This window comes from Cinclus cinclus, chromosome 13, assembly GCF_963662255.1.
Source record: "Cinclus cinclus chromosome 13, bCinCin1.1, whole genome shotgun sequence".
NCBI classification, from domain to species: Eukaryota; Metazoa; Chordata; class Aves; order Passeriformes; family Cinclidae; genus Cinclus; species Cinclus cinclus.
The window spans coordinates 18,892,219-19,162,780 of record NC_085058.1 but is presented as its reverse complement, the minus strand read 5'-3'; the positions used below and the strand labels follow the sequence as shown (position 1 = coordinate 19,162,780).

The window sequence follows — 270,562 nt, the reverse complement described above, 5'->3', positions numbered from 1 at the left end:
TAAGAAAGCGTGGGGCGTTTGGTGTGTTGGAGATGGGGGGAGGCAGGCGATGTCCTGGGGGTCTGCAGACAAGGAGAGACCCTCTGCTTCCCCAAATGTCCCTCTGTGCCTACAGCTACACCAGAACTGTCTTCAGGGCAGGGAGATGGTGGTTTGCATTTCATTGAAACCCATCACCGAGGGGTTCACTAGCCAAGTGCTTGCTGATGCAGTTGGAACACTACGGCTTGGCCTGCCCAGCTGTGAAATGGGGAGGTGGACCCTAAGCTCTTGAGCAAATACAGAATGCGTGGGGGTTTATGGATAGATCTGCTGCTCTCAGAGATTTGGATTTTTGCTTTGTTTGCCTTTTATTTAAACTGAAGTTAAACAAAAAAAAGGACACTCTCTCTCTGGAAGGAAAAGTGAACATAAGGTCTGTCTGGATAAAGGGAAGAGCTTCTTTTGTACAATAGCTTAGCGGGTAGGGCATCCTCCCCGAGGAAAGGGGAAAGCTGGGCTTGATCCTTGTTTCTGCCGGAGGGGAGATGCAAACCTCAGGCCACACAAGACCCCAGAGAGCACCATAAACAACAGGCTGCAAGCATATCTAGTGCGGAGAGTTTTTCTTGCTCTTTCCTGTTATTTTAAATAATTAATGATTTGATGGAGCAGGGGAGTGGAGAAGGCAGGTGTCCCGTCTCCCGGGAGAGCAGTCTGTGCACCCGGCAAGACGGAGTCTTGCTCTTTCTCGATGAATATTTAAGTGTCTTCAGACAAACTGGAACGGCGCCAGCAGGAATGACTGAGGAGGGCTGAGCCCTTCCCACTGGGTATCCTAGTGCCTGGGGGCTGGGGAAGCAGTCCTGAATAGGGCAGAGAATAATCCCTACTTGCACGGACTATGGAGGTACTGTGCATCCCAGCCTTAGGTGGGACCTCTGGCTCTTGCTAGCCTTTTGTTATGCTGTAAGAGATCCTTGGATAGAGAGCTGTCTGGGTTTAAACTGCCACTGTTAATGTCATTGTCTTCCAGAGCCTGAATCAGCCGGGACTCATCACCCACGGCTCTCCTGCGGGTTAATGCTGATCTCGGAGGAGGAATAGCGCAGATGCACTAAGAGTTCGCATCTGTTTTGTGAGCTTGGATGTTTCAGCGGGCAGAAAAAAAGGCAATGCAGGCAGTTCCTTCTGTCCTTCCCAAAGTGGGGTGTGTTCGGGGGTGGAAGGGACCGAGACTTTCTGCAGATACTTAGTACAGAATGCTGCCACGATTTATTAACGACACTGAACATTCGCCTAGCGATCCATTTATTAGCTAACAGACCTAAAAGAGCTCTTGGATTTTTCCATTAATGTTGTAGCATAAAGAATGACAGGGGGAGGTGGTAATTTGAGCTCTTTTTGCAATATATTCCAGACATTGACCCCATCTTCAGAATGGTGTTAAAATCTTCGACTTTATTTCACTTGAAGAATAATTTTAGCAGAGCCAGCTTTGTGCTCTTTCTCACTTAGAAGTGAAGCTCTCTGTCAGAGAATTCTGTGCTCTTATTTTGCATGCACAATTTTTATGTACTGCTTTAGGATAATCGTTATTTTTGATCACATTCAAAAATCATGAGCCAGGCTGCTTAAATCCATGTAATTTTAAAATGTGCCTCTGTTAGCTCCCTGGTTTAGTTGTATACACTGTGATTTTTCAAGCCAGTCAGATTTGCAGTTAGCCATGTAATACAGCCCACAAACCAGTATGTGTTTATGCAGAAACAGTTGCTTACCTAGAGGTTTAGCAAATTGGACTTTAATTTATAATCCACCTTTGGAAGTAAAACTGGAAGGTGACTCCTCCTGCCTGCAGCTGGCTGTAATTTGGGAAGCCAAGCTTCTGCTTCTCTGGAGCTGCCCACAGCAGGGGAGCCTGGCTTGAGGAACAGCCTCCATCCTTGGAGGATTGTCTTTTTTGGCATATGCTGCCACGGACAGGAAATTGAATATTGCATGGCAGAGGGGATGACCATGTTCCTCTTTCAGTGCTGGTGGACTGTTTTTACGTGACAGGGTGTCAGACAACCCAGTGTGCTAAGGCAGTAACCACGGGCTCTGCCTGGCAGCACTGAACCAGATCTTTGGGCACTGTAGTACACAGCTGCCATTGATGGTGTGAGGAATTGTATGTTTATGCTTTTTTATGTCCCTGCTGTGGGTATTCAAAATTCAGCCATGCCAGTTCTGTGTTCTTTCAGATATGTCCCATTAGAATGGAATACACGTTACAGCTCTGCCTACATGGCTTCATGTGTGGCTCCAGATTATTTATTTTTTGTCTGGGTTTGGCGTTTAGTTGTTCTGTAGACTAGGTTATTTTTGGTACTTTCTTTGATAACTCTGTTTCTGTGACATGCTGTGGAGCCAGAACTCCTCTGGGAACATCCCAGAAATGCACACAAACATCAGCCCTGTAGCTTCTAACACTCAACATATGGAGCTTTCAGAAGGCCTAGACACCTAACGGGACTCCACAAACCCACTCTGGAAGCCTGAGAAGGGTTCAGGCAGTTTCCTTAAAGGCTGCATTCATTTCCTTGCAAGGCTTCCACAGAGGAATAGCTTGTTAGAGTGACCTGTGGAGCTTGGAAGCTCTGCCAATAATAATTCAGGCCCAATTCTGAAGTCAAATATTTAGCTAAACAGAGACTGTCTGATGACTGGATTAAACACAGACTGCATATGAGTGAGCTTGACATTTCAGGTTTTTGTCAGTGTCCATTTCACAAGCCTATAATTCCATTTTTCCTGTCTTCCGAGAGTCAGCTCATGTTGTGTAGTGTTTCAGACAGCACAGAATGAGGTATTTCTGCAGAGCTGTTGCTCCGAGCTTGGGGAGCAGCCTGAATCACACAGTGATGTATTTTGCTTTAGGCTTAGAAATAATCCAGTATTATGGGATTGGGAGGAAATCACGTTAGAGAAACTGAAGGATTTGTTTTATTTCTTGGTAAGAAAAAATCTCAAGGAACCAGGAAGAGGTGTCAGAGAGGGTTGGTGAGTGAGCCTTGCCAGTGTGCTTCAAGGTGCTGACACAGATAGCTCAGCCCATATTAACAGCAACTGGAAGTTTGAGCTGGTGATTTGGCACTTCCCTCTCCTGTCACTCTCACTTCCCAAAGCCCATAGGCCTTTAAATCCCTTGTAAAGATAAACGATCTTAAGCTTCTGTGTAGCTTTGGAAGTGAATCTTACATGTAATTAGAACTGTGGTAGGGGTTGTTCCTGACTGTCAGGCCACTCCTCTTCATCCCTGACCTCCACATGGAGCTTACTGACATGAGTCCACTATATCTTCCAACTTGATATATTCTCCTTCTTGCTTGTGTAGAATTGGGCTGACATCTATCCTGCAGGAATATGTGAGAGGCAAAAAAATACCTCCACAGTACCTCTGTACCTGAATGATACCTTAGAAATAACAGTAGGAGAAAAAAATTGTTATTTCTGTGATGCTTGGCTGAAGGAGGTCTATATGAGCCCATTGTGTTCAGACTTTCTTAGTGCCTGAGTACCAGGTTTGACTAGTAGCTGAGAGATTACTCGTTTGACAGTCTGTGTCTCATGGTGGTGATCAGGCCACAGTGGTCATTCTGTCTGTGCTTTGAACTGTTTGCCTTATTGTGGAATCATGGAACCTGGTCTTTCAAAGCCAGGAATGTAACAGTAGTATGGTCTTAAAACATATACTGCATGGCCAAAAGCAAATGTAGCAAGAAAGGATCTAAAGGCAGAATATTATTTCTTGAATTTAAGATGAGAAATGGTGTGATGGAACTGGAGTCACTGCCCTCCGTTGTTTGAATGTGATGGTTAACTGAGTGAGTGTTTGGTTATGGGAGGTGGGAACGGCTGCCTAGTATAAACCAAGCAATAATCGGGACACTGAATCCTAATCCCCTCACTGACATGCCTGCAGGCAATGTTTTTATTCTCACTTCGATGCATGTGTAAAACGAGGGAGGATCCTCTGCTTCCTGGGCCTCTGAGGATTGTCTGGTTCCTAAAGGCAATCTCTCCCTGTTCTTTCCAAGACAAAGTGCAGCTGAAATGTAGGTTCTTTTAACCATAAACCCAAAGTGCTGAAACTTACTTCCAGAGACACAGTCCTGAGCTGCTCTTATGCCAAGCTGAAGGATTCGGTGCAAAACTTGAAGTGAAACAGAAAATTGTGTTTGAGGATTTAATAAAAGCTAAGTGGAAGCAAAGGGCTGCTCAGTGATGCCATCGCTCCCTTCTAATCTGACCCCATGGAAAACCATGGAGTCCAACAGGAGCAGGCAAGCACAGTGCAGCTTTGGAAGTGTTTCATTTCTGTCTCTCAGCTATTTTCTTCCAGAGCCCAAAACATCTGTCTCTGCCTCCAGCCACATACATGTGCATCAAGAGTGTTTTGTTCCAAGCCTAATGAGTAATTTTATGGTCTTGGAATTGGAGGCAGGGGGAGGGGGCTGGGACAGCAGCTGGAGTCGTGTGTTCTACAAGGAGCTCTGCTGATGTCAGATTATAGCCTGATGATTTTTACTTTACTGCAGCCCACCAGGCTTCCCTTTAAAGTCCTCTGCTAGAGTTGCTGGTGATCAGTGCAGGAACAGCTCTGACATGGGCTTCTGCATTCCCAGGGCTTCTTCATTGCTGGGCTTAACAAGCAACATGGAAAATAATGACATCACTGGAGAGGAGGTGGGGGAGCTCAGCTGGGCATCAGCTCCACTCTGTGTGTGGAGAGAGCACACGTGAATGCAGAAAGCACACTTTGCCTATGCTGCCTCTGCCTTCAGTGCTCAGGAGGGATGAGGGAACAAACAGCCCTGGGCAGATGTGTGATCACATCACTCAGGTGTCGAGCAGATGGTGCTGAGATGTGGTGATACACGTGGTGTGAGAACAGGTATAGAATGAACTGATTCAAACTGTCACTGGTCTCAGCAGTGTTTTTAAAGCACAACCCCAGCTTTCTATTTGAGAAAGACAGGGTTATCTATAGAGAGGGATAATCTGTACACAGCACAGGAAACAGAAGGCAGATGTTGTCGTATGTTTATCATCTATTTCCACCATGGGGGTCTTCCTCTGGGACAAGCTTGCAGATCCTAGGCCTCAGAGCAGGACTTGCACATGGAGGGACCATGCTGTGTTTATCCAGGGCAGATTATACAGAGCTCTTCCTCCACCTGCCCAAGCTCTCTTGGTCTGAAAAGCAAGTTTATATTCACTCACTGTGACTCAGCCATAGAGTCTGACTCATTTTCTTGCTGTTACTCATAGAAAGGAAAAGCCAAATGGCAATCAGTCTGTGCCTGTAGCCACCTGTAATTCCCCAGCTTTCTGCTGTTATTCTCTGGATGAGTTTCTGTTTATCAACACTAACACACTTATCCTGATGAAGCTTTTAATACTTCTTTCTACAGAGAAAGACTGATGAGAAAAAAAGAATTTTCTGTCCTTAAAATGAAGAGGAAGTGTGCTGAATCTCCATGGCAGTTTGTGGAGTTCCTGAAATGGACTATTTCAAGTGGACACTTCACAAAGGTAGCAACAGAGTGGGACCAGATGGAGCAACCACCAGGCAGAACTGGGAGCAGCTGCAGAATTGCTGCAGCTCCTGAGCTGACCTCTGTGGTCTGGAGGAGGTTGCTGGTGGTCTATCTCTTAAAGGTGCTCAGTGCTAGGAGTTCCTGCTTCCAGCAGCAGTGACGTGTTGGTCACCAGACATGTGTCTCACCCACTCTCTGGGCTGGACTCCCCACCACAATGGAAGGACTTGAACTGCAAAGAAAGGGATGGTGTTTCACTCTGTGTAAGCCTCTGTTGCACTGCCAGCTCAGGAGTCCCTGCTCATTTCAGACCTGGCTGTTGCTCACTTGCACATATTTTGTCCTCTAGTCAGGGTGCAGGGAAACCCCAGGTCCTGATTCCTTCTTTTGCAGCGTGATAGGTGGCTTATTCTGTGCTAGAGACTGCAGAAGCATGAGTCAGAGTTGAAAACCTCACCCAAAAGAAGTGTTAGCTGTGAGGTGGGAATTGGTGCCTGCCACTACAGCTGGGCCAAACCCAGCCTTTCCCATTCCAGCTTCATTCCATGTAGAAACTACACAGGAGAGCACAGTGCAAAGCTCCAGGTGGGTGGGCTGTCCAGAGGACAAGGAGGTATCCAAGGTATGGAACAGGGCTGTGTTAATGCTAAGGCACTTTCCTTTTGGTTATGGGAAGCTGAGGTTCAAGTCAACAGGCTGAGTCTTCCAGAGAGGAACTTGGCTTTAAACCTGGCTCTTCCTTCTCAGCTGCTGGGTGGGAGGCCACCATGAGGTTCTGCTCTTTCATTATTATCTTGGATTCCACTTTTAGAGTTTTGGTCAGAATTGTTCTATAAACTCTCAAATGAAAATCTGTGATTTTGGTTATTTTCCGAGGGAAAAATATTTAATTGGAAATATTCCTTGGCATAATTTCAGCTGCCACACTGCCTGCCCCTCTGTGAAAGTACTGCTCATTGTGAGTGCAAATGCTTCTTGTGAGGGTGGTTATTTTTGATTGCAGTCCCTCACTTGGGTTTCTTTTTGCCTCAAGCAGAGGACGGGAGTTGGCCTCTTGTTACATGGCACTGAAGTGACCTTCTAGGGCTGCCTGTGTGCTCTGCTGCCCTTCACGGCAAAGCATGGCTGAGAGAGGCTGGAGCAGTTGCGTAGGTGTAGGGAGGAGGCACTGCCCTGCTGCTCCTGGCTGTCTGCTCTTAATACCTGCCACCGCCCCCAGCTCTGGCAGCGGTGTTTGAAAAAAACTCTGCGGGCAGTGGAAGTGAGCTGGTTTCTTCATGACAATGTAGTTATCCTTTTAAGGGAAAACTCCCTCTGGGAGCCAACCCTCAATTACCTCCTGCTCCAGTGCCTTCTTGCTGGAGATGGCTTGTAACACAACTGAGTTACAGCCACAGGAACTCAGCTGAGTGCCAACCGCTTGGAAAAAAAAATAATTAAACTCTGTTAGCCTCTGTTGTTTGCTGAATCTGGAAATTGGGGTCAGAACCCAATGGCTGGCTCTCCTCATCAGTGCATTTGTGCAGAACCAATCTGTGGACGCTACATCATCAAACCCAGATGCTTTCTATTCCCATGGTACTTCTGGCATGTGCAGACCCCTGTGTGCTTGTTCTTCCCTAAAGCAGTTTATTGCAAGATTTGGGAGCTCTAGGTGGGACAGGACTTGTGATAATTAACCAATGCAAATATCTGCTAATGACAGGGGACTGGGGTAGGCAGTGGCTATATTTCAATTTGCTGTTATTCACTGTGGTGAATGGGAAGGGTTCTCCAAGGGTCCTGATTTGGAGGCTGAAAAATTCCTTCTATTCCACTGACATGTCTCACAGTCCATGGGAAGGATGTCTAACCAGGATGGGGCTGCTGTGGATGTTTCCCTCTGTCTCAATGAGCAGAACAGGAGCTGTAGAAAGCTCCTTTCTATTCTATAGGAGTAGTGGCCTTGACTGCAAGCCCCCCAAATTTGCATCTCTTGCATTTAGTACTGAAAATACTTTAAGTCCAAACAAGTAGCTTACTAGAAGAACGTGACATTCTTGAATGCAAACTTGTCACAGGAATGAGACCAGATTCCTTACAGACATTCTAGGGATTCCTTTTGATGTCTGCAAATTTACTGGGATTGTGTGGGCATTTTCTCTTATTTAAAAAGCCAGCCCTGTACCTGTGCAGCTGTTGTCGTCTTGGGACAAAATAAATGGACCACAGCTCATGGCTTGACTGGATAATCTGAGAATGAAGCAATGCCCCTTTGGGGAGCAGAGGAGCCAGGCTGGAACCTTGTGCCTCATTTTGAATGAAATGGACAGGAATGCTATTTTGCCTAGATTGAACCAAAAAAGCTTTCGCATCTTCTCAGATTCCACAAGGGCTTAATTTTTCTTCCCTTTATCTAGAGCAAGGAAGGCATTATTAAATTTTAAAACTTTTGTGAGCAGAAAAGCAATCACATGAGCTCCATCAAAATATGTAATTTCATATTTTAAAAAATGCTTGGGTTAGTTACTCAAGAAATTTTAAACCAAAGTGTTGAAATCATGTTTTCGAGCTGCAGAGCAAAATTGTCACCTTTTGAAATGTCAACTTCTTAAAATTATTTTTTGTACAGTTTTTTAAACCAGCACACCTTTCCATATCTGCAGTCGTCTGATAACAGCCTTGCATTGCTGTTTTGACCTGAAAATGTTTTCAGACAATTTCTGACCAGCAGCTCCTATGAGGCCCTGATTCCATTCTTGAAGGTGGGTGGTTTTGAAGAGAACTGTGGCTAAGCTGAGAGCAGTCCTGCCCTTTGAATACATGACTGTTGTTTTCATTGCTGACTTCCACAAGTCCACTAGCTCTTGGCCATGGAAAACAAGTGGAATATATTTGCCTTGCTCAGGAAATTCAACCCATACTGTTGAAAATTCAGTGTTGTTCCAGAGAAAGAGCCCATCGAAAGCTCTGTGGTTGGAGAGAAAGGTTATCTACAGGCTGGGGTATCTTCTGTGATCTCCCATATGACATCTGGCCATGTGTTTTCCTTTGAGCTTCCCCTCACCACTGTCTCTTGCATGGCTGTAAAATACATGAAGAACTGGGCAGTGCTTTGCTGTCATGGTGATGTGGTCTAAACAAACCCAGAAGACTTTGCCAGCATTTCAAAACTCACTTCTTGCTGCAAATGAAGTAGCTAAGGAACTTGCTTGCAGTTTTATTTGCAGATCCTTGCCCAGTTAGTCATGCTGGCTTGCATATCTGTTGGACTTTTGGAGATCTTCTCATGTTTTATCCATTTTAGTGATTAATATCCCTGTGTGCTGTGGTGTGCTAGATAACTTGTATCTAAAACAGATTAAAGTTGTCCTCTAAGAAACATTTCTTTCTGTGCAGGGCAGGTTTCTCTGGGAAGGAAAAAATACCTTTCCTCCAAAGCTGGAGTTCTTCACAAGCATCTGAAACTTCACAAGCATCTGAAACTATTTAGAGACCAAGAGGGAATTAAATGTTTCAATAAAGGGTAAAAGAAAGTCAAGTTATCAGCATTCAAATATCCTAATTTCTGGATATGCCCTGCTGTGTAGTTCTGTAGGGAAGGAGAGTTTCAATCTGTTTGCATTGCATAAATGTCATATCCTTACCCGTGAATGACAGCTAGTACTTGGCATTGCATTCCCTTGTCTTGCCCTCTTCCTGCCTCTGACCTCTTCTCTTGATAGTCTCTGTTCCACATGGCTTTGCTTTTCCCCCAGAACATCTCCAAAATATTTCAAGGTTTTATTTCTTGCTTTAAATTAACAATATCTTAGATATAATAGATACAATAGATATATAGAATGTTTTCATAGTATGTCTCCTCCACTTATGGGCTGGGAATACAAGTCCTTTAACTGCCATATTGTCCAAAACAAGCAGGATTTGGAGGTCTGTCCCAATCCCTGCTAAGGGTTAGAAAAGTCATTAAAGGGCAAGTTCTCAGAATTTTTTTTTTTTTTTTCTGTTTTTAGAAGCACTTCATGTAGTCATCTGATATTCTGGTTATTCAGTGTTTATTGCAAAATGTCACTAGTTCACCAACTAAAAATAGAAGTATCTGCTGCAGAATAGGTTTGGAGCCCACCTCTCCAACACTCTGTGCCTTTGTTTTCATTCTGCAGGGTGAGAGGTTCTGTCATCTCTCCTGGGTGCACCACAAGGCAAAATTAATTCATGGCTATGAAACACCTTTAGGTCTTTGTACTGGAAGACACTGTAAAAGAACCACCAAGAGAGGCTGTTCCAGCTTTGAACACTTTGATGGCTTTAATTAATTTTTATTTTGAGCTAGTTATTTTAAAATTCATTTCAAGAATGCCCGTGTTCTGAAGCACAAACGTCCTTCATGGGCATGGGGTGGAAATAGGAAATGTAAAAATGGGGATTGTAGGTGCAAGGGATGTAGAAACTGGATTGTGAATCTGATGGTGGAGGGAGTAAGGATTGTCTTGGCAGCAGCACAACTAAAACTTTTGGAAAGTTTCTGTCCACACAGTTTGAGCTTTCTAGAGCTCAGTTGTTCTGGCAGAGAAGGGGCATGAGATGGAAAAGTAGGGAAAGATGAGAACTGAAATGTGGAGCAGAAGAATAGAATCCCTTTTGGGAGAGCAGGCCAGGCTGCAGAGGTGTGAGCAGGGTCTGCAGGGGCACACTTATCATCTCATAACCCCTCAATGAGAGGAAAGCCAGGATTAAAGACCTGAATAGCCTGTGAGGTTTGTCATTCCCTGAGTCTGTTAATGTTTTTTTAACACCACCTACCAGTGGTTATCACAGGAATATGGTGGCTTGTAGTTGTGAGGTAAGGCACTAGAACACAGTGACTAAGTTCCCTGGAATAAATTAAGCACTGGCTTTTTGAAGTGGATGAATTTTCACAGCATAACAAAACAGTGATCTCCATTCTCTAAACACTGTGGGTACCTTTCGAGTCTATGAATTTTCTGACTCTTAAACTGGAAAAGGGAAATGTTGGAGAGCTTCACTCTTGATGACTCATGTTTAAGATACAACATACCATTTTTAATAGCAAGAATAATTAGTCATCAGTGTAGGCTAGCTCAAGCTGTAGTAAATCTTTTGGCCCCCTGGGACAGGAAGAGATCTTTCTTCTCCTTTTCAGTTCCAAATTATTGAGCTCTGTAGGATCACAGTAAGGAATCTAGGACCTGCATTGTCTATTTCAGAGTCTATTGCACATCTTTGCAATTCTATCTTTGAACCAGCAAACCCTAACTATCCATTGAATTAAGAGCAAGTCAGGCAAATTATTCTTATACCAATACTACACATATTTTCTTTTTATTTTTTTAAGTATTTTTTATTGTTTCACATAGTGCTAGACATTTCCCTTCTGTATCAACGCCAATTTCAGGCTAAAAGGTGATGTGTTGTGTGTTTTCTTAATGAGAGAGGAGAGTGCATTTACTCTACAGTGTATCTGTAGAAATCACCCTGTGTTTTGGAGGTTCCTTTGAGGAACAGCCCCTTTCCAACAAGGGGTTGGAGGGTTTGCTAACCACATTTTTTTAACCAAATGGATGTTCTTATTGTGCAACAGGATGGAACATACACTTGCACTCATTTTCCTGCTTCCTCGTTATTTTTGAATCTGCTTCTCACCTACTTTTGACCAATTTCTGACCTGTTACTGCAGAAGGGAAGCAGTCACTGTGATACCACCCCCTCCTCTTGCTGCAGCTTCCTGGTATCTGGGCAGAGGACCAAGGCTCTGGTGTTGCTCACCACCAAGGGAAGGACTGCTGAGTGGGCTCCACATTCTGTAGACACCAGTGAGTCCACGTGAAGGCGTTAAGAGCAGCCCAGCCAGTTTTTCTGGAGACTGCACTTGGCAAAGTGATGCTTCCCACTGCTTTCCAGAAGGAAATCCTGGCCTCAGCCATGCTTTCTGGCCAGGGCAGCCAAGCTGGCAGGCAGGGATGAGTCAGGAACTGCCCTGTGTGCAGCAGCAGCTCCAGCTCTATGCCAGCTGCAGCCCCCAGTGTTGCTCCTTCCTCCTGTCTTGTTGTTAGCACAGCACCAAGCTGACCTCAGCCTGACCACAGCCTGTGCAGCATTCCCTTCTCCAGAGCAAATCCTTAATGTGCTGCTTCTGGTGGTGCTTCCTTGCTCCACTTTAGGACAAAATTACACTGAAACAGATTTTTAAAAGGTGTTTTTATTGCCAAATCTCAAAGCTCTTTACAAGCAGGAGACAAAGTGCTGCCTTTCCAGGGGCTGCAGCAGCTGCTTTTCAGATTGTCATCCATGCTTGCTCACTTGCAAACTCACTTCCTTCCTGTCACAGACATATAAACTGGTGGCACAGCCCAAAACACAGACTCACACTCCAGCACTCCAGGTCCAGAGGGTTTTGAGCCACAAAACCCCCCAGCCTTAGTGCAACCAAGAATTAGATGCAAGTTTAAATGCATGTTTAAAGGAAGATTAAAAAAAAAAAGTGCATGGTGGCAGGATGTACACTGAATATGGGAGTTGCCATAGAAGGCTGGATGTTTTAGGATGGAACTGCTAAAACTGTTAGAAAAAAAATAGTTAAAATCAAGAGTCTCTAACATAGCATTTGCAGCAGTAAAGTTACTGGGTGATACAGAGATTCCACTTAATTTATACCTATTTACAAGACATAATACAAATCTAGTAAGATCTGTTAGTACAGCATATACAGTAATTAGCTGTAGGTTGTAAAATTATTTAATTTGCCCATTTCCTAACAGATAGAGGGTATTTATCTGTTAGGATTCCTACTGATGGCTATTCAGTAAAATGTCAGAAATTTATTCATTAGAATATTGAGTATAATATAAAAATATACAGTAAATATAAGCACACCCTGTAGGTCTGGCTGTAACAGAGAGGGATGTCTGGCTCTTTTCACCAGCACTTTGCCAGACGAGTATCCACAGAACACACCACCACAAGAAAACACTGGGGAGATTAAAAGGATTTGTGTATAAATTAGGGGACTGAGCCACCCCATAAGATGTCATTCTCCTGGATTTCAGTGCCAGGCTTTGATTTGCCTGTCCTGAAGTTTAGGATTGGCTTCAGCTTTGGGATATGAACCTGTACCCAGAGTTTGCTCTGGTTTGTGTATACTCCTGTTAGTGTGAACTGGGTTTTCCCCCATCTATCTATTGGTATAGAACTGCATCTTTCAAAAGCCTGCCTGCTCTCTGGAGCTGATGTCCCTCGACTTCCAGTGCACACCAGGTTCTGACAGCTCACAATCATACCACACAGTGTTCGGTAAACAAAAGTGCACATGCAGAAAAATACGTTTAGATAGCAGATAGGCACTGAATATTGTCTGTGTTCTTAGCCCTTGTCCTAAGTGTGTCTGGAAAGGTAAATATGACCCATAGTTCACATTGAACCCACAGTAGCAAATGGCACAGAGTTTGCTTCAGGTTGTGTGGCTCAGGATGGCCTTAGGACACCCTCAAAGCAAAGCTTTTCGGCACCTGAGCCCTGAGAGTTTGACCATTTTGACAGAATAATAGGTGAACTCTCATACAACATCTATGGCTGTCTTGAGAGGGGGACTCACTATGAAAACCAAGGCTAGTTTAATCAAAAGAGGCAGAAGCACCAGTTGTGGTCACTATCTGTTTTGCTGGCTTCAGGTGGTAGAAACCAGAGTATTTGGAAGCCCAAAGCCAAAGTTTCTGTGATCAGACCTGAAGTACCTGTGCCTAGCCTAAGAGGAGGCTCAGATGAAACTTTACTGCTGCTGTGGGTGATGTTTGCAGCCCCCTGCAGACTTGTGGGACCTGGGAAATTAGGAGAAAAAGAAATGGATGAGCTAAGAACAAATGTAAATGAGGGAAAATAGTTTAGGTAGCATGTTACTCCTGAAAACCAGACTGGGGAGATTGCCATTTTCTATGTTTCCAGAGCCTGGTTCAAGCAAAGGAGAAGCCCTCTGGGCTGTGACAATTCTCCTCAAAGCAATTATAGAGAATAGGGGAGAGGACCCAGCTCAGGGTATGGGGCTATACAGTAGCAGTGCAAAGACAGGATTTTGCCACCGCTGTAATCACTGAAGACCACAGGAACTGTGGTGGACAGGATAGGCTGTGGGAATTGTGCTGGAGCTTTCTGCAATGCCTTCCTCAGACTCTTCCATAGCAACGTATTCTTATTTTCATGTATTTCAACCATTGGGACCAGCCCCAAAGTTTTGTGTGCAAAATGCCTTTTGCTCCATGTGTGTCAATGTGTTAGAGAGATCTGGGCCAAACCATGGCTCTCAGGCTGGCCAGGACACAGCAGGTGGAGATGTGTTCAGTGGGAAGGGGGATCTCATCCAGACCCACTGTCTGGTGAGCAAGCTCCTGTCAGTTACATCCCAAGACAACACTAAGGGAACACACATCCCCAAAACTTCTTTGTGACAGCTCTCCTAAGGAAGTTTCTGGGAATCTCCTGAACACAAGTTCTCCAAATGCCTGGCTATTTGTTCCTAAGAATGCTGAGGGGATTCAGAGTTATCAGATAGGTATGGTCCTCCATAATTAAATATGCTGTCCTGGTAGAAGACACTCTCACAGGCCAAGTGTAATCTCAATTTCCTTACTAATGAAAGAGGAACAATCAATACTTGCCTGGCAATGATGCTTTGAGACTTGTGTTCACTCACACAGTGCTTAGGACACCTAAAACACTGCAGAGACAGCCTCAAAGTGCTCCATACAGCTGCTCCACATCAGGGACACTACTTGGAGTCAGGAATTGGCCAGTTTGGTTTGCCTCTGTGTGAGGTCACCTTTTAACTGTGGATGTGGTTTTATGAGTATCTTTGGAGAAGATTAAACCATTTATCTTTACATTCCTAGATGTCACTGGTCCAGGTGGTCTGGGAAACCATGCCAGCAAGCAAACAAACACTGACTACATTTATCCTTAAATGATTTAACTGGGAAAACCTGATAGGTGCCAGTGTAATTTGGTATTTGCTTGTCTGTAAATACAGAGAAACAGGGGCTTTTGCTAGAATAGCCATTCTGCTCCTTTCAAAAAATCTGGTTTGGTCTGATTACCAGTAATTTTTAAGGCCTGATCCATTGAAAGGACTTTGGACAGAATCCTTAAAGACAATTCACTTTTTGAAACTGTTCACTGTCCTGTAACCTTCTGCTGTGCTAAGAGGATTAGAAACAGACTGGTATGTACAACATGAAGAAAGAAAGATGCTCTAACTGAAAGCTCAATTCTGTCCCACAAACATGGTGCATGCACAGCAAAACACCATCTTGAAACACTGGCCTAGCAATGGTACAAATCATAAATGCAGATGTTTAGCTTTAATTTTGGGAAAGAAGTCTCTGCAGAGTGTGTCAGGGAGCACTTCTCCTATAAAGAGTCACTAGATCCTTTTGCTTTTCTTTCTGTTTCTGTGCTCCTTCTTTTTTCAGTTCTCCAAGACCTTTAATTTCTTGCAAAACTTGTGAAGCTTGCCGAAGCTGTTCTACTGCCTCATTGAGCAACGTCTCTGCCACCACTGGGGGTCCATTCCCCTCCTGAGCCTGTTCCAACCCTTCACGTAAAACCTTCTGAAGAAGCTTTTCTGCCTTTTCCCTTTCATTAGCAACTTTCTCCTCCATTTTAGCTAAGCATTGATGGGGATCCTTGGGGAAACCTTGGTCTGGAAGTGCTCTCTGTTTATTTCTGGAATCAGAGAGCAAGTCTCCCAGAGAAGAACAGCGAAGCTTGAGACCTGAAGTGTTTTCTGTAGAATCTTTCTTCTCAATAGCTGCTTTTACACTCTCATGGTCTGTTTCTGTAGCTAAGGAAGTCTCTGTCTCTTCTGCTGAAGTTTGCTGTTCCTTCTCGGCTGCGGTCCTCCCATTTCCTTCTTCTGTTTCAGCTGTCAGGGATGTGAACTCTGCTACCTCTCTGGCTGTGATCCCATTCACTGGGGGCTTGGAGCTGCCAGACTCCTGCTCCTCCCAGCCCCCAGCTTCCAGGTCACCATGGCTGGAGTTCACTGTGGTAAGCATTTTCTCTGGCAAAACCTTAGGAGGAACAGGAGGCTTTGAAACATTTGCAACAGCAATCTCATCCACGTTGTCTTTGCCATCATCTCCTGATGATTCCAAGTCTTCTGTCTTTTTAGGTTCAATGGTTGGTTGGTCCCAAGCTACTTTCAGCTTGTCTGGCACACTCTTAGGAAGTGGAATTGGAGCTTTTGATACAACCCTGTTGCTGATCTCAAAGAGGTTCTCCTTGTTCTCCTCAGTTGGTGCTTGGGATTCTTCCATGTTCTCCTCTGAATTTACAGAGTCCTCTTCCACGGCATTTACACTGTCCTTTGGTGTGATGCCTTCCTTAAGCTTCTTATCTGGAGGCAGTAGAGGAGACAGAGGGTTTTTATGTTCCTGGTCAGGAACATTGTTCTCTGCCTCCTGGTTTTCTTTCATGCCAGTGGGTTTTGTAGGTGGCATAGGGGGTTTTGGAGTTTCTTTTTGAGGTGGTTCATTGTCACTTTCACCGATAGTGGAATCAAAGGTTGGTGGTCCATTGTCTACTATATCCAGATCTAGTCGCAGGATGCCGTCTGATGTACACTTGGCAGCCTGAAAAATAAGAGAGTATCTAACTTCAATATCTAACTTCAATTTGAAGTGCAAAACCCTCACAACCAGCATGGCAAGCAAGGGGTTGCTGCTTCAAGCTGAGAGAGTTGGGGCTGTTCAGCCAGGAGAAGGCTTCAGGGAGACCTTAAAGTCCCTTCCAGTGCCTAAAGGGGGCTTCCAAGACAGCTGGAGAGGGATTTTTCACAAAGCCATGAAGTGATAGGACAAGAAGGTATGGCCTTACACTGAAAGAGGAAAAGTTTAGTTTAGATATTCAGAAGAAATTCTTCACTATGAGGGTGGTTAGGCCCTGGCACAGAGAGGCTGTGGATTCCCCATCCCTGGAGTGTTCAAGGCCAGGCTGAAAGGGACTCTGAGTAACCTGATCTAGTGAAAAGTTCTTTGCCCTTGCAGATGATTTTTAAGGTCCCTTCCAACCCAAAGCAACCCTTTATTCTAAGAAAAGTGCAGAACTTATTTTACTACTTCCTTTGAAAAGAACACCTTAAAGCCTGTTCCACAATAACCTAATTTCGTGGTTTTCCTGTGGGCACTAGTGTTAAGCTCTGCCTTTCTATTCTTTGTCCTGAGGTAGTGGGATCCCTTTACCCCCTTCATTTACAATGTGCTTCCCCAAAGGCTCACTTTTCTGTTGTTGAGTGTGGCATAAACCAAGTTGATCTTTAGATCACTTGGCCAGGGATTGCAATCCTGTTGCCTTCTGCTTGCTTCTTCCAACCTGACATCATTCTGGCCTGACCTGGGCCAAGCCTCATCTGGTTAAACATCCTTCAGACCACAGGCTGTGTGCAAATCTCACTAGTAGGAAGGTTTTCCTAAAAAGGATGACTTAGCAAAGACACTGCAGCATGTAAACTCAGTGCCCCACAGGGAGAACCACAGTGACAGTTCCTGTGTGAGGGAACCCAAAAGCACACAAAGGCAGAGCTGCAGCCAGGGCCAGGCTCCTGCAGTGCAGAGAGTTTGATTAAAGCCTCTTTTTGCCTTTCTAGCCCATCAGAGAAATGGAAGCAAGCTGCATCCTGGCAGCTTGGCCCTCACCCATCCTTACCTGGGCTGCTTTTAACACTGAAAATCCATGTTCATGCCATTTCCTTCATGAATCTGCAGCCAGCAACCATGATACACATCTTTCTGCAGGCTCTACCCCCTCATTCCTGCTGCTAAATTTGTAAGCCAGTTTCCCCTGATTTTGGCTGAGGGTGAGAAGTCTTAGAGGTATTAACCTCTGAGGTATCTCGTGAAAATAGTGATCTGAGCTGGGAAGAGAGATGTTTTTAGTGCCTAGGGAAGGGCTCCTCACCTTACTGAACCCATATTGGGCAACAGAATCCACACTTCATTGTTGCTGTGACTTTTGTCATGTTTTCTTCTGCGGTTTTCTGGAGGATGGGAATCTATGATTCATTCTCATGCATTTCTCTGGGAAAGACACTCTCCCTCCATTTCTATGCAAAGTAAAAAGTCTCAAGGTATCTCATTTTCTGCACAAGGGTCATCTGAGTGTTGTGCAGGCACATAAATCAGAGTCTTGGAAGTCTGAAGAAAGAAGGTTTGATTTAAAAACCTTCCTTGCTTGCGATTAATGCTCTGCTAAAATATCAATCTGTCTGTAGAAACTTTTTCATAAATCACAGGAATCAAACATTAGCAAGAACCTCTCCCCTGGAAATGAAATAGTGGGTTTTTTTCCTTTCTTTTTTTTTTTTTTTTTAAGTGACAGACTCAGAAAATCAGTTAAAAGTAGACAGGTTAGTCTATAAAACTGCCTGGGAGAATAATGTATTCTGTTTCAGACCTAGGGAAGGGCATGTAAGCTTGAAAGCTCATCTGCTTTCTCTGGTTAGCCTAATAAAAATATAGCTTTTCCTCGTGGACCATGCAGTTCTTCTACCTTTAGACCACTGTGGCTACAAAATTATCACATCTTTGAAAACAGATATGGGAGCTTCAGTCTCTTCTGACAGAAATGAAACTCTAATGGCTCTGACCAGATGGTGAAGCAGCTTATGAGTTATGAAAAGCTAAATACATGGTAACATGCTGCACCAGAGAGAGATCTATGGGAACCTGGAGCTTCATTAGAGAGGTGCTGGCACAGTCTTTCCTGCAGGAAGTTGCTTCCCTTGTCAACTTTCTCTGGGCTGTCCGTCCCTGGGGTTTCCCCTGGGGTTTGGAACCTGACTGGAAGGAGCAGCTCTTGTGATCCCAGCTGGTGGGGTGGCTCATGCCAACAGGGTGTACTTACCTCCTTTAGGTGACTCCTCGTGGGTGGCCGACGTCCATGGGACACCTTCACCCTGTCCCGAGTCACGTGGTCCAAGGAAAGGCTCTCATCTACTTTCACCTTTAACAGGGGGAGGAGGAGGGAAACAAAAAAGGAAGAGGGTCATTAATTTCTCAAGATATGTCTATAAAGTTGTCACTGTCACACATGAAATGGTGAATCATTTGGAGAATATTTCACCACTAGTCTTTAGCTCAGAGCTCAGTTACAGCCTGCCTGCAAAGCCCTGCATGTATGTGATGGATATTTAAGGTCTCAGAGGTTTGCAATGGCTGAACTTCTCTCCACCTAAGAGGCAGGGAAAAAACGACACAAGGAGCTTTGTCCTCACTGCACCCTGTGCTTGGACCAGCTCCTGCATGTGGCAGAACACAGCACCGAAACTGCTGTTTCCATCTTAAGGTGAAAGCTCATTAATAACCGTGACCTGACTGTGAACTGTATCAGCAGGACTTTGTTACAGCCCTTCCCTTCCACAGCTCTAATGACTGCAGGATGCTGAGGTGAAGGTGTGAGCAGTGACCTGGATTAATTGCAGCTCCAGCTGAATTAACAAATTTATTTCCTGGAATCGGATGAGAAATACACTGCCTCACACTCCTAAAGAGGGAGGTCCCAGTGCCCTGACAGGTATTTCTCTGTGCTGGCCCTATGACCATCCACCCACACTGATGTTCAAGGGCTGGAGTCTGCTCTTCATGGAGGGGTAGCACCAGTGACACTGTGTACCAGGGACACTGAAACATCTGTGTGTCCTTGGTACCACAAGTTTGTACAAAAGGAAAGCTGGTGAGGTTGAAATAGGGATTTAAAGAGAAAAATGGTTGGTATGGAAGAGTGGTTTTTTTCATCTCCTTCAGGGGAGAACAGATAATCCAAGCCAGCTGAGGGCTTGACCCATTAGCCTGTGCCTGGCCTGTGTGGAAACACTTTAAATCTGAGGTTTGATCCTTACTGGAATGAATGAGAATTAGAGGCTGGCTCCCTCTGTAAGGAGGATAACCCTACATCACAGGATAGGGAGGTGATCTGAGATCCCACCTTGCTGTGCTGCTGAAGGGTGTGCAGAATTCACCGCCCCCTGTACTCATATGCTTTTGCCCTCTGCTGAATGAAAGCAAGGCCAACCTCTCACAGTTTACACCTCTAACATATCTATACCAGTTAGCCCTTTTCTCAAAACTTACTCATTGCTTTGGTTTCCTTTGCTAAACAGTTTTGCTGATTGCTTTGTCCCTCCTTGCCCTGGTCATTTTTTCTTGTTTCATTCCCATGGTGATGGTTTTGTTCACTTCCTTTCAGTTACTGAAAGAACTGCAGAAGAGATGCTGCTCCTTTGGTTTAGCTTGGAGCTGATTTACAAACTAAGAGGGAGCAGGGCAAGGTTAAACAGGCTCTAGGTTGTGCAACTTTCATCCTGCCCTCTGTGCAGCAGGATGGGAGGAGAATTTGAAAGTGCAGGTGTGCTGGGGCCAGTTGAGAGGCAGGCAGGTTTGGCCTGGAATAACTTTCCACCAGACTTCTCTCCAGACTGCAGGCAGAATAGCTGGTGGACTGAGTCACTTCAAACTTTTATAGTTCTGAAGACTGGGCTATGTCCTAACCAAGTTCTTCCACTTCCAGGCTGCTTTGTGCTGAGAATCATGGCAGTGTGGGCAAGATGAGTCCCTCCAGGCTGCATCCCAGCTCTACACAGCTCAGCATTGCAGCTGGTTCTCTACACCAGCCGCTTTCATTGGGAGAGGGGGACTCCCAGAAATCCTCTGATCGCAAGCTCTGAAGGGAAGGAACCTGCCCTACCTAGCACACCACCTTTCTCTTTCCTTGGACAATGGCTGACATGCAGGAAGGATGGGGAGGACAGGGGTTCAGGCAAGTTCTGCTTTTAGCTTAATGAGTGATGGATGACAATACACAGAAACATAGGAGTTTGAAAACTGTTTCACTTACCTCATCAAATACTTTGTTTTTGCCTCTATTGATCCCTTCATTAAGAGCTTTTATCCACGATTCCTTTTCTTCCAAAGTTGGAGCTTGAAATTTGATATCATGAACCTGCAAGAGCAGAGAGAGAATTTTTGCCTGAGCATTCCTTGTCAGGACCAGAGGTACCTCTGAATCACTTCAGTATCTATATAACATCCGGTCCTAGCCTGTGTTTAAACTACAGATTCCTTTGTGCTTTGGCATAGCTCCCATGAACAGGATTTTGTTATGCTGGACAGCTTTTTGTTGTAGTTTTACTAAAGTAGTAAAAAAGTAAGTTTCTTCCTTCTGCAAAACACTTGAAATAGCTCTTGGAGCATCAGTGAATAGAGCAAATGGTCACAATGCATAGAGTCAGATTGAAAGTCCAAGTCACACTGGCTGGTTTAGATGGAGTAAAATACTTTATCTCTCACTTCCCCCAGAATACAAGGAACGGGAAGACTGCATGCAGTGGGCTCTGCCTGCTTCCCTGTTGCTGTGGCTCTGCAGAACAGAACTGATACAGGAATGTGGGATACTGACATTGCTGCTCTAACCCTGACTCAGCTGGGCATAGACATGATGAGGCATAAGAGCAATGTAAGTGCAAAAATTCACCATATCCTTTTCTATTTGCAAATGAAATCCAGCAGTGAACACTGCAGACGGGTACTCTCTGGGGTCTGAAGAGCTGCCCCAAAAAGAAGGAAGAGCTGGCCATATAAGAGGGAACTGGTAAGAAGTATGGGTCACAAATAAGGAGGGAGGATGGGTAATTGTATGGCCTGTCCTCCAGCCAGCCAGCTCTTCCCTTCTTCCAGGACAGCCCCATGGCTTTGCTCAGTGTTTCAAATCTCTTCTTTCCCACAGCAGGGACAATAAGCAGGGTGTTACTTTCTTCACTGCTGTTTTCTCTGAGCACCTCACCAGTACTATGTAGCTTTGCCCCAGAGTACACTTCAGGTGAGAGAAATATCATCTTCACTTTACAGGTGACTCCATGGCAGACCAGATGGGATCCAATCAGCTCCATGTGGTGCCCTAATCCACACTGCACAGGCACACAGGAATAATCCTGTGCTAAAGGACATCAGCAACATTGCAAAATGAAGCACTTATAAGTTAAACACTCCCAGTGTTTCTGGGCTGTAGGGATGTCAGCCTGCTGTGTGCCATCCCTAGCACCATCCCTAGCAACAGGGTGGCACTTCTTACTGAGTTATTCCATCATGTGTTTTATTCTCCTGGGTCAATATGTCTTATTGATTTCACTCTGCTCCAGCCCTGCCCTAAAAACAGAATTACTGATTCCCCTGACAGTCTTTTTTATTTCCTGCTTATCACTACAGTATCTGGGGGGGCTTCACAAATTCTTTTTCAGAGCAACTGAAATTATCCACCTCTTACAGGTGGAGAAGTGGGCTACAGAGAAGCTTGTTCAAAAGACAGCCTCATGGGGGGTTTGCCTGCAGTAGTTTTTTTTTGGGGTAGTTAACATCCATTGCCTTCAAGAGCAGTTGTAACCTCAGCATTTTTGTAAATGAGGCCCCACATTCCAAAATCACAGCAGTGTCTATATAAAACAGGGACTACATTAAATGAGAGGGACAAAGCTAATGGTCACTGACAATCGAGTGCTCTTAGCAGCTCCCTGTTCATGCATGGCACAACAAAGCAGTAACTGTTCTGGATCTCAGCAACTTCTGAAGGGACCATCAGAAATTCTGCAGAACTAAAGCCTGATCTCCTACACCCACTCTTGCTGTTAGAAACCAAGTGTTCTTCTCTTCTGTATTTTTCTCATCTCAGTGCCATGGATTTACATCACAACTGCCAAGTGCCAGACACTCACAACCAGCATGGCAAGCAGGGAGTTAAGGAGTAATTTGGGGAAAGATTCTTTATTCGATCAGTTTGCATGTAAGGTGACGGGACCACATGCCTTCCTGAGAGCTCAGAGGGGAGCTAAGGGCCTGACCCACAGCCCTTTGGAAAAAGAGCCCTTTGTCTGGGATGCAGAAGGGCCACTCTAACCAGGGAATGTAAGGGAAGGCAAGGCTCCAAAATAGAGCAACAGCCAGATTTTGTTTTAGTCCGAGCTGGCCTGGTTTTGTTTGTGCTTAAAAACTTTTTTTGTTTGGAAACTATTTTGCCCCAAAGCTTTGTGATTATAAAAGCTTATGAGAAAGCTCTACTTGTGAGCAGCTGAGCTGCTGCACTGCCTGGCAAAGACCTGGCAGCCTGCACCAGGGTTTAGAAATCTCCGTACATGATGTTCAGGAGAAGGATTCCTGCCTCACTTCAAGCTTCCTCTTCCAATGCCACTTTCTGCGCCTCATTCCAAATAAAGCCTCCCAGACTGTGACTAAGCAGCGGTGTGAGCAACTCTGTGGCAGAGCAGAACTAACCTCAGGGGGGTGGTTCCTCCTTAATGAGAAGCTGAGATGTCCCTCTGGCATGCAACCCTTTGCCATCAAATGCAGATCCAGTGGATGGGTGAGAGAAAGGGACTCATGGTGACAGCAGAAGGGACCTGGGTGAGGGAGGAAGAGCAGCACAGAGGGACCCACGGGGCAGTGTGGGCAGTGCCAGCCTCATGTTGCAGCCCTGCTCCCTCTTTGCACAGTTCCCTGGGGCTGTGACACAGGGGGGCAGGCTCTTCCCAGTGCCCAGGTACCTTAGAAACCTTTTCTCTATTTTTTATAACACACCCGCAGACATCAAGGCAGAGTCAGGCTGCTGGGGCTCCGAGGCTTGTGCTTAGGCTGCTGGCCAGTCACAGCCTCTTTGTTACCTTGCAGTGCCTGGTCTGTCTCTATCCATCTGTGGCTCCTGTCCTCGGCCAAGGCACTGAGGAGAGGAATCACCCGTCACCCAAAGCTCTATGTAAAGCATGAAGCTGCAGAGGAGAGGCAGGAAGAAGCTGGTCTCAGTTCTGCCTCTCACTGGGACTCCTGCACAGTAGTTTGAGACTCCCAGGCTCTCAACAAACAATGAACAAATTAATTTCTCTTGTCTGTATCTTTACTCATTTGAATATTTACAGATACTGGCAGATGCCTCTAAAGATGGATATTTCCTACAAAACATTAGCAAGGGTCTGCTCTCCAGCAGGAATTTAAGGCAGAGTCAGTGACACCAATATGAGATGGCAGCAGGCAGGGTAACACATTTGCACTCCTTCTTTCTAAGCCAGATGAGACTGAGTCATACAATAAACAACAGGCTGGTGTGCCAGGAAAAGCTGTCATGGCCAAACCTAGTGACCATTGTGAGCCATGAATGCAGGCTACACAATTTATTGACAGTTACTCAGAGCACAGCACAGGCGGTCAGCTCCTGCTGAATCACTGCCGAGATGTCAGGCAACAAGAGCTCCCACACGGATCACTATCCGTGACGGCAGCGGGCCCTGGCTTCCCCACTGCTCCTTGTCCTCCCTGAGACATCAGTTTTCTCCAGCACTGACAGTCTGATGGCAATGCTCAGCCTGCCTTCCAGGAAAGAGAAGTGTTCCTGGGGTCAGTCTGTTGTACCTGTGCTAAGTGATTTAACAGACAAGCTCTGGAGAGCTGTGTAGCTGCAGTTTAAGACTGTTACCAATACTTCTTTGCTGAGCAATTCTGCAGATCTGCTGCAGAGGTAGGTGGCACAACCTGTGCTTCAGCGGTCCTTATCTGTTTCAGTGCAAAGCATGGTTCGGTTGGGCTAAACTGGAACTGTGAATTGCCTGAGAACTGCTGGGGGGGATGTGTTCCCTTCTGCTGACTTTTGGTACAGGGTGGTCACCTCCAGCAGAAGCTGGAGCAGAGCTGGCTCAGTAACATCTTGAACTATCAAGAGTGCAGCAGAAGTGCTGCACTTAAACTATCTGCATCTGCTGTATCTTAAACTATCATGAGTGCATCTGCCAGATGGGAGGTAATTTCTTGCCTTCTTCTACATGATTTTGTCAGGTTATATCATGAAGGGAAAAGGAGGGGACTCCCTACCTATGACGGGAGGTTGGATCTAGGTGATCTTCAAGGTCCCTTTCAACCCAAACCATTACATGTTTCTATGAGATTACTGTCAGAGGATTCTGGTGGTTTTCTGTAGCTGAACCAAGAGCTACATCATCCCTCGGAATAATGCAGCATCTCTGCCAGACTAGCAGACCCCAGAAGCAGACTCCCCCAAGCCTCACTGCATTCTACTGCAGCTTCCAGGCTGGGCCCCTGGTGAAGGCAGTTCCAGGTACCTCAAAAATTGATGGAGGGAAAAATAAGCAATGGAAGTTTCCATCCCTGACTACAGGTGGGACGATTCCATGGGGAGCTGCAGGACTTGCTGCTGGACTCTTTCCTTACTACCACCCTCTTCCCAATATTAATACTTCCCTGCAGCTGAAGCTTTTCAGATCCACTGAACACCAGACTTGTGCTAATCTCTGTTATTTTCAGAGTTTACACCAAGCACCATTTACACTGCTTTTTTGCATTGTGAGTAGTACATTTTAAAGCCTCCAGGCCAAGCTGCTGCCCTTTCTTAGAAGCCCAGCTCTCTGCATCCAGAAGTTTTCATTTAATTGCTGTGGACAGAATGAAGCATTTGAGATTTCTAAGCAGAGCAAGGCTTTTGCACATTGCCAGCTTCCTTCATTGAAGAACTGAAGCTCAGGGGGCAGTGCTTTCTTTCTACCAGTGCAGGCGTGTGACATGCTCATATTGTCACAGCTGAACAAAAATGTCATCCTTGTGAACAGGCCAAGCAGAATCTGGGTTATATTCATCAACGAACAGTGTTTAGCAGGACATCTTATTTATTCAGGTGCAACTTCAGCTGCAGAGTAGTTTTAACTGACTGATTCATCTCTGCTCAAAAATATCCCATCCAAGATTTAAACTGGGAATCCCCTACAACTAACTGGGTTCCCTGTGTTCAAAATGCGTGCACTGAAACAGAAATGGCCTTTCCTAGCTTGTTCCTAAGTCACTCAAACTCATTCCTCAGCATGATGCTCAGGAGAGGGTGAAAAAAACACAAACCCTAGCAAGATGTGGCAGGGCTTGGCAAGCTGGCTCACAGGGTGATTTTAAACTGTGGATGGCAGCAAGCCTCCCAAATGGAAAATGTTTAACTGATATATATCGCCACAGCTGCAATTTCAAAACAGAAGAAGGACAGTTGTGTACGTTGGCCTCCTAATTGAAGCCTGTGCTAACATCTGCCAAAGTATGTTGTGTGTCAACACCCTCACCAGATCCCCAGCCAAAAGAAGGGTGGGAGGGGAGCCACAAACAAGGAACTTTTCATTTATAAAAGCCCTTCCTTTCACCAAAAGAGCCTTATAAAAAGTAGCCTCTATCTAGGTCTCCATTGAATCAGTGTCATGAAAAACAGGGTAGCTGTAAACTTGCCAGCATGCCAAAAGGATGAAGTTACCCTTTTGGGCACAGTTTGGGCATATTTTTCTCACAGCAAGAAATGAAAGGTTTAGGAACAGGTCTCACGCCCTGTACTGGTTCATGGAGCAGTGCAGAGACATATGCAGTTATTACACAATTCTCTCTCAGTAATGTACTTGCAGATAATACCTGTTCCTACTGTGCTGCCCATCTCTGAGCACACAGGTATTATTGGGTATTATTTGCCTCCCTGGGAATAGGTGTACACTTAAAATCACAGAATCCTGGAATCATCTGGGTTGGAAGTGACCTCAAAAAACATCTAGTTTCAGCCTACCTCCCATGTGCAGGGACACCTTCCACTGTCCCAGGCTGCTCCAAGCCCTGTCCAACCTGGCCTTGGACACTTCCAAGGATCCAGGGGCAGCCACAGCTTCTCTGGGCAACCTGTGCCAGGGCCTCACCATCCTTGCAGGGAAGAATTCCTTCCTAAACTGTCCTGGGCTGCAGCACTCTTGCTGGAGCTCACTAGCCCAGGGTTTTGGGGCAGGAAAGTCCTTGTTTTGTTGTTTTGAATGAAGTTTAGCACAATGGTGCTCTGAACTCAGCTGGGGTCTTATATGAATTAACACTAAGTGACTGGAGTGAAAGAATAAGCAACAGTGACAACAAGGACTAAACAATCTCCATTTATTTAAACAAAATGGAGATGGGGGAATGCAGCAAGTTGGTATTTTTGCCTGTTCATCTTCTTATGGAAATGAATGTGTTTTGTCCCTCACAACTTTTCAGATTTGCATGGGGAGATTTAGTAAGAACTCTGACAACAAAAAAATCATATTGAAATTAGAAGGTAAAGTGTGATACCCCAAAGCAACAATGAAGAAATCTAGCCCATAAAGATGCTGAAATGGATAACATGCAAGTAGGAGCTAAGGAGAACATCCAAAGATGTGTAGTGATGATGAATATAGTTAGAAATTAAAGCAGGATGTCCTTGTATACACCCAGTGCTCAGATGGATGTATACTCTCTTTGCAATGCCAGCCTGGATTTTAGCTTCTGGATCTAACCAGATGCTGTGCAGGAAGCTACAGATGTATGGTTTCATGAATTCTGCAAAATAAATCTTTTCTCCTAGGAACTGTTTGGCTGCAAGCAACTTTGCACTGGAGCTTCTCAGATCAATGGCTCTAACTCCAGGAACTGTCTCAGTACATGGATTGGAATTATTGATTTCACTGGAACTTGGGCAAAGCTGCAGCATCTACAGGTGATCAGAGGATATGGAGGAACCATAGGGAATGATAATTCTCCAATTCTTAAGGAGTAGTGGAAGAAAGAAAATGCTAAGGCAGGAAAAAAAAAATCAAGATGAAAAAGTTGAGCTACAGGAAGACCCTTTCCCCATGACAAGAAAGAAATCTACATGACAGTGGCTTTCCTTCTTACACACTGTAGACCCTTCAGAGCTACAGGTGATTTTTCCCAGCTGCCAAGGAGCTCAGTCTCATAGTTTTTCATCTGCTCTGGGCACAGCTGGCTGGAAGTTAACTTTAGTAACTTTGGAGTTAGCAGACTGGAGGGTGATGAGAAAGGCAATCCTACCTTCTTACCCGGGGAGCGGATTAAAATGAAACGATTTTTCCTTTTTAGCAGTGCACGCAGCTCCTGGCACTTGTCATAACTCTCCAGTTCCACCGTTTCTATGCACTTCTGTTCATCCTGCAGAGAGAGAATGAAACGTTATTATGAATAGGAGGCACTGAAATCAATCATAGACCATCAAATTCTGCATTTCTTCCCTTTGCAATTGTCTAAAAGCTCTTCTGCCTTAAAAATAACCTGTATGCAGCCAGAAAGCCCCATAAATCAGGCTGGCATCTCATCAAGAAAGCACCCTGGTCTTTAAGCTACAGGCCTAGTGGTCCACAGTGGCTGAGCAAATAACAGGTTGGGGACAGTAACACCAGCTTCTGCTATTGCAGTTGGCCCCATCCAGGGATCTGCAGCCAGAAGCGACACTACCTCCATCCCACAATGAAAGGAGGAGATGTGATTCTGCTTTTTCACAGGGAAGATGACACAAGCATCATGATGGTCCAAGCAGCCCCCTCAGGAAGCCTGAGTCAGAGCAGGAATAAGAGGGGAGCCCTGCTGCCACACTGAGCTGAGGCAGACTGGTCCTCACATCACAAAGGTTAGCAGGAGTCATGTGTGATGGACACAGTCCTCTTGCAGCCACGCTCTGAGCTGTCAAAATGCTTAGGATTGGAAATACAGGCCAGTACAGCCAGCAAAACTGTCTGGGCCAGCATCTCAGTGGGAAATATTTATCTCTGGAGTATCTCCACTGATGACTGCGGGCCGCGATCTTGGCTCATTTCTCCCAGTAACATAACTAAAATTCCACACGTGGTGCGTGGCTCAGTTCAGCTGCAGAGCACCATCCCTAATAGGAATCGCAGTGTAACGCTGGGGAGATAATATTCTTCATGTCTCAGTAGCCCAGCAGAGACCAAAGCTCCTTTTTGCTAAGCACAAATGAGCAGTGAGAATCTCAGAGCAGTTCTTGCCAGTGAAGTGCTACAGTCAGCATGGCTCATGAACCCCTCCAGTACCATCCTGAATTAAAATCACTGGCCATAACCACCCCCAGTTCAGGCTCTGCTCCCAAGGCAGCTCCTTGTGCCCGTATGAGTTTGTATTTAGCAATTCCTGCAGTAGAGAAGGGGGTGTGGGATGAGGAAACATGTCATAGCCAGGAAGCTGCTGCGTGGCTGGAGGCAGGGAATGGAGAGTTCAGAGGGAAGTGGGCTGCGGGGAATTTCCTCCCTTTACCATTTGACATTTAAGTCGCTGTGCAGAACTCAGTCTGCGTTTCAGTTTTTTAACCCTCCTATCTGGGGATGGGGGCCTAGCAGAGCTGATGCCAGTACACAGAACAAATCCTGAGCCACCAATGGACGTCTGGATCTAATTTAGGTTTATTATTTTAATGACATTACTGTTTATTTCATTTAACACTGAGTAGGTGAATGTGAACTGGGAAAACGCATACTAGGAGAAGATTAATCCTGTCCAAACCTAAAACCCAGCCGATAAAATCCTGCTGACGCTACCGGGCCCTTTGAAGGCTCCTGCTGCAATCCTGGTATCGCAATGTCACTGCAAAAGGACAGGGATGGAAATAATAACCCCTCCGCAGCCAACAAATGACAGAGAAGGGTGAGGTCAGGAATACATGCCTCGGGGATGGGTGATCTCATCCTGGCCTTCGGAGGACGACCGCCCACGTTACAGCCCTGCTGCACGGGCCAGTGCAGCTCCCAGCTCCTTCTCTGGGCTCAGGATGCAGAGAGCTCAGTAGCACTCTAAGCACAGACCAGCCTCAAGCCTCCTGCCCACCCTCCCTGCTCCCAGGAGCAGCTCTGTCCCCAGCAGAGCCCCTGTCACCCTCCTCATCCATGCCATCTGTCCTGCCTCTTGGACAGGAACTCTTCCTCTGATCCCGAGCAAGCCGTGCTCCACTTCCTAAGAGCTGTGGAACACCAAGCTGGGGAACAAGGGGACTTGGCAGGGTGGAGAGATGTGGTTTTGCTGTGAGATTGCCTCTTGCCTTCCAGCCGCCTGCCTTCTCCCTGGGAAGGCTTTGGGGACTGTGACCTGGCCAGAGAACAAGGGCAGAGAGGATGGGGACATGCAGAACACTGTCTCCCAGAGACACCTTGGCTGTTCAAGTTATGGCTCCTTCATCTCAGGGACCTGAACTTCACAAGTGAGTTTTCTTCAGGGAAAGCAGGGAAGAAAGCAGCCAGAGAAATATAAAAACTCCAAATATGAGGGAAAGGAAAAGCATCTGAGTTCAGGGAGCACCAGAATAGGGCTTTTGTCTATGTTTTACCCTTGGCAAGCAGCCATCCCCTCTCTATGAGCCTACCTGGGTCACAAAGAGATCCTTTATGTCTGTCCTGCACCACTAAGATAAAGAACGAAAGACCTGACCCTGATGCAGGTCCCCAGGTCCCTTCAGCCTCCTGGGACCTGGAGGACACTGAGCACCGGGCAAAGACAAGGTCACTTCCAGAGTCTTGCCATGACACATGTTCTGGACAAGCTCAATCCTGGTACAGTACCCTTACATTCATGATTTAATGCAGAAAAACTATTCCATTAACTCTTCATGGGTGTTAATGTGACAAACATATCTGTGTCTGTTGGCTTGGCCCATAAGAAGAAAGTTACTGAACACCTAGACATATTAATGCATGTGCTTAAGCAAAGAATCACACTTGGCAGACAACTTCCTTAATGAAAAGTTTATTAAAAGGTCAGGGGAAAAGATTCCCTGAGATTTTTATTTATATGAAGATGTAATTCCCAGCAAGAAACTTCTCACTGACACTCACTCAGGGGCTGAGACCCTCCATTCAGCGTAAAATGTCTAGACCTGAAATAATAATTTATTTCTCTATTTGAGGCTCTCAAAGTGTTTTAACAAATCAGTTTTGGGTGTACCTTGCTATCACTTTACTAGGGGCAAAATGCAGATGTTAAGTGTCCAACTGTTGAACCCCAAGTGGATCCTCTGATCCCTAGAATCTAGCAGGATTTTTCCCTATCAAATAATATACTTGAAAAGAAACCCTAAAACAACATGAAAACAACTCTAAGCACTAGCTGCACTGTCTAGGGGCTAAAAAAATCCAAACTCAAGACTGATGCTTTCTAATCCATGAAGTGATTATATTGATCTGTCTAGTCACTCTATATAGGATTGCCTGGTCTTCAGATGCTCTCTGTAGGTTTTTTTATTCTCGCAAGAATATGCAGAGACAAGAAACCCCGGTAGAAAAGAACCTGCTTGGTTCTGTGCAGACCTACACAGCAGTTATCTTTTGAGATCCAAGCGTCCTGTATTTGCATCAGTGCCTCCTTTCCTGACATTTGGGTATGGAAAATACAAACATCGTGCTTAACTGCCCCTTCATTTAGGTGAGGGTACAGATGCAGGGTGCTGTAGATGGAGGCACAGCAGAGAACATGAAATCCATCTCCCTTCATTCCCCATCAGCTGAAAGAAACCTGTAGCCATGCGGGGTGACTTTCACCCCATCTGCTCCAGGTAACACAATAGGCATTTGCCACTTGCCTTCAGGAGGTGGCTCTGCTTTAAACCAAACCCAGCCAGATGCAACTTGGGGAACATGTTCCCAGGGTGGTCAGGAGCACGTTCCTGGAGATGGCTACTGATGATATACAGTATTGTGTGCTGCTCAGACTGTACTTTCAGTAGCACTGTACAATGTTCTTGTCTGTATCTCGTGTTGGCTGTCCCCTCTGCTCTTGTTTTACACCTAAACCTCAGCTACAAGTGCAGCCAGGCTCATGCAGCTGCATCAACAAGGTGGCCTGCATAGGAAACAACTGATAAAGGCAACATTAGCACCCTTCATTTGTGAGGGCTGAACACGGGAGGGACTGAGAAAAGCACACTGAGTCCAAGGCACTACTCAGTTCCTGGAAATCTGAAGAGCTCAGACCACTGAAATGCCCAGCCTCCAAACCTGCCTTCCCAAATGGAAACTGACCCCCCATTTAACCCATCTAAGTCTAATTTAGGATACATATAGGATACATATGCCTTTTATTCCTGTTGCCTGAGGTTTTATCTCCTTTCTTTTTCAGTAAGCACTGAACAATCCCATTTGTAAATGTTTTGGCCTGAGGATGGTCTGGAATGCTGTGTCCTTCTCCAGGGTCACATAGAGCAGATATGTGGAGAAGGTCCAGTGGGAAAAATGGCACCTTGAACTCCATAAATGCAAACCACCATAGCACACTGCACCACAGACTCTGCTTAGACATCAGCCCTTCCCATCTCAAAAACTTAGTTCCCCATTCGTAAGACAGAGACAGCCACACTGCCCTGACTCACATTAAAGGAAGATAAATGTAGTAATAAACATGAACTGCCTCAATTCTGTTGCAACAAGACCCCTCCTGAGTGCAGAAAATTGCCATTTCCTTTGGTTTCCCTGTAGTAAGTCTGCACAATCACATGCTATCCTATTGTGCTACCAGATAATTTTGCAGCAATTTCCTCTCCTAAGACATTTGACTTCACTGTAAGCCAGTTTAATAGCCTATAGATATTAACATGATCCCTTATTTACAATAATGGGACCTTGCAGCTACTGTAGCTTACAGATGCAATTTATTACAGGATGTTACCACAATCCGCAGGCTACCAGAAAACATTATGCTGGTTGTTACAAATGCCATTTTCCTTGTTGAGATAATAAAATAAACCTTTAAATGATTGGGATTTTTCCTTCTTCTGAACGTCTGTGAAAATTAATCTTACTTTAAAAGCCTTCTTTTCCCTTGTGGTAATGAGAGCCTCCATGTATCTTGTCTTTAAAGGCATGCCCTTTGAAAGAAAAACTACTTCATGTTTACAGATTTTGAATCTTTGAGTTTCTGAAACTTCAGCTGGAGTCAACAGGTGTCCAGGGCACTGGGAAATGATCTACAGAGAGTCAACAGTTTGCAGGACCAGGCTGCATCCCTCTGGGTAAGAGAACCCCCCTTGCTTTTCCTGCCTTCTGAACTGCTCATCACCTGACATTGACTTCTGTCATTATTCTTGCACTCTTCATGACATTTCACAGCTAAGTACAAATGACAACAGAAAGCTTTGGGATTTGGGAAGAGCAGGAGTGCTCAGCACAAGTGAAGAGGTAGTACCCTTTAAACTAAATTGTTAATAACAAATCATCTTTTTTAGGCAAGAGTATGATTTTTAAAAAAGAGAACTGAACTCACTGTCAGTCCTGTTGTTCCTGAAACCACCGCAGCAATGCAGCTGCTGAAACATTTCCCCATTCTTCTTCCCTTGACACACTGCACATGAAGCTTTACATGATTTTGCTTTTATATCATCCTGATGCCCACACATGACCCAGATCCTCTTGGACCAGACACCTCACAAGCATGTGGTCCTTGTGCAGACCACAGTCCCCCACCTTGCTGCACACACGAGCCACTGTGATTTCTAACTTCTGGGGCAAACTCTGCTCTTGCAGAAGCTGCTTGCAGCCCAGGAAAGAGGTTTTGACTCAGGACAAAGCCACCTCTCCATCCTGGCAGGACCAGCCCTGCACTTTTCATTCTTCTCCCCTGAAAATGCGGGACAGATTTGGCTTGGCTCTTATTCCTCATTTGTCTGGAAACAGCTCTAAGTGCGGCCATGAACTTAAGGCATGCAGTTTATCTAGGGAAGTCCAGGACAAGGCTCCCAGGGGTCCTTCGCTCAGAACTGGCTCAAGTAAAGGGAAAAGATGAGCCAAATCCAGACTGTCCGTGCTTAAGGAGGACAGCAAGCACTCACAATCTCATTCTGCATCCTTCAGTGGCTAAAAAGAAACCCTGAAGAGTCTGGCTGGCAACAATTTGAGCTGCTTGAGGGGTGCCAAACAGCTGCAGGGTTGCCTGCCATCCCCTCAAGTGGCAGGTGGGAAGTCAGCCTGCTACAATCACTTTTATCCTTCAAAAGCCAAAACCTCATTGCACATATCCTGCTTCCGCCCAAAGCTTTACTCCGTTCACCTTCTCACAGGATGTCCTGCCCCCCATTTTTTTATTTTGGCAACAGCTCTGTCAAAATATTCAATGGCTAAAATATTTATAATATATATTTAAAATGCATCTGCTGTCTCTTTTACAGACCTTACCCTTCCTGGAGGTATCTGGAGATTCCTTTCCTTTCAAAAGGAATGGTCTGGAGGGAAGAGTAAAAAAGCACAAGGACATGCATGTGTCCCCAGGAGCCTGCTCCTGCCCCTCATTCGAGGCCATGAGCTGTGACCATACCTCATCCTCGTAGACCACGAGCTGTGTTTTCCGTAGCTGGATGTAACGATCCTTCCACAGTCCCAGGAGCCCCCCGCTGCTTTTTTTAATCCAGCCATACTTCTCTGCAGTTGGAGCAAACTTTGGTTTCTCTGAGACCCCTTCCTTTGTATCCTGCATGGACAGAAGGCATAAGGAGTTTCCATCATCAGAAAAACAGCCCAGAGAAGATTTTGGCACCCACCAAGTGTGGTCCCTCCCCACCACATCACAACGAGAGACAGGCACCTTCCAGAGGAAAACTCAACCAGCTCCCACAGGACTGGGTAGTGGGCACAGACCCCAGCCATCCCTGGAGACACTGTTGGGATGGCAAAAAGTCTACATTGCTCCTCTGCTCCCTCCCCCAGAAGCTCTGCTTCCCTCTTTGGGGAGGTGCTCCTTGCTCACTTGTGCACCAAGTGCACCTTGAAAAAGAGCAGCCTCCTCTCCTCTTTGCTCCTCCAGCTTTCTGTTGAACCCCAGCACGACAGATTCTGCTGGTATCAGTAGCAACACTCATATTTTTGTCCAAGGCCACTTCTGCAAACTTCTGTTCTAGGCATCTATGCTTGATCATCATCCCCAAACCAACACTTGTGGGCAAATCCATGCCATGAGGGACAGGACTTCACCACATCCACACTAAAATGTTCCCAGCAGGTTAAAGATAAAAGCTTTCCTCCTCTCCAGTGTACCGGAAGAGCCTTTGCAAAGGCAGGATCCCTGTACATCTCCCTGGGAGCAGCCTGCTGCTCCCCACACCCCATGGACCCCTCAATAAGCCTATTTCCCTGGAGCAAGACAAGGGGAATCCCTCACTGAGCCAAATCTCCTTACACAATCACCTCACCAACCTTGTGATTTGTTAGGAGAGGCCAATCCCAAATCCTCCCACCTCCTCCCAGGGACCCCACTGTCCCCCAGACCTGGTTTTCTCCATGTCCCCATATGTAATAGCAGCAATCAGAGAGCAGACACACAAAAAGAGGATGTGTCACAAGACAGGCCCCAACATTCCAAAATGGCCCTCACTGCACAAACTGGACCAGCTGGAGCTCAGACATCTTGTTTCATAACATGAGAAAATCCCAAGCGCATGGAACAGAGTCAGAGCTGGACACTCCCACAGCCAGAACAGAGCAAGTGTGTATGGACGAGCTTCAAAAATTTGGAGGAGAGCCTTGTTAACGAATCTGTTTTCATGCACCGAACTCCCACTGAACACACCCTTGGACAGCAGCTTTCATCAGGGTAAGCTCTTATTCCAAAGCAGGAGCTTGCACCCACAAAAAAAAAAAAAGAAAAACAGCTTAAACATCCAGTGTACCCACATTACCCACATTTAATCTGACCTCCACTAAGATCTGGAAGGGTCTGGGCTTTGCCAGTAGGCTCAGGTGCAGACTGGGGAAAAGAAACTCAAATAAACGTGTGTTTCACCTAAAAGAAAATTGTGCTGAAACCTGTAACAACCTTGGTGCCTTTTGCAGAAGTTATTTCAGTTGTACTGAGCTGCATCTGAAATGGCCACAATACAGGATGACTGAGCATCAAAAAGTTTTCCGGGAAATGGAGGGACTACATAGGGTGGGTTTTTTTTAAACTTGACTTTTTAGGTTGCCAGGAAGTTGTATTCAGTTAAGATCTGTGACTTCAGCTAACATCAATTCCTGCACAAATACAGACCTGCTGGTTTCCTGATTGAGAACCCTTTTGATGTCATTTTTAGATCATTGGGCATGGACTTTAACATCCTTCATAGCACATGTATATGGATGTAGCTGTATGAAGAGTTTATACAAGTGAGTCCAGACCAACAACCGCTAAAATGTTTTTAAGGCTTTTTTATTGGTTGGCAGGTGAATTTTTGCTGGGTTTTTTTTTCCCCCACCTGGCAGAAAGGCTGAAGTCATATGGTAAATATGTCTATCTATGCTCTGCCCTGCAGAGTGAAAACTACTCTGGTTTTAATATAAAAGTACTCCCTGTGAAGACACAGCACCTAACATCTACCTCTGAAAAACAACCTCCCCCAGCAGAGCTGGGGCTCATGTTGGCACCTCTGCATAAGGCACAGCAACAGCAGAGCTGGTTTGGGGTCTAGCTCTCCAGTCTTACAGGGACGGCACCTCCCCTTCTCGGCATTGAAGGATTGCCTTGGAGCTCCCCAGATCACTCAGGAGCCCTAGCTGGAATCCCTACCTGAAAGGAGCCATGCATGGGAGAACCCTCCATACCAGGCAGGAGTTCCTGCTGTGCCAGCATCTGGGAGCATCCACACAGAGGATCCATGACTCCAAGCCCCACCTGAGCAGTCCAGGAGAGGGAAGGTGAGGGAAGGTGCAATGAGATGGAGAGTGCTGGTCTCAGCAGGTGACAACAGCCACAAGCAGAGGGCTCTGCCCCTTGCACTGCACAGGAGTCACCTGAACCTGAGCTGCCTTCTCCAGTCCCAACTACAAGACAGATGTGAGGGGTGAGATCCAGCACTCATAGGGATGCTGAGTATCCCCCTCACATGTGCCCAGCACATCCCACACAGGGATGGAGGGGAGACAGCTGCTGTAATCCCTCACCTGCAGCTTAAAGACATAAAAAAACAGATTATTCAACTGGGAATTTTGTTCCTGCAAAAGCAAGAAGAGTCTCAGATATGGTTCCTGTCATTTCTGCGGATTATTTTTATGCCAGCCCTACTCCAAATTGGTAAGGGGAGGTTGGCCAAGGAAGGGCACTGGCAGCAGGGCATTGTGTCCATCCTGTGTTCCCTGCCTGCAATTCCACAATTAAAATGGGAGCATGACACAAAGACATGAGCTGTTGTTGTCAATATATGAGCATTCTACAAGAAATATTAAGATACCCTTCTTGGGGTGTTCTTGGGCTGGATTAATTCCTGTGGTAATTCCATGAGAAGAAGCCCCCTGACATCAGCCAAGTGAGCCAGTGTAAATGAAGGAAGAACCAAGTTATCCCAATGGGGGCTCATGCCAAAGACATTGCTCCCAAAACCAATCCACAGGAGCCACTTTTGCATTTTATATCATGGTGGCATTAGAAGTAAAACACAAGTTCCACTCCTTCAGCTTGGTTTAGCCTCACATTCTGCAGCTCAGCAGAGAACCCAAATCAGACAAGATGACTTTTTATTTAACAACTAGGCAGTTTTTTCTCCCCTCCCCTGCCCTGCATTTTATGGGCCCACAAACCCACATAGTCTTCATGTCTTCCAACAAAACAAACCCCCAGGAGTTGAATCACGGTGGTGCTTTTAAAGTTACACAGAGCACAAAAGTGCCTTAGCCAGTTATATCAACTTCATTTCAATCAAGCATCTCACTTACCACACACTCCATTCTACCAAGGTGCTGATGAACAACTCCCAGGAGACAACCTACATCCCCACATATCCACTCTTTTTCTCCTTTTCCATGTTATCTCCGAAAACCTAGCACTTCCACTTCTCCCCAGCCTGCTGGAGCAGAATAGTTTTGTTTCACTGGAAACAAACTGCTCAGATCCACGTGCAACTTGGGGAACTACCTCTGACACCCCTTCTACAAGCAATCCCTGGAGGATTCATGTATCACTCAAGAAGAGAAGCCCGTGGGATAGTCAGTCATTGCTGGGGTAGGTGCAAAGCCCCTTTGGCCGGCGGCCGCCAGCTGGAAGCAGTTTCTCTGCTGTGGATTAATTTCATGGATGCCAGCGGATAATAACAACTCTCAGTCACTACCAACTTGGGCTGCTTTGCCGTCTCCCTGCTGTTTTAAAAGAGCTTTCATTCTTGCCACAGAATGTTGGGAGCTGAAATAAGGGGGTGTGAGGGGGGATAGACAAGCCACAGCTACAGGGATCACATGTACCAGACAGACCCTGAAGTCCTCCGGCAGTCCATCCTACCGGGAGCTTTCTTTGTGCATGAGCAGCAAAACCTCATCCAAGGAGAGGAAGTAGGAATAATTGCGTGGCCAGACGAGGGGAGAAAGCGACCTGTTTAAGTTGCTAACAAATTTGTGGCATCTTAATCAATCCTCACAGGGATAGATTACTGGGGTTTTTGATCTCATGTACATGAAAACCGTGTGGAGAAGAAGCACCACTGTCCTTCTTCGAGTTTAGCCCGTCCCAAACAGAAGGGAGGAGCAGAACAGTAGTGGGGAAGGCTGGAGGTGCGTAGACATGTCCAAGCTGGTGATGTGACCCAGGCCCGGCTCCAGCAGGGCAGGACAACACCCCAGCGGGAGTCACTCGGGGTGGCCCGAGCGGAACCAGCCCGGCTCTGTCAGAGCCCGGCAGCCCCTTCAAGCCGGGTCCGACATCCCGAGGGCTGCGGGGATGCTCTGCCGAGACTCTGCCCGCGACGCTCCGGGGTCTGCTGGGGATGGGGAACCCCTCGCCCCGCGGTCTCCTTCGCTGTCCCGCAGGCGCAGCGGGGCCGGGATGTCCCAGCGCCGGCGAACACCCGAAAACACCGCGAAGTGCCCGGTGCGTTCTCCCTTGGCCCGGCAGGCGTTTCTCCCGCCCGGCCCGGGGGTCCCCCCTCCCTATCCCGGGGTCACCCCCGCTGCCCGCCCCGCTCCCGGCCGGACTCACTTGCTCCATGGCTCCTCGCCGCCCGCTCAGGGGCTCGGCCGCCGCCCCTCTGCCCCGCTGGGCTCCGGGCGGACGGACATGCCGGGCGGGCCGGGCGGTGCCGGCCGGGGCCCCGCCGCTCTCCCTCCGCAACAACTTCTCGGGGAGCCGGAGCCGCGGCAGCAGCGGCAGCAGCGGCAGCACCGGCAGCACCGCCGGGTTTCCGGCGGCTCCGGCGCTGCCAGCGAGGAGGCGGGGATGCCCCCGCCGCCGGCCCCGGCCCCGCCGCCGCCTGGCCCGGCCCCCCCGCCTGGCCCGGCCCCGGCTCCCCCCCCGCTGCCGACGTGGGGCTGGGAGCCCCCGGGACGGGCGGGGACCGAGCCCAGAAGAGGGGGATGAACGGGGTCCCTGCGGTCAGACGGCGGCTACGGGGTGGGACATGGACCCTGGGGTGGGCCACGATAACCCGGGATGAGAGGGATAGCCGGAGCCGGACATGGAGCTTGGGGTGGGAGAGGTCCCCCAGGCTCGGATAGGGTCATCAGGCATGGAGCAAAACCGCCGTGGTGGGACGATGTCTGTGAAATCGGAAGATCCCTGTCGGAGGATTCCTGAAATCAGAGGGCCCCCGGTATCTGTTGGGGTTCCCAGGGTTAGGCAGGGTTCAGGGTCAGATACAGCTCCTGGAGTCAGGCAAGGTCCCCAGGGATCAGGCTAGAACCCGTGGTAGAAAAACCCCTGAAATCACCAGGTCCTAAAGTTCAGGGGGCTCTCTGGTGTCTCACACAGTCCCCTGGGAACAGAGAGGGTCCCAAGAGATCAGGCCAGACCCCTGTAGGAAGACAGTGCCGAAATCAGAGTCCTCAGGGTGGGGCGGGGTCCCGAGGGTGAGGCGGGATCCGAGGTGGCGCAGTGTCCGTGGGGCTGGGGTCGGCTTAGGCCCCAGGAGCAGCAGGACAGGGTGTAGGGTGTAGAGAGGCGAGGGATGCTTCATGAAGCCGCTATGGAGCAGTGGCCAGGGCTCCGGTCCATGTAGCCACGTGGCTCCCTCGGCCACGGCAGTGGCTCTGGGCCACGGGGTGGTCTCTGGACAGTGGATTTTGGCAGAGAGGTAATGCCACTCATTCACCCAAGGAAAACAGATGGGGAATGGTCTTTGGTAGCAGAACTGGTTAACACTAGTCATGCTCAGAACTATTGTTCTCCACTGGTATTCAGCTTTGCAGACTTCTGCAGCTATTTCAGGCCTGCTGGAGGGCTCATGTACCCAACAGCCTGCCTGGTTTTTCTTCTAATTATTTCAGTCAGTCTAAAAAAAGACATTACCTCCCTCTGCAAACCTTGCCTCCATTGTTCTCAGCACAGAAAATAAGAAGGAAAGGAGAATAAAAGTCTGACTCCCTCTACCTCCAGGTTAAATGCTCTTCTGCATAGGTATGGCAGGTACTGAGAGGAAAAACAGGAGGCAGCTTCTGCTAACCAGAGGTGGAAGGGGTAGCAGAGTATTCATCATGGCAGGCTACCCCCATCCCGCAGGGCCAGGGGTTAATGGAGGAGCCAGGAATCACCCTGGGACACACCAGGACTTGAAATGAGAAATCCTGGTACTGTCGAGGCACGTTGACAGCAGAATGATTGCTGTGTCAGCAGAAAGACATCTCACATGAGAGGGAGCAGCTAATAGCTGTGCTGTGATGAATCTGGGTTTTGACAAGAGGCTGAGGCCAAACACACTCGGAAAAGCCGAGGGAGGACAGACAGGGTCTAACTGGTTGCAACTGGTGTGAGCAGGGAGAAAACATCAAGAGGGAAGATGCATTGTGCTGACCACCATGGTCAGGGCATTGCCCAAGCACTGCATTTGGCCTCTGTCTTCTCTCACCTGCAGGATTTTGGGGTAGGACCCTCCTGTTTGCTCCAGTTGCACAGGGCTGCAAGAGCAGCAGGGGCTGAGCCAGGACTGGAGCTCCTAAGAGAAGCTACACACAAATAATTATTAGTGATAATTAGCAAAAACACATTGATGACATCTCCTTCCTATCAGCTTAGCTCAGTTTGGCAAAGGCTCTGCTCTCGCTGAGACAATCCCCATGTTGTAACAAACACCTCCTGTGTCCTCCCCTGCTCCTCCTCCATGGCCAAGAGCCAAATTAGGCAAAGAAAATGCTGCTACAAGCATCGGTGATGGCACAAAGGAGCTTGGCCAGTAGCCAGTGGTTTAACAGCATCCTTCAGGTTCCTTCTTTACCTGGCACAACAGGTACTTCTGAAAGATACGACAAGAAAATTGTGACTGGCCATCACCATTCAGAGCTGTCACCAAGCCAGCATTAGCTCTCTGCTGTGTAACACCAGGTGGGAGCTGGTTTTAAAACATATTTTCTTTGTTTAATTCCTTGAACCATCAAAATGGGATTTTGGGTGGGAAGTGGGATCATCCCAGCTCACCCACAGCCTAATCAGTGGGAGTGTGAGAGCAAGACAGCGTGCCAAGTTTGGCTCCAGAATGGTGCCAGACATCACAAAATAAGCTATTGAAAAAAGATTATATTTTAGCCAGGCTTTTAAAAGAACCAAAAACCCCCAGATTACCGGAACTGATGTTCAGTATTCTCTGTTTTCCTGGCAGGGCTGGGGGAGGTGAGGGGAAGCCTCTGGCTGTACAGATAGGGTGGGGGCTGTGGTTCCAACTCTCCTGGAAAATTTTAATCGGTCAAAAAGTGAAGAATATTTTTAGCATGTCATCAACATGCATGTGAGGACGTGTGTGCTGTGAAAGCATGTGGTGCAGAGGCCACATCCCTGTGATTTATCAGCTGTCCTCACCCTGGCAGGCAGACCTGGAGAGACCCACTCTGACCCGCTCCAGCATTGCAGGGAAACCTGTCATTTGCAAAAGGATGTTCAGTTCATAGCGACAGGTAGGTTGGTCCAAAAAATGCTGCAGGGAGAGGTGTTGGGCACGAGTCTGCAGCTGGGACAGCCTGCCCTGTTGTCTTCTGCATTGATAAGTGATGGTGAAATGCTGCTGCAGCAAAGTGAAATGGAGTCACAAGTGACACCAGGGAGGGTGGGATGGTGAGTCATGAACTGAGGAAGTTTCTTTGAAAAGGGAACCATGTGTCCTCCTGCTCTGTGCCTTAATGGCCGCATTTGGGGTCTTGCAAAACTTGGGATGTGAGATGTAGAGGGAGTTCCACCAAGGTGGGTATGAAGAGCTCTGGCTGCAGAGACACAGCTTCCCCAAAGCTACTCAGGGATGAGACAGGACTGGGGTGGGTGGGGAGTCCCTCCTGCCCTCCCAAACGTGGACAAACCAGTCTCTCCAGCCACTGACACCACATTAGAGGGCTGTGGTCACCCTTGTGTCTACCTGCCATCCTTTCCCTGCTCCAGGCAGGGAGCTCTGTCTCCTGAATCCAACCCGAGGTACCTCATGACCAGGGTCAGCCACTCCACCTGCTCTCGCCTTGGTTTTCCTCCACTTCAAATGGCAATAACCCATCTCCGGGGCACTCTGAAGCCAAGTTCATTAGTGCCTGGCTTCATTAATTGCTTTGAGCAGGGCTGGACAGAGACTCATTATGGCAATTGCCCTCTTATCTGCTCAGCGTTGGGGAGGGACAAGTGAACATGCCTGTGAGACTGGAAGCCAGCGCTGGGCTCAGCAAGGCCACAGGGCTCCTGAGCTGGAGGACAAATCCTCAACTCCTTCATATGCATGGCAAATTAATGGGGATGTTCTTAATTTCATCTGTTCGGTTGGGACAAAAACAAAGAGGCCCAGAGAAAGTGCTGGATCTGAACAGATGTGCAAAGGTAGGGCTCAGTTCAGGCTCTTGATGCCACGTAGAGCCTGTGGCACCTTCTCAAACTGCAGCATGGCTGTGGGACTAAATTGGTTCTCAGATGGACTGCACTCCTCCAAACTACCTGTGCTAGACAAGAAGTGTGGGGGTGGCCAAATCCTCGGGTGATGCATGGGGAATTAGCAGCAAAGGCTGGAGGAGACAGGAGACTACACATCTGGAGCTGGCATGGAAGAAGATCTCTCTTCACCTATCCACCAGCTTCCTGGACTTAAATGTTGTGTTTTATGGACAAGCCATGTGAAAGAATGGGTGCTTCCAGCCACACTCCCTGATGCAGTGGGGCAGTCAGAGTTATCACACCTGGTCTGAGGTTTGGCCAGTACCTCCTGACCTGCCAAAATCCTGGCTTTACCTGTTTTCCTCTTGGCTGATACTAGTCCAGGCTTCTGCTCAAATCAAACCTGGGCTTTCCAGCTACTCATGATCCCTATTTTAGTTACATGTCTGGAAGAGAGGACCCAGCTATCTGCCAAAGCCATCAGCCTGCAAGCGCTCGCAGGAACTCGTGTGCTCTCCCTGCTGATCTTGCTGGTTTTGTAAGGAAAAGCAGTGCTGGCTGCAGACAACGTCTGGCGCTCACAGGAGGGACACAGCTCTAAAACTGTAGGTAAGGAGGTCACATGGTGGGGTAAAATGGGGGAGGTGAGTGGTTTAAATGATCTTAAAATCAGCAGTGAGTGGAAGGAATGTGGCCAAGGCCTGTGGCCACAACGGCAAGTGGGTAACTAGTGATGCTGCTTTGTGCTCTCTTCTTCCTTTCTGTTTTAACTCAGCATGAGCAGTAAGCCCTGATGAAAGACAGTGAATGCAGGCTGGAAAAGGTGCCTGATGATGCCAGAACATCACTCTTGGTGTCCAGGTGATGGCCAGGTTCGTGCACAAGCAGCAAAGATGGGAAGGAGTGAAGCACGTGGTGGGTGAGGGCTCAGGATGACTCCTGCTCCGTTGCTGCACAAGGTGAATGGGAGCACTGTGGGGCCGGAATAGGGCTGGGATAGGATGGTCCATGCTACTCTTAGTCCCCAGGTGTTTTGAAGCCAGAGCTGCACCACATTCTGCAAGCAAAAACCAATCCCTGTGTAAGTGGCTTGGAGCAGCTTCCCACGTCCCTCATCTCATCCTGTGCCTGGGGCACTTGCCTCTGGACTTTCCCAACAGCTCTGCACTGTTTCTGGCCTTCACTGACATCTCCACCAATGACAAAATATGCCAAAAATAACCTCTGCTCTCTGGCAGGAAGGTGGGATATAAACACACTGACTGTTTGTTAGTGTTAGTGCTTGCCAGGCTTTCAAACTGGGCTGAATTTGGGGGGGACCACTTCCTGCTCCACAGTCCTGACCTCCCACTGCCTCCCTACTCTGTCCAAGCACAGGAGCTCCCCAAAACACCTCTGCTCTGTGCATGACACTATGAGAAGGCAAAGCTGCAGCCCCAGAGGTACTGGAGGGATTTTTCTAGGTGAGTTTCAGGTAAGGCAGCATCTCTGGGTGCGTTGCAGCCATGCAGCATTGAGGTCCTCCCAGAGTTGCTGGGATATATATATATTTTTTTTAATATGACAATATCCTCAGAACCTGATTTTGTTTGCTTTGGCAAGAAACAAACCCTCAGAGAAGTGTAATCTGGTACCTGTAGCACTGGTGACCCCTGGTAATAGGATCCTGCTTCATGCACACTTGCTCTCAAGGCTATCCTTGGCCATCCTGATTCTGATCCCTACCTGCCACCCTGCCTGGTTCCTGAGTAAAGGGACCCATGGGTTTTGAGGACTGATGGCTTGTACAGCAAACAACCACGGAGTTTGGCTGAAATTATATTCTCTCTGATTTGGATGAACCTGTGAGGAGCACAGAGAGGCAGCAAAAGGGATTAAATCAATAGTTACATTTAAATCAATATTCTGAATTATGCTTCTGTCCCAGTGGTGCTGACTTCCTTTGCCCCTTGATTCAAGGATGCAGCCTCAGTGGCTTGTTCTGAGCTACCATTTCTGTGGTGGGCATGGATTTTGGCAGACATGATGCAGGATTGAGCTGGTTTGTTGTTTTTTTTGTTGAGAAGAGGGGAAGCAAAAGTTCAACAACTTGACCATAGCTGTGGTCTATGCACCTAACCCTCTGGTGAGCTGGTGAGACCAGCTTCCCCAGATTTGGTGTAAAAATGTGTATCAACAGTGGTTTCTCACCTCTGGTTTTCCCTATGGATGCTGATGGCCAAATTCCTGCTTCTGGTGCTTGTATCCCTCCAGGAGGAGGCTGGAAAAATTCTGTCTCTTGGATCAGGACTTCAGGGTGATGCTTTCCCTGAAGGTGTTTTATGCAGCGGCTGTGGAAACGAGCTGAGTCTTGGTGTGAGCAGGGAGGGGGTGAGATTTACAGCTGTGCCCTGGTTTTGGTGGTGACTCATGAGGTAGGACAGGATCAAGTGAATTCTGCAAAGATTTACAGCAAGTAAACCCTTTCACGTGCAGGGCTCGTTGCATTGGCTGCTGTGTCCCAGGTTCTGGAGGTACTGCTCATGGCCGAGCGGCCAGGGTGAAACACTCCCCTGTGGTAGAGTTTTCCTCCTGACATGGATTCATTCCTCTTCAGCCCTGCAGTGAGGTTGTACTGACACCACAGGGACTTTGCATCCCTCTCCCAGCACTGTGGCCACCTCCCAGCCTTTCCAGAGAGGCCAAGAGCTTGGTGACCAGCTCTCAGCTGTGCCGGTGTCCCACCGTAGCACATCCGTGGATGGAACAACATCCACACATTCTATGGGGTGCAGAAGAGCGTGTGACTGAGAACATGTGGGAAATACTTCCTTTCTAAAATTTCGAAATGTAATTAATGTCAGTAATAATCATTACGAGCCTGAGGTGGGCGAGGAGAAGGGCTCAGTCTGTGTGACAGCCACAGCCTTTGCAACAACGCCTGATTCGGCATCCTGATGTGGTACCGGGCCCTTGCTGCCTCCAGCATCCCTCCCCGCCCCTCTGTCTCCAGCATCCCAGCCATATCGCCTGCATCCCTGCCCCATCCCTCCCTTCCCTCAGCCTTTCCCTAGAGCCCCTCTTTGTTCATCTCGCCAGTCCCCCGCAGCCCGAGCCCCCGCTGCTGCCCGGGCAGCAGCAGCAGCCCAGCCCGAGCCCCGGCGCTGTCCTTCCTCCCGCCCTTCCTCCTCCCCGCGGCGTGGTGCCATCCCCACCTAGTGCCGGTCCGGCGCACCGGCCGCGGGCAGCCTTGGGGCTCGCCGGGCTCCCCGGGCTCCGGGGACCGTAGCATCTCCTCCACGCCCCCGGCTGCACCCTGACACCCGTGGCACGGCCCTGCGGGGGATTTTCGTGCCCCGGCCCCGAGGGATGCTCCGGGTAAAGGAACAGTGGGAGGAAATGAGCTGATGCAGCCTTTGCACTGCTCCAGAGAACGGGGACAGGTAGAGACCACAATGGATTGTCTGTTGGGGCTCTTGGCCTCCTCATGCCCCATCCTGTGGCCCGGGAAAACGGGATTCCCCCCTTTCCAGGAGGGGCAACTCAGCTGGGAATGAGGGAAAGTGCCGCATCTCATCTCCAGTCACCAAACTTGTCCCATCACCAGGGCTGGACCCCTTTGGATATCACTTTGGGGATGCTCCTGCCATCACAGGTTTGGAGCTCTTAGTGGCATTTCCCAAGGACACATCACCACAGACCCCACAAATCTCAGTGCCTGGGGACCATCACCTCCCTCTCCCCCTCCAGACTCTGTAAGCACCAGTTGCAAATGTGTAGGGCAGAGTAAGAAGCCAGGAAATGCCTCGAGCAAGCCCCCTGTACCAGGTCTGTTCTTGTCCCCCTCCAGCCCATCAGGGACTCCCTGAGCCACAATGTCTTTAGATTTTCCTTCCCCTCCTTCACCCTGTTGCACTTCAGATCCACATACAACTTCTTGCCAGCCCTGTCCCTGTGACCAAGGGTTGTTCTCTCTGCACAGATACTGTCCAAGCCAGCCAGAGCATCCAGAGGTATCTTCTCACCTGGAACAAGGGGGTGAGCAGTCATCCTCTGACTAACCACACCAGCTTCCCTGGGCTTGCAACATCCTTCATCCAGTACAATTTTGGTTGGATGCATCCTCTACATGTTGCTGCACCCAGTCCCTGGAAGGAAGAGGCTCTTTGCACTGACATTTTCTGAAGTGTTGCTCTTTTTTTTTGTGCTTTCCTATATTTTGTCTAGCTCCATCCTCCCTGGCCATTGCATAGGCACCTTACTCAGCTTCCTTGGGTGCTGTGGCCTTGCTGTCCCAGCCCCACGGGAGATAACAAGGTCCCATGGAGTTTGCCCATGGTTCAGGGGTATTCAGAGGGAGGATGCTCTGCAGGGGGGGTGCTCCTGCTTGCCCATGGCATCCTATGGAAATCTGAGAATATGCTCAGAAATTTTTGAAGACTGCAGGAAAGCGCAGGAAAGATGGACTGCAGGGTGGGAGAGGAGGTGGGAAGAAAGAAAGATTAAGGGGCAATGTGGCCTCCTCCATATTTCCTGATGAAACAAGGAAAAAGCCCAACACTGCCCCTATTTTTTCTTGGAAAACTCCTTGCAGCTCAGCCCTGAAAGCAGGATTCAGCAGCTTGGCGCAACTCAAACATTTCCTCTGCTGCTTTAAAGAAAATGTTAGAACAGAGCGGGCTTAAAACCTGCTGAAGAGGCCCATTTATCTGGAAACTGAAAGAAAATATTGGGATAATATTTGGAAAAGCTTGTGAATGGGCATGGCTCAGCATGTGCTGGGCAGCAGTAACCTGCAAGCTGCAGGGGAGAAGCCACCCTCTGCGTGTGGTTAATTTTCCCCTTTTCCCTCATTTCCTTCCCATTTCCTTCCCAGCTCTGAAAGATTTTGCCATGCCTAGGTGGGTCCTTGAGATGTGTTTTCCCCAGGAGAGTGGTAGTGCTGGAAGAAAAAGGGATTTTTCATGAGCAGGGTGGGCACAAACCCTGCCCAGTCTGAGTATCTGGGGTGGGGGGGCTGATGGGGAGAAGGAGTTTCTTTCCCCTGGTTAACAGCTGAGGCTGATCTGCAGGACATACTTAATCAGATATCACTAAAAACAGGGTTGATTCCTCACTAATTGGTCAGTAATAACCATTTAATTGGCAAAGCTGCAGTGAAACTCCAGCCCTCCCTTCCCAGAGCCATTAGCAACATCTATTTTAACATTTGGAGACTGGCTGGGATATAATAAATGGGTTTTTGTTGGTTTTTTTCACATTTAAAAACATTAATGTGTGTTCAGAATCCACTTGGACATCTCATTTGGCTTTGAAGCGTAATTATGCTTGATGAGGACTAATAAGCAGCTTTCAAATCAAGACCAGGTTAACATCTCTTCTGCTGTCTCCTGCAGGGAAACCGATATTCCACAACAGCAGATTTTTATGGGACAGATATGTCCAGAACTCCATAGAACCCTGCTTTGTCATTGACTCATTTTTTTTGTTTGTTTTTTTTTTAAAGGTATTTTTCCACCTAGGACAAATTTTTATTGTTGTGGAGTTTTGCTCTGTGTGGGATTTCCACCCACTGTGGATCTAGGGTGCTTTTGCAGGATGCAGAGGGTGATTTGCTGAAAACAGCCTTTTTTACCCCCCAGCCTCATTAGGAAAGAAAAGAAATATTGAAGGGGATTTTTTTTCAATGTGACTAAGGGAAAAATCTAAATTCTTAGCCCCCAAACTGGTCCCAAGTTTTGAAACCTTGAAGTTGGCTCGAAGCCTGGCTGCAGGCTGAAGCAGATGTTGCCAGTCTCTGCCACAGATGATACCTGATGGGTGATGGCTGATGGTTGAATTGGCGTCAAGGTCGGCCCTGCTCCAGCACCAGTGCCTGCCCTAAGGTGGAGCTGCTTCTCTTTCAGCATCGTGGCCGCTCAGAGAACACTGGCTCCTGTCCGATCAGCCTAATACCGTCTGCCTGCAGCTTCTGAGCAGGGCTCAGACAAAAGCAAACCCATCCGAACTGTGGGCTTATGTTTGTTTTTGTTTTTTCCACGCTTCCCCATTGAAATTAGGCTTTGGCAAGTTTTGCTATGCCACTGAAACCTTCAGAAATGCCATTGGTGGGTCCCAAGCATGCTCTGCCACTGGGATGAGGGGGGAGTCCTGGTCCTGGCTTGCCAGGGGATGCGGGGACTCAAACCCATGGGACATTCCTTTCTCCACCAAAAACTGTCCTTTCCCAATGGGGTCCCTCCTGTCCTTTGCCAGAAGAGCCCCTCCACTGTCCCTTGGGGCTGCTCTCACCCACCACTCCCACAGTTGTCTCTCTGGCAAACCCCAAAGCTGCTGCTCTGAACCCCCCAGATTCCCAGCTGAGTCAAAATACTCCCAAAATCTAAAGATGGCAAACGAGAAAACCCCTCCTGTCCCTTTCTGTCATGGCTCTGGGGGCTGGTAAGGGAGTTAATGGCCACCAGCCAAAAGCTGTGGAGGAAAGACCTTCAGTTGTGAGCACTTGGTGCTTGGGCAGCTCTCCTGCATTTTTTTCTAAGACATTTTGCAGCAGTTAAAAAGCTGCAGGTAAATGCCAAACCCCAAATCCTGGCAAAGGTGCCAGCTGCTCTGCAGTCAGGACAGACCCAACCACTGACTCTGGGCTGACCATGTTCCAGCCCTAAATAGCTGCTTTTCAGGGACAGGTGGGTCACAGCAAACTTTATTTTTCTGGAAACAGCAAGCACATTGTGCAGGGCAGGCTTTCCAAGGATGCTCCCCACACCCTTTTCAGGAAATACCATGCAGCTCTCCTTCGTGCCATGCCAGTTCTGGTTTTGGGTGGTTTTTTTTGGTTTTTTTTTTTGGTTTTGTTTTGTTGTTGTTTGTGTGTTTTGGTTTGTTTTTTTTTTTAATTGGCATAAATGATAGTCTCAGCAAGGACACACCGTGTTTTTCCTGGGCTGTTGGATTTTATTTTGAAATCGCTGCTGGTTTGATCTTTGCATCTCTCTACCCCCAGGCTCATCTCCCTCCTCTTGTGTTTCTGCTCCTGGTGCTTGCTCCAGTGCAGTGGGGTTTGCTGGAAGTTAAAATGCAGTGAGGAGGCTCATCCTGTGCCAGTCACAGTCGGGTCCTTGGTATATCACCCCGCCTGGGGGTGAAATCAAAAAGTTGTGTTTGATCTGACAAAGCCACTATAGAGAGCAGACAGCAGCTGTCCCTTCCTGGTGACCCCCAGCCCCTTCTAGGAGTCCAGCTTTTGATCCCAAGTGCAGCCCTGGAGCCATCATTCCAACAGCAGCAGCCATGCTTCCTTTGGGGGAGCCTGAAATAGCCTCCCCCTGCATGGTGACAGCACATCCCCCATGTGACACCGGTGTAACCGGCTCTTCCGAGACCTGCTCTTCCAGGGGTGGGGTTGGGTTGGCTGAGTTTATTACCAGCACCCTCTTGACTCTGATGCTTCTCCCCAGTGCAGTGCTCTCAGATGAAGTAAGATGGTGGGAACAACCAGGATTCCTATTTCACATGTGGGATGGGTGCCACCAGGACATATCCCTGTGGTCCCTACCCTGTCCCAGCACCCTCTTCAAGTGAAGCATCTCCCTATTCTACCACCCCTTGCTTGGGCATTTCCTTCCTTTCCCTGATTTCCAAAATAACAACCCCAAACCTATTTGAGAGGGTGAAAAGGCTTGGATTTGTTCCCTTTTAGTTCAAGACCAGTACACAGTCAATCATCTTTGCTTGATTTCCCCACCCTATGAATGTGTGTGCTGGGTCCAGCCATCCCCAGAGTACCCTTTGGCCACCAAGCTTCAATTGTTTATAAAGACAGGATCCATCTTTTGGATATTTTTTCAGGCCTGAGTCCATAATGGACCCTTTCTCTTTTATTTTTTATTACTAGCATTTTTACTAGGATGACATTTGGACTAGGCAGGGAAATATTCTTGCCTGCTACACCAGTACGTGACAATCAAGATTTAATCTTTTTGGAGAGGGAGAACACATCAGATGGGGAAAAAAAAAATCTGATATCTGTGAAATTGCAGAAAAGCAGAGCAGGAGGAGCCTGTGGGAAATCTCCAGCCCAGCCTGGGGCAACACAGAGACTGCGCAAGGCTCAACCATTGCCGGACAGATGTTCGTCTAATTACTGCTAAAACCTCTGGCACTGGGGATGCTCTTCTCCCTGTACCCCAAGTGTATCATTGCAGCCAGGCAGCCTCTCTAATCCCCAATTTAAATCCCTTTGGCTGCTGCCTTCAGTGCTTGGAAGAGGTGCTGGATGGCAGAAAACCATTGGCACATCCTCCTTGGTGATCCCTGTGGTTCTGAGCTCTTCCACCCTGGCAGGAGTGCTTTTCCCCCTGTAATTTCCCCCATTTCTCACTGGGAGCTGCCAGGGATCAGAGATTTATAAAATGGGTGTTTCAAGAATTTCCCTGTACCTGCAGTGTTGTGACCAGGGCTGACCAACACAGAGCTGCGGCTTGTCCACACCTCCTTGGGCCTTGCTCCACCTCCTCCCCTCCTTCCTCTCCATCACATTTGATGTCACCTCTTCAGACTGAAAGCTTAATCCAGATTTAGAATGGGAAGGAAAAAGGCAGGGACAGGATTTTTCCAGTGAGCACGAATCTCCTGGGAATTCACCCAGGGCTTTCCCAGCTGCAAAACTGGTGGCTGCTGCACGCTGACAGCAGTGGTGTCATTGCCAGAGCCCGAGTGCTGCTGTGACACATCAGCCTTGAGGATGAAGCTCCACGGAGGCTCCAAATCTTATTTTCCATTGTCAAGTTTCACTGGCAGCTCACTTGTGTGCAAGATTTTACCATTAATATCCACAAAACCATCTGGCCACTAGTGAGTCTGGGGTTATTTTAACACCTGAAAGGGCAAGCAGAGAAAAAAAAAGATTGAGATGAGTGAATATGAATGTGTCGTGGTTTAACATAGTTAAAATAGAAGAATACTGATTTATCCTGCAGATTTACACGTCCCTGGAGGGGAGCAGGGACTGCAGCCGAGAGCCCGGTGCTTTGCCATCGCTGCTGTGTGCTGGAGTGAGCCGGGGCAGCTGTCGGAGGACGCTGGAGGCATTGTGCTGCCGGACAGGTTTGAAGGCTGGTGTTAATGAACTGGTGTTAATGGGCTGGTGTTAATGGGCACCCTGATGGTGAGAAGTCAGCACTGGAGCCGAGCCGTGCAGGGGCTGGGGGTTATTCCGCGTGGTTATCACCGGAGAGTGGAGACAGGCTGCGGTAACTCCCCGGTGCAGACAAGATCCTGAACCGCATCGCTTTAATTACGGCAGCGCAAATTTCATTCATTTGGTTAAGCCTGGGAGCTACAGAAAGAGCTGTTTCCGGGTGTGCTGGTTTAATTATTGCATGCCCTGGACGCAATCACTGTGCACAGCTGCATGGTCGGGGTTTGTCGGGCTCTTCGGCAGACTGGGACAAGTTTGCAGCCATCAGCACGGCATGGCCCCACTCATGCCTCTGCACATCCCGGCACAAGGGCTCTGCTTGGGTCAGATAAATGGGTTTTAACCTGATTTGTGTTGTAATCTCTATGTCGACAGGCTCTCATCACGCACAGGATAAAACCCCGGCTCCTGTGGCCGGGGCCCTCTGGGGTTTCACTGGGCAGCTCCTGCCAGCAAGGCTGGCCGAGGACTCCAAGCCAAGTGGCTTCCCTGTCCTGGCATCCCAGGGACACCTCTGGACAGTGGGTGTTTGCAAAATAGTTTTTGTTTGCTTAACTCCTTGTACTGGAGCAGGCAGAGGCACAGCTCCCACTGTCCTGTCCCTCCTCCACAGGGAGGAACAGGGTGATAGCCCTGCTGCCCAGGGCAGGCAAGCTCAGTGCCAGCCCTGCCATCCCACCCCCGGAAAAAATAACACCTTCTGGGTGCGTTATTTGTACTTTCCTTTTCTGAATGTGCCTTAAAAGGAAGGGCTTGGTTTTCAAAAGAGCAGTTTTTAAATTACATTCTTCTCTGCTCATCCAGCTCTTTGCTGTAATCTTACTGCTGTATGGAGCAATGAGTGTGCGTGGGACATGGTGGGATTTTAACTGTAATTCATGGACAGATATAAAATGCCAGGGTTATTATGAATTTTATTCAGGAGAGTTTAAATGTTACTGGTTCAGCAGTGCCTCTTTCTGTGCGTCCTTTGCAGCAGCTTTTGTTTAACCTCTCAGCTCACAAAATTTATTGTATTGTCGGTGACTTGCTGTAATTCTCCAGGTTTTCAAATAATCCCAGGAAAAGAGTTAACTGGATCCTCTGCCTTAGTCTACATCCACTGCAAAGCATGTGGAGCCAAAGTCTGTCTTTCCTGACACCCCTGGCAAATCCCTTGGGTTCATCTGGGAAAACTGCCACTCTGAATTTCAAAATCATGTCAGTGGGAGATGGGTCAGGAGCAGTGCAGGGAGCACCGAAACCTGGGTCCCAACGTTGCAGTCAGCGTTTGGGCAAGGCTCTCACCCAGCTCACGTGGTGTTGCAGGCTGAGCTGGGCTCCACTGGCCCCACAGCAGGACGCAGAATTTTACTGGTACCAGTAACTATTCCCCAGGCAGATACATCAGGATTTGTGGTGAATGGCCTTGGAACGTGAGGTCAGTGGTGTAGCTGTAGCTAGGTTTTGATGGCCATGATGATCACTGATGACCATTGCAGTGGGATGCAGAGCACTCCCAGACATGGATTCAGCCTTATTCTCCTGGGATTTACCCATTTTTCATCACCTAACACAGACAAAAAGAGGTTTTGCACACACACCTCCACAAAGGCAATCCCTTTCCCATCTTCACTCCTGAAAAGCTTCAGAAAGCTTTTCCCTCTGCCATAACTAAAACCTCCCTGCTGCTGCCAGAGCTCCTTCGCCTTCTCTGCCCCCTGTGGAGATACTTTGCCCCTCCTTTGCATTTGCTGCCGACAACCCTCAGACCCTCCCCAGCAGAGCGAGGTGGATGTTTTGAAACCAAAGGGTTTTCTTTCATCTATTCCCACCTCTCCCCTGGCTCTGCCCCACTGCATCTCTCTGGATGTGCATCACACACGTAGCACACCCAGCACTCGTCAGCCCTGCTCATCCATCTCACACACCTTAATCAATGGGAAACTTGAGGAAAAGCCCATAAACCAGATGGGAAGTGAGGATTGGATTTGCAATGTGCTGGTGCTAATGGAAACCATCCTTCACTGCATAATAAGAAGGAATGGCCACACACAACCCATAATTTCTGCCCAGGGTGCTCACAGGGCAGCCTTGTGAGGACATGTGGGGTGATGAGCCCTGGAGGCTCCAGTGTCCCTGCAGTGAAAACCCACAGTGATTTCCATGAGCAACATCTGAGGGTGAGCACAGAGTCACCAGTCTCCCTAGTGCCTCCAAATTGTGGCAGCAAATTGTCACCTCCCTAATGCCAGCACAACACTGTTTGCACACAGAAAACCTACAAATTCCCATTTTGCTGATATTTGCAATTTCCCAGGATAAGCCTGCCTGTGACACAGGGACTCACCTCCATCTGCCCCCCCCCCCACGTATTTGCTGCCTGCAAACGGGTCAAAGCCAGCCCAGCACAGGAGCTGCCAAAGGATTTTGGCCCTGTCTGATGCAGAACAGGCTCCCTATAAATTTCCCTTGGATTAATCTCATGGCTGAGCTGGGAGTACTTCCCTATTTCCTCTGGCTGTCACTAGCTCACCTGCCCAGTGGCAGGTACAAGTGGGTGGCATCAGGCTGTGATTTTCCCCTCCAGCTCCAGTGGTTGTACTTATCACCCCCTGGACACCCCCTTGCCCTGCCACACCCAGGTGGGTTTTGCAAATGTTTGGGGTCGGAAAGATGTTTGTATTCAGATGGATGGGGTGTGGGGCTTGTGCCCCAAATACCAGTCAAATCTGGTCAGGGTCTGGAAAACAGATAACACCCAGTCTGAGACTCGCAGCCACTCTGAGACCATCCCGGCTGGAGGTTGTGGATGCAGCTGCTCAGGGCCCTGGGAGCCCCGGGCACATTTCTGAAGCTCAGATATGATTCAGGTGAAGCTCTGGTGTGATGTGAGTGAATGCAACGCCACCGAAACATCCTTTAATTTCGGGCAGTCATCAGCTCCGTGCCGGCCTCAGCCGGCATGGGCAGGGAGGGTTGTGGAGCAGAGCAGGGAGGAGCAGAGCATCCCTGGCCCGCTCCTGAGCCCGGCCTTTGTGTGCGCCACCACCTTCTCCAAACAAAGCCCGGTTTCTAATATCCCACGAGGTCTCTGCTGCTCCCTGAATGGCATCCGTGGGAGGCAGAGTCAGCACTCCAGCCCATCTGCCCCAGCCAGTGGCTTATGGTGCTTCCCCTCGGGTGTCCACGGCCAGGTTTAACCCCAGAGTCCTGTCCTGAAACCCTCCCCAGCAGTCAGTTCTTCCTGGCCTTTCCCAAGCCTGCGAGGAGCTGGCTGGGGTTCACCTGGGGGTACAGGAGGGGTGCTGGGGGTGGAGGGGAGATGCCCAAGGAATGTGGGGACAGTACTGGAGAGATGCAGGGGGAGGTGCAGTGGGATGTGCTTGTGGGTGTAGTACAGAGGGGTGAGGGTGAGGGAGATGCCTGGAGGGATGCAGGGGGAACAGGGTGGGCAAAATATGGGCAGTGCCAACGCATTCCAGGGAGACAGAGGAGGTGGGGGACTCAGATTGGCTGCCCAGGGGGATGCAGGGGCTACGTGGGGAGTGGAGCCAGGGAATGCATGGTGGGCTGGCTGAGGGAATGCAGGGGGAATATGGGGAGTCTCTCCGCGGGGTTCAGGGGGTACCTGGAGAGCCCATCTGGGAGGATGCATGGAGGGCTTCCCGGAGGAATGAAGATGCACAAAAGAAGATGCAGTGCCGGGGCATGCGGGGGGATGTGGGGACGATGCGGGGGCTCTCTCTGAAGGGTGCCATGGATTACCTGAGGAGCAGAGCAGGGAGGATGTATGGGGGCTGCCTACGGGGGAAGGAGGGGAGATGCCCCGGGGAGCACAAAGGACGATGAAGTGGGGCGCAGGGGGAAACCCGGAGGGCAGTGCCGGGGCATGCAGAGGGATGCGGGTGGATGAGGGGGGATGCAGGTGGTTGTTCACGGAGCAGCACCGGGGCGCGGAGGGGAGGATGCAGCGGGTGCAGGGGATTATGCAGTCACAGGCAGGGGGAGGCAGGGGGGTCCCGCGGAGCAGCACCGCGGCACGCGGGGGAAACGCAGGGATCTGTCCGGGGACCAGCGCCGGGACGCGTATGGGGGGATGCCGAGGGACACACGCGGGGAAGGAACGCAGCCACGCGCTGAGAGGTCCGGGGAGCCGCCCGGAGTCGGGCAGGAGGGCTGCAGAGGTGTACGGGGGTGGTTCCGGGGAGCAGCGCCGGGCACGCAGCGGGGCTGCCCGGCGGCAGGCGGGGGGACGCGGGGGGGGGCAATGCCGGGGGCCGCCCCGTCCGCTCGCTCTCTCGGGCCCTCCCCGCCCCCCCCCCGAGCATCCCCCCGCCCCCGCGGGCTGCGGGGCCGGTTAAAAGGCGCAGCGCCCCGCTCCGCCCAGCCCGGCCCGGCCCCGCACCATGCCCGCCGCCGGCCCCGGCGCGGGGAGCGCGGCCGCCCCGCCGCCCGCCCGCCTCTGCCTGCTGGCCCTGGCGCTGCCGCTGGCGCTGCCCGGGCGCGGGGCCGCCGCCGAGCCCGCCCGCACCGTCTACACCAACCACTGGGCCGTGCGGGTGCGGGGGGGCCCCGCCGAGGCCGCCCGCCTCGCCGCCGCCTACGGGTACATCAGCCTGGGGCAGGTAAGGGGCGGCGGGGGGCTCCGGGAGCGGGCAGGTGCCGGGGGCACCGGAGCGGGGGATGCGGGGCTGGGGGGTGGCACCGGGGACCGGGGGGCTGCCGGGGGTCTCACACCGGGGATCCCGCAGCCGGAGACGAGCCGAGGTTTTCGGGAAGCTACCGATGGTCCCAGGATCGGAAAGGCGGAGTGGTCTCGGGAAACTGCCGGGGATTCCGGCGCTGGGAGCTGCGGCAGATCCCTGGAGTGGGGAGCTCGGCGCTAGGGAGCTGCCCGGGATCTCGCACTGGGACTCACGGTACCGGGAAGCTGACGATGGTCCCGGGACCGGGAAGGCGGCGGGGATTCCGCGGAACTGCCGACACTCCCGGGACCGGGGCAGGATCCCAGGAGCGGGAGATGGACCCCGAGTTCTCCCCGCTGGCGGAGGTCTCGCCGAGCTGCCCGGTCTCCCTGGACCGAGGCGGTGCCGCGGGTCCCAGGAGCGGAAGATGAGCACCCCCGGAGCGGTCGGGGATGAGAATGTGCACGATGCGGGGATGCTGTCGGAGCGCTTTGGTCGGGGGGGCGGGCTCCCCCCGGGTGGATGCCCCTCCTCGGGGTGCCCTCGCCCCGCACCGCTGGGGGGGTTGCACAAGTTCCTCCCACCCCGGAAAGTTGGGTTTAACAAACTTTGGACTCTCTGGCTCGGGTTTATCGGAGATCTTGGGAACACAGAGAACTTTTGCTTTCAAGCCCCTGCAGAACGCTGGTGTCTTTAAAGCGATTTTCCGCACAACGGCTCGTTTCCCTCTCAGTTTCTTCATCCTCTGCAATCCCAGATGCAGGCTGGTGTCCTCGGAGTTTGTTCCAGAGTTTATTGCCATGGCGCTGCCCTGCGCTTTTTTTTTGACTGGGTGATACTTCAGGTTGTCCTCCTGTCCAAGGTGTCTCCCGGACTACAAATTATAACCTTGCTTTATATCGCAACCCTGCTTTTAACTATAATTAAAGTCACGGGCTGCTGCATAAACAATTTTTTTTTTTTGGGGGGGGAGGCTGAATTTGGTATATTGTCTCTCGCACCCGTGTCTGTGACCTCTCGTAGGGGATAGCCTCTCACATCCCACCCTCAGTCTTCTACCTGCGTGCTTAACTCCCGTCCCACCAAGGAGAAAATCACATGCATTGTTCAACTGCCTCTATCACAGGGCTAGGCGAAGGTGGTTGTGCAACCCAAAGGGCTTTTCAGTGTTTATCCCTCTTCAGCCAGAGAATATCTTGATTGAACTTCCCACTCTCCCAAGTTGCATCAGCCTAATGTCAGCTCCTGGTTTGGGGTTTTGCTGTGTCCCTTCCCTGCTGGAGCATCTGTCATCCCTCCCTCCTTCCCCAGCATCCCGGTTATGTGAGCTCATCCCTGTGATGCTGAAGGCATTTGGCCCATGGGCACAATGTGGCTCCACTGGAGCATCCATCCTTCCCCCCGGAGTCCTTTCCCCGGGGCAGCCCCATGCGGGCTGGAGAGCAAGGGAGATATTTCTGTGGTTGCATCAGGGTGTTCCTGGCTCCTGCCTTTCCCGTGGCTACTGGGGGCTCATACTGGGAGCTCGTGCACCCCCTGGGGCTTCCCCAGCTGCTCTCAACACCCTGCCTCCAGCTCTCCATCTCTCCAAGCTTTTCCCAATGGGTTTTGGGCTTTTTCCACTGGGTCCTGTCCAGGGTCAAGCCTTGAGGAACTGCTTTCCCTGCACGTGTGTCATGTCTGACATTTGCAGTGTTGTGCTCAAGGTTCATGGTGTGTTGAGCCTCGTGAGGACCTGGGTGTCCCCTTTCCTCCTCCTGCATCATCAGCTTGTGGAGCTGCTGGTGATGGCACTGTGTGCAGTGAAATGTGCCTTCCTCTGGGGCCTGATTCTGGACAAAACCTGCTGGGAAAACTCTGCCAAGGATGTTATCCTCTGGGAAGATGTTTGAGTGGAGACAGAAGTGGTGAGGGAGGAGGAGAAGTGATGGTCGCTGGAAGATGGTGCAAGGAGGCTCAGCCCTGTCTTGCTGCCTGGTGACCTCTTTTCCTCTGCAATGCAATCCTGGAGGCTCCTGACATGCCTGGGAAAGTCACTGCTGGGGTTGGCACACACAGCTCTGAGCTCTCCACACATTTTCCCGTGCCCAAACCAAGAACCAGGACACTCTAAACCCTTCTGGGTCATGGCAGAGTGACATTTCCCTTGGGGAATCACTTGCGTCAACTTCTATTTAAGTGAAGCAAACAGCTAAACAAAAGAAACGGCTTTTGCACCCTCGAATGCCTGCTCATTCCTCGCCTGCTCATTCCTTCCCGCTGGGCTTTGTGCCCCGGCTGTGCCGGGCGAGCCGGGACAGGTCCTGGCCGAGGGTGCTGCAGGGACCGTGCGGTGATGGAGCCCCGGGCAGCGCTGCTGGCTGGGGGGTGGTGATGAGTCCCTTCCTATCATGGTTGCAGGATTTATAGGAATTTTTCCATGTCTGGTGTCTGACACTTAGTTTTGGAAGGGCTGGCACATCCTCAGTGGTCTCACCTGCAGTGCAGGAGAGGGATGGGATTAATTTGGGGCTGTATTTGGAGCTTTCCTGGATTCCTGGAGTCTCACAGATCTTGGCTTGATCCTTACTGAGCTGAACACATACGTGGTCATCTGGGAATTGCATTCCTGAAGGCAGGAGCTCAGCGTCTGGACCCCTTGTCCCTGATGGGAATGGGTGGTGTCCCCGGGAGGGAAGTGCTCACTGCCTTCCCAGTTGGATCCACCCTTCTGGAAGGCACCGGTGCTGGTGTGCAGCTGTACTTTGCACAGATTAAATGGTTTGGATGAGATGGGGTTGCATTGCAAAGGCCCTACTGAGCTGACTCACCACAAGGAGGACAACAGATCTTTTTTAATTTAAAAGAAAAATGACATTTACAAGTTTTTCTCCTTTGAATATCTTAGGTGGAACAAGACATTTGGAGGTCTACCAGGTTGGTCCACTGGGACCAACTTCTGCTCAGACTTTCAAGGTTTTCCCAGCATGGGAAGGTTTTTCTTATGTTTCTGCCCAGAAATCCCAGGAGGATAAAGAAGTGGGGCACAGAGTTCTTTCCCTGCTGTTCTGGCTATGTATCCCCAGAGCCTGTGATGAGGTCATTACCTTCTCTGTGCTCTTGCTGCTTTGCATTGCATGGTAATTTTGCATTTATTTGTGAAAAGGAAGAAATTCTTTACTTAGGAAGGAATTGTTTACTGTGAGCATGATGAGGTACTGGTACAGGTTGCCCAGAGAAGCTGTGGATGCCCCATCCCTATTTCAGTCCAGGCTGGATGAAGCTTGGAGCAAGCTGGTCTAGTGGAAGGTAGCCCTGCCCATGGCAGGAGGCTGGAACTGGATGTCTTTAAGATTCCTTCCAACCCACACCATTGCATGATTTTATGGTAAGCCCTGTTCTCCAGTTTCCAGGCAGAGTGAGCAAGAGGCAGGGTGGTCTTGTGAAGGTTTCCCTAAAATATGGAGAGGTTGAAGCACCCTCCTTTTCTTTTTTAGGTGCAAATGGTTTTGAAGAATGGGCTTAAAAGGGAAGTGCGGATTGCAATGAGCAACCTCTTTATGTGGATGTTAAAGAAAATGCCCAGCTATACTGTAATGTGAAAGGGGAGTAGGGAGGGTTTAAATTAATTTAAGTGGAAATAAATTATAAAAATCACACTAACAGCAGTAAAGTTGGTGAACTGACATCCTGGCATAAAAAGCAGAGAAAGACTAATTAAGTATTTAATGCTAGTAAGAGACAGTGGCAGATCTCAAGGTATAAAGTGTGATAAAGATGTAAATAGTTTTCATCTGCTTTAGCATCTGATCCAGACAAACCTGTTTGTTCCGTGCTGTTCCATTGAAACCAGCCCTGGTCTGGCCTCAGGAATGTCACCCTGGCCCCTGGGTCACACATGGTCTTAAAGATGTTGCCTGGTGGGTTGCAGATGGCTGCTTGTTGGATGGCCCTTTCTGGTCCTGTGAGCAAGACACAGGGAATGTCACTGGCTTCCAACATCCAGCTTCTGACATGGAATGTGGAGTTTTTTGGCAGGGGGAGGAAAAAAGAAAACCAAACCCTGCCAAAAGTGCATTTATAGCAGAGTCCAAATTTGTACCCAAATTATGTGATCTGGGAGCCACATAGCAGTGAGCACAGCTTTTGGGTCATTCCTGTCCCTCTGGCTGTGAATCCCCATGGGATGTTTCACATGCGGTGTCTGGCTGAGATCCCTGGATTCACTGCATAGCCCCAGGACTTTATCCTTATCCATGCTTTTGGGATGAAAAAAGAGGAGTTGTGGTGTCTCCAGATGCCAGGATAAGAGGGTCAGAGACAGCGCAGCCACCCCGGGCTTGGCAGAGTGCTGTGGCTGGCACTGTGTTTTCCTGCAAATGCTGTCATCCCTAACTCCAGGCTGTGCACGCTTATATCCCAAGCTTCCCAGGAGCATTGCAGGGTGAGCAGGGATCGCATCACCTCTCCTTATGGGATGAAGCTGGAGCATCGGGCGGAGAAGGCAGGAGGATGAGGCACAGCTCCCCTGGTTGCGCTGCAGCTGCTGAGCTCATTTTTAGCTCATTATTTCTGCTTGGGAGCTGATGAAAGGCAGTTTTCAAAGATGCATTCAATGGGTGAAAATTCATAAAAATGTTTTCCGGGCTCTGTTGTGCCAGTGCAGAGTCCGACCACCAACGCTGTTTGTCACAGTGGTGGCACCGGGGCTCGTGCCAGCATCCTGCATCCTCCTGAGCCCCAAGAGCTCTGAGGGATTTGGGGTGCAGGGCATGGCTGCACTGATGCTGCCAGTGCAAAATGGGGGGGGCGGGGGAGGCATCCACAGGAAAACATACTTTAAAAAAACGAAAAAAACCCCAAAACTTTTATTTTTTTTTCTTTCAGATTGGAAGCTTGGAAAACTACTACCACTTTCACCACAGCAAAACATTTAAGCGCTCCACGCTGAGCAGCCGGGGACCACACAACTTCCTCCGCATGGACCCCAAGGTATGGGGCTGGACACCCTGGTGTCCCCCAGCCTCTGTGGGATGGTGGGATGGAGATCCCCACCTGTCCCTGGAGAAGGCTGTTGGCTTGATCTGGGTCAAGTGTGAGCTGGAGCATCTTAGGATGACATGTTGACATGTTACCCTTGAGCTGCAGCCCTGTGCACACACGAGTGACTCATTGGACACGGGTATGGAGAGCCGTGGTGAAAAATACGTAAAAGTGACTAAACACTAACATCTGCCTGAAAGCTGGGGGGAAGAAAAGAGGGAAAAGCTTTCCAGGACAGAAAGGCTGTTGCATGCTGGGGTGTTGATCCAGTTGCCACAACACTTGCTGCCTCAATGGTTGCTATGTGTGAAATCCTTGGCAATAGCTCTGCATTGCTTTTTTCCTAGAGCAAGCATCCAAAGGGATTTTCAGCACAGCTGAATTGACAAAAGCAATGGGGATGGGGGGAAGAAGGCAAGGAGGGTCCTGAGCAAGCTGGGTTTGGGGTGGTGGGGAAGGGTTGGGGCTCCCCTTTGGCTGTCTTCCCCCAGCTTCCCCTGAGCACTGTGAGATGTGACTTGTGCAGAGCAGAGGAAGGTTTAATGGTGGGAAGGTTTTTTGTTTTTTTTTTGAGAGGGGAACATAAAAGCAGAAAAAGCCATTTTGGTGAAGGTACCCATGCTGTAGCAAGCTGCTGGTGCCTGGCCGTCTTTGGGGTGCTCAGACACCCTTGGGATGCTCTTTCCCAAGATACCTCCAACCCACTCTGCACCACACGTCCCATCCACATCTCTCCAGACACATACAGCAGCCCTGCCCTCCCCAGGCTTTCCGGAGAGATTTGCTGTTAAATATTTGGACAAGGTCTGTAGCACATTTTTGAGGAGAAGGTGTACGCCTGGCTGCCTTGCCAGTGGGGGAAACCTCGAAAGGGGAGCCTGGTGCCCTGGAAGTGTGCTGGGCTTTAATTAAAGCTGTTTGCCCTCAGGGGGGTGCATAGGCATCCCAGCAAATTCTCTGCATTTGAAATATCCCCATTTAAATGAGTCTGGTTATAATGCAAACTAAATCAATTGGCTTTTAGTCACATTAACCTTTACCTTACCTTGCTCTGTCAGCTCCAAGCTGGAGCAATTAACTCCTTTTCTCTTAATCCTTCCTTATCTGTTCAAAACCTGTTGGCACGTTTTGTCTCTCCCCCTCTTTTTGTGTGCATTTACAAATCGTTTGAGTGATGCATTTGGATGGCATCAGTTTAGCATGCATGCCGGAAAACATGCCGGAGCTCCTCCAGGAGCTGGAATAGGGAAGATGGAAACAAATCTTGCAGAAATCCTAAGGAACCAGCCAATCCAGTTGTTTGCAGATGTTGGGTGGTTCATGCCTTCTGGGGGCTATTGTTTCCAGTGCTGTTATTTGTTTGCTGTGGGGGTCGGTGGCATGAACTGGGCAGAAGGACCACGGCCAAGCTCTCCACCCCCAGGAGAAGTCTGGGAAAGGAGAGACTCCAGGACACACAGAGAAGCAGCTGGGGTGCTGATCCTGGTGTGACCATGCTGCTGCTGAGCTGCCCTGCTGCCCCAAGAGACCCTGCATCTGGCTGCTCCTTCTGGGGCTGATATAAGCCAAGAGATGTGGCAGGTGATGGAAAGGGAGGAAGGATGCAGCAAATCCAGCAATTTCAGGGATGGGTCACAGTGGTGGGAGCTGGGGAGGGACAGTGGGATACAGAATGGGGTCACGCCATGCTGTGCCACCCCTCTTAGAGCTCCACTTGCAGCTCTTATTGCCATAAACTTTCCTTGCTCACTGGAATGCTTGTGTTTTTCCATGCAGTGCTTAAGCCTGAATCCTCACTGCTCTAGTCTCTTAATCCTCATCAGGGGATGCCATGGCCTTTGTCCCTGTGCCTTTGGCCTTGCAGCATGGCAAAATCAACCCCTCCTGAATTATTTGCTGTGCTTTATGGCAAACATCTGCTGGAACCATCTTGTTTATCCCGGATCTCCACTTTAACTCCTGCACACCCAGTGGGATAAGTCAAACTATCGCTTTTCTGGAGCTGCAAAGGGAATTGCACCCCCACATATACTTGTTATTGTGTTTGGTGAAGCCTCTGAGGCTGGCCAGATCTTGGCCTCGTCCACTGAAAATCTCAAAGTGAGGGGAAACATAAAAAGTTCCTGCTCTCTTTCCAGCAAGGGTGAAGGGTCTAGCTTGGGGCTGCATGTGCTGCCTCCTCATGGGGTCCTTGGGTGCCAGTCACAGTCACCTCTGTATTGCTAGTTGCTGCCACTACCTAAAGGAGCTCCAGGAGAGCTGGAGAGGGACTTTGCATGAAGGGCTGGAGTGTCAGGACAAGGGAGAACAGCTTCACACTGACAGATGGCAGGGTAAGAAGAGATAATAGGAAAAATTATTGGCTGCAAAGGTTGTGAGGCCCTGGCACAGATTACCCAAAAAAGCTGTGGCTGCCACATCCCTTGAAGTGTTCAAGATCAGGCTGGATGGGGTTTAGAGCAACCTGGTCTGGTGGAAGGTGTCCCTGCCCATGGCAGAAAATTTGGAATGAGATGAGCTTTAAGGTTCCCCCCTGCCAACCCAAACCAGTCTGGGATTCTACAGTAATTAGGGTTTGCAGGGGTAGAAGAGGGACCCTGGGTCTCAGGACTATAACATTTTGGGCTATTTCTAGTAGTAAAAAGCCTTTCTTCTCTTTTTTTGGTTTTACATTTCCAAGATACTTTTCCCCCCTGGTTGCAATGGAAGTTGATCTGAGTTTCATGAGTGGCAGGAGCTGTTGCAGGGATGCCCCAGACTCCTTCCTGCTTGCCCATTTTCCCATGCCAGCCACATTGATTTATTAACTCTTCCTTGAAATCAATGTCCTTAAACAGCTGATTTCTCTGTGTCCACGCATGATGTCTCCATCGACTCCTGGCTGGCAGTGCTGGGGTCGATCAGGATGAGTTTGAGATGAAGACATCCTCGTTTTGCCAGCTCCTGGCAAAACCCTCCAAAATCCCACACCTTACCATCATTCCTGCATCCTGCAAAGCAGCAGGGAAAGGTGGTAGCTGTGGCTTGGGCAGTGAGACTCGTGGAAATGCTGCCAGGGAGTGGTGCTTTAAGGAAAAAAGCCCATTATTTGGGCCATAACCTCTATTTAGTGTATTTTTATTTTTTTTTTAACTCACCATGAAGTTATATTTTTGCTTCCACTGTTTAAATCCATCACTGTAAGCAAAGCGGTGCACTCTCAGTAGCCAAGGCAGCGTGGAAAATAATTTTTCTATGAAATACATTTTTTTCCCCCTTTCAGCAGAGCTTTTTTTCTTTATAATATATGTGTTTAAAACACAAGCTCTAGGCTGGAAGCTGTCGGGTTTCTGACATCCACCTCCATCCGAGGCACAAAGCAATAAACTGTGCAAGAACTCAGTTCAGCTGACAGTTTTACATAAATGAGCTCAACGAAAGTTGCATTTTGTATTTTTATTCCTTTTGTTACAAAACCTTAGTCACAACAATAGAGACATTCCCATGAGCAGTTCTGAAGACCTGGAACCATCAGGAAAAAAAGTGTCCAGCAAGGAGGGATGTGCCACACAGCCCTCACAGTTCATTGGCTGGTGCCTCCTTTCTTCTCCAGCATGAACATCTGTAAACATTTGATCTATAAGTTACTTTTATGATCTTTTATTCACTAAACTTGTGTTTCACCTCCATGCTGAAGGCAGGAAAGCCATTTATCTGGGGGGTGGGCTGGAGGGTGGTTAATGCTTGGTAGGCATGGGATGTGACTGCTTCCAAAGCAGCACCTTAGGCAGCTCCTGCTGCAGCACTGTGGGCAAACACCAGCATTTCCCAATCTTGGCCTTTTGCAGATCATTTCCCGTTTGATCTCTCTTCGTGTCATGCCCTGATGGAAAGCAAACAAATGTCAGAGTGGTTGGCTCCAAGGCCACCTCACACGCAGCCACTGCCAAGCATACTTGTGTGGAGCTGGCCACATCCGATGGGATCTGCCACAGCCATGTGTGGCCATCACATATTTTTGGGACATGCAAGTTCTGCTTGGGTAAATCCCCCAGTTTTTATAATTTTATCAGGGGGAAGGAGCTCAAAGGCTGAGCAGCCCTGGAGCCAGGTGGAACAGCCCCAGGGCTGAGCTGCTGCCTCCCAGCCAACAGGAACGATCAGCCCAAAAACTAAGCCAAGCACCTGAGTCTTCTCCAAAACTTTGACTAAACACTGAAATATGTGTTCTGTCTCCAGTGGGACTCCAGCGCGTGCTTCTGTGCTTCGCTAAGCCGGGGGGGTTCAGGCACGCGCTCGGAGCCGTCGTCTTTGTGCTCCAGGGTTTTGCTGCACTGGCAGAGGAATCTGGTCTCTGGATAGCTGAACTCATCCGGTCTGTCTGTCCATCCATCCATCCTGCCTCCTTCCAAACGGAGCTGCTGGTCTCCACAGCAGCTCTGGCTGTGGAGATGGGGGTTTGCCAGAGCATGGGGTGATGCTGGGATGGGTTCAAGCTGAGACTGGCATTGTTTCTGCATCCCACATCCCATTTCAGTGAGCAGTGCCAGGCTCAGTGCCCATGGGTCATGCTGACCCAGGTCTCTGCTTGCAGGTGGACTGGCTGCAGCAGCAAGAGGTGAAGAGGAGGGTGAAGAGGCAGGTCCGAGGGGAGCCACATGCCCTGCCCTTCAACGACCCGGTGTGGCCCAACATGTGGTACCTGGTGGGTGTCTCCCTGTCACTGTTTTATGGGGGGTAATTTATTTCTAACCAATGCATCATCAGTCTTTGCTCAGCCAGTAATGAAATAATAGCATCAAATGTGCTTGGCAGCAGGATTTTAAAATTGTGAATTAATACCCCTGAGAGTCTGGTTTAAAGTGTTTCACCCTTGTTAGCAGCCCCTCATCATGGTCTGCCCAGCAAAGGCTTGGGAGCAGCATTGCTGTGTTTTACCCATCCCAGAGCTGCAGCCATCTATTTGTAATATAATTTTTCTCCTGCCTGCTTCATTGATCTGTATTTGACAGGGAAATTCATTGAAAATTAAGGGTGGAGAGGAAGCGAGCACTTCAAAACCCAAGAGCCCATAGTACTTGAAATGGAAGAGGAAAAGAATAATAGGGAGATAGCATTGCCTGGATTAACTGCTGCTGGATGGGTTTGATCTGTGGAGTAAAGTTATAACAAATCTGCAAGTTATATGGCAGGGGGTGGGTTGTAAATATATTTTCTGGTTGATTAAATGGGCTCCCAGCCTGGCTGTTTGCTTAGATGGGCTGGAATGGGGTTGCAGCCCTTTTGCAGCTGTGTTTGTCCCCGTAGCACTGCAGTGATAAAAACAGTCGGTGCAGGTCGGAGATGAACATCCTGGCAGCTTGGCAGAGGGGCTACACGGGCAAGAATGTGGTGGTCACCATCCTGGATGACGGCATAGAGAGGAACCACCCCGACCTCCTGCAAAACTATGTGAGCTGGGGGATGGATGGGATGGACTGGGGCTGATCCTCACCATGAAGTGATTTATGGACAACTTCAGTGTGTAAACACAGCTGAAGTCTGTGCATTGGCATATTTAGAGGAAAGGGTTGTTTTTTTTTTTTAAAAAAAAAAAACAAAAACAAAAAAAAAAAAAAACCCAAACCAAACCAAACAAACAAAAAAACCAAACCAAAACAAAAAAAACCCTTGAGATGTTTTTAAGAAGGAAATGAGGCTTTTAGATAAGGAGATTTGGGGAAAACTCCCTTTGCAGCTGCCTGGGAAGCAGCCTCCTCCCTCTGCTGACCAGAGAAGAGCCAAAAACCTGCATGAACTCGTTCAGCCCCAGTTCAAACCCCACATGGCCACAGTGGGAGGGAGGGGGATGCTGAACCCAGCAGGAGTTGGGGTTCAGAGGAGCAGTTCCTGAGGTAGCAGGATATTTCCCCTGGGAAACACGCAGGACTGCAGTCTAAAACTATTTATTTTGAGCAAACATCAGAAACTAAGGAGAAAATGTAATTTTCTGCCCTGCTTGCCTGCACTGGCCATCACTACAGCTACTGACCACCACAACCATCTAGTAAGTTGAATCTAATGGTGGATCTAATATTTTCCAGGACCCTCTTGCAAGCTACGATGTTAATGGGAATGACCATGACCCAACTCCACGCTACGATGCCAGCAATGAGAACAAGTATGTGATGAGAATTGTCATGGAGCCAGGGCTCTGGGGTTGTCTGTGAGGCTGAGTGTCCCCTCTGGGGTGTCTTCCAGGTCCCTTTCCCCATTCCCTGGGCTGTGGAAGAGGCTGTGTTAAGGACTTTGCGCAGTCTTTGTGTTTAATGCAAATTCAGCTGGTGCCAACCACACTAATTGCTAATTAATCCTCCAGCCACCCAATACAGCACCAAGGGGCTCCTTGCCCTGGTTGGGTATTGAACCACATGAGACAGGATGGGTGGCTGAGATGGCAAAGCCTGGATGCATTTTTTGGGCTTCAGCTAAAGTGGGAGGGTTACAGGTGGAAAGGAAACAGGAATGCAAAGAACAGCCTGCATAGAGGTGCAAGATGTGAAGAGGAAGTTGCATTTAGGTGCAAAATGCAAAGAGGAAGTTGCATCAAGGTGTGAAATGCAAACAACAGATTGGATTTAGGTGCAAAATGCAATCAGCAAATTGCTTTCAGCATTATTTTCCTCCACCCACTTGCTCTGGGTTTTGGGTAAGGACAGTTTCTTCCTCTGCTCCAGCCTTGGGGCCAGTTTTGAGTGCTGGGTGGGATGTGGCTGGAGGGATCTTTGCCATGGCCATCAGCTGATGGGGGGGTTTCTCCTTGCAGGCACGGCACTCGCTGCGCGGGGGAGGTGGCGGCGGCGGCGAACAACTCTTACTGCATCGTGGGCATCGCCTACAACGCCCGCATCGGAGGTGAGGATGGCACCTCCATGGCTCCCCTGCCCTTCACCGTCCCCTCCAGGGACCGTGGCCACCCTGGTCACACCAACAGGGCCCCGGGGGAGAGGTGGGCTGCTGCTCTCCCAGAAGAGAGTCTCCTCCTTGGTGCCTTGGCTGCAGGGGATCCCCAGGGTGTTGGGGGAGGATGGGTCATATGGCATGCAGGGGACTCTGGATCCATGTATTTAGGGTGGAAACTTTCTGCTTGGGCTTCGTCCTTGTCGTGAGGGTGCACGTGTATTGAGGATGTGGTGTTTTCACCCCAGAAGTCCATAACTGCTTTGGGGGGGTCTGTCCTCGGGGTGGCTGTGTTTGCAATGGTCAGTGGGGCTAGCTGAGGTTCAGAGCTGATGTCACTCATTTGTAGGGTCAAGGGATGCTGAGGAGCTGCTCAGAGCAGGGGGCCTGGGGAGAGCCCCAAAAAAACCTTCAGGGGGAAAAACACCAAGAAGGTGGGGGGCCAGAGATGCACATGAGGGAGGATCTTCTCCACAGCCCTTGAGATAATATGATGTGTGGGAAGGAAATTAATCTCTTATAGCCAAATTGGATCCTAGTGCTAATTAGAATTTCTGAGTTGATTTACATTAGCTGAGCTGGTTTGAGCTGAGACAGTTCGGGCCAACCCAGACAACCCTGGGGAGATGAGGGTCTTATCAGGGGTGGGAGTGTGGTGTCCCACCCACACAGCTGGTGGAACCATGTAGGGGATAAATGCCTGGAGCTGGCTTCTTTCAGCCTTCAGCCCCATCCCTGGCATGGCTGGAACAGGAGAGGGGCTTTTTCTGCAGCCCCTCCTACCACCCCAGTGCTGGGATAAGTGACTGTCAGCAGCATGGACCCGAGTGCCCACGGGTGGATTTGGGGTTTAGTTCCTACTTTTGGCTTATTCATCCCGGCTGTGCAGGTAACAGCTTTTGTCAGGGTTGTGTCTGCATGGGATCTTGCTCTTGCTCAAGTATCTCCTGTGGTTGTCTCTGCTGGAAAAATCCCCAGAGGGAAGAAATAAATAACCCCAGGGAGTGTGAAGACTGGGCTGGTAGGGCTGTAAGGGCTGTGGCACATCATTATCCTGTCCCATCTCCTGTGCCCCCTACATGTGTGATAGCTTCTTGCTTCCTAGAGGCTTCTTGCCTCTAAAAACCCATCCCCAAGCACACAGCAAGCAGCAGCAGAGCAAGGCAAAGCTCACGGTGGGATTTACTGGATCCTACAGGATCAGGCCATTCCCTTCATGCTTCTTTCCCTGCAGCAGCTGTGGAGACGAGCGAGCGTTCCTTGTTGACTTTATGACGACCTCTGGGTCTCATTTTAATTTGCTCCCTTTAACGAGTGCGTTGCCTCAGGGGTGTGCTGGGGAGGTGTTGAGTGAGACAAGGCACCTGGCAGAGGGCTGGGGGCCGGGGGCTTCCCACAACGTGAGCAGGCAAAGGGGAAAAATAGAGTCTGAGCCACATCAAGTTTGGGATCATGGAGGAAAATACGCTATAGCTGCAGTGAGTGATATTAGATGGATTACACAAATAAAGCAGCGATTAATGAGCACAACTTGTTGGGGAAGCCTATTTGTCACACTTGGAGAGCTCCCATCTAATTTTACTGGCTGCTCTTCAGTGCTCTTGCATTGCTTTTCATATGCCCTGGGCAAAACACATCACTGCTCAAGGAAAGGGCTCCTGCCATTCCTCCTCCTCTTCCCTCCCCTCAAACGCTCAGTTTGGAGGTCGGTATTGCTCCCTGTGTGACACAAAGCTCATTTATTTTGTAGCACCCACCCCTGCTCCCTCCTGCTCCCCATTATTTGACCTGGGAGTCCCTCATTGTGGGTGGCTGTCTCTGGGCAGGCTTTGGGTTGGCTTTGGGTTGACTTCAGGCTGATTTTGGGCTTGCTGATGAAAACAGCCACACACAGCAAGCACAAAACCCATCCCTCAGCTGGTTTTCCTTGCTGTGTGCAGCTCAGATACCGGGCTTGGCTTTTTGCCCCTTCTCCTTGTGTTTTCTTGTTGACAAAGAGGAATTTTTTTGGGAACAGCTCTGCTCCCTGATTTTACATTTCTGAGCTCGGTTTTGGCTGGTTGGGGACAACGTCAGAAGGAGATATTTGAGTTGACTGGTGTCCAGAGTGCAGCTGCAGCTGGAATGACATCTGCCTGCATTTGTTTGCTTTAAGACAAAATACATGTGGAAGGGAAATGCATTTTTATAAACCAGACTCTCCCTGGCTGACAAAATATAATGCTGACATTTCCAGCATTGCTTTTCCTGCAAGGGCTGTTTCTGGGCAGCCTGTTGGGGTGCTTTGCACCCTCTATTCACTGTGTGGAGAGGAAATCCAGCAGGGAAAGGGTGATGGAGAGCAGAGGGGGTTGTGTTTCCATACTGAAACAGTCAGAGGCTGGGGGTGTGCAGCAACCCCCCAGCCCATCCCACCATGGCTAGTTGGCTCTGCCTGGGAGCATCCTGGTTGGTACCTGCTGGCATTCCCAGCTGGAAGTGAGAATTATCCCAGTGGCATTGTTGTCCCACCATGCGCTGGGGTCCTGGCTCTGATTTTGGCAACACAAACCACAGCCTGTTTTTTTTTTCCTGGGGCTTCTCACACACCAGGGAACAGCTGGCATCAGTTGGTCAATGCTGGGGTTTGGGGACAGTCACGGTCATCCCCACTGGAGGGGCAAGGCTTCATCCCACCAGTGTGCCTGAAGCTGGGGGTCATGAGTGTTCAGGAAACACCAAAATCTTCCAGGTGGAGAAATATGCTCACTAAGAAATCAAAAGGGCAGGAAAAAGGATTTTAATGGGGGGGATTTTGTCTCTGGGGAGTGCAGTACCACCACCCATTCCCCACCAATGGAGGGGAAGTGAATTTTAATACCCCCTTCTCCATCACTTGCCATGAAGCCAGCAACACAAAAAGTTTTCCCATAGCTCCCCAGCATCCTGCTGCCAGGCTTGTTGGCATGCAGGGCCACGGGTTGAAACTATTCCAGGCGCGCCTGAACCGTGTGGTTTCCGCCGCCATTAACAAAGCCCTTTGATTGCAACCCTCACACTGTCATCCACGCCATGAAGCCCTAATGTCTGATGTTTTTGTGCTTTTAGGCATTCGTATGTTAGATGGAGATGTAACAGATGTTGTTGAAGCGAAGTCACTTGGCATCAGACCCGATTACATTGACATTTACAGCGCGAGCTGGGGGCCAGATGATGATGGGAAGACAGTTGATGGACCTGGTCTATTGGCCAAACAGGCTTTTGAGCAAGGCATTAAAAAGGTGTGGATCCCACAGCGCCCAGACGCGCTTGCCCTCCTCCTGTCCCATGGGAAGGGCCATGGCTGGCCCGGGGTCTGGTGTGGGGATGGGCAGCTCAGCACCCTGGGGGTGAAGCCAGCACTAGGGCTGGGGTGGGGGGGAGCAAATCATCTCTAATTTTTCCTAGTTTTCCCCGGCATCCCAAAGAGCTCCAGTGGATTTTGTGGCCAAGGGTGGTGATTGTGGGAGGTACCTGGTGATGGTGGGACCCCTCTGCAAAGCCCTGGCAGAGCAGGGAGGCACCAGATTGTGTTGCAAAGCTCTGCTGGGATGAGAAACCCTAAGTATTTCTTGGGGAGTAACTTTGTACCCCAAAATGTTCCCCCTGGATGTTGATGTGGATGGAAACAGCAGTCCCAGCATGTCCAACCATCTCCTCCATGCTCCTTGGGCTCCTGGTATCTTCTCCCAGGGGGCTCTGTCACTTTAAGCATTCCCTTGGTTTTCCTCCCAGAATAAGTGGCTGTGTCATGGCTGGGGAGGGACATGGGTGTTGCCACAGGATCTGACAATGGATTGTTGTCCTTGAGATCCTCCAGTAAGAAAATTCAGCCAACATCACATATGATTGACAGCTGTCAATCCCTGCTGGGGATGCCCTGACCTTCCTGTGCCCTTTCCCTTTTCGAGTACTTTTAAAAAGTGTCCAATATTGGCTAAAAGCATTGGGGATAAGTCAATGGGTGCTGTGGGTGGGTGCTGCAGTGGCTCAGGGCTCCATGGTGGCTGTTCCCTGGGTGCTCCAGAGAATCTGGGGGTGGGGTTCCATTGGCAGCAGCCCCAGGCTGGGCTGTGAAGCCCCCACTTCAACCTCTGCCACCACTCCTTCCTCTGCTGCCTCTTCCCTCAGTGTGCTGGGAGTTGGGTGGCCTCTTATCTAAAAATAGGGTGGAGTGTTTTTCCCACTGTTTACTTGATTTCCTGCTGGGGCGGTGAGCCTGCCGAGGAATCCATTGAAGTGCTGGGGAGTTCACGCCGTGTAAATACGGGGGAACAAGCTGCTTTATAGATCTTATTTTTCTATGTAGGAGCAAATGGGCAGCAGCAGGGTACTTGCCCAGCACAGCCTTGCTGTCTTAGGATGCTTATTTTTGCCTCCCCAGTCCCCCCACTGCCACCCAGTGTTTGCAGCACCCACTATCCCACATGCACAGCTTGTAATTGCCCACTCCATCTCCTTAAATAAGGAGGAAAGCTGCAAGCAGATAGTTAACCACCACCTTTAGCCCGAGCAAACAGCTGTAACCGAGTTATAAATCCTTAAAATTGAGTTTTTAATGGAAACATTAAAATAACCTTTATCTATTAGTGATAGGACTGCGCTGGGGTAATTTATCATCTTGTTTCTTGTTCCTCCAGCCACACTTTATTAGTTCCCAAGCTAACGAGGGGATATTTATCCTGGTCATTCATGGAGTGCTGTTGGGCAAACACCCAGGCCCCGCAGTGCTATGGAAGCAGGAGATGCTGTGCATCCCACAGCAAACCCATGAGCTGCTGGGCTGAGTTGGATTAGCCCCAGCTTGGCCAGGGAGGGATTCCCTGGTTTAAATGATGCCCAGATTCAAGCTTTATAGCAGCCAAGAGCCCCTCACTGCATTGCATTAGCTTAGAAGGATGGTAAATTAAGAAGCTGGATGTTTGGGGTCTGCTTACAGAAATCTTAATTGCTCCTTGTTTGAGAGCAAAGGGAAAGAATGGATTTTTCCAGTCCAGGGGAGCTGCAATATGTGGTGAGATCTTGTGGTGCCCGGAAATGCTATCAGGTGTTAGCTGTGCATTGTTGTAGTGTCATTCATGTGCCTGTTCATGTCCTCATGTGACTGTGCTGTCTTCAAACCCTCTTTCCCCCAGTGCAGCCCTGCCTGGGCATCATGGGGATGTGGGTTTGGAGCAGGTCTGAGCCTTTCTTGGGTCCTGTGGATGAGATGCTCAGGGTGAGGCATGAAAGTGAGCTCTGGGCTCCCAGTCTTCTGATCTCAATCAAAATCATTGCTACATCTCCAGATGCTTGGCCAATTGTGTCTGGTTTTATTCCTCTGATTAGTGATTTGGGAAAGCTTGGGTTGCATGTAGTGGGACCCATCCTTTGACTTTGGTGTGGGCGAGCTGGATGATCACTGTCTGCGCCGAGCATGTGGGCTGAGCTGCTGCCTCCTCGGAGATCCAGGAAACCCTGGAAAGTGGGATGGGAAATGCCAGCACCAGGCTTGGTGGGCTGGCAAGCTCTCAGTGACGTGGAGCAGGGCAGTAATTCTCTTGGCAATTGTACTTTTTCTTGCAGAGCCCCAGACAGCTCTATTAATCTTTGCTAGGGAAATACCCACCCAGTTTGGCTGGGAGGCAGCCCAGATAATGAAAACTTTCATAAAGTAAGGAAAGAGCCTGACTTAGACTCTGTATCCAGAGGCAGGGTCAGCTCAGAGAGCCTCTGCCTCAGGAGATGGGTGAGACAAGTAATAAACCATCCTGCTCCCCCCAGCACCTAAAGCCCACAATAAATCCTGGTGAATTCCCCCAGAGCAAAACCGCTTTATTGTTATTATTATTATTGTTACTATTATTTTTTGTGGAGGAAGCTGCCACAGAGCAGTGGGAGGGAGGTAAACACCAGATCTGCCCAGGCGAGCGCCGAAATCTCTCTGTAGCAGGAGCAGCCGTGGGGAGGATGGGGCTGCTCCGCTGCTTCCATCGCCTGCCAAGCCCGGCAGCGCTCCATCCTCCCCGGAGAGCCCTGCCTTATGGGGCTCAGAAGAGAACCAGCCACTTCATTTCCTGCCCCTAACCCTTTGGGATCACCAAAAATCCTCCTTTTTGGGATGTCGGCACCTTGCTTGTGAACCCCCACACGGCTGGGTTACTCCCGGGTGTCCTGGAAGTGGGTTGGATGGAGGGGTGGATGGGGCTCATTCCTGTGGTGTTGGCTTCTTTAGGGACCCCTTGTTGGCACCATGGATGCTGCTGCCAGGTGGGGTTTTCCCCTGGCTCTGGGGAGGTCTGGGAAGCAGGCACATCCCTCCCACCCCCCAGTTCCCAGTGGGGTCCCACAGCTGTACCCAGTGGGGATGACCCCATCAGATGTTCCAGCCAAGAGACAGGTGATGGAGAGGGGAGAAAAGGGTGGGATTTAAAAAATAAAAGACAAGCAAAAGAAATCTAAAGGGTAGGCTGGGAGAAGTTTTCTGGTGGTTTGGGTGGTTCATGAGGGGCTTTGTGGGCTTGGGTGATTTGGGGGTTGGGGGTTCCCTGCCAGTTCCTCCTGCAGGGCCTTCCCTAAAAGCACAATGCTGTGTGTCAGCACCTGGTCCAGGGACTTTAAATACCTAAGATATTTTTCCTTATGGAAAATGCCAAAATCCTGTTGCTGGAAGCTCTCTCATCCTTTTAGGGAATCACTGTCTGCAAACTGAGGTTGGCTGAGCTGAGGAGTCGGAGTGCTGGGCAGGGTGGGACCCATCTTCCACCCTAAACAAACCCCCAAAAATCAGACTTACCCCCTCCTCCCTGTGCCAAGATGACCTCTCCTCCTGGGCAAACACCTCCTCTAACCCTCCATCCCCTCTGCCCACAGGGTCGCAGGGGACTGGGATCCATTTTCGTTTGGGCGTCGGGGAACGGTGGCAGAGAGGGTGATTACTGTTCCTGTGATGGCTACACCAACAGCATCTACACCATCTCCATCAGCAGCACCACTGAGAATGGCTACAAGCCCTGGTACCTGGAGGAATGTGCCTCCACCCTCGCCACCACCTACAGCAGCGGGGCATTTTACGAGCGGAAAATTGTGAGTTTTACCCCAATATCGAGTGGGGCAGCATCCCCTAGGTGTTTTCTGTGTGGCTGGGCTGGGTGATGGCTCAGTTGGAAGAGCTAGGCTTTGTCCTTAGCTCTGAAGTGGGTTTTGCTCTGTTTTTTTGCTCAGGGATGTCATGTTTTCCCTGATAAATGGGTGAAAGGGCTGGAGGTTTGCAAAAACACCCGTGTAAATATTTACCTGTTCCCCAAAATACTTGCTCATTTGATCTTGTGTTGTTGTTGTTGTTGGTTTGTTGTTCTTTTTTTAAGAAGTGAATTTTGAGGATTTTTAGTCAGAGAGAGGAAAAAGAGGGAGGGTGGAGGCATTTAACAGGTGTGTGGCTGCCCCAAACTGGGAGCTGAAACTTTCTGGAGCCGAGGAACTGCCTGAAATTGTGTGCCCATGTGGATCAGTGTAATTTTCCCTGCCACCCAGGCTATATTTGCCCTGTCCCAACAGCTGCTGTGGCCTGGTCACACTATGGCTGATCGTTTCTGACATCCCTGTGCATCATCTCAACCTTTGGAAGTAAAACATCTTCCACTAACACAGCACCTTACCCAGCCCGGGGAGAGAGTTTGCCACCCAAGTGAGGTCTTCTGACCAAACATTGTGTGGGTTTGGTTTTTTTAACAAACAAATAATTTTTTTTTTTTTTAATTGATGAGTGATTTCTTTGACCTACAAAAAATGAGTTTCCATCCAGAAAACAGAATGCAAGTGCCATTTTCATGGCACCCCAGGAGTGTTTGCATGGCTCAGGCCAACCCCAGTCCAGTGTTACTGGAGCACTGTTGGGCAAAAACCCAAACCAGCTTCCAATCCAGAAATCACCAGATTAAATCAAAACATAGGAGCCTTTTAAAATGAGAAAGAGCACCTCCTGCCTCCCCAGCTGCTCTCCAAATTTTTGGTACCCAGACATCATGCTCTGTCTTAAAACAAAAAAGCAGGAAATGGCTTATTTTCCCCCCTATGCCAATGGCAATTCTCGTCCAAGATGAGGAGCTGGAGGCTTTAAGAAAAGTGTTTAATATGGCCCAGCTCAACATGTACCCCTGGACCTGTACCCACACCAGCTCACAACACTACATCCACCTTTTCCTCTAGCTGATCCATGGCCAAATGGATTTTTTCCCCCTTTCAGATAAATTTTTCACCTTTGAGCAAAGGAAAATGTAAGGACAGAGGTGTTTTGTCATGCACCCAGTGTATCTGCAGCCCTATTTTGGGGCTCTGTGCCCCCCAATAGCATTGGGGTCATGGCAGGGGTTGGGTACCAGCAGGCTCATCTCCTCTCTGGCAGCATCCCAAGTAAATCTGGGGTGCTGGATGGGGTAACGTCCATGCTGGGAGCATTTTGGGGGCTGCAGCTCCTCTCTCCACAGGTCACCACGGATCTCCGGCACCGCTGCACCGACGGCCACACCGGCACCTCCGTGTCTGCCCCGATGGTGGCGGGCATCATCGCCTTGGCTTTGGAGGCAAAGTAAGTGTAACCTCCTCAGGAGAAATACCTCACATTTAGCACCTGGTGAGCAAAACCTGAAAGAAACAAGCTGGTTTTGTTTCCTCTGGAGTGACCAAAACGACACAAAGTTATTTTAAATTGCTCCATTCTGGCAGTGTTGTTGTTTCAAATCTGATCTTCCTGCAGGTGTTTTATTGATCTAATTCTTCACTTGTTGCCATCTGTTGAAAAGTTTGGGGTTGGTCACATCAGTCAGGCTTTTCAGTAGGTGCATTGAAACCGCTGACAGCCAACTCCAACTGGAGTTTTATAAATACTTCCTGGGGAAAAAAAAACAGTCAGAAAACATCACAGACATTGGGAATTGTCAGCAGAAGTCATGGTTTTCAGCAAGTGTTGCATTTCTGGGGGAAAAAGACTACTTTTTCACAATGTCAAAAACTCACAGAACCTGATTGTCAGTGACACACCCTGGTTCAAATGAGCTGCTCTTTTCCTCTTGTCCCCATCCCGGTCCCATCCTGGTTCTATCATGGTCCCCCAGCCCAGGAACAGCCCCTGGGCATCCCTGTGCTGCTTCATGGAGTGTCTTCTCATGAGTTTATTATTATTTTTATGGAGTGGAAATAAAATTAAGGCTGGGAATAAGAATAAGCCTCAGGGCAGCGCTGCACTCTCATCCAGGGATGGTGATTGTGGCTCCATTCCTCCTCCTCTGGTTTAATCCCAACACCCAGGTCGGGTGAGAGCATTTCCTGAGAAGCCGTTTTCATTACAAATATATTAAAAGCTTTAGATGTAATTTTTGAATTGTTTAGCCGAGGCATAAACTGCAACATTAACTACCAGAGCTTGGTGCTCAGGCATTCCATTATGACAAGAGAGAATAAATTGAATTTCTTTCTCTAAATGTTGCTCAAGAGCAATATAAATCTCAGCTCAAGATGCTGAACAACTGACTGCAAGTAAAGCGGGGAAAATTCTCCAGCAATATTCCTGAGCTGGGGTTGTGAGGGGGCTCAGAAGCACAGAGCACTCAGTGTCCAGCACTCTGAACACACAAACCCAGCCTGGGGAGGTAGAGGCGATTTGGGTTTAATTTTTCTCTCAAATGAACAACCCAGGTTTTATTTCCAGCAATTTTTTTGCCGTTATTCCTATAAAGGGAAGGTTTGCTCAGCATTGTGTATCAGAGAGCTGCTGAGCCCACTCTCCTGCCTCGGGATGTGTTTTGCTCCCTATCTCCTACAAAAAATGGTGAAAACCTTCCTGATTTGCTTCATTTCTACCCTAGAGCCTGAGAGCTAAATGGCTTTATCCAGGAGTAAATCTTGCAATTCCCATGGGCATGTGGCATCCCTTCCTGGGGCACACCACTCTGCTGGGGCACCTCAAGTGGTGGCAGGGTGTCAGCACTTAAAACATCAATTCTTGCTTTTCTTTGAGCAGAAAAGAGGGGTTGGTGGTGTGGTTTTTGGTTTGCTTGTTTTTTCTTTTTTAACTTAGTGGGGTACCTGCTGCTGCTGGGAGGACTGGGAACAGCAGAGCCACCCCATGAGCCACATGTCATTGCAGCCCCCTGCTCACCTGGAGGGATGTCCAGCACCTGCTGGTGAAAACCTCACGGCCGGGGCACCTGCGAGCACCTGACTGGAAAACCAATGGAGCAGGGCATAAAGGTGAGAGGCTGTGGGGATGGGAGGGCAAGAATGGCCACCCAAGGGAAAATAAAGGTCTCCAAAATATTCACTTATGGGGACAATGCACGATGGGTGGCCACTATCAGGCTCATTGGGGGTTCCTACCTTCAGGGTGTTAAGTGGAGGGAGGAGAGGGCAGTAATTCATGAGGTGAGATGCTTGGAACTCTTGCTAGGTGGAGATTTGGAAAACTTGTTTGGTGGAGACTCTCTTGAGCTGTAGAGTTTCTTGCTACTTTTCTTGGGCTGCTCCCAGCAATGGGTTTTCCATGGTGCCAGTGTGGATTTGGGGTGTAACTTGGCTAGGGTGATGAGCTCCATGTGCTGAAACACCTCATACCTCAATGGAGTCAACTCACACCTTCCCTGATGGTTGGAGGATGCTCCACCAAACACTGAGGAAGGAGCTCCTGATCCCTGCTGGGAAGGCTGAGGCTTTCTGAGTCTTTTCTCTTTCCAGTTAGCCATCTATATGGCTTTGGGCTGGTGGATGCTGACGCTATTGTGGTGGAAGCCAAGAAGTGGAAGATGGTTCCTCCCCAGCACATCTGTGTGGGAAGCCTGGACAGGGTGCCCAAGTGAGTGTTGTGGGGTCTATGCCTATGGCTCGGTGAATGTCAGGTCCCATTAGGGCTCTCCAGGGCCAGCTTTGATAGTGAGTGATTTTTTTTCCCCTTTTGCAAAATTTTGCTTCCCAGATGAGAGATCAGCAGGGAATTTTTGAGGGCTTACAGTGAGAGACCAAACCCAGACCTTGCCTGCTGGGTCCTACATGAGCAGTCATGTGTTGGTCTCTCTGCCCTTACACCAAACACTTTGTCTTGATGGAAGACACAAAAAATGGTGATTTGTTGCAAAGATTACTAAATTTCCAATGTCTTGGTTCTCTGAATTTGGCTTCAGGTTCAATCCAGCTCAAGTTCATATATTATCCTTGGTATGTCAGTCCCTCTGAGATGAAGAGTGGGATCAGGGATCTGACCAAATGGACACTCCTCATTTACCAATGCCTGGCTGTAGAGCAAGAGAGCTGTTAATCAGAAAAGCCTTTTAAGGACTTGCATATGCAAAACAGGAATGAATGCAGAGCCAAGTGTGTTCATGAAGCTATTTATCTGATACAGACACTAATTACAGCCCAAAGTGGAGCGTTGCACTCGTAATTATAATAAAGCAGCACCCTTGCAGCCCATAAGGCATAGATCTTCGAAGCACTTCAAACTAATCTTGTTACCATCCAGCAATTCAGCAAATTCCCAGTACTAGGACACTGGGATCTGCAGTGGCAGATAAAATAATTTTTGGTGTGAAGCAGCAGGGAGACCAGGTTGAAATCTAAGAGGGTGTCCATTCCTGGGAGCCAGGGGTGCTCTGTCCCCATCCTGACGCCGTGCCCTGTCCCTGGCAGGTACATCCGAGCTGACCACGTGCTGCGTGCCAGCACCCTGAGCAGCGCCTGCGCCGAGCAGCGGGACCAGCACGTGCTGTACCTGGAGCACGTCGTGGTGAGGCTCAGCATCGCTCACCCGCGCCGGGGGGACCTCCAGATCAGCCTCATCTCTCCAGCTGGGACACGGTCACAGCTCCTCGCCAGGAGGTGAGAGCAGCCAGAGCCAGGGCGTGGCTGAGCAGCAGCCTCCTTTTGGGGGGCTGCTGTAAGTTTCTGCGGGTTTTGGGGGAAGGTGGGAAGCATGCACAGGTTTCAGCTGAAGGAGAGCTTTGTGCAAGGGTGTGTGCGCGCAGGGATCCCTAAAATCCTCAGTTACCTATTTACCTTTTCTCATAAAATACAACATTCAAAGTCACATTTCTTGGTGCATGGCATTATTGTTGCAGGGTGTTTGACCACTCCAACGAAGGCTTCAAGGGCTGGGAGTTCATGACTGTCCACTGCTGGGGGGAGCGGGCGGCGGGAGAGTGGACCCTGGAGATCCACGACACGCCATCCCAAGTGCGCAACCCCGCCGTGCAAGGTAAGGATCCCCCAGTGCCCACCAGTCCCTCTTGCTCCCAAAACCCTGTGTAGACTTCCTCTCTTGGCTGTAAATTTTCCTGTGAGTTTTATGGTCTCCAACAAAACTGTATTGCCCAGATTTTAAAAAATGGGAATGAAATGTCAGCTCTGAATGCAGGAGACTGCTGGTCTGGCTGAGCGGGAAGCTGGTTTTGTTGCAGCAGTAGCAGTAAACTGGCTGCACCCAAGAGCCAGGTTTCCAAAATTAAACTGTAATGAGTCAAAATGAGGAAACCCAAGAGCTGTAATTGTTGTTTGTTTGTTTTGCTTCACTGCTGGGACATCTGGCATGTGGGCTGGTTGTGCAACAGCACAAGGGGACGATGCCCCTCAGGCTGCAGACACATGGACATCTTCCCCGGGACTGCCATCATGCTGGTGGGGGGTGGCTGGGCTGTGCCCCCCCCTTCTCCCTGACCCCTTCCCAGCACAGAAGCTGTGTGGGCAGGATCTGGCCCCACCGGGAAGCAGCAGCCTCCTGGCTGGCTGGGGGCATCCTGCCTGGGGCTGGCGTGTGTTGTGGGGGTGTTAAATCCATGCAGTCATTGATAGGAAGCCAGGAGTATATTAAAAATTTCTCCCACGCTACTTTCTGGCGGGAGTTGCATTGCACAGAAAGTGTTTCTGTTTGCTGCCTTCACCCCAAATCTTTTGAACTTGGAGAGCAGCACCAAAGCACCCACAGAGCTGCTTTTGCCCTGGTATTTACAGTTTTTGGTGGGTGTTTCTAAGCCCCTCACGGGCATCAGGGCTTGGCAAAACAGTGAAAACGAGTGCATTAAGTCATCCCCTCCAAAAGTCTGCAATGGTTCTGAATCAGAGAGGGCACAGCAAGAGGAAAAAGAGGGAAGATGCTCCCAGCTCATAGCAGAAAGGGGTATTAAATGTTAATTTAGTCTCAATTAAATACTATGAGTGTCATGTCGCTGGTACTGCTGCACCCCTACATCAGCCCCATGCAGCCTGTGCTTTCCTCACGCAAGACATAGATTTAAAACAAATTCAATTCTTTTGGCAAAGGCACTTCCCCAGCTGATGCTGCCGGAGCTTGACCCTCCGCAGGCTCCACACCAGCACCGCAGCAGGTGTGTCCTCTCATGCCTTTGGGAGAGCCAAGGGATTTGGATATTGTAAATTTTAAGCCCTTCCTGGAAACACAGGGATTAGGAGTTAAAGCCAAGCACGCTGTGGGCATGAAGTGACTCGCATTGATGGGGAATTGGAAGAAAAACAGCCTTGGAAAGAAGCAGCAGCATTTTTGGACTCTCTCCCCAAAGCCATGTGGCTTGTGGAGGGTCTTGGTGTGGGTGTAAGGCCTTGGGGGGGTCTCACCAGGTGCACTACAGTGTTTTGGGGGATGCCAAGATCAGACCTCTTATTATGTCAGGCAAAGAGATGGCTGGAGCAACAGCAGCAAGAAATAATCCAGTGTGTGCCGGGTGGCTTTTGTCAGACAGAAATAATCCTCTATTGTGGAGCTTTTAAAATTACTGGTTATCTCCAGTGTTGGACTCTGAGACTGTGGTGATGCTGCGGGTCCTCAGATGAGTTATGGAATTAAAAATCCCTTGTAAGTGCCTTAAACAGCTGCATTTGTGTGGGCTGGAAGCTCAGGGACTCATGAACATTTTGGGTTGTTCACTGTTTTCTTCTGCATTGCTATGCCAGCAGTGACACCCTGATGGTCCAGCCCATCCTGCTTCCTGCTTCCATCCTCCTTCTTCCCCTGAAAATGGGGGAATCTCGCACAGAGATGCGCGATTCAGGGAGCGGGATGGGTGATGTTGTGTCTGCCCCACAGGGAAGCTGAAGGAGTGGAGCCTCATCTTCTACGGGACAGGCGAGCACCCCTACACTGCACTGAGTGTGCCCCAGTCCCGGGGGAGGTCACTGGAGGTGCCAACATCAGAGATGGAGCCATCGAGAGCTGCCTTCCTGCAGAGCCAGGTGGAGGTGGCAGAGGAAGAGGAGGAGTATGCGGGTAAGCACTGCCTGAGCTGCCACGTTGTTCCCCCCAGAGTACCCAGGAAAATGAAAACCCTGATAAAAACTGGGGGAGCCACGAGGCCTGATCCTGCCTGAGGCTGAGGCGGGCTGGGAGGAGCAGTGCCTGTGGTCAGCAGGATGGTGAAATTAGAAGGTAGAAAAATGCCCCGTCCCAGCCACAAATTGGTGGTGCAGCTGTCTGAGGGGTAAAAAAAGCTTTTCTGCCTACCTTCCCTCCTCTTGCACAGGCAGGGACGGGTGTCTTTGCTTCTCCCTGAGGAGCACGTCCCTCTTTAAAGCTGCTCTTGCACCAGTGTTCAGCCAGAGGATGGCTGGGTGGGATTCATTCTGGGAAAGGTGAACTTCAGGAAAGACAAGCATCCAAAGCCATGTAGCTCCATAGGACACATAGGATAAAATTTAAAATATAATAGATTTAGGATATAGAATAAGATGGGCGAAGGGTCCAGGCGTCCACTGTTCCAGGGAGGTTGTGCTCAGGGCATCCTGGCAGTGGTGCCTGGAGGGTGCTGAGCTTCTCTCACACTGACCTGGTCTCTCCCTCCTCAGGTCCATGCCACCCTGAATGTGGTGACCAGGGCTGTGATGGCCCCAACGCCGACCAGTGCTTGAACTGCATCCACTACAGCCTGGGCAGTGTGAAAACTGGCAGGTGAGGGGTGGTGGGGTGTCCCCATGGGCCTCCTGGGTGACAGCAGCACCTTTCCTCAGGTCTCACAGCTTAGTGTGGGTGATAGATGTTTGCATAGAGAAAGAAGTGTATGATAAATTAAATGGGTGGTGGAGGAGGAGGAGGTGTAAGGATCCCTGTCCTGAATTAGGGTACGGAGGGGTGGAGGACATGGAACTGGAGAGTCCTGGAGGATCTTGGCCACATAATCATGTTGGGGAAGAAGCTTTGGCTTCACTGACTGGGGTCACCCACGCCCAAGGGACAGCCAGCTGATCTGCCAAATCACTTCAGGAACTGGGGTTTCCACTCCTCAGACTCTTGGGATGGCACAGGGAACCTTTACTACAGCTGGGACAAGAGAGTCCCTGTCTCTTTATTAGAGCTGTGACTTTCAAGACACTGTAAATCACAAGAATAAGAAGTAAATGAGCTCAAATCACTGCCAAGGCTGGGGGACGCCCCGAACGCTGCAGGTGAGGGGACAGTGGTGGGTGCCTGAGGCAGAAGGTGACCAGTGCTGACACCAAAGCCCAACCACTGCTGTTTCCCTCCCCAGGATGTGTGTGAGCTCGTGCCCCGCTGGGTTTTTCGGTGACAACGGTGCCAGGAGGTGCCGGCGGTGCCACAAGGGCTGCGAGCGCTGCGTGGGGAGGGGACCGAGCCAGTGCACAGCCTGCAAGAGGAACCTCTACCACCATCCTGAGATGGGCACCTGCGTGGTGCTCTGTCCACCCGGCTTCTACACCGAGGAACGTAAGGATGTTTATCACTTGCAAGTTGCAGCATGAGGATGTGCAGGGGTTGCTTCTATTTAAGTGCTATGGGTGGAGAATACACCTTGATTCTTGAGTACTGGGTTTGAATTTCCCTCTTGACACACTTTGCACGGTGAAGGGAGGAGGGAAACCTCTGGGTGTTCAGAGGGTGGTGCAAAGCAGAGGTGCTCAACTCAAAGCTCTTAATTAGAAGGCTATAATTAATGACCCTGGCTGCTTGCAAAGCATATTTCTTTTTTAGCAAGTGGTGACAGATAAGGTCACCTGCAATAGCAGTGATGTGTTGGGGAGGGATGTGCCTTTCCACCCTGGGGAGCTGGTGCTTGGGTGCAGTGGGGCTTTGTGTCTCCGACTGCTGCTTGCAAATTACCGTCCGGATTTTATTCTCCCTGCTTTGCTTTGTTTTTTGAAAGGTCAGAAACGCTGTCTGAAATGTCATCAAAGCTGTAAAAAATGTGTTGGCGAAGCAGACAAATGTACTGCATGCAAAGAGGGATTCAGGTAAAACTGAGTTTATACCTGCAGCACTCATACCTGCGGTTTAAATTTGGAAAAACCGATGGGAAATCAGAGATTGAATTAAGTTCAAGACCAGAGATCCTGCTTCCATGGTGCTGCAGCTGTGGCGCAGTGTGCTGGAGGTCTGGGAATTTAAAGGTGGTGATTAGTGTCCCTTTCTTAGCTGAAAACCGTGATTTAAATTTAATTTCATTTTCCTCAGCTCCTTCCAGGGTGGTGGATTGGTGCTGCGTAGAGCTGGTACCACCCTGAACTTCTCCAGGCAGGCTAAGAATCCCCATGGCAAATGCAGAAAGCCTTTCCTCAGATTCATCTATGCTGAAAATTTTATTTGATGTACCTGTTGAGTGGGGCTAGTACAGGATAGTGATTTTCCAGCACTGCAGGTGCAGGCAGGGCAGCCCTGACCCTGTGAGGACCACTGGGTGCCACTGCCACTGGCCCTATGTCATCTGTGGGACACAGAGCCCAGTGTCAGCACTAGGGAGAAGCTGTTTTCCATCCCCAATTGCTCAGGGAAGTACAGCCCCAGAGCAGCCTGCAGTGTTCAGGCACTATAAGTGAGTCAGAGCCACGGTGAAGCAGCGGGGCTTGCTCAGACAAAGAAATTCCCACTGCCAAAAGATTATCTACTCCCTCGGAAAAGCACAAGTGGAGGCACTTGTCAGACATAATCCGCACAGCGCTTGTTTTTTATTGTCCAATATCCTTTAAAGCTGGGGCTTCAAATCATCCCTGCCATGGCGAAGCAGAGCTGGCCCAGCCACGGTGCTGAACCAATTTCCTTTTATTCTGGGGAGCCTCAGTGGTGCAAAAGGTCTTCAGGAGAGCCTGGCTGGCTGCCCATGGGGAAAAAAGTAATTTTATTTCCTCCTGGATACTTAATTAAGGAACCTGCAGCTGTCCCTTTGGTCCAGGCAGGATTTTAATTTCTCCTAAAATGCTAGCTGGCTTTCCAACACCTCCTGCTCTGCAGGCTGAGGATGCCGTAGGACACTGGGGGATGAGGAGATGGGAATGGGCTGAGTTGAGTCCCCATATCCCATAGCTTTGAGTGCAAGTGTTCTCTGCTTTCCTGGCAGCCTGGCAGGGGAGAGCTGTGTGCCAGAGTGCCAGCCTGCCATGTACCTCAGCCGGGAGCCCCGGCAGTGTGAGACCTGCCCCGCCAGCACAGGTATGTCCTTGGCCCCACAGCATCCCATGCAAAACCCCAAACCCCTCATGCATCAGATGCCAATCCCCACTGTACCCACCCTGAGCCGAGGCAGAGCGTGCTGGAGGGAAAGCAATCCCAAGTCTCCAGCACGTCCTGTGAGGTATATGTTCAGGCTGCAAAGGTTTTTAGGGGAGTTTTTACATTTTTATTAGAGCCATTTTTTATTTCTAGATCTCCCTGAAGCCAGGTGCTTTAGTTTAATAAGGTTGTGGGGGAGGCTGTAAAACCCTCTTGGAGTGATGGAAGGTGGCTTTGCAGCAGATAAAAATGTCAGGCAGCTGAGGTGTGTTATCCCATGTTATCCCAGTCACCCCACGATGCCAGGCTGGCCACTCCCGGCTTCCCCCAGCTGCCTCAAGTTGCTCAGCATTCCCTTTAAATCCTGCGTTTCTTGCTTCCTGCAAGTCCAATTATTTTCCATTGTTAATGTTTGCATCTGCTCTCGAAATCATCATAGATCTGATGATAATATGATCTCTAGACAATCCATGTTCAAGAGGCATGAACCTCTTTCTATCATACATGGGCAATTGCCTTAGTCTTAAATCCAAAATATTTATTGATCTTGTTGGCAAGCCTGGAAGGGAATGGGCTCTTAATCCCTGAAGAAAATTATTTCCCTTCTAATTTTTATTCCAGTCAGTGTGAATGTACTCCACCACAATTATTTTTCCAGCCTTTTCTCGTCTCCTTTTCCTGCATAACCATTTCTCAAGCTTGGTGCATGGAAGCTCTCTAATGATACCATCTCCGTCACTCAGCTTTGCTGTCCAGCCACAACACACAGGCATCAGAGTGGGGCCCTCTGCTTTCCCAGCTCCTCTCTGGAGCACTTTTCTCCTCCAGCTCCTCCTTGGCCCAGTTCAGCATCTTTTTTTTCCACCCTGGGGAAATCCAAACTGGTGCATGTTTGGGAGGGGCGGCTGATGGCCCAGAGGAGATTTTGATGTGCTGCTCCTCACTGAGCCCTGGTAGCCAGCTCTTGGCTCTGCAGAGGGACAGACACTGGGTTTTTTGGGATGGAAGCTGAGCTTTTGGGGTGGGAGCCAAGCAAATGCGCCAGACCCTGTGGCACAACAAGCATCTTGTTCATGAGCAAGACAAAGCCAAGCTGATGCCCCCATCATGTGTGGGGCTGTGGCCATGCTTGCACTGTCTCCAAAACCACCCAGGTACCATTTTGCCCTTTTCTGTGTCCCCACAGGACCAGGTGAGGAGGACTGTACCCCCTGCAACCCCGAGGGCCCTGGACCCCACTGGCGCTGTGTCCCTGCCTGCCGTGAGGGTTTCTACCCCGCTGACAGCCACGGGCTGCCCAACAAAGTCTGCAAGAGGTACAGAACCACCAGAGCAAAGCCAGAGCAAATGGGGAGCACTGCCAGCCATGACAGGATAGTGCTGGAAACAGCTCACAGCTTGATGGAAATTCAAATAGGGATTAGGGAGTCAGGGCAGCTGTGGGGCTGGACCCCACACGCCCCTGCCCTGTGGATTTCAGAGCAGTGAAGCCGCACACTCCCCCACCAGAGCCAACCAAAGTGTCTTAGGGCTATGGTAGAAGGGGCTCAGCCTCAGCCCCGGGCTCTCTGGAGGAGGTGTGGGAGGAACAGTAATGTTTAGGTAAATATTCCAGCTTCCAATTAAACCTGCTCCTTCGCCCCATGGCCATGTTGGAGGAATGTTCCCCACTCCTTGGCCCAGCACAGGGCTGTGTGCGGGAGCCAGGGAGATGCTGGGAGGCAACAATTTGCTCCCACTCTCTCCAGAGCTCTGTGCTTTAAGTGGGGAGTGGGAGTGGATTCAGCCTCATGAAAGCAAACACAAAAGGCAAGGATTAAAGATGACTTGGGAGCACACAATGCCACCCCTGCCTGCTGGAGTTTCACTCACCTGCACCGTTTCTTTGGCAAGGAGGAACAAAGGACCAGTGTCCCTTCCCAGGGATTTCAGGCACAGTCTCCACAAGCCACTGTCCCCAGGCAGAAAGCACAGTGCTGGGCTCTTAACTCTGAGCAAATGGATGGGAGCAGCACAGGTTCTCTTTGCAGCTCTTTCTCTAGCTGGGATGGCTGCAAGGTGAGGCACACGTCCCACTGAATCTCCCCAGAAGGCAAGTTTTTGGGATGTCACTAGCTGTCACTGGGCATTGAGCTGGCCTCATCAAACCTAGGGGTTCTATAATATTTCAAGCTTCAAATTTGCCATTTTCCACATCCTCTGGTTTGGTCTGGCTGTCACAGTGCCAGCAGATGTCTTTTGGCCGACAGCCCACTTGGAGTGGCCTGAGCAGGGTGTTGGTGCTGGCTCAGGCCACAGCAAGGTCTCTGTCCCCAGGTGTGATGACCACTGCTCAGCCTGCGAGGGCTCCAGTGGGAACTGCCTCAGGTGTAAGGAAGGTTACAGCCTCCTCAGTGGCTCCTGTGTGACAAATGAAACCTGTACCAATGGTAAGTGGCAGAACTGCTGGCACAGTAGTGCTCTCCTAGTAGCAAAAAGTAGAGGTTTGGGGGATTCCCTTCACCATTTAAAGCCTGAAGTGCTGGAGCTCCTGGGCTTGCTGGGGCATGGCTGCAGCAGGCTGGGCTCAGGCTGTGGGGGCAGGTGGCTCACCTGATATTGCTTCTGGATGTCTGCCTGTTGCTCAAACACATCCAAGCATTTGTATTTCGTTATAGTTTAGTCTTGGGGCTAACTCTCCCACTCACTGCGAAGCTCCTTTATTCCCCCATTCAAACCATGTGGAAGATGCGCTTAAAAAGCGACTCCTTTTCAATTCTGTCTCCCCCAGCACTGGCACAGTTACTGCGCCTGTTAAGTGCAATGTTTGTTTATTTAAAATGTTAATCTTCTCTCATTTTCTCTTGTTCCTCACCCCGGCCTCCCAGCTGACAAGACTTTCTGTGAGATGGTGAAATCAAACAAGCTCTGTGAAAAGAAGCTGTTTGTGCAGTTCTGCTGTCAGACGTGTCTTATGGCCGGGTAAAGTTCAGCGGCTGCATCCATCCAGGACTTCCACTGACTGCCAGCCCAGTTTTGCCAAATGTTTAGGACAAAAGTTTATTTTTTCAGCTTTGGGAGAGTTTACATGGTGCTGTCAAGCATTCCCTCCTAAGTTTGATAGCTTTAATATCACTGTCGGCGCGTTTCTATAGCAATATGTTAAGCAGAGATTGGAGCGTACCCTGAGTGATCAAGGCCTGGAAGCAGCAGACAAGTGGTGATATTAACACTCTCAAACACTCCTGGTGAGCAGGGACCAATGCATGATCCATGTACACACGCTTGGTTCTTCGCAGAAATCCTACTGATGAGGGAGCCCTCGCCACAAGGGAGGCAGGACTTCATACACCTGCGAGAAAAGAGCCAATTATGGCTCATTTTTGGCACTCTTTTGTGCCAGGTGCCAGCTGATCTAAACCTACATTGCCAGCGCCGTGCTCTGTACATAGGTAAAACGATGAACCAGGTGGCTCCAGAGCAGGGCCCCACAGCCCACTCTGGCACTCCTGTTCGGATTCCGTCGGTCACTGCTTCCCTCTGGCCGTGGCAATAACTGGAGGTTTGAGGACCAAAGCCAGAGCTGCCCCATGTGGCTCTTCAGGTGTGTCAGCCCAGCAGGGCGTTGCCCTGCAGGTAACTGCAGCCAGGCAAAACCCCTGTGCCTACAAGGAGTTGTAGGGTTTGGGGGGTGGGGGTGTTGTCCACATGGACCAGCCTTACCACAAAATGTATTTCCTTCCTGGAACTGCTTGTACATTGCTGATTAAGTCAGTTCTGGAACAAGCTAAATCCTTCCTCTAAACGAGATGTTGTCCCAGTTAATCTTTCTTGGCATTTTCCGTTACGATCCTCCCCCTGTTTTGCTGGGTATACCCCTCTCTCTCTCACAAAATCCTCCTGTTCATGGCAGTGATTTTTCTTGGGCATCTATTTCCCAAATGAGACATTCCAGGGATCCAGCCAGGAAACTTAATTCTACAAAACCCTTTCCTGAAACAAACCTTTTCATGCTCTTTCTTAATAGTAAGTCATGCGGTGTTTATATAATTGTGTTTAAAATATCCTTGGCTATGTCGTTTTACAGATTTTTAAAAAATAACTTATACAATCCTTTTTTTTTTTATTCTGTGGACTATTTTTATATGGGAGTGGGATATCTTTTTGTGTCTTATTCCTTCTTCTTTTCTCATCTCAGACCCTGCAAGGCCACTCTTTGCACCAGACATATGTAAGCACTCTTTCCTATGCTGCATGTTCTGATTTTCATTGTTAATAATTTTAATGAGTTGAACCTTTCTCCAGTGAAATTCCCAGTACGACTTGTCACCAGTTACACATGGAGCTGGGATAATCCCTGCTTGGTTTCAGCTGAAATGACTCCTGCCCTGCCTGGGCTTGCCCACAAGAGCTCACCTCAGCCAAGTGAGGAGGGGAAAGCCACACTGTCTCCAGCTCTCACCTGCCTGGACCAAATCCAAGGAAAGATGGAGCTTTGGTGAACTGATCTTTAAGTTAATAAACTATTGATCTCCCCTGACAAATGAATCTGTGCTTTTTCCAAATTCGTGCAGCCCTGACTGGAGGCACTGCACATCCTTGCTTTGCTGGACACAGCAGCTCTCCTGGCTGGAGCTCCTGCTCAGCTCAGAGCACCCGTGGGAGGAATGCTCAGCAACAGATGAGCTGCACCTGCAAAAACCTCACTATTGTCGTAAAGGTCTTTTCCCTCCAGACGAAACTGCCCGGTGCCAGGCTGGGCTGGTGCACCCAGGGCTATCTTACTGGAGTTTGGGGCTGTGCTGCAGCACGGGTGGGTGTGTTCTCCAGTGTGGGGAATCCTGGATGAGCTAGCAGAGAAGGGCTTGCTCCCCTTTCCCACCCATACAAGGAGCATCCTGAGCTGCCCAGTTCACCACTGCAGTCCCCAGCAGCTGGGAGCCACGGGGTCACTGTTCCCTGTTAGTTGTCTGGGAAGGAGAGGAGCTACTGGTGTGGTTGGGGAATGGAGGGAGCTCTGGAACCATTTGTTTGTCATGTTGGTTTTGCAACAACCATGGGCCAAGTGCCCAGGGTAGTGCCTGGATATCTGGAACTGAGCTTTTTAAGTGGAGAAAAAAAGAATAGAGCCTTCCCATGAGGGAAGATGCTTTGTCAGAGATGTGCACCTGTGGGCTCCTGCATTTTGTTGGTCTTCACATTCATCAGACGATAAATGTGAATTAATCACATGTGATTCCTTCTTTTGCTGCAGGATTTCCCTTTCAATCTCAGGCCAAACCAAAGGTCAGAACTGGGGTGACACACTTCTGGCTTCTGCCCCTTTGGTTGGAAAATACCAAACTTCATTTCTCCTGCTGTGTGAGTAAACAAACAGGAGCTGTGGATCAGGAGTACTGTGCCAGCCTTCCAGTTCCCTGGCTCACAGCAGCCTGCCTCTAAATACTGCTCCCTGGTATATTTAGATGTACTGAAATGCTACAAAGAAAGGAAAATGCCTACTCTTACATCTTTACATAACTTAAAATATGCATTGGGAAAAGCAATGCGATTTAAGATGACCAGTCCCCAGCAGTCTCCAGCTCTATCCTGCTTTCTGCTGCCTTCCAGCCTGCCAGGGAAAGAAAAACAAATTCTGCACACTGAATTCATGCAACAACATCAGCTTCCAGCATTTCCCTCAGAAATCATTCTTTTAAAGTAATAAAATTCAGATTATTTCTCCAAGCTGTTGCAATACTTGCTTGGAGCTATTAAAGTCTGACTGGTATGCTCAGAGGATCAAAGTGGCTGTGTTTTCAAGATAAATGCATATTTAGGCAATTTATTAAAGCTCGTTTCTCTGTTGTCTCTTGGCACCAAACCCAAATCTATAATAGCTGTTTTCTGGAAAATCTTAGCACAGCCTGACTCCTCGTTTGCAGTTTGGCCCTGGGGTTGCAGCCACGGCCATCTGCCATTGTGCAGTTGGCAGGTGGGGAACACAGATCTTAAAAATCATTGCTTTGAGTTTCCATTGCAAAGAAAGGATTGTTGAGAGCTTGTGTGCAGCGTCTGAGACCCAGAATCCATCTGCTTGCAATTACAATTCTATTGTGGTTGTAGAGCTGAGGCAAACAGATGTATTGTGCTAAGGGAGACAGGTCCATGTTTTATTTGGCCCTGTCAGAGGCAGGACCTGCTTTCCAGGAGGCTGGAAAGAGCCTCCTTATAAAAGCTGCCTGAAATGACTAAAGTCTCTGTTGTCTTGAATGCTGCATGATGCCTGAGCCACGTACAACAGCGCTGCTAATTCTTGGGTTTTTCCTTGTGACAGCTCCCTCTTGTTCTTGCTCCCTCCTATGTTATAAAACAAATGCAGCTGTTATAAAAACCTGACTCTGTGCTTTCCCATACAGCTTTGGTGGGGGAGTTTTCACAGCAGGGAGCACAGGAGCTGCCTGAGCCCAGCTGGTCCCTGGCAGGGCCAGCTCTGACGCTGCAGACCTGGGGACTGAGCCAGGCATCATGCCTGGGGCGATGCCCTGAGAATCTCCCAAAAAAAAAAAAAAAGCATCAGCCATCCCTGTGCAGTGCCAAGTGTGGCTGCAGCGTTTAGCCTGTTATCACATCTTCTGGGTTCACAGAAATGTCATGGCTCACAAAAAATCTCCTTCCCTTGATAGCAGTGGAGACAGAAAACATCCATCCTCGTCCTGCTCTGCGGGCCTTGAAGGCTGGGGAAGGATTTCCCCAGAAGTAGTGGCCTGGTGACATTCAGCAGGTTTTGGGGGCTTGGGGGTGTTCCTCTACATGTAATTTTCAATCCAGTCACATGCACTGTGGCTCACCCATCAGCTGAGCCCTTCCCAGTGGTGCCAGGCAGTGCCCCAGCCTCAGACCCGCGGACCTGGGAGGGAATTCCTGGCAAGACACAGCAGCCAGAGCCACCTCAGCTTCCCCAGCGCTACCCCAGCTCTTCCTTGCTCTTCCCCAAATTCCCAAAGCTGGTTAGGGGGATGTAGTGACATTTGCAAGCACATTTTATCTCACAGATAAAGGGTGAGTGTCGTGCTGCAGCCTGTGGGGTATTCCCAGCCCATCACAACACCTCGGAGACCAGGAATGCACATGGAAGTGAGAAACTACCCCAAATGCGGCAGGGCGATGGCGCTTATGGGCAGCACGATGTCCAGGAGCAAAGGCTGAGCTGCTGCTGGGATGGACGGAAAGCACCGAGAGCTGTGGTTACTGTGGAAGGTGCCCAGGCTCTGCAGCAGGAGGGGAGCAGCCAGAGCTTGAACATGGCTCTGTCCGAAGGGAAGCACCAGCCACGGCATGAAGAGTGTTCCTCCTCTGCCCGGATTTCTGCAGATAAATCTGTGCCTGCGAACACCAGAAAGTGGGAGGGAACCTCTGTTGGCATCTGTGCTGCTTTAGGGCACTGCTGAGAGAAAAGCCAAGTCCCTTCTGAGCTTGTCATCCATGGCTCAGGTGTGGGGCTGGGAGCTGGCCTGGGGAAGAGGGGAGTGCAGGGATGATGGGGTGCTGGGGGGATGTATCAGATGGGAATGCAGGGATGGGGTGCTGAGGGGATGTATCAGAGGGGGATGCAGGGATGGGGTGCTGGGGGGATGTATCAGATGGGAATGCAGGGATGGGGTGCTGGGGGGATGTATCAGAGGGGGATGCAGGGATGGGGTGCTGGGGGGATGTATCAGATGGGAATGTAGGGATGGGGTGCTGGGGGGATGTATCAGATGGGAATGCAGGGACGGTGGGGTGCTGGGGTGCTGTACCGGCCCCTGACCCGGGAATTCGGGGGAAGCCGGGAGGGGCGGTCCCTCCCTGCCGCTCGCTGTCTCGGCGCTCGGCCGCTCGGCCTGCGCGTGCTCGGCGCTCGGCGCGGTTTCCTGCGGCCTGGCGCGGCCTGGCGCGCCGTGTCTCCGTTTATCGCGGTCTGGCGAGGTGTGTCGCCGTTTGTCGCGATGGTGAAGCTCACGGCGGAGCTGATCGAGCAGGCAGCACAGTACACCAACGCCGTCCGCGACCGGGAGCTCGACCTGCGCGGTGCGCGGGCCACGCGGGGCCGGAGGAGCTGTGCTGGGAACGGGGCGGGCGAGGGCGGGAGGCTGAGGGCCGTGTGTGTGTGTGTGTGTGTGTGTGTGTGTGTGTGGTTGGGGATGAAGAGTGGTTAAAGAGGCTCCAGTGGCTTCGGAACCTGCGGGGCATGTGAGGGGGTGAGTTACAGAGTGGTAGAATGGTTTAGGTTGGAAGGGAGCCTAACGATCCTCTCGTCCTTACCACCAAGAAGGAGAAACTGGGGGAAATGTGGGAGGAATGTGCTGTGGTGGTGGGGGTGGGATGTGCCTCCAGCACGAGGGATGTGCCAGAAAAGTGAGTTTGGCTCAGAGGACACGTACAGGCAGGGACCTGGGGTTTTGCTGAAGCGGGGTAGAAGAATTGAAAAAGCCATGAGAGCTGTTGTGTTTGAGGGGGAGATTTTGGTCTGGGAGTGGTGTGGAGGAGAGGCGATCCGGAGGTGTTTTGTCTAACGCTTATCAGCATTCTCAGTCCATCCAGACTTGCTCCCACACACACTGTTTTGCTTTGGTCTGCTCTGCTGTGGGCACTAACTCTTGCCTTGCACTCTCCAGGCTATAAAATCCCTGTTATTGAGAACTTGGGTGCCACTCTAGACCAGTTTGATGCCATTGATTTCTCTGACAATGAGATCCGTAAACTGGATGGATTCCCCCTGCTTCGGAGGCTGAAAACGCTCCTGATGAATAATAACAGGATTTGGTAAGGGGCTGTGTTTTGAGGGCACCCTGGGGCAGGGGAAGATGCTCTTGGGTGAGAGGTGTGTGTGTGTGTCTTTCTGTATGTCTTTAGGTGCAGAGGGGTTTGTTTCAGGCTATAAAAACAGTCCTCTTTCAGTTTCCTTCCTCATTCAGTGCAAAAGTCAGTGTTTGTTTCTCAGCCAGGATAATGGGATGCAGAGTTTGGGATCTCGCCAGATCTTTGGATTTTAATAATCAGCTCCATAAAGACACGAAAAAAAGGGATACCTGCAAGAGAATGGATTTAAAACTCACATTGCATCTAATATTCTTGCAGTGATTTATTGCCAGCTTTATAAGAAAAGTGTTTTGGATGCTCACCCAAACTTCTGCCAGTGTCAGACTGAGTTGTTCACAGGGAGATCCTCTGTGTTACTGTGTTTCTCTGTGTATTTCCACCATTGCTAATTCCTGCCCTAAAGTAAGCCTTTGTTTCGTTGTTCTTCAGTCGGATTGGTGAGAACCTGGAACAGGCTCTGCCCAGCCTCACAGAGCTCATTCTTACCAACAACAACATTGCTGAACTGGTAAGCTGTGATGAAGCATAAAGCTAAACAAGCTTAAAATTTATGTTTTTCATCTGTCTAATTAACCATTTTCCTGAGAGTAGTGCCATATCCTGGTAATAGTTGGTTCTTTCTCTTTAGAGTAATATCCTACAGTTTTGGCAGTAGTTAATAGTGTACCTGCTTTAATGAACATGATTTGCATCGTGCAGTGGAACAGCAGTCACAAAGCTTAGTGGTTTTCCTATTAAAATAATTGCAATAGTTTAATTAATCTCTAAAATAGATATGAGTTCAGGAACTTTGTTTTAAAATATTTGATTTTTTTTGCTAAAGGAGCTTAAAATTTCTTGCTGTGCTCCCTTTACCCAGGGTGAACTGGATCCATTATCAACTATTAAATCATTGACTTACCTGAGGTATGTAACCCCAAAATGAAAAGCTGTTCTTTCTCTGATGTTTGAACTCTGCTGCTGGCCTGGCCCTTTGCTTTTTATGAGCTGTGACAGATCTTTTGTGTCTAAAAACTGAACTGATAAACAGGTTTTCCTCTACTCCTCATAAACATCTGGTAATTAATATCTGAGGTTTTACATCACTGACAGACAGTTGGGATAATGAGTTGTAACATCTCTATAAACCAATACATAAGTGTTGAAGTGAACTTAACCTTTAAAAACCTAAAACCAAAATGTTTAATCTCTCGATTAAAAAAATAAACAAGGACTTTTCAGTAGTATTACATTTGAAAGAAACACAGTTTGTCCTGTGATTTTTCAGTTGATCAGTGTCCAGATAGGAAGAGTGATGCTTAAGTTATTTTTTGGGGGAGTATTATGATTATTTTGAGGTTGTTCATTATGTCATCCTTCAGTTAAATCTACTGAATTGCTGAAGTGCAAACTTTTACTATGGTTTCCATAATATCAAAGAACTGTCACTGGGCTTATTTCATGGTTACAGCAGGAAGTACATTAATGCCTTTCAAGTATATGAATATATTTCAATACAAATGTATTTTAAAATATTTTATATTAAGACCCTCTTTATAACCTTTATTTACTTCACAGCGTTCTAAGGAATCCTGTAACAAACAAGAAACATTACAGATTATATTTAATTCATAAAATTCCCCAGGTCAGAGTGCTGGATTTTCAAAAAGTGAAGCTCAAAGTAAGTCTGCTTGCTTTTGATTTAGTTGGTTTTTTTTTTTTCATTGAAAATTCACCACTAACAGTGATCTTGTTGCCGTAGTTGTAAATTTTTTTGAAACTGCAAGTGGCTCTACAATGCTCTCATTGTTTTCTTCTGTGGTTTTATTCTGTTAAGGGTATAATCTGTTTAATTATGTTTAATTAAGTTTTAGTGCCTTTGTTTAGTGTTACTCTTTTCTCTCCCTCTGGTGTTGGTAGGAGACACCTCTGTAGAAAGAAATGAGCAACCACCACAGCCCTCAGCTCTGGGTGGGGGATGAATGTGGGAAAGAGCTCTTCATTTTAAGAGCACGAGGTTGATACATCTTTGAGTGTTTGGGCAATGTTTATCTGCTCATTCTTACATTTGGTCTCCATGTACCAATTTCACTGATGAGGATGAGCCAAAGTGTCTTTCTTGGCCAAGACAGAAGCTTTGCAAACTGTGATGTTCTCAAATTAACTTTGTGTGTGTGTGTGTGGTATCGCTGTAGGAGCGACAGGAGGCAGAGAAAATGTTCAAGGGCAAACGGGGTGCACAGCTTGCAAAGGATATTGCCAGGAGAGCAAAAACGTAAGATAAAACAAACAAATTTACATTGGCATCCTCCTTCAGAAACACCACTTTCTTTGTGTGCAGTATCAGGCAGAAAACTGAAATATCAGCTGCTGGCAGGATGCCTCAAAAGCTTTGGGAGCCAGAAGTGCCTTGTCCAAGCACCCCGAGTTTTGGATGGTGGTGAATACATCTCAGAAATATTTCTGAAAGAGATAACTTGGTCAAGGTGGATTCACTGAATTCAACAAGCAGGAAACCTTAATTTTTGTTATTTAACGGCAGAGAGGTGGCCATTGTTTAATTTTGGTGGGGTTTTTCTCCTAGATGATTGGTTACTTAATTCTTTTGTTTTGCCAGAGAATAAACTGTAAGGTCTGCTGTTGTTAGGAGATGAAATACAAATTAAAATCTTTAATTAAGCTATTACAGTATGTGTTTATTTAGTTGTTAAGTGCTACGTGATATGTTTTGATCAACCTATTTGGTAGTAAGAATTCAGATCATGTGTGGCAACAGCATTTCCACATTAATGGTTAAATAGAATAATGTCTTGAACTTAGTTAGTATTTAAAGCATGAAATAGATGGATTTGAGCTCGAGTTTGTGTGTGGAAAGGGATTCAGGTCTGTGACAGTTTTAGAATAAGCAGGTTTAAAGCAGCAGCAGCAGATAACCTTTTTGTTTTGACTGTTAAGATGAATTCCAGTTTAGTGTAGGCTTTACTATAGGCTGTTGTAATACCACATTTGACACCCGGGAACATAAAACCCATTTTTGGTTACTCTTTATTTATCCACCCTGCTTTTGTAATGGCAACAGACCAGCTGAGTGTTCAACAACATCCAAATTGAAGAGCTTTTGTCAACTGCCTGATCAATAAAGTTAAGTTCTGCCTCTGAGCAGATTAAAAGGTGGTGGGGAGTGGGACAGTGAGGACAAGTTGCTGGTGTTTCTGAAGGAGGCAATTCTTCACTGTATCAGTTTGTTAACAAAGATAAGATACTACACTTGATGGAATGAAATGCTTTCAAACCTAGTTTGGAAGCATTTCAATTTAAGAGAAGCAGCTACTCTTGAAAAAGTGTAACAGGTCTTTGTTTTTCTTTTGAAGCTTCAATCCAGGGGCTGGTCTGCCAACCGACAAAAAGAAAACGGGGCCCTCCCCAGGGGATGTGGAGGCAATTAAGGTAAATATGTCAGGAGAAAAGTGGTGGAGAAAAGCTGTCATGGATCCAAATGGAACAAATGTTTCCTTTGTGCTGCTCAGACAAATAGATCAGCGTGTCCTGACTCTGGTTTAGGTTCTTTTTCTCTAAGTTTTCTTCTGACCTTCCTGTATTTTGAAAACTTAAATGAAATGTAAACCTGAGCTTAGAGTTCTTCCAAGGGAGGGCGGAGGTAATGATCGGTCATTTGTAGAATTTTTCTAGCACCAGAATTTAGTAGAACTTTCATAGATGTTCAGTGTCACTTAACTGGTAGAAATCTGTTTTTTGTGTTAATTCTGAGCAGACTGACACAGGGTGTGTGAGGATTCACTGAGTTCTCTGTTTCTCAGACTGCCATAGCAAACGCCTCGACCTTGGCTGAGGTGGAGCGGCTGAAGGGGCTGCTGCAGGCGGGACAGATCCCCGGCAGGGAGCGGAAATCAGGTCACTCTCTACTTCTGCTACTCTTCTTTCAACAGAATCCACCTCTCCTCCTTGCTCCCCGATGCTTTATGTGATCTCTGTAGAGAGCTGGGTAGAAAAAGTGTGATTTTGTCATCTGTGGAGCACATGCCTGGCTCTGTGTGATCTGCCTGGCCTTGAGTGCAGCTCCAGGCTGTCACCGGCAGTCCCTGCACAGCGAGGTGCCAAGCAGGTGCTTTGCTGCACTGGATGACTCCAAAATTCATCCCAGTTACTTAACAAAATGAGATTAACTACAGAGTCTCTGTGGACCTGTGCTGAGTATCAGTGCCCGGGGTGGTGTGGGTGCACGGCAGTGAGTCTGGGAGCTCTGCAGAGATGGATCTCAGCTGCAGGCTGGCCATAGCAGCAGTTTTCTGTACATCGGGGCTACCTGGATTTTCCTTTCTGTAGAGTTTTTAAACGTTCCCATTATCATTCCTCTGCAGAGGGGTGGGAAAGGAACAGCAACGTCTGCAGCAGCTGCTCTAAAACTCTGACGTGTCCTTCCAGGCCCCTCGGAGGACGGCGAAGAAGAAATGGAAGAGGACACAGTGCCAAACGGATCGTAGCCGGGGCCTTGCCGCGCTCCGGCCCTCTCCGGGAGCCCTTTCCTGTCCCAGGCCGTGCCGGTGTCCCCGGCGGGGCCCCATCGCCCCCGTCCTCGCGCATTTCGTTCTTCAATAAACGAACGGTCCCTTTTTCACCGCTGGTGCCGCGTCCGCTTCCCGGCCGGGGCCGGGCCGGGAGGGGAGGGGTTTCTGCGCACCCTGATTGGCTGCGTTACGCTTGCTCCCCTTCTCTCATTGGCCGGCTCAGCGGCACACTTCATCCCGGGCACTCTGCCGACGGCCGCGCGGCGCTTCCTGGCGGCGGCGGACGGGGCGGTGATTGGCGGAGCGGGGCGGGCCCGGACGTGAGGCAGCGGCGGACGGGGCGGTGATTGGTGGAGCTGGGCGGGCCCGGACGTGAGGCAGCGGCGGACGGGGCAGTAATTGGCGGAGTGGGGCGGGCCCGGACGTGAGGCAGCGGCTGGTGATGGAGCTCGGAGGCGCTGGTCCCGCGGCGGGGCCCGGGCCGGCGCTGGGCCGGGGCGGCCTGGAGGCCCTGCAGCACACGGGTGAGGGGCCGGGGGCCGGGCTGAGGGCGGGGGGCGGCGGGGCCGAGGCGCGGAGCCGGGGCCGCTCCCCCGCCAGGGTGGGCCCGTTGCCGTGCGGCCCGCGCTCACCCCCGGCCTGTCCCCGTCGCAGTGGGCTCGGTGCTGTCCAGCTATGGTTGGTACATGCTCCTGGCCGTCGTCGCCGTCTATCTCCTGGTGCAGAAAGTGACTCGCAGCCTGGCGGCGCGGCCGAGCGGCCGGCGCGGAGCGGCTGAGGCGGCTGAGGGTGAGTACAGAGCGCGCCGCGGCCTCTCCGGAGCCGGGGTTTGTGCCCGCGGGCTCCTGTGGGCCTGGCCGGGGGGCTGAGAGCCGCTGGGACCCGCACGGGGGTCTGGAGGTGGCACCAGCCCCGGAGAGACCCGGTTGTGAGGGGATTTAACGGAGAGTGATGCTCGGGATAAGCGTTCAGCCCGCAGATGCTGAGCCTGAAGAGATCACCGGGACAAGTTAGGCCAAGGGAGGTGTTCTTAAAAGGTTCTGATGGAAAAGCTGTGTCCCACAGTTTTATGTTTGGAGTAGGACATCAAAGGACAGGGGATATCTGTTCTTTGGTGGTGCAGGAGCTGAGGGGATGGAGGCTAAAAGCACCTGTGGTCAATCACCAGATAACTTCAGACTTACCAAACAAAACCAAAACGCCCAAATCTAAGTCCTGGGAAAAGATACGTCTGTAAATACTCACTTTTTATTAATATTAATTGTCCCCTTCCAGTTACTCTTTCCCAGTTCCTGCTCTGGCAGGACTGTGTAAATTTGGGGTGTGACACTGTTACCTTTGGGAGTGTGGCGCAGGTTGTAAATCTCACAGTCACGATCCTGCTGAAAAGCACAGGTTGTGCTTGTGGATCTGCCAAATCCTGAGTGCTTGGCACTGATCCCTTGGGTACATTGGCATGACAGGATGTGGAGCCTCAGTAAAATCTTACTTGTGTGCCCTTATCCTTCTGCTGTTGTTTTGTGATGATAATTAAATGGTGATTTAATTGCCCAAACTGCCTGTAAAATGAAATGACTGAAAGTACTGACATTTCTTTTTCATATTCATCACTGGATCGTAGCAAAAAATGAGGCAAACAAATGTGGAGATGCTTCAGCTGCTGGAAGAAAACAGCAACATTTGCCTTTTTTTGGGGGGTATAATTTTCCTTTTGACCTTCAAAGGCCACTCATGAAGAGCAGTGGTGACTCAGTGTGGATTTTCTGAGACCTCCAGGTGTCTCTTGAGATGTGTGTCATGTTTGTAAGTGATTTCTCTGCTGCTGGAGGGTGTTAAATCCACTGCTGCACTGACACCAGCAGGACCCATTGCCAGAAGGAGTAGGAGTGAATGTGGGCTGGTTGCCTCATCCTTCTGGGTAAAAGAAGTTCTCTGAGTAAAAATGGTCCCTGTGAAGCCTGGGTGATAATTCTGAATTAATTTGTATCTAAAAAATCCTTCTGAAACAGAAGGAAGTGTGTCCTTGAAGTGTGAGATTTAAATTTTATGGTTAGGTACACTTGTGTCCTTATTAAAATCCTGTTAAAGTAATTGCTTTAAAACAGTAAAACATGAAGAAGTTTAATTCAGCATATAAATTACTATAAAAGATTAGCTGGAAACCGAACTTGAGCTGTGATTTTCTGCAAAACATGTGCAGGGAGAGATGTGAGCCTTTCCTTATTACAATTCCTTGAGGAGACCATCTAGAATTTACTTTGAGTAGCTTTGCAAACTCTTTCCTGATTTCCTAGAACCCGATGTGGTGGTAAGAAGACAGGAAGCCTTGGCAGCAGCTCGCCTCAGGATGCAAGAGGAATTGAATGCACAAGCAGAAAGATACAAAGAAAAGCAAAGACAGGTAACCAGAGAACATTTCTTCCTTTAACCCGTAAATTTGTCATCAGGCACTTTGCTGCTGTAAAAGAGAGCAGCAAATTGTAATTGTGGGCCTGGTGTTCATTTTTTCACAGGCAAATCTGTACCTGCAGGAGCTTAGTTGTGGGTGCAGTGAATGGCTGGAGGGGTTTTGCTGGCATTTAAATTAACTGTAGCATGGCATGTGTGTGTTTTCTGCTCTTAATGGCAAATACAAGTGTTAGAAATGTAACGTAGCTTTGCTGCAGTTTAAGGGTCTGAATTACAGCTTGAGATCATGAGGAATAGCAAATTGCTGAGTGAGGCAGTGCAGAAAATGGGTGTGATCAGCACAGCAATAACACTGATCATCCCATCTCTTCTGGTTTTGCTTTTGCAGTCACTCAGTTTGTAGCTGATGCTTCAAGTAATATTGGCAGTTAAAAACAAAGGAAAAGTCTTTTCTTTCTTTTGCAGAACTCCACATTGTGCATTAACTTACTGTCATATGCAATATTCTTTACTTAGTAGTTTTTATAGACTCAGGGTTTAAACTTGGCTCTGTTTTACTTTCAAAATCTTTTAGAGCATCAAGTGGCCAAAAGAAGCTGCAGATTCAGTCAGTACAATCCTGAGGAGGGGAAGAGATGTGGGTGTATAAAAAGAATAAATTTTTCCGTAATTCCAGAGATCTTGCATCAGATAAATACAGCATGATGAGTCTGTTTTAGTTGTTTCTGGGGATTCTGTTAGCTCTGAAATCTCAGTTTTAAGATTAAACCTGTATCCTGGATTTGTTTTGTAGCTGGAGGAGGAGAGGCGAAGGCAGAAGATTGCGATGTGGGAGAGTATGCAAGAAGGAAAAAGCTACAAAGGAAACCTGAAATTGAATCAGGTAACAACCATCTTAATCAAGACACAGTTGTGTTCATGTGATAAAGGGAGCTGAAATTCACACTGGGTAACTTTTTGCTTTTCTGAACAGCAAGAAGTAGAATCTGCTGCCTCTGCCTCAGCAGTCCCGAAATCTAAACCAAACAAAAAGCCTTTGAGAGGAGGTGGTGAGTATGGAATCCTTCAGACACTCTGAGCTTGGAATAGGTCATTTATCCAGCTCTATATATATATATCCAGCTGTGTATACTTCTTGTCTTTTTCAAGGAGGAAACAAAATGTTCCTTTCAAGTGAGCCCTTTATCTCTGATCAGCTGGTCTGCTCTGCCCTTTGTGCAAAAGCCATCATGAAGTTTTGGGAGGCCTTTTCCCTGGGAAAAGAATGTATCAGTTGTTTTGTAAATAGGCTTTGGCATAATTTACTGAGATTTTTGTCAGTCAGAATTACAGATTTGTACAGTATTTCTGGGATCCTCCCTCATTATTCTATAAGTTCAGTAAAATAATTTAGTATCAGGTCTGTCTTTAAAGCACCTATAGTACTGACTAAATGCAGGAAGAGGATATTTTGCTTTGTATTATGTAGATTCAGAAAATGAAACAAATTATGATTTAAAATGTGACCTTATTTTTCACCAGCCACAATTGCTGACCTGATGAACATACAAATCCTGTAGATGTATAAACTCTTACAAAGCACCAGAAGGTCTCACTGTTAAACTCAGTCATCTGCTGGAATCATCTTGATGGATGAAGTGCTTTCAATGACCTCACATTGCCCATGTGAAGCTCACTGGCCATGCAGGCTGTCTGCTTCCTCTCCTCTCAGCCCAGCAGCCCTTGCCATACCTGCAGGTGCTAATTTGGGTGTATTTTAATGACAGTTTTCCATAGTGGAGTGGATCATCCAGACAGCCTCAATCAGGCTGAAAAGGAAGCCCATTTAGGGTGCTGAGTAACTGACTTGATGAAATGTATGAAACCTGTGGATTCTTGATTAAACATATTAAACCTCAATAATAGTGCTGTGCTGGGATTTTCTGCTTTTGAGTATTTTCCCTGACATTTGAAGGAATCAGTGACTGATTAATCTTAGGTTGTTTTATATGAGGGTGTGTGTCTGATGCTGTCAGGTATCTTTGATAGCACTGTCATGAGATTTTTACCTCCCTGGGGGATGAGAAATGCAAGGGTCAGCTGTGCTGAGAACCAGGGTAGCTGGGTTTGGGCACCCTTCCAGCTGCTACCTGTCCTAGTTTAATCCTCAGCAAAGTCTTTGCTTAAGTAACCAATTACAGAATTAGAGGTCTCAGATCTTCCCCTGAGCTAGATCAGCATGAAGTGAAAGAACCATCTGTGCTGCTCAGCTGCTCAGTTAAGCTAGAAAGCAAAACCTGCCTGGTATGAGGAAAAACAAATTTCAAAGATTAAGGTGGTGCTGGGAGTTTCAGTGGAACATGTTGCTTTGAATCCCCCGTGGTTAGCAGTGCTGCTAGGATTTGGATTCCTAGGTTTGTGCAGAACAAATTGAAGATGTTTGCCAAGTTGTAACTTTCTGAATGTGTTCTTCTGGCATGAAGTTTGCCATGGTTACAGCATTAGGATGTTCAACTAAAGTGTGTTTGCTTTACTGCCTATGCTTCCTTCTTCAAATGGCCTAAAATAATACTTTGCAGTATTAATGAGTGGATTTACCTTTAGACCTTCAAAGTATTCGTTGCAGGACTGGAATAAAGGATTATTTTGAGTCCCTGACTGTTTGGGCTCATGGAGAACAGACACACTCTACAGAGTTCACTGTAAGAGCTGCTGTTGCTGCTCTGTTTATCCTGCAGAGCAGCACTGCAGCTTTAGTGCAGACTCAGAAAAAAAGAAATGGTAGTCAATTTAAATTTAATTTAATCCAAATTGATCAAATTTAAACACAAGTGTTCTGCAATGGCTTTTAAAGAAAGAAACCCTCTGGAGTCTGGATGTTTTCTGAGCTTTCATTTCCTGTAAAATGCTGTGTGTGTAAAGAATGAGCAAGGTGTGAATATTACGAGATCTATTTTTGGTGTTTCTTGTGCATTGGTGAAGGGCTGTGGAGGATGAATATTAATGGAGTGGATTTCTGCTCTGTGTTGTAGGCTATAACCCCCTGTCTGGAGAAGGAGGAGGGATGTGCTCCTGGAGACCCGGCCGGCGGGGCCCGTCAGCAGGTGGATGAGGCTAATGTCCCTAGTGTCCCCTGGCACTAGCAGGCTTGATCTTACCCCCTGTCTATCTGCCTACAGCTGGTCTGTCACACAGACTCCTTTGGGGCTGGTTTAGTCTATTTGTTAACTTAAAACAGTTTTTTGTTTGTTTGATTTACACCATTTCCAAATTGTAGCACATTGGCTGATCCTGCACCAGAAAAAAAAAAATCCTGATCCTTTTAGAGAGGGCAAAGAGAGAAGCAATTTCAGTATAATCAGTTAATTTTCACTCTTCTGTAGATAGGGAGTGTAGTCTCCAGCCAAGGTGAATCACCTGGGATTGTGAGATCTGGGCTCTCTGGCAGATTTAGTTGTCTATGCTCACTTTACCTCTGTAAGATATGGGTATTTACCATCCTCAGACATGTTACCAGATTTACCTTCCAGCTAAACACAGTCATTTAGAGAGGAAGGATATTATCATTGGCAGACACCTTGAATTTAGGCAGAGGGGCTTTCAGAAAAAGCACAGGTGATCTGACAAATGCCACGGATTTGTACGAAGGCCAGTTTTTGCAGAAGAGTCTCTGTGACAAGCCAGCTTGAATGATGTTTTCCTTATAAATGGTGAACAAACCAGTGAGGATTACTGATGCTAGACAGTAGACAGGAGGGTTTTTGCTATTCCTTTTTTTTTCTTTTTTCTTTTTTTTTTTAATTCCAACTGCTTTGTAAAAACAAGACATTATTAATATTAAATATAATTGCAAACATCATAAATTTTGTATTTACAATCTCGTGGCTTTCTACAGCATCTTTTTTACAGAAGGCATTTGTTCTAGTGTAATAAATGTGTATAAAGTAATGTGGGAGATGAAGTGACCCTGCTGCAGCTTGTGCAGCACCAAAGCTGAGGGTGCTGTGTCCTGAGGAGGGCTCTGGCCAGCGAAAGTGCCACAAGTGAGGGGTGCAAGGAGTGTGTGGTGTTCATCCTTCTGGTGTATGTCTAGCACTGAGGACAGAAAATAAATGGTTATCATAACCAAACTTTCCAAGCATCCCATCCCCTTGATTTTCTCTTTAAAATGTAGCAGACAAATAAAATCCAGGTTGTCTTTGGAAAGGAGTGAAGTAATTCCTGTTGGCATAGGACAAGTGTCCCTGTGTGCTGTTGCTGTTCCTGAGCTGTTATGTGGGCACTGGGGTGTAGGGAGCAGTGGCTCCTTAGAGCTTAGGGTTGCTTGGGCACTTGTTTCTGAATATTTACTCTTGGAATGCTTGTGCATATCAATAGATATGTCAACTTTGAATGCACTGTTCATATGCATGTTGATATTTTTCTTGATTAGAAATGCAGCAGGAGCATGTTATTAGAGAGTTTTTAAGTTAATAATGAAATTGAAAGGCTGAGAACCTTTTGCTTTAGACACAACAAAGTGTTTGGTCAAGTGTGTGTGGAAGGTGAAGTGAGGCTGTTGACCTTAACAAGGTAAAAAGAAATAGAGGTGGGGAAGGATATTTTCAAGATCTGAAGAGTCTTCCTCAGGAAAGAGGACTAAATTGTAATGCCTTAGGGAACATCATCTCCCTTGTGTTGGGAAAACAGGCAACAGACTGAGGTGCTGTCTTCAGAAAAACAAATGAGGGAGATTGTTGTCTTAAAGAAGCAGAAATCCTTGTGTTGATAAAATGGTCAGGGATGGGTTTATTTAATTCAGTAAAAGCATCTGCAAAATAAATAAGCAGGTCTTAACTGAGCATATGCTAATCTTTCTCTGTCTCAGGACTTGCTTCTGGCTAGAACTAGGGATATGGCTTTTTGCCCAGTTTTAAGGTTTAATAAGACATGTCATGTGAAAATGAAATGTACGTATTTCTGGAAGCTTCAACATGATTTCTCCTTTTAATTTTTTTTTTTTTTTTAATTTTAATCCTCAAGTTCATCAGTTTTTCTTAGTCAGACACTTCTAAGCTGTTGAACAGGGTGGGGAGGACAAACCTCAGTTCATAAAACTTCTCTTTTGGCTCACAACCTGCACAAGAGGGAAGGGTTTTTCCTCTCACTTCAAATAGAAATCTCTCCCCTGACCACAAGCATTATGGAAAGGTGGTTGCTTGCTGCTTTGTAGCTCAGGAGTGAAGCATGCAGAAAGCATTAGGTGAAAGTGAACTATTTAATGAATCCATTGTTCCTGGTTTGGTATGAATTCCCAAGAACTTGAATTATGAAAGATCATATTAAAAAGCCTTCAGGAGATTTCTTCCCCCCCCCCCCCCCCCCAGAGCAGTTATGCAAGAAGCCTCTTGCTTTACTCATGCAGTTGTTCTGGACATGCTTCCACATGGAAGAAGCTGGGAAATAAACTATTTAACTGCTTTGTAATGGTATTTAACCACTGAAGAATTACCTGGTTTTGGTATTAAAACAGCCAAAAATCAAGCAAGTGTTCAGAGGCATTAAAATATCCTAAAAATGTTACTTCCTTGAGAAGTGCAGCTAAGTATTTTTTGTTGCTTTTAGGTGATTTATATGCTGGAGGAGCAGAGTATTTTGTTTTCTTTAAACTGCAGATGAGGTCTGGTTTGTGCATAGTTCTCTTAACTATTCATCAGGAGATACTCAGCACTGGAGTTAAAACTTAACAAAACCCATGTTGTCAGACTCATAAAAATTATTTGGCTTTGTTTAGCCCTTTAAAAACATTGTGAAATGAGGGAAAGATTTTAAGAGTGATACTGCATACTTGGGCATTTAAAAATATGTTTCTTATGCTGGAAATTCTTAATAACAAACAGAAGAGGGAGTTGGGGGAGTGAGGGTGATGGGGGAATCTGTCAGCAGAGCTGTTCCCAGGTGTTCCAGAGTTATCTGTGTCTCAATCAAAGATCAATGTGAATTAAAATAATAATTGCACCTGTATCTGCAAGGAACTGCTGTCCTTGCAAAATCTGAGTGCAGGTGTGAAATGCCAGTACTAACAAATCTGCTGTGTTTTATACAGTTCTGTACTATTCTGACTCAAAACTCAAGGAGCTGAGCTGTTCTGCAGTGGCTCTGTGCTCAGACTCTCCTGGTACTCAGCTCAGGTGGTTAATTGTTTTTTTTTTGTTTTTTTTTTTTTTTTTTTGGTTGGTTTTTTTTTTTTTTTTTTTTTGATGGTTTTTTTTTTGTTGTGGGTTTTTTGTGTGTGTGGTTTTTTTTTTTGGGGGGGGGGGGGGGTGGGTAGAGAGGGTTTATGTCTTATTCCCTTCCCCAGAAGATGACTTTGCATTCCAGAGCTCTGTGAAAGGGGATGGCATCCAGCCTAAGTCTACTGTAATTTTACCAGCAGCCCTGTTGTTACTGGCTGTATTTTAACCCCTCAAATGCTGTTCTTTCTGCCTGTTGCTCATGCAGGCAGCTCCCTTCTTCAGCAGTTGGGTCCTTGCAAGCCTGGCTGCACATCTCAGCATCAGATCCACCTCCTGGATGAATTTTGTCCTTGTACAGGTTAAAAAGTGGTACCTCTTCAGGGATCAGTTTAGCCACAAGTGGGGCTCAGCATATTTCTGTCTGTGCTATAGCTGAACAGTTTCCAGCTGTATAAAAAAAAAGCTGGTCTAGACTTGGATGGGCTGAAGCTTTGGCTTTTTCTTTTTTTCTTTTTTTTTCCCCCCTCCCTCCTGTGTGGAATAAAAGCTTGGCTTTTGGAACAGCTCTGCAACCACAAAGGAAAAGCACACGGCTGCTGGCTGGGTGGTGTCCTGGCCCTGCTGCACCCTTGTAGCTGATTTTGTGAGAGCTTCCAAGCCAGCCTGACACACACCCTGCCCATATTCCCAGCTCCAGAGCCAGCGACTTCAAAAACTTCCATTGTTTTTTTTATGAGAAACCAATGTCTTGTGGAATGGGTTCCCTCAGCTCAGCTTTGGTGGGGAAAAAACACATTTCTTCTTGAAGGTTTCTGTGGCAAGGCACTGGCAGGGAGGCAGGTGCTGTTCTTGTGCATGTATTGCTGTGATTTTATTTTGAAGTGCACACCTGCTTAAAAGCACTTTCAGCACAGAACAAGATCTCCACTGGTAAATTTACAATTTCACTTCTCCCTCTACCAGAGATTCTGTGTGGTGGTAACTGAGCTGGTTCTGTGGGTAACAGTTTGTGGAGGGAGGCAGGGAAAAGACCTTGGAAAATTTTATTTAAACAGAATGGAAGGGAAATGGATACCCTGAAATACCTGGCATTTAAGTCTAGTTCGAGTACCCTGCATTAAAATGGGGAGTTACTGTTAGCTTGGCCTAAAAGATGTACTTTGAAAAAACAACAAAAAAACAGGTTGTAAAGCTTTGTCATGTAGTGGAAGGGGGCAACAACGCTACCTGTGAATTCCATTTCTTAGGTAATGTAATTGCCACTTCTTTAGGTGTCCTGCTTTTTAGGCTATGCCATCTTGATGCCCACTTTTTAAACACACTTCCGGGCTTTTCCAGTGCTTTCTTGGCTGAGGTCTGGCAGCACCACATCCAAAATGCATCAATCCTCTCCGCGGCGCAGAGCTCGAGTGCCTTGTTACACCCGCAGTGCTGCTGCTGTCACCAGGCAGGTGAGACCTGGAGGTTGAGCAGGTACCTGAGGAGCAGGAAGGTTTCCTTTCCGTGGCATTCCCACATTTCCCAGCCACGAAGGCGGCTCCTGGCCGGGAAGGCGAGGCCGCTGCACTGCGGGGCCGGGCCGGGCGATGGCAATGTTGGGCTGGCTTTCGGAGCTGGGACAGCTCTGCGGTCCCTCGAACGGGCACTTCTGACTCATTCGGCCGAGGAAAAACTGGGACTGGGCCGTGGCAGCACCAGAATAGGATGGGGAGGGAGGAAAAAAAAAAAAAAAAAGAAAAAAAAAGTGGGTGCTGGAGCTGAGAAAGGACTTTCCGCATCATTTGGGAAAATGGAGCGATGCTGGAAATACTGTGACAGAGACAAATGCTGCTGGTTGCCCAGTGAGATTTTTTCCACCATGAGTCTGGTACACTGAATATATGAAGTATGCTCATTTTCCAGTGCCTGGGCAGTTTTTAAACTATAAGTTTGAGTACTGGAACATTCATAATTAAAGTTTCTGGAGCATTTGGGGAGTTGTTCACTTCTGTAACCATTATTTTAAAATGTGGTGAATATATTTTGTAGAAGGTACATCCTACAAGTATTAAGAGTGGGCTCGCTGGAGATCAAAATCAGTGGGGGAAAAAAGAAGTGGTAATAATACAAGACAGTCCTTTCCTCTACAGGACAAAGTCTCCTATGTGGAAGAAACTTTTTTCATTTGGTATTCAGGTTCTTTATTCCAAAAGGATGACATTTATTCTGTATGCACACACACACACATACACACACACACACACAGAGGCAGCTCAAGGACTTGGCTTTTTCATTGTTTAAAAATAGGATTACTGTTTTGTTAATCTGATTATGAATCTAAACCATGTGGGCCTGTCAAGTGGGCTCTCACAGACTGGTCCGGGTGCTAATCTCACTGGAGGGAGTGGGATGGGAGCGTGGAGATGAGAGCACACCATGTGCATCCTCTGCAGATTTTGGAGAGCCCTTGGAATACTTCCTCCAGCCATCCCACAAGGAGCTGAAACCATGCCGCATAAAAATGTGTTTATGCTTGCAGACTGCTACAAAAGAAAAATATCAGATCTTTGAATATATAGTAACCATAATATATAGTGACAGCTATTGAGACCAAGAGCTGTTTTAATAGGAAATGGCACTTAAACGTGATTGTGCAGTATGACCTTTTGCTGCCATCCAGATTAAAAATACTCTCTAGGCAGGTAACAGTGTTGTAATTCCACTGGAAGAACTAAGCCATGCTTTTCAAGTTTTCCCTAAATCTGCTTTTTTCCCTTTTTTTCGAGCAGCTGTTCCATGCAAGAGCCGGGGAGGGGGCAGAAGCAGTAAAAGGGGCACGTGCCTGCCTAGCACTTTGGAACATGAGTTTGGCACAGTAAATGACATTAAGGGAGGCATGTGGATGTGCTGTGGAGTTGTGTGAGCATTGCAGCATTCCCAGGTGGCACCCCCTCTTCACAGCTGAACATCTTAGCCTTACAGCCAGGGGTGTGATCTCATACAAAATCTGACCCTGCCTCTCTTCAGGTCAAATCCTGGCACCAGGAAAGCTCCCCTTCCTTCTCCTGCCCCTTCCCAAGCATTCTCTGACTGCTCCTGCATGTGGTGAGCTCCAGGACCATAATTGCTCTGGAGGTGCAGTGAGATGGGAACATGCCCAGGAGAGCTCAGGGCTGAGGAGATCCATCAGGGGAATGTGCTGCTCTGCTTCATCATTTCCATGTGTGCTGAAGTCGCATGGAGTTCTCAGTTCTGATGACTAACTTCTTTTCTTTGTGGGAAGAAGCCAACTGTCAGCTCCTCAGCCCCAGCCCCAACCTTTCTCTTTTTTTATTGCCTTTTAACCACGCTAGCTCTGCCTTTTCCTGTAATTCATAGGCCACAGTGGCTTTCCCTTAAATCAGGAGATTTTTACAGCTGATTTGGAGCAGGCAGAGAGTAATCTCATTCCTGCTCATGGACTTGCCACATGTGCCTCTCTTGGAAAGGAGTGGCCTTGCTTTTTCTGTAGCCTTTGTGTTGTGTATTTCAGGACCTGATGATCAGCCTTGTGGGGAGAAAAGCAGAGTTTAATGAAGACATTTTTTATAAGCACAATAAAGGATCCACATGTGCAGAGTGGTGCAGGCTGAGCATAACCCCAGACTTCATGGAAAGGATCAATGCACCAGTAGTTAGAAGTAATTGTGAAGCATTGCAAACTCTGGGAAGTAGAAAGGAATTACAGTGGTGTCTGGGGAGGGGATGGAAAGGCAAGTCCAGCTGGCCTTTGCCAAGAAATGGTGTCCCGCCCTTCTTGGCTTTACCTGCCTCGTATGTATTCCAATCTCAACTGTTCTTCCTTTCTCTCTTTCATCATTTAGTTCTTCTCTTCCTCTTCCCACAACCACATCTCACTCAATACATCTCTGTTCTGCCCATGGGCAAACAAAAGGAGATGTCCTGCTCTTCTTTCCTGTTCACTTATCTAGTTGCTATTTGTATTCAATTTTATGATTGTTTAATACTGTAAATCTCGGTGGCATTTTCCTTGTGTTATTTGGGCTCCTGACATCACAAGTTCATCTGTGCTGACCTTGGTATGAGGATTGCATCCTCTCAAGAGCAATAAACCCCCTAAAAAAGCTTTTTTTCCAAGACATATCATCGAGCTCGTTAGAAAAGCAGATTGTGTCATTACCTCCTCAATCCCAGAAGCAAGACAGTTTCTTGTGATCATAAAAAGTCTGTCATGGATGTCTCTCTTTGGTTTACTGTTGTAGAGTATTAATGTGGTGTGACATCCTCTTTTGCAACTATTCTTGCTCAAGAGGTTGCTGCCGTTACACCAAGACTTTCTTCTTCCCAGCTCGTTGTGGATGACATCATGATATAAATAAAATTTAAAATGGAAAAGACTGGCAATTGGAAAGGCTGAAGTGGGCAGGAAATGGAAGAAACCACAATGATAAGCAGGAGGTCAGTGGGTTGTACTCCATAAGTTTCTTCTGTTGAGACTGGAAGGTTTTTTCCCTGTGAAATGTGAGGGGTTTGTGGCTGCAGCATTTGAAGCTGAAGCGCTCTGTAGATGAAATGCACATGGACAGTCAGTGTGGACAAAGGAAAAAGAAATCTTCACACAATACAGAAAAAATCTTCCGTCTGTTGAGCACTCACTATAGCTTGCGGATGGAAACAGACTGACCTATTTCTGGTTGGTTTAATTAGCAAGGTGGGAAAAAAACAGAGAGTGCCTGTGCCTTGGCTCCGTGTCACCACAGCTTGTGCTGCACAAATGCACCAGTGCCAGGCAAACGGAGGCTGCTCCTCACTGTCTGCATCCCCTCGGTCTGCCGTGGGGCAGAGCCGGGGCTTGGGCAGCAGGGACCTGACCTGGTGCCTACCCTGGATCTGTGTCCCACCGTCTTCCCACCCTAATCTGAAGGGCTGGGCTCCCAGTTCTGGCCCCTGAGCCAGTGTTCTGCTGTGGGGTCTTGGCGCAGGGTGCTGGGATGTCTCTCCTGTCCCCAGAGCTGAGCATCCACTCTTGGCCTCCCGCCCCTCTCGATCTGGACAGCTGGGTTGAGGTTCAGGTGTCCCAGTTCTGAGGTCCTAGCGTGGGATGCTGGGCCAGGTTCTCTGTCCCTGTGTGGAATGCGTGGTTAAGGTGCTGGTCCCTGTCACAGAACCACCGACCGGTTTGGGCTGAAAGGGCCCTTAAGGCTCATCTCATTTCCAACCTTCCCACAGACCAGGCTGCTCCAAGCCCCGTCCAACCTGGCCTGGAACACTTCCAGAGATGGGGCGGGACGCCCAGCGGGGCGGCTGCAGGGTGGTGCTCGGGGAGCTGGCTCCCATCCCGGGCTGACACCGCGGCTCTCTGTGCCCCCTGCCCAGGGCCGCGTCCCGGGCCCGCACCGGGGGCTGCTCGGCGGCGGCTCCGCCGCGACCGGGCGGGGCCAGGGGCAGCGCGGCGGGGCCGCACACGGCGCCTGTGCCGAGGGGCAGGGCCGGGGAGGCGGGCGGCCCCCCGCTCCCCTCCCTCCGCTTCCCGTCCCTGCCCCTTCCCCCATGGCGGCGCTGGGCGCCTCGGCGCGGCTGGCGGCGGCGGCGGCGCTGTGAGCAGCGGGCCGGGCGGGCATGGCGGGCCGCGGCCGCCGCGCCTGGCTCAGCGTCCTGCTGGGGCTGGTGCTGGGCTTCGTGCTCGCATCGCGCCTCGTCCTGCCCCGCGCCTCCGAGCTGGCGGCGGCGGCGCGGCCCCACCGAGCCCGCCCGCAGGGCTGCCGCCCGCCGCCCGCCGCCGCCGCCGCCGCCCCGCCGCGCCGCCCCGGCCCGCCGGCACAGAGCTTCCTCTTCGTGGGGGTCATGACGGCGCAGAAGTACCTGCGGAGCCGCGCAGTGGCCGCGCACCGGTGAGCGGCGGGGGGGGGCGGCGGCGCCCGGCGGGGATGGGGTCCGGTGGGCTGCGTTGGGCTGGGGTCTGGGATGAGCTCGGGGTCGGTTCGGGTGGGCTCGGCTCGTCTCAGCTCGGTTCGGTCACGTTCAGCTGAGCTGGGCTCGGCTCGCTTCGGTGCCCATTCAGCCGATCTGGGCTCGGCTCGGTTCCGTCCCATTCAGCCGGACTCGGGCCTGTCGCCCCGGGGTAAAACCGCCCTACCCGGGATGCTCTTTCAGCCGGGATGCCCCCGCCGGCCCCGGGGACCGCTCGCCCTTCCCCGGGGCAGGTGCGAGCGAGCCTCGGGGCGCTCCCCGGGCGGGCTGCGGGAGGAGCGGTGCCCCGAGCGCTGCTCCGCTGCCCGGCCAGCTCGGCTGAAACGAGAGGGATCGAGTGAGCCGCGTTGCCGCTCCCGCAGGGTCCGGCTCAGCCAGGTTCCACCTGGCGGGTGGCCCCAGTGACCTTGCCTGAGGGTCAGGCAGCCCCGCCGATGCGAGGGGACACTGACTGGCGGTCACCGGCGGAGACACGGGCATCCCTCAGTGCCTCTGCCTTGGGCGCAGCTGCGCCACGCTGGTGCGGTCCTTGGCTGCTGCTTGTGGTGCGAGCTGACAGCCTGATGGTAACGGAAATAAAGTTCGGGGACCGATGTAATCCCCTGGATAGTGAAGCAAAGACCGCTGTGCCAAGCCAAAAGCGCGTGCTTGGGAATGAGACCGAGAAAAGGCATCTGGGAACAAAGAGTAAAACCCAGCTCGGCTCTCTGCAGCCGCTGCTGAGGCCGGACCAGGTGGTGAAATGGGATGAGGAGAGTCAGCCTGGATGAAACTCTCCGTGCTTCAGACTGGTTGAGCTAATGCAGGGACCAGGATCTCCAAGCCGTGTGTTTGTTACCTGAGCACACCTAATTTTGGAGCAGGAGCAGCCTTGGTGCTTTGCGCTGCGGTCTCCAGGTGTAGCTGGATATGGCCGTGAGTGCCACGGGCTAAGAGGAATTCTGTCAAAAGCCTCGGCAGCATGAGGACAATCATCTCTTCTGTGAGAGATGTGTCTGTGGCTTTGCTGAAACTCTGCTCTGCTGGAATATGCTGGGATATGCTTATTGCTCTGGTGTGTGTGCCAGCAGGCAGTGCTGGGAGGCTACATGGGAAGCCTGCTCAGGAAATATGGAAGAGTTAAGAGCTAAAATGACAGCTCGGGTATACCCCAGCTCTAGCTGAGACAGCACCCTCGGAGAAGCAGCCAGGAGCACTGGGGCAGATCTTTAATAAAACATCCCCTTTAGTCTTGTGCTAGAACAATCCCTTCTCTATGTCCTGCCTGCCCTGGCTGAAAAGTACTTGGCCCTATTGGCCAGTAAGAGCAGGGTTGCAAAACTATGTATGATGGGCCATCATACCATTGCTCCCAGCTCAGCTCTGGTTTCAGGAAATCTGTCCTTATATCAGCATCAAATGCAGTAAAATTGCTTTATTTGGGCAATCTGAGGCATATTGTCCACCAGCGATGGTTTTAATGGAAACTTAATTCCTTCTTCCAGCAGTAGACCTGTAATTAAGTTACAGAGAGTGCATGATTAATGCTTTGAAATGGGTGAAGGAATCTGTTTCTTCAGGGTTATGTTCTCCTTCACCATGTGGGATGGAGCATTTTGGATTGCAAATCTCACGGGCTGTGTAATTTAGATTTACATAAAGAGAGGCTGTTGGGACATCACGTAGCAGGTTTTATGGCAGAATATGTCAGAATTTTCTTTGGGAGGAATTCACTTTGCTGGTGTGGGAAGGATTCTTGTCCCTGTTTTTGCCTGTGCTTGCTGAGCAGTCTCGTGCTGTGGTGGAGCTGGGTTTAGAGAACAAGATCTGCAACATCTGCTCGCACAAAACAATGGCTAAAGATGAGACTTAACAAATTCAGCTAATGGAATTGGGCTCCTTCAGCCCTTAGATGGAGATCTGAGTATCGCTTTTTACTGCACTGCTATTTTGGTTTAACCTCTAGAGATTATATTTGTTCTTGGAAGAGATGGATAAAGAGACTCTTACTACAGCTAAATGCATTTTTCTCACCTCCGTTGGTGAAAGAAATGAGCTAATGTCCTGGTGACAGGAAGACATCTTTGGGAGAGGATGGGGAGGGGGGAAGAGGAAGACAAACCTGAAATCTTAAATGGCTTTTGATTGCCATGAAGTACTCAAGCAGACAATTGCTGGGATTACTACATTGACAAAGCATCCTGGTGAGCTGAATCGCTGGCACAGCCAGTGAAATGGGAAGCTGCTAGCAAGGCATTCCCGGGGTGGCAGCGTGTGCAGAGCCTTGATACCACGCTGAAAGGAATTAGGGATTCAGAGGCTGAATACCTCCAAATTGCTGTGGCTCAAAGGCCATTTACAGACACAGCTAAAAGGGACCGGAGCGGAAAGCATTTGCTGATCCTGGCTGCTGTGAATCCAGATAGGGTCTAACAAGAGGGGAAGCAATCCACTTCCTGAACATCAATCATGAGCAAAATGACCACTACAAGGCAAACCGAGCCCGCAGGATTTTCGGGAGCCGCAGGCTCTTTGTAACAGTCGTGCTTTTGTAGTCGGTGAGGCAGAGAATAAGCTTTAGATCCACAGGTTTTCGGAGGGCAGATTTGCAGCCTCAGCAGTGATTGCATCTGACAGCCAGGTTAGCAGAGCTTCCCTTCCAGGAGGACGGTGAAGTGCAGCAGCAGGAACCACGGTGTCGCTTGGAAGGACGAGGAATAGTGAGGAGAAGAGCTGGGCAGGAAGGAGTTAAAGGGATGGCTGGGGTTCAGGGAAAGTGCAACAATATGTGCTAATGGTTTTGCAGTTGAGGGGAGTTGTCCTAAAAGAGCTGCAGGAAGGAGAGGATGGGAATAAGCAGTTTCCCAGAAGATTTAAGTCTGCTGTCTCAGGAACAGAAATATCAGGCAGTTAACCCTATTTTTTTCCCCGTTTGCGTAGCAACTAGATTTCCTGGGAAACGTGGCAGGAGAGCGGTGTGAATGCAGTTAATGGCGAGATGTCAGCGGCTGGGCTTTGGCAGCATCTCTGCAGGAACACAGCCGCAGGATTTTCGGGCTGGGACAGTCCCCACGGCACCGTCAAAGTGCCACGAGGACCATGAGTGATGCCCCGGGCTGGTGCTGAGCCATCCCTGTCCTGTGGCAGAAGGATGGATGCCCTTTGGAGGCTCCATTTCGACCCTGCCTTTGTTGGTGGTGGCTTACAGGAATCTGCGTGCACTGGAATCCTAATACCTGAGTGCTCGGAAGAGCTTAAGTGAAAGGCAGCCAGAAGGGTTTGGGGTGTGGGGGAGTTTGTGTTATCTGGCTAAGCCTGCACTTACACGTTGTTGTGCTGCTCCTAAATTCAGATCTGCATCTGTTGGGTGGTTTGGCCCAAGTTCTGGTTGCTGGTGAGGGGATGTGATGGATTGTGGAGCTCCTGCCTCTTGGGAGGGGGCCCTGTGAGGTGATTTTGAGTGTCCTGCCAGCACAGTACGTGTTTTACTTCATGTGTGAATCACACCACAGTACTGCAGTAGTGAGAACTCAGTGTCCTGCTCAGGTACCCTCCACCAGAAACATGATGTACTTGGGATTTCTGACCAGTAACCTAAAATTTGTGAGGGTATTTAAGGAGCAGTACGAAAGAAACATATAGAGCAATTGTCACTGTATGTAAAACAAAGTCACCTATACCCCCCAAAATAATCACACGGCCCAAAATTCTGAGACACTTGGGCTTTGATCTTAGCCTGACCCACAGACTGTGGGTGATGGATCAATTTCTTTCCCTGTGTCCACAAGGAAGGTGGATGGATATGCATGGACAGAAAACTGGCATCACTTGAAATTGGAGGAGTTTAGCTCAAAGGACTTGAAGAGCTGTGGAAGCTGCTTGGTTTCTCTGTTAAAGCAATCCTGGGAAAATCCAAAAGGAACTTTTCCTCAAAATTCGGATTCTGTAATGCAGATCTTAGTGACAGAGATCTGGAAATTTAAAGAAACGGCTTTTGTTTGGTGATCTCCCATGTGTTACCTACAATACTGCGTGCAGGAGCAGCATGCTGGTTTCTGTGCCCTGTTCTCCTGCCTAAACTGTGGTTCATTGCTTCCCCTGTAGAAAATGTTGTTGGAAGAATGGGACCTTGAAGAACAGTTATGCCAAACTAGCCTAAATTCAACATGGAATTTAGCTGCATTCAAGACATCAGTCTTTTATGTCTCTTGTCTTGCTGAGTTCTTCACAAATAATGATTTTCTTCAGCATAATTATGCAAGATGACTTCTCAAAACTTTTAAATGATTTCTCCGATCGCCTCTGAGGGAACTTCCTGAGCTGCAGACAAAAGCCAAATAATTTTTTTTTTTGTCATAGTCCTCAGCTTGGGTCTCTACAAAGGGAGCACTGTATAACACCACTGGCTGTACTTCTGCCGAGTCTGCAGTGCTGATAAGCAAGATAATACAAATAAATAATAAATACTGGAAACTGAAGATAAAACATTCCAGATCTGTGCTGCTCCTGCTGCAAGCTGAGCTTTTAAGCTTCTTTTTAAATGAATAAATAACTTCTGAGAGCATTTCATAAATACAGTGGTGGTCACTTTTTAGAAAGTACTGGGGCTTTTTAGCACTCTTGGTGTGCACAAGGTTTTCTATGTTTCATGAGTGCCTAGGAACCAGCTGGGATAAAATCTTTTCACCCAGTTTGCTTATGACTTGCTTAGCCTGGGGTACACGTAGGATATCCAGTGTGCAAGGCTGGGCAAGGGAGGGATGGTAAAATTGATTTGATAGCTACCAATACTGGAGCATTATTGGACTCATGTCCTTTGCTTAGAGCTTTTTATTTTCCTGAGGAACTATTACTCATTTTGTTTGTGTTTGTTTAATTTTCACTTTGATTTCCTTGTCAACACAGCCTTCTGGTTTGTGGAGTTCTGTGCCCTGTGCACTGAGAGAAACCAGGTCACACAGCATTGTGCAGGTTTTTTACCTCCTGGGGAGGGTAATAGAAAGCCTTGCTGTCCTGATTCAGGCACATCCTCCTGCTTAAGCAGCAGATTCAGATTACACAGGGAAGATAAGGTTGGGATCTGTCAGGGTTTTTAAATGACCAGTTCTGTGCAGTATCAGTTGTATTCACAAGCTGATATTTCTCTCTGGACAGAATAGAAATGGCTTTGAAGCCCAGGTGGTCTCTGCAGGTGCAGATACAGGAGTCTGGTGGCAGAAACGTTGTGTCAATGTGTCCTTTAAACAGCTCAGGGTGACATGACGGTAGGGGAAGAAGGAGGGTGTCAAATTTAAATAAAAATATATATATATATTTTTTTTTTTTATTCTCAAACATACAATTATTTCACAGATACAACCTGCAGGTCTTATATTGGAGAAATCTTGACCAGGAAAGTGATACCAGCTGGTGGAAGGGGGTGTTGATGTGGCCACAGAGGTGGGGAGGTGTTTAGACAAGAGCTCTGTGCTCAGGAGCTGAAGGGTCAGGTTGCTGCCCATAACCTGAGAGCAGACGAGTGGAGGTGAGAGTGGAGGTGGGAGGACTGGCAAGAAATGCACGTTTTACATACTAAACTACAGAATTGCTGGTGATGGAGCCTGGTCTGATTATTTGCAACACTGGATAAGAAAGTTAAAAGCAGCTTTGGTCAGAATTCATCCCTGCAGTTATCAATACACAGTTCTGCCGATAACGGGTCAGAAAAACCTCCTTACAGTTCATCTCACCCTCTGTGGTTTGGCTTCTTTGACTGAGTGTTTCTTTGACTGGGTTTCCTGAGCAAACTGTTTTCCCTGTATTCTGTCCCCAAAAAGGGCCACAGTGAGCTGTGGCTTCGACGTGAGGAGCAGCCCGTGGTGACTGCATTGTCTCAGCCTCTGCCTGAGCTCTGCTCATGTTGACACACACACTTGGGCTGTTTTTCCTTGTGGGAGTGTTTCTCTCAAAGTCACGGTCACAAGTACCATGTTGAGTTGTCTCATCCTAGAAATTGTGTTGTTGCAGGAGGTGAACAAAGGCTCAGTCAAGCTGTGCTGGTGCACGGTCAGTGTGGTTGACATGAGATCCCAAGGCTGGAGCAACATCGTAGTGCTGACCCAGGTCACACACAGGCCCTTGGGGTGTGGAAATTGTTAGGGCACAGTCTTTCTGTCCCCACTGTGCTCTTCACACATGCAGAAATGTCTCTGTTTTACCGCGGTCTAATGTGAAACCTAAATATGGCTCTCATGGAAAGATGGGCTCAAACTGGCTTTGAGATGAGGGGTTTAGTGCAGTAAGAAGACTGGGAATCAGGTGTGGCAGGGTTTATGGATGTGCATACATTTCATTCCCTTTCTGTTGAATGGGAGCTCTTCTCTTTACAATAATTAGTGGTTCTTGAGGTGAGGGCACCTATTTGGAGAGCAGGGAGTAAGTTTAAAGGGCTTCCAGAAAGGAGCTAAAGCTTGGAGCGATAGAAGACATCCTGTGTTGTCCATAAATTATAGTTATGATAAAGGCAGATCTTTCAGGATATGAAGAGCAAGTCTGAAAATACGTTGTTTGCTTTTGAATAAAGAAGTAAATAAACAGAAATTTCCATAAGACTTTAGCTTATAACTTCAACCTGGTGACTGTCTGCGAAATGTCCTGGGTCCACCCAAAGCTGTGTCTCAATGCATGAGATGAGCTGCATTTCTCAGTAACTCCTTGTGGCCTTTCTTTCTGTGACACTAAACTTTAAATGCATCTTCAGGGAAGAAAAGTCTTTTAAACTTAGACTGGGAGTTGATATGGGAAGAGCTGTGGATGATTTGTATGTGGAGTGTGGGTGTCAGAAAATAAACAGTAGAACTTCCTTAATGGTTAGTAAAAGTTCAGGATATGACCATGTCTCCTTTTAAAATAGGGAGTTCTCAGTGCTTTAACAGGGTATGATTTATAACCAGTAGTACTGTGCATTAATTGCATTGCTGATGATTAAAGGCCTCATCACCTCTATTGTGGAGTCAATGGGAATGTTTCCATTTGCTTTGCACTGTGCTTTTCTGGGAAGCTCAGCTCTAAACTTTTGCTATGAAACACTACCCATGGCAGTAAGAAATACAGAAGACAAAGCTTTTAAAGTAATTGGGTGATATTCATTACACACAGTGGAATTAGTGAGAAACTGTTAAGGTGTCAAAGTTGATGTTTAGCTAATCTCATTAAATACCTCTGCATTTTCTGATGGAACTTAAGGAATAATTCTCCTGAAGTATTTTTACACTTCAGGCTTTATATGATAGCTAATTCTGAAGATTTCAAATTTCAGATGGTCTGTGCTGCCCAAAATCTGCTCAGATATTGGCAAGAAGCCTGTGCTGAGAGGCATCTGGTCAGAGTGGCAGTGATGCATTGAGGGAATACTGTGTCCTTTACCTTGAGAGTGTTTTCACATCAGCTTTAGGTTATAGTCGCCAAATAAAATGATTATTCTCGCTGTATATAAAAAGGTGCAAAACCTGTTGGTTTACCAACTAAAATAGTTTTCTCTGAGGGGTATGTGATCTCTTCTCTTATCCCAGATAGAATCTCAAAAAATGGGTACTGCATGCTTCAAATTAATAATTTTTGAAGGCAAGGCTGTAGCAGTTACGTGACTAAAAATCCTCCCTGGAGGAGGCTGTGCTCTGCCTTGAGGAATCATCCCACAGCTCTTCCTGCACTATCAGTGACCCAGTTTGCCCACGCAGATGGGTTGGATTTGTCAGAGAGGAGCACGGAAGGTGTAGAGCAGATGTCGTTGCTGTGCTGCTCTGCAGAGGAAAGGCTCCTGTGTTGTTCCTCTCCACTACAACCCAGAACGAAGTGTCTGGAAAGCTGCTGGAGGTGCAGGTGTTGGGTAGCACCATGTTATTGTGGGAGTTACGAGTTTTACAGACATCTCTTAGAACTTTGCTGGTATGGACAAAGCTTCTTGAGGTTACTTCTGCTCCATGCTCTGTGCTTTGCTTCTCCACACACCATCTGGAGAAGTTGCTGTTTGGTTGGTTTCCCAAGGGATGCCATTTCCTTAAAAGTTCATGTGAATTTACTCTCTGGAAGTCTGCATTTCTGAGTGCACATTTGAGCTTTTGGGGAGGCTTAGAGGGAACGGAAGGTGGCTATGATGCTGAATAACTTGCAGGGAAGCTTTGGAAGCAGTAAGTTCAGTTGTATGTGAATTGTTGGCCCATATTGGCTCCTCTCTGTATTTTGTGATCAATAGCTGTTAGTGCACAACTGAGTGTGCTTAAAGAATCCTGCTTCCCACTAGTGAACTGCTGCTATTGAATTATTTTTCTAACATGTGGCGGTGCAAAAATGGTACTCAGATGCTTGTCATATCAGCATTTTGTGTATGTTATACCAGTTCCTGTGTGTGCCATGTGAATGTCCTCGTTTGTGTGGTAAAAAATAACCTTTCAAGGTGTTCAAAAAAGGAAATTTGTAAAGCAGGTGAGCTGTAATCTATGGTAGCCACTCTCTGCCTGCTCTGATTTGCATATTTAATTATTCTTTCTTGTCTTTTTCAATGTAGAACGTGGTCCAAAACCATTCCTGGCAAGGTCGAATTCTTCTCCAGCGAGGGTTCGGACACCTCTATCCCCATCCCCATCGTGCCACTTCCAGGTGTAGATGACTCCTACCCACCCCAGAAGAAATCCTTCATGATGCTCAAATACATGCATGACCACTACTTGGACAAATACGAATGGTTTATGAGGGCTGATGACGACGTTTACATCAAAGGGGACAAACTGGAGAACTTCCTCAGGAGCCTGAACAGCAGCGAGCCGCTGTTCCTGGGGCAGACCGGCCTCGGCACCACGGAGGAGATGGGGAAGCTGGCGCTGGAGCCGGGTGAGAACTTCTGCATGGGGGGGCCAGGAGTGATCATGAGCCGGGAGGTGCTGCGGAGGATGGTGCCCCACATCGGCGAGTGCCTGCGGGAGATGTACACCACCCACGAGGACGTGGAGGTGGGACGGTGCGTGAGGAGGTTCGCAGGGGTGCAGTGTGTCTGGTCCTACGAGGTAAGGATGAGGGGAATGGGGAGGTGTCTTTTGGTTGCTGCCAACCCTCACCTCCCTCTGCAGCATCACCGTACAACTGTACGGTTTCTGCGCTTTTTGTTTCCTGCAAGTGTCACCCTTGGAAAGACCTACAAAAATTTGGAAATGCAGCAGTAAGGAGGGAAATAGAGGAATATTCATTATTCATAACAGATATTTTTATTTAGCTAGAAAGGGAATAAGCTTAAATCAAAATGGCCTCGAGTGCATGCAGTCCTGACTGTCCAAGCCTCTTTTATCTTCTTTAGCCAAGTACGTCATGGTGTCACTATGGAAAATGGAATTACTCTGTTTCTTACTGCAGTTGAAATGTGTGGAGCTGACAGATGTTTGCTCTGATAGTGACAGTTTTTCCCCAAACTGGAGATGTCTCATGGTGGCTGGCACTGTAGCCCTGCATACCGAGCTGCCTCCTGACAGCCCAAATCTGTTGCTGCTGCGGGCACTCGCTGGCAGCCCCATCCTGCAGGCACCTGCTCAGCTGGTCCTTGACGTCAGCAGAGACAAGCCACCACTCTTACTGAAACTGGTGGTCTGCCCACACTGATGTGCCTGTAAATTTAGCATTTTGGGGGAAAAAATTTAGAGAGCCTTCTTGTGGCAGAGTTTCCTGCTGCTGTTTATTGGGAGCTGGCAGCTGCTCCCCAGTGGTGACAGGGGCTTTTCCTGCCTGGGTGTGTTGGGCTCCTTGAAGTGACTCCTGGGTGTTTACAGACTGCCTGATTGACAATACCTGCTGGGCTTGAGCTGTACTTTCACCAGAGCAAATGCTGGTGAGTCTGCCTTAGAAATACAGGAGAGGTTGAAAGCAGAAGAGAGCTTGAACAGTTTGTACACAAACATTTACAGCCTGACGCAACTACAGCTTTGTCCTTTTATGAGATGTGGTGAAAGAGGATTCTTCTGCCTTCGTGACAGGATCTATGGTCACAGTGACAGTGTGGTCACAGACAGTGACAGATACTGCTGCTGAGCCACTCTTTCACTGGCAAAGACTTGGGTTTAACTTTTGACCCTGAATTTCTACCCTTAAAAGTTGTTGCTTTGTTTCAGTTCTCAGTTCAGTGATGGGGAAGCCTCTGAGGAAGGGGAAGGATGTTTCCAGCTGCAGTTCTTAATTAATATCTTTTATGCCTGGACTAACAATCCCTCTCCACGTTCCCGGCTTTCAGACCTGGAACTAGTTTATGTCTTGCCAGCATTGTGGTTTAGCCATTCGTAAAGAGTCAGTAACTTTTTCCACAGTTTTTAGCAGCATAAAATTTTTACTACAGACATTCAAAGTTGAAGTAACTTCTGCTGCGAATGCCTGTACCATCTGGTATTTAATAAGTTGATGAAGGTCAGCATTTTGGTGCTATTGAAACTGGCAAAGAGCTCCTAAATTCAGTGTAACCAAATGCTGGATCGAAATAGCTAATGATAGCACACAACTGCACTGGGAATACTGCCTGACAGAAATAGATGGGGTTTTCTCATAATCAGTTTTGTTTGATGAGCTTCTGTTGTTATCCTTAATGTTGGATTCTCCTAAGTGCCATGAATTGCTTAAAATTGGTTTGTGTGAAATGTATAAACTGTTGGGTGTTCAGAAGTAAGCCATGAGTGTGGGATGTTAAGGCTCAGCTGTTTGGGAGAGTAGGAAGAGTTTCTATGATGGAACCACATAGCTCCTGCAAGAAAGAGGTCCGCTCACGTTTAGTTGTAGCTTTTCAATTTAAATACCTGTCATCTTTTTTGATCTGGTCCTCTTATTGCCCGAATGAAATGTGCCTGGTATTTTATTTCAGATAAAGCAATAGCTGTGTGAAAAAACACAGCTGTCACAACAGCTGTGTTAGGAAGGCTTAGTGTAAAAGCGACATTTTCCATGTCTTGTATGTTCATGAACATCAAGTAACAGGCCACTGTAAGTGAATTGCAAAATGTGTTTCACTGAGCTCCTGATGGAGAAAAAGTTTGTCTGTGCCTGCTCTGCTGGGGCACAGCCACTGCATCCTTCACAATTCCTGTTGGAAGAAAAGCTGTGACAGCACAAGGCTCAGCAGACAGAGCAGTGTTGGCCTTAAACTTCTTCTTTGCAGCCTGCACTTCCTATTCTGGAGAGGCTCAAGTGGCAGCACAAGCGAGGAGCTCAGGTCTCTGCAGTCACCCCCCAGCTCGCTGGGTTTTGTTCTCAGCATCTCCAGGGCATGGAGTGCCCTGCTGCTCCTCACCGCGGGTGGCTTTTCCCTGCACTGTTCTTGTGGTGGGCTCCCTGCCCAGAATCATTTTACTCATCTCCATGACTGTCACTGCTCCCTTTCTCTGATTTTAGGGTTCCACAATGTCTTTACTGTGCTGCTCATCTCTGGCCCTGACTCTGGTGGTGTGCCCGAATGCATCACCGGGCTCTGTGTGGCTTTTCTGCTCACAGCAGTCTGTCTCAAAACTCCTTTTCTCCCCTTTTCCTGTGTTTCTGTCACTCTGCTGCTCTCCGCAGTGCCTCTCAGACCACTTCATTAGAGTGGCATCAGTTATTGCCCGTTTCAAGACTTGTGAGGGTTTGTTCACACTCTTCCTGCCGTCAGGAGCTTTTCATCAGACACAGAAGAGGAATTGACACCACCATTCTTTGGACTTCCTGTGTCATCTCAGCCCAGAAAAGCAGCAGCAGCAGCCTGTGCAAGGTTGAGGACAGCTGCAGCATTTTGGGCACTGGGGAGCTCTGACCCACCCAGGCTGCTGCTCTGGGAGCAGTTTGCAGCCCACTGTGGATTTTAAGCTCCTGTGACCAGGCTCTGAGCTGTTATTTGACACAGAATTATTTGACACGGGTTGAGTGAGTCACAGATGAGACGGGCTGTTAAATATAAGTTCTTTAGGGCAAAGATTATCATCCTTGTAAAAACAAAACCCAGATTGGTGCTGTTGTTTGACAAATAGCTGTAAAACTCAGGGCTCTATAGGGTGGAGCAGCCAAAGCCAAAGAGTTTATGCAGCAAATGATAAGAAAACAATCATGAAAAGAATGGAGGTGTAAAATCTCTGCAGCTTCCAGAAGGGAGCTTGAGAGTTTATGAAGGAATATTGAGTGTAGTCCATTTTCTTGAAGAGAGCTAAAAGCTTGGAGTGAGCTTTCTCAGAAGTGATTCTGCATTTCTAGTGAATATTGGTACTTTAGACTTCTGGCACATTGCTGGGTGTTATTCTCAATAAAAGATTGCCTGCTTAAATCTCCTTACTTCTCTTTCTTCCCACCAGTAGCTATTCCAGTCCATCTCATGTGGATCACAGGGATATGGAAGTTTTGTTTTCTCCTACACTGCCATGTGGTGCCACACAGGGTCTTAGATTTCAACCTGAGAACATGTTCTGGTTTTGATGACAAGCTTTTTCATTTGTGATTTAAACCATCTCAAAAGTATTGTTGATCTCAGTTTTGTGTCTAGTATTTCCTTTAAATGCACCTGAATTACAAAGTCATCGCTGTGTAGCTTGGTGTTGTTTCAGCTTTGTTTTGCAGCTGTTGCTGAGTATTGTTCTAATTTGTGGTTAACAGCTTCACAACTTTCCTACAGGCTCTTTGTTGCTGCTAGAAGTCAAAAAGGCAGTGCTGATGTATCTCATTAATTTCTTCAGTATTAAAACCCTTCTGACACACTCTCATTACTCTCAGGTGATACCAGTTCCTTCCTCTGTATCCTGCAGTGCAATGGAAACAGGTGGATCCAATGGAGCATCTTTTGTTATCTCTGACAGGCATAAATGACCAGTTCTGTCTGTTTTATCTCCTGTTCTAATTGAGGTTGTGGGAGAAATGAGATGCAGCAAGTGTGTCTGTGTGGAGAAAGCAGTGCTTTCCTCTAAACTGCAACAAGTATTCTAAAATGTCCTGAAAGGAGACAGGATTTTTTACAATGTAAATGGAGAAGAAGATGTGACAAGGACAGCAATCACACCAGGAAACGTGAGCAGCAAGGAAGAGCAGGTCCAACCTTTTGGGTGTTGGTGAAAGGAAAAAGTAGGGCAGTGGTGACCAGGGATAGCAGGGGGCTTTGGGAGAAGGGGGGTTTGAATTAACATTTTGTGTGGTCTTTCATCTGGAGGAATTAAAGATAATTGCTACTCTGAAATTCACTGAAGTTAAGAAAGCCCTTAAAGTGCACATTATATCTGCCAAGTACACTGGCAGTGCCAGAATGTACCATTTCTGGGATGGCTGTTCCCAAGCGCAAAACTGAAGTTTATGGTTTTCTGTAAGGCAGCAGGGGGAAAAAAAAAAATCATTATAGTCCTGCAGTGATTGATCAGATCTGAAAGACTGGAAAGAGGTGCTGCTGTTCATGGCTAACCTCCAGTTCCTTTGCTTTATCTTCTCTGAAAACCTTCTCTCATTAACAAAAAGGAGATTGATCCTGTTGTGGCTGGGTGGTGAGTGACCCCCAGCACAGAGCGTGCTCTCAGAGCAGGGCAGGATGGGGTCTGTGAGGAGGTGCTGGGACAGGGTGTTCTGGAGCACCTCTGTTCTCTGCAGACACTGGGGGCCGTGGGGTTGGACTGTGGTGTTTGGTTGTTGTTGCTCCTTGAACTTCTCCTTGGACTCCCAGCCAGCAAATGAAAGATTTGACTTGTCTTTGTGCTAGGAGCTTCCAGCAGCACTCCTGAAATCAGACATTATTATATGTGTGTATTGTCCTGGCTTCAAAGCTTGGACATTTTCTGAAGTCACAGCATGGAAACTTGGCAAGCCCTGACAGCACAGACACTTTATCTTGCTGTGTGTGCAGCCTACTGCATCTCAATTTCAAGAAACCTGTGATGTGAATTGTGTGTGTGAGAGAGGGAGGATACAAGCATGCCCAGAGTTTTAGTGTGGTTGTTTATAAACCATCTTTCCTCCAGTACTAAATTTTCTCTTTGGAACACCTCAGAGATGTCTTTTTGGCTTCAGATTAAGATGTTAGTGGGTGGCCACACATTCTGGGGATGGATGGAGATTGAGCTCCCTGAAGGTAATGAGGAATGGCATTTTGTCAAAGGACAGACAAGTAAGACTAGAGAAGAGCATTATCTGGACAGGGGAGGTGATGCATGGGGCTCAGGGTGAGACTGAAATACATGACTGATGTGACAGGGACACGACAGCAGTGGGGGAGGCAGCATGGTATGACCACTGTGGTCTAATTTTAGTGTTTGCTGAGGAGGAGGGCAGAGGGGTCAAAGGAGAGAGTAAAGGCTGCAGACTGGGTTTGTGAAACCAAGGTGTGGGTTAGGAGGATTTGGAACGTTTGGAAAGGGAGACAGGTCTCAGGTCTGCAGCCAGGTCCTGACCTGGCTCTTTCACTCAGAAAATAGCTGAGTATTTGAGAACCAGATATTGCAGAGAGGGAGAGCTTGACATTACTGAGTGGTTTCTTACTGATTTCTGAATGCAGGTTGGTCAAGGTTTATTCTGTGTTGTAGAGATGAAGAACAAGTGTTGTAACAAAACTTGAGCCTGGGTCCCACTCACTTTCTGCAGAACATCCTTTTCAGAGAGGAGGGCTGGGGGATTTGTGCTGACACAGAGGGGCCTTTCCAGGCTGTAGAGCCTGTTTTGGACTGACCTAGTTTTTGTGAGCACATGGTTAATCTGTCCTTAGTTAGCTGGATGACTTGACCTAATGCTTAAGCTGAGAGCTGCTGAAATGAGGACTTTGATGGTGTTGTGCAGACTCTTAAGGAAGCTTCAGCCACAAATCCAGCAAACAGAAGTGTTGCTGTCCCCCCATTTCTGTTGTCTTGGAGTTCAGTAATTTTGTTACAAATATGGATCTGTGCAGCCTGTTGAGTGAGACATCAGGATTAGTTCTTATCTTGAGGACAAGTCAGGAAAGGCTAATCCTCCATAGCATGACAGGACAAAGAACTCTAATAAAATAGCTCATCATGCCAGTTTCTTAATTACGGCACTCAGAAGATGGTTGAGGATTTGAGTTTGTTCTCTTGAACAGCAGTAGGGATAGACAGAAAGAGGTGAATCTCAGACTAGAAGCTTTCTATTGTCTTTTTCTTTTGAACTGATGGGAAAGCCATCCTGCTTTTGCGGGGCGAAATCTTATTTATCTTACTTTACAGCTGGCTGGAGCTGTGAGACTCTGGTACTTGTGCTGTGATCGGAGCTGCCCTGCCTTGTGTAGTGGAATCCCACCTGACTGGAGACCTTGGAAGGACACTGTTAAATTCCAAAAATAATTAATGTCAAACCCAATAATACTTCTGTAGTTATCTCCTACATAGTTTTCTCCTATGGGTCAGTGATATCTGACCAAACATTGAGATAGCATATTCCCTTTTCCATTTTCTTTAGTGCTTATTTCTGTGTGTAAAAGATGAAGGTGAGGGGAATAAATCATTTAATGGATACCTCTGTATAAGACCAGGATCTCTGTAAGTGTCCTGGGTGACTAGACAGTGATAAAAATAGATTAAAAATTTGTCTTTCTTGACTGAAGGGGACACAAAATGTCAGCTGGGGCTCTCAGTATGGAAATTTTTAGCTGATCTCTGTGTAGAGGGTGACTGTGACCTGGATGTTTGGGGGAAGGAGAGTTAATTGTCTTTATTTGGAGAGAATATTTTTGTTTTTCCCCTCAATCTATTAAAGCCAAGTTCTGTGAGCAGCTTAAAGCACCAGCAGCAAGGAGGTGTCAGAGCCTGTGAGCATGGGAGAGAAAAGCCAGACTTGCTTGGTGGTGGGAAATAGAAACGAAGTGCTGATGTGGGGAAGGGGCTTAATATAAACTTAGCTGAGGTCACCAACAGAGGGTAGGAACATACAGCTCAAATGCTTTCAGTGCTACCTGTACCATAATTGGAGTATGATGGTTCAAGAAATACTTGATTTTTTTTTTAATAAAAACAATTTAATTATCACCGAGAAGAAACAAAATGTGGATTTTTAAATGGATGGATACGATGGGTCTCGGTGTAATACATATTTGTTACGGTAAAAAAACCCTAACAACCAAATTTAGCGTAAAAGATAATTTTCTTTTGAACTTTCAGTGAATGAGCCCAGATAAATACCCAGAATTGTAGCCACACTGGTATGCAGCACTAACCTGCTATGAAAGTGGGTTTTTTAATGTTTTGGGAAAGAATACTTCCCAGCAGGCTGTGTGCTGAGACCCTTCCCTTGCTCTCTGGGCTGACAGTGTACCAGGGCACTGTCTGAGGCTGCATTTGTGATCTGTACAGTCACATTTTCCCCAGTTCACACTGTCTGCAGTCGCTGTGTGCTGCCTGTGCTGGGAGAGATCCCGAAAAGAGCTGCTCACACCAGCTGACTCCTCACCCTAGCCAGGAACTCCCAGTTCATCTTTTGCTTCTCTGAAATTCAGTGTCCTTGATGAACTTTATGGTCTCCCAGTGCTGACAAGGCAGATGATGACACTTGGTGCTGCTTTTTTCATAGTTGGCATCTGCAGTTACAAATGAGAGCTGCACATCTTGAGTGTCCCTGTGTGTTGTCCCTGAGTGTACCTCACATGTCAAGAAAGAGATTGTGGCTTTTTAGGCTGTGGGGAGAACCACTGGCCCGTGGATGGGCAGGGAAGATGCAAGATGACAACCTGAAGCAGTTTAACCCTGCTCTGGCTGTGTCTGGTGGCCCTGGGGATGGGGGGGAGTCTATAATCTGACTGCACAGAGGATTAATTGCCCTGCATTTGTCTAACCTCATTTCCTGTAGACATCTCCCAGCTCCAGAGCTGCTGTTTTGTATTCTAAAGCCATCTGATTTGAAGTGGGGAACTCAATTCTACTTTGCTGGACTGTTACACCATCTTAATTGATCTTTAAAATGCTTGAAACATTTTTGCACTAATTTCCTGTGTTTAAAGCTTATCTGGACTCCTGGTGGTGTGAACTTTTCATGGTTATCAGCTGGAGACCTCTTTAAATCTTGCCAGAAATCCCGATTGCCTGAAGGGTGGGGATTATCTTCCTGCATGCCTAGACCAAAATGACCTTTATGTGTCACAGAGAAGTTGGGAACTTAATTGGAAAAGTTTGGGGGACTAACTGGTTTTGTTTTCTTAAATTTTAAAGTTTCAGCTAAAAGTGTGTTTTAGGAGCCCTTGCAAAACTGAAAGTTGAGTTCTGGTTATTTCTGGTTAGTGTTTTACGTGAAAATAAACTTCTGCTGGTACCCTCAGTGAGAGCAAGTTAGTGTTTTGGTTTTTTTTCAGTTGTGTCTTGAGCAAGTTAAAAGTGGTGCTGCAATTATGAAACAAAAGTAAAAGTTGTGACAGATTTTTATGGGGGTCTCTTGAGAACCCATTGAACTTCATGCAGCTTGTGTGGTAATGGTGACTTCAGGAAAAGAACCAATGCCTGCATATAATTTATATTGCTATTAGCTAATAGGCACCATTCTTTTAAAGGCTCTTTGAATAGAAAATGTCTGTTTATCCATTTATCTCTTGTTCACGCTTCAGTGTTGTGCCCTGATGTGAAGTATTGGTGGTAAGAGGAGAGCCACTACAGTGAGCTCCCTTTTCCAAGGGAGCATGGCAGCAGTTTTTCCTTTTCACTGAGAGCTTTGCAGCCTGTGTGCTGCTGTTTTTAACTGAGCTGTTGGCAGAGACTCACTCCCAGGGCTGCAGTTCAGGTGAAGCTTCAGTGGTCAGCCTCTGTGCTTGGTGATCTGATGTCCTGGCAACATTGCCACCAACAGCTTCTTTGGCTCTGTGCTGGTTTATACTGAGAGCACATGGATGTGAGCCCTGAACGTTTGTGCAGAGCTGTGACATGAGGCTCCTTGAGCCAGTGCTTTGGAGTCATTAGCTTAGAAAGAGGTTTAGGAAAAGGCAAAAGCACGACACGCTCTTGTGTAATGAAGAGAGCACAGGTAGGGTCATGCCCACTGGATCTAAGTTCCATCCAAGTCTCTGGATTTAATCCTTCCTACTGAATGGCTTTAGGGAGCTCCAGCTGAGTACTATACTTTTGTTCTTGGAAGCAGTCTTCAGAAGCATCCCGTACTCTTTGTGGCTTAAGTACAGGTTCTTGCACAGAGGCTAGGATTAGCGATGAAATAGATGGGAACCCATGGTTTGAACTTGGCCAGCAGTTCATTAGAAAGCAGAAAAGGGTAGTAGAAAACTCCTGCAGTTCCTGAAGTGCCACTGTCACCTTCTTTCAGCTGCAAAGAAAAGCATGTTATCAGAAAAATCAACGAGGACATTATCAGAAAGCTCCTCTACCTCAGGGCTGCCCCAGCCCTTCTGAGGAGGCAGCCAGCACTTGGATGCTGTGTCCTTGCCTGCTGTCCTCGTGGCTATGCTCAGCCATGTGTCAGAGTGTCTTCTGAAAGGCAGGCACAAGTCTGCTTGTGAAAACTTGTTGCCTGCTCTTGTTCATGGTTGCCACTTCAGATTGGTGCAGCTGCTTCGAAAAGTGCTCCGAGAACGGCAGCGGGGTATTAATGAAGGTTCCTCTGCTCATGGGCCTTCTTCAAATGGGTGTAATTACTTGGCAGTAACTTCTTTAAACCTTATTTGAATTAAGGCTACATGTTTTGGCTGGTTATGTCACCACCGTATTAGTGAGGAATGCAGGAGAGAGTGCTAGTTTGCATTAACTAAGCTGCCTTAATCCTTTGTAACCATACTTTTTATTGTGTGTTACTGTCTTACTGAGAGAGAAAACACTTGCCCAGGGGACATCATAATTCACTTCTCAGCATCTCTGCGTAAGGGCAATGTTCTTTGTCCTCAGAAGGACAAAGTTCTTAGTAGATGGGTTGTTGAGAAGTAACATTATGTGTAATTCTGCATAGATATTCAATGGGGAACTGTCGGTATCTAAGGTCTAAATTTTTTATAAAGCTTTTTTTCCATTGAGTCCCCATTGATGTAAGCGTGCAGAGTGGGTTAAATGCCTGACCCAAATTTTTTTAATGGTTTCTTACAGTCTTCAGACCATGTTCTTGAAAAAAAAATCTTGTCCGACATGAGTGACTCAGAACATACACCTCTCACATTCATTGTCCAGGTCAGCAAAAATACTGTGCCCTTGCATGAGTATCTTTCCTGTCCTGACGAAAGAGAAATTTGCTTAACCTTATCGCAGATGATTTGTCAAGAAACCTTACGCTCACCTTACCTTACCTTGTTTGTTTAACCTTATCACAGATTTATTAACTGGCATACTTGTTTTTATATCCTTTTCTGATTGAAGATACTTCCTAACATCTTTGGCCAAGGGGAACTTTATTTAAAAAAAAAAAAAAAAAAAAAGCAAACAGCCAACAACTGTGAGACAATAGCAGATTTAATCTTCATAAAGCAGTGGGGCTTTTGCTTCCCTGGGAATGTTTGCTAACTGTGGCTTTTCCAGGTTTTGGACAGAGCAATTTTTCTTTGACTTTTTCAAATATTCTTTTTTTCACCCTCCCTCTCATTGCCTCCCTGGAGTTGAAACATGCACTGCAGTCACTGTGAGAGCCATTTGCAGTTGCATTTTTTCTTGTTGTGTTTTACTGGGCCCAACTGGAAGCCGCTTCTGATCCTGTGGAATAATGTGTTTGGCTCAATCCTGAAGTTTGCTGCTGCTGTGTGTGCTTTTACTGAGGAAAAGCCATCCACATGGTTTCTTATCTTCCCTAGGCCAAAAATAACACCGCGGCTCCCGCGGCCTTGAAGAATTAGCCTAATTTCAGAACTGGAAACTAGGGCGAAGATGAAAACTGCGTTTCAAAATATATAAAATAGCAGCTGGGTGCTTAAGCACGAGGATGAAAAGCCTTTGTCTGGGGCTCTGGCTGGTAGATCAGAAGCATTTGTGATCTTTTGCACGGCCTGTTCCGCAGGGACAGGCCTCTGCCGAACGGCAGGTTGGCCTCGCTTTACACCAGGCCGCACGGTTCTGGAGTGGGACCTGCGAGCGATGGCGATGGAAGCTGAGGGCAAAGTCATCTCCTTGTGGCTGCAGAGTGGCTTCTGCAGGTCCCTGGCGTGGGTCATTGCTCCATCCTGCCTCGGTGCATCCCCCAGCGCAGGGGAGGTGTGAAATGTGTAACCCCGTTTATCCTGCGAGGTGCTCAGGCCGTCTCCTGTACAGAAAATGCCTTGTTTCTGTTCAGCCAGCACAAAGGCTCTTTTATAGCTGCTTGGCCATACATCTGTCGAGGTGCCTCAGACTGTTAGCACTGGTTACTGTTTGAGGTATGCAGCTCCCAGGCTGTGATGTACAGTGATATGTTGTTTATATGTTGCCTCCCTTTCCTTTTGAGGGTAGGGAGCTGTGCTGTGTCCTGCCCTGAACAAAGCTGGTGTTAGTTATGGGATGGAGCGGTAGCCTGGAGATTTTCTCTTTAAAAGCAGACTGGAATCCTTCTGTTTCACACTTCGAATTAAAACATCTGAATTTGGCAGCGACTGCAGGACAATAGAACTTTCTTTGGGGAAAAGGGTGTTGAATTTCTGCTCCAGAGACTGACGTGGCTTAAAGGACATTGTGTGCACCATAACAGAAGCACCCCAGTCCTTCACCAGGCACTTAAATGGAAAAAAACCCTGACTTCTTAAAAATTTTGAACTTTATTGCAGGCTTTGGATTAATTTCCCTATCTTTTCCCTGCCTCCACTATTACTTTCTTTCTCCTGCACGTGTCCTCATGCTTGTTCCACAGGCACTTTGCTGAAATCAGTCCTGGCCAGAAATGCACGCTCATCTTCTGAAGTGTACGGGAGGGAGTGAGAGGAGGCTTTGTAAACTGACAAAGTCCTGGTGATGTGGGAATCTCTGAGTTTTTCTCCTGTGGTCTTCACACGTCCTGAGGTTTGCCATCTCCTGTCTCCTGTGTTTGGTTTTCTGAGTTGCATTTTTTAACCCCACAAAGCTATCTGACAGCTCTTCAGCTCCATTCCCAAATAGCTTTCTCATGCTGTCACTCCTGGCTTCTTCACTCAAAGTAGAGCTTGGATGGAAAAACAACTTTTCATCAAATTACCATGAGATAGGACTTGTGGGATGGAGGAAGAGCACGAGAGGGATGTGCTGTTTCATGTTAAGCTCTTTTGGTTTGATGTTGATCTTCCCTTCTGCTCCATTAGTGTGGATAAATAGTGAGGTTTGGTAGCTGAGTGTAGCAAAAGGTGACTCGGGGCGGGTCCATGGCACTTTACAGCACTGAGTCCCTGTCCCTTGAGTGCAGCAGCTCTGCCTTGTCCAAGCCTTGATGTCGACACCCAGCTCTGCCTTGGAACATGTGCCTGTGCTTGCTCCCCTCTCCAGGGACTATTTGTTGTTGAAGATCTGTTTTGGCTTTGAAGATGCGTTTAGGCTTTTTTGTGGCCTGTTTCACAAGAGGGCGAGAAGTTACTTTTCAGCTTAATTTTAGACTGGCTGTCATTCTCAAGCAAACTTGGAGTGTGGTTTTGACCCTGCTCACAGGGAAACTTGGAGGAACTTGATTTCCCAGTACATTGAGGGATCTGTTACCCCAGGTCTAGAATTTTGTGCTTTACCATCAAAGGGCTTTGCAAACCTTTCCCATGCTCCTTCCACACTGTGGAATAACAGCATAGCATGGGGTTATCCCTAGGGCACAGGAGGAGGTACCGTCAGGGCAAGGTGTAGAGTGTAAGAGGTCCTGACTCTGTCCTGCAGCCAAACCACACCTTCCCTCCCCTCTTTCACCAGTCACTGCAATTAAAATTCCACCTTCAGGGCTGAAGTGAGGTGAGGCAGGAGCAGACTTGTTTTCAGAAGGGAGAGGGTGAAGCACGTTTTCTGCTGGAATGGACCTTTTCCTAGAGCAGGATCAAAAAAATGTCCCCTCCCCACCTGTTTAGAGACAGAAAAGTCATAGGCAGAAATTGCAAAAATAATCAGCATGGTGTGCTCCGGTTCCCAGAGGGCATCAGAAGGAATGAATTGAGCTGGGAGCGAGGAGCCCTGCAGACAAACCTGCAGTTCTCCATCAGCCTTTCTGAACTGTGGCCCAGGGCAATCACTGGAGATGATTTCCTGATAAAACTGAGGCAGCCCAGTTTGCAGGGGTGCAGATGAGCCTCTTCACTGGCACCAGGGAGCAAAGTGCAGCAATGGGAAAAAACGTCTTGGAGGTGAAAGGTGGTGAAAGCCAGAGAGCCAGAGTGAAACCCGGGAGGGGGTCTTATTAATGTGCTGGAGCCTAAGTAATTTCAAATATTCTAAACAGAGGTCCCGTGAGTAGAGATACGAGGGAACCAGATTCCTTTGGCATTTGCAATATCAGGCAGGCTAAAGTAAGTGCTCTTGTGCAATGCTCTGCTCAGTGCTCACAGAGCAGATGTTGTTCCTTTTGCAGCTGCTGCTCCAAGTGAACCGGTTTCTTGCCTGGCTGAATCAGGGAGCTGTTTACAGGTGCTCACCTTTGCAAAGGACCAACAGAGGGGCAAAATTTGAGGTGGGAAGTGCTGAGGAGGAGGAGGAGAAGCAGTCACTTGCAGATGTTGAAGGAACTGTTTCCTTAAGGAGTGTCAGGATGTTGTGAATATTAAATGTGCTTAACCTTAGTTGCAGTTTCTCTGAGAGCAGGGAGGGCTGGGTGTGTGGTGGGGTGGAAGAGAAGGACTGAGATAGGCCTTCAGAAAGGAAGCTAGTCTAAAATAAACGCAGGTAAACAATAAAATGTTACAGGGTGCAAGCTAAGGAACAACCTGCTGTTTTCCCTGGCTCTCGCTGGGACCCAGCTCTAATCCTTAAAGCCAGAAATCATATCTGATGGGCTACAATAATCTTATTTTTCCTAGACGTAGAACTCCCCTATGCCTGTCTCCCCTAGGCAAGGTGGAATACCTGCCAAGAAAGCAGCAAGCTGTGAGCCTCAGCTGCTTCCACATGCCAGCCAAACCATCCTGCATGGAAGTGACAAGTGTGTTGCTGGTGGGATGTATTCTGGTGTGCCATCCGAGTTAAATCCAAGTGGGATCACCTGACTGATGGCCAGTACAGGAAAAACACTGAGCCATCTGAATTGTAGCTGGTGTAATTTCATGCCTAGTTACCATGCAAAACAGTCAACTCCTTACAGGTCTGAAAGTGACTTCTTAGAGTATGTTTGCTTCCTGTCCAAGCAGAGAGCGTGCAGGGAAGAACAGTGGCTTGGATTTTGTTTTCTTTGGTAGCCAATATAACGTCAGTGGTTGTCTTTGTGTCTGCCTCTCTTTGTGTGGTGGGACAAAAAAGCCGTGTCCAGTTTGGGAATGCTGCCAGTTTTATCAATATGATGATTATATTCAGAAGAAAGGAGCTGCAGTGGTTCTTGTGGTGCCTTGATGGTAAATAATAGTAAAATATGGCTGTCTCTTAATATTCTGGTTGGACTCCCCCAGTTGCCACACACTGGAAAGTACCCCTTTTCATATAGCTACGTGCTCAAGCACTCTGTGGTCAGCTAAAGTAAATGTGCGTGCTGGAATGTAGCAGAATCACTGTAAAATATTCCACACCCTGTTCCTGAGCATTGTCCCTTGGATGATGCTGTTGCAGAGCTGTGGTTTTTAAAATTTATTTTTAAATCTTCAAGTGTTTGATAAAGTTACTGCAGTCCTTTCTAGAGGCTTTTGGGATAAACCACAGCTATGACTTTGCAGCTTGGATTTATCTGCACAGACTCAGTCCTGCACCTCACACCAGACAATAATGAGCACTGAAAGCTAAACTGAGCCCATTGATATGGTGATGATCAGTACTTTTTTCTTTCTGATTAATATTCAACCTGTGTCTTCTATAACGTTTCAAACAGACCATGGGATTGTCCGTTCTCCTCAGATCCAGTTGCCCCGTGGATTTGAGCATGTCCTGCCAGGGAAGCTGCTGGCACTGTGTCCTGTTAGGGCAGTGTCCCTGTTAGCCTGTGCTGCTTGTGGTTATGTGGATGATCCAATTTGGGTTGTTTTTCATTCCCTGAGAGTGGGCCTGGGATGGAGGTGACAGACTGCTGCGTGGAGAGAGTTCCTTCCTTGTTTGATGCACTGCAGTGTGGAGTAATCCCACAGGGGCTGCTGTATCTGAGATGGGAGTCTGAGAGTTGTGCAGGAGGTGCAGAGGACTGTGTGCTCCAGCCCTGGCCTTGGAACACTCACATGCTAGGAGATTTGAGAGAGGAGCAGTGAGTGGTAGGACACCTCACATTGCCATGGCCAGCACTAAGTGAGCAAGAGCAGAACCACATATTTTGAATGATGTTTTAACTTGAAGCAAATTCAATTTACACAAGCAGCTTGGCAAAGAGAGAACTTGTCTGTGCTTTAAGAGAGCTTCCTGGCTGCTCTGCCAGCTCTCATCTGCCCTGTTTTCCTTATCACCTCCAATGTGGAGTGGCCACATTGCTTCTCTCATGGGATCAATAGCTCACTGGCCACTAAAGGAGGGTAGACCAAGAGGCCAGAAGGCTCTCAGAGTCTGGGGATGAACTGTCATGTGGCTCTTAGACATCAGATGATGTTTGAAGGAGGCAATGTAGCACTGGGAAGGCCAGCACTGTCTGTGTCATGCTGGCTTTTGGCAGGTGTCTTTTGGACGTTCAGAGTAGGGACTTGGATGTACAGGTAACCAGGCTGGGATGGAAAATCTCCCAGGTGTAAGTACAGGAAATGTAGTTCCAACATCCCAAATGGGCAGGAGGAAGGGTCCATGTCACACCTTCCCTCCTGTTCCCTGCACTTTGGCTGTAGGTCAAGGCTGAGAGCTCTGCTTTTCATACCAGGGTAGTCAGGGAAGCTCACAGCCATGTAATGTCAGTGGAAGTAGGAAATTCATAGGATCTGAAGGGGAATTAAGACACAAGGGCATTCAGAGAGTGCTGAGGCACACTCATCTCTGGATTGTGCACTTTAAACCAGAGCTGCTGCTGGGTAAATCCCTGCTTGCCCAGACCACAGCAGATTTAACAGGATAATAGTTTGAAGAGATGATAGATCACTCTGTTGGTTTCTCTTTCTTTTATTTGTGGGGAAATACTGAAAGAAATGGGGATTTGCAGTTGTAAATATATCTAAATAGATCTGTATATGTGCACCCCTGCTCCCTGAAGAGAGAAGGTGCCCCACAGTCAGGGATGGGGAGATGCTCTCCCAGCAGTTCTACATCTTCTCCCCATGAGCTTTCAGGAAGTGGAGCTGTTGGAAGGAGCAGGGAAATGAGGAGGGAAAGGAGTGAAACACTGTGTGAGGCTCCTGCAGCCTTTATTTCTTGCTCTGCAATAATGATGACCTTGCTGGCTTGATTGTTTGAGGTTTGCTGCAAATCTCATCCACTCAGCAAACTGCTGGAGGGAGCTGTTGGCAATGTCTCCAGGTAACAGTAATAAAACCTCAAGTGATTATAATATTATTTCATTTGTAACTGAATGAAATGCATCGGGGATCTGCAACAGAGCAGTTATTTGACAGGCAGCTCTGCCTTGTGGGGACAGGGAAGGGACTCAGACTTCCCAACATTCTCCATAGGCACAGCTCAGGATGTGAGCTTTTTTATTCTAGAAAAAAAAAGATTTCTAGGAAATGCAAGATGAAGTGGTCTTTGTTTGGACTGGCCACACAATCCCCTCACGAGCAAACACTTTATCATGCCAGTTAGGCTGTGATGAGTGATGTATTACAGTAGCAGGCTTGTTGCTCTGTGTAACTGCTGCTGCCTTTATGGCCAGAGAAAACCAGGCAGAAAGCTTGCTTGAAGCAGTTCAGTGCTAAAATTGCTGTTACAGCCCTTTCAAGGGAAATCCTTGTGCAGAAGGCTTTTACATTTATTAATTAGTCTCATTTCTTTCTTGTGAAAGACAATTCCAAAAATTAAGAGTCAAATCCAGGTAAGTTTTTATTTAATGAGGTAATGTTGTAATGAAAGAGAATCTTGTAGTTATTAAAAAGTGTCTTGGGAATGCCTTTTGTAGTCGTAAAACGCAGTGAGGGTATTTTTTTTCTTGCATTCCCCCTCTTCCCCAGAAAAACCTCACTGAGCACGTCTGGACAATGAATGTTCTTTTGTAGGGGTGAGCACACAATCTCAGAGGTTAAATTTGCCCTGTAAGATATTTGCACTCACATAAAGCTCTTTTATGTGTGACATTTCCTGCATTATAGCAGCCAGCTTCAAAAAATGGGTGTTTAACAAAGACTTAACGTCACATAAGCAAGGCTTGAGTTACCTTTTAAAAATGTCACTCAGCAAAGCCCTTAACACTGTCCTCAGATTGCTCCCAATCCTCTCCCTGACCTGGTGCTGGGGTGTCCAGGACTTCAGGGGGTCCAGCTGGGCAGTTCTTGCTGTTGTGAGTCTGGGAATTGCCCATCCAGCCTTTGACAAAGATGCAGCTTCCTGTGCTCCCCAGTGGTACATCCAACACCTTGGGTACCCCAGAGGCCTCCAGTTTGTAAATCACTGAAGATGTCTCTCAGCTGGGCAGAAACTCAGCACAAGGCTCTTTTCAGCACATCCCTCCCAGGAGAGGTGCATTTAGTGTTTAAAAAAAATTCCTTTTATCCTTTCAAGGCTATCACCCTTAGGACTTCACAGTGCATGGAGCAGACGTTTTGCTTCACATATATGTCCACTTACTGGCTCAAGTCAATCCTCTCCATGCATTTACTTGCCTTTTTTCTCCCTTTTTTACAGTTTTTCTTTTGCAGATAGAATTTGGACACTGCTTTTAAAATGATGCAAATTTCCATCTTGACTAGAAGAGGCTGGCCACTGAAGCTGCCTTGCTTTTAATGCTATTCAGGATGTGTCTTTTTTTATCTCTTCTTTTTTTTTCCTTTCCTTCTTCAGTCAAGTCAACAAAGAATACTCTGTTTTATGTGCTTTATATGTATGATTTCTTCTTAAAGGACAACTCATTTCCTCTACTTTAGAGGTATTTTCTTAAATCTGTCACTTCCTGTCTCTTTGCTGTCTGATTTGCCAGTTTTTACATTTTTTCGTAACTGTTCCGCTCATTAAATGCTCAAATCCTCCGGGAATTGCGTTTTGCCCAGGCGAGTGAAACTTTTTTTATTCTCTGGCAAGAAATATTTGATGATTAATTTAATTGCTAAATTGGCTTCTAAGCAGAAGCAGGCTTGGAAAACTGAAGGGGAATTAATCACGCCCAATTAACAGAAGGGACTTGAAAACGTGAAGGCTGCACCAAAGACGTCAGTGAAAGCTGAGGTACACAGTAGCTAACAAGCTTTTAGTATTTTATCATACTTTTTTTTCTTTTTATTTCTTGCTGGCTTTCACTGCTTTTTTGCCTGCTTGAAGAACAGACTGTTCCCTCCCAGGGAGAGGGGAAAAGCTCAGATCCACGTGCTCATGGGATGTATCAAGGGCCTTCATCCTTCACCTGTCCTGCAGCAAAAGGAACATCCTCAAACAGCCTCATCCTGACAAATGTTTCTCTTGAACTTCCTGCAGACACTCCCAAGCAATTTGGGTTGAACTGTCTTTAATGTCCACACAATCGCAGATTAATTCTGCTGTAGTAAAATGCTCTGTTCAAAACAGCAAGTGCTGTATCAGATGACATTTAAGATTATTTTGTAAAAAATGTATTTATACTGAAAGTGAAATACAGATAAGTTGCAAGAAGTACTGCTAAATAAGACCTGGCATAAGGTTGAATTTTCCTCTGATTTAAATAGGTGTAACTTGATCAGGTAGCAGGGTTATACTGATGCACATCAGCTAAAGATTAGAAATCTTGTAGATAATGGCATACAAGTACTACTATAAAATACTGACGTCGAAAGGATAGGGTTCTCAGCATTTTATTGAAACAAATTGAATCACTTGAATTGAAGTTGAAAAAGTTTCTGTCTACAAGACTATGTATCTTGAGTGAGCTCAACTTCATGGGACTCCAAAGGCATTGTTACAACTGTAATTACCCAAAATAGTTGTTCTGTACATAAGATTGGCATGAAATTAAAGTTCAGTGTCTTAGACTTTTGCAGGACTAGGATCCAGTAATGACTTCCATTATCAAGATGGGAATCTCTCTTTGAAATGAATAAAATCCTTTCTAAATACCGAGGGGGTGGGGTGTCAAGCTGTAAAATGTCTGATTTTTATTAACCCTGTAAGATCTCCTGTTGGTGGGAAATACCAGTAGGGCCTTCCACATACTGTGTCTTGGGGGGAAAATGGGAATTTAGGAAGAAAATTTGTGTTTGGAGAGGTATTTCATTAAGGGTTATCTGTTTTACCTGCTGTTTCCATTGACAGAGAGAGGGATTAGCACTGTTGTGGCAATACTAGGTTTGATGTTTGGAAGCTAAAGTGGAGGAAAGAAATGAGAAATTAGAGATGTGAAAAATGCTCCTACATAGGTAAAACCACTGAAGTTATTCCATATATTAATGAGTGACATGTCTTGTAAAATGCACATACAATATTAACTTCTGCAAGGTGCCTGCAACTTGAATAAACACTTTCCTGCAGCACCTCGATAAAGACATTGAGGTTTTCTGCATTGTTTGCCATGTGTTAATTCAGACATGCAAATTATGACTGAAGAATTTGATTTCCATAGTACAGGAAGTATTTTCTGAAAAACAAGCAACCCCAAATGGTATCAGCATTGTACTGAACATGGACCTATGCTTCAGAAATCCATTTTCACTGGTTAAAATGGCTCCACTCAAAAACCTTCCACTGAATGTTAACTGTTTTTGCATTTGTTTTTTAGTAAACGTTGTCTGAGAACTGCAGTCTATTGATCATTCTCCCATGATTTATGTAGTAATTGAGCAGAGCAAATACAAATCTGATTAGTTTTGAGCATTTTTGTTTGGTTAGGTTTATCAGAGGTTATAAGGTAAATGAAAACACAGCTGTGGTTCAGGCAGTCCTGCCCAACTGAGTGGTTTGGTACTTACACAGGTGATTAAATTAACAGTATCTTGTGCACACTGGCACATAAATTGAGATCTGAAGTGCCAGAGTTGTAAATACACATTATTGATGCACAAAATTCTGTCGTACCCTTGTGCTGAAGGGCTGGTGAAGTATTGAGCAGCTGGTAAAGGCTTCAGCCTACGGATGGGAAAAGTTAAATATGCAGTAAGCCTGAAATTTCCTAAATGGAAAGGAGCAGGGTGTTTTTATAATAGAAAAGAGTAATTGGACTTGAGATGACATCTGTAAACTTTACTTTTCCCCTCCCTTGAAATCCCAAGGGAGAGCCCAGGACTTCCTTCTTGCTCATCCTGTAGTTGTGTTCTAGACATTTCTCAACCACTTTTCAATGACTTTTTCATTAGTCTCTCGGGAGCTCTGGTTTTTTCCCCTTTAAGTTGTAGCCAAATAGTGTCTTGCCCTGGGGTCAGGGAAGAATACCTTAGTTACACTGTTAACTGGTTCCTTCACATTTAGGTTATTGTTTTACAAATCTTTGTAATATTTTCGTGGGTCATGCCTTGGCTCCTTCCAAACCAGTGGCATTACTCTTTGCTGTGCACAGTCTAGTGTGTATTTAGGTAGTTTGTTGGGGTCATCTCCTCGACAGACTAATTTCTGGTGCTTTTCAGTCTTTCCCTGCAACCAGATGACTTGTGGACCATTTTCTTTTTTTGCTGTGGTGGATTTGCACTGTTTCACTGCTGTGCCTTGCACTGAGAAGCAGCATTTAGTTTGCTTCAACCTGTTTTCCTCTTCTTATTGCCATCCAGAGGATCTTGTGAGCTCATTTAACAGCCTTCAACCTCTACCTGTTAATATTTTTCTTTGGATTCCTACCATCCTCTGGAGCATTGCCTCTTACTAATTGAGAGCTAATGCTAAGTAGGGCAAACATTGTAAAGAGCAGCTTTTCCATGAAGAGCCTCTTTAATTGCTGGCAGGAGAGGGTAATATCTGTAGTGTTTCCTTTGCTAATGCAGGTTCAAGTATTGCCCTTCCTGCTGTATGTGAAAGCACTTTAAAAAAGGTTAGTGCTTTGTACTTGTGGTACAATCACTTTGGTAGTGATTGATGAAGATTCATGGCATTTGGGATTATTTTTGGTATCAGGTAAAGAAATGGGCATCTGACCGTGTGTATTTGAGTAATACCAGCCTTTAGCTTATTCAAGAGCTTCTGGGATGCTGGTGATTTTCTGTTTGGTTTGGGAGAAAGCATTACTTGGACACAACAGACCAAAGGGGCTGTCCTGTGTTAGGAAATCGTCAGGAATACCAGGTCAGTGGCTTTAGTTCTTACCTGGCCACTGGATTTTGGCAGGTTTCTCAAGCAGTGCTCAGACAATTGCCCTAACCTGGTACTCAGCTGTGAGAGCAGGTGCTGCCTCTTGGTTTTCATCAAGGGATCTTGTGCTTTCCTTCTCCTCCTCTTCCATGTCCTGGAAACATGAACTGTTCAGTGGAAAACTTCCCTGACCAGACTGAGTTTTTAAATATTTTTGTCAGCTGAACTTTCAATTCATACATTGCTGGGTTGCTTTTAATGAGAATGCCTTGTCTTTTTTCTCTCCTCTTCCATCTCTATAATTCTGCTTTGTCCTTTACAGCACTCCAAAGGGCACTGCAGCAGAAAGGGAACACCTGAACAATGCAACATGAAGCCAAGAGCTTTTTATATTTGAGTTAATATGCTTTCTTAAAGAGATTTGACCTGGGGCTAGGCGTGTGCAGGTGGGAAAAGTGTAAAGGCACATCTGCTTTTTTTCCTGATGTCTAAAGGTTAATGGGAGTTGTGGGGTTGTTTGTTCTTCTGGTGATCAATAATAGTGATAGATTGGGGTTTCTGGCTCTCAGAGTTTTTGTTAGATTTGTGTTTCTCCTCCCTCCTGAAGGAGAACTTTCCATGCTTTGAATAGAGTCACACAGCTGGTTAATTTGTGCCTAACTGCTTTGATAGGTTTTGGACTGGTTAATCTGTGCCTAACTGCAGTCCTGGCTTTTGACACACGTGTTTAGTTGGAAAACTCCAGCTGGCCTCAGCACTGAGGCTTGGGCTGCTCCTGAACCTGAGGGGCCTTTCCACTTCTCTCAAAGTGGTGATGGACCTGACCTGTTGAACCCATCTAACCTGATATGGACACTCATTAAAAGCTAGACACTTCTTAAGCACTGGAATGACCAGGACAGTAGAGCACTTTGAGCCTGGCACTTTACACCCATGCTCCCTGAACTTTTATCATTTGTTCAAAATGTGATTTCATTGGGTATGAGTCTGTATCAGTATTAGTTTTAAGACAGCAGCTTAAAATTAGGCTTTTGACAAAGAGAGTGGCACTCCTATAGTACTTTATTAACTTTCCAAGAGTTTTGTAGACACCTAGATCTCACTTATTTCAGAAGGTGAGGTGTGTGTCTTTGTGGAGTCCTTTTTACCTCTGATAGTCAAATAATCTTATCTTGCCCTTGAAGGTATAGGTAGAAGTTAGGCTGGTGTTCATTCCAACCCTGCACCACTCATTCTGTTTGTGTTGTGGGCTTTACTTCTTCATAAAAAGGGGAGGATTTGGTAGTTCATCATAGCTGTTAAACTGGGGTCATGGAAGTGAATATTAAAATTGAAGGACTTTTTAGATCAGAAACAGTTTTAAAAAGTGAACAGTTTAGGAATCATTTCCTAAAAACGTGTTAATAATAATTTTTGTAGTTGGAAAATGGAATTTTTACAGTATTACCTTGATAACGTTCTCATTTTTTCTTTGCCTGCAGCCTTTAAAATAAACAGTATTGCATTAATTATGGAAACTAAAATAGCAAAAAATTCACCTAAATTTAATAATATTTTCGAATTCTGTACACTTTTCAAAATGCTGGAGTTTTAAGGACAGAATGAAGTCACTCTGTGTCCTTAATCCTTTTTTCTACTGAGAATTACGGCTCCCACAACAGAATCAGACGTGAAAAAGGGATTTTTGCAGCAGGGCTTTGCCTTTGCTGCATCTTAAGCACAAAGATAAGCAGGTTTATGCTTGAACATGACGACACTATGGAAAATAATTGTTGATCTGATTAACTCCATTGAGAAGGAGTTTGCCTTCCTGTGCTTGCTGGGTGTTCATCTGCCTGGGGCACTGTGGGCTGTGCCACAAGAGCTGCTGCTTCATTTCCACTTTGCAGCCACTCAGAACATCCAACAAGTTTGGACAGCAGAAAAAATACAGGCCTGCAAGAGTCCCTTCTGCATGTCAGACTTTGAAAAGTTTGTGTGTTTAAAGAAGCTGGAAGTAATAAGGGCTAAGCAGAAGAGGCTTCTCAATACCTTTAGGAAGAACCATGTGTAGTTTTTTTAATGCTGTTAGATGATTTTGTTGGTTTTGTTGTTGTTGTCTGTCTTGGCTGATTTTTTTTTTCACTGTGAAAAAATGGATTTTTATTTTCACCTCTTTTTCTTTCAATCCAGGCATTCAGGAAACCTGAAATTGAAATTGGCTTGTATTGATGGCTAGATAGAGCTGAGAAGCAGACAACTGGAATTTCTCTCTCAGAAAGCAAGTATTCAGTTAAATAAGTAAATCCCCCTATGACAGTTTAATCCTAAACTGAGCACAGAGTCTCATGCAATGAAACAAATGCCCACAATATTAGGGAGGACTCTCAGAAGCCTCGTTTAACTGCTGGAAATAAAGACATGTTAACGTGCTGCTCATTCCATAAATATTTCCCAGTAGTAAGCCATAATGGGCAAACACATTACCTTTTACCACAGTGGTGATTAAGAATGGCAGGATTGCTAAAGCATCAGCATACAAAACTCTCCTAGAATGTGCACCCACATGAGGTGGTGTCTTTTCTCTGTCCTTAATTTTTGTCACAGCTGGAATGCAAAGCTCAGGGCAACAAAGCCTGATGCTGAGTCTCTGTAGGGTCAAGCTTAGGGGAATCACTTATTCCCTACCTGGACTCCATATTTTTAAATATTTGCTTCACAAATTCAGTCTGCAAACCCACCACATTAAAGGATAAGGTGTGATGGAGTAATCTATATTTTCTTGGTTTGATTTCATCTGGTTTTTGTCAGTCTGTAGCCTTGTTTCCTCTGTGTCTCCCTTCCAGGTGGATGTGTTTGTGCCTCACCTTTTGCCTTGTACTCTCTGCTCTGCCTGTACTTGCCTGTTGTGTGTCGCCTTGCTTTTGGCTTGTAAAGTTTGGAGGTCACAGAGAGGTTGGGTTTTTTGTTGGATTTTATAGTTGTTTGTGTTTTCTTGGCTGCTTTTTTCTTTTCATATTGTTACCAAGCCTCATGGCTTCTCCTCTGGGGTAAGGGAGTGCCTTTGGCCATCCCAAGACTATAAATGATAAACAGAATTTCTTTAACTTGCAGATTTTGAGCAAGTCTTTGTTGGAGTAGCACTGGAGGTGGTGATTAGAGCTGAGGTTGCTTGTCTGTCGAGTGTGAAGTTCTCACAGCTGTCTGGCAGAGTAGTTTGCTTGCTGCAAAGCCTTCTTATACAGTTGGCTCAGGATCTATGGTAATAAAATATCTTTTGACAAGGTATTTTTCTTTTTTTCCTTTCCTTTTAATTTTTTAAAAAAACTATTTTATGCTTTTCTAACTCTAGCACGTGGTTTCAGGTCCTGCCTCCATGACAATAAAACAGACCTTTTCTTTTTGGCAGTGGGCATTTCTGACTTTTCCCCAAATCTCCTAGGGCAGGGACATTGTGCTTAGTTAGAGACAGCTCTGCCCAGTCTGTAATACCACTTAAACAGGCTGTCATCTGGCTTATTAAATGCATGGGAAAGCAGTTTCTTATACCTGTCCAGTTTCCATTTCCAGTTTCCATTCCATGGAATGGACATTTCCCATAAGTCATATAGGAATTTTATGAGAAAACCTTACCTAGAGCCTATTTTGGACAATGAATCTTGTCTTTTAGATTGCCTCTTTGTAAGGGATTGTTCATAAAATGCTGAAGATGCTCATTTAAATTCATCCCAGAAGTTCTGCGTGCTGAAGAAATTTCAATTTATTCCAGACACTTATCAGGAGGAGACCCTGGAAACAGAAATGTATGTAATTGGATACGTGCACAGAGATCCCTGCAGGGTGTGTGTTCCAAACTCTCTTGTCTCTGCTGTTAATAGCAGCCCAAAAGGCCTCAGGCATCTATTTAAGGCTTTTTTACTAAGGGGTGCAGTGAAAAATATATATAATTTAATACAGTATTAAAATGCAAGTCACATGCAAAATTGACCTTTCTTATTTAAGGTACTGTTAGCCTGTAAGTCCTCCTATTTGGTCTTGGTTTTGGTTCATGTTTTTTCAGGGAGGCAGCTGATGTTTAAAATACCTCTTTAATTCATGCCTGTCTTGCAAGCATTTGAGAGCGCTGAGTCTCCCTGCAGATTGTCTTCACCTGGCACAGGTTCTGGTGCTGCTCCAGCTGCTCCTGAAGGTTGAGTGCAGTGGAGAGGAGCCCCAGAAGTGCTCTCACAGCTCTGTGTGCTGCAGCTTTGCCTTTTGCAGGGCTGGACTGAGCTCTGTGTTCCAGGCTGGCCTTTGTGGCACAGGCTGAGTGCCCAACCACCGCCTTATGCTGGGCAGCCTCTCCAGGTCTCCTTGGAATCACAGCCAGCTGCTTGGCAGGGACATCAAACCCTTCTGAGAACTGCATGGGTGTGGGGTGAGACACAGGGATGGGCACAGCTCTGGGTTTCCTTCCCTGTCTTCACTGTGGTCTCTGCTCCTTCAGCAAGGAAATCGAGGAGCCAGTTGTCACAGTGCTGATGTTTTCTTGCAGCTTGAGCTGTCCAGCCGTGCCTCACTGTTGGAGAGGATCCCCTGGCAGCAGCATCATTTGCTTTTTTTGGGTGAGGTGGCCAAATTCTGGGAGTAATAGGCCAGCAGGGTGTATCTGTATTCCTGCCTGTCGAGCACATCCTTGGTGGTGCTGTCTGTAATGTGAAACCCTCCCAGAATATGTCAAACCATGGAAGAGACACATCTGGTGGCACCTTTTAGAAGCCTTCCAGTACCTAATAGGGACTGCAGGAAGGCTGGAGAGGGAGGTGTGACAAGGACATGCAGTGATAGGACATGGGGGAATGATTTTAAGCTGAAGGAGGGCAGAGTTAAGTTAGATATTCAAAAGAAATTTGTTACTCTGAGGGTGAGAAGGTCCTGGCACAGGTTGTCCAGAGAGGTTTTGGCTGCCCCATCCCTGAAAGTGCTCAAAGGCAGGTTGGATAAGGCTTGGAGCAGCCTGGGATAATGGAAGGTGTCCCTGCTCATGGCAGGGGGTTGGAATGAGATGATCTTTAAGGTCCCTCCCAACCCAAGCCATTCTGGGATTCTCTGGTTCTATTAAAAGTGACCTTTGGTGAAGATCCTTGTGAGCTTCTCATATCCAGCAAAATCCTTGGTGCAACTCATGGAAGAGCCCCTGGCTGTCCTTGGTGATGTTTATGTGACATAATTTCAAATGTCCCCAGTAACAGACAATTTAAAAAGTTGTGCAATATAAACAGAATGACTGATTCAGAAAGCCAGAGGGGCAGCTGAGATGTTCTCATCTTGGAGCCACCCCTTGTTGTCCTGCAGTCCACAGGGGCAGCACAGGAATTCCAAAGGCACATTCCACTGCGGTCGTGTTTCTCCCAACACAACTCAAGAGTGACTTTGTGCATTCCCTCTTCCATGATCCTTGGGTTGACAGCATTTCCAGTGTGTTGTGTGTGGTGACAGCCTTTGTAAGCACTGTTTCCTCCATCCCAACCTTGCTAAGAGCCAACAGAAAAATTACTTTTCCTGTGAAGCTGTTACCAAAATCCTTCAAATTGTAAGGACAAATAAAACCCTCTGACACTGTCTTTTAATGTTAGCAAGTAAGGCACTGCTTTATTCTTGGCCAGGATGTGTGTGAGTGGCTGTCAAAATTCTGGCCTCTACACAGACATGGATACAAAACTTTTTCACCTGTTTATGCTTTGTTAGCAAACAAATAATATTCATCCTTTCTGAATTACATCATTCTCTTTCATTAATTAGTATTCCATCCTCTACTGGTTATTGATTTATTGCTGTTTATGTTAATTCATCCATATTTTTAGTCCTTTTAGTAGCTTTTTTTCCTGTATGGACTTTCCTAGACATATACTGAGTTTTGTTATTATCTTCTTTATCTTCTGGTTTCTGTAAAATGTCTTCTCCTAGGCTTTGCTAATTGAATCATATCAAAGTTAGCTTATCAAAATTTAAAATTTGAGTAATTTTCCCAGGCTGTGTTCCCCCAGTAGCATCTTACAACATAATGACACAATTTGCTAAATGCTGGCTAAAAGTGATTTAAGACTTCTAACACGGCTGCTTATCGTTAATTAAAATGATTAATTAAAAAGCGTAATGAAACCATTAAAAATTAGAAAAGTCATATCATTCCCAAGAAAGCCTTTAAAGTCTGGAGGAATAGGCATCCTCCTGGTGTTCCCTGGCTGCTGGACTGAGCAGTGCTGGGCAGACCAGCCCATTCACAGCCTGAGGCTTGGGACATTTCTGGTCCAGGATGGTAAAGGGCATAAGGCTGCCATTACATTGTGGGGCAGGGAAGCAAAGGTTGGCAAGGGATGACACTGTGCACTTTCCATACATGGATTTAGGTTTTCTCATTGCTTAAAGAAAGGACTTGCAAACCTTTTGCTGTGTTCAAGCGTGCAGTCCAAAGGTACATTAATCATGTAATGATTTAGTGGTGAAGCCTTGACAGTTTAAGTGTACAAGTGAAGGGAATTTAGAGGAGGACCAAGTTTTCTAATTTTTTCTAATTTTATTTAGTCTGAGCAGAAAGGTTTTCAGGCCAGCATCCCATCTTCCGACTGGAAAAGAAGACTTAGATGTTGAAAGCTTGTCAGTCTCTTTGCTTTCCCAGCCCCTTGGGCTCCTTGTTTGTATCTGTTGGTCTAATAAAAGGTATTACATCTTCTGAAAAATGTTTCCTTGCTAAACATTTAAACACATTGGTTTGGATTTGTCAAAACTGTCTGGACGAATTAGGCAGGTTTCCATAACACTCCTGAATGGCCTTTAAATCATGAAGATGGATTTTGGGAATGCTATCCAACTTTTTTTTAAGTGGGTGGTAAACTAGTATGGACAGTACAGAAGCCTTTAATGTTTCAGTTACTGAAAACTTCTCATTTTGAAATCTAGGTAGTGTCTATTTAAACACTAGTCCTGCAACAGATGTTTGCTTTGCTGTTTTCCCTGCTAATCCATCCAGGCTTTTTGGTTCCTGGAGCCTCTCCTTCATCATAACCTGATTTACCTGCAGCTCTCATTATGCATTTCTGCAGGAATATTTGCTTTATTTAGCGCTGATGTCAAATGAGCCTATCAAACTCTTTATTTTTCAGTAGAAACCACACATTCCTGTCTTTGGGAAGCACTGAAATGTGGCTGTAGCCAGCAGCTCCTGATTTACCATAGCCAGAGTTACTCTCCTTCTACAAGAGGGTATGCCCTGATGAGCATTTGCTGCCAGCAGCCCCAAGAATTGCCCCAGAACACAGAACTCAATAAAACAGCTCCCAAAATACCAGGGACAGGCTGCAAGGGATGGGAGTCCAGCTGCACCCAGGCTGGGGCTGCTCTGGCTCTGCTGTCTGTGGGGTGAATGGCTGTGCTGTGCTTAGGAGATCATCCTCTCCTTCAAAATGTGAAATGTTCAAGTTCTGAGCTATTGGGTTTTTAGTGTTACCTGGGAAAACTTATTTTGATCACTGTTTGTCAAATACTTCCTGCAGGTGAACCTAGAAGTGCTTGCTTGTTCTAAGGATGATGAAACCATTAGTGTTCCTGTTTGAAATTCTGACCTTTAGAACCATAAGCATTTGGTCATACCCCACAACATTCAGGGAAGGAGGAACATGGAAAGGTTAGTGCAGCCCTGGGTTTGTTCCCTTCCAAAACTGCACTGCAGGGGAATCAAAGGCACTGTGAGGAGCTGGTTCTTGCTCCTGCTGCACTGCTTTTTTGTATTAACAAGCAATCTTTGTCAAAGTGACAGTGTACCAGAATCCGTAGTGTATGAGGCAGCTCAGCTGACTCTTTTTTTTAAATTACATATTTTTTAACCTGCTGAATGAAGACTATTACCTGGGGTCAGGCTAGCTGGTGCTTTTGAATATCTGGCTTTTCAAACAGGCAGCGCTCTGCTTTTCAGTGGCTTGCTGACATTACTGCCTTTTAAAATTATTTTGGGTCTTTGGCAGGCCATTGACAGATCTCACTTTTTTTTTTTTTTCCTTAAAGTGGGTAGTTCCAGGCTCACAGATAATGGGTCCTGTGGGTGTCTGCAGTGCAGGGCGGTGTGAAAGCAGGGCCTGAGTGGGCAGGTGTGAGAAATGCTTTCTGGAAGCTTTCTTCCATGAGTAAAGCTGTACTTGGGACCTGAGCCGAGGCATTTCAAGTCAGTCTGGGTATTGCTGTCCCACCATGAGGCAAAAACACCCCATGACTGCAGCAAGTGCAGCATTTGAAGAAGCTGAAGGCATCTGATTTTCCTCGTGCTATTCATGCAGGCCTCTTCAGAGGTTTCCAGCAGTAGATTTGTCCTTGAAATTACATTTTTTGCAAGAGTTGGGTTTGACTGTAATTCTTCAGTACTCAGTTGATTTGTTCAGTCCCCAAACCTTAAAGGATCACTCTTTGAACTGCCAGGAGCATTTCTGTTGGTCTCTGTCCCATTGAATTCCCATTCCACAAGAGCTTGCAAATTAAATATGTGGGGTTTATAGACTCAGCCAGTGTCTCTGAAGAAAACGGAAGTTGGTAGGTTGAATTCAGTGGTGCTGAATATCTTTCTGAGGTAGAAAATAACAAAATCTCCAAAAAGGTGTTCCTTTCCTTTCTCTTTGGCGTGAAGACAGAGCAAGGAGATTTTTCATGGCAACATGAAAACAAGGTCCTTTGGACTGTGCAGTCTTTCCTCTGAAATAATCTTGTATTTTTCTGGGAGAGAACAGAGGGCTTAGTCTTCACTTTCTGAGCCTCTTGACCCAGAGGAATTTGGCCTCTCCCACTGCCTGCAGTGTCCAGTTGTGATGCTGTGGGGCTGGGGTGTCACCCTGGGGGGCTGGTGGCAGTTTCCTGCTGCAGATGCAGTTTCTCTTTCTGCTTGGATGGCTTTTATATTTTTTGGGCCCCTGAACTTTGCAGGAAGGAGTGACTGTAGGAGTTCAGTGGAAATGGCAAATTTAATGGTTTCTAAAACTAGCAAGCATCTTATTTCTTCACATCCTACCCTCTGTGGAGGTTTCCTGCTGGTGCTGCTGATGACATTTATAGCTGTTGCTAACAGGGAAAAAAAAAAAAAAGACATGTTATTTTTTGCTGTCATAGATGTACTCAGGACATCAGCTTTAGGAAATTGGAACAGAAGAACTCATATTAGCTATTACTCTGCCTGTCCTGTCCATGCATGCTCCCCCAAACTTCTTTGCAGTATTTTGCAACATGAGGCTTTGAAGAATTTGATTATTCACTTTAACCACAGCAACTGATTTACATGCACTTTCCTCTATAAGAGCTAAAAATCTTATTTCTTTCCTTCAGCAAGCTGCTTTCACATCTCAAAGCCACTACACGACACCAGAATTCAGATTGTTTCAAATGTGCCAGGAAAAACGAAACATTCCCCTTCTGTTGTAAATTGAAGGGAATAAGGTCTTTTGCTCCCTGGCCTGGTCTTTAATATCCAAATGGCTGTTAAAAGGATTTTTCCACTTCTGAGCTGTCTGTGCAGTGACCAGGAGCTCCATGCTCTTCCCCCACATGGGGGAATGCTTAAAATGGTTTGAGAATGAATCTAGAAGAAGTCTTGTAACAGACCAGTAGAGCAGGGAATAAATGTGTAATGTTTAGAAATGCAGCATTTGGTGCACAGTGGTTTTTGGTTTGGTTTTTTTTTTGTTTTTTTTTTTTTTTCTTTTAATGAAAACAACACAAAAGACTGAGGAAAATTGGCAGGGAAAAGGAGACTGAAGATCGCAGTTCCTGTGTGGAATGGTGTTGAAATCTGCAGGCTCTCTTGAAATAATGAGCTTTTAAAGAGAGACCTACTCTAGACCCTCACTTTTCTGTTCCCTGTGCATTCTTACATGACCTGTATTTTTATTACATTTGCCATGTCACAGCACTTACACAGGATTGTGTTCTACTGAAAGCAGTCATAGAATCGTGGGTTTAGTTGGAAAGAACATTACAGCTCATCTCATTCCACCCCTGTCATGGGCAGGGTCACCTTCCACTGACCCAGATTGCTCCAAGTCCTGTCCAACCTGGCCTTGGACACTTCCAGGGATCCAGGGGCAGCCACAGCTTCTCTGGGCACCCTGTGCTGAGGTCTCACCACCTCCCAGAGAACAATTCCTTCCCAGTATCCCATCTTCTTCTGGGGCTGCTTGAGGTTTGCCCAGCTTTTGCTTCAGAAGGTGCTGCTCAGGTTTGCTGGTGAAGCAATGATCTGAAGGGGATGTCTGATATTCTAAAAATCTTTTTAAGGTACGGTTTAACGTCTGACACTGTTCTCCTTTTTCATGTCTGTGGTGCTGAACTTTGCCTTTACTAATAATAGTGCTGCAGAATTTGGAAAGAAATCTTTTCTTCTTGCCTCATTGCCTTGTAGTTTGCATGGTTTGGTTAAGAAAAATATGTTTTGTTTTGTTGCTGGTGTGTATTTCCAAAAAAGCCGTATAGAAAGGAGTTCAGTTCTGGACACTTGTAAAATCTAGGTAGGTTTGGCAACTCTCTTGAGAAGATGTCATGGGGAAGGAAGTGGTTCTGGTTTTGAGTTCACCCTTTCACCCAGACAGCACAATTTCCTTTGGGGTCTCAAGCTTACTTTTTTCCTCTTTTCCTCAAATTAGAATTTAGTGCATTGCAAGGGCAAACTGCTACTTTCCCTCCATCGTGTCTTCCACAGCCCCTGCTTTGTTCATGCTTTAAATATTAATATTGGGATTAATTCCTATGGTAACACCATGAAAGTCTTCCTTTGGTAATTACTAAAGGTAACACTTCTGGTTTTCTCACTGTGCTGCTCCTGAACCTCTGCCTAATCCCTTGACTCAGACTGAAGGTTGCTACTGAGACCCTACCACGATGAAAAGGAGGGGTAAGGAGTCACCCAGCTTTAAAATTTGGTTCTTGCCAGTTTTCAGCCCAAATCATTCCAGCACGACAAAGGAGGAATGATCTCTTTTGCTGTGTGGTCACAGAAGAATAAAATTCTGTGTTTGAGCTTTAAATGGATTTGCTGGCATGCACTTACAAGATGTTAAGGCTTTGACAGGGGCAGCTTTTATTGAAAGGAAAAGGAGAGATGTGGTAGTTTGTTTGGCTTCCCTTCACAATTAGGTTTTGGTAAAATTATTTTGATTTCCCCCCTCCCCTTTTAATTTAGTTACGCGTGCAGCAAGAAATCAAATAAGAGACATGTGCAATTCAGCTTCACCTTTGGGAGAGCAGCTTTTGGCTTGGCTGTGTTGGTCAGCTGGTGCTCTGCACTCTGGGTGAAGGAGCTGAGCATCCCTTAAAGTCTTTACAGCTTATGATTTTAACTCTTATGCCCAGAAACTGAGATGTCTCAGGAAAGAAATGCTGCTGTGCCACTCTCTGGATCTCTGGCGCCTTTGTCACAGGGGCAAGCATGGTGCTGTGCCCTGTGTGTGTCCTACTTACTGGGGCAATGGAAGGACTTGAATTTTTAATAACAGTAATATAATTTGTCTTGCTTGCAGAGATCAAAAGGTTGTAATCATCTCCAGGTGAGAGAATGCAAATTTGAAGTGGGACACAATTTTAAGGCTGTTTGAGGGCTTTTTTTAATGTGCTGTCTCAAGCTTTGATTTGACTGGCCTGCTCTTTGTTACCTTCCAGTTGTCTTCTAAGTCTGCAAACAGTAATTGCTGTGCTAACACTGTCATTACTTGTTGTTTTACAGTGATATTTCCCCGTGTGCTCTTCCTTCAGTGGTTCAAGGCTCATTTAATTACACCAATTACAATGTTAGGCTGATTTTTTGATCCATATCTGATCTGAACTTTGTACTTGTCTTGCTCCAAGAAAAGGACCTTTCAGGTGTCACACTGGTGGCATTTTGTGACAGTTCAATGCAATTGGGTGAGGCTCTGGAAGTTTGCCATGGGCTGGGTGAGTCAGCTGTTTGCCTGTGGATTTTCTGGCTGTGGGAGTGCAAATATGGATTGGGGTGGGGGAAATTGATGTGAAAGAAGTCTTGTGAAAAGGACTCTTCACTGAGTTCACACAGGTCGTGGGGCACTGACTGACTGGCTGGAAGCAGCATTGCAGACAGGGATGTGAGGTCCTGGTGGGCAGAGTTCCATGTAAGATGTCACTATGTCCTGGCAGAGATGGGGAGCAGCATCCTGGGATGCTTTGGGCAGAGCGTTGCCAGCAGGTCTGAGGGAGGTGAATTTCTCTCTGCTCAGCCCTGCTGAGGCACATCTGGAGTGCTGGGCTCCCCAGTACAAGTGGGACATAGCCATACTGGAGTCCAGTGACACACCCTGAGAAGGGTGTGAGAGGACTGGAGTGTCTGAGGTGTGGGGAGAGGTGGGGCTGCTCCACCTGGAATAAGGAGGCTCAGGGGAATCTCATCAACACATACAAATACCTGGTAGAGTGGTAAAGAGGATGGATCCAGCCTCTTCTCAGTATTCTCAGGGGCTGGGGGAGAGGCAGCGGGTCCAAACTGGGATCCAGGAAATGACATTTAAACATGGGGTAGAACTCTGTCACTGCAAGGGTGGTCAGTCATGGCAGCCAGGTATCCAGGGAAGCTGTGGAGTCTCCATCCTTGGGGACAGTCAGACCCAGCTGAGCAGGGTCCTGAGTGACCAACCCATGTAAGCTGCCTTCCTTTGAGCACAGTGGGGGGACCTGATGGTCTCTAGAGATCCCTCCTGGCCTGACTCATTCTGTTACACTTGCTGAAACTTCTTAAATGGCTTTTGGACTGTTGTTGGCCGTTGGGTAAGCCAGTGGAAAACGCAGCCCTTTTGCAATCCTTGTGCAATTGGTGATTGCCTGTTGGATGTGCCAGTGCAACTCCAGTTGCAATTGCTCACATGTGTCAGAGAAGAGTCCAAACTGCTTGCTCATAAAGTATTTGAGACTTGGGGCTGTTGGCTGCAAATTGGGCAACGCATTCAAATTGGGGTTGTGTGTGGTAAACCTCTATCGGTGTAATACAAGGGTAGGGAACCTTTTCATTGCTACTGGCCCAGTAAATGTTTTCAGCACTTTTAACAGGCCACATCTTGACAGGCACTTGTTACTGTCTGAACTGTGCTATGCATAATAAATTAGAACAAATAATATGGCTGAGAGCCATATGTTCCCTGCCATTGGCTTACTAGGGGAGAGATTTTCAGAAGAGATTGAAACCTTTGCCTTCCTTGTGTGTGTTGCCTTGCTCAGTCATCCCTGCTCATGCCAAGTAAAACTGTTCTTGTTCTTGGGGCTCGTGGTCTTGAGGTGGAGGCTGAGCCCTTAAAAGTTATGGGTCTATCACTTTCAGCCCCATAAAACACGCAATTTTTCCCCATTAGGCTGAGCATTTGCATGTTCTGCACTGACACACCTCATCCATGTCAGCACAAGGACCCTGAGTGTTTGCAGGGGACAGACCCCAAACCCACCTTCATTAATTTTAACTGTTGCCTCAAATGCATTCATATGCAACTAGAGCAGTATCTAGGAGGTCATCCTGCCATCCAGGCAAAATTACAGCCTGCTGTAAATAGGGCTGATTGTGGGAACTGCCTTTCTTGTAAGAAGACATCAGGATAGCAAACAGCTTGATGGGTGACTTTCCTTTTTGGCCTCCTGCAGTGCTTTGAAAGCCTGGGTGGCCACTTGCTCTGTCAGCATCTTCCTTTTATAAGAAAAAGGGGGGTAAAAGAATTTTAAATGGCTGTTGGTTCAAGGAGCCATAAATGAGCACAAAGCACTTGCATGGAGATGTGGACCTGGTGCATGGGAGCCCTCAGAGTGCCATCCTGAGAGCCCTGGGGTGAGCTGGAAGTGCAAACACATCCCTTCGGGGCACACATCCAGCACAGTGTGGAGCAGCACACTGCCCCTGTGAGGAGCTGCACCTGTGCTGGGCTGGCAGTGGGATTTTTCCTTCAGTGCTCGAGCATTCCCAGCAGAGTGCCCTCCCTGGAAGGCAGGATGGGTGCCAGGGGCCAGGGCTACAGACCTGCAGCTCCCAGTACAGCTGCAGAGCTGAGCCTGCTCTGAGAGCATGGGGGAAGCTGCAGGGAAGAAAAGACAGGCATCTCTGCTTGGTGGAGGAGGTGGAGAGGTGTGTTTTCCACCTCCATCCCTTCTTCAGTCCTTCCTCTCCAGCTGTTTTGGGAGGGCTGATCTGTGACTACCTGTGGACTTGTAGGACGTTAGCTGAAAAGGTTGCGCTGGGATGTGGTGTAGGATGAAGCTGAACCATCCTGGTAATGAATGCAATAATAAGGATTCTGCTTTCCCCCCTGCAGCTTCACTTGACACATGAATTACTAACCATTTAAAAGGAAAATCCAAACCCCACCCTCTCCTTCCCTGCTCTAGTTTAGTTTAGTTTCACCTTTCTCAGGTGAGCTAGCCCATGAGAGGCTGAGATGGTGCCTGCTCCTGGCTGTGCTCCTAAGCGTGAAGCAACCATAGAAGGAAGATGTGAGGTGGAACAGCAGCTCTTTACATCCCTCTTAAGGTGAACAGCTGTTCTGAAAGAGGTCCAGTTCTTTATTTTCCTAAATTAATGCAGAAAATAAGGAAGACCAGGGCTTTGCTTGCCAAACCTGATAATTTCAGTGATTTTCCAAGAGGCCATGCTTTGTCTTCTTTTGATTAAATGCCTATTTATAGGGGGGAAAAAAACCATTATGGATTAAACTGCCTTGCTTTTTCTCTGATTACACAAATACCAGTGTGTATATAGTCTAAAAGTAAAAATGTTCTAAACTGAATGGTTTATAACCCTTAGGCTTTAAATATATTTAATACCCTTACAGTTAGTTTAAAACAAGAAACAGCACTGGTTCAGGGCAAGACACTTGCTAGTATTGTCATGTTATTTTTGCATCTTTAGTGGCTGCCCACCAATAAACTTTACATCACCTACACCTTCAAGACAGGAAAATGCTGTTACCCAGATTTATCTGTGTGCATATCTATCACTTCTTAAATGAGGAAAGCAGATGACAGAAGTGCTTCAATCTGGTGTCACAGGTATCACTAGGGATTTAATGTGTGTGTGTGTGTAGTGCGTAATGTTGGAAGGCTGGCCAGCAGGATGAGGGAAGTTCATGCCACTTATGCTTGATACTGGTGAGATATACCTAAAATAGTATCCCCTCAGCACAAAATGGTCATGGAGAAACTGCAGAGGGTTTAGCAGAACACCACCAAGATGACCAAGTGTCCCATGACACAGCTGCCCCCCAAGGAGGAGCTCCGGAGTCATCAAAGAGCCACCTACAACTCCTTGAGGGGCACATGTGAACAAGATGGAACAAAACTCTTTGTGAGTTTGGGCCACGTAAAGAAGCTCATGGGGTTCAAGGCTGTGCCAGTAGCCCCACTTCCATCAGGAGCCTTCAGAGGTCCTTTGTGATCAGAGCTCCATTAATCCTGTGAGGAGCTCACTCAGACCTCAGGGCAGAAATGTGCAACAGCTGTCTACCACTGTGGTCTTGAAGCAAACAAAACCTGATCTGGCAAGCCTGAATGTGGCTTTGTTCTGATGTCTTCTGAGTGACTAATGCTGTGGGGAGGTGGGAGGGAGGGAGGCAGGGACAGGGAACATCTGGGTTGTCACTGCGTGGCCAAATCGGTTTGGCCACTTGCACCTCCTTAATATGGCTCTGGTTGTGGTGGGTCTAATGGTGCATTTTGTTGAATTGTGGTGAGCCTTTTGGGGGTAGCTAGGGTGGATCTTCTCATTCTGATCTGTAAGAATGTCACTCAGAAGGGACTCTGAAGCAAGACACGTTTTCTGGGTTCGTCTGCAATGGGGACAGCTTTAGGATGCTGTTGTCTGCGTTGGATTTTTAGGCAGGAGGTGGCTAGGAAGTGAAACAGATCTTGTCACAAGCAGCATAGACACTCCATTGCAGTCCTGGCAAGAGTTCCTGCCTCGGGAGTGATACTCAGTTTGACCCTCTGTACTGCTACTGGGCAAAGTCTACTGTGTGTGTCAGGTTAACACCTGGCAGGTTTTTAGGTTGACTCCCATGAACATTTCTCAGCACTTGGGTCAAGTAATTGTCTGCTAAGGATGTGGTTTTGCCCTGTCACAATATTGCTTGAGGCAAAATAGTTTCATTTAGGGTTTATCAGCTGATGTCAAGATATCTGGGGTCTGGCTGCTTTCATGGATCAGCTGCACCTCGTTAAGGCAGACTGACAGCTCCTTCTCCCCTTTTGGCTTGTGGGGTAAACTCTTCCCTCACAGGATATGACAAATTTACATTGACTCAAGTGTGATTTTGTCATACTCTGTGGGAAGCAGTGGGCCCAGAACAGATCCTGCTTCTCATGAGATTTTCCAGCAAAGATGTGTAAATCTCTTTTGTAGCATTTCCACTGCTTGCTGTGGCCTTGGCTGTGTCATCTTGGACTCCTGGCCGTGCCTTGGGTTTTCAGTATAAACCTGATAAACTGACTTTAAACTGAATATTTCTGGGGAGGTAAGAGGATGCAGAATTACTGTACATCTTGCATTAATTAAAGGTGAAGTTGTGCTTCAAAATACTATTCAGAGGCACTTTGACTGTAGGAAGGCAGAGCTTGGAGGCTTGCCGTACTGCTTCACTGAGCAGTGGTGGTAAATGTCCACATGCTGTCCAGTCTGGTGCTGATGGCTTAATTTAAGGCTCTGCAAATGCTTGTAAGACCTTCCTGAATGTGAAATGACACAGTGGAGCAACACTGGCAGTGCTGTTCTGCTTTGGCTTATTTTTGACTGGTTGGCTTAAACCATCCTATCCACTGTCGTGGCTTTTTATGATTCATTTTTAGAAAGTGCAAGCGTGGAAAGCTGTCTGCCTGGCTTACTTTGCTGATGATGTCCAAGATTTTCAGTAGCTTAGATATGACCACGGTCTTCCTTCCTTCTGTCTGAAGGATGGCCGCCAGATTGAGGAGTAGCATCATCCCACTGACGCACATCCAGGGAAATCCGGGAGCTGTCTGCTGGAACAGCTGCTAGCTTTTTTTTTTTTTTTTTTAATTTTTTTTAAGGAAACCAGAAAAAAAATCAGAAAAAATAAACCATCCCAGGACAAAATTGAGCAACAGTTTGCAATACTTGAGCCACCGGTGCACAGACTGATTGTCTCCACCGCCACCGGAATCAGACATTTGATAAGCAAGTTGGAGCAGCACTTGGGAATTTTGAATAGGGTTGAGATGTCCTAGTTTGTGAGGAGTCTTCTCAGGGTTGTGCCTGTGGGCAGATTATTCAGAATAATGATTATTCAGAATTTGAAACTTGCAAATCAGGGAGGAAGGGAAGGATACGTACTGAGGAGCTGATTTTTTTATTATTTTCAAGTGGAAAAGTTCAAGTCAGTGTGCTTTTAATTGCACATGGTGCATTTTAATGTGTTTTCATCAGCTCATGTTGCTGGAGAGTTATGTCCATGCAGAGAATCCTCTTTATCTTACCACTTTGGCCAGAAGAATGGGTTGAGTGGCTGATCTAGTTCCTGTTAAAATCCCTTTGCTGTGTTTCTGGGGAGCAGCCAGGCAGCAGAAAGCCCAGAACGATGTGAGAGCAGCAGTGAGAGCCTTTGCGGTGCTGGGGTGAGGGAAAGAGGGATTGTGAAGTGAGTGATGAAATCAGCCACTAGCACTGGACTTGCTAAAAGCAGAAAAAAAAAATCATTCTCTTCTCCTTAACCTCTTATTTCTGTCTCCTGCATCATCCCTGCCTAATTATTGCTAATGAGTATCAGGGAATTTAAATGGGGGAATTTCACAGAGTCTGTAATGAAATCAGCAGTTGGACAATAGAGGAATAAAATCTCTAATTACCCCGACTGGGAACTCAGCTGTGGTAGTATGGCTGTGTATTCAGCAGTGTTACATTTAAGATTACGTGTCCTTCTGGACAGCTCTTTAGCTTAACTGGCTCTGTGGGAGGTGACAGGAATCAAGCCAGAATCCTATAGTATGCAGAATAAGTCATGCTAGGAATTGCACGTGCAGCTTCTGTTTTAAAGGGGCATTTTGTGAAGCATTTTGGGGATGGAAATGTTTGAATTGGTTGTCAGCGAGGAAATAGCAGGAAATGTCTCTAGGGTGATGGTAGAGCCACGTATATAAAACATTGCAAGTGTGTAAAATCCAGCTTGTATGTGTGTTCTAGCATGTGTGGTTTGAAAGGTTTATGGTCCTGGAAGCTGCATGTCTGCACTTCTTCCAGTAAAAACTCACTCAGGTGAGTAGTCTAGACAGAGGTGACAGAGGATTTCCCTCTGAACAGGAACCCAGGAGAAGCTGGAAGCTGGAGTGAGTCTAATGGTAGAGGACAGGGCTTGGGACTCTTTTTGCTTATTTGTGGGGTTTTTTTGTTTGTTTGTTTTTTGGTTTTTTTTTTTTTTGTTTGTTTGTTTTTTGTTTTTTTTTTTTTATACTGTAGTTAGCCAGTGGTCTGTCCAAAAACAGTTGGCTGTATTAATTCTCCCTAAGTGAAAGCTTTACATGGGTGTAACTCTTTTCTTTTCTTTGGCAGTCAGAGCATTTTTATTTGCAAACCCAGAAAAGTCTGTTTTTTTTTCTTTTGGTACCACTTCTAGCTAATGGAGCTTCAGCTAACCCAGAACTTACCAACATTTTAAATTAAATTAAAAAGAAAAACTGGGGGAAAAGGGACACAGATGCAAACTGGGAAAGTGGGACAAGGGCAGTGCTGCAGCTAGCTGCTCAGATGGATAGCACAGAAAGGCCATGACATGGTGGGGGGTGTCGTCATAATGTTTGGGAAAAAACATGTTTTAAAGCTTCCAAGGGCAAGCTTTTAATGGAGCACCTATTAACCCCTAAACCTTGTTGCTGAAGCATGCTAATCTCCCAGAGATCTCCACAGGGTTAGCAAGGATTATGGCCAGATATCAATATTGGCCTTGGCAGCCATGCTACAACAAAAAATGTGCATCAGTTGTGAGCTTTCCTGGGCCAGGCAGTGAGTTACGTGGGCTTAGCAGTGACCATTCCAGCACAGAAATGATGCACAGTGGAAGTGTGGAAGTGACCATTCTTGGGAATCCTGCATCCTAGTAGATCTGGACCTGTCTGCTGCTCGATGCTGAAGGTGGGACTGTGCTGCTGATCCCAGTGTCTGTCAGGAGATGGGAAACAAGTTTAGTACACAGAAAAACAAGTTTAGTACACAGAATTGTGGGTTGGGTTGGAGGGGACTGCAATGACCATCCCCTTCCAACCCTACTGCCATGGGCAGGGACACCTTCCCCTGGACCAGGCTGCTGAAATGGGAGAATAAAGGGGCTTCACTGGAGGTGCTGGTTCAGTGTGAGATTGTACTGGACACAGAGACCCCACAGAAAGCAGAGCTCAGCTGGGGAGGGGGCAGGTGCCTGTGCTGTCACTGCCTGCATGGCAGCAGCGTGAGGGGGAAAATCCTTCATGTGAGCTCTTCCTCATTCTTCCCCCTTGATTTCTCTCTGAGAGCTCTCCTGGGTCACAAGAGGCTTTGATTAAATCAGCTCTTCAGATCATGTCTCTTCTCCTTGCCAGGTGTTTTGGTTTAGCCCCAACCCCATACAGCCTCTGGCTCATTCCCCCATGGTGGGATGGAGGGAGTATTGGAAGAGTAGAAGTGAGAAAACTTGAGGCTTGAGATAAAGCCAGTTCAAAAGGTAGAGCAAAAGCCATGAATGCACACAAAGCAAAACAAAGAATTCATTCTCCACTTCCCATTGCAGGCTGGTGTTCAGCCATCCCAAGGAAAGCTGGGCTCCGTCATGCCAAACAGTGACTTGGGAAACAAATACCATTGCCCCGAGCATCCCCTCCTTCTTCCCCCAGCTCTGTGTGCTCAGCATGATTCCATATGGTCTGGAATATCCCTTGGGTCAGTTGAGGTCAGCTGTCAGCTGTGTCCCCTCCTAGCTCCTTGTGCCCCCCCAGTCCCTTCTCTGGTTGGACGGAACGGTTGTGCCGACTGGTTGTGCAGAACGGTCCATGACTCTCTTGAAAGCACTTCTCAATAACTGAAACATCCCTGTATCAACACTGATCCAAAACAGCCCCATACCAGCAATTATGAAGAAAACTAATTCTATCCCAGCCCAAACCAGCACACCAGGATGTCTAGCAAGGGATTTTTTCTCTTTTCAGTCATACTGCTGAGGCTCCTGCATTGAATCTTTCCTGGCACCTTCCTTGCAGTGTAGCTGGAGACATTGCACAGGTTTTATGGATCCCTACCCAGATTTCCAGAAACTGGCAGTCTTCTCCTCAGCTCTGTGGTAAAAAAGCCTGCAGCTGGGAGGCAGAGCCAAACCAGCAGATCTCTTCTGAGCGGCTGTCTGCATCCCAGAGGGGGACAGGTTGGTTTAGTCTGTTAAAAATAAGTTTGTGCCAGCTCTGTAGGGAGTGAAATGTCTGGGTGTGCAAGCTCTCACATGGAACAGCTCACACAAAATGTGAGTTGCATTTCTCCTGTCCCCCAGTCCAAAAACATCCTCTGGGCTCAGCAGGATGCTTCCTTGTAAAAGACGACTGAGCGTTTGAATGCGACTTCACAGCTACAGGGAGGGAGATGATGTGGGCTTTGTGCGTTCAGCATGGTGCTCCTGTGATCTCTTTTGTATTTTTTTATAGTACCTAGAGATTTTTATTTTTTTTTTTTAATGCAGGGACCATTTCCCATCCTTGATGTCCTTGGGAGCAACAGTAGTTCCCTGCAGGGGCTCAGCTCCTTTCTGCGAGGACTGTTGTGTGTGGTCGGCGGGTCTGAGATCTGGGAGCTGAAGGAAGTGAAGTTTGTGTTTGGGAGTTGAAATACTTGAGGAGAAGTAATTGACCATAATCTGAGAGCAGATCTAGCTATGCAGAGGACAGCTCATCACCATGTTCACAGTAACTGGCTTGTGAACGGAAATGGAGCTGATGGATGTTTTCTAATTATTCCCTTGTGTTGCAAATGTTAGAGAGCCAGCTTGAAATCTCTGCCCAGAATTCAGATCCTTAATTTGTTTGACCTTTCCACTGCTGCAGACACAAGGCTCTATGAATTGCAGTCATTTTCATTAATTTCTCTATTGTTCTGGGGATGCAAATGAGTGTGTTCTTCTGCAGATAGCATGTGGAAGATGGAGATACAGCTCGGTGTTGGACAGCACTTCTGTGTGTTTGAGGGGGATGCTGAGCCATGCCTTAGTGGAGGGTGATCTTCCAGACAGGTTGAGGGATGCTCTGGCTGCCTGGAGCTGGAGTTCTGTTTAAATCCACTGGTGCAGGAGAGGCTTCTCTCCCTTTCCATGTCTTTCTTAGAAATAACCAGCTATAGCCTCTGTAGACATCCATTTTGACAAAGAATGGTACATTTCAGATAACATATCTCAAGGATGTATAATGCTCCAGTATCATCCTCTTGGCTTGAAAATATTATTCCAGCTAATCAGCCTAAAACCCCTTTGAAAGCACATGTGTGTTTTCTAGTACTTTATCAGAGAGACTTTTTAGGCTGGTTTGCTCTCATGTTTTAATGACGAAAAGAAAGAGCTGCCAGGCATCTGCCGGTTCAGATGGATGTCCTGGTACCAAAAGTGTGTGTCTGTGAATCACCAGTGGGTGCAGCAGTAATTTTTGGTAAGTAGGAGGCAGACAAAATTGCTGGTTATGATTTGAAGTCTTGCCCACAGCAGAGCAAGCAAAAGGGATGAATTAGAGACAGGAATAGTAGCACAGCCTTTTTTTCTTTTCGTGTGCAGGAAACCTCAGAGCATATAATAAACTATTGCCATTTTGATTACCAAAAAAGAAAAAAAAAACACCCCAAAAAACTGAAAGCAAAGATAAAATAAGAAAAACCTCAAGCTTAATGGGTTTGCCAGTAATAAAAATACAGCCCAGAACAAAAGGCTGCAGAGTGGTTTTTTATATCTTGTATTCAGTATGCTGGATTGAAAAGAAATTGGCAAAAGTGTATTTTTGAAGTCCCCACCTCACTGTAGTTTCTCCCAGGAGGAGGTGTTGCCTTCGTGGCAGCCAGCAGGAACAGTGGAGAGTATGGGAAAAGACATAATTAAGATAGCATTAATTGCTCTTATCAGAGGATTTATTTTACATCAGCCCTTTAATTCAGGCTGCCCCACCAGAGTTCAGTACACTCTGCAGCGATGTCTCTTTTAGTCCTGGGAGCCGTGCAGGGACTCTCCCAAATCCAGAGCTGCTTTTTGACTTCAGTGAACAAAGAGCCATTAAATTACACAAACACAAAGCTCCTTCGGGCTGTTCTGCCCGGTGGGACTTGTTTGAATCCTTATAAATACATTGAACTGACGTTGGCACTTTAAGTAAAGCCTTTCATGTCCTTTCTATATAATGAGTATAGCCTTGGCCACAGCCAGTAATCTGCTTCCTTTTCTCATCCCTTCCCTCCGCTTCCCCCAGGTTCTGCTGCTTCTCATTTAGGGAGGCTCATCCTGCTGTCTGCTGAGCTTCCCCACATCTCAGCGGAGCTGAGGTGTCCTGTGCTCCTGGCAGCTCTTCTAACAAGGGAAAAAATTGCTACAGAAGCCTGGTTTTCCCTGGACACAAATCAGGCTGCATTTTAAAGACAGTTTGCTGAGTTTTGGTGCATTTTCGCATGTGTTCTCACTGAGTGTCTCAGTGAGCCGAAAAAATTACTTGTTCCTTATCATCTTGCTGTGGGTGTGGGAACATAGCACCTTTCTAGCACTGCTGGGATGTGGTGGGGCATGGGGAAAAAGCTAAAATTCTGAGTCAGCATTCCCTCTCTGCTGCTCTTTTAGACTCAAACCAGGAGTTTTTTGGTCTCCAGCACTGACAAAAGTCAGAGGATCCAGCTGTACTGCACAGCAAAGTGCCTTTCAGGGATATCTGGCCCAGCTGCTGTGCTCCACCCAGGGTAATAGTCTAAGCAAAAGCAAAATGCTGCTTAATCCCAAATCACTTTTTGTGCCCATGGCTTAACTCAGACTTCCTGCTCTCCAATACTCATCCTTCAGAGCTGAGGCTTGGATTGCTCCAAACCAGTGTCATTAAATGTTCAACCGGTGTCAGGAGGAATCTTGTGTCCCTGCAGGTCCTGGGGCATCCCCCATCCATATTGATGGGGAGGCTGCAGCTGCTCTCGGTCGATTCCTGGCAGTGTTTGGAGGCTGCCTTAGCACGGGGCTTGGCAATTGATTTTCCACGAGGTGCAGCACACGGCAGTGCCCAGAGCCTGGCCGTTCCTCATTAGGAATTTGGACACTGTGGTTGGCACAGGCAGCAGCACTACAGATCCTCTGAGTCTGCTTTTCCTGCCCAAAAAATCAGAGCACAAGCGATCGGAAAAGCAGGCGATGCTCGCGTTTGGAGCCGTAGCTTGGAGAGCACCCACTCGTGTCCTCCCCTGGACTTTGCTTGTTTGATCTCGTGTGTGTCTCAGGCTGTTCAGTTTCTCCCAGGTGTGCCCTTATTAACTCAAGAATTTCAGCCTAACCCAATTTTGCTCCGGAGGGATGAGGGAAAGGTTAATTCTTGATCATCTCCACAGACAGATGATTGATTAGGGGAGAGATGCTTAAGTGGTCCTAAGAGAGAGGCATATCCTACACTGCAGTAAAGAGAGGCTCTGAGGGAAGGATTTAGTCTTCCATCTGTCCTGAGATAGGAATTGTTCCTGACACCAGCTCTGGTGACCTACAGTGACCTTCACCATGGAAAACTAGCCAGACCTCTTAAAAAAATGTCTGTATCTTACTTGGGATTTGGTCCAGTGGGAGATGCTGAGCAACTTCTCAGAGCAAAGCCCTCGTGTCTCCTGACCTTCTCCACTCATATCTTTTGCTACCAGAACTGCATTTAACACCAAACCTTCCCTGATCCTGGTGGAATCTTCTGAAGCTCTGAAATAAAAGTTCATTAATACAGGACTATGAGTGGTAGGGATAAGTGGAGAAAGACAGGTGCGTAAGGTAAGGAGCTGTATAGATAATTTTAGGGGTTCTGGTCCAGACAGGATGGTTGGTCACACGTAAAACAAGTGGGATACTCTGTGCAGCAGCTTCCAAAAACTTTATTTAATATATATATGTGTATTTTAATAGGCTTTAGTCTGATTTTTAGGTCAGAGCATTTGGGCAGTAGTATATAATCTTGCCCACTTTTTTCATTTTGGTGAAGCTGTTTAAAAGTTCAGCCACTTTCCACTTTGATAGTGTGGTGTCCCTCTTTTCAGCTCTTGGGTTTTCTTACACCTTTAAATCAATAATGCAAGTCCATTTCCATATTGTCAGATAGTAACTACCCACACCTAGTGGTCAAATTTGGACTTTCTTTTTAAGTGGCTTTCCTACCTTGTTACTCCTGCTTTATCTGTCATAAAACCTCCAATGGCCAGTGCATGTGGTGACAATTCTTTTCTGTGGCAAGCACTAAAGTAAATGTTTGTCTCTAGAACTTGCTTTTTGAATGTGCTTTGCCCAATGGAAGTAGGTGTCAACAGATCCTATTTCAGTTCTTGTTAGAGTTTTTGTATTGACTATTTTGTCATCTGCCACTGCTGTCACTGGTGTAGCAGAGGCTGATTCTGCTCTCCAGGTCTGTTTTGAGGTAGAAAAAGTGGCACACAGCTATTGCTGAGTCAATGGAACAGTGACACACAGCAGCATTGCTCTGCCATGTGGTCCAGAGAGCATTTAAAATGGAATAAATCCTGCAATCCTGTTAAAACCATGCCAAAACACTTTTCAGACTGGGTAAGTATTAATAGCAGGCTGACATGAGTTTCTTGCAGAGTGTCATCTCTAGCTTTAGCCACCTTGGGCAGGAGGATCTGTGAGGGGTTTCTAAGCCAAAATCTGTGAGGCTTTTTGTCTGCTTAGTTGGGGAAGGAACTGATGGTCCAATCTCCAAATGATGTTTAATATGCTTCCTGTTTAAACCATCAATCCAGGAACAGACAGTCCATGTTCCCAGATCTTTTAGAAGAATCACTCTTAAAGGATAAGGTTGCCAAGTCTTCCAGGACTTTAATTATCACACTGTAATTCCATCTGCGACCTTAATAGAGACAATGTCATGAGTGGTGATCTGCTTTCATCCTCCCTTTGCGTACCACGGGCTGATACACGAATGTTTGCATTTTTTGGCATTCTTGATTTTTAGGTTTTCTCTTAAAACAAGAAGAGAGACTGCATGAAAGTAAAAAGAAGTACAGTCAGTCGTCAGTGCAGTTGAGGTAGAATTTGCACAGCTGCCAAAATGAGGTTCAGGTATTTTACTGGGTGACACAAAATAAATGTTTAATTCATAGTGCATAACTCTTTAAATAAATATCACTTGGCCACCCTCTAATGAGGATATGCTTGACCATTGACACCTTCTATTCTGGCTGTAGTTTCTCTCACTAGTTTTTATGGCAGGCTGTACATGTTTTAGAGAAAAACAATATTCAAAATACAATTCATTCCATCTTGTCTAAAATTGATCTTCAGTTTTGTAACGTCATGTTTGAAACCCTACATTTAAATTGCTGCTTGCAGACAGCCTTCAGGATGCAAACTGAGCTTAAAGTTGACTTTTATGGAGCAATAAACTGCAATGTCATATACTAGGTGATGGCAGCATACAGCTACTTGTCTACTTTTGACTAAGAATCTAAAAAGTTCTCCTCCATTTTGCCTTCTTGAGAGACATTTGTTTATTCCCTGCATGCCATGCCATGCTGGACCCACCTGCATGCTGGTTTCCTGGAGGTTTAGCCTGTGCTTGACGAGGGGAGCAGTTAGTTTGTGAGCCTGGCTGCACGAAAGAAGCAGAAGTTTGGTTAGTGGTTATTCTTTTTCACTGCTTTTTGTTGCATAACCAGAACTGTTTCTTGGGCAAACCAGCCAGAGAGTGAAGAGGAAGGGAAAATCTCTGGGAATAATGGAGTGGCTGCCCCTGCTCCTGGTTGTAACAGGTGGGTGGGCAAAGGGAATAGAAGGAAAACAGAACCACAGCCATTATAAATATGGATTTCCTAGGTAAACAGGGATTTGTGGAACACAAATCTCATCCACTGCAGTGAGTTATTTGTTGCAGGTGTAGTGAGTCCCTTCTACTCTCTGCACAGCTGCTGTTTCTCACCAGGCTTTTGTTCTTCCCCTAAGAGTTGAGCACCTCTGATTTGGGGCAGCCTTAGTTCTTAGGGTATTACCACGTTAGCACTGTGCTGTTCTTTCTAGGAAGGTGGGAAGTTAAATGAAGGTAGGAATTTAGGATTAAATGAAGGTAGCAAGAAATTGAGGTTAAATGAAGGCAGCTGAGGGGGAGGCAGCTCTTGACCACTGCTGAGTGCTCAGTGGGGCTGTGGGCTCCAGCAGCTTCTCAAATCAGCTCCTCCTGGTTTATGTCAGCAGTGAGACCCAGATGGTGCTGATAAACCTTTGGCTAGTTCAGTTTTGCTGAGGAGGGCTTGGCAGGAGATCATACACGTCTCCCAGCATTTCCCAGACTGCCTCAGCAAAGGGGCTGCAGGTCTTCCACGACCTTCTTGGATGGAAAGTGCTGCCTGTTCTGCCCAGGAAAGCTGCTCCAGAAGCTCACTAGCACCACTCTCCTGTCTTCAGGCACAGCTCTTCTTGCTGCTTGTGTTGCTGCCAGGACTCAAACATCAGGGAAACCAGAATGTTTGCACTGTGAGCTAATCTACTCTTTAAAGATGTTAGATAATGTAATAAAATAGCTCAGCAGTGCATTGCAATTACCTTTCACATTTCGTCATGCTTTGAAAATTTTTGTCTTCTGAAACTAGGACTGTATTTTTAGTTCAGTGCAATCAAAAATGTCTGGCCAAAAACCTGATATAGTACCTAGGAAAATGGAAATATTCCTTTAAATGTCTTCCAGAGCTGTGGTTTCCGCTGAGTATTAAACTCCATTTGTTATGTCCTGATTACATACTTTGGTCTGGGTGATATATAGCTTGGTTTTATAATTCCATATATATGGACAGTTTGATCTCTTCCTTGTATTTTTAATAACCGAAAGCACAACGTAGACTTTTATGTTAGCATGATGTGAGCATAATTATTTAATGGGCAAGAGAATCAAGATTGCATTCTTTTGCTTACCACTGAGGCTTACAGATTTATTGTTTTGTTTTTTCCTTCATGGTTATGGCCAAGAGATTCATGCTATTAAAACCTAAACCATTATGTCAGGGTAATGGTTTCTGTAACTTGGAAGTGAAGAAAGAAGCCGAATCTAGAGTTGGCTAAGTCACCTCTGGGTTTGGAGTGGATTTGATATCATTCAGTAATGGCATGAATTAGTGCATCTCTTACAAACCTGCATCATGATTCACAAAGTTCACTCCTCCTGGCATTCTGCAGCATTCAGGGCACAAATTATTAGCAGTGGTCTTGACTACTCTTATAAACTACAACCTCTTGCTGTCATCTGCTCTTTTCCAGCCTGCAGTATATCTCTTTTCCTGTAAGGAAATTTCCAGGCTGGCATTTCTCGCACCGCTTCCTGTGTACCACGGTGTCTTTGCAGGGCTGCTCAGCTCCTGCTGCCACCTTGAGCGAGCCATCAGCTCCTGTAACCACACACTCCTTGTGGCCATGAGCCGTCTGATCCCTGTCTAGTTGCTCTCCTGTGGAACACAAAGCAAGCCCAGAGCAGAGCAGAAAAATATCCTTTCATGACAGTTCCAGTCTCAGTACCAGTGTGAGTTCTCTGAGGGATGAAAACGAGAAGGATGTTGTGGGTAGGGTGGGTTGTGATGTGGGTTTTTTGATGCTGTGGGGTTGTTTTACTTTGCCTTTACTTTAGCCCTTTGACAAAAAAGCGTGGCTGACATTTCATGGGTTGGGTGGTTTCTGTTCCATGCAGAGTGGACAGGAGGGCTACACCACAGGAGAAATCCAACACGCAGGGAGCCCAGGAAGCTGGACTTCAGGGTGAGGAAGGTTTTCTTTGACCCAATTCCTGACTTGTTGCAGATACCACTGTACCTCTGCTAAGATGCTGCTGTTGCTCTGCTGGAGGGTCCCAGAAGCTGGACACTCATCCCTGCTGCCAGGGGACAGTGCCTGCTCTAGTGGGAAGGCATCATCAGGCAGGTGCTGGCTCTGCTGGGTCCTCACGTTCTGGCCGCATCACTTCAGTCCCAGCCATAAAACCTCTTTCTTAGAAATCCTCCAAGTGTGAAATCTCAGTTCTCAAGAACAGGCAGTACTTTGGTTGGAAATCAGCATAAAGCAGTGAGAAGTACAGCATATTGTGTAAATCACATGTGTTTGTGTGCTCACCCCTTCTGAGTGAAGCAAAGAAGTGTCCTTGGGAGTTGGTGGATTTAGTGGGGTTTGTATGTGATTTCTTTTAATGTGCTTCAAATTAGTCACAGTACTTTTTTCCTAGGCTTCATTAAGCTTGTGGTCTGACCATATTATGATAGTCACTCTTCACAGTTTGCTCAATACTAGTTTTAATATCCGGATATAGATTTCTTCAATATCCTGCAATGCATTTTTCAGTGCTTTTCTGGATAATGCTAATACTAAACAGTCTGTGATGCACCAGGCCCCTGAGCTACATTTGAAGGTCAGCATAATGCTTTCCATCTCTCGTCTTTGTACAACACAGACTCCTGTTACGTGTTGAGGTTTTTTTAGGACATAAAGTACCCAAAAAGAGGTTCTTGCTTAAGAAGTACTATGAGGAAACACAATGGTGCTGTAAAATTGCCCCTTCTGGTCTATCTGTCCTTCTCCCTTCTACTCTCCCTCTGTCTTTGCTCCTCTCCTTTTGTATCTGTGGGAGATATCCAGTGGAAAACAAATCATCTCTGTGTTCTTCTGACTTAAAGATCTGTAGAAACAAATGCCATTCCAGAGGGAAAAATAAAAGTTCTCTTTTTACAGTTTGCTGAATAAAAAGGTGGCACACTGAACAGATTGGGCTCGATTTGTTTCCTCTGTTCCTGTGGCACTACTGAATTGGCTGTTAAAATTTGTTTGAAGGGAGGAAACAGCTGTTTTGAAAGTCAAGTGGCCAAACTTCTCTCAGAGACAGAGATTTGTTAGTTGCTGGTGTGTATTGAAGCACTTCTGTACCAGGTGTAGATTTGCTCTCTCCAAACAGAAGAAAGAGCCTTTGAACATATTATCATTGCCTTAAAAATAAAGAAGAAAACTCTAGCCTCAGGTATTTGACAGGAGGCCAGACCCCAGAGGACAGCTGAAGAGAGACAGACAGGTTTCTAACATCTGGTTTGGGTGGGTGGATTATATTTGACTTTGGCATTCACATCAAGATGAGGCAAAGGCAGGGCTTGATGAAGAGCACAGTCCTGCAGCCTGCACGACATTCCCTGGCTCTGGGATTGGAAAACCCCAAACAGGGATGGGCAAAACAGTCATGAAATGAGGGTGAGAATCCTGGGGTACATGCAAAGCTCTTTCTATTGGCTTTAGAGAAAAGCACAGCTGAATTGGGCGTCCCAAGACAGGTTGTGGCTATGGAGGACATCCCTGACAGATGTCCTTGAGCAGAGTGAGAGCTGTCCTCCTACCCAGAGCTCTGGGGTGCCTCTGGGCCCTGCCACATGAGCTGTGTTGAGCAGTGGTGCTATTTCAAGATTCAAATAGTGTGTCAGTGCCCACTTTGCTTTCTAACACAAGGTGCAGTCCCCAGGATTGAGTCAGCAATGGATCTCACCAGCTGAGCCTGTTCCCAAAAGCTTGCTCTCATAGAGGTTTCCAAGCCTGCTGTTAGCTAGGAGTTGGGAGCACCTATTTGCTCATGGGGTGCACGTCAGAGCCTGGATTAGCTCAGCTCAAAACTGCACTGAACTTGGGAACAACCTGCAGTTCAGATGATACAAGTATATCTCGGAAGAGTACTGAGGAAAGGGCAGCAGAAAGTAGTCCTGTGTGTCCTTCTGAAAGCCCCATTGAAGGGCTGTGGCTCCCTCGTGGCCGTGCCTTTGTGGGACAGCAGAAGAACAGAGTCCCCATCCATGCACCCTGCCCTGCCTGCCTCTGAACCACAGTGATTTATAACACCCCCAGGACACCAGGGTCCATTTCAATGCAGCTTTAAGCTGTCAGGTTGTAAATTGTCTTGGTTCAGGAGCTACTTCAAAGCAGCCCAGGCTTCCTGCAGCAAGGAGAAGGCTTTTTGGCAAAGCCAGCACAGATCATTTGCTATTCATGAGTCAAATCCCTGAAATGTCCTTGATCAGCAGCTAAAAATGGGTCATAAGGAGACAAGGCATTGCTGTCTGCTGAAGGAGGCTGCAAACTCCACTGGCCTTCTCCATCTGTTGGCTAAAGCTCCTTCTGCATTCTCAGCAGTGGCTTTTCCTCCCTCCCTGATTTTCTCTGTTGAGCACACATGAGGTTGCTTGAAGCAGCAGGACCTTGACCCAACAGGCAAACCCATCCAGGAGATCTTCCATTGCCCCTGTCTCCCAGATGAGTGGGAAAATGTCAGTGGAGTATGGGAAAGTCACTAATAAAAACAATACATTTCTCCAAGCTGCCTGGTTTCCAAATCTAGAAAGGCTGCAGTGGCCAAGGGAGAGGGAAAGCAAACAGCAGCTGGATGCAAGCTGAGGCTTGTAGGCTACAGGCTGGCAGCTGGAGGGATGGAGGGACCAAGCCATGGTGGCTGCAGGCAATGGGCACAAGTTTTGGAGCCAGGTCTTCTCTACCAAAACTGCACATATGGCAGCTTGGTTGCAGCCAGCAGAACAGAGTGTGCTACAGATTGGAAACAAAGAAGACCCTAGAAAGACCCAAAAATTCTTCGTATGTGTGGCTAATATTCAAAAGAGAGTTCACTTGCCTTGTGAGATTAGCAAATCCTTCCCCAGGCTGGGGAGTATTTGAGTCAGGTTGGTTTTTTTTTCCCTTTCCATTTCTAAGGCATTTACATTCAGCATAATTGCATTTATCGGCATCCACATCTCCTGTTTTAATTTAGAGCATTACAAAGGGAGCAGTTGAATATTCTTTCTGTCAGAGCTGGATGATGGATGGTGAACATCAGCAAGGCTTAAACTCCCACGTGGAGGTGATCTCCTGGCTCTGACAGACCGTGTGTAATGCAAGAGGCACTTGGTTACAGAGCACTGCAGAGTAACGCTGCTTGTTCCTTGTCCAAGCTGTGCCAGACAGCAAACTTCCAGAAAACCTCAGACCATATACAGTTAGCCAGCAACACTGTGTGAAATCTTTAACCATATTTGAACGAACGGGCTAACTTGGACACGGCGAGGAGGGAAATGCCAGTCTGCCTGACAGCTCGTTCTAATAATGAGAAAGTTGTTCCACTGACAGGAGGACAATAAAAACTGTGGCTGCCTAGAAAGACATTGCCTTCCTTCTAGTTCTGAGCATATGTGAAGCTGCAGAGGAATGGGTTGGTCCCAGAGCTGTGCATGTGCAACAGTGCTTTTCCCTTCTTTCAGAACCTTTTCCCTTCTCTCACCCCTTTTCCCTTCTTTCAGCATTTTTCTTTCCAGGGTGTTGAATCTCCACCCACCTTGCCAACCCTATCCAAATGAGTAATTAGTAAATCACTGCTTTCTCCTAAAAAGTGAGTTATTTAAAATATATTATCCCTTGTGCTTCAGCAAAGCAAGCAGTAAAAGTAGGTGACCTTTGTAGTCAGAGCTATTAATGCACAATTTCTGGTGCTTTTGGGTTGAAAGGCAAGTTCTTGAGAGATTTATCAGCCTTCTGAATGGGCAAAACCTTGCCTGCTGATCCCTATTGATCAAGGAGCTGTATCTTTTATAACCAAACTGCTGTGTATTGCACTTACTTTAGATGGCAGAACTGTTTGAGGCAGAGTCCTTGTCATGGAATGGTTTTGACAGTGCCACGTCTACGCTGGATGATGCACATATGTTTTCCAGTGAGACAAAGGGCAGATTTTGTTTTTAAACTCAGCACAGAGGAGCAGGAAGGCTTTAAGTCGTGCGTGGTAATGGTACAAGCACTACAGAAACACTTGTGCAATCATCATCTCACTGTAGAAATTCTGTCTGCAGCAGCGGCATTACTGACGGTGCTTGTTACCATCACAGCCTTCTAAAGCTCTGCTATCCCCAGGCCAGGGCTCAGCTGTGGATCCTCGTGGGCTGACTGAAACATGTGGCTTCTCCACATAAAACAAGGGTTTGTGATTTTGTTTTCCTCCCCTCCTCTGAGCAATTGCTAAACAATTCTTTGGGTGGGGAAAAAAAAGTGCACGCATTTCATATAGACACTTGAGAACAATGCTGTGCAGCTTTCGTGAGCCCTGGAAGCCATCACCCTGTGCTGCTCCCCGTGTGAAACAAGCTGGTGATTGAGTCCAGACCCTTGTAGGCAGTCTTCAAACCAGCTCCAGAAATGGTGGCTCTGGCTGAAAAACCAGATTGAAGATGAAGAAGCACTCTGAGCTCGCAGGCGGGTGGAAGAGGAGTGAAATGCTCTGCCTGTGTCACAAACAGAGTGAAACCCTCTGCTTGTGTCTGTGCTGAGCAATTCTTCTGTGGGAGGTCTGTAAGGGGCTCCATAGCCTGTTCTGGTTTTCTACCAACAGGAGTAAAAGGAGGTGTTCTTTTAAATCCAGCTTGAGTTCCTGCTTCATTGCTGGATGCCATGGAGTGGTGTACTGAGATGGCTCAGGTGTTTGAGCATGGTGCCAGTAACACCAAGCTTGTGGGTTTCATCCCAGTATGGGCCATTCACTTAAGAGTTGGACTCTGTGATCCCTCTGGGTCCCTTCCAACTTGGAATATTCTGTGATTTCTGTGACTGTGATCGCTGCTGACAGCAGACCTGAGCAGGAAGCCCAGCACTGCCTCGTGCTGCCAGCTCCTGCCCCACTCGGAGCAATGGCCAACCACAGATATATCAGCATGACCTGGAAAAAGCAGCTAGAGAGCACCATGTTGGAGCATTTGTTGAAATCCAGGCCTGGAAGAGAGATGGCTGTGCCGTGCAGTCAGAACAGTGACTCACCATCTTCTTGTCCTTTGTGCTGTTGCAAACCAGGTGACACCAGTGAGACACGAGCAGAGCTGCACTGGTCCAGCAGCACCAAGTGGACAGAGTGAGCCCTCTCTGAGTGTTACTTGAATGCTGGCTGGTTCTGTGTTTCAGATAACCCCACCAGCTTGAAGTGGTGTGCAGCTGCCACCTCCTAGGGACAGGCCAGCAGCAATTTGGACGGGGCTAAGGTTTCAAGAGTTCCTCCTGGACAACATCCCTTCTTCCAGCTGCTCGTCTGGCAGAGGCACAATGCAGCAGCACCCATGGAGTGGCTGTTGTGGCATCTGGGAGGAAGGTTCACCAGCAGAGGAATCAGAAATGTAATATATTCCCAGTTTTCTGTCAGTTTTCATCAGCTGATACTGATGTGGCTGTGCTTTCACCATCAGTTGTTAGAAAAGCATAAGGAAGAGTGATTTATAAATGAAGGTATGCAAGATGCTCTCTCACTCTGAGGCTGTTCTGGCACTGCAGGTCTCAGGGGCTGCAGCTTTGACACAGGCAGTTGAGCAGTTGGCCTTGTCTTAGGGATTAATTCAGCATTCCCAGCTCCCTTCTTGTCCCTTTCCAAAAGGTGTATTCCTGGCAGAAATCTTCTCAAGGGATCAGAAACAGCAGGCATGGTCTGTTGCCCTGAAAAAGGGGCTGTGGCCCTCCTGATCCAAAATGGTTCTGCTTAAGCTGGAAGTGATGAATGCCTTGCAAATGAATGTTTTTTTTTTTAAATACACCCCCACCTTTTTACATGCAGGGAAGAACTGCAGCTATTGTGAGGCTGAATCTTTGCCTAATTAAATCCACGGTAATCTCCTGCGAAGGCTCAAGAGAGATTGAGAGCTTTGTGCTGATGTGACTGCCTCAGCCCTGTTCACTGTGACATTGTCGTGTGCCTGCTCAGGGGTGGAGGTTCCTGAAGTGTCCTGCAGCAGCAGAAAGCTGTGCTGGTGGGCATGTGTGGGCAGGACTGACAGGGAGGGATGCTGCAGACAGACCCACTGGAGCCAATGCTTCCCCCCAGGCTTCTTGCAGAATCTCGTGTTGGCAGAGATCTGGAGACCTGGGGTGCTGTGTGGTGCAGGATCACTGCTGTCTCCATCCAATCTGGCAGAGAGGCTGTGCTGCTCCAGCTTGCATTTCTGAAGTTGGACTGGTGCTGAGATGGTGGGTGGCTGCCTGGGCTGCAGCTGAAATTTCTTCAAGCAAAGGGTTTTTTCTCCACTCCCCTTTAGCAGCAGCTTTTGGTAGCCTTGCCAAGTGCACCAGGTTTATCATCCATCATGGCTTACAACTCCTACAAGACCACTGGATGTGGAAAGTAGCTCCCAAATAGGAATCTTTGAATTCCAGGAACAAAAGTATTTCTAAATGATTACATTACTGCTTCTTGAAAACACATGGTGGAAAATCACTCAGCAGTCCAGAAGAGGTCTTCTCTTCTGTAGTCTGTATTCAGAGGAGACTGCATCCCTCTAACTCTGTTTTTAGCATCCAAAAAACACTGGCCAGGGTGTCAGAAGCTTTCTGCTCATCATCTCCAAGAAACTCCCCTCCAAGGGTCATGTGCTGCTCCTCTGGAAACTTAACACTTTGCATGAGAAAGAGCAGATACATACTTCCAAGGCTGTGGCTCTGGCTTTCATGGGCCTGTTGAAATTCATAATGAAAAACAAGTTTTCTTGTGCTCTGCCTGTACTGTGCAGTAAAAGTGTGGAGTTGACAACAAGGAAAAGAAATGCTGAGACGCAGTAGATTCAATGGGCAAGTAATTTGGCATCATCCCTGAGTCTGGCCTTTAAATGAGCTATCAGCAGCGAGTCACTGTATCCCTGGTTTTGTTTGGATCTGGGACAGAGGCTGGAGAGGGAGAGCTGAATCATTTGCCCCATGGGTCAGAGCCTTAACTTGAGCAAGGGCGAGCCTTGTGAGGAGCAGCAGTTTGCACCAGAACTCGTAATTTGGAAATTATGCTAGAAGCAACTTTTGATTACAGTTTCTCAGGCAATCCCAGTGACAATTAGTCATTTGCACCTACGATGCTCTGGTTCTTTAATAGCTGTAGCATAGAGCATTTGTTAATATTTAGTGGTATTTTCTTTGTTTTTGTTTCTGTCAAATCAGAACCTTTTGGACGAAAACCTCACAATCACATCCAGCTCTCCTAAGGTTGACATGGTTAAACCTGAATGTCCTAAACTGGCACATTCTGTTTTATCTGGTTTCTGTATCTTCATTTAGACCAAGAGGATGAAGTTCAGTTTAATGCAGGGCCAGCAGGAGGGACATTCTCTGCTTCCTAGCTGGAGGATCTCAGTTCCCAAGTGCCTTGGACTGCTCCCACGTGTAGGTTTTGGGTAATGAGGTTGTAGAGCTCAGGGTCAGAGGGGAGGTACTCAGTGCCAGTTTTGAAGACCCATTCATTTTTGCAGGTTTTCTTCTTTCATTTGCCAAGCTGGAAATACTTTAAAGGATACTTGGATTGAGAAACTGTAAATGAATAAGTAATTTATAAGCTCTTCTACTTGCTTAAACAAGAAAGGATTGGGAAAAAAACAGTTGTTTAATTAAACAGCTACTTGGTATGGTTCACAAAAGCTTGAACTCCAGCAGCAACACTCCTAATTCACAGATTCCTTGGGAATTCAATGACCTTGAGTTTGCTGTGCTTGAAACTTGCCTGAGTACTTGGCTTCCTTTCTGGAATACTTTGGAGAGGAGAGCAATGCAGGAGGCACTGCAAGGCTCTCTAGTGAGACCAGCACTGTTTCACTTAGGATCATATAAGAAGAGGCATTTGTGTTGTACAGAATAAAATTCTTGCTTCAGAGCATGGCTGGGCTTACTGCACCCAGAGGTCACAGCTGGATCTGCCTCTGCTACGCCAGCCATGGAAATTTTGAGTACTGACTGCTCAGTATAATTTTCCTGCCTCTCTTTATGAAACAAAGCAAACGTGAACCAGCAGTACATGATGAAATTTGTGTGAGAAGTAACTTGTCTGAAGAATCACATCATTTAATCATGCTCCAGAGCTCAGGGCTCCACTTGCCGGCTGAGAGGGAAGTCTGATCTCCCAGCACTGAGTGGCATTTCCTGCATCCTTTCCTGTAGTGGCAACTGGGGAGGTTAAAGCCATAACAAGTGGCCAAGTTCACTGGAAATGAGTGTTTATCCATTACTTCCCCATGCTTGTCTCCACCATAATAACTCTGTCTGAACGAGTGGCTTCAGTCATGTCAGTGTTTAGCTGTGGGATATAAAGCATCAGGAGTTAAACAGAAAGAACCCTGAATACACAGAGGTGTATCCAGGAGGTCCCTTCAGTCTTCCCCTCCAGCAGAGGGAAGTCAGCAGTAAACAAAGCCCCACTGCTCCTTTCCCTTGGCAAAATTTTTTCATCAGTTGAGCTATATTGGTGATGTATAAACCAGAAAACTGGAGATCTGTTATGGTTAATCAGTGCAAAATTGTGCTAGTCCAGCTACAGTTATTTCATGCAGTTCCTTGGGAGATAGGAGCAGGAGAACTTTAATTTCACTTCAGCCAGCCAAGAGGAGCTGCTCCTTGCATCAGCTCTGGCACGTCTTTGGAAAGAGGAGATGGACAGGAGCATTCTGCTTGGGTTGGGCTGCAGAGCTGTGGGGCAGGGTAGGGGCTGTCTCAGCACCTGCATAGCTCCTGTAGGAAAACAGCTCCAGACTGGGACCCACATCCTCATCTCCTCCTGACAGATATGCTCTTTGCTAGGTGACATTAACCATCATTTGAGATTTTAATTAGCTGGGCATTGTATTTAAAGCCCATCTTGGGTGTTTCGAAACCTGCCATACAACATGTCTTATCCATGATTGCTTTTCATGAGACTTGTGGGGGCTGTGTTTTCTGGGCTCTGGTAGCACAATCTGGAGCTGTGAGAGAAAGCCCTCGGGGGCTAATCTGTGGCTGTGGGCCAGTTTCTACATAAACTGGTCTTATTTTTAAAGTCCATTTTCTCCAGTACACTTTTTTTTGGCCTGCAAAAGACTTCTTCATTTAAAACGTAGAACATAACACTCTCTCCTTTCAGTTGGTCTTTTGGATATGAGCCAGCAGTGCCCACAACAGCTGTACCACAGTTTAAACATTCAGTCTCTAATGGTTTGGGGAACATTAGGGTTTTTAAGGCTTCAACAGGTCTAGAGTAAATAGTGGTCAATAAAGAGTAGCTCTTCTTTGTATCCCTATGCTCTCAGTGCTCTGCACTAGAATAAAGCATGCTTAGAATATAATCATTGCAAAATTAATATCCATGAAAGGTTCTTTTTTTTAAAAAAAAGATTCATAGAGAAACCTGTTTCACTAGAAGAAGAGTTTGCAAGAGTTCAGCTCTCTAGACTCTGGTAACAGGCATGGGGAAATTGGCCACGTAATGTCTGGGAGATGTGCACATCCTGGCCTTGTGTCACTCCCCATGTGTGTGTTTAGTGACTGGGAGGAGCAAATAAATCACAGATACTCCTTTCTCTGTGGCCTTCTCACCTATTGATGATGTACACAATAGTTAATTATGATTTTATATCTTCCTTACGGATTTCCAGTGTCGTGTGGAGTTGAAAGCCAGCGTGTGCTAATTGGTGATATTTAGCATAGTGTTTTGGACCCAAATATGGTAAGAAATTATATTAGCAGTGATTTCTGATAGTTGAGCATTGCCCTTGTTGGTGAGTGAACCCGGTGCTGGGGAGCCTTAATGATTTGAGCAGATCAGTGTTGTTGGAGCTCTTAAACGATGTGGAGGTTACTGTTCATTCCCGTCAGGTCTGTAGGTGTGGGTGAGCAGACACAGTCCATGTGGGGCTGGTTTCTGGGGCAAAGCCCTTGGTCCTCACAGCCCTTCTGTGGCTCTGGGTCAAGTGTCTACCAGCACCTTGGCCTGAGAAGGGTTAAACCTCTCCATTGGCCACTGGCCACTTGGACTTGGTGTCTCTGTGAAAAAACAGTTTGTAACTGCATGTACTCTCCGTAGGGAGTTGATTAACCCCTTCCAGTACCCTACTTTGTGTTTCCTGCTGGTGTGGGGTGTACCTTGGCTCCCTGAGAGGGATCAGAGCTGCAGGATCCTGGCACACCCCATGCCTGCTGCAGCCTGCTGAATGCAAGAGGACAGGGGGGACATGGAATAGGAGAGGGGGAGACTTCCTAGGAAAAACCTTGAACATGCCAGTCTCGCAGGGCCTTCTCCCGAAAAATAGGATTATATAAAAGCCTGGCTGCTGTGGTGCTTCTCATTAGCTGCACCGCAGGGTTGGGAGCGCAGGGCTCGGGCAGTTGTCACCTTTTTGGCTGGAGCAAGGTGGCTGTTAATAGATGTTTCAGTTGTAAATTGCTTTGTGTTGAAGCCCCAGTAAAGCCTTGCTGAGATGTGTTTTATTTTCAATTTTTGAAGCAAGCTAGTTTTGGGTAGGGGCAGGAAGAAGTATTAGAAGGTAACTTGTCTACCTAAGAGGTTGCTCCTGAGTGGCAAGCCAGAGCTTTAAAACATGCTTCTTAATTTTAATTTGTGCCATTTGCTAGGGCTTCCTATGTTTACTTCCATTGGGAAGTTTCATAACATTTTCCTACCCATCAGTATTGTATTAAAACTTTGTTGTGTAATCTGAAAGCCTTTCTGCTTGTCATGGTTTCCTCCTCAGAATGCCCTAGGTAGCAATTTTGGAGTAAATGCATCCAGGCTGCACACAGTCTTGATTTTGTTGTCTTATAAATTCAAAACAAGACTTGAAATTAAATCCTGTCCTATTGTCAGTTTTTCTGTGAATAATGGTGGCCTAATGATGTGATTTAAGAATTTTTTCTCTGATGTGACAGTACTCCTGGAAAAGCCTCTGACTATAGTTGTTAAAATACCGTGAAATTGGTTACCATATGCATTTAATACTTCTAGTTCTACATATGCACAGTGTTAGAGGACAGATCAGTGTTGTCAGTGAAATAAGTGGGTCCTGCGGTGTTGGACTGATCCTGTTCTTCCCCAGAGAGCTCTCCACTGCAATAAATGGTGCTCACAGGACTGACCCTAAGTGGGTGTGATTTAAGGTCTCCCAGAGCCCTTCACAGCAACAGCGAGGGTCAAAATGACCAAAAAAATAAAGCATTATTAGTAGAGGAAACAATACAGAGATACAAATGAAGAACAGTCTTTTGGGTGAGTGGAAAAAACGTGTTTCTTGGGAAAGCATGAGGTTCCTTCAGTTTGGATCACTCTGCTGGACGTGGGATTAGACCAGCTAACCTCTGCCCGTAGCGCTCTTTTAAATCTTGCATGACTTCTAAAGGGATATTATACATCTCAACAGGCAGCTCCTCTGAGGCCTGCCAAGGGGCCATGGCCAAGATGTTCTCCTTTGGCTGCGTTGCTGTGCAGATCCATCCATCCTCTGGCCTGGATTGCTCCCAGACAGCGTGCACGCAGCAGGGATCACTTGGGGAGAGCGGGAAGAAGGTGAACTTGAAGGAGAAGGGGGTGGGGGACTGGTGGTGACCCACAAAATAAATGTCCTTTCTTTCTCAGCCTGGCTGGAATCCCTCCCTCCGTCCTTTGCAGTGATTTACATTTGCTCAGATTAAAAACCCTGCTCCCAGGAGGCTCAGCTTGCTCCGTGCTGTCGGCAGCGATACGCCCAATGTCAGGTTCAGCATGCACACAGCCAGCTTGGTAAGATAGCAGCAATTAAATCCAGGTGTAAGTTTATCCCTGAGATTCAGTGTCTGTCCACAATAATGGGAAAAATGCAACCAAAGACCTAATAAAACAGGACTTGTGCTGCCTCTGAGCAGCTGGTTAAAGGAAGGTTTCTGTGCTGGTGATTTTCTTTTTAGTGCTCTGTTTGATTGCTGTAATATTCGAGGTTCTTTTTTTTTTTGAGTTTGGCTCTCTGCTGCCCTTCTACACAAGCTTTATTGCTCTGTTTCCTGTGGCAGATTCCACTGCCAGTAACAGAGATTAGATCCCATATTGAATGAAGGTGCTGTGTCAGCTCTGGCAGGTTGATGATGTTTGTGTGTGACATAGAGTCTGCCTGTGGTCTTTTTAAATTTCCATTATCTAAGCTGGTGTGTACCTTTGGTCTCAAGGTTTTTTTATCAGTGCATTTTCCACATTATCATCCTGGTTTGTCACGATATCAGCTACTGCCTGAGCTGCTGAAGATTTTAAAGCTGGTTTGTCTGCTTTCCTAGGATTTGTGAATCTAATCTCAGCCCACTATCTTCTTGTTTTGAAATAGCCATGTTAAAGGATGTTTTTATTCTGGTGTACACATGCATTCTGTATTACCTGACTTTTGGAATTCTTGGAATCTCAGGTGCACTTTACTGTCCATTGACATTTTAAAATGACAGCTGTAGCTTTGCTTTGCAGCACTTGAGGTAACATATTTGGCATCTTGACTAAAACATTCACCAACCTGCATTTTTAATGCCTAAACCTGGATTTTTAATTCCTAAATGGCATTTGGATATAATGGAAAGGGTGTTGTCAGATTTGCTTAGTATGTACATGGCATCCCTTTTTATTCTTCTTTATTATTAACATTAAAACAATGGGAAACAAATGAACAATGAGAATTTTGTAGTGAACACTTCATGGTGTTATTTTCCTGGTGATGATGTGCTGTTGTGAAGAAATGAGCTTACAATCGACTTACTGCAGAATTGTTTGGCCGCTGGTGATACCTCTAGAATGGGCTGTAGTAATCCCAAATCCATGATAGATGTTTCTTTCACCAGTTTACAATGAATAATCCTCTTAATTTCCTTGAATAGCAGCTGGTATTGCTACAACCTGTGCCTAAACCCAAGAACAGCTTATTCAGAAAGCCTTCTGGTCTTGTGAGCGAGAGGGAATTCTCTCCCAGCGGGGTTACGTGGGCAGACTTTCACAGGGTCAGCACTGCCGAGACTCTTGACTTCTCTTCTCTCTCTCTCTCTTCTAGATGCAGCAGCTGTTCTACGAGAATTACGAGAAGAACAAAAAAGGCTACATCCGAGACCTGAGGAACAGCAAAATCCACCGAGCCATAACGCTGCACCCCAACAAGAACCCCCCGTACCAGTACAGGCTGCACAGCTACATGCTGAGCCGCAAGATCGCCGAGCTGCGCCACCGCACCGTGCAGCTGCACCGCGAGATCGTGCTCATGAGCAAGTACAGCAACACCGAAATCCACAAGGAGGACCTGCAGCTGGGGATGCCCCCCTCCTTCATGCGGTTCCAGCCCCACCACCGGGAGGAGATCCTGGAGTGGGAGTTTCTCACAGGAAAATATTTGTATTCGGGTGCCGACGGGCAGCCGCCTCGGAGAGGGATGGACTCGTCCCAGCGCGAGGCGTTGGATGACATCGTGATGCAGGTCATGGAAATGATCAATGCCAATGCCAAGACACGGGGGAGAATCATTGATTTCAAGGAAATACAGTATGGGTACCGCAGGGTGAACCCCATGTACGGAGCAGAGTATGTGCTGGACCTGCTGCTCCTCTACAAGAAGCACAAGGGGAAGAAGATGACGGTCCCCGTGAGAAGGCATGCATACCTGCAGCAGACCTTCAGCAAGATCCAGTTCATGGAGCACGAAGAGATGGACGCCAAAGAGCTGGCCAGCAAAATCAACCAGGATTCTGGGTCCTTGTCCTTCCTCTCCAACTCGCTGAAGATGTTTGTCCCCTTCCAGCTCGGCAGGTCCAAAGCAGAGAGAAAGGAGCTCAAAGACAAGAAGATCAACATCCTGATCCCTCTCTCTGGAAGGTTCGACATGTTTGCAAGGTTCATGGGGAATTTTGAAAAGACGTGCCTCATTCCAAACCAGAACGTCAAGCTGGTTGTCCTGCTTTTCAATTCCAACTCCAACCCTGACAAGGCCAAGCAGATTGAGCTGATGAGAGATTACCGCTCCAAATACCCCAAGGCTGACATGCAGGTTCTGCCGGTGTCGGGGGAGTTCTCAAGGGCACTGGCTCTGGAAGTTGGATCTTCTCAGTTCCAGAATGAGTCTTTACTTTTCTTCTGTGATGTTGACTTAGTGTTTACCACAGAATTCCTCCAGCGGTGTAGAGCCAATACAGTTTTGGGTCAGCAAGTGTATTTTCCCATCATTTTTAGCCAGTATGATCCAAAGATTGTTTATAGTGGAAAGGTTCCTAGTGACAATCATTTTGCCTTCACTCAGAAAACAGGTTTCTGGAGGAACTATGGCTTTGGTATCACCTGTATTTACAAAGGTGACCTTCTTCGAGCGGGTGGCTTTGATGTCTCCATCCAAGGTTGGGGCCTTGAAGATGTAGATCTGTTTAACAAAGTCATTCAAGCTGGCTTAAAAACTTTCAGAAGCCAAGAAATTGGAGTAGTCCATGTGCATCACCCTGTTTTTTGTGACCCTAATCTTGATCCAAAACAATATAAAATGTGCTTGGGGTCCAAAGCTTCAACTTATGGGTCCACACAACAGCTGGCTGAAATATGGTTTGAAAAAAATGACCCAAATTTTGGGAAAAGCAGCAATACTAATGGCTCAGTGAGGACAGCCTAATGTCCAGCTATGCTGGAAAAGACTTTTTTTTTAATTATCTAATTTATTTTTGGGAAAATGTTTTTTGATAATTCACTTTTAAAAGACCACACAGGATATATTTTAGAAATCATCGTTGTTTTCTTACAAAGCGCTCATTTTGAGAAGAACAGGGCCCTTGGGTTTTTTTGTTGTTGTGTTTTTGGTTTTGAACAAAACTGTGATCAATATTTGCCTTCAAACAAAAAGAAAAAAAAGAAGAATAGTTGTTTAAGAGTTATCTGATCAGCGGAAATCTGACTTGAATTAGAATTTCCTTATGAACAAAAGATTGTTTCCTTCCGTTTCTGTTGCCATCTTCATGGCTGGGATTCTGTAAATGTGGACCTGAGCGTGCAAAGCCAAGTGACAAAACGCTGTGTCTAAATGTTTTTGGTGTGACTGCTGCCGTGCAAAGATTCTTCTCTTTGGTTCAGGATTAGCCATTAATTTTCAAATTGCATTAGAAAATCCAAGTTCGCTGTGGCGATGAGAAAGGGTGGTAATCCCAGGAGGGCTTTTCCTTTTTTTTTTTTTTTTTTCCCCCCCTAATAGCTGATTATTTCAGTTTAAAAATACACCTCCACTTACGATGGGCAGGCGAGGGAAGGAAGTAAGCACAAGCCGTGGTCAGTCCTTGTAGAAATTGTTGTGTTTGGTATTTGTCCGCGGACGGACGGACGGAACGTTCGGGGAACCCGCGCTGGGTTCTGTGTTTTGTCCTCAGCCGCCGTCCAAAGGCTGAGCGATGCTCAAGGGGCTGGGAAATGGGAATCTCTGGCAGCCAAATGACAGCACACAAGGAACAATCCAAGATCCCTGAAGAGAGCTTGGAAAACTCCTCTGCACCGAGTGTCCCACGCCCGATCGCATCGATTCCCTTCGGTCGGTCACGTGATGTTAATGGGAACAATTATTACATTTGATTACTAGTTTTGTTTTGGGATTTATTTTTTTTTTCCTGTATCTGCTAGACCGTTAATTTATTTAATATCCATTGTTTTAGGTTCTTGACCTTTCCTTGAATATCTGTTAGTCATTTTAATATTTTATATATATATATATATATATATGTGTGTGTGTAAATATATATATATATATTAGGAATGTATTGCATCTTCTCACTGATAAGGTAGTGTACATCATACTTACAGTAAATGATCTCCAAAGATTACTTTCTAAAATATTTTTTCATTAATCTTTTTTCCCCCCCAAATTTCTTTAACATTTCTGGAATTACTTCAGTGAGTTTAGGAAATTTTTTTGGTATTCTTAGAGGAGCTGGGGATGAGGAGGCTGAATAAAAGGAAAGTGTGATCCCTATGAGTTAACACCTAGCAAGGTAAGAGAAAATACACTAAATAAAGTGCCTTAAAGCCAGATAGGGAACCCTGTACACTGAGACTTAGACAGTGACTGGACATTGTCATTGAAGCTGATGATCTCTTGGGACCTATGAATCTGTAAATATCCTGCTCAGCAGAAACAAAAAAACCAGCGAACAATATATTTTTCTATCGTATCCTCCAGCCCCATTTCATCCCATTGGCCTCAGTTCCACTTTTCCTCCTCTTTGGGAAGTGGAGGCAAGTGAAGGAATGGAGAAAACCCAAGGTTTAGGTGGTTGTTGCCACATTTGAAGGGATCTGACAGAGCAATTGCTATTCCAGTAGAGGAAATAACCATTGTTTACATGTGTATGGAGTATGAACTGCAACTAGCATAGAGTCTGTGTCTTACTATGTTCATCATTTTCTGGTGACAGTCCCAAGGATGTAGGTGCATGGAAAATTTTTCTTTTCCTTATCTCTTCTTTTTTTCTTCCTTTCTTCCTTTTTTTTTTTTTTTTTAAGACTTGCTTCTAAGATGCAATAAAGATTTTTTTATTTGCAATCGGAGCTGCTCACGTTGTCAGTCCTTATCATTCCACCCAGCATAGGAACAGAGTGAAATACTCTGGGGAGTAAGTCCAGGTTCTCTCTCTTCCAAAGGATTTTGACTTCTATGTTGTGTTTTGGCCTGGGGTGAGCTCAATTCTTATACCTTGGCTCTGGGGGAAGGGAGGACAAACCCATTCATCAGGCTCTGGTGCTGATGAGCTGTGCCTTTCCCTGGTTTTGACTTTTTCCTCATGAAAATGTTAAAAGTATTTCTGCTGCCTGCAAATACCCACAAATGTGTGTTTCAAATGCATACAGTGACAAGGCTGCATGGTTCCCTAATGTTTTGTGTATTCAAAACACAGTAAAAATAATTATTAAGTGGGTTGAACATTTATTTTTTTAATAGCTCTAGGAGTTCTTCATTATTGGTGTGAGGACAAAATTAAGTCCTAAAGCAAGAATCTTAGAGATTGCAGAGCTGTTTCTTCACACAAGAGGAAAAAAAAAAAAAAAAAAAAAAAAGACCAACTTGTATTTGTGGTACAGAAAAGAGCTTAAGGAATATGAACCCTAAAGAATGGCAGCAAAACAGGGGGGAAAGCCCTGTACTTGTACTGTATTTATTAACATTTATGATTAGGTAGGACTTTTTTTAGCCCATAACAGCTGGTAAAAGCAGAATGTATGTAACTGGAAAAAGCCATTTAGTGAACAGCTCCCATCTGGCATTGGGGTTTTTTTTCTCAGTTGCTGCAGTTCTAATTCTGTTACCAAATCTCTATTAAAAGTGAGTTTTGCACTAAGCTTGCAGGCAGCCCTTGAGGCCTCACATCACAGTTGATCACATATTTTATGGACTTGCAGCTTAAAAGTAGTCCATTTTAAAATTAAATTTTAATTATAACCCTTTATGACAAAGTCTAAACACATAAACCCCATTTTATACTAAAATAAGTGGCATTTGCTGCCCCAGTTGTAAGCAGCTGGACAGAGGTGGAAATCATCAGCTGGTAGGTGCTAATGCAGCCTTGACAAAAATCCCTTCTGGGGCTGGAACATTTCATCCTCAATTTACTCCTGTTGTTTGCTTCAGACTGAAGTTTCCTTCACGCTGAGGAAGCAGGAAAATCATGGAGGGTTTTCCTCTGGGCCACAGAAGTATGAGAAAATGAGATGGTGTCATCCTGAAAATGAAGGATGTGGTGCCCAGTCATGTCCTACCTATAGAGATGCTTCTCTTATTTATTAACACAATTAAAATATGAGACATCTCTTTCCCTCATTAATCTGGTGCAGGTAACCTGGCTTGGCTGCTGGAACCTCACAGCAATAAAACTCTTACCCAAACAGAGCTTTGCAGCCCCTGGGCACATGGTGTTAAACCCTTCACCTTCTCTGGTCACCCCTGGGTAAGGAGCTGAATTTAATGCTCTTTTCTAAAAGCTTTTCCCTCCCGCTCAAGGATCAATGATGGCAAAAAGAGGCAAAGGGAGATAGGGAAAATGTGATTCCAGAAAGGCAGTGGGTACTCCTGGTGACTGTCGTGCTGGATGTGTATATGTACATGTGAAATATTTATCTGGAACTTTGCAGAGTCACAATCCATGGAAGGATTTCAAGTTTGGTCCCGTGGGCAGAGTGGGGGTTTATTACCCAGAAAATTCCATGACAAGCTCCAGCCCCATGTACCTCCCCTGGACCTGGCTGGATGGTTCCTTTCAGCAAAATCAGCACAAAGTCCTGCTGACCCAAATTTGCTTACTCTTGAGTTTTTGTGGAAACCTCTAACTTTACATTGCAAATTATTATCCTGAGCCATTTTGCATGAATACTTGCTAAAAATACTTGGCTTGCACAGCCAGCTGCAGTCGGGGGCTTTTAGGAAAGAAAATCTTGCCATGGCATTAAAAATGGGGAGAAGGTCCAGGCCCCACTGGCCTTCTCTGCTCTGGCCTTGGTGATCCCTAGGCTGGTGGGACATTGCCCACATGGGATCTGTTCTAATCAATGTTTTTGTACCCAGTGGAATCTGCCAATTGTGAGTTATTGTGCTGACCAGAGCAAATTCAGGGGTTTGGTCCCAGTTGGAGCTCAAAAGCCACCTCCTTCCCAGGCTCAGGCAGCCTTGGAGACAACCTGGGCTCCCCAGCCAAGGCAGTACATGCTATGAGGAATCCTTTCCAACTCTTCCTGGATTTTACCTGGCTGCTGCTGCCAGAGGCTCTTTTATTCCTCACGTCCAAACTGCTGCACACTTTCCCAGGTGTAAGAAACGTGTCCATGTCCTTTCCAAGCTCCAGAACCATCTCCCAGGTCTCCTCCAGCCCAGGAATCCGTTACTACCTTCTAAATCATTTTTATGAGTGGGGTGAAAAAAATTAACATTAGAAAAACACCCCAGCCCGAATACTGGGCTGGCTGTGTTGACTTTCACACTTTAATTCAATAAAAACCTCAACTTTAATTGACCTGAATTGCCTCCAACATTTCCAGCAGGCTGGGCTGGAGTCTCTTGGAAACTGGGAGTCCTCCCTGTTTGGCTGGGGGTGTCAAGAGGACTTTGTCAGGATCCTGCTCCACATTTTAGAAAAAGACAAAGGAGTAACACCACTTCTGTGTTTTACTGACTTACTACCTAGAGGGCTCCCAAAAGGGTCACAGTTTAAAGTGGTTCCATGATAAAACAAATTTCCAGTGCAAACAGGCTGGCATACAGGGCAGATAAAGGCTGTTTGCTGTGCCAGCATTGGCTCTGCTAACATTGGCTCTGCCAGGATGGTTCTGAGTGCTGGGGTAGGAATAATGGCCCTGGGAAACCTGAACTGCTGTGGATATTCCACTCATGGCTTGGGGATATGCTCCATCCTTCAAGCCTACTGCCAGCATCATGGCAGTGATTCCTCAAGTGCTGAGCACCTGTCCCAGGTGAGCTCAGCCCCAGACCAATCCCTGGCACCATTCTTATATCCCAACCCCATTCCTGTTCCCATCCTTCTCATTTTCATCTCCACCCCCAGCTCCATCCCTGTCCCCATCCTGACGCTTGTCCACCTGGTAAAGCCACTGAAGCCTGACCCAGCTCCCATCCCAGCACTGCTGGCCGGGGTAAGCTGAGGACAGCCTGAAATAGCCATGATATTTCCTGTCCTTTTAAAGCTTGCTTAAAGAAAACTAATTTCCTTTGTCCTTTTCGTAGCAGAATACAAAGCAGCCAGCCCTGTCCCTTTCCCCACCTCCCTTAGAAATCACCTTGTTTCTACTTAGGCTGAAGCCGAGAGCCCTCGGTGCTGTGTGGGATGTGGAGCATCCAGCTGGTGTAAGGTGTTCACCTGTCTCCACCCTGTCTTGGGGGCACAAGAGATGGGTTTTTTCTGTAATATATCAAATTACAACAATTCCTGCCCACTGTCCAGGGTACTGTGTGAAACGAGGCAGAGCCAGCCCTTCTTTCCTTTCCTGGCAGAATGAGCTGTAATAGTCCCTGCTTTCCTGCACAAGGAGGTGTAGGTTGGATTTGGACAGTCTCAGGCTGGGATCTGTGCACCTCTGGTGCTGGGGCCCCAAAATGTGAGCATCGGGATATGGGATCTTGGATATGGGATGCAACCAGTGGTTTGCCCCTACATCATACCTCCCCCCCCAGAAATATTCAGGCCATGCCCCAAACTGGGAGACTGGGATTGGGCACAGCTGTTGTTCATCCCAGGGCCTGACTCTGCACTGAGGCCAGCAAAGAAGCAGCCCAAACCAGGAATAGGAATCAGTGTCCAGTTGGGAATTGAATATAATCCTTTCAAATCAGGTAAAGGACCACTGAGCACTCCAGGGAAAGGCCTAGGGACATGTGTGGCTCTCGGCTCTCAGGGGGTAGCTAAGTGAGGGAGTGAAGCTGGGCAGGCTTTTGGGCTCAGCTAATCCCAGGCAGGTCCTGTTCATTTCTCTTTGCTTCCTTGATGAGTAATTAAAGCCCTGGCACCCGTTGCCCTCCCACTGCTGGTGCTGGGGGTTAATCCAATCTGAGAGCATCTACTTCCCTCCCAGCACTGAGCCCCTTCTGTGTGCTCTTGCTGCTCCCAGGCTGGCCTGGGGGAAACCTGGCCTTGACAAAACAAACCCAAAGCTGTTTTCTTGCCTCTCCTCAGTCAGCTGAAGGAATAGCCCCCTGCCAGGGCCCTGCTTGGGCTTATTTTTATCAGCTGAAATAAAATAGTGAGGTCTGTGATAGATGCAGCTCCCCATGCCTGGGGATCTTGCTGCCCCTTGTTCCTGGGCTCTGGGGGCTTTTCTTGCCTTTGGCTGTGACCCTGTCCCTTCCCCCGGATCCCTGAGGCCGCTCACCTGTACCTGCCATCAGGAGAACAGGCATTGCTGTTTGGAGAGATGGAAAGGAGCACTGAAGTCTCAAACTGTTTGAACTGGTGGGAGCTGTTTTGTTTTCAATGTCTGTTTATTTCTGCCCCTGGGGAATCATTCATGCTGCACGTGCAGTGCTCACTTAATGGAGCCTTGTGCTAATGAGGTTTCAGGTCTGCTGATGGGGGAGAACCTTGTTCTTATTCCAGGGTAGCAACTCAGGCTCTCAGCTGCTTTCAGGAACCAACCCTTGCTCCCAGGAGGTTTTGGAGCACACACCCACCACTGCAGCATCTCTCACAGGTCCTGTGGAGCCCAGCTGACCATCCTGATCCATCTGATAAGGAACAGGGATGTCTCAGGAAGGGTGTTGTGCAGTGACAGACCCAGAGCACGGTGTCCAGCAGAACAAAGGCCCTTTTTGTGTCCAGGCCTTGACCAGGGCCCACCAAAGGTTTGGGAGATGCTCCAGCTTCCTCCTTGGGCACTGGGGAGCCCATGGTGGGCTCAAGCCCACTCTGACTTTGGAATCAGCACAGCACTCAGGATGTTCTGGTCACGTGGGACAATAAGGAACTGCTGTGGTTGTTCCACAGGGTGTTTTCTCAAAGGAAACCTGCAAGGCTGAATGAAAGAATGAGCTTTATACCACCTCTTGGGGCTTCAGGTATCACAAGGAAGAGTTTCTGCAAGTCAAAGGAATCTGGCAACTGGAGAAGGTGACCATGAGACCTCACTCCAGCCCTAAGACAACAGGCAGAGAGCATGTCCTGGCAAGGGAGGGGAATGTTGGTTGTGCCATACCTGCTTCATGAGGTGCTGGGGAAGCACAGGGAGACAGTCACAGGCAAGGCCAGGTATGGAGACAGTCTGTACTCATAGCCCTGATTCCAGCTGTGCTCATCAATGCAAGCACTTGAACCACGCTGCAAACCCCAGACATGCAGTGCCAGCTTGGTTTCCAATAAAAACCCCAATGCAGTGTCATCCTGGGGAGGAATCAGTTTATTTTAAGATACATTCTGTTTCTGAAGGATATTTTAGCAGCCTGCAACAGAAATGTGAACCAGAGGGTTAACCTGCCCATTCGGCCTTGGCCAGCCTTGCCGATGCTCACACAAGATTCTTGGGATAAAAAAAAAGAAAAAGAAAGGTCCAAAATTCAAACTGTACATCTTTATACAGGGTGCTTAGCTGGGGGTACTTTTTACACTGCTGTACATGCTTGGGATAATTAAGTGCAATTTGATTCAGAGCCAATACAGCATCCCAGGCCACTAATGAAGATAAAATACAAGCTGTGGTGGGTGGAAGCTGCACAGATACACAGGCAAACTGAGCTTATTGTGTTCCTGCTGCTCCAGAGTGCATTTCCCAAGAGAAAGAGGAATGGAGCAGAGACAGCTTATAAACCTTCCTGGTCAGGGGGCTTCCTTCTCTTCCACCAGGAGTATCTGTCACCCCCAGTGGCTTTGCTTTCCATCAGCTCCATCAACAAGGCAGCAGTGCCATGAATCAGCTCACTCACTCCTGGTGCAGCATTCCTGGCAGGTTGTTTTGGGCTCCTTCACAGGAACACTGCACTGCACCTGTAGTGTTCCTGCACGGGAACACTACAGCTTTTAGGAACCAGAAATGCAGTGGCCAGCCACAGCTTTTCACTGGTTCCTACACCAGGGTGTCTCTGAAGAGGGACTACACCTGAAGCAGCCTCTAATGGAGCTGCAGGGAGGTGGGAAGCAGCCCTACAGTGCAGGGTTTCCAGCAGATGCATTCCTCCTGGGAAGAGGGTGAATCAGCCCACAGTGCCAGCCAGGATTAAAATGTGCTCAGGCTCCCAGGAAGAGCCCACGGAGATCTCCTGGCTGACACACACAACAACGACAGCAGCAGCAGCCAGGGCATGCTGAAGGTGAGGAAGGAATTCAAAACAGGGAAGAACAAACTGGAAATGGGGGAATGAGCAGAACTGCAGCCACCTCTGCCTTTGCTCTCAACCAGTGCAGGGGAGCATGTGACGGAGCAGGGGAGCCAAGAGCTCCCAGCTCCCAGGCCTGTCCCGGCCTTGCTCACACCAGCTTCAGTCCCCAAAAGCCCTGATGGGGCTGTGGGAACCCCAGGGTGCTCGCTAGCAGCAAACCAGACACACACTCCCCCATCACCCCGGGTCTGGGCCGTGTCTCCGAGTCCAGGACGCTCCCGTCTCCCGCTGAGTCTGGGATTCCCACGGGCACTACCTTCTCTTCCGCATGCAGGTCTCCAGCCTGCCCAGCTCTTCGTAGGCCTGGTAGAAAATGTCAAAGTCTCTGGCACTCCAGCCCCTCCAGACAGCCAGGCACCGCTCTGCGTTTTCCTTCTCAAAGCAGCACACAACCGTGTCCTTTGCTACGAGAGCTGCATCAACCAGAGTCCTGGGGAAGGGAGCAGAGAGCAGGGAAGGGCATTACAGGGAGGGCATCACAGGGAAAGGTATCATAGGGAAGGGCATTCACTTCAGGGAAGGGCATTACGTGGAAGAGCAGCTCCGCGAGCGCAGCACCGGCTCATGAGCTTCCCTTCCAGCTACACAAACTTTTTATAAGCTGCAAATCCTTCAGCAAGGAGAATGTAACAGACAGGGATCAGAAACTGTGTCACATCAAAACCAAGCAGCTCAATGACATGGGAAAAAGTTTTTGAAAGGATTCAGGTGCCTAAACATGCAGGTGGGGGCTTAAGCCTGCCGTGGCATTTGAAGTTGCTGCTAATCTCCTGATTTGCTAAATCCACAGACTCTTGTTCCTGCTGCCAGCTGGGCATTTTCAGAAGAAGCTCCATCATAACACAGCTGACAGGCTGCTGAGAGCTTCCACAGCCTGGAATAAAGCATAGAAGTGGGGTGGAGCTGCCTGTGTCAGCTCAGGGTCTGAGCCCAGAGCAGCAGGCACATCTATGGCAGCACTCAGGGATTTGTGTGGTCCATGTTGTATGTGCTTTAGTTCGTGGTCTCTGTTGAAGCTGGCCCTGCAGGTACCTCAGAGGGAGGTGGCTGGGCAGACAATGACACTTTTCCCTTGCAGTGTCCAAGGGACAGGAGCCCAGCCCTTAGTGGGCTCCTTCTACCACTCCCATAGCAGATGGGGAAGGTTGGTCCCAAACTCTTTCCCCAGAAAGGTGCCCAGCTGGGAGCACTGGCCACAGGACTGTCTTTGGCAGCTGTTTTTTATCACAAACTGGTCTACAAAGCCCCCTCCCTTTCCTCCCATCTCTGCTCTGCCATTCGAGCAGCCCCTTCCCTTTCCTCCCCTTCTGCTCTTTATCCTGCTGTTCAGATAGGGAGGGTCAATGCCCATGGTGCCTGGTCCACTCAGGCAGCAGGGCAGGACAGTTGTGAGATGTGGTATCACTTTGCCTGAACTCCACACTAAATGTGGGTTAGGCAAGCAACCTAAGAGCACCTGTGACCAATAAAGAGAATTCTCTCCTCCCAGCTAACTGATAAAAACACTCAGATCAGAAGGAATGGCAGGAGCCTTTGATCTCCTGTTGTGTTTGTCTGGTGGTAATAAATGATAATTTATAATCCTTAGCACAGCTTAACCTGCATTTGTTTGGACATAAATAGTACAATCCCAGACCGGTATTTAAGTGATCAGCAGCAACACCCCCACCTCTCCAGGAACTATTTATTTCCTTGGACTCTCCTTCGCTGTATGAAACATTTTAAATTAATGTATATAACTGCTCTCCCCTGTGCTCCAGGAGCCATCCCCTGGCCTGTCACTGCCCACAGCACAAAGGTGCTCATTTAGAGCCAGAGCATCAACCTGACCCACGTGAATGCAGCCACAGACAAGCGCCGTGCTCTGCATAAATACACCTCTTGTTCTGAGCGTGGGGCCTGAGCCTGCCAAGCTGCTCTGACCTTCTGCCAGGTGCCCTCAGAGGAAAGGGAGGCAGCACCAGGCAGGATCAGGCCAACTCAATCATACTGTGCATGGTCCTGTCTGTGTCATTATGGAGTGTTCAGTCTCTGTGAATTTTGGAGACCAGGTTGTAGTCACAGTGCCTTCCCCTCGCTGTCTGCTCCGCTCTGAGAGCGTGCAACCAGCAACTCTGTGTCCTCCCACTGGGAACTCCTCAGAAACTGCTGGAAGCCAAGAGGAAGCTCCCAAGAGCCCTGAGAGCCTGCAGAGCTCCCCTCTGTCCCCCCAGCCCCCTTGAGCCCACACAGACTGCCCCTGGTCTGCCCAGTGAGCCTCACCCATAGGGAGCCAGCTCCCCTGCCTTCAGCACCGCAATCACTCTGCCCCGCTGGGTGCCCGATTCCTTCTCCAGCCCAATAACGATGATGTCCCCTCCTCTCCTGGAAGAGAAATGGGGGAGATGTCACATCCTCAGCACTGGGGATGCTATCAGCTGAGAGAGACCCATGCTGGATGGATATCCATCCTCTGCTCCATGTCCACCTGCAGCCACATGATGTCTCGCAGGGCAGGGAGCACCGTGATGCCACGAGAGCATCCTGGATCCACTGCAGTGAGAAATCCTGTGACAAGTAAAATCTGCTTCCCAGAGGTTCCCATCAGCTCCACGGGAGGCAGCAGGACTTGCCAGGGCTGTGTCCAAGCAAGGAGGCTGCCTGCTGCTCTTTTTTGCTCAGTAGCTGGGGAAACACTGCTTGGAGTCTGACCACCCCCTTCTCATTCTGCTGAAATCAACCCAGCAAGGCCTTCCATGTAGCCACTCTGCTCAACACTGCACACGTTAAAAAGCCATAGAAAATCCATGTTCCATCATACTGGGAACAGAATTTCTTAATGGTTATTTGACTTTCTGGCCCAGTGAATCATACTGGGAATGCAAAAACTGCTGAATCAGCCTGAGTTAATCTCATGTTCAGCCAGGAGGGATTTTGACTAAGTTGCCTGGGTAAGTGACCCACTTACCTGGGGATCCAGATGAGGTCTTTTACAGGAAGAATCTTGACTGCTTGGAGATGCTCTGTGTTGTCACCTGCAGGGGAAGCATTGTGATCCAGGGAAGCCTTGAGCTCGTGGAATTTCTCTGACTCATCAAAATCTGTGGAGAAGGGTGCACTGGAAGAGCTCATGGGTGAGCTGGGCAGACTGGAGGCGCAGCGGGTTATGGTGCTGGGAGGTGAGGAGGAGTAGGAAGACACAGAGCAGTAGTCTGTGAGCGAGTCCTGGTGGTTCAGGATCTGCGTGCCCACGTCCGGGCTGTACATGATGCTCATGTCCCCTGCAGGGCTGTTCTCCATGGCCCCGTGGCTGAGGGGGGCTGTGGCTGGGATGGCAGCAGAGGGCTGCTGGATGGTGAACATGTCTCTGAGGGGGCTGCAGTCCCCACAGAAGTAGCGTGCACAGAGCTGGTAGCTAGTGGCGTGGAACATCACCAGGAAATTGCTTTTATCATCCAGACACCAGACCACCTCCTCGCCGTGGCACTCGGAGTTGCAGGCGATGGAGGTGATGGAGGAGGGAGGGCTGAAGGGCTCCAGCCTCCTGCTGATCTCCATGGAGGCGCAGTCGATGATGAGGATGCCGGGGCCATTGCTGTACCACACCTCAGCCCCACTGTTGGTGACCTCCATGGCCCTCACCGGGTACGGGTTCTGCCGCGGGTCGTCATCGGAAATGTGGAATTTGGACCTGTTTGCTGTGTGGGAGCACAGGTAGGAGCAGTTGTCCCCTGGCAGGCCCTGGGATACTGAAAACACAGCTACAAGTCCATCTGACAAGCCAGCCAGCACCATGTATGAGTTCTGTGAGAAAGGGAGAAAAATTTCATGGAATTAGAGAATGGTTGGGTTGGAAGGAACCTAAAAGATCATCTCATTCCATCCCTCTGCCATGGGCAGGAACCTTCCGATAGAGGTTGCTCAAAGCCCCATCCAACCTGCCCCTGAACACTTCCAGGGATAGGGAGTCCACAGCCTCTCTGTGCCAGGACCTTACCACCCTCACAGCAAAGAATTTTTTCCTATTTCTTTACTTCTCAATAATAGAAGAGCTTTCAATCCCAGATGCTCTGCCTGCTTCTCACATTCTGCAAGAACACCAGTAACTTACCCCAAAACAGCAATAACAGCAATATAAAAAGAAGTAATTCCCTAGAAGCTGCTGCTGAGCCACACTCCTTTCACCCAGTATTACCTCTCTCTTTACTGGCAAGGGCGGACAGACCGACCTGGCAGCCTGCCCTGAAGGTTAACAAATTCAAGCTGGAGTATGTTCAGAGACAGTCATCATGATCTTAGGAATCCAGCTGTAGAAACCCAGCTCACTTCCAAAAAGGAGTAAAGCTATTGCTATCAATGTAGGTAGAAGAGGAATGGAAGAAATACAGTAAAAATGGAAAGAGAGAGCCAATATTCTCAGAAACAAGAGCATCCAGTGATTGCTCCACATCCAGAGTCTGCTGCTCTGAGAGCACTGCTCCTCCCAGGGATGTGCTCTGGGTCTGGGATCCCTGGCAGCTCAGACATTCCAGCTGAGGGCACAGAAGCAGCAGCAGTTCAGCAAAGCACCTAACAAGTGCCACAAACAATTCTGCAGATCGGTAAAAACCTGTCCCCAAATGTACAAATGTGCTGGACACAGCTCCAGCTCCTTGGCCATGCATCCCTCATGTCTCAGGGGCAGGAGCTGCTGAGAGGGCCATGGCTCAGCAACTCCTCCAGCTCATCCCAGCTGGGCAAAATGCTGTTAAACAGACTGGAAAATGGATCTCTTGGGAACAAAACTTCCTGTGACCTTGGGTCTCTACCAGAAACTCCCCCATCTGTGAAGCAGATAAAACAATACTTACCTCAAAGGTCTTTCTATTTCCTCCCTGCAGAGCAATAAATTCTAAAAAAAGACCATTTTACCCAGGACTTTTTTGCTGCCTGGACTAAACACAGCAAAGCAAACAGAACCAGACAGAGCACCACAGAGCTGACCCAACCTCACCCCTCCTAAGCTTCTCCACAGTGGAAAGCTCTACCTTTGGCATGCCCAGGATGCCAGTGAGATGGGCTGAGGGCTCAGAGTCACCCTTTACTGGGAATGCAAAGATTAAATTAAGGCATCCCTGTGCCCTTCCAGGGATCTTGACTCTGCCAGGCCTGGACAATCGTTCCCAGGCTGTAAATCCCCACAAAAAATCAGTATCTTGACTTGTCACAGCTATTGAGGGGCAGGTAGTACAAGGTAAGTGTTATTTAACTGACAGCTCTGCTTGCAAGGCTTATTGAGAGTCCTGGATGAAGACAAACTCTCTGCACACCAAGTATGAGTAAAACCATGAGAGCACTGAGGCCCTATGACTAATCCAAATCACAGCAGAATTTTACTGTAATGGGAAAATCTAGGAAAGCAAGTGGAAAGTTGTGAAATGGGACTTGGACTAACTCAGTCCAATCCAAATTCTCCAACCACTAATTAAAAGAAACCCCAACGACCTGCAGTGCTCAGTGCCATGTCCCTGCTGCCATGTGGATCTGGTGCAAAGGCTCCTGGAAGTGGCTTTGCCAAGGAGTTGCATCAGGAGGTTGGATCACGGCACAATACTTTGCACAAGCTGGGTTTTGGGTTACTTTTGCTTTGGAAGGGAGTTCAATTATTTAAAACTGAATAAAACAAAGCAGAACAGCCCACATTTCTCTGGTAAAAAATGCTCCAACTTTTTCAGTTCAAAGGAGCCTGCACAAGAGGCATTTCTTACTAGAATTGGAAAATTTAAATTGAAATGGGAACATCAGATATTAACTGTAGTGTGGGTATGTCAACCTGAACTGCTCCCAGCGTGACACGGGACATGATCAAAATCTTCAGAGATTACAATTTTGTCTCATTTGATTTGATAATGCTGAATTATCTGAGCACAGCCTTCACAAAAAATTATTCTGAATTCCTTGATTAGTGTCAGCTACTGCAGAACAGAATCCCTATTCCCTTTTGGGTTCCACAGGCCAAATTTCCCTGGCACTGAGCAGTCAGCACCATAACTAGGCAGAGGTGGGTCAGGGACCCCCTTCTGGTGTTACCAATGCCAAATCCTTGTCCGGGATGGAACAATGGTGGAAGCCAATTTGGAAGGTATTTTTTCAACTGGGGCATTTATTGCTCTCTATCTTGGCTATCAGGACCTGCTTCTATCCAACCATTGTTGTTACTGCTCAGAGAGATAAGAAACAAGAAGCAGGAATTCAAATGCTGAGAAACCTCACCCTGCTGCCTCATCCTGATATCCCTCACCTTACTGAGGTGAGGGAATGACCAATTCTACAGAAGACCATGTCAAAAACCACCTCCCCACAGATGTCACAGATTTTATCCAGCACTGGTGAGGCAAAACTCCCCTGATCAAGGTATTCCAGCAGTGACCAAAGACAGGCAGGGCTGCAGCCTCCAGAAACCTTAAGTAACTTTCTCAGAATTCATTTTCAACATTTGGGCTCCACGAAGAGCCAACAAAAACACACAGCAACAAAACTGCATTTGAAGGCTCTGCACTGCCAGCAGCCCCACCGTGCCAGGAGGAAGGCCCCGAGCGGGGCTGTGCCGGACTGCGATGTGCGGGGATGAGCCGGCTCCAGACATCCTGTCCTGCTGCCAGCAGGTCAGGAGAAATGGCAAAAAATGCCACACCAGGGCCTGGTCACCTCCTCCTCCTCCTCCTCTTCTCAGGTTCTGCAACTGCTGGCTTCAGCCTTTAAATGCAGCTTTTGTTTCCATGTGCCCCAGGTTTCTGTGCAAGGCCAAAGATTTGTACCCATCCAGGTTTCTCCTCTCCCTCCACCACTCTTTGTAAGAAAGCTGCAAACCAAGGCAGAATGTGTCTTGATTTGCCCTTTCTAACCTGCTCATTTGCCAATTTGTTTTCTTTTTTTTCTGAAAATTGTATTGTTTGCCAAAAAGAATCATCCTGGTGACAACAAGCATGCAACAAAAAGCTTAAATTGTACAAGACTTTTCCTTGGCGGGTGAGTTTCAGATTCTGGGCCCCTCTCGCCTGCTTTCAAATTTCCATGATGCTTCCTTTGGATGAGAAACCAAGTTTTGGAAACTATTTCTTTTGGATCAGCCTTCCCAAGGCACTCGTAAAGAATTCCCCTTCCCAGCAACATCCCTCGGCAATTCTCTGACTAAAATTTACCTCACATCTCACCAGCTCAAGGCTTTCTTCCCAGGAAAATGCAATTCTCTTCTCCACTGGACAGCAATGACTCTGATAACTCTGATAGAGCTTGCTGGCCAGGCAGTGAGTGTGACAAGTGTAAGCTTTCCACATAGGTTTTTTGAAAGAACTGGCTGGGTTAGCTCTTGCCAGCCTGGTCTGCACATCCCCAGGCTGCTGCTCTGGCCCTTTCACTGCCAAACTCATTCATAGAAAGGAGAGAGGAAAAAGTAAGTCCAATAAACTAAGGAGTGAGCTGAAGGGAGGTGGATTTCTGGAAGATTGGGTAGGGTCGGGGGAGGAAGGGAGGTGTCTAGACTCAATATTGCTATTGTAGGGCCTGGCATTATTTATGACATTTTCTAGGCAAGCCACAAACTGGAAATAGAAACCAGGAGACATAAAGCCACTCGTAACCCCTGAGGAATGGCTTAGCAAGCTGCATGACAGTGGAAAAGCTTAAAGCAAAAAGACTCTTTCGACTGTCCTGGATGGAACCTCAGGTAGCATGAAAAAGAAATTTGCCCTACACATCAGAAATGAAACTCCACAGCGGACAAATGCTGCAGGTCCAAGAGCCAAGGAAAGCTGAGAGATGCAGAGAAGTCCAGCCCTGTGCCAACTTTACATCAGTGCCCTACTTTAGTCCTACTTCACCATGTTTGGAAGTGCAGCAGCACACCTTACACAAACCATCTGCCTCAGATTCAGCCCATGCAGCAATCCCAGCAGACGAGCCAGAAATGGACAATGGCTCAGGACAAGCCTGGTATAAACCAGCAGCTCTGAGAGCTGCCCTGTGCTGAGCTCTCAGACACGTCCCAGTCTGCTGGCATTTACAAAGACTACACAGGTACCAGTAATGTTGGAACATAATTTTATGTTTTCACTTGAGGTGGCTGTAAGCAAACCGGAGGTAATTTAGCTCAAAAACAGTTTTTAAACATCTCCCAAGACTTGCCCACAATAGGCACTCAGGTCAGATTGCTGCTGCCAGAAACGGGATGTTGGCAATTCCAGGGTTGGCAGATAACATATAACTTGTTTTAATGCCCATAAGAGTAATTATCCATGTTACTCATAAGAGCATTACCCAAAAGAACTGTATTATCTAAGTGTTCTCATTCAAAACCAAAACAGGAGTGTGCCTGAGCCCAGATAACATTTAAGGAAGACTGTGCACACAAATGACAGCACACAGCCCAGGAAAACAGTGGGTACAAGGGGCCGGAGGTACCCACGTCCTGCATTAGCACTTAACAAATCTCTATTCTAATTATTGCTTCATGTCTTCTCTACTTTGCTTGATCAGCCTAAACCTTGTGTTCCAGTGAAGTGGAAGCACAGCTGGAAAACTTCCTTGCCGAGGAATTTGATCTGTTTTGACTATTTTCCCAGCAGGCTTGGAAGTGCCAGCTTTGGTCCCTAGACTCAGGTTCTTGCCCACACCTCTGTCCTCTGGCAGAGGCAGAAAGACCTGGAAACCTTCTCCTTGCAGTGCCAAAATGTTCCTGGGAATTGCAAAGTCCTTCAGCACCAGCTGAATGTGGCAGCTTGGCCCAGCAGCAGAGTTGCACTACTGTCCTTTTCCTTTGGGTTGTTCCTTACCCTTTTGACAAGAGGCATCACTAGGAAGCAGCTCACAGTGGCAGGAGTGTCTAAACCCTTCAGTGGAGTCTTTAAAGGACACATGCCCTGCAATCCATACACAGAAATCTTCTGGTCCTGCGAAAGAGCACATAAAATTCTATAAATATAAAAGAAGAGTATTTGAGCTTCACCTCTCTTTGAGAACAGAAAAAGTCAAAATATCTTATTTTCTTACAGGGAGAAAAATCCATGCCAGGGCAGAGTGAAACAGCCAACACAAATTATTTATTCAGTGAGTGTGACCTATTTTCCCCCACTCTAAAATGCTGAACTTCAGGTGCATTTAGTCTTTTTGGCTGTTTTTTCTTTGTTTTGTGTGGAATGATTGTGTCACAACTGTCTGACTCTTAACAGCCCTTTCTGATGGGTGGACAGAGGCTCTGGGGGATAAATCGGCCACGCTCTCTCACTCTTATCTTTTTAGCTGCAATTTTCCACGGTGAACACAAAACTTGGGCACCAATTTCCCACCAACCTCCAAATCCCTCAGGCCTCTTTCAAAACCCTACCCTTAAATGCATGATTTCTGTCCCTACCTCCCTTTATCGCCCACAGATAAGGACATTTCCCAGATGAATCCCTGGGTACAGATTGCTCCAACCCAGAGAGTTTCCCCTTGGAAAGCTAAGGTTCCCACGATTGCTCTGAGCTCTGGGAGACACAGCCTGGAACTGTGTGTCAGGTAGAAACAAAACACCTGGAGACAGCAGATACAAAGTCACGCTGCTCACCTGAGACACTCTTTGTCTGGCACTCTTGGCTTTACTAATTTAACAGGCTCTTTCTCTTCATTTGTGTCTCCCCTAACGAGGCCCCACTCGAGGGGGGCACAGGCAATGCTCACCTCTGTGGCTGCCCACAGGGCATTCTGAAATTTGAGTTGGCAGCACAGCTTCATTCCTGGGCAGCTCATCCTCTGCACTTCCATGACTCCTTTCTCCAGGTTCACCACCGTGTAGTTCCTGAAAGGAGCAAGCAACAATTTCATACAGTCAACATTCCTCCTGCATGGGGCTGAAGGACTTTGTGGACCTTGTGGCCACCTAACAGGCCAAGCCCAGATGTGGATGATGCTGCAAGGATCTACTCTTCTCCAAACTGTAAATTCCTCATTGCAAAGGAGAAGAAAGATGTGCCACAGCTCTTCCTCAGGGGCAGATGTGGAATTGCTTCTGTGAAGATTTACACTGAGCTCTCTGACTTTGCACAGGGTTAGGAGGACATATGTGGTCTGCTCCTGCAATTGAGCTGTGAGACAAACAGCTCCTGCTGAACAGCAGTAATTAATAGCTGGGAAGTCTCAGCACATCTTGCCCATTAGGTTCTCAAGGGAATATCTGCTCTCCAAGTTCACTGCCTTGCTATTATCTGGCTTTATTATTATTCCAGTACATAAACAGAGGAGCATGATTCTACAGAGCAAAGATCTGTAACTTAATAAAATTATTTATAAATATCACTAATTAATAGGGGTTTTTCTGTAGCTAAAAGGATTTTGTTTGTTTGGGGAAGTTTATTGGGTTTGAATGTTTGAGCAATAACTGGATATTCACAACCACATCTGTGAGTCCCAGATGTTTTACCAACTGTGGCACAAGCAATTACACATCCTGAAATCTGTCACGTGTGAGTGACTTGTTATTCAGCAAGTGGATTGTCCAGTCAGGAAGCAGATTCACTGAGATATATTGCTGTGAATATCTGGACAACATCCATGTATTCAAAATACATCTGGAAGTGCCATGTGCTTCACCAGTTCAGCAGGAAAAGTTACACTGCCTGCACTGAACAACTGATCAAGGACCACAAATGGCAAAGCAAATAGTTCAACACCAAATCATGTGCCTTTCCCATTAGCTTAATGGCTACAAATAATGAACACATTAATATAAAATTCAGATCAGTTTGTGAACATTTCCAAATAAGAATGAGGCTATAAAAATCAGCAGCATCCATAAAAATGAACATAACTAGCTGCAGGTCACATGTGGCTGAGCAAAATGCCATCACCTCAGTCACAATTTAATAACATTTTAAGCACATGCCTTCAGTCCAGAACACATTTTACTGGCAGTGCACACTTGAATGCACACACAGCTCCAGGCATGTGGTTAACTCCCAATGATTGCAATAGGACTTAAGCATGTGCTTAATTGCTTTGCAGAAGAGAGATGGAACTGCAGCCTCAATTAGGAAAGGTTTAGTGTTAAATGGCCTCATTAGGAAAGGCAGAACACGTCTGTTCTCATGTGCAAATGCTTCATCCTGTGTGTGTGAATCATTACACTGCCCTAATCTTCTCCTCATATTAACTGAAGCAGAGTTAAGCTCATTAAATATCCTTTATAAAGCAACCACTGTTCCCAATTAAAAGAGTTTGGGAAAACAGTGTTCATCATATTCTTGGCGTTCTTCCAAGTTCACTTTCACCTTCTTTACCTCCCTCCCAGAGATAGATGTGAAGATACTGAAGTATTTTTCACTCAAAAAGGAAAAAGAAAAGAAAAATTGCTAATGTGAGCTGTCTCACCTGGTGTCCTCCTTCCCATCCCATAACACCACCGTGTACTCCTGCCCCAGGGAGCAGAAGAAGGAAGACTGCTTCCCACAGGGTAGCAGGTACATAAATGTTGCAAAGGTTGGATCTTTCATCTGCCCGACCACAGAGATGGCCAGGGGACGCTGAGGGGGAAGGAAAAGAGGAAGACATGTCACACAAGATGAAACAGGAGAACCATAATAAACAGGAGATTCAGCAAGGCCAAGCATAAGGTCCTGCCCCTGGATCAGGGCAATCCCAAGCACATGCACAGTCTGAGTGTCCCTGGAACTGCATTATATTTAAGGTTCCTTCCAACCCAAACCATCTTCTGATTCTATTATTATTTATTAAAGCTTGGTCTCTCACTCTCTTACATATTTTACTGATTCAGTTCTTTAGGCTTACAAATTTTGTAAGCTGACCCATTGCGTGATAGTGTGTAGATGTTTGAGAGTCAAACTGACCTTTGTTTGAAAGACAGCAGCTCTAAAACACCAACTGAAATTAATGAAGAATGTAATGCAGCATAATCCTTTTCTTGAACTTTGAAGCTTTTTCTTCCTCATACCTCCTTTCATAATCTTGGTGATTTTGAAGTCTTTGTAGCTGCACTCACAGCATGACATTGGAGCTGTTTCTAGAAATTAAGGGTAATGTCTTGCCCTGGTGAAATCAGCAGCCTGACTGTCATCGACATCAAGGGACCTTCAAGTCACCGCAGATGTCTAAATCCACAAATCTGTCATCATTTCATTCATAAAACTCTCATTCAAGTCAACAGAAATTCTGGGCTAAATCAGCAGGAGGGGTAAATGGGCAATGGAGCTGTTGTGCTGCACCAGGAGCAAGCTCAAAGAGCTGCACAAGAGGGCAGAGAACACAGGTCAGGAGAGTGGTCTTGTACCTTTTCTGGCTTAGTGTCCCAACACTCCATCATGAGTGCCTGCATCCTGTAGAGCTGCACCTCCTCGGGCTGCCCGAGCACAGGACGGATCCCTTTGGACAGTTTCTTTGCGATCTGGAGCTGGTGGTGTCCCAGCACTGGCCTCTGCCCAGACAGCAGCTCGTACAGGACCATGCCATAGGAGAACATGTCCACCTGGAGCCAGAAACAGGGGGAAAATCAGAACAAGGCTCTGCTGGTGGGAGGAGAGAGAAGAGAAAGAGAAAGAGAAAGAGAAAGAGAAAGAGAAAGAGAAAGAGAAAGAGAAAGAGAAAGAGAAAGAGAAAGAGAAAGAGAAAGAGAAAGAGAAAGAGAAAGAGAAAGAGAAAGAGAAAGAGGAGGAGAAGAGACCACAGTGGGAAAGCCAGGGCCACCCCTCACTCATGGCTAAGGAAATTGAGCCACGGGATGATGCCAGCCCCCCAGTGCCATCACAGGGCTGCCCCACAGACTCCCCCAGTCACCTTCTCGTCGTAGACGATGCGGGGCCGGATTTCGGGGGCCTGGTAGCCAGGGGTGCCCTCCACACCCAGCGCTCCCTCGTGGAATGACTGCCGGGAGATGCCGTAGTCGGAGAGCTTGATGTTGACGTGCTCCCTGACATCCAGGGACCACACCAGAATGTTATCTGACTTGAGGTCGCAGAAGATGATGTTCTTCTTGTGCAGGTAAGCCAGGCCTGTGGCGATCTGGTAGGCTATTTTGTGTGTCAGCATGTGTCCCAGTGGCACAAAGGAGGACCCTGGCACAAAGGAACAGCCCGTCTCCAGCTCCTGTAATTGCCAAAACTGCTCCTTCTTCCCCCGTCTCCTCTTTTTAACTCCAGAGCAATAACTGACAACCATTTGAAACATCATTCAATGCCACCATTTGAAATGAGACTGTTTATGTTACTATATGTGTTTGGCAGTCCTATTAGATTCTTTTTTTTAAACCCTTTCACATCTAGGCCACTAAATCGTCTGGTGAAAATCAGTGTTTGACTGAAAGCTGACACGAAGCCAAGGTACCAAGAGGATCACATGGCCTCAACTTATCTTGGAATTAGTGTTGTTCATTTGACAATGACAGCAATACAGATAATTATGAGATAATTTAGAGTACCAGACACCCATCTGCAGGGCAAAAAACACAGCACCATCCATGCTGCACTGAAGAAAGATGCACTCCATATTAATTTGCAATGAAATTGGAAATCCAGGCCTCCAAAGTGGTTTCGAGAATCCCGAACATCAGTTTTTGCTAGGTTCCCAAAAGCACAACATGAGAACAATTCCATCCCTCCCACTTTCCTTAATCTGGGAAAAAAAAAATTTCCCCCCAGCAAATCACTGACCATTTGTCACCAGGAGTGGAGTGGAGGGAGAGGCTGGCTTTACCTTTGGAGTTCTCAGACAGCACAGTGGTGAGGCTGCCCAGCGGGGCCAGCTCCAGGGCGAAGCAGAGCGGGTGGATGCTGATGCCGATGAGGGACACGATGCAGGGGTGCTGCAGGGAGTGCAGCATGCTGGCTTCCTGACGGAACTCCGAGAAGTTCTTCATGGCATCCATGGCCCGCAGGTGCTTCAGCATGGTATCTGACAAGACACACAACCCCATTCTCACTGCCCAGCTCAGGGAACGAGTCACAGACTCTTTGGGAGGTGATCACCAAGCAAGGGCTGCAGGAGGAAGGCGGCTGGTGGGATTATGTCAACAGCAAGGCTTTAAAATGAATCTTATGCTGATGCATGAGCTGCTAGGAGACACTGGCTATAAGCACGATATATCTGGTGCCTCAGGAAGCAAGAGCTCTCTTGGTCCTTAAACACCAAGCTCTGGAGTGTCTGACACATGCTGTTCTCACATATCCCCTGGATGACTTTGGAAAACTCGTGCTGTGCTTCTCCCAGCAGGGACACTGTGTAGATGGCACACTGCAGACCCTTTGCTGAAAGGGCTCTTCCCTACAGTTTTCCAGCTTCCCTGCCAGAAGAGACCCATCACAGTAATGGTCCTGCTGCCACAGCACACCACAGGCTGCTCAGGCAGATCGCCTCTTCCCCGAGGTTATTTGTGGCTGGGAAAGCAGCTGGCCTCCTCCACAGCTCAGGGATTCACCACATCCTCCCTTGACAAAAATGAGGAATGCGAGGCACTTTCCCCCTTCCTCTGTCCACAGACTGAGGCTCTGCTGGAAACCTGGGCTCCACAGGGGAGCCCATCCCTGCCTGGAGAAGCTGGTGTGCTCAGAAGGATTCCCAGTTTGCTTTCTCCAGCTGCTGGCACAGAAGGGGTAAAACAACAATTCAGAGGTGGAGACCCACAAGTCCTCAGTGTAAACCCACACTTCTCAGGGCCAAGTAATGTGGGAACAGGAGTTGAAGCCTCACCTTCCTTCCCATTCAAGGGCTCTGACTTTTTACCCTATAAATCCAGCCTCTAATCTGCAGGTGAGAAGCCTCCTGCAGTGCCAGTGACCTTCATCACTACAAGTGCTCATGAAGAGCTCTCAGATTCATCCTCCTCCTCCATTGAAACCCATCAGTTTTGCTATCTATATCCATGCTGTGTTTAATCAGGTGCTGTCAGCACTTTGCAGACTCTTTGGTCTTAGCTTGGGATCCCAGACTGCAGATTCCCAGATTCCTGACACCAAATCTGTGCACTGTACCTGCAGCTGAAGTGGGGGAACCCTTGCATTTTTTAATCTGAAATCTCTTCACAGCCACTGGTTTTCCTTGGTATCGTGCCCGATATATAACAGTTCCACTTCCACCCTGGCCAAGAACGTTGTTCTCATTTTCACTGCATTCCAGTTTGCTATTTTCCAGGAACAGTCTGCCAAACAGAAATTGGGGGTTTTAAATTAAAGTTTCAAAGACATTGTAAATTCATGTTTTTAATGTGATTTCCATTTTCACAAATGCCAATAGGTGCTTGCCTTATCTACCAAGAGGACTAGATCACCTAAGCTACCTTGGTCATCTAAGTACACTCCAGGCTGACATTGTACAACAGATTTCTCACAGAAAAAATGTAATTTGAGCAAAAAAAGTAGAAAAGGCTTTTTACTAATTTATCCCACAAGAAATAAACAGATCTGGAAAGCACATAAGGTCCTTTTCCAAGCAGATGACACAGGTACTGATACTTGTACTATTTGTCTGTATTAACTATTTATGTGTATTATTTATCTATATTATTTATCTATATTATCTGTATTAAAGATTTATTTTTTTTTGCTTCATTTACCTCCTGTTCCTTTTCTTTCCACCAAGGCAAGACAGGATGTTTATGAACAGCCCCACACTCTGAACCCTGATTATTCAAATCAGCTTAGTGTTCCCAGGCTGCAATTCATCATTTCCCCACTCTCCCAGAGACTACTTTTACAGCTGTTCACACTTCAAACATCTCCACTCGCCCTGCACCCGCCAAATAAATCTGCAGGAGATAACAGTGTGAGGAGGGCTGGTGTGACAAGCTGATGGGGTGTTTGCCCAGAAAAATGACCCCAGCAAAGTAACAGGGGCCAGTGGGAACACAGAGAGCTCTGACAGCAGCCAACAGGATAGGCTGGTCTAGAGGTCTTGCAGTTCTGCATTGAGCACTCAAAGGTCTGAGAGAGCAGGAGCCAAAGGGGACACTGCTCTCCTGTCCTGCCTGCACTCAGGTCTCCTGCTCTGCACACGGAGTAATAAGGGGTGTAAGATTGAACCCATCTGGGAATGCAGTTAAGCAGCTTAAAGATTCGGCAGTGCTACAATTGGTAGGGAAGAGCTCCTTCAGCTGCTCAGGGCTGCCACACACCCAACACATCCAGCAGCCCTCAGCTGAGCAGGAGCCCCAGCTCAGTGTGAATCCTCCTGTGGATAACATAACTCATAACTCAGCACCTACAATCCCTTACAAAACTAAGGCCATTTCAGTGCCAATCTTGTGATGCAGCAGCACTTCCTTTTTGTTTTGCCACATTAAAATGTCCTTTTGTGGGATCCCAGAAAGGCTCCAACTACAGAAAGTCCTGGCCAGAGTTCTGGGCAATGCAGGACAGCTGTGGCTTTAAAAAGGGACTTTCACATTACACCACAGTGATCTCAAAGGAGCCCTGGTGTGATGACTCGGTCAGCACACAGCTATTGTCTAAGCAAGTTGCTGAACACCAGGGGTGCAGTTCAGGATGAACTGCCAGAGCACGGATTGAGAGCAGATGGATTTGTTCCCTGTGGTCAGTACATGCCTCCAGCAGAGACAACTTAGGAAAAGGGCCCAACCAATTCATGCAGGTACACTGAAACTCAAAGGCTATCAGACATTACCTGGCAGGAAAATCAGTCATGAAAAGCTCTGGGACCAGCTCTTGGAGAGACACGGGGATGTCAGGGTGGTTAGGACACGTGATGTAGTCCAGCTCAATGGCTGTCAGGACACAATCCTCCATGTTGAAGTACTGCACGTCCTCCACCCTCTCGCCACCCTCGCTCTGCTCCGGCCTGGTAGCTGCACAGATGTGGCAGGGCACATACTGCTCCATCAGCAACGTGCCATCACTCTCCGTGGCTGTGAGGGCTTCAAAGAGAGCAAACAAACAGAAAACCATGTCATTCACACCAGCTGAGGAGGAACAACAGCTACGAGTGCATTCCAATGTCCACAGTGCAACCTGGATGCACTGGCTGGCAATGGTCATGCTCACCCAGCAGCACTTTGCTGCAGGGTATTTACTGGAATAGAAAACAGTTTTGCAAAGTATACAGGGACAGCGTTGGGGAAACAGGACCATGGCTATAACCCAACACTCACCCTGCTCTGGTCACAGGTAATGCACAGGCTTGCGAGGCAAATGTACTCAGGACCAGCAAAAATTAGAAGTATGTGAATAAAGCATTGGAGAGACCCTTCTACTTGCTGGGTGTCTCTGTCTCTTCCCAGACTGCAAACTGCCAGATGGCTTGAAGTGGGAATTGGCTTGGGAGCAGGCACAGCACACTGAGCTCAGGCTCAGCACTCACCTGCAGCACCCGGGCAGGGAACAGAGGTCCTATGAGCTCCCTCATGGGCAACATGTTCAGCCCCTCCAGGGAAAATGTGGATTCTACCACGACTAAGCCTTTGGGAAGTTCACACCTATCCCATAACTACAGAGAGATTTTGTGGTGACAGGCTCTGTTAAATGCCCACAATTAGTCAGGGTGAACACAGGCTGTAGCCTTTGAAGTCGTGGCTCTTCTCAAGCTTCACTGATTAACTTTAGCATTATTTTAATCCAAAGGCAAACAGAATGTTCTTTTATCTTCAGAACATGTAGAACATGAGTATGTGAGAGTGCACCACTGTTTCCTCCACAGAGCCTCCAATTAAGAGACTTTGGCACTACTTTTTAGACCAGGGTAAGACGACAAAGAGCATTTCAGATTTTGTTTTGGTTTCAAATGAAGTGTGTTGGGGTTGCAAACAGCCTGCTGGGTAACAGCAGGATCTGTGCTGAGCACAGGAAAAGCAGCTGCAGGAGTCAAGGAAGTTACCTTGGCAAGGAGTCCTTGGTACCATATTCACTCATGTCTCTCACATCAGAATTTTGTAACTCATAGAAAGTGAAACCCATAGAAATGATGGGCAAATCCTCATCCCAGCTGATGCCAAAATGAGTTTGAGGGACAGCACCAAGCAGTTTGGGCCAAATCCTGCCCCTGCTATGAGCACTGGACAAATCACTTGAACTTCTACAGATCCTCTTTGAGCTGTAATGTTTCACCTGTGCTGCTGTGACAGACAGACTGAAAGACACTATGTCTAGACCAAAGGGTGTTGGCAACTAATCTTGATCTGTCTGCAGGTTTATTAGTTTTTATCAAGTGTTATAGGCTTGAGACTGTCAGAGCCTGAGGGGTCTTCAATTAACACACAATATTGTGCACCTGGAGAGCTCTGTCAAAGAACCCTCTGTTGAAAAGAGGTAACGCTGCACAGAAAATTACAGTTGTTCTCTTACCAGGGAACCACTGGTCTATCAAAGAGTTGACATGATCCGTGATGAATGCCATGGCTGAAAAGTCTCTCACTTCTGACTGGGAAATTATTTTAATTCCACCACTTTTTTTCTTTTTCCAGTTCACATCAGAAGACTCCACGCTGTGTGAGAAAGCCAAGACAGACCCGTGAAGCTTTTCTGAAGTATCAGTGTCAACAAACTTTCTTTCTGGCAGAAACCTGAGTTACATAATAACACACAGTTCATGAGTCATCGAAACACAAAGCCATCTAGCTTCGAGGGTGATTTTCAACTCAGTCTGTTCTGAAAATTACTTTCAGAAGAGAATTCTTGCACAGAAATGCCAGTTCCTCACAAAGGGTAAGCGCTATAGAAGGTCAGGCCTAGGGAAAACTGTGGCCTGAGCAAGCTGAGTATGATGGAGAGTTTTGACAGAAATGCCCTATACAGAATGATGGAAGGTTGGGAGTTGTAAAATCAATAATAAAATTCCAGTGGAATAATAATGGTATTTCCAGAAACCCTTAGGAAAAGTTTATGAACATCATTTTAGCACAATTCCCATGAAAGTTTAACTCCCTGAAATACATGGGGAGGTAACAGCATGACCACTACCATAGGCCAGAATTCAGGATTCCAGCCTGTGGATTGAGCTTGGAAACTTGGGAAGGTCACTGTTTCCTTCTGGCCTCCAACCATGCAACAGCACCACTGGTTCCTCCCTGTCTTGCCAGGGACTGAAGGAGCAAAAGTCTTAAATGTCTGCATTTGTGAAACAACATGGACAGGAGGTTTCCCCCAGGCTTGCAGCCAGCAGACATTCTGCCTTGGCCAGGCTGAGGCACTTGTCCACAGTCCCTGCTGCACAGAAGCACCTCCATTGACTTGGATTATGCAGTGGTGAAGTTTTAGGATTCAGTGGAAAACTCACTGAGGTAAGGAAATCTATGCATGTGAAAATGCACGATTTTAAGCTGCCACGGCCACGCTCTGAATTTCACTTTCTGTTCTCAAGCCTCTTTTAATTTGTGGCTGCAATAACAGATAAGGTTGATACATTCAGACCTGCCAAATAATCCGTTATTCATCATTTTCGTCAGCAGTTGTTACCAGATGAGTTATGTCCATTAGAAGAGCCTCCTCTTCTCCTGATGAGTGAGCACATAGCCTGGGTCAGGCCCATTCATCTCCATTCAGTTGATGTGTTTCATACACTCTATTAGTCCCCTGTCACACATGCTGCATTATGAACACAAATTACCTAAGATAGCCTCCATCAAAGGTAACGAACAGACCTTCCTGCCAGTAAACAGTGTGAGTCCTTTTGACTCGGAATGTGCTGCAGCGGTTCCTTTGGGTGCCTGTGAAGCTGTAGATGGTCACCTTTTTGTTTCTTGTCTTGGTGTTCTTCTTGTTTTCAAAGAGCTGAAACAAGCAGAAAGGCATGAAAATCGTTAAACTGCTGAAGTTTCTCATAAGGATGTTTTAATCAAGCAAGAAAGTGATTTTTTTTGGCTTTCACAGGTGCTGTTGTACCTTTTCCAGTAAAAGTGACTTGTGCTCATATAAAATTTTGCAATGGAATGGAAATACACATAGTAAAATTGATTTTTCCACAGTGGAAATCTTTTTCGTGCCACTCAAAAAAGAACAATTTCATATCAGAGCACAAAGCTAATTCTATAACTGTGACATTTGCTGTATTTATTCTGCATTCACAGAAGTCTTATAAACCTAAAGTACTAAATGTTCTAGTGAATGATGAAGTCTGCCCTCAATGCAGAGAGTTAACTTTTCCACCTGTTTTAGTGGGAGGAAGATGGCTCTTCTCCAAGACACTTCAAACCACCACTTAGAGCAAAATGTATTTCTGTTTTAAAACCAAGAAGTTAATCTGCAGGACTCCACTGTACTCATTGCTCCAACATTTATTTGCCTGCAGACAGGTCTGACGCCTGGCATCCTTTCCACTCCCTTCATGAGGCCTGGATGAAGCCCCTAGGAAAGGTGCTCTGGGATTATGCAGTGCCCAGGAGGATGTAAGCAAGGAGTTGCCAAGACAGCCAGTAAAAAGAGGTAAAATTATTACATGGTTTGAGAAACTTGGAACACAGAGAATCTTCCAAAAGCAGGTATCGTATTTTCCATGTTCTGTACATCACTGACAGACCAGAGTTTAGTGGAGAGCTGCTAGGAAAATACCAGAGCAGTACTATGAATATTTTGCAGATATTTATTTCAGTTTCAGATAGAAACTGCCGCAAACACATCTGCAACAATATCAAAATTCACGTGGCTCTCAGAACCTTGCAAACACTACTTTAATATCACTCATAGCACTTGCACTAACAGGGTGCCTCATTAAGGCAACAGTCCTGTAATTTTCTTCCCATTTAAACCCCATAGAGATTCAGTTATCTGGCTTTGCTGAAGTTACTCCACATCTCCTCTGGCAAAGCTGTGAGGGAGTCTGGCCTGGTGGAATGGTCACGGACAACAGAAGCAGGCAGAACTCCAATTACTTGTAATTGGAAGATGCTGGAGGAACTGAGACCTTCCAGAGGATCACGTTATAAGGAGACTGTGGAGAATTCAGGTTTTCTCCCCCAGTGCCAATTTGCTGTTCTCAATGACACCTACTGTAAAAACAGAATAAGATTTTCAGTGCAGAGCCTCATCTGCCTCTGTTTACTCAAATAATGTTACTGAAGTCTGTGACAGAAGCGAGCGGGATGCGAAGAGACATCCCACTTACACTGCACCACTTTAGCTGTCTGCTTTTGTTTGCAGACAGACACAGCAACCCACCTGGAGGTCCATCTCTGCCAGGCTAATTAGCATCCGGGCTATGAACCTTTGCCAAAAGCCAACGGGGACAAAACTCATCTTGAAGACCCTCTGGACCGTGTTTGCAGTCTGGTGGCAGAGCCCGTGGATATCTAACGCCGGCTTGGTAGGAAGCAGATGAGGGAGGAGGTAGCTGAAACGCATCAAGTTCAACAGCTCAGACTTTAGCTACAGCTTTTAACAGTGAGTACATTGTTACCAGATAATAGGCCGATTCAGTCTCCAAAGAGATTTTTAATGGCACAGCCTACTGCATATAAAAAAGCTTTTAGACTAAAGCGCTGCAGCAATACATGGAGAAATTAATTTACACTATGGAAGCAAGCAGAGGCAAAACAGACATTACATAATTCAGCCAGGGCTATTGGAAAGGGCTAAAATTGATGTAATGAGCATTTGTGTACTCACAAATTAAATGCACTAAAATATAAGTGTCATTAGAACAGCTGTGATGTCAGGACAATTTTTTTTGGTACTACTCTTCCCTGGTAGTAAGCAGGGAACTACAGCTGTGGAACAGGGGTTCACTGCAAAATCAACCTCCAGCAGTGCAGGTTCTATAAGTCCACAAGGGAGGTAAAGGAGTTCCAGGCTGCAGGGACTGGGCTGCTCTGCCTCAACCCAGCCCCAGAATGAGAACAACTCATGGGTGAGCATGACAGGGATTCCTGTTGCTCCATCCTGCAGCTGATGGATCCCTGCCACAAACCCCTAAAGCAAGAGTTCACTTTGCCAGACTGTTGCCAGCAGAGAAATCACCTGTCTAGGTCAGATTCCCCTGCAATTAGATTATTAGGTACTTTGCCCAAGTGCGAAGGAGACTTGATGTTATCTGTGCCTGACCAGTCAGTAGTAATGGAGTTAGGCTGCTGTAGGGGACCAGAATGTTTTCAAATTATTTTCAGATCTCCCAGTAAGCCCAGAATATTCATTTGTCTGATCTTTCATATTTGGGTAGTTAAATGTCCTGGAACACTGCAACTGTTTTGAAAACCATGAGCTTATGGCTTTCCATACTTGCCAGTAAATCTCTTGTCAGTGATATTCTTCTGTACCAAACACATCCCAGGACGCCTGTACAATCTAAAATGTTACTTGCTTATAAGCAGACACACTGCTGTTTTATCAGTGTTGAGCCTGAGAAAATGTGTTGGCATCTGGGGCTCATTGTTGATGGGCACAATGACAGCAACAAGGCACGTGACCAAGAGACCTGACCAAAATAACACTGGCAGGGACCAGACACAACCAGAACTAATGCTGGGTCAGAATCCACTGCTTTAAAGCCTCTCATGTTTTCTCTCTAGCAGCTGCAACATTCTGTAAAATCTGAACTATCAGCTCAGAAAAAACAGCCATCATTAGACAACAGCTCTCTCCACATGTCACACGTGATGACATATTACATGATCAAATTATCTGTTCCATGACACATCTTTGGAATGTAAAACTGGCAAAAGTTTCAATTTTAAATTGCAGTAAGAATGGTCACATTCTTAACTGCATTTTAAGAAGCAGAACACAGCTAAGTTGTATGTACCTTAAGCAGAAAAGTGGAGTGCAACAAACTAAAACTTCTTGCTGTGTAAAAGTAGTGGATGCATCATCAGACAGCCAATAAATTTTCCCCAGCACATCCAAGAAAAGGTCTAGGAGTGTAAGAAGGGCCAGTGAGGCCCTTCTGGGCCACAACTATCTAGTGGATTATAACACAGATGGTGATTCGATGCTCTTGAAAAACAGCCAATGCAAATTTTGAAAATATGTGAAACATGCCCCCATCCACCCTTTCAGAACAGAAACTGGCAGCTGCTTTCTCTACTGACTGCACAGAAACCCTATCTGGCAATCTAGACAATAACTGCAGCAGCACAGTAACAAATAACTGCTCTGTGTCTGGCTAGTACATTAAATTAATCCAACCTGCTATAGCTACAGACCATCAGTGGGAAGAATATTCTGCTAATGTGGTTTGGATCGCTCAGAAAAACATCGGGCAGGCCATGAAAAAGCAGTTTCCTTGTTCCCGAGGCACAGACAATGTAATTGCCCTGGTGAAAAATGGCAGATAGTGACAAGGAGTCCAAAAGGCATTTTGGACTGAGGAGAAACATTGCTGCTTTATCTGCGTTAAGCCTGAGAAAATTTGTTGGCATCCGGGACTGGATAAGTGACAGGCATAATGACAGCACAGAGAATGCTGCACTTGTGCTGGCATTCAGAGCTCCCAAGAGGCTCAGGACGATGCAGCCGCGCTGTCCTGCAAGGGCAAGGAAGTGAAATGCAAATGCCACATCAAAAGTGCAATACAGCTCTGGTCTCACCGCTAGCCCAACAACAGGCTGTCGCCAAGCAGATGGGAGAGAGAAAAATCACAGGGAACTCTGCCCAGAGGAAAAGGGACTGGGGGGCAGAGGGGAGGAGGACTCATTAACATTTAAAGAGAATGAGGTTTCTTAGACCATTTCTAGGAAAACTATTGATCAACACCTATTGAGGTTAAAAAATCAAGTAAATCACGTTGCTGCTGCAGCTACGCTTTCCTGATTCCACCAGGAATAAAATGCTGCTACTTTCAGGGTTGACACTATTGATTACCCAAAGTTTTCTGCCACACAGAAGTGAGGATCTTTCACTGGAAACAGATGACTCCAGCCCATCTATATTTCAGGCCTGGCAGCCGTGGCCTCACATCCTCTCCCAGCTGCAGCTGCGCCGGCTGAGCCCTTACAGCTTCCACCTGCTCGTGGCCACATCCCCGGCGGTGTCACTGCCCCTCCGGGCTGGTGGCTGGGCCTGTCACCAGCCTCAATGCACCCAGTGGACAAAGACTGCTCTGGGAACGCTTTCAGGAGGGCTGGTTTGGCCCAGAGGATGCTCAATTCAGGAAATACAGCCCAAATGGATGGGTGCTTTCCATGACACTGCTGAATGCTCTCGGATATTTTCTCAGCACAAGAACCTTGTCAAGACAACCACTTAAGAGTGGCAAAGCCTGCTAATATCCACTGACTAAAAGGCCATTTTTCTCCAGCCTGATTAAACCTCTCTAATTATAAACATACCTGTTATTTGCCACAGGCAGGGCGATCTCAAACTTGGCCAAGAACTGGAAGTATTGCTCTTCAGTCTGCTCGGTAAAACCTGTCCCAACCAGCAGCATCCTGAGGTCCTCTGCTCTGATGACTCCATTCTTAGCTACAGACCTGGAGCTCTTGATGTTGAATATCCTCTGCAGGCACTCTGAGAGCCAGACAGGGTCAAGGAAGTAGAGGTTCCTCAGGCCGTGGCTTGTGTCTGGGAAGTGCAGTAGTGTCCCTGTTTCTATGAGAAAATTAATAGCTGCAAAAACATGAAGAATTGGGGATTAGCAATGAGCCAGCATTAGGAAACCACAGTGCAGGAGAGTTAAGACTATGAGGCAGTTTGTGCAGTTTTATGCATTCCAGATACAGCCAGCACGCAGCCAAGCCAAGAGGGTAACATCTATCTGAGGAGTGCTGCTATCTGACACTCCACTTGTAAAACCCACATCTCACTTCTTCACAGCCAGTATTTCTGTCCCCATGACACCTCCCCTTCACCCTCCTCCTGCCATCCTCACAGGGAAGGGCTCTCCCTGCCTCCTGCAGAGCAAGGCCTCCCTAAAGATCACAAGACTGGGGCCCTACAGAGAAGCCAGACTTGAAACTATGGCAACCCTCACTCTACAGACTAGAAATGAGACACAGCTTGCTAAAAAAAAATACAAAAATGAAATCAGTAACCTCAGACCACCTTAGAAACTTCCCAGTCCTGTCCCCAAGATCCCACTACTGATTTTATATCTTACCAGTTTCCAAAGTGACCTCTACAGTGGTGTAATTTGTATTTACTATTTGTGGAATATTTCAATTGGACCTACATATTAATTTCTAAGAAATTACTGGTCTGCTCTGACCTACCAGTTTGCAAGTCTTCATAGTCTTTGATGTCATTTCCAGGTGTTTGCTCGATCATCAGCTCTATTTGTCTGTCTGTTAAATACTGCACATCATCATTTTGACTTCTTCTGTGCTGTTCTGCAAGGACAGCTTCTTGAAGGCTGAGGTAACTCCTTGGTATCTGCAAGTCATGTTAGAAAACCAGCAGGGTCAGTATCAGCCAGTAAGAGATGAACTGGCTGCCATCTTCCTTTCACAGGGATCTTTTACTGCTGTCTTTTCCCAAAACCAGACTGCCATCTTAAATATTCACATGGCTCCTGCATCAACTCCTTACTCCATCAATAACTCCTGAAGTTCAACTCCCAAGCCCCCCAAAAGCCCTGCTTTGATAAGGATCACCAAGGCAGCCCAGTTCTCACCAATCTTCCTGCAAGCTTCTGGGAGCAAATTGAGCTGCCAACATCCTTCATGTTGCAAGTGACATGAAAAATCAGCTGCCGCAGTCCCTCGAGGCCTTCCAGAGTCTTACACGAGAGCTCACTGTGAAAGTCAGGCAAGGGAGAAGGTTATCAAACCTTATCAACACACTGGCTTCCTTTCCAAGCTCACTTTCTCTTATCACTGACTTTAAATTTCTGTGTCAGCTGAATGGGAGGAAGGCTGTCAGTGAGTATTTTTAGAATGGTTTGGAGAAAACACGGAGTTGCCTGGAAAAGATGTATTAGGTCACATCTGTATTAGTCCAGCATCTGCTCTGCCTGCTCCACTCACTGCACTGCTGTCCCCCTGTGCACTGTGACGTCTGGGGACATCCCTGGCAGCCTGACCAAAGTCATCCCCCTCTGTCTCTCCAGAGCCACACACATCCTGGAAGCGGCTGTGGGGAGGAGGAAAACTCTGTGCCCCAGCAGCCTCTGGAGACAAGTCCAGTCCTCCCTGCTCCAGATCAAAGAGGCAGGATGATGACTACCAGACACCTTTTCCCACCCTCATTCCGGTCCTTGATCAGCTGGATCCTGCCATCTGGGATCCTAAAAGCTGGCCTTCATTATCTCTTTAACAGCTAAAAACCTGCTCTCTTCAACTCCTACTAGTTTTAATCTTTTTGTGGGCTGGATAAGAGCAGTTCTATTCCATTTTCTGCAACAAAAGGTCTTTCTAGGTGATCCTACACATGTTCCCATGGCAGACAGAAAATCCTTCTCTAATGAAATATTCTTTATCTTAAACCTCAGCCCTCTGTGGCACTGGGAAATGTTCAACTCACTGGGATGCTGGATGACCCTGACCACTGATGGAAGCACCCAGGGTCACCCACACAAGTATTTCACACTCCTCACACTCCTCCAGCCCCAGAGCTTAATATCATGCATATTCCAGGTGGATGGTGGGGTGTGGAGAGGCACAGGGAGAAGGAGGTATGAAATCAGGCTGGGAAGAAATGCAAGGGGATAAGAAGGCAAAAAGAAATGTTCAGGATGCCTGTCAGGGTGAAATAAAGTCCCCTTGAAAAAGAATGACTGAGATTGTGTTGTGATGGGAAAAGAGACTTGAGGTGACACAAACACGAAGTTTTATCCTTCTCATGGTGAGCTTTTGAGCCTCACAGTGGGTCCCTGGTACTCCTTCTAATGGGGAAGAGCTGGCTGGGATGCCTGTCACAGCCTGGGATGCCTGACAGAGCAGTGCCTGCAGAACAGTGTGGGAGGTTGACTGATGCCTTTGCCAGGCAGCAGATGGGAAGTGCTGGGGACATCACAGTGCCCTTCCTCACTTGCCAGCTGCCACCTGTTCTGGCCTTAGGCAGAGGCATTTTCACATTGTTTGGTGCCAGCCTGATGCATCCAGATTCAGCCCCTGGCTCACAGACACGCTTCATTCCCAGCCAGAGGAGCCTCCTCTTCCCAAGGGCATTCTCTTGGAGCAGTGTCAAACTGCACGGCCTGAGTGTCACCCATCTCCCAGGCAGCCCCAGCCCTCTGTTGTGACACCTGGAGATGGATGGCACAGGTTTGGACTCGGGGGACTGACCCCTCCTTGCCCAGCCAATGGTGCCATGTGAGCCCTGTTCCCACTCAGGTACCACCCACAGCCTCCCCTTAGCAAAGCCCCTGGCACCCACCCTGTGACAGTCACGTTCTCACAACATTAATTAGTCAATCTGCACCTTCTCCCCTTGTGACTAATGTGTCACCATTAAACAGTGAGAAACGTGAGTGAAGGGGGAGCAGTAAACAGGCTGGTCAAGGTCATGACTTTGGAGCTTCGAGCTCTCAGACTCATCATCAGCCCCCTGAGCAACACTGACCTCTCTCATTATAATACATTATCTCAGTCAAAAATAGATGAAATGCAATGCTGACGACTCTCTAAATCGGTTCCGTTGCCAAGGAGATCAAGTATCTCAAAATTGTTAAAAGTGTCATAAAATAAAGGGTGAGTGACTGAACTTCACAAAGGCACAAGTACTTACTGCAGGTGCTTGAAGGTGATATCTGGGAAGCCAGTGGCTCTGGATCCAGAGGGAGACCGACACAAAGCTAGGACATATGCCCTCAGGGTTGCTATCCTCTCCACACGGAATTTCGTTTCAATCAAATCAAGGTGTGTTCCTACCACCAACACCACTGAGTTCGGAGCCTTGGCCTGCAAGGGAAATCACTGACAGTGATCTCACCCAGATTACATCAGTGAGGACAGGTGAAAAGAATGATATTACAGAGGAGGGAGTCACACATATTAATAAAATGTAATATGTATATATTTATAAAATAAAGGCAACCTGTCATGGCAGCTTGACAACAGCTATAAGTGATCTGGGTATTACAGAAGTTCTGCAGAGCACGGCTTAATCATCATCTGCTGCTACTGCAGAACAGGAAACTGTCACTTTGGGTTTTTACATCAGGGTTTAACATAAAGGGAGTTGCTGTGAGTTAGTGAAATGAAGGGAGCCATGTCTGCCCAGACAAAGTTAACTTAACCTGCAGCCAGAATATCTGACATCCTGAAAAAGGCTAGTTACAGTCTGGAATGGACACCTGGAAAGTCACACAATTTTTTTCACTGGAGGTACATAGAGAGATGAAATAAACTTCTAGAAAAGTCTCAATCTACTTAAAGAGCAAAGGAATGGATTAGGTGATCTGGTGGTTTCTTCCAACCCTTCCGTGACTGTATTACGACCCTGGAATGTATCCAGATCTCAGGGAAAGTGCTGCCAAATACAATGGGATTGCACAGGCTTAAGCAGGGATCATTTGCCCATCCAAATTATTTTGATCACAGAAGAATATTCAGAGGCAGAAAGGTTTCCTTCTTTGCAGGCAATCCATTTCCCTCCTATGATGCCCACTGAAATCTTCCAACCCTGAATAACACTAAACCAGCCCAGGAGTGGTGGCTGCACCAAGCCACACTAAAGGGCCCATGGCCCAGTATGCTGTTGCCTGGAGGCTCGTGGGAGAGCACAAGAACAAGGTAGGATGGAGAGATGTTCCCCAGCACGTTCTCCCAATACCCAGCAGCCTGCAACTCACTCACTTCCTTAGCACGAGGGAGTATCTCAGAATTAACAGCACTTGATGGAGTTTTCATTCACCAGTTTGTTGTTCCAATTTGTGATACCTCCAGCACACTGTACTTCCAGTTAATTCCACAGGTTAGCCATCCAGTGTGTTTAAGATATTTCCCATTGTTTGCTTCAAAGCTACAAGTTCACTTGTTCTCTCCCAGTCCTATTGTAAATGATCATGAACAAAGACTCTCTTGTGGTTTTCTCCTTTCCTCATCACATCTACATACAGCCCTCTTCATTTTTTCCTTTTTTAATCATCATGACCACACTTCTCTGGATTTTTCTTGATATTACTGTGTGCTTGCTGGGATGTATTAAGGACACATCATACATTTTTGAAACATAATAATTTTCCTTCCAGTGTTGTTACATAGGTTAGGTTTTTGATTGCTGCTGACCATTAATATTTCGATAATTACAAGATATTTGTTTTTCGAGAGGCACCCCATTTTGGTGCATTTGATGTTCAAACAATTATCAAATAATAAAGAGTTACAAACAATTATGAACATAGTGTTACAAAAATCAATCCACAACAGTGAATTCACTGCAGTTCTGAGTCTAAATGGGAGCTGTTTTGGAAATACTTTCCAGCTTACCTGAATCTAAAGTGTTAAAAATATAACCTCAAGACTAATGTGTGTCTAACCCACACAAGAAAGAAAATGCTTCAAACCCCCCTTGGAGCACAGTGTGGTCAAACACTAATTCCAAAATAAGTATGTTCAGCCTTACTTAGCAAGGGTTTATAAATCAGCTTTTGTTTCGTTCTCTGCTGTGTATGAGGGAGAACAAAGCAAATGATAAATTTAAACCATTAAATATAGCGATACACCTACAGTGTAATGGAAAATGAATTCTAAATGCTGTGCAAAATTCATAGCTTGTGGAGCTTTTAAAAGCACAGCAAAAAGAATCTGCAATATCACATATCTGCGTGCTGAGCTGCTACTTGATAAATAGATATCCCAGAGCCCACCAGTGACTTCTTACCTCAATGTTCAGCAACCAGAACTGTAAGTTTGCCACAGCTTCTTCCCCCAGTGCCAAGTTCCAGACCACTATGTACAATGCTTTGTCTGTGAAGAAACACTGATTGACTGTAGACATGCTCGCTGGGCCTCCGATATCCCAGACATTGAACTCCACTGAATCAACCTACTTAGACAAAGAGAAGTGTTCAAATCAAACCGTGGCAGTAAATCACTGGGAGATAATAGCTGAAGTATAAACCTACGCCTGCATAATGTATGACACAAGAAGGGGTTCAATGTCCTAATTGTGCCTCCAGGAAAGATAAATCAACAAGCAATTGTTAAGCATGGCTACCACTTCCCCACAGGAAATCAAGACTAATTACTTGCTGCTAAAACCATAGAGGTGCCCTTGATGCTGGTAAAACTCCAGTTAACGCTGTGGATTCTCCAGTACAAACAAGGGTCTCATTCTGAGCCCTGCATTTCACTGCATCTGTAATAGAAACTGTTTCCTCCTTGCCTGTGCCATGCTCGACAAGACCACTGAAGCTGCTTATCTGCCACTGCTGTGGGGAGCAGGAAACCCCTGCTGAAATCACTTCCACTGAGCTCAGACTGAGCTGAGCCAAGCAGAAGGGAGATGCTCAGGAGATGGGAAGCTTCTCAGGCCTTCCATAAACACCTCCTACACATTGCTCCCAGGCTTCTGACGTCTGTGCCATGCCAGAGAATCACAGTTGCTGTGAATCAGACTCACCGATTTCTGGGGGAATGCTTAAATGGAGGCCTCTCCAGCTCTGGCTCTCTTCCCAGTATCCCTGCATCCATTCCTCTGTGCAGCCCCATGACAGCGCTAAGAAGGAGCCTGGCTCTCTGCTTCAATGGCATTCAGGCTCCCAGGAAGCACCTGTATACTTGGGAAGCTCTATCCCTAAATCATTTTGGCTCTGGGGAGTCAAAAGCCCAGAGACTGAACACTAAACCAAACCTTCCTCCAGCCACTATCCTCAGAGCATCACATAACACTCAGTGGGCTCTGTTTAGGGGGCTGGGGCCAGGTGCTGACTGATCCCACGTGGAAGTTACCCTATCAGAGTTCAGCCAAGAGCTCAGTACCTCAGCAGAGCTCTAATTCTGTGCAATCTGTGTGAAGACTCCCAAAAACAGCTGGAAGAAGTTCCATATTGTTGAAACCAAGCCCTAACCAGTACAAGGACTGCTTTGTTCATCCAGAAGACCTTCAGCTGTGAGTGTGTGTGTGGACAGACAGACTCAGAGATAGGGATAAAAGCCTGTTCAGTGTCTTGATCCCACTCCAGGTCTCTGGTGCTGTCTACACTTTTATTTTATTCAATTGCTCTTCAACACAAAATGCACAAATCCCTTCTCCCATCAAAGTCTAACGTTCAAGGAGTCAGCCTGTGTTGCTCTATTCTTTCTGTCTCTAGCCTGGCACTCTTTGCTGTGGAACAGCTGAACTCAGCAGGCTCCTTCCCCCTTTCCAAAACAGTCTGGTGGTCATGGCTCTCATCTGGGAAGGGGGAGTGGTGTGTTTTCACCCCCTCAGCTCTGACAAGACCTCAGGACCAATTCTGCATTATCTAACCCCTGGGCTACTCTGCAGGCAGTGGACAGGGCCACCTACAAATGCTTGGATTAAAGCAGCACTCTCCAAACAAGTTCAATATGCCGCACTCCACGAATCAGCCATCTGAGATCTGGATGTTTAAGATACGCTTTAGACATCCCTGGATCACACCTTCCACCCACATTCTCCACCTAGGACAGTTCTGGTATCAAGGAACTCCAGCTTTTGGTACTGATGTCCCAGATGAAAGGACAATCTGCTGCAGAGAAGCTGATTTAAAACAAAATTAGTGTCCACTCAAGGCGGGAGAGCCAGAATTTCTGCCTAGCCAACACACAGCTCTCTTTAGAACACAGTCAGGAGAACAGAACTGCCTTCTAGTACCAACTGGAAATGAAACAGAACTGCAGTGGGTCTAAAACCACATCACTTGTGAGGAAATGGAATCTGCTCTTTGCAAAAGGACAATGCCAGCCCAAATAGACCTTGCAGGGCTCCCCCATCCCACCAGGCCCTACAGATCTCTGACCACATTTCACCTTTGCCTTGTGCCCCACGGGCTTGGGGAGCTCCCACTTGGTTGTCCGGATGGTGGCATCGCTGTGCATCACCTGGGGCACTTTCCCTGTCTGCAGGATCTCCACCAGCGTGGACTTGCCCTGCCGGGGAGGGCCGATGACAATCATCTTCATCAGCTTGCACTTCTCCGCACGCCGCAACTGCGCTCGCAAATATGCCAGCACTGTCTTGGGACCTGTGCAGGAGAGAATGGGTTTGGCACTGCAGCCACCAACCCTCCCAGGGACAGCACACATCCCACTGCTGCAGCCACACCAGCTGAACTCCTGCTTCCCCTGAGAATAAACAAAGAAACCTCCAATGGACAAACCTGAGACAGAGACCCTGGGAAGAGGTCACTGCTCGGAGGCTCCACAATGGAGCACTGTAAGGAGAAACAAATGCTGGGGCTCTTATGCTTCAGAAGCTGAAAGGAAATATAAAATACTAATTTAGTATTGGAAAATACTCAGGTTTTCCCTCTACTTTTATGTTTCAGTTAAATTGAGGCTTCAGCATTATACTGCTGGAGCAGGAATAATTCCTAATAACTTTGTTCCCACAGGATTTTCTGATTAAAATGCACTAAAAAAAAAAAAAGACAGAATTGTAATGGATCCAAAAACCAGTTCACAATAAAGCAGCTCACTTCAATGGGACTGTGACTGCTGATCCTAAACACTTCAGTCTTTAGAGAGACCATCTAAATATCCTAAAATATCCACATTCAGGAAGCAAGCCACGGAATTTATGAATACTGCAAATGAAACACTGCATTTATAAGTCATCATTTTAAACTGCGATCTGTCTTAAATTGATCATTACAGCCAGAGCTTAGCACTGATTATCAAATTTGTAAATACAAGTGGGAGGTTTCCCTGTGCAATTCCAGTTAACCCCAACGAGGGCTCAGGCATTCACTGTCTGCTCCTGCTCTTGACCATTAAAAGGAAGAGATTTTTATTGCATGTTCAGTCAATTTAATAAAGAATACACAGCATCAGCCTTACCCTCTTTTCTGATCTCTGCAGGAACGTTACTGATATTTAGTTCCTCGATATCCAGCTGCCAGAGATTAGCCAGCTGTCCAAGTTCTGGAGGAAGCTCTCGGATACCAGGGTTACTGTACAAAAACAAATAAATCTACCAACAACCAGGCTTTGTGTGCAAGTAGCTGCTCTCATGGACTCTCAGATTACGCTATTCTATCCTTGCAGAAATCTTCCATTAACATTTTAATAAGACTATTCAGCACTTTAATAGCAATTTCCATCCTAAAAGTGATCTATAACCTCCATTTATCCTCTGAGGCAGACAAATGTAATCATCTTTGCTGGATAGTTGAGGAAATAAAGGCAAAAATGATGAGTTATTGAATGTAACACTACAGAAACTGACAGCAAAAAGCCAGAATGAACTAGAGGCACTTTAGATTCCCAAGCCTGTGTTCAAAGCATTAGATCATCTTCCCTAATTCAAAAGACCAGCCTCCTCCTTATCTAAAGCAAAACATGGGCACAGTTCTAACAAGGGGCTGACTATTTCCAGCTTTCTGACTTCAAAAGCACTGGATACCTGGGGTGGGGCTCCACAGAAGACTGGTCACTAAAACAACATAGAAATAACACCACAAAGCTTTTCCAGGACATGGACTTACTTTCCTAAATAAAGTTCTGTTAAACCTTTCAGGAGGCAAACGGACTGTGGGACAGAGTCCAGCTGATTGTCGTTCAGATAAAGAACCTCCAGAGAATCACTCAGAAATGCTGGAAACTCCAAAAAAGGACCTGGAATGAGACAGGAAACAAATTGCACCTTTAAAAAAAGAAAAAATAATACAGGCATTTAGGCTCTGAACCAAGAGCTTCACCTGAACTTTGCAGGCAGGACATGAGGTCATGTCCACTGGCTGGGGCCACCACCAAGCAAGAACAGAAAAGCAAATGGCCTTCAGTGACAGTCAAACATCAATGTTCACATCCTAATGCCCTAAAGTCACAGTGTTGGAAGGTGACAGCGTCCAGGACTTAAGGGGTGCTGAGGGAGGAACTCCAAGCCTGCCAATACAGCTCAGGGGATGAGTGGCACCTTATCTCCTGCTGTTGAATACATGGTAATATCTTGTGAACTGCCTCTATTGCAGCCTAACAGCTGGCACTGAGAGAGCATCCCACAGGCACAACTGGTTCTTAACAGGGCACTGAAAAGGCACACCCAAGGTACAGCTAGTTCTCAACGTGTTTTTTCCATATTACCTGAGAAAAGCCAGAAGCCAGTCAGAATTTATGTTCAGGCCCCCACGTTGCATACCACAGTAATTTATGGTGGATCAAAGTCAATAACAACAGAGAAGAAAACCCAAACTGCAGATGGCTGACCCATGCCGTCTCTAAAATATGCTGGTGTTCACTCTTCTGTTCTGTTTTAGACAGAAGGACTCAGGGAACTTCCTCCATGCTGGAGGAGCATCTTGCCTATTTTGGGAGCAACCCAAGCAGTAAGAGCATCGACTGCATGGCTGAGTTGCAGCTGCTAGAGAGGTTAAAACAAAGGGAAGCTGTGCAAGTTCCAAAGAGCATCATTTCACTCCAGAAATGGCTCCTGGGATAGCAGCACAAAAAGCTGCTATGGATTGTGTTGCTGTATTGAGGGTGTCACATTTATCCACCAAAGAGCATCCTGAAATGGAGGAAAACCAGGCAGGTTTAGAGTCTGATTAGGAAAGTACAACCAGCACCATCTGCTGCCTCCATGGTCAATCAAAACAACTCCCTGAGATGCAAGACACTCCCTTCCTAAGAGATGGGACAGTTCCACTTCCATCAAGATCTTCCTTTACAGAGAAGACGTGAGGAACTGTAATTAGACTTAGTCAAAAAGAGGGAAAAAAATGGAAGAGGTTTTCTCAGGAGAAAACTCCCCAGTTCTAATATTAACAGCACTTCCAGCCTGATCTGTGATCAGAAAAGGAGCAAGATAGAGTCCCACTGTCTGCAGAGGTGTTTCATATACATGACAGGACTGTCTGGTGTGGGCAGTGTCACAGTCCGCCTTTGAGTTTACAAATTAAAAAATCATCTTCGGGATTATTTTAGGAGAACAGCAAGCTTATTCATGGATGCAATTTACTTCCTTTCTGGCTCATCACTGGACTTAAACTTTGCATTGTTGCTCTTCAGTAGGTACCTAGGCACAGACAGATTTAGCTCCTCTTGGACACGTAGGAACAAACTCCTAAAATAGCAGCAATACTCTGAATTCACCAAAGAGTCCCAGGTGGAAAGGAGTGTACTATATTGGAAGCAAGCTCGAGGTGTTTATGAACTGTAATTATTTATTCATGAGTTATTTATGATTTCTCTGGCTTCAGCTCAAATTTTCTTCTAAAGAACTGCAGAAAAATTAAAACAAATCCCATCTTGAAAATATATTTTTGGATGAATAAATGTTACCAACACCATACATGCATGTGCAAGAAGTTATTGTGAGACTTATCAATCAAGTGTAGTGAGCATCCATAAATTATTCTCTTTAAATAATCTAGACTTAAGTAAACAGCTTTGTTGGCAAATCATATGAAAACCTGTCCACCCCACCTCACCAGGAACCTTCTGTGAGCAGCTGATGTACTCCAACTTCTGTTTTCCCTTGATGTTTAAATTTCTGGCCACATCCTCTCATCTCACCAAGCTATACTTGGCAGAGGAACAGAGAGAAAAAGATGAGCTGGCTTTGCTCTGTCTCTGTGGCTGCTCACCCGTGGCACCAGCCAGGTGGGCCACTCTGTGCCCTCCTGCTACCTGAGGCCACCTGAGGCAGCTCCAGGTTCCACCAGGGTGTAAAGTGCCATGGCTGTTCAGATGTTACTGATGCAGAGCCCGTCCTCTCCTTTCTTCAGGGGTGTATGCTGGGTTTGCAGCATGTAGAGATTTGCATTAGGACAGCAATTCCCTTTTGGAGCTGGTTTTAGCTGCCTTTGCCTGCTGCTCCTGCCCTTCTCTCCCCTTTGGGAAATGCTGCTGCAGCACTTCACAGCAAAGCTCTGAGGATATGTCAGACTCCACAGACTCACAAGGTTCACGCTCCTCCTCCAGTTGTTCCATATTCTAACAATGTCACAGCATTTCTATTTCCATTTCCTGCTTGTGAAGCAGCACAGACCAACCTCTTTTCCCCTCGGGGGGGTACACACACCTTACTCAGCACAGCAGCCTCCACCTCCATGGACAGGAAAACGAGGCAGGATCAGCCTTGTCCGGAGGTCCAGGTAGAACCCCTGCCTTTCAGAGCAGCCACCTGGAAGTGAGGAAGTCCAGCCCTAACCTACAGCTATGGCTGGACATGGTACATTTACCAATTTCACCTCAGGCACAGTTTTCAGGGGAACTGAAAACTGAGGGAAGGAACTGAGGGAAGGGTTTGCTGCAGGAGGGTCTCTTCCTCCCACGAGCAGTCGAGGGCTGCTCGGATGTGCGTCAGGACGACGCCAGCTCTATCCCACGCCAGCTCTATCCCACTCTGACTGGCAAGGAATGTTTAGAGCCAGGCATTCTGCAGGCAGCCAGAATAAGAAAGCTCCCCAAGTGCTTTAAAATAAAACAACAAACAAAAGAGATGCTGATGAACCCCACAGAGAGCAGGAAGCAGCACAGTATCTTCAGTTATCCCTTTGTTCTCTCTGGGATTTCATGTGCATTTCATCAGTTCTGCCCCACACTGAGGGTGCAGATCACAGGCAGGGGTAAACGTACCATTTACAAAGTCAGCAACAGAAAAAATCCTAAAAGCCACAGGGATAATTATGGGTTAATTTCCTTTCAACATGCCACTTAGTACTCTGGCTAAAAGGCATAACCTTCATGAAAGAGTAAAAGAAACAGGTTTCACACCATCTTTCTATATTGGTGGTACCAACCAGCTGCATAATTTCTTTAGAAACATTTTATCTGAATATATTTTCTCTTAATGAAATGCAGTTGCACTTTAAATTGCAGAGGAATTTCTGCTTTCCTTCCAACCAAACTGCAGACTCCTGCTGCCTCCCAGCTCACCTGGCATTGCCAGCACTCGCTGTGTGCCTTACCTGCCTCGGGGCCACCACGCACCCTGTTCTTCGTGGTGAAAAAGGGGATCCTCTTCGTTTTAAATCCCTCATCACTCCTGTGGGCCAAACAAAACAGGGACACGTGGCGAAAAGATCTTGGAAAGGTGCTACACAGGGAAGAGCCTACCCTGCTCACAGTTCTCACAGGATCCCACCTGCTCTGGAGAAATGGGATTGAAACCCACTGTGCAATCAGACTCTACCAACACTTGTCCAGCCCAGTGGTTTTCTCCTGGCAAATCAAGAGAGCTCCTCAAGGCAGTGCTCCCAGCTCCCAGGGCGGGAGCACTTGACCCCCAGCTCTATGGGTGTCAGGGTTAAGTTGTTGTCAAACAGCAAACTGAAGGAGTTTCACCAGAACCGACCTGCTGCCACTGCCTGCCCTCCCCAGGGAATCCTGGACAAGATGACCCACCAGCATGACTCTGGAAATGCACAGGGACATTCAAAAAGTGGTAATTTGTCTTTCGCAAGTGACACAGAAACTCCTAAGGACTCCAAAAACTGTGTTGGACAGGCACCCAAATGAGAAGACATCATCATGATACAATTCAGTGAATTTTGGAGATGATAAAGGACCTTTAATTCTCTATGGTAATCATCCCTGTTAGAATTTCTAAACAGAAGAACATCTCTTTTTTATTGGACGATGTTATTAACATCATAGAATCACTGAATCCTTTAGGTTGGAAATCTTCTCTATGAACTTGCAGCTGGTTATACTTCCATTTAAAAAACAAAGACTTTTCATTTTTTCCAAAACAATACTCCCACACTAACTAATAACTGCAGTCCAGCCAGATGGTTTATGGTTAAGATATGTTGCCCACAAACTTGTATTTGTAGTGATGAACCACACACTGTGCTGAAGAAATTCCTACATGCTCAAAAATTAAACTGCTGTTATCAATAATCTATCCACTTAATAAATGATACAGTGTGCTAAATGCCCAAAGAATCAGCAAAGGATAATTCATCACTGTCACAGACACACAATATACTTGGGGACATGGTATGTGGGTATCAATGCCTTCCATGCAGGTGATTAATTCTCTCCTGACACCCTTTGTGTTACACAAGGGATTTGGTTTGCTGTTATTTCTCCAGCTTTTGTTTTCTTAGCCAAAACTTGAAAGAAAAACTTACTTCCCAAGCTGGTTTTTTGAAAGATCCAGCGACTTTAGTTGTTTGCAATTCCACTTATCCTGCGAAGGCAACGTAACTAACTGATTTCCCAGCAGCTTCAGGGACACCAAAGCCTAGGAGAGGAATAGCCTGGAGTTAGAGAGCACCAAACACACAGAAAGAGCTTTTTAAGCGTGGCTATTAAATAACAGAAACACGAAGAAAGTACATCTTATTCATCAGAACATCCTGTCCGTGCTGCCCAGCATGCAAACATTTCCTCCCTGTCCCCAGCAAGTTCTGCACGGAGCAGCACCACTCACTCCAGGGAGATTATTGCTCCACTTGCTGACAGATGCACTTGGAAACAGCCCATGCCAGAGGACATCTTACTTTTTAGTGAGGAAACCTTTCCAAATGGAAAAGAACAGTGTGATTTACCAACACAAGATGCCACGTATGGAATATTTATATGTGTGATAAATGTGTCTGTACAAGCTGGTGCCAGAGTGGGCTTACACCTGTGGTATATGCATAAAATCAAGGTGCAAAACATGAACCCCTTCACACAAGGAAATTTTTTGATTGCTTTTTTATGACATCTCTATTAAAATGGACAGGATTTATATTCACTTTCCAAGATTTATTCAAGTTACACATCTCTTTTTTCTCTCCCCTCCCAGCAGAGACAGGAATTTTAAAAAAAAGTGAAGCTGATTGATACCGTATAGTTAACCCCACACAGATAGGACTCAGCTGGAAATACCAAGTTAAGCATAAGATCTCCTTTTTAGCTGAAATATGAAAGAAAAAAAAAATGCAGTTCCCATTCAGATTTGTAAAGTTTATGCTCTTCCATCTGCCCTTAATATTCCTGAGGCTCAAACAATCATTTTCATTTGGCTGAAAATCCAATTTTCCACTGAAAAAACAGTGTTGTCTGTAGAGTTTCCAACCAGGTTTATCCAGCAAGTCCCCCCCATGAAAAACTGAGATAAAGCAGAATGTCAGCTGAATTATCTTCTGCCAGAAGTACAGCAATATTAATGAATTATATCCCATGGAAATCATGTTTTACCAGCAGAGACTTCAGCCTTAAGTGTGTTAAATGTTTTATGTGCTCCACGTTAATATAAAAGGTTTATGCCCCTTTTCATCGAGCAGGATTAACAGTGTCTCACAAAGCCAGTTTGTTGGTCTTCCTCCCCTTTTTTAGATTGGAAAAATATGAGGTGTCCATGTGACATAAGCGATGGACAACCAGCAGAGGCTGGAATGGGAATTATCGTGCAAAATGCTCCCTCTAGTGATAGAGAGGGGCAGAATTGGGCTTTGCTGGGTTTTGGGGAAGGTGAAAGGAATACAAAACTGCAGACAGATTGAGCCACTGAAGGAAAGGGAAAACTGAAAAACTGAAAACTGAATGCTGACAGCAAATGCTTCTACCATCATCTGTGTTTCCCTGGAAGGAGGGCTCAGCCTGCTCTTGGCTCCTGCTGTGGGTTCCCTCCAAGTGTCAGCATGGGGCTGTGCAAGGACAATGCCTCAGACTTCTCCCCAAAACACCCCTGGGCAGGGGGCAGAAGGAGAGGGAGGCTGCACGTCCCAGAATTAGCACAAACTGTGTTCTGTGGGGTCTAACTGGGTTAGACAGTGGGGTGTTCTTTTTCAGTCACTGTGTCCCCCAAAAACTGACCAAGGCCCCTCTCCAGGGAGCTGAGAGCCTGGGGAGCTTCTCTCCAGTGGTTCTGTGCATGGGGGGGTGGGAGGGGGCAAATTAGTGACTCAGCTAGTTGTGGTTCTTCATGACTGAAACCCTGGAGATCTCTAGCCCTCTAAAACTGCCTCTTCTCTCTAATTTCTCAATATTTACTGCCTTTTAGCTTGATAATGGGGGCTTCCAGAAGGGATACAATGGCAGTGGCAGAAAAACTTCCTTCAAAGCTGCTGCCACAGCATGCAAAAGGGTGTGAGATGACACCTGGGTGAAGGGACTGCAGTAATCAGATTAAGGTGCTTTGGTCAGGTCATGATGTGGAAAAGCTGACCAGAGTCTTACCTGAATTATTCCACCCACAGGGGGCCAGGTGTCTTCAGGAGAAGCAAACTAGGGAGAAGCAAACTAGTCTGGGGAACTAAGACATGGCTTGGTTGGTTCCTTTAGAAGGCAGCAGCCAGGAAAGCTGAGGAGGTGTCTGCTTCTCTAAACACCACATTTCTGGAGTACACATGGTATTTAGGACTGAGCATGTCCCAGTCTTGAGATTTCTCTACAAACCATGCAAGGGCCAGTGATAAACTACATTGCAGCTACAGTGACAAATGACTGTTCCATGACATGTGCTTTCAAGTCACAGGCCTCCTCTGCTGTCTCCTTTCCACAGGGAGAAGACAGTTCACTGCTGTTTGTACATAAAAATAATACATTATCTGTAGGAACACTTTGCTTTCCATTTCTCCCCCTTGCCACATCTGCTTCTGGAGAGGGCTGGAGCACGAGCACAGCCCTGTTCACCCACACAAACTCTACAGTTTAGGTGTAGCCCAAGCCAGGGCTCCTCAAGGCATGGGGTTTCACCTTCTATTTGCTCACCACACTCTGGCCCTCAGAGCATTGAAAATACTTGATATTTATGAATATAATTCTGAAGACATACAGATAAGACCTGACACTATTTAGGGCAGCCAAGACTCACTAACTTTGAAAATATCAGCAAAGATTGCACTGAAGTCTCCCCTGTCCTGGTGCCTTTGCACCCCTCAGCACCCTCTGAGCAGCAGCACCCAGGAATTGTGCCCTGGAAACACCATCTAGTGTTTAATGTCTGCCATGGTGGCTCCCACCCCCTGGGATGGCTCTCAATACACTCAGAAAAAAACAAGTTTTGGAGACAATAGTCCATAGGATTTGTTCTGTTTCAGGAGAAATGCCAACTGGAAACAAACAGCCATCAGAGAGCCAAGCCAAATGTACAGGCATCACTGGAAAGAGCTGAGGGAATTCAACCCTCATGTTCCAGCAGGAGAAAAAGGCACCTTTGCAGCAGATCCTGAGATCAGGACTGGACAGGGATATGAACCATCACTTCTGCATCCCTCCCCAGAGGCCAGCAGGGAAAAGCATGGAACTTCTGCACAGATTCTCCTCTGTTTCTCTCTCCACAACCCTGGGTTTCACAATCTTGCAGGGAAGCTTGGAGGAAACCCCAAGTTCTGCTTGGTTTCATGTCAACACCATGTGAAAGCAGAAATTCTGAAGAATTTTGACATAAACCCATAGATCTGTGGTGTCCACAGGAAAGAATTATTTAATCTACAACCTTTAAGATTACAGAGGTCCCAAGAAGCCCTGTTTAGGGCATTCAAACATGCTATTTTCAGCACAGAAATACTAACTCTTAATTACACAACACTTTCTTCAAGAAAAAGCACAACTATTTGTGAGTGTGCTTGAGTACATCAATATTTCAATGGCTGGAGCTTGGAGCTACAATGCAGGGCTTGTCTTCCAAACTGTGCTCCCAAATTCTGCAAACCACAGACATCGAGAGAGTTCTCAGAAGACCTGTGTCAGAAACTACATATATCTCACTGTACAAGGGCCTGAATGTGGTGATTCAGGAGGTGACAGCCTGCTCAAGGGCTCTGTGCAACTGCACCAGTCCAAACCAGCACGTGGGTTCCTACCTTAACCAGGCAGCCAATCTGAGGTCTGCATCAGTATTAGGAAAATAGTGTGAGAACTATGAAGAAATGACACTTACCTCAAGCTGGAAGAGTCCTGCTGGAACTTCTTTCAGTGAATTCTCAGAAAAATCCACTTCTCTCAGGTGATTTTTCCAGAATACAGTCAATGCATCAGGTAGGAATTCCAGTGCGTTTCTAGATGCTTTACAACATTTCTGGAAAACATAAAAAGCCCCACATTTAGAGAGTAATAATCACCCCTTTAAATAATGTAGTAGATCAGCTGTCACATATCAGAAGCTTTAATAAATCAATTCTATGTGGGCTATTAAGATATCTTGATCTAGATAAATTACTGGGTATGCAGGCACACAGGGTTTGTTAAGGAGATGCACTCAACTGCTGGTCAAATTCCTTGGTGAGCAAAAAGTATTATAAAATTATTTTGAAAATCACCCACCCCAATTTACTTTTCAACCACAAACAAACACTTCCCCAAAGGATACTGTTCCCCTGCTGCCCCTGTAAAAATGAGGAATAAAGTCATAGTGTTGGGTGTGGATATAGATGTCCCAGTTTGCCATGGGTTTGGGCAAAGTTAGCTCTGGTGAAAGTTGGGTGCTTTGTAAAATCATCTTAACAATACTTCTGCTCAGAAGAACTACAGATAAAATTAATACATCCATGTAAAACACATTTTTAAAATTTTTCCACCAATGCCATCAACATGGTGAGAACAGGGTGGAACCTCAGAAAGACTATATCTGAAACCCATAAACCAAATTTGACAGGGACACTCCCACAGAACAGCCTTTTAAGCATCTAACACCTTTTTAAGCATCACAGTCAATTTTTTTTTTTTTTTTTGCATTGTTTCAACAGCTTTTTCAGCCTCTGACTTTGTCAGAGCAGTTCAACTTACCAGGGGGCAGGCCCAGGGATCTGGAAACACCTTCAGCTGATTTCTGGAAACATTCAGTATGTTTAGGGACTTGAAGCAGTATAGAAAAACCGTTGGAAGTTCCACCAACCTGTTGTCAGAGACATCAAACTCCTGCAGCTTCCTTAAACCAATCCAATTAGTTGCTGGAAAACATGAAACATTGTGGCCTTGGTATAAAAGCATGAGAGCTTTTAAGCCATTAAAGCCATTATTTTAACATTTTGGGGTTCTTCCCTACAGCCCAGCCTTGAAATGCAAGCCAGACACTGGACTGTACGTACTGTTTTCCTCGTCAAATAACTTCTCCATATAGTTTTTGGAAGCGATGAGTTTTTTAAGGTTTTTAAGATGTAGGAATCCAGTAGGGAGAGTAGAGAGCCTATTGCTGGATACATCGACCTCAAGTAACCTGTGAGTACAGAACAATCTCAGTCAGGCATCAGTAAAACACCAGCAAAGCCTCTTGTTCCACAGACAACTGTTTTACCAGGACAGCTTCAGTTCTGAATGAAAGCAGGTGAAATATGCCTCACAAGGCAAAGCATAAAACCCTAATTAGAAAATTAACCCCTCCAGGGAGTAGAGACAGGTGGTCTGGATAGAGAGCAGAGGAAATCATTAGTATCAGCCAGTCAATGTCACTCTGAGCCAGCTTAGAAGAATGGGGCTCACCAGAGCTGGAGAAAAGCAGAGGCAACACGAGACAACACAGGAATAAAAGTCCCCACAACTGTCCCGACAACAAACTTGGAAACACTGAGGATGCAGAGGGGCAAATCCTAAGTTAAACCTTGCAGCAGACAGAAAACAGACCAAGGAGCTCCTGCAATGTGCTCTCCCCTTACACAGTTTTCCTCAAGCCCAGCTGGAGCCCGATCTCCCTGCAGGCTCAGCTTTGTGTGGAGCACGCACCTTGTACAAATGATCTCATCAGAGGACTGCACACTGGGCAGCTCTGTCAGCTGATTGTCAGCCAGGCTCAGCTTCCGAAGGTTTATCAGCCCCCATGGGATCACGGATGGGAGGGACACCAGGCAGTTGGCAGAGAGATCAAGCTCAGTTATCTGACAGGAGATATCAATCAGCCAGTCCAGATCCACCCAGGGCAGTTTGAGGTTTGACCAGTTCACACACAAAGCCTGCATGTGTCAGAGAGAGAGAGAAAAACCACATTAGTGAAATCCCACTTGGTCTCAGCCTGTGCTACACCACTGGGAATCTGGCAGGGCAGAGCACAGGCCATAAACATTTTGCTCACTTTCCAATCTGCTTCTAGGAATTAAACTGACTCAGAGATGAAATCATCCCTGGATATCAGCAGCCCCTGCTATATCTGCTCCATGATTTCACTCCAAAGACCATGAGCAGCTCAAGCAGAAGACCTGGACTTCTTCACCAGTCCATATTATTCAGAGTCCAGTTTGGACAGAAGGAAGTGTGAACACATAGTGGTCATCAATGCAAGGAAACAACCCAAAGCTTAGTTTTCAAGATCACCTCATTGCATTCCAATCCTTGTTCTGAAATGCACATTTTAAAAATTATATTCCTTAAACGTTTTCATAAACTTGCTGTTTTTGCCATAACTTATCCCAAAACCAGCCTCAATTGAATGATTGTTAATTCTCCACCAGGAGGCAGCAAGACTCCAGCAGCAAATTTCATTTGCTTTCCAAAGCCCAGTATTTAGCTCTTTGGACTTTTAACCCCAAATTTAGAATTAAAAGAAATATATTTGGGGAAGATAAAGAAAGAAAAGGGAAACAAATGTCTATCTCAAATGCTTATTTGAGACTCAGGACTGGTCATGTAGATCAGACAGCTCAAATGTTTTGGAGAATGGAACAAAGGTTAAGTACAAACAGATGCACTTTTTAGATATTGACAGTAGTGGTACTTAGTGTACACACTGTGCTTTTCAAACCTTCACTCGTGATGCCTCAGGACAGCCCTGCAAATATGAATGGAAATATTATGCCCATTGTGCCACTGGGGAAACCAAGGCAGTGAGCTCCAGCTGTTTGTTTATCTACTGCCATGCCACAAGGCACCCCTGTAAAACACAGCAAGCCAGCAGCAACAAGAAATCAAATTAAGCAGAGTCTCCACTGCAAAGTGCACAGCACCTAATGGGAGCTGCATTGCAAAGCTTTCACTCTCACACCAAACATGCCCTGCTTTACTGCCAGATTTCCCAAGTCTGCATATTTAACAGCTTCCTGCTTAGAAACTCTTGTTTTAAATTCAGTATGCAGTTTTCTGAACTTTTCTTTCACCTGTAACACATACAACAAATCCCTTGGTTTAGGAAAAAAGTACTCATCCTTGAGTACACCAACCAGTGCAGTACTAATACAACCTTACAGCCTTCTTTCAGGGGGTGCAAGCAGGACCTTATGTCTGTGCTGCTCTTTCCAGACTGATAGAAAACCCATCTCTACTTTGCATTTAGACTGCTGTGTATAATTTCCCTCTATAGTGCAGAGGCATGGCCTCAAGGTATTTAAGGTGATGAGATACCTGTAGAATGCAGACAATGACTTCTCAAACTACAGACAAGATTGTGAAATCCAGCATCTGCTATCAGTACTGTGGGTTGGTGTCCTGTGTCCAAGGCAGCTTTTTGAATCCCAGCAATCAGTGCCCTCCTTCCCATCCAGAGACAAGGACTGACAGTGTCTCTGCAAACTGGAGGAACAGCCAAACTCCTCTATCTGACTTAGAGACAGTGGATCAAATTCAGCTGGTACCAGTAACCTGGTATCAGTGGGGTTACCTCAGGGGTTTGGTTGCCTCAGAACTCTGCAGAGAAAATGTTAATTAAGAGCAAGAAATCCTGACAGCAGTTCCACAAAGAGAGGGGATTTGCTCCCCAACTCATACTGAATCATCTCCACTGTTTTCCCAGAAAAGCTGTTCCTCTGATGCCAAAGGTCTGTGATGCCAAACTCGCAGAGCTCAGGGCTCAGCCCAACCCTTCTCTGTTTGGGACCAGTGGTGAACACTGTGCTAAACCAGGGACAGAGTTCAGAGGATGTTAGCTCAGGGCTGACTGCAGGCAGCTCACTGCTCTTCAGAGGGCCAAGGAAAACCTCTGCAGACTCCCCTCTTCTGCCAAAGGAAGAATTTCTCAATACAAACCCTGAAGACTAAAGTGTAATCTTCTATAGCAGCAATGTCAGCAGATGCACTGAGGCAAAGGACTGGAAATTGTGCAGCAGCAAGAAACCCCACTGCTCTTGGGCAAAGGATCAACTATAAATATGAAAAATATTTACTTAAATCTCAGGCTGTCTGGTAAGGTGATTAAGAAAGTCTGTTGTGCATTTCTCCTAAATGACGTGACATGCTCCATAAGAACCTTGCTCCTGGTGCAGATGGGATAATCTGAGGACAGGGATCTGCTCCCTCCATCAACAACCCTGCTCTTAGTGTTGTGTGGGACTGTTGCAGAGCTCTGTGCTGATGGTGATGTAAGTGAGATTACCAGGATAAAGAAATGAGAGGAGGATCCCACACATATACATTTGTATGCTTGAATATAAAATTATTGGTAAAATATTTCCTAGGGAAAATACAGACGACAAAACTCTTCTCTGGCCGGCAATGGAAAAATTCAATATATCTCACACTGTACACACTGGAAAGTTACATTTAACTCCCTGCTGACTCCATCTATTGAAGACTGCAATGTGTGCCCAGCCACTTCACTGCAAAGGCTCTCTTTGGCATTGGTACCTGTTCCTGTAAAAATGGACTAGTTCCTTTCTTTAGCAAAACAGTGGTTTGCTGAGGGTATAATACTATGCCAGGAAAAAACAGAAAAAGGAGAAACAGGTATTAGAAAAATGAGATGTAACTCCTCTTGTCTGCAAAATGGCAGCTCTGCTCAGTGCAAGGTCTGTCTGGAAGGTGTGGCAGCCAAAACCAGCACTCAAGCACATTTCATGCATAGCTCTGCATTCACTACTGTGAAATCCATTGGAGCTCAGCTTCACTCAAGTGTTTCCACTCAGAGATAGCACAGAAGGGACAAACCCTTTTGAAGTTCTGGGCTCACTCTGAAATAATCAGTACTTGATTTGCCCTCCTTGTCCAAGGGGAAAATGTTCTGACATCCAGCTGGCTGCCACACACCTCCCATAATCCAGTTTAGCTTCCTCCCAGTGCAAAGTCCATCTCAGGATGAGCCCCCTGAGACAAGGAGAGAGCGTCGAGGCAGTTTGTCTGCAGCTGCCACAAAGACACGTTTTAAAAAGTTATCAGGGTGTGTGAGTGTCACTTCCCAAAGATCTGAGCTCTGCAACAAACTAGGACAGATCCTCCCAAATCTGTCCCAGTCTGCCAAAATGAATTCAAAGAGAAAGCATTAAATAAGCAAACATATTAGAAATAAACAGCTACTAGGAGAATCAAGATCACATTTCTGTGTTTTTTTCTCTGCTTTTTTTATTTTTTTTCTTTTCAAACCAGGCCCTTCTGGCAATTAGCTGATGTCTGAAGACTGCTCTCTTCTTCTTTGCTCAGGGTGTGACAACAGTAAAGCTGAGTCATTTTTACAGCAGCTAAGTTAAATATTGCCAGCAAATTCACATGGAAAACAGACCTCTTCCCTGTGATTCAAACATTTATTCCAAGTTTATTCATGCTGAATTATCCAGTTGGATTTATTTTTTTCTTCGGAAAGAGATTTGATCAACTCTTATCCACATCTTGAATTCAGATTGTTTTTCTTTATCTGTCAACAAAATTAAAAGCACCACAAGGAGGGCTCTAAATCTACTGACTGAACCTAAAGAAGTCAAGCTCACTTATGTGGTCTAACACTCAGGGTATCAACAGGAACCCAGTGAGAGGATTCTGGCAGAAAAACAGAGAATGGAGAAGTTTGTGAAGCTGCTAAAACCTCTCTCCTTATTTTTACTTAACACCAAAGCAGAACAAACAGCCTGCAATGCTATAAGCTGAGCAGACAGATACTCAACTGGATTGATTAGGATTAGGATCTTTTCACTGCAAAATTTTTGTGACCTGATGAAAACTATAAGCATTGAAAGCTCAGGGATCTGATGATCCTATTCAGTGTGGGTTAAACTATAAGTTGAGGGGGAAAATTAAAAATGTCTGGTAATAAATTGCTGGAAAATAGTATAAATAATACAAAACTGTCTGCTGCCCTATAAAGTAGTAACAATACCAGTGTGAGACACTTTTTTACTGCTGAGGATCTGAAGGATCTGAAGTAGGGAAAATATACGGCAGATTATTGCTTTGCTCATGTTCCTTGTTAACCAAAACCACCCAAGCCCATTTTTGCCTTAAGTGTCTGACACAGAAGTGTTCCCATGTTCAGCTCTGTGCCATGCCAACACTTTGGGACACCACAGAGCTTGTGGCATACCCCTGCAACCAGGGGGCACAACAGAAACCTAAAGGAAGTGATGACCCTGGGGGCACAGAGGAAATATCTGCTAGAAGCAGCCCAGCTTCTTCTCTGGAAGACTTTGAGCCCAAAGTTGGTGTTTCCTCTCCCCAGGGTGTTTCCTCACCCTGGTTCACACCATGATGTTTAAATGGCCACACAGAAGCTGTTGCTGTGTCTTGCACAGCCATGCCATTCAAAGCCTTGGTGTTTTACACCCTGTAACTCTGCATCAAAGCCACATGCACAGCTTTCTAAAAGGGCAGCAAACCACAAAGGCTCTTAGTTGAGGAGAAGAATCAGCAGCCACATGGCATACAAAGACAATTATCAATTATTAGCATGATGGCCCTTTAAAACAACATCTCCTCAGGCAGATAAATAGTTACTTACTGTTTTTGCTGGAGCACTACCTGGTAGTGGGGTTGTCTCAATGAAATACTTTCTCAGAAGGTGTTTGCTGGATTCAGGACTGTCCATCAGGATGTAGGAACAAAAGAAAGCTCCATTCCGCAACAAAAACACGGCTACATCTTCATTCCCTTTGGAGAAAAGCAGATTGTTTGCTCCCTTCAGCTCATGTAAATGTTCAGCAAGGAGCTGAACAGAAATCCTGGGAAACAACTACTTCTGAAAAAAACTGTGGGAGTGTTCAAAAAGGAAACTGAACTGTGTAAAGGCTGTTTCCTCCAGTGGCAAGACTCAGTTTGGTCAAACTGAGACAGCAAAGACATTGTGTGAAAGTGCTGGCCCAGGCTCTTTCTTTTTTCTCTTTTTTCCCATCTTATTAAACTATACACACAGATGTGCTTTGAAGTGTGAATCATTCAGCCTAAATCAAGCATGTGTGCCAGAGTGTCCATAACAATTATGCTTTTACTTGCAAGGATTCTGGTTTTTAAGGGTCTTTTCCCTAGGAGTTTATAGAGGAAAGTTCAGCCTCTCAGTATTTACAGTAATCTAACTTCACAAGGCCCTGACTCCAATTCGGCTGAGTCGAAAGATTCAGAGCCAATTTCATTTTCATTCATCCTGCTGGAAATCCAATTCCAGACAAACCATGGATACCACCCTGTGTGTGAACAGCTCAGCCCATCCTTTGAAGACCTGGCAGAAAAGGGGCAAAATGTGGAAGCATGCAAATACCCACCTGCCTTTATAGCAGCATAGAGAGGCAGGCGGATGAGGACAGGGAATTCATTCTTCCTGACTGCACAGCTCTCTGGGTCAGCACTGTAGGCACGGATCAGGAGCTTGACAATGTCCAAATGGCCCTGCTGGCAGGCTATGGCCAGCATCCAGTTCAGGAGCTGCTGGCAAGTATTAGGACCTACCAAAAACATACAAAATGTGACTCGGTGCCACCAGGCTGCGATGTGCGAGGCATACCCACAGATAAAGGCTGTGCAAAGGGGTCTGGGACAGGGTGAAGTTCCTGAGAACTAAAGGAACAGATTACACTGCAAAAGTGTGTCAGAAAAGGGTCCTAAGCTGTTCAGGCAAAAGTTTTCAGCTTTGCTTAACTGTTCTTTATTCACCCAGCTAATGGCTGAAATTTTTTGTCTGTCCCTGACCAGCAACAGTTCTGCTAAAACACAGCAGATAAATGAACATCTGACCCCAAACAGGGATGATCAGGACTGTCTTTGCATCCAAATCCAAACAGACATTAGATCAAATCACCCAAGATTGGCCACTTCAAGCTCATGAGAGGGGATACAAAGAATGGGAAAAACCAGGTGAGTTTTCATGTAATTGGATGAATAAAACAAAAATAAATGCTTCAGTCAACAAAAAAAAAAATTGTTTTAGCTTGTTTTTGCTGCAACCTGAAGTCTTCCACAAAGTCTTTCATTTCCCCTTCAAATATTTCACTTCAGGTCAACTCTTTACTATTAATCCATAGTAAAGTCAGACAAATGTCATTTAAGGCTAAAAACAAAAACACCATGTTCTGATTTCTGCATGAATTTGCTGATGTTTTAGTCATTCTCAAACTGCTTTTTTTCACAAATAATGTTTTCCTGTACAACACCACCTTCCTTTAGGTGTGCCTAATTCTGGCATGTAACTATATGCCCAGGACAGAATTATTTCTGCTAACAATAAGCAGTCCCCAAATCTCCCCTGATTCCCTGTACTACCTCCAAATACTTTACAAATTCACATCCTCTCTGAAACACTTACAGGAACACCCACGAGCCCAAGTTTTACATGTCAAGGTTTTTTTGCAGCTTATCCATGTGGAAATTACATCGCTCTTTGCATTCCTAACAACTCCACTAAATCCCTCACACTCCTGCTACAAAAAACAGGCTCCACTTAAGCTGTAAGCCACAAGTAGCTCTCACTGTTCCAGGGAGAATCATTGCAGTGCAACAGCCAAATTGCAAATTTATGCAATTTATACCTAAGTCCTATGATTGGTTTCTGTGTAACTTCCCAAGGAAGCAGTTGGAAGGTCCTGCATAAAAATTTCTGAAAGCTGCTGTTTGTGCAGAGCTCCTCCCCTGACCCCCCCGAAGCAAGAGTTGGAGGGAATTTGGTCACTTCTAAACTGAGCTAAGTTTCCAGAAACTACTTAAGTCACTTTTCATTACTCAGTGTATTAAATTAATATAGTTTAACTTTTGCTACTAGGTTACTCAGCTTCCTTTCTGGCTGAAGGAAACATTACATTTAATTGCATCCCACAAACTGGAACATTCATTTTGCTTACCAGTGCTCCAACAGGACACCAAATAAGCAGGTTTCCCAACAGGTTATTCCCGTTCTCAGGGAGGCCACTGGCAACTATTTAGTCCCAGTGAGGAGCTAGAGCTATATTCAGGTTAAATATTGCAGAAACCAGCTTAGCCTTTGTGCTACTGCAGTGTCTGAGCTCAGGGATTTGCCCCAGATGTTCTGCAGGACCTCTGGACCCCAAATGCATGGAAGGTCCCAGGGAGAAGCAGCTGCCAAGTTCACAGAACACTGAGAGAGCAACAGGGACCCAAGCACAGCTGAGTCACAAGTGTGCTCTGCCCCACACCCCCACCACTCCCTTACGAATTGTGTCTGAGTCAAAAAATGTTCCTGCTCTGAAATAATTACTATAATAAAATTTAAGTAAAATATAATGATTATTCTTAAGAAGGAATTCCCCTGAAAGTCAATACAAAATGTCAAGCAGAGAACAAAGTGGGTGTCAGCTGTGCACCCAAAGTGTCCCTGGCCAGTCAGGCCACTCGCTGCCAGCACCACTGAGACCATTGGATCAGCAGTGGGATGATGCTGCATCCTGAAAATCCCCTAATTTCCCTGTAGGGTCTGGGATGTTACCCAGCTGTGAGGCCTGACAGGAATGAACTGTCTCAATGGCATCTTCCTCCACTTCCAGTTTGCAAACACAGAATATTTTTATGTATGTGTTTCTCTTCCCCAGGGGGGACATTTTCTTCAAGTGCAGCAGAGATCCGATCCCTCCCCGCACTTTCCCATGATTAAACCCCTCCCCTTCCAAGGAATGGGAAAAAACCCAAATGCCTGCTTGGAGCTGTAGCACACAGCTCCTGAAAACCTTGAGAAGAGGCAGGGTCAGCCCAGGGCTTACCACGCAGGGAATCCAGCAGCTCTTTCACGATGTCCTTGTGCCCAAAATACGCAGCCACCACTGCTGCATTGTCATCGTTGGGCTCTGTTGGTAACACCACCAATGCCTCCTTCAGCAGGTACCTCACTGCCTGCAGATCTCCATATGCTGCTGCAATGCCTAAAAGCTGACACTGGTGAAGGAAACACAGCAGAAGAAACTCTCTGTTAAGGGCAGAAGGCAGAGAAAGAACATTTCTAGAGCTGCATGGATTTATTTGTGCCCACGCCAAGGCATGGCCACTGTGGCTGTGGTTAATTAGGAATGTCAAAAACATTAGTGGTCATTGTCATCACTGTTGATAAATTTATTTTATTAATTTGTTGGGGTTTGTGTTATAGTTTTTTCTATGTTTTTATCATATAAGTGCCTGAGGCACGGAATGGTGAGTATAAACCCATTTTCATGGACCAACAGAAAAAGTATTTGCACAGCTCAGCTGCAAAATGCAGTACTACCTGTTTTGGAGATGGGCAGTATGACTGGGCTTGACATGCAGGGACCCTCCCAAAATAATCCCATCAGCTCTGTGCCAAGAGCAGGCTCAAAAAGAGGGCTCTGAAGGCAGAGCAGTGCAGAAGCTGGCACAGAGTTTGTAATAAAATTCCACACACAGGCAGCAAAATCTTCCCAGGGGGGTCATTAACCATCTTTGCACTGATGGGGAAATACATTCTTTGCAAAGTCTATAAACTGCTTCCTTTTTATGGGGAAAAATGCATTTCCCTGTTTTGGTGACCACAGCAGCAACCACCCCTCCTCACACAGCCTCCTGTTCCTGCAGACACTGCTCCCTGTGGTCTGTCTCATCTTCCTGATCTGTGTTTTCAAGGGCAAACTGTGTCCCTGAGCATGTTTCTGCAGAGCCACACACAACCAAGTGGATTTTCTCCACAAAAAAAAAACAACAGAAGACAACAGCATCTTGAAATTTTGGCAGCTCTGCCAATAAAATCTGAGAGAGAGCAGTAACCCAACCCAACCTTTTCTACTTGCAGTGCAGTTTCCTCACAGGACAGCCTAATCAACTCTTGTGCCTTGCTGGTGTCCCCAGCTTTGTAGGCATCCTGGATACTTTCTGTCACAGGGGTCTGGATGATGGAGACGTCTCCACTTGTGGACTGTTTGCCACCCATGTCCACAGTTCCTGCAGGAAAATCAGGAAAGAGAAGTCAGGGGGAAGTACCTGCTTTTTATTCATGCACAGCTGCAATGCCAGTGAATCATGGGAGTAAAAGAAGTTGGTGTTTTTCAATGAAATATTTACTGCACGCAATTACAAAACAAAAAATTAAAAAAACAATAAAAGAAAGTGATAAGATGTTAAAGTACTTCCCAACAGGGACATGAAACTGAGAGGGACAGCAAGTTCCCCAATGGCTCCCAGAGGTGGTTTCCAAAGGAAGACGTGGAAGCTCACACACATGGACCCTTCATCTGCCTGGCACATTCCTCCTCCTGCTGAGGAACCAGGGAAGAGAAGGAATTTCATGAGATTGGCACCTGCAGGAATTCTGACAAAGCCAGGAATCTGAAAGGCAAATCTAGTATTACTGGCCTTGCTTTAATCACACTTCACTTTTGACAACAGCCTGATAAAATCCCAGTGTCCTCCAGCATTTTCAATCAGAATTTTAGGCACATCTATGAGTGTGAAATAAAAGAAATTGGAAATATTTACTCTAAAAAAGAAAAATAGGTAGAAGGAGATTTTGCAAGATGCTCAGTGTCACCTTAATCAATTCTGGAGAATCTCCTAGACCAGACTTTCTTTTCCTAAATGGTGCCGGGAGCCAGAAGAACTTTTAAGTGTCAGAGATTAAAAGCTGCAGCCATTAGAGAAGATGCTTTGATGGGTGGCTAATGGCTAACGAGGCAGGCAGGAAGTCTCATACCAAACCATTCCCCAACTACCAGTACAGGGAAAGCTGCATTAAAGTCACTGAAATACAAGATGTTTTCAGGTCCACTCCTGAACAAGCAAGACAGAGGAAAAAAGCATTTTCCACTTGAAAACAAAATGCTTTTTCCTGCTAAAACATAATTAATTATTATTGCTTATTTGCAAATGGTTAAATAAAGCACTTAAGCCCACAGTTCTTCACATGTATTAGTAAGGATTTTTTTTTAAATAGACACATATGTCACACAGTGCCTAGTTTAATGCGGCCTGGAAAGAGAAGTAAATTTGGAGCAATCTATAACTGTCAGTAAATATCTTTGAATAGTGCAGTCTGAATCACCAGTAGGTTCTGACTAACACTTCTCATCAATTATTGAAACGAAGCTCAAATCACTCAGACATCAGAGACGCTCCAGAGATTTGTGCCATTAAAATGTGCCCTTACCAATAACCTTTCCCAGATGATGCAGAACATGTGAAGGAGAAGGAAGAGAAATCAAGGCCCATGAAAGTGGGATTAAATTACGGCACAATAAACAGCATCTCAGAATTCACATTAATGGGTGTAGTGCTTCCATAATTCTGTAATTTTAGGGAGTACATGGGAAAAGAAATTCTTCTGGAATTCGGTTCACTCTTTTAAAACAGACCACACACTTATAAGGGATTACTAAGAATATCAGACATGATTTAATTTTAATTTTCATGGACACCAAAGATAAGGAAAAAATGTTCTTAGCCAAGTATGTTTAAAGGATGATAGAAGGGAGAACTTTAAAGTAAAGTGGTTCTCCAGTCAAAACAACTCAGACCTGGACTAAGAAAATACAAAAAATACAGATCCAAGCAAACACTGCAGTTACTGGAAAAAGTAGCCTCCCCACTTGGCACCTGTGATGAAATCCTGAACCTAGAGAGAAGCTCTGGAATTCCCCTTGGAGGAAAAAATGCCACACACTGGAGATACAAAACAGCTGGAAAGCTCCTCAGCTTCCTGCTCAAAGGAGCCCAGCAAACCAGAGCTGACAGAGCAGAGCACCTTCAATTTGCTTCCTACAAATTCCAGAAAGGAGGGACAAATTTTGCTCAATTCCAGCCTCAGTCATGATTCTGGGGACTGTCACTCAAGGTCCACATGTGCAGCCATTCCAATTATAAAAGCACAGCCTTTCTGCCAAAGAATTGAGTAGGATCATCTCTCCTTGATTTTAAATTGTGGCCTAGGAGGGTGGAGGTACAAGGGTCTCCCAGTCAGAGATTCATCAGATCCTGGTGTCACATCCCCCTTGAGCAGAGAGGTCTCCAGCCAGCCTTCCACACACACAAATCCCCTTAAAGGAGAATTTTCCACCTCTTCTGCTGCAGCTGCCAGAGGAGCTGCCCCACTCAAACCAGCACAAGAAGGGTCACAGGGTTATAACTGAGGGAAGCAGCAACTCTGCCTGCTCAACCCTAATCCCAGGAACACTTCTGTGTTTTGCCAACACAAACACACAAAAGTTGTTTTGCGTTTTACTTCACAAAACAACTCGGCCAACATATTTGGCTTCCCCTTTGTAGTGCAATGGCTCAGTCACAACCCCTGGTGCCACTAGCACTGGAAGAACATAGGCTGGCCATGAGTTAGGTGTAGAATTCTGGGATCTCCAGGAATTGGAAGGTCACAGCTGGCTCCATACAGTTTATTCCCAGAAGAGTCTTCAGTATATTCATTTAGTCCTTAAACTCAATTTCAGTCTTGTTTCTGGCAGATTTTTATTGATCTAATAAAAACTTCTTAGTGTCTTAGTTTTGAATATTTTAATGTTCATCAAGTAGAATTCAATAAATGTTTCACTGAGTGTAAGAAATCTGGGCAATTCTACTGTTTGAAACCAAGATTTTTATATCAAATATCCTTGGCAGCAAGATAATGCTACCCATCTCTCAAATTTCTTACACCAAAACTTCCTTCTATGATTGCATTCTGCAGAGTAAATTGATCTCCTGCCTAAGGCCTGAGGGAAGAAACTGCCAAAGGTCCCCAGCAAAAAACAGTCCTTGTGAAAGGACTGAAAATCAACTGATTTCCTTGTGAAATCAACTGAAAGCCTGAAAAGAGCATAACTTATGAGATACAGATAAAAAAATTTGCCCTCAACCAACAGCTGTACTCACATGATGCTGTCAGATTTTAGTAAAACTTTCAGAGGTTAAATGAGAGAAGGTTGGCTATCCATTTCCAAATTCCCAAAAAAACACAGACGCCATCTAAGGCAGAGCATCTCATAAGCATCTCACCAATAAAATTACCCAGTTCACAGAAGACTTCCTGGTGACTTAGTAAATGATATATTGGCCTCTGAAATATTAGGGCAATGTAAGAATAAGCATGTTCTATAAGCTTAATTTATAATCACCAGTTTGGGGGGGGGGGGGGGGGGGAATGAGGAAAATTACATTTTACTGACTAAAGACTGTTTTATTTCTACAAGATGCATGACTGACCTATCATCAGCAGTGGCATTCATGTAGGCTGGGAATAAAGTTTTGCCAATACATGCACCAGCCATTTTTAGCAGAAATCTGGGCTGAAACCCAAAGAAATTCTGTTCTGCTTTTAACCTTACATGTCTCCTGCTCCTTGCCTGAGCTCTTCATGGCTTTCCTGTCAGAGCCACCTCACCCACACCCAGCCTTGATAGGAGAGCAATACTGGAGCTCAGTAACACTGAACCTCTGGTTTTGGACTTGATTATGTAACACGCTGAGCATCTGAGCCCAGATAGAGCAAAGTGCTTTTAATTCTTAGATTTTATGGGTTTAGGAACTGGCTTGTGCACATAGCACAACAGGATCTGTGTTTCTGCACAAGGCATATTGCTGTGTGCAAACCAGCACAGCAAAGGATGATATCGCAGCAGGACTTCTTGGATATTCCAGTGCTATCCAAGAAACTCCAGAAACTTTACACACCCAGAGCCATCTTTTTTAGTTTCTGCATTATTGCACACAGATCTGGGCAGTTGCTGTGCTGGCACAGATTTCTCTGAGAGCACTGCCCTAAAGCAGCACCAAAAAGCAGATAAATGAAGTCTGTTTGAAATGAGGAGGGTTCCTTTCTCTAATGCTTTTGAGCACCCATGAAAATAAAGCCATGGAGTTTATCCCCTAATATGCAGCCTCTGCATCTCTGCATCATATTTGTTTAATCTCTACATATATCCATGGCTCCTTTTTTTTTTCTTGCTTTCTACTAAAAAAGCTGCAAGCAAACCCAGGGCTGTTTGTGAGGGGAAAAGGGGAGGCATCTGCTGACACTAAAAATGCATCCATCATCTATTCCTCACACCACTTAACAGCCTGTACAAAAACAACTAACTTTGGGGTTGTTTCTATCTTGATTTCAATCATTTATACTTTGGAGCAACCTTTTATGTTTGGCTTTTTTGTAACAACCCTTTATAAAAGCTAAAGGCAAGACTAATTTTCTTTTAAAAAATATCCCAATGACGCCAGAGGTTATCAAAAAAAGGCAGTGTTATTTTATTGCCATTAAAAGGCCACAAGGTATCACTTTTAAAAGTGCAACAGACTGCTTACCCAGCTCAGAGAAACAAAATAAAATTAAGCTTTTTTTAGCAATAAAGAGTACAATGAGAATTTTAGGGTCATGTGTAGTTAGACCCTGTCACAGGCCTTATTATTACAGCAGGTGACAAAAAACCCTCTAAAATTTCTAAATTGACAGTTTGCCATTAGTAAAAGGGGAGGGTTTGCAGGTCAGTGCTGTGAATCAGCGAACAGCTACATAACAAAGCAGCACAATTCACAGATGATTATTGTCTTTATAGCCCAAATCATTGCATCTCTGACACATAAACTCACAAGAGTTTGTAAATGCTACATTAGGTCCTTTGATAACCAGCAGTTCCTTGCAACTAGGTAGGATGTTTTTATTTAGCAGAGGAAGATATAAATGAGATGCTTTACCAAGGATAAATCAGGAAGCTGACCTCCTCCCAGAAAGGAATTACAATAATAATACAACTTGAAAACAGCTACTGACCTTGTCATAATGTGTGCAGGTATTTCCAGAGACAGGAGCAAATCAAGCTGATGCTTTAACACAGCATCCCACCAAGCAATGGTCAATTCAGCTATTAATTCCTGGGACTGATAACCACCCACCTCTGCTCCAGCACCAGCAGCTCCTGCAGTGGCCACTGGATGGAATGGCTGGCTGGCTGCTCCTTTGTCTGAATTAACTACCACAGTTTAGCCTTGACAGATATTTTCATCTCCACGTCCCATTACAATGAAATCCAAGCCTCTGGTGCAGAGGATGTGGGGATGGGGGTGGGCAGGGAGGTTGCCTCTCTGGGCTCAGCTCAGACATTAATTCCTCAACAGCACCAGATGGCTACAGCTAACCTGCACCAGCTTAATCTTTTGCCATTTTGACTTCTGAGCGCTGCCATAGCAGAAGTAAAAAATAGGACAGGGATGAGCTTGGAGATGTGCTGAATATTTAAAGCGAGCACCTCCAAACACTCCAAAACTCACTGGTGTCACTGAATATTTTTCAATACAATTCCACAAAAGCTCTGCCGAGCTGGTTTGCAAAATTAATGGAAAGCCATGTTATTTCTGAGTTTCTGCAACAGACTCATGCATCTTGTGATGCTTTGGAAAATTTCAGGCTAACAAACTGAGCAGCAGCCAACGGGAAGCCCTCAGTGATTTCAAAGGATGATGGATCTGCCCTAAATTGCACTTTCCATTTAGATGGGTAAGAAAAATTTTCAGTCCTCTGGAAATTTTTTAGATACTGAAAATCTCATCCCCAACCAGGAAGAAAACACAAAACCCTGTATTCTTAAATAAAAAATAAAGAAATAATTTTTTTCAGTCAGCCCAAGTAGGTAAAAATGCTTTATGAAACAAAGATATCTTTTGTGTTCCTTCTTTAATTAGCTGACACTTCAAGATTTCCTTTAAAAAAAAAAAGAAGTTAAAGATTTTTTCATTCATTTCATTCATTCATTTCTTAGAAGATAAAGCCACAGACCAAAATCTCTTGTGTCCCCCCACCTGCCCAGACTGCCAGAACCTGCCTCAAAACCATCCTGCAGCAAGAAGACAGTGAATTGCTTCACCTTTTCTCAGACTGAGGTGAAATATGTGGCTCAACCAATTCTGCTTTAAAGTGTTCCTGTCAGGATTCAAAAATGGCCAGAACTATCAATAAAACCCTCTGTGAGAAGACACTGAGAACAAGATGGTTTAACTGGGAAGTTCTAAATTCCCACGAGAGAGTCTGTGCCAGAACTGGATCATGGCCCCTCTGACCCCAATTAATATTTCCCACAACAGGTGGGATGTGCCAGCTTCTCAGGACAGTGGGAGCCCTCCACACTTTCTGCCTATTTCCTGTGGTTCCATTTCCCCCAAACATCCATTATTTCAGCTAATTAAAGGAGTGGCTCTGCACTAAGCTCTGCCTGCCAAAGGCACTGGAAAAGATGATGTACTAAGCACAAAAGCCACCCACATCTACAACAGAGCTCACAATCAATGTTCACTGCCCCAAAAAGAGACTTAAAACCCCAAAAGAAACTAGATATGAAACACAGAGTAATGCTTCAAAGGCAAAAATCCAGCACTGAAGGGATCTTTTTCATTATTATTGCAGATACTGGAAGTATTTTGAAATTGTTTACATGCCAGCACCACACATGCATCGTGCTGATCTGCACTGAACATTTTCCAGCAAGCACCCAGGGCGCGCTGACAATTTTAGGTACAGTTGTGTAAAGTGAACAATTATCACCAGAATCATTGGAAATTTTCTATTTATAACACTTTTAACCTGCAAGGAAAAAAAACCATTTGCTAATGCAAGCCTGAAAGGAAAATATGAAGTCCTGGGTGGAAAAATGCTCTGGATTCCTGCCTTTTCACTGGGCTCCAGAATGGAATTATGAGAAACAGACGCCTCCAAAGGCTTTAGCTCCACACTTACACAATCATTTCTTCATCATCCAGGATAATGAGGGAAGAGGGAACAGAAAAGCCTCAAATCCTGGTAACACTGGGATTCAGCAGTATCTGGGCAGTGCCAGCACTGCCAGATCTGGGAAGGCTCCTGCATTTGTGTATGCACCTTCCAAATTCCTGGGACTCGGAGAATTGTTTGTATTGTCCAAGAAGTTAAAATGGAACTGGGTTATTCTTTGCAGAAGTACAAAAGAGGCTGCACAAAGGCACTACAAGGCAATGGGGTCAGAGAGAGCACACAGAATTACACTGGCATATGAGTGCCAGAACAAACCCATCATGGCACTGTGCAAACCATGCTGGAAAGTGCAGAACAGATACAGAGTCACTAATGATAGCTGCAGCTATCCATGGAAAAGGAACCAGAGACTGAGACAAGCAAGAGGACAGGATGTTCTCCACTGGTTGCTTGTGAGGTGCAACTCCACTTCCACTGCTCTGGGCTGTACCTGGTGGGAGAGGAGCAGGACTGTGATTCCCTCTGGGCAGGGAGGGAATGTGGCAGGGATGTCCTCCAGGAAGCATAGGACACAGACTGCCTCTCACAGAAGGTGGGAAAACCCCCCATTCCTCCAGCAATGCCCTCTTTGGGTTCAAAGGGTCAGCAAAACCCAGAAAGAACAGCAATGCTGTGAACTTTCACCCCCAAAGAGAAGCTATTGAGAGCTCCAAATAGCCAGAGAGTTGCTGTATTGAAAATACCAGTGACTCAGCTCTGGAGTGAAAGTTTCTATTTTTGTCTTTTGGCCTTAGTGATTTGGTTCCCATCCTACAGCTTGAATCATTCAGAAATGTGCTTCTGCAGGGAAGGCCAGCTATGCCACTCTTGCTTTCCAAATTTTAAACTGGAAGATATACATTAAGCATACAGAGGTATGACAACACTTTTGGATTTTCTTTGTGTTCCTTTCCAGGCATGGCTGGAAAGGGAGGATTGTTAAATGATGAAAGGTGTCTCCAGTGAGACAATTCCTGTCCAACTGAATTAAATATTATAGCCATGAAACCAAACCAAAACTGGATTTAATTTTCAACTCCACAAAATAAAATTTCATGGCTAACTTTCTTCTTTCCTTTTCCCTAATATTCGAGATTTCACCAGAAGGGAAAAAAAAATCCCACATGCCAGTGTTTCTCTCAGAGAAACAATTTGCTCAAAATTCTTCCTCTAAAAGAATTAAAACATTAATTATCAACACTGGGGAAGCACCAACTCATGGCCAGCCCACTTCAGCTACTTAGACATATATTTAAAACTTGCTTTAGAAAGAAGCAAATGCTTTTAGCCCCAGCTGTGAGAGGCTATGTGTGGAGGGCTCACGAGGGATTTGCTGTGTGTGAGTAAGAGGAAGATGGGCCCAAGGTCTCTGCCCAAATCTTTTACCAGCTCCACCAAAGACACATCCAGCCATCCCACACCTTCTCTGAGTTGGGAAAAGCAGCTCCTAAGCTTGTGCTTCACTTTATTAACACATGTAAACACCTTCCTCAATGGAAAACCCATTTACAGCACTGCAACCCCACTGCTGGTCAAAAACAAGAGCACAGAAGCAGCCAAAATCTGTCTCTCCAGAAAGACATAAGGTGTAGGAGTGTGACACGAGGACACTGACCCACACATTCCTTCCAGCTACTTTGACTAAAGTTTGGAGAATGACAGAATATTTTTTATTAAAAAACCTGACAGATGCAGGAGACACATCTAAAGGAAGCCTTTCAAGAGATTTGAGGGGGCAACCATCCCACACAGCAAAATCCAAGTTTAGTACATGTTAGACACAGTTCAATGAGCTTCTTTACTGTGCCTGCTTGACTAATAAAATACTCCTTGCTATCCCCACTTCTCATTTATTTTATAAGACACATAACCACTCTGGATCAGTTTAAGTAGAAGTGTTGCATGCGGAGAAAAAGAAAATGCAATCAAGATATTGGATATGGTTGGCATCAAGAGACTTGAAGGAACAATTTGGCAACAGCAGAGCCAAGGGAAGTGCAGAGATGGGAAGAGCACCAGGGATGGATAGATTTTCTTTCTGGAAAAGAAAACAAAAATTCACACAAAACAGTGAAGAAACTGGGGCTTCACTCCAGCTTCTACTGAACTCAATGTGAGCACTTCCCACTTCAGACTCTTCTTCCACAGGAGTCAGAGACATCCTGGTTTCCAGGACAGACTGGCTCTGAGGGAGGACTGCCTAAACAGCTGTGTCTGGAGCAGAAGAGAAACCTGATGGAAAGTTTTCTGCTGTTGGCCCAGAGTGTCACCAAAGCTTTAATGGGGACACAAAAAAAAAACAAACATAAAACCTTCCCCTACTTGTGACAAAACCTACAAGTGGCAGAAATGCCTCCTTTAGCAGGGAGGTATTTTGTCTTCCTGGTGCTTGGGAAAATCAGCACCCATTTCAGTGAAGGGAGGACAAGGACTCTGCCTGGGAGGCTCCTCTGTCCATGTTGTGACCCTGCTGCAGCTCACAGCATTTTTGGATGTCCACTCCAAGGCAAAGACAGCAAAAGGAGGCAGCGCACAGTTCATCCCCTTCCCACCAAGCTTTGACAAACTCTGATCCATTGCATCCAAGGACCTGGTCCTGTCCATGCAAATGGCTTTGATTTGGCATCTTTTATTCCCACCCTGCCGCTGTGTGAAAGGTCCAAGGTGCAAAACATGAGAGAATTATAGTCAGGATTACAAGCTCACTTAAGGAGCCAGGCTCTTTTGTTTTCCAGGCTATGTATGAGATCTGAAAAGGGATCCTGTCCATTAGTGTTGTAAAGAAACAAATAAAATGTTCCTGTTTGATGCCAAAATAAAAGCATTTTCAAAGGCTCTTTGATGTGAAAGACAGAAAGATGTGCAGGCAGATTCTGGAGGAGGTCTTGTCTTCAGCAATTACCAGCACTCTTTTTGAATCCTACTCCCCAGATAGAACTTTTATATGAAATAGATAATCATGCTGCAGAGTGTATCAGTTCTAAACCTTGTGGCTTTTCAATTAAGCAGCAATAACCTCCAGTCCAAAAACTCCTTAACCAAGGCAGGAGTAAAACAAACAACCCCCAAAACCAATTAACTGCAGGTGAAGCAATTCCAAAGACATACTTGCTTTTAAAGGATTTCATTTTGAGCTCTTCTCAGATAGCCATGCCAGTTTTCCAAGCAATATTTTGATCATTAAAACAAGAAGTGATGCAATTTCCACAGTGACCACAAACATACCAAGAATATTTGAGCTAAATTTATCCAGACTTCTTGTTTGAGTCACTGCTTTGGTTCGTTATTTTTTCATGCTTTTCAGCTATGCACAGAGAGGAGTTGGGGACAGCCTGGGACTGAGTTTTCCCCAGCAGTATGTGAAATGCCAGCCTTTATTCCTGGGAGCCACACATGGACTATTAGAGAGGAAATGAAGCTGCTCCCCCAGCTCCTAGCCCCAGGTCCCTGCTCCTTCCTACCACTCTTCCTGTGGCACACTGACCCTTTCCCTCACCCCTGGGTGACATTACTGGGGCTTGTCTTTGCAGATGAGAAGTTCATGAAGCTCACCAGGGATCTGCTGCCCTCTCCAGCTGCAGAGGGAGAGCCAAAAGAGAGGATCTGCCCCAGGTTTCCCACTGTGCAACTCCATGGCAGACCCCAAGTCCTGCCAGCAACAAGAACTGCTGACTCCCAGAGCCCCTCTGACTGCAGAAGGGCTTTTGGAAGGGTGAGAGCCTTCCAAAACTTAAAGACTTTTTAAATACGTCCTCTAAAGTGAGGGCAAGGCACAAATTAAAAAATATTGAGACACTTCTGTTGTGAAAATATCAGCAGCTTACATAAAAGAGCTGCTGCTGTGGTGATACATAATCATGCAAATAAGCAATTGCTGACCCACTAATGAGCACACAGACTTGGATTAAGGGAAGGAATTAAATATCAGCCTGACTTGATGTAAAATCTGAAACAGAACCTATTAAGATACAGACTTCATGGTTGAGTCACCATCCCTGGGGGGGTTTTAAAAGCTGTGTGGATGTGGCACTTGGGGACATGGTTTAATGGTGGGCTTGGCAGTGCTGGGGGAACAGTGGGACTCGGTGACCTTAAAGGTCTTTTCCAGCCTTAAAAATTCCATGATTCTATGATTTTATATAGCAGATTGGGAGTTGAATTGTGTAAAATCCACCCCCCCCTCTCCTTATCTGCAATGCAAACAGTTCTCCCCAGCTCACTGACTGCTGCAAGCACAGTCCTGGCAGCCCCATTATTGATCAGAGCAGTGAAAAACAAACAAACCACAGGCTTAATGCTGCAAGGATCCCTGAAGATCCCATTATGTCAGTGCAGAGAATTTAATGGGTTTTGGATAAGGCTCCCATAGGCTCTGGGGAGGATAAAACCCCATAATTCACAGCATTTTCTTAATGCAAGTATAAAATCACCTGCAACATCTCTGTCAAAACAGTCCATCAATTACAGGCCTTGTAAAGACTGTGTTGGTGTGAACACTATCAATTGCTTTTTTCCCCACTGAAACAGAGGACAGCAGTTCCATGACCCCAAAATTAACCCTCACCTGAAAGCTCCCTCATACATCAGACCTCAGGAACATTGTAAAGAACTCCTTGTGTAAAAGTTCTAAGGGCAGAAGATTTTCTTCATTACCTTATTACCTTATCTTTGGTTTTTTCCAGGCTTCTTGATAGAGTTGTCATAAGTTACAGTTCAATGTAATACACCACAAATACATTTTAACATGAAGGTGTAAAAATAAAGCTTTACAGCTTTATTAAAGCAGATAATTCCAGATGCAGTTCAAAGAAAGATCAGTGTTTTACTGCTGCCTGTAAATCAAACTGAGTCTCTCTGCTCAGTTAACTTCCCAAGGTCTTTGCTGCACCACTGGCTCTCCCAGCAGCTCTACCCTCCTTGACACAGCCCTCAAGTTCAAGAGCAGGCTGGCTTTGATGGTTTTTGTCAGGAAAAATCATAAATGCCTCACCATTCCTTGCCCCTTTTGGAAATGGAGGTTGGGTTTGGAGAGATGTTGTAACACCCAGCCCTGCACAGGAGGGCAGGTTTAACCACAGGCATGTTCAGCTGCAGACCAGCCTTCCGCAGGAGCCCTTGGCCCCCTGTGAAGTTGCACCACTTCTGTATGAAGAGTTTATTTAAATATTTAAAAATACAAGCCTATTACTGCCTTACTGGTGTACTTCCTATTCCTGCTGAGCATTTCCTACTTCTCCTTCTGCAGGGCACTCTGCAGTGAGACTGACTCACATACAAAACCTGTTCTATTTTCTGCTTTTCTAGTTCATAGGAACCCTTTCAGTTTGCTGTTTAGATTCAAATTTACTCAGAGCTTAACAAGCAGGAAGAATATCAGAAAACCTTCAAGACTGATTTAGTCTGATTATGGAGAAGTTCACACGACTGACACAATTTGCAGCTCTCCAGTGCTCTTTGTGTGTTCAGTTCACCTCCCAGATCCTCTCCTTGTCCTTCTCACCCCACACTGTCATAAAACACTCAGGGCAATGTTACTAGAGGGTGATGTGTGGATGGAAAAAGCAGGACAGAGGCTGTGAGTACTTTTCCCCTGTTATGCAGCACAATGTGCCCCAAGGCCCAGCTGCTGGTCCTGTCCCCACACACAGCTGATGGGAAGGTTTTAAAGTTTGCATGATGATTTCATTAGGTCAGTGGTGCTGATTTTCCCTTCCTCCTCTATTCAGCAGGAAAGATTTTTAAACAAAGTTATTCATGTTGCAAATTCCTGCCCTTCACATTTAAGACAACAACGGTGCAGAACTGTGAGGAAATCACAGAATCAGAGATCAGGCTGAGTTGGAAGGGACACATCAGGACCATTCAGTCCACCTCTACACATATCCTGCCCTGATGCCATTCAGGAGCAAAGCTGGAGGCACAAAGTGTGTCCCAGGAAGACAAACTGCTCCATTTGCCCTTGGCCAACCTTGAACTGCCACCACTCAAACTGCTGTGAAAATTTCCCTATAAAATTGCACTTGCTCCTGAGCAGTCCCTCTTGTCTTTGACTTTTCCAATTCAACCCTTAGTCACACCAGAGCCTTTTCCAGGATTCAGGAAGCAGCAGGACAGGAAGCAGCTCTCCCTGTGAGTCTGAGCTGAGCCATGGCCTAGCAGGGGTTGCAAGGTCACTGCCATTGTGGGCAGCTTGTTTCTGAAAAGATAGAAAGTCCTGTGAGCTGCAGGGTCACCACAGCACTGGCAAAGCATAGCTTTAGGGACTTCTGGTCCACTACAACTGACAACTTGAGTCACGTGTTCTGGTTATTTGTTTGGACCCTCATGTAATATTTAGGTGCTTTTCCAGGCACACTATCCATGTCCATCTGTGCTTCCCTGGACAGTGGAAAGTCTCCAAGGTACAACTGATTTGCCTCAAAAGAAGTTGTCAAGGTGAACATAGTTAATATCTGCAAAGCAACTATAAAGTTTCAGGCAGTTTTCCTTGCATTGTTGTCCCTAATTATGTGATGTTAGACACCTTCCACCATAACACCCCTCTTCAGTGCTCATTTCTAGATTTAGCAGGAGAGAAGAGACACCCTCTGGCACATCTGAAGGATAATCCAATCCCACCTCTGAGACACACCAGTGGCATATGAATGCTCTGTGACTTTGAATAAAATTCACAGTAAGGAGGAGATAAGCTTTTAACAAAGTACCCTTAGGTTTCAGAATACAATGACTGTTCTCCTACACCTCTGAGGAACTGTCTCCCATAAAACCATGCAAGAATTAAATCCTAGCTGTGAAATTTTGTAAGATTCAGAGAAATCAATCAGCCCATAGAAAGGCGATGCATGCTTTTCTACACATTCATAAAGTGATGCCTTTGGGCTTCCATAGTGCTTCCTACAAAATTCACATCGTGCCACCTCCTCTGTATTATGCAGAGCTCTTTAACCAAGTTTTTTTAAAAGAACAAACCCTGTACTTCATGAAAGACTGCAGCCACCCTCATATCCCTGCTCAGTTTCTTTTAATTAGGACAAGACGAAGAAATCCAGGAGAGGGGAAGCAGGGTTTGAGGAGGCAAGGGAGATGCTGAGGGCACCCAAAAGGGAGTCTCATCCTGAGCTCTGGTGACAAATCCCCTCCAAGGGCTCGGTCAGCACCACCAAGTCAAGCCCAGCCCCATCCCCAGAGGGCAGAGAGGATCCAGTTCTGACACACAGTTCACCCACTCGTGGGAAAAGCTGGTATCCTGCTGGGACACAGGAAGATAGATCACTGGCAACCAGGAAGAACAGCCGAAGAGACACCTGAGCAAGGTGAGCCCCTGCAGCCTATGTTACATTTTCTAACTAACAAGGATGCTCTCAACCTTTTCTTCATATACAATTGGCCAGGGCTTTATAGCTGCCAGGAAAAAAAAATTCCTAAAAATCCTAAGGCTTCAGATAATGAAGGTGCACAGGAATGAGCTGGAAGGTGCCTCCAGCCCTGCTGATCCAACTGACCCATCCCAGAGCCCCCGGCACCACCGTGCTCTGGTTAAACCCCCCACAGCCACATGCCAGTCCCTGCTGTCCAAAAAAAAGAAAGATTCCAAACTCTGTCCGTTAATGAGGTCATCAGTATTAAAGAAGTGATCCGAGATCTCACTTCCCTTCCCAGCACCTCCAGCTGAATGGGAGCAGGAGGCTGCATCCACAGTACAGGGGTGTAAACAATGGGAGGCTGAGTGAGTCACTGTGTTCCTGCTCCAGCCCCTGCAACGGGATCCGAGAGCAGAACAAGGACCAGCTCACTCAGGGAGTGGACTAGTTAGCTCATGACAATCGTTCTTGGCAGGACCCACACAATCCTGAAATAACAATGAGTTTAAGCATGTACAACACCCTTATAAAGAGCAAATCCACCAAGGCAGTATTGGTGCTTTGTACAGGGATCTTAAGTTTAAAAGGATCCCTTTCCCAACACTGTAGACTACTCTAATGTAACCCAGATATATCCACACAGAAGAGTCTACCAGTGAGATTTGCATGCTTCCACCTAACCAGTTTAACTGAACAGAATTGCATAACAGCAACGTGTAATAAAGTTCTCAGAAAAAAAAAAAACTGAACTCAAAATGTAGAAAATATACTATTCCACTTTCCACTTCATTATTCAATCTTACAATAGTTTATTTACTGTCTCTTTGAACAGTGAGAAAACTTGTCAGATCACTACTGCAGAACAAAAATCTAGCAATTCTGAACCATTAGCGCAGATTAAAATTCTTTTCATGGTTTATATCTTAGTATTCAAGTGGAGATAATTTCTTCCAGAGAGAAACTCAGAAGGCAGAATTTAAGAATTTTAAGAATATTCAATAACTAAGTGTTACAGAAAGCTACAATGCTAATTACCAAAAGCAAACAGAAAAATCAGTATCACAGAACAAGCAGAATACGTACGGAGAAAGGAAAGAGTTCCCAGAGCTCCCTGTGACGCTGATGAGAAACGTCTTCAAACAAGACAAGGAGGCCTCTGAATAAACTATCAGGTTTTGCTTCATAGTTGCTGATAAAATCCAAAATAAGGCTGCAAAAACATTAGCTTCTGCTGGAGCCTGCTTACTCACTACAAAGCGTCAAACACACCTTCTTCCCACACTTCAAACGCAGATGCTGCCTCCTAATGAAGCACTTGCTGCAAGGGGGGAACACCGTTATACAAGAACAGGAGGCTATTTCTTGCTGCAGAAACATAGCTGGGGTTTGACTCAGAGAAAGGCAGCAGTGCCTGGGAGCTGAGGGTTGCAGTGAGAGAAACCATCCAAAAATAATTTGCCTGCTTAGGAAAAAAAAAAAAAAATCACAGGAAGCAACCTGAAGCATATGTCCCTTCCAAAAGGGGAATTTCTTTATTACATAAACACAAACCTTCTAATCTAGCTCAACATGAAATCACTGAAAGCCACTGAAGTGGAGCTGCGGGTAAAACTGGAGCAGTTAATATCTGTTCAGGCTGAGAAGAGATGTTCTGATTTTAGCAGCTTTCATACCCTGAATACCCATTGCATCAGTGACTGGGAACATATTTGCATTCACACACTGAAAAAGCACAGATCTTGTAAAACATATTTAGGAACTGGTGAGACATGATACCTATATTGACTAATTCTGTAGGCCTTTGGAGAACATCCATCTTTGGGGGAAGGCTATTCTTACCACCTTCATAGTTCAACACCACTCTCCCTGGAAGTAAAATTCCTTGTTCCAGACTGTAAATTTTCAAAGATTAGGACTCAAAAAACTTTCACATTTTTAAACTTCATCAAAGCCCAGAGGCAGCTGGCTACTGAGTTCTTAGAACCTTTTGTTCCCAATCTGAACAGGAAAGAAATGAATCCTCCTATTTACCATTTTGTGGATCCATGTTGCCCTCCCTGCAAACAGCGGATTCCTCCGTTCCCACACACCAGTACATTCTGGGTCGCAGTTGTGAAGGTCCCACAGACAAACTTTCCACAGCACTTCAGAGAGAGCAGTGTTGTCAGAACTGGATGATCCCCATCACATGAATGCAGGAGCAGAGGCTGCTAGTGAGCACCATCCTGAAGAAACATATTTTATTCTGTTTAAAAATAAACAACAAAACAAATTAATCGTTCTGCTACAGAAATAGTGAGATGTTCATTCCTCCCCACTATTAGCACCACTGTCCAAATGTCACACTGCAGAAATACATCATCCCATAAGTACAATTATTTTCATAATAGCTTTGGTAAGAGCATAACATGAATTAACAGAGGGGACTAACAATCTCTGCACTACAGAAAGATAATGTTCCTAATTTTTCACCACTAAAGCTACTCAGTCTCTGGGCAGAGGACATGGGGGTGGGCAAGGGTCACAGCTGCAGTTTCAGATTCTCCACAAGCTGGTGTAAAGGCAGACCATTGAAACCCTGCAGTGCAGCTGGAAAAATCCTAAATGCAACCTCAAAACCTCTCCCATCCACAGAGACAACCACAGCTTTTGCAAGACTGTGAGAAACTGAAAAATACTGATGTGGTTACTGAGATAACCCTCTGTAGGAAAGAGAAGAGGGCAAAGAGAAACACACCAGCTCCTGTCCCCTCTATCCAGCCCTTTTTGAGAACTATCCCACCCTGGAAGCATCAGGCTTCTTCATTCAGGGAGGCAAATCAGACCCTTAGGAACAATTAAAGGTTGGCTTCTTCTGAACTGCCTGGTTTAATAGGCAGCAGAAAATCCCGAGGCATTTCCAACTCCATCCCTTTTCACAGCTGCACACCCACCCTTTAACCTCTTTGTACAGACGTTCAAACTCCTGGAGAATTTGCATTGTTTGTCCAACCAGCATCAGAGCTCCTTCATTTTCTGCTTTCAGTTTCAGTCAGCAAACATCTCTCAGATGTAAGATGATACCCCTCAAGTGACTCTTACTGGTTCTTCTCATGTCTGGTATCTGATGATGAAGTTTTGATTTGAGGGTCTAGCTCGGCAAAGCTCAAAACCCACCTTGCACTCCAGCCAGCAAGGCCCGAGATCTGCCCTGACTCTCCCTGAGCAGAGCTGGCTTCCTCAACTGGGATCAAAGGCCATAGGGAATGTTAAAAAAAAGCTGATCCATCACCACCCAGCAGGAAGATTTCTGCTCCTCCCTCCTTACACTGGGTTTCAACCACCAGCCAACAACACTAAAAATCACTGCATCCTATTTCAGTTGTTTCTAGGCAAATATTTGAATTTCAGGTGCATTCAGCTTTCGCTGACCCTGACTTTGCAGTGCCTGGCAGCAAGACCTAAAACTCAAGCCCCTATACCCCAGTCTGGGCACTGGGTGCTGCAGGAGGCTGAGATGGAGGTGATCCCTAACCACATATCCAAGCCCACAAACTGGTGAATTGTGCTGTGTTGGCGGAAGACTGAATTCTGCCCTGGAACATGCTGGGCCCCACCAGACTCATCTTCTCTCCTGGTCTCACCTTCTCTTGACCACAGTGGCAGGAGGAGCTGCTGTGTTGGGACCACACATGCCTCCATACCATGAGTGGGACATGCCAGGCAGAGGGGTCAGGGAGGCTCTCACACCTCCCCAGAGCTGTCCAGGTTGTTAACTCTGACAATGGAGGGGATGTGCTGCTTCCAGCAGCTGCCTGCCCTGAGCTCTTGATGCACTGAGCAGCTCCAGGGAGTTGGAACACTTCCCCATGCACACACTGACCTCCAACTCTGCAGCAGATGATGGTTTCTGAGGCACTTTGCTCTGAGATGGGAACAAACCATGTGCACCCACAGCAACTGTATAACATACACTGAACAGGGGTCAGTGTGGACCCCTGAGACTTGAAAACCATCCCACTCCTGAGTTTTAGCTCTCTACTCAGCCTATTCCCCTGGCTGAAACTTTCCTCGTATAAAATGGAAGGAAAAATAATTTTTAGGAAAAATAGTGGTGCAGTTCTGGTAATCAGTTCCCTTTAACTGCAAGTAACTGAATGCTATAGCCACGTGTATTACTGCCACACAGTGCCCGAGGAGGCAGGATTTCTGTACTTCAGGATCTTTTTGTGTATAATTAAAAAACACCTCAGATCTTTACCTTAAGCACGGCGCACACAACTGTAACACGTGTAAACACCACATGTGGATTTGACTTAGGGAGTCTATGTGCTCTGCAGAATCTCATTCAGGAGACAGACAGACCATGCAGAACACACGTGAACATGTGTAAGTTGGATTTACATCCAATTTCACACATTCCCAGTCCTGACACCTGCTTCTGCCCATACCTGAACCACCATCTCTCTTCTTCCCTTCACCAGCCCGCCCAGTCTTACCCTGTGCATTGTGCCTAAAGGCAGCCAGGCCCCCAGAAACATCACGGTTTGCACATAATCACTTTCTAATTAATTTAAAAAAAAAAAAAAAAAAAAAAAAAAAAAAAACACAAACCCTGCTAAAACTTCAGTGCTTTACCCAAACCACCTGTTGTTTTCTGACAACCCCCACCCAGGGCTGGGTATCACCACGGATCTGAGACCCAGGAAAGGTGGGAAGGCGCTGGGTGTCACGGCCCACCCTGGGGCCGAAGTGCCAGCCCGGGGACTCCCGGCCCGAGGGACCCGCATCCTTCCTTGCCGGCCGAGCAGCGAGCACCAAGCCATGCCCCCTTCTCCCACACCTCGGCCTGGGGGGACACCAGGCTCTACACCCCGCTCTGGGGGCTCTCGCAAGCCTTTCCAGCCCCTTTCCATCCGCCAGGGTGGGGCGTCCCCTCACAGCGAGTCCCGCCGCTCTCCGTCCCCGCCGGGCGGGGCGGCCGCGTTCCCGCTGCGCTGCGCTCGCAAACTTCCCTCCCAACTTTCATTTTCTTTAAAAATCAACGCGTTTTCCCACTTCGTTTCCACCTGAAACGCCCCTGTAAGCCCTCCACACCGACTGCCCTGGTGGCGGGGCAGGTGCCCAAGACGCGGCAGCAAAGCCACGGTACCTCCTCCAGCGTCCTGGACCGGCGCCGCCGCCGCCGCCGCCTCCTCCTCCTCCTCGTCCGGTGCCGCCCGCACGCCTCGCTCCGCGGCCCGGGAGGCGGAGGGAGCCCGGCAGCAAAGGGAGCAGGACAGCGGCTCCTCCTCTGGCCCCCGGCCCGCGCCGCGGCCAAGGGCGAGCTCCCCGGCCCGGCCCCTCGCCTGCCCCCGAGGGCAGGGCTGGCCCGGAGGAGGATGGAGCTCCTTCCCCAGACCCGACCCACACGCCCGGACAGCCCCTTGGGCTCCGAGGATTTGAGTTTTTTATGAAAACAGAGCCCGGGAGTGGCGGTGGCCGGAGCAGGAGGCTCCCGCAGCGCTGCCCATCACCCCGGCAGGGCCCAGCTCAGCTCGGACTTTCAAAGTTGCTCCTTCCCCGGATCGCGGCGAGGTTGGTCCTCTTGGGAAGAGCAGAGCGAGGCTGCCCCCTCTCTTCGGAAGGAGTCTGATATTGGTGTGCGCAGCCCTTCCCCAGGCTGACCCGTTCCTCTCCAGGAGCCTCTGACAAGCCAGGGATTTCCCCATTTCCCCTGCCCGTCGGACCAGCTGAGAAAAAAACCGCACATTTCTGCGCGCCTGTTGCTTTGCTGTTCGTAGTAATTCTGCAAATTAAACGCATAGGATGTTCGTTACCCTGGTCGGTACCTAGCAATGGGTCACTGATGGTCACTTGAGGGTGGATTTGCATTCACAGAACGACTGCGGCAGCCTGAGATTTTCATGGGGGCTTCTTCGGATGATTGTGGAGACACAGATGGGTGTTCACCGGTGCTTTTCCCCGTGGTCTGGTCCCCATCAATTTGCGTCCAGTTGCAGCCATAGGTAGGGAGCGAGTACGTACCAATACTATTGTTTTCTAAACGGTTTTCAGTACCTTTCCACCTCTTAGCTCCCTTTTATGCCTCATAGCCCAGCTCTTAGACAGACTTTTCTTACACCATTTTTAGCACAATATTTGAAAACACCCTAAAATAACTCCTTTTCCTTTATTACGATAGAGCCTCTAATTTCCCCTGGCAATAATTTACCCACATATTCAAGCTAATTTTCCCCTTTTTCCCCTTCCCAAATCTCATCCCATTCCATATGTCTCCACTGATTATTTCACTCACAGTAATGCCTTTGTATCTCCAGCCTTCCCTGTTCTGGAATCTGAAAGCTTCTGGATGATGCTGTCTGCAAGTGGAAAATTCAAGTTTGGCTTGGCCTGTAGGAAGCCGATAGGAATTTCTCACACATCAGATGGGAAGAGAGTTAAAAGACAATGGAATGTTCTTGCTCTGTATCTACATTGCAGATGAGAGAAATAAAACCGGGCTGGGAACACGTTTAGCAGAGCCACACAGGAGGTGGATGTGTCTCAAGGGGTTTAGGAAGCAGCCAGAGCAAGGCAGGAAGCCCCATCTGGCTGCAGGAGCCACGGTGTCTTGGAACTCTTCATTTTGAGACTCACCTCAGAAGGAACAGAGGATCCATCCAACTTTGTGCTTGCCCCTGCCAGCTGCAGCTCTCCTCTCCTCCCTCTGCTTACGGTAAATGGCACAACTCAAGCTTTTATGTGCAGAGCACAAACCACACTTAGTACTTTACACCGTAAATTGGCTAATTTTCCCAAATTGCAAAAATTATTCCAAGTGCAGATTCCCTCACAGTCCCCCAGTGAGATACTAAATCCTCAGATACAATTGTTTCACAAAGTTAAACATTTATTAGGAACAAGAACTATTACAAAAAAGATATCCATAGTCTAAATATATACATGAGGTTTAAACATTTTCATGTACTTTTAGCTATAAAAATACATTAGATTAACTGTATCCTAATTTATAAATATAGTTCTTTTCTTAAAAAAAAAAAAAAACAACTAGTATTCATATGAAAGCCTTACTGTGCAATGGAGGAATATATATACCCTCTAAGGGGTTATTTTAAAGTTAGTGTCTAGTGTTATATAACTTAGAAAATTCAGTGTGTAGAGTCAAACCCTGATTTATACAATAAGTGATACATTGACTTTTTAGAAACTTGATAAGGGGGAAAAAAGTGAAATATATATCATACATATAAAGCCAGAAGAGTAGGATTTTAAGAAATTCAGGTTATTTCAGTTCCACCATTGTTTATCAAAAATACAGAGATACATCAAGATAACCAGCCTTTTACTGTTTGCCTCACCTCCCAACTGTCTGGCTGCAGCCCAGGGAAACCCTCAGGTGGGCAAGAGTAAAATGTTTGTCTGAGAAGATATTTGCACTCTTAAGTGTCTTACAAAAATAGAAACTTATTTACAATGATCCCATTTGGCCTTTCATAGGGAAGGGAGGACATTTTCATCACTGGATGGGGAATTTACCTGCCTCACACCCTGTGGGAAGACAGGCTCCTGGTTACACTGTTGGAGGTATGTCATATCAGAAATGATGTTGAAGTGCAATTTCAACATTCACCAGCTAATAAGGAAGTTTAGGCTCATGCAAACTTTTTCCCTTACTTATCGCCACCCACCTTCCTTCCTCCTCCATAAAAAGCTCCACTCATGCAACAGAATTTGTTGCTGTCTGAGTGTCTCTGTGAGCAGAGGAAGGTACTGGGTAAATCCTGGCTTGATGCAAAGAGAGGTTAGACCAGCATTTCAAGCTCTGACAATCCTTATCAGTAGTCCCTGGAGTTCTGCTGATAAGATATAAGGAACCTCGGTGGGTTTGTTCTCAGAGGACAATCCCAGAGGGACCAGCTGAACTTCCTTAACAAGCTGTCACCACTAACTGCTGCATACTCACAGCTCCTGTAGACCTGGGACTGACTGTGCCTTTGCCAGGGTTCTCCAGCAGAGTCAGGAGGAGAGAAAGCAGTGAACCCAGGAACTGAAGATAGCCTGTGGCCTGTCATTAATCTCATAATAATGTCTGGGCATGCAAAGAAGTTACTGCAGGAGGTGCTAAGGCATGAACTTGGTGTGACAGCCACTCCATGGACAGCTATGAGCAAGAGACAATGCAAGGCAGTTTTCTCAGTAAAGAATCAGCTACTCCGTGCTGGCCACAAGATGACAGCACTCACAAGGACAATGGCTGTGAAGCTGCTGACAGACTCAAGTCCAGCCACAGCTTATTCCATGGTAACTGGCTTGAACACCCTCCTCTTTAGCATTCAAGGTGTGCTTGGGAGCACCTGCCTTTTCACACTGCACTTCCAGGAATGTATTTTAAGCTACATTCATACAGGATAAAGAAGCAGTGTGAAGAGCTGACAAGTTTTACTTTCATCGTAATAGAACTGGCTCAAAAAACAAAGAGATGTTAAAAAAGACTGAAAGTTGCAGAGAAAGAGAGTGCAGGACAGTTTCCTGCAGCTTTTTTGCTCCCTCCCCCAGATCAGGACTGGTACGGGGTGTTTTCTGTGGGGTATCTACCATGCTCAGCATCCAACTCTGTGTCACCATGGTAAGTGCAGTGCAAAGTCCTCTTGAGAAAAGTGCTGTAGTGAAGGTTTGAGATACAACTGTGACTCACTGGGAGCCAGAAGGGTCAGCAAGTCAGGAACTTGCATTTGCAGCATGTGTAGTGTGTGCACACCCGAACATCAGGTTCCAAGGACACTTGAAAGTCTGGCTCTGTTGGGTGACATACTGGCCCCAAAAGAGTCCTCTAGGAAACTCCCACAAATCTCATTCAGGGCTAGAATATCACCAGGATGGAGAATACACATATCTTTAGAGAGACCATGATAGCTCTTTCAAAGAAAATTTCCTTACAGATACTTCCATGAAACCTTGCACTCCCATTCCAAACTTCAGCTGCAATCTTCAATCTTCACACAAACTCCACCACCTCCAGTCAAGTTGTTCCTAACCCTTACCACTCGAGTCCATCTCTGCCAAGGGAAACCCAAGTACCTCTGAAGGTATTTGTCAGTACCTTTGATGGTACCAGCAGTCTCTCTAACATGCCAGTGATGTCCATGCCCTTCAGGGGTACAGTTTGGAAGCAGATGTCCTGCCAACACTGTGACTGACCAA

General features: G+C 46.7%; 6 protein-coding genes across 7 annotated transcripts; 4 read left to right on the top strand and 2 right to left on the bottom strand.

Annotated features, from left to right (window-relative positions):
• Positions 1 to 14,755: 14,755 nt before the first annotated feature.
• Positions 14,756 to 38,432, bottom strand: PLEKHO2 (pleckstrin homology domain containing O2). The gene is made up of 6 exons (XM_062501490.1): positions 38,339 to 38,432; positions 33,722 to 33,874; positions 27,455 to 27,571; positions 20,442 to 20,546; positions 18,453 to 18,551; positions 14,756 to 16,183 (listed from the first exon to the last, which is right to left on the bottom strand). The coding sequence occupies exons 1-6, from the start codon at positions 38,345 to 38,347 to the stop codon at positions 14,945 to 14,947; spliced, it is 1,722 nt and encodes a 573-aa protein (XP_062357474.1). The 5' UTR covers positions 38,348 to 38,432; the 3' UTR covers positions 14,756 to 14,944.
• A 17,366-nt stretch (positions 38,433 to 55,798) lies between these two features.
• PCSK6 (proprotein convertase subtilisin/kexin type 6) lies at positions 55,799 to 88,425 on the top strand. The gene is made up of 21 exons (XM_062501114.1): positions 55,799 to 55,972; positions 60,899 to 61,003; positions 65,628 to 65,738; positions 66,341 to 66,484; positions 67,117 to 67,193; positions 67,839 to 67,927; positions 71,060 to 71,232; positions 74,843 to 75,055; positions 76,456 to 76,556; positions 78,114 to 78,217; positions 78,698 to 78,815; positions 79,646 to 79,834; positions 80,074 to 80,210; positions 82,053 to 82,232; positions 82,808 to 82,910; positions 83,488 to 83,684; positions 84,121 to 84,208; positions 85,309 to 85,400; positions 86,647 to 86,776; positions 87,777 to 87,889; positions 88,328 to 88,425. Exons 2-21 carry the CDS (start codon positions 60,992 to 60,994, stop codon positions 88,423 to 88,425), a joined length of 2,469 nt encoding a protein of 822 aa, XP_062357098.1. The 5' UTR covers positions 55,799 to 55,972; positions 60,899 to 60,991.
• A 4,953-nt stretch (positions 88,426 to 93,378) lies between these two features.
• On the top strand, positions 93,379 to 98,853 carry SNRPA1 (small nuclear ribonucleoprotein polypeptide A'). Its single transcript, XM_062501360.1, has 9 exons — positions 93,379 to 93,488; positions 94,076 to 94,223; positions 94,710 to 94,788; positions 95,140 to 95,186; positions 95,838 to 95,940; positions 96,455 to 96,534; positions 97,631 to 97,706; positions 98,078 to 98,171; positions 98,703 to 98,853. The coding sequence occupies exons 1-9, from the start codon at positions 93,407 to 93,409 to the stop codon at positions 98,759 to 98,761; spliced, it is 768 nt and encodes a 255-aa protein (XP_062357344.1). The 5' UTR covers positions 93,379 to 93,406; the 3' UTR covers positions 98,762 to 98,853.
• Positions 98,854 to 99,200: 347 nt separating this feature from the next.
• SELENOS (selenoprotein S) lies at positions 99,201 to 105,548 on the top strand. 2 transcript variants are annotated; one of them, XM_062501245.1, is made up of 6 exons: positions 99,201 to 99,309; positions 99,440 to 99,574; positions 101,080 to 101,186; positions 101,988 to 102,077; positions 102,168 to 102,243; positions 104,206 to 105,548. In XM_062501245.1, the coding sequence occupies exons 1-6, from the start codon at positions 99,228 to 99,230 to the stop codon at positions 104,283 to 104,285; spliced, it is 570 nt and encodes a 189-aa protein (XP_062357229.1). In that variant the 5' UTR covers positions 99,201 to 99,227; the 3' UTR covers positions 104,286 to 105,548. The 2 variants fall into 2 exon arrangements, with proteins under 2 accessions (XP_062357229.1, XP_062357230.1); XM_062501246.1 differs by lacking the exon at positions 104,206 to 105,548 and adding an exon at positions 102,716 to 103,413.
• A 7,438-nt stretch (positions 105,549 to 112,986) lies between these two features.
• CHSY1 (chondroitin sulfate synthase 1) lies at positions 112,987 to 186,168 on the top strand. Its single transcript, XM_062501534.1, has 3 exons — positions 112,987 to 113,258; positions 121,862 to 122,357; positions 184,576 to 186,168. Exons 1-3 carry the CDS (start codon positions 112,987 to 112,989, stop codon positions 186,166 to 186,168), a joined length of 2,361 nt encoding a protein of 786 aa, XP_062357518.1.
• An 8,487-nt stretch (positions 186,169 to 194,655) lies between these two features.
• On the bottom strand, positions 194,656 to 263,557 carry LRRK1 (leucine rich repeat kinase 1). Its single transcript, XM_062501269.1, has 33 exons — positions 263,411 to 263,557; positions 247,062 to 247,225; positions 246,040 to 246,211; positions 243,598 to 243,777; positions 242,841 to 242,989; positions 237,938 to 238,164; positions 237,307 to 237,434; positions 237,005 to 237,168; positions 236,160 to 236,297; positions 232,417 to 232,529; positions 231,250 to 231,326; positions 227,824 to 227,953; positions 227,177 to 227,289; positions 226,148 to 226,362; positions 224,037 to 224,201; positions 221,940 to 222,112; positions 219,886 to 220,006; positions 219,485 to 219,644; positions 218,606 to 218,882; positions 215,502 to 215,673; positions 213,955 to 214,118; positions 212,694 to 212,833; positions 211,021 to 211,270; positions 209,373 to 209,539; positions 208,099 to 208,296; positions 207,184 to 207,461; positions 206,681 to 206,875; positions 205,765 to 205,916; positions 204,079 to 204,196; positions 203,193 to 203,309; positions 197,351 to 198,186; positions 196,666 to 196,767; positions 194,656 to 194,833 (listed from the first exon to the last, which is right to left on the bottom strand). Exons 1-33 carry the CDS (start codon positions 263,475 to 263,477, stop codon positions 194,656 to 194,658), a joined length of 6,000 nt encoding a protein of 1,999 aa, XP_062357253.1. The 5' UTR covers positions 263,478 to 263,557.
• Between the last annotated feature and the right edge of the window lie 7,005 nt (positions 263,558 to 270,562).

Coding starts and splice junctions, on each gene's coding strand:
- PCSK6 (XM_062501114.1), top strand. Junction 71,233..74,842: donor TTGAGCAAGGCATTAAAAAG/GTGTGGATCCCA, acceptor CTCTGCCCACAG/GGTCGCAGGGGACTGGGATC. Junction 80,211..82,052: donor GCGCAACCCCGCCGTGCAAG/GTAAGGATCCCC, acceptor TCTGCCCCACAG/GGAAGCTGAAGGAGTGGAGC.
- PLEKHO2 (XM_062501490.1), bottom strand. Junction 20,547..27,454: donor TCCGCTCCCCGGGTAAGAAG/GTAGGATTGCCT, acceptor CTGCTCTTGCAG/GTTCATGATATCAAATTTCA. Junction 16,184..18,452: donor CGAGGAGTCACCTAAAGGAG/GTAAGTACACCC, acceptor CTTATTTTTCAG/GCTGCCAAGTGTACATCAGA.
- SELENOS (XM_062501245.1), top strand. CDS start 99,228: ATGGAGCTCGGAGGCGCTGGTCCCGCGGCGGGGCCCGGGCCGGCGCTG. Junction 99,310..99,439: donor GGAGGCCCTGCAGCACACGG/GTGAGGGGCCGG, acceptor TCCCCGTCGCAG/TGGGCTCGGTGCTGTCCAGC. Junction 101,187..101,987: donor ACAAAGAAAAGCAAAGACAG/GTAACCAGAGAA, acceptor TTTGTTTTGTAG/CTGGAGGAGGAGAGGCGAAG.
- CHSY1 (XM_062501534.1), top strand. CDS start 112,987: ATGGCGGGCCGCGGCCGCCGCGCCTGGCTCAGCGTCCTGCTGGGGCTG. Junction 113,259..121,861: donor CGCGCAGTGGCCGCGCACCG/GTGAGCGGCGGG, acceptor TTTTCAATGTAG/AACGTGGTCCAAAACCATTC. Junction 122,358..184,575: donor AGTGTGTCTGGTCCTACGAG/GTAAGGATGAGG, acceptor TCTCTCTTCTAG/ATGCAGCAGCTGTTCTACGA.
- SNRPA1 (XM_062501360.1), top strand. CDS start 93,407: ATGGTGAAGCTCACGGCGGAGCTGATCGAGCAGGCAGCACAGTACACC. Junction 95,941..96,454: donor TTCAAAAAGTGAAGCTCAAA/GTAAGTCTGCTT, acceptor GTATCGCTGTAG/GAGCGACAGGAGGCAGAGAA. Junction 98,172..98,702: donor CGGCAGGGAGCGGAAATCAG/GTCACTCTCTAC, acceptor GTGTCCTTCCAG/GCCCCTCGGAGGACGGCGAA.
- LRRK1 (XM_062501269.1), bottom strand. CDS start 263,477: ATGTACTGGTGTGTGGGAACGGAGGAATCCGCTGTTTGCAGGGAGGGC. Junction 218,883..219,484: donor CTATGAAGACTTGCAAACTG/GTAGGTCAGAGC, acceptor ATGTTTTTGCAG/CTATTAATTTTCTCATAGAA. Junction 212,834..213,954: donor TTTGATGGAGGCTATCTTAG/GTAATTTGTGTT, acceptor TTTCTCACACAG/CGTGGAGTCTTCTGATGTGA.